The 224,302-nt window shown below is 37.6% G+C and overlaps 17 protein-coding genes and 3 long non-coding RNA genes across 31 annotated transcripts; 8 read left to right on the top strand and 12 right to left on the bottom strand.

The window, feature by feature from the left end:
• Positions 1-1,544: 1,544 nt before the first annotated feature.
• LOC113110263 (uncharacterized) lies at positions 1,545-5,784 on the bottom strand. Its single transcript, XM_026274354.1, has 11 exons — positions 5,643-5,784; positions 4,395-4,563; positions 4,119-4,299; positions 3,703-3,976; positions 3,449-3,626; positions 3,258-3,334; positions 2,971-3,151; positions 2,638-2,886; positions 2,314-2,485; positions 2,092-2,240; positions 1,545-2,010 (listed from the first exon to the last, which is right to left on the bottom strand). Exons 1-11 carry the CDS (start codon positions 5,691-5,693, stop codon positions 1,763-1,765), a joined length of 1,929 nt encoding a protein of 642 aa, XP_026130139.1. The 5' UTR covers positions 5,694-5,784; the 3' UTR covers positions 1,545-1,762.
• Positions 5,785-6,811: 1,027 nt separating this feature from the next.
• On the bottom strand, positions 6,812-38,108 carry LOC113110259 (lysine-specific demethylase 2B-like). 5 transcript variants are annotated; one of them, XM_026274348.1, is made up of 23 exons: positions 37,970-38,108; positions 37,704-37,829; positions 36,072-36,149; positions 30,419-30,563; positions 29,963-30,041; positions 29,828-29,874; positions 28,558-28,736; positions 28,279-28,385; positions 25,130-25,223; positions 22,405-22,558; positions 21,752-21,867; positions 20,087-20,204; positions 18,387-18,754; positions 17,156-17,242; positions 11,483-11,734; positions 11,247-11,390; positions 11,008-11,094; positions 10,604-10,894; positions 9,694-10,514; positions 9,130-9,293; positions 8,557-8,718; positions 8,152-8,370; positions 6,812-7,870 (listed from the first exon to the last, which is right to left on the bottom strand). In XM_026274348.1, exons 1-23 carry the CDS (start codon positions 37,979-37,981, stop codon positions 7,689-7,691), a joined length of 4,032 nt encoding a protein of 1,343 aa, XP_026130133.1. In that variant the 5' UTR covers positions 37,982-38,108; the 3' UTR covers positions 6,812-7,688. The 5 variants fall into 5 exon arrangements, with proteins under 5 accessions (XP_026130133.1, XP_026130134.1, XP_026130137.1 ...); XM_026274349.1 differs by lacking the exons at positions 37,704-37,829; positions 37,970-38,108 and adding an exon at positions 36,697-37,059; XM_026274352.1 differs by lacking the exons at positions 36,072-36,149; positions 37,704-37,829; positions 37,970-38,108 and adding an exon at positions 33,347-33,469.
• LOC113110262 (calcium release-activated calcium channel protein 1-like) lies at positions 32,295-35,675 on the top strand. Its single transcript, XM_026274353.1, has 2 exons — positions 32,295-32,550; positions 33,370-35,675. The coding sequence occupies exons 1-2, from the start codon at positions 32,431-32,433 to the stop codon at positions 33,916-33,918; spliced, it is 669 nt and encodes a 222-aa protein (XP_026130138.1). The 5' UTR covers positions 32,295-32,430; the 3' UTR covers positions 33,919-35,675.
• Positions 38,109-38,229: 121 nt separating the features above from the next.
• On the top strand, positions 38,230-44,158 carry LOC113110256 (transmembrane protein 120B). The gene is made up of 12 exons (XM_026274346.1): positions 38,230-38,326; positions 39,255-39,373; positions 39,465-39,581; positions 39,678-39,737; positions 39,819-39,914; positions 39,997-40,086; positions 40,745-40,810; positions 40,901-40,962; positions 41,032-41,124; positions 41,236-41,300; positions 41,746-41,814; positions 41,961-44,158. The coding sequence occupies exons 1-12, from the start codon at positions 38,264-38,266 to the stop codon at positions 42,072-42,074; spliced, it is 1,014 nt and encodes a 337-aa protein (XP_026130131.1). The 5' UTR covers positions 38,230-38,263; the 3' UTR covers positions 42,075-44,158.
• Positions 44,159-44,902: 744 nt separating this feature from the next.
• Positions 44,903-50,567, bottom strand: rhof (ras homolog family member F). The gene is made up of 5 exons (XM_026274347.1): positions 50,058-50,567; positions 49,598-49,685; positions 47,777-47,886; positions 47,299-47,433; positions 44,903-45,663 (listed from the first exon to the last, which is right to left on the bottom strand). The coding sequence occupies exons 1-5, from the start codon at positions 50,184-50,186 to the stop codon at positions 45,499-45,501; spliced, it is 627 nt and encodes a 208-aa protein (XP_026130132.1). The 5' UTR covers positions 50,187-50,567; the 3' UTR covers positions 44,903-45,498.
• Positions 50,568-53,862: 3,295 nt separating this feature from the next.
• On the top strand, positions 53,863-71,693 carry setd1ba (SET domain containing 1B, histone lysine methyltransferase a). 5 transcript variants are annotated; one of them, XM_026274343.1, is made up of 19 exons: positions 53,863-54,161; positions 54,604-54,721; positions 56,852-57,006; positions 57,280-57,378; positions 57,639-57,909; positions 59,042-59,163; positions 59,948-60,985; positions 63,041-63,781; positions 64,291-64,470; positions 64,558-64,651; positions 64,918-65,111; positions 65,202-65,277; positions 65,365-65,742; positions 65,838-67,220; positions 68,224-68,399; positions 68,509-68,634; positions 68,717-68,836; positions 68,917-69,054; positions 69,138-71,693. In XM_026274343.1, exons 3-19 carry the CDS (start codon positions 56,866-56,868, stop codon positions 69,309-69,311), a joined length of 5,451 nt encoding a protein of 1,816 aa, XP_026130128.1. In that variant the 5' UTR covers positions 53,863-54,161; positions 54,604-54,721; positions 56,852-56,865; the 3' UTR covers positions 69,312-71,693. The 5 variants fall into 5 exon arrangements, with proteins under 5 accessions (XP_026130128.1, XP_026130127.1, XP_026130130.1 ...); XM_026274345.1 differs by lacking the exons at positions 53,863-54,161; positions 54,604-54,721 and adding an exon at positions 56,550-56,691 and having other exon boundaries at positions 65,838-65,936; positions 66,705-67,220; XM_026274344.1 differs by lacking the exons at positions 53,863-54,161; positions 54,604-54,721 and adding an exon at positions 56,550-56,691 and having other exon boundaries at positions 65,838-66,290; positions 66,705-67,220.
• On the bottom strand, positions 54,990-55,527 carry LOC113110258 (uncharacterized). Its single transcript, XR_003293112.1, has 2 exons — positions 55,388-55,527; positions 54,990-55,164 (listed from the first exon to the last, which is right to left on the bottom strand). It is a non-coding gene; the product is annotated as an uncharacterized LOC113110258 (long non-coding RNA).
• Positions 71,694-75,632: 3,939 nt separating the features above from the next.
• car15 (carbonic anhydrase 15) lies at positions 75,633-79,508 on the bottom strand. The gene is made up of 8 exons (XM_026274340.1): positions 79,151-79,508; positions 78,993-79,019; positions 78,705-78,881; positions 78,451-78,596; positions 78,275-78,367; positions 78,140-78,206; positions 77,679-77,839; positions 75,633-77,259 (listed from the first exon to the last, which is right to left on the bottom strand). The coding sequence occupies exons 1-8, from the start codon at positions 79,203-79,205 to the stop codon at positions 77,050-77,052; spliced, it is 936 nt and encodes a 311-aa protein (XP_026130125.1). The 5' UTR covers positions 79,206-79,508; the 3' UTR covers positions 75,633-77,049.
• Positions 79,509-80,831: 1,323 nt separating this feature from the next.
• LOC113110252 (integral membrane protein DGCR2/IDD-like) lies at positions 80,832-100,201 on the bottom strand. Of its 2 annotated transcripts, none has more exons than XM_026274338.1 (11): positions 99,803-100,201; positions 96,971-97,006; positions 96,564-96,686; positions 94,403-94,489; positions 86,521-86,731; positions 86,366-86,442; positions 85,471-85,653; positions 85,161-85,364; positions 84,171-84,323; positions 83,863-84,099; positions 80,832-83,049 (listed from the first exon to the last, which is right to left on the bottom strand). In XM_026274338.1, exons 1-11 carry the CDS (start codon positions 99,876-99,878, stop codon positions 82,811-82,813), a joined length of 1,626 nt encoding a protein of 541 aa, XP_026130123.1. In that variant the 5' UTR covers positions 99,879-100,201; the 3' UTR covers positions 80,832-82,810. The 2 variants fall into 2 exon arrangements, with proteins under 2 accessions (XP_026130123.1, XP_026130124.1); XM_026274339.1 differs by having other exon boundaries at positions 96,971-97,003.
• Positions 100,202-100,889: 688 nt separating this feature from the next.
• On the bottom strand, positions 100,890-103,316 carry LOC113110503 (uncharacterized). Its single transcript, XR_003293166.1, has 4 exons — positions 103,197-103,316; positions 102,909-103,024; positions 102,634-102,707; positions 100,890-101,837 (listed from the first exon to the last, which is right to left on the bottom strand). It is a non-coding gene; the product is annotated as an uncharacterized LOC113110503 (long non-coding RNA).
• Positions 103,317-103,481: 165 nt separating this feature from the next.
• On the bottom strand, positions 103,482-105,190 carry LOC113110502 (splicing factor ESS-2 homolog). Its single transcript, XM_026274665.1, has 3 exons — positions 104,864-105,190; positions 104,385-104,512; positions 103,482-103,578 (listed from the first exon to the last, which is right to left on the bottom strand). The coding sequence occupies exons 1-3, from the start codon at positions 104,951-104,953 to the stop codon at positions 103,566-103,568; spliced, it is 231 nt and encodes a 76-aa protein (XP_026130450.1). The 5' UTR covers positions 104,954-105,190; the 3' UTR covers positions 103,482-103,565.
• A 1,369-nt stretch (positions 105,191-106,559) lies between these two features.
• Positions 106,560-112,861, bottom strand: stambpa (STAM binding protein a). The gene is made up of 10 exons (XM_026274337.1): positions 112,706-112,861; positions 112,037-112,251; positions 110,924-110,999; positions 110,726-110,821; positions 110,282-110,645; positions 110,062-110,186; positions 109,603-109,740; positions 109,367-109,479; positions 109,176-109,275; positions 106,560-107,089 (listed from the first exon to the last, which is right to left on the bottom strand). The coding sequence occupies exons 2-10, from the start codon at positions 112,237-112,239 to the stop codon at positions 107,033-107,035; spliced, it is 1,272 nt and encodes a 423-aa protein (XP_026130122.1). The 5' UTR covers positions 112,240-112,251; positions 112,706-112,861; the 3' UTR covers positions 106,560-107,032.
• An 806-nt stretch (positions 112,862-113,667) lies between these two features.
• On the bottom strand, positions 113,668-118,446 carry LOC113110250 (RNA/RNP complex-1-interacting phosphatase-like). 3 transcript variants are annotated; one of them, XM_026274336.1, is made up of 10 exons: positions 118,360-118,446; positions 117,999-118,065; positions 117,844-117,919; positions 117,631-117,762; positions 117,331-117,454; positions 116,567-116,627; positions 116,412-116,458; positions 116,255-116,330; positions 114,369-114,542; positions 113,668-114,267 (listed from the first exon to the last, which is right to left on the bottom strand). In XM_026274336.1, exons 2-10 carry the CDS (start codon positions 118,031-118,033, stop codon positions 113,979-113,981), a joined length of 1,014 nt encoding a protein of 337 aa, XP_026130121.1. In that variant the 5' UTR covers positions 118,034-118,065; positions 118,360-118,446; the 3' UTR covers positions 113,668-113,978. The 3 variants fall into 3 exon arrangements, with proteins under 3 accessions (XP_026130121.1, XP_026130120.1, XP_026130119.1); XM_026274335.1 differs by having other exon boundaries at positions 117,999-118,078; positions 118,360-118,420; XM_026274334.1 differs by having other exon boundaries at positions 117,999-118,084; positions 118,360-118,409.
• A 2,026-nt stretch (positions 118,447-120,472) lies between these two features.
• Positions 120,473-122,588, top strand: LOC113110500 (caspase-3-like). Its single transcript, XM_026274664.1, has 4 exons — positions 120,473-120,877; positions 121,246-121,409; positions 121,748-121,874; positions 121,964-122,588. Exons 1-4 carry the CDS (start codon positions 120,658-120,660, stop codon positions 122,275-122,277), a joined length of 825 nt encoding a protein of 274 aa, XP_026130449.1. The 5' UTR covers positions 120,473-120,657; the 3' UTR covers positions 122,278-122,588.
• A 1,911-nt stretch (positions 122,589-124,499) lies between these two features.
• Positions 124,500-126,960, top strand: LOC113110248 (caspase-3). Its single transcript, XM_026274333.1, has 4 exons — positions 124,500-125,063; positions 125,576-125,739; positions 126,017-126,143; positions 126,233-126,960. The coding sequence occupies exons 1-4, from the start codon at positions 124,712-124,714 to the stop codon at positions 126,544-126,546; spliced, it is 957 nt and encodes a 318-aa protein (XP_026130118.1). The 5' UTR covers positions 124,500-124,711; the 3' UTR covers positions 126,547-126,960.
• A 3,849-nt stretch (positions 126,961-130,809) lies between these two features.
• tcf7l1a (transcription factor 7 like 1a) lies at positions 130,810-160,196 on the bottom strand. Its single transcript, XM_026274332.1, has 12 exons — positions 159,520-160,196; positions 159,338-159,413; positions 159,109-159,236; positions 141,290-141,373; positions 135,865-136,000; positions 135,369-135,471; positions 135,113-135,196; positions 133,475-133,618; positions 133,225-133,384; positions 132,707-132,814; positions 132,524-132,575; positions 130,810-131,735 (listed from the first exon to the last, which is right to left on the bottom strand). Exons 1-12 carry the CDS (start codon positions 159,703-159,705, stop codon positions 131,284-131,286), a joined length of 1,713 nt encoding a protein of 570 aa, XP_026130117.1. The 5' UTR covers positions 159,706-160,196; the 3' UTR covers positions 130,810-131,283.
• Positions 160,197-182,902: 22,706 nt separating this feature from the next.
• LOC113110246 (drebrin-like protein B) lies at positions 182,903-188,244 on the top strand. Its single transcript, XM_026274331.1, has 15 exons — positions 182,903-183,119; positions 183,462-183,517; positions 183,679-183,791; positions 184,162-184,236; positions 184,334-184,480; positions 184,582-184,659; positions 184,746-184,897; positions 185,469-185,523; positions 185,620-185,694; positions 186,588-186,696; positions 186,815-186,991; positions 187,083-187,145; positions 187,225-187,337; positions 187,480-187,564; positions 187,720-188,244. Exons 1-15 carry the CDS (start codon positions 183,037-183,039, stop codon positions 187,854-187,856), a joined length of 1,518 nt encoding a protein of 505 aa, XP_026130116.1. The 5' UTR covers positions 182,903-183,036; the 3' UTR covers positions 187,857-188,244.
• Positions 188,245-188,470: 226 nt separating this feature from the next.
• Positions 188,471-190,579, top strand: LOC113110245 (cytochrome c oxidase subunit 5B, mitochondrial-like). The gene is made up of 4 exons (XM_026274330.1): positions 188,471-188,628; positions 188,986-189,056; positions 190,059-190,158; positions 190,250-190,579. The coding sequence occupies exons 1-4, from the start codon at positions 188,532-188,534 to the stop codon at positions 190,360-190,362; spliced, it is 381 nt and encodes a 126-aa protein (XP_026130115.1). The 5' UTR covers positions 188,471-188,531; the 3' UTR covers positions 190,363-190,579.
• A 7,339-nt stretch (positions 190,580-197,918) lies between these two features.
• Positions 197,919-203,110, bottom strand: LOC113110244 (uncharacterized). The gene is made up of 4 exons (XR_003293108.1): positions 202,844-203,110; positions 202,497-202,534; positions 200,740-200,861; positions 197,919-198,162 (listed from the first exon to the last, which is right to left on the bottom strand). It is a non-coding gene; the product is annotated as an uncharacterized LOC113110244 (long non-coding RNA).
• Positions 203,111-212,862: 9,752 nt separating this feature from the next.
• LOC113110243 (neuropeptide Y receptor type 6-like) lies at positions 212,863-221,441 on the top strand. Its single transcript, XM_026274329.1, has 2 exons — positions 212,863-213,159; positions 219,603-221,441. Exon 2 carries the CDS (start codon positions 219,719-219,721, stop codon positions 220,853-220,855), a length of 1,137 nt encoding a protein of 378 aa, XP_026130114.1. The 5' UTR covers positions 212,863-213,159; positions 219,603-219,718; the 3' UTR covers positions 220,856-221,441.
• The last annotated feature ends 2,861 nt before the right edge of the window (positions 221,442-224,302 follow it).

Genomic DNA, 224,302 nt, shown 5'->3' with positions numbered 1-224,302 from the left:
CTCAGTCAGACGCAAGCGGATGAAAATAATTATTCACAGCAGCACAATACACGGGTATGGTTGCTGGTTATTCTGGAGAACAGATTCACTAAGGTATGCCTGTCTGTATGTGATAATGTACTATATTTACTCAATTATAAGTCTTAACACGAGAGTGAGGAAAAGGTAGGCGGGAAATCATAATTGATTGAACAGGATCTTAAAGAGCCAGTAAGATGAAAATTCTAAGCTTCCTATCACTGTTTATGAGTCCTGTACAACAGGTTTAAATCCATGCAAGGTTAAAAAACATTGTCATTTTGTCAAAATATAATTTTAAAATTACCTCAATTCTCAGAGATCCCCAAACGGTTCGCGCGAAGCTGTTCAAAAGATTCAGTTTCCTTAAACCCCACCTTTCGGTATCATACTGTGTTCTGATTGGTCAACTGACATAGTCAGGTTTGATTGGTTGTTCCGCATATACGTAAAACGAAACGCCCATAGCTCACCTTTGGATGTTTTTAGATAACTGTCACAGAATGCTCACCGAGTCTGAAAACCTTTGATGTCAGGAAGTACAACAGGTAGTATAATTATATACTTTTATATTGTAATTACATTATTTCCTTTTGACACTTATTTTATGTATACTAGTTGTAATGTTGTGACATTGACACCCATATAGTATTATGTGTAGAGTTTGGTTCCAAAACTTGATTGCTCAGTTTTACAACGTTTATATTATTAAGTTTAATTGTACTGGCCGTATTTGTTATTAGTTATGAATGCTTAACTTAGAACAAAACAAACCAAATTCAGTTTTATTCATATCAAGGTTATGTATTTTTAAAACCAAACTCTTCATATGTGTCTATTTTTATTCAGACTTTTACCTACCTTTTCTCTGTGTAAATAGTTTCCATTTTCACCACTTTTAAATTACCTTTATGTATATGCTATATAAATAAACATGCCTTGCCAATTTTTTAATATTCTGTGTGTTACCTTAAATTAATATTTAGAAATGTTACCAGTTAATTTAAATTTCATTAATACTACTTTATAAAGTAAAATTGTCTCTATAGAAATTTATATTTTTCTTATTAGGTAATAAGAAGATTCTGCATGATTCTGCATCCAAGCTTTGAAGCAAACTGTCTCAATCCATATACCCTCCAGAACATTCATAATATATATAGAAGCGACTATGGTCCATTAAAACGCAGAACAAGAGAGGAGTAAGTTTGTAATGAGAATTAGCTGTACTAATGAAATATAGAAATTGAATAAAACAACAACTTTAATTGCCTCTAAAGGACAATCAATGACTTGAAAACTTGTAATGAAATAAACTTTATATAAAAAGTGAAAGTGACATTCAGCCAAGTATGGTGACCCATACTCAGAATTTGTGCTCTGCATTTAACCCATCCGAAATGCACACACACATAGCAGTGAACACACACACACACACACACACACACACACACACACTGTGAGCACACACCCGGAGCAGTGGGCAGCCATTTATGCTGCGGCGCCCGGGGAGCCGTTGGGGGTTCGATGCCATGATCAAGGGCACCTAAGTCGTGGTATTGACCCTTCGATTGGGAGTCCGACACTCTAACCATTAGGCCACGAAAAATATATTTTTATATGTAAAAAGATATATTTTTATTTACAAATAGAAATTTAGTAAGAATCTCTTCTCTTTGAAAACTAGGCAATTCCGACATTTGGCATATTTGCTGGGGCTTCTTAGGCCGACACGTCAGAGTGGTCATTCCTTCTTGTGTTGTATCCCAGATATGCCAGGAGTTTCCAGATCTGGCTGGTCGCTATGTCGGCTTTCGGCCACCTCTCGACTGAACCGGGATACATGGCGAGCAATTGCTTCTTCCTTCGAGGGTCTCTCGAACACGGCAGAAATGGCCATGGGAACAGGAATTGCCTGTAGCTCCTCAACAAAAGGTGCAGGGTCTACTATAACCTCCTCAAAGACGAGCCTCATAAGGTCATCAACGTAATCTTGAAAATATTTGCAAAAAAAAAAAAAAATATTTATTTGAAATAAAAATGTTTACAATAAAAAAAAGTTTAGAAACGTACTGTATGTAGGCTTTGTTTTCAGTGGCCTTGCAGTGGGTTCTCCCTTCTTAGACTTGGGAAACAACACTTTGTACAATGGTTTCCCTGTTGCAGTTGTTGCTTGTTCTCGACCAATGTTCTCGTTATGGTGTAGAACTGCAAGGAACAATCTGCAAAAAACAAATTAGCCCATAAATCACAGGTTCCCTACATAATGCAATAAAACAAAATAATGTTTATTACCTGCACAACATTCCCATGAAAGGAAACACTACATTTTTGGGTGTAAACTTCAGTATCAAGCTGTGGAAAGCCTCCAGCGATGATGTCTGAAAGTGGTGACTTAACTTTGCCACATCATTGAGAACCCTCTTGTTGCAGAGAACCTTCTCAACTTTGTGGAGTTCCAGCGATGCTTATATGAAATGACAATGTAGAAATGTAAATTCCATGCACGTGATGGTAGAGTAGCAAATGCATTCAATAATATATATTATCACGGGTATAGTATGGCATAACAATAAATGTCTTGAATTTGATCAAAAAAAACAAAACTTATTTAAATACCTGGTTGAAACCATTTCGCAGCATTCTTGGACACATGGTCTGGATGGGCACACTTTGGGAAGATGGGGCTGTCGTGTACATGCACATTCTGAATGTGATTCACAATGGATGTCCACTTAGCCACCTTCTCTGGTCCTGTTGTAGAAGTTGAAGCACTCCAGTAGACATGGTTCCTTATGCTACGAAGCCACTTCTTCAAAACTACACACTTCTTGTTTTTTGATTGTTGCTTAAGCTTCTTTGACAGACCTGATTCAATGAGGTAAATGAGTATTGAAAAAGTATGACTATTAACTAAACTATAATATGTAGTAAAAAAAACAAAACAATTACCTTTCTCAAAATGCCACACATCGTAAAACTGATTAATGCTGCGTTCTCTCAAATATTTCTGTATCTGAGTGTGACGGTCAGTCACAATGTAGCCGACTTTTAAGCCACTTGACTCTAGATGATCAAGACATCTCTTCAGGCCCTCTTTCTTCATATGGGAACTACCGCTGACTTCATTACTCTAGGTATACAACACCGTAACATCAGTCATTAAATGGAGAAATTATAAACTTGTGGAAAATAGAAAACAAGTTGTTCATGATTTCATTTTTAAAAAGCTGACCCACCTGAACAAGTTGTATGTCCAAAATAGTGCTGCTCTCTGTGTGCATCAACGTGTAACTCCCATATTTGGCTGAATGTCCTAAAATTAAACGCAAGAGTAGATTTCAAAATTACAATAGACAATCAATAATGTGTACATTATCAATCTTCAAACCTCGTTTTCATTGTCTTCTACAAAATAAAAAACTGTTACCAGGTGAGTCAGCACGCATATCTCCGGCAAGGCCAATGTTTCCACTCTGTCTAAACTTCTGGAAAAGTTTTTGTTGGTCACTTTTCCATTTGTGGATTATGGCAGGCTCTAGGAAGCTCCTGCAATGTCTCCGGAATGTTTCATGTGTGAAAATCTGTAATTGCATGCCCTTGCAAATCTATGAGAAAAGTTGAAGTATTATGTAAAGATCATAACTTAGAACTGTGTGGTACAACAAAACGTTTCATGCTTACCTTTTGCACTTGGATGAATGATCCTCCGGTAAAATACGTGGCTGCAGATAACTGAAGGTTTCCGACGGGCGTACTACCAACAGTGGGCTGGCTCTCCCATTGCTTGCGGTAACTGCACTTGGGGCAAAGCTGGAGGAATGCCACATATGTACCAATCCGGCGTAGACTTACATCACACTTGTGTTTACATATCGGGCATGTGGCAAACAGCTCACGCAGGCAGGTTTCAAACACAATGAATTTTTTATCACCATAGATTGTCCTCTGCACAAACCTAAAGTAAAAAATGTTTTAACTATATTTAATTTATACAACATGTTTTGGTACAGAATTAAACTTATGTGTACATTGCTAACGAAATTTCAGATTCCTCAGATACTGGATTAAAGGTTGAGTCATGAGGTTCTCTGACTGACCCTTCTTCTTCCACCTCCTCTTCTTCTTCCTCCACCTCTTCTTCCTCCTCCAAGTCCAGTCTAGGTCTTTTATGTGGTCGAAATCCAGTAGCCTTTACAGGGGTTGATGAAAATGGTACATCATAAACAGCTGCAGTGGTTTCGGTGCCAACACTTTTAAAAGAAACTGTTGCTTGTAATCCTGAAAAAAGAAAAACTTTTTTTATACATAGAGACACACACACAATTTATTTTTATTGAAGTCCAAAATCTATTACTAAAACCCATTTAACATACCTTTGCTCCCAGTGTGTGTTTCTCCCAGTGTACCAGTAGACAGATGTGTGCCAACAGACATCTTCGTCAGTTCTGTCTGTGTTCCCACTGACATTGTTTGTGGAGGATCAGTCTGACATTCCACCTCCACGAACAAGCTTTTGGGTGATTCAATCTGTTTTGATGTACTCTAAAAGAAAATTACAATATAAGTGCATTTACAACCAAAATAGAAGAACATAAATATCGCCCACCATATTATATGTACTTTGAAAAGATAGAAAGTATATATAAAAAATGAACATAGTAATAGTTATTTAACTGGGGCTACAACTACACACAAACAATTTGTAACTTGAAAATACTGATCAGACAACACATTTTAAAGACAAAATCACATTTACACGTTGGTTATATGTTGTAACCAAACAGGGCCCACAAACTACATGGTAAACATTGTGTAACCACAACATGCAAACGCGAAATACTGATAAGACATTACAGTTTAACCATTACTAAAATTAACCATGGTTTTACTTCAGTTACAAACAAAACAAAAACAGGGTTACTGCTCCAGTACCTCACACGATACATATGGAAAACATAGGAACAATGTAATACAGTTTTTAGGTTACACCAAGCGCAAAACAGCGGTTTTAAACCTCCCAGGCATCCAAAATATCGACCCATACGAGCTCAACAGAGACCTGGACCATTTATGTGAATTATCTTGTTTTTGGTGTAAGTTACTACACAATGCAGGAGATTAAAAGCGACAAGTCTTAAGAAAGTTACGAGGCTTTCGGTTGCATTTAGCAGACACTTCTTGACCAAAATGACAAAGCAACTTAAATAACTGCGACTGTTTCGTAAACACTAGATTGTAACGAGATGTTCAATGTACACAAACCTTTCCAACATTTTTTGATGTAGGCTAAAGCTGTGTGTGTTTAATTATTATTTGCTTCTAGCCTAATGACACATACTGTACCAGGTTTTTTTGTTGGGGGCTGCAAAGTGGACAAACCAGTTCTGGGTTAGCTAGGGTAGTTAAAGTGAATGCAGGGTGACTTACATCGTAAACAATACAATTCCCAATGTGTGCATGGAGGTAAATGGTCCAGGTCTCTGTGCCGCTGCAGGGAGCTCGTATGGGTCGATATTTTGGATGCCTGAGAGCTTCTCCAAAATACCACTGTTTTGCGCTTGGTGTGAGCTTGTTCTTGTAAGGTCCCCTTTCTTTCGCCTTATCTTTTTGCATTGCTTTACTTTCTTCATTTCTTTCTCGTATTGGTAGATCTGTTTCTGTTCCGCCGGCATAATAAATGCGCAAAAATTAAAGAGCTCTGGAATGTTTTAGTCGCGCCTCTGTGCTGTTCTTAAGGCTAGCCCCTGGCAACCGATAGCGCCCCTTCCTCAAATCTTGCCCTGGAGGTCCAATGCACTGCAGAGTTTAGCTCCAACCCTGATCAAAGTCACCTGTCTGCGACTTTCGAATGATCCCAAAGACAGGGATTGGCATTGATTAGCATGCTCGGGTGTGTTTGATTAGGGTTAGAGCTAAACTCTGCAGGAAAGTGGATCTCGAGGTCCAGATTTGAGGATCCCTGCGATACAAGTATAGCGTGTCCTACCATCATGGCCGACCGGCTCAGACCCTCCCAAATCGGCACGTGACTCATCACTCTCAATAGTGCTAGCGCGACATACTGATAAGACGCTCGGGAGAAAACAAACACAAAACTTCATAGTCATACTTACAGGTTGTGATTCGGGGAAGCTTGTTGGTCCATATAAAGTTGGTAATGAACCCTGTTTTATGGCCAGACGCTTTGAAAATCCCGCCTTGAACTCACCGAGATTAGAAAAGCAGTCATCAGTGAAATGTTGTGAACATAACAAAAGGAATTTGTTGTACTGCTCTGGTATTGTGGTAAAAATGAATTTTAGCCATTGGTTCTTCTGATCTTCATTCTTTGGCAGTGAAAATAAAACAAACTTGCCTTTACAATTAAAAACACACTGTCTCCTCGACATGATGCTATCACACCAACTGCTAACCAGAGCGTCTGTGTGGGGGGGTGGGGCAGGTCAGAGTTTTCTTTCCCCCAAGACGGTAGGCGGAGATAATTATGCAAAGTGTTCTAGTGACGTACATAGAGATGGGCAAAAGATTTGAAATCTATAACGACTCATTTCAGCAATTCAGAGTCGACTCCTTACTTTAGAAGCCAATAACTTTATAAATCGTGTGCTTTTTTGTTTAATTACTTTGCACATTGTTTACACAGATGGAAAGCTACATCATATACTGTAATACAGGTAATTTTTTATTTCCCATCTGTGTGGCTCTTTAATTTATGAAATAATCCAATACTGTGTATCGTTTTCCGTGCAAAATGTTCACACAGTCAAACTTCTGTTAAGCAAAACATCAATACTGGAAAAAATATCAGTATTTATTCAGGTCAAAGAGTGCAAATACGTTTTCCCCCAGATATATACATATTAAAGAAGCCCAGGTAAGTAATAGTCCTATGGAAAAAAGAATGTACCTGTAGAACATCTTATAACATTAGAAGCCATTACATCTTAAATTAACATTACAAAAACATCTGGACTGTTACTATAGCTAGTATAGATGGGATCTGCTTAACTTCCTACTGCGTAGAAAAAAAAATAAACTTTGTACTGACTGAATACTGTCAATAAAGTCTATATATATTTATATGAGTGCATTTAATACTGCACATAAAAGTGTGAAATCCCTTCTGATACAAAAATTAACACTGCATGACGCTTAACGTTTGCATGGTAACGAAAAAAAGCACATGCATTTTGAATTTTTCTTTTCCGAGAAAGAAAATAACCGTTGGTTTTGTCACTGCAACACAGCATTGTGTGACTATAAAACCTTTTTTTTTTTTATAACATTTCTGCAAAAGATATGAGTAAACATGCCATTCAACAGCATTTTAACATAGGCACGCTCTGCTAGCTGTGCCTTGTAAACATAAAAACCAATAAAAGTTTGCCTTAGAAGCACAAAATAAACAAACTGGAAACAATAAACAGGTTGAAAGGCTGAATTTGCCACCAGAGATACATTTCTTCTCTTGTGAGCTCTGGCGTTGATGAGTTCAGGCATTTGCCTGGAGAGTGTGTCATTTAGCATTATGCCATTTTTCTCTTAGCTGGTTTTCTGTTGAGTGTGTTGGGCTCCACACATCCTACGTTGAAAAAGTGTAGAAAATGGAGGGCAAAATTGTTAGTTCCCTGGGTTCTAGGTCAAGCTATTGTCAGTGTCTTTGTTGACTAGCTCAGTTTGCTCAGTAGTTTTTCTTCAATCAGTCTGAACTGCACACTGACGGACATCTCTGCGATGAACTGCTCACAACCCTCTTTGGTCACCTGTTTGCAGTACCGCAGGTCGATGTGACAAATGTTTCCGCAGCGCTTGAAGTAGGTCAACGACAGGTCTGTAACTTTGTTACAAGCTGTGGACGAAAGGGAAAGGGATTTAGAGCCAAAGCCACTCAGATTTACATTAATGCTTGACCTAAGCAGCAAGTAAAGAGAGTAGTGGCCTTGCTGTTTTATGCATTGCATCTTGGGAAAAGCATGATGCAAGATGGCAATCTTATCAGATTAAGAGGAGTTTGTGTATATATATACACACACACACACACAATGTATGCATGGTTGTTTTCCAGGCCACTCGACTGTCCGTTAGCATGTCTAACCTGTTATGTGAGGGTTTTAGTATTTCCTGCAATACCTGAAAGGTTGATATGTGTAAGAGAGTCTCTGGTCGTGGTGCCGGCTGCCGTGAGGATATTCACACTCTGGTCAGTGATGTGGTTACAGTAACTAAGGTCCAGTTGGGACAATGAAGGCATGTGTTTTATGATCAGCTTCAGGGACGTATCCGTGATGTCAAGACCAGCTAGACAGAGATTCTCCACGTTCCTTAGTTTACTTCTGCTGTCCAACTGACCTGAGAGACAGCAATACGCATCTTTTACCATGTCAGTTTTTAAGCAATCTAACAGAAATGTATCTGTACTATTCGCTGTGTACACATGGGGGCGCTATGAATTGGCAAAATAAGAGATAAAGAACTTCTAAATGAGTCAAGAGTACATATTGGACATGAACAGCAATTAATGTGATCATTCAGTACCTGGCCTGTTATCTGTTGGCGGAGAGAGCAAGTCTTTTATCTGGTTGTCGTTGAGTCCCTCTACCCACTGCACATCTAAAGTTCTTAGTAAAGGACAGCTGGATGTGCATAAAGCTGATACAGCTGCCCACGAACAGCCTGCCAGCAACAGAATCCTCAGACCTGCCAGAAAACCAACACAAAGGAGTCATGCAAGTATCAGACATGAGAGTGGAGTTTGCATGCATCAGGGATGCCCAATCCCATTGTAGGAGATCTACTTTTATCAGTTCAGTTTCAACCCCACTCCAAAAAAACAGTTTGTAATTATCAGAAGTTCCTGAAGATATTAACTGGTTTATGTGTATTTGATTAGGACTGTAACTAAACTTCACAATAAGGTAGATCTCTAGTAACAAGACTGGGGTGTAGAGTACATTTAAAAAAAAAAAAAAAAAACTACACCATTAGGAGATACACATAGGTCAGAACAGCTGCAAGGGAATCCGGCAGTACAGTGAACGAGAGAAACACTGAAATAAAGCGGTTTCCACCATTAATCAATTTAGGCAGCAAGTAAGTGTGTGATTGTACCAGGTAATCGGTTGATTAGCCAGCTGAGCTGCTTCTTGGAGATGTTGGTCCAACTCAGGTCCAGGGAGACCGGCTGTCTGCGGATAATGCCGCTCAGCATGAGTGGAGTGATTGACTTGCACCGGTTCAGATCGATCTTGGTCCAAAGTCTTTTATCACAACACCTAAGAATAGAGGACAGAATACTTAAATTTACTGTGCATCTGCAGAAGTTGAGTTTGCCACTTTCTTGGAATATACCTTACATGGAGGACCCATCCGTTAAGGATTAAACATACTTAAAAGTCTCAATTGAAACTGAAAAGGATCACGTCATTCCATTGACTCAAATACAACCCAGTGTTTTCATTGGTCAGGACAAAGGTTAAAGATGTGGTTAAGTCTGAGAGCAAGGTAGAAAACCAGTGAAAGTGCCAATGGAGGAAAAGGATGCTCATGTAGTACTGTGGGAAGAGCTAGACCTCTAAACATCTGCTGCAGTATAAAGTAAATTCTCTAGTGCAAATGCAGCTTAAAAGCACAACATATTATGATGCTTTCTTTCCTAATTTCTGGAAGACGTACCATCTGTTCCAGGTCTTGCAGACCCGCATGCAGACACAGAGGTCTTGGTGTGTGAGGTGGCTGAACACTGCCATCCACACCTCTCTCCGCATGACGTGATTCTTCCCATCATCTAGGGGCAGCCCATCCGGAGGGGGGCTGATCGGAGGGGGGCGAATAACATGACGCTCCATCTGTACACATTTGGGTGGAGAGCGGCAAGGTGTTGGCCGAATGACAGGGGTAGGTGTAGTCCTGATCCAGTTAACCGGGACCTGCTCTCGCAAGGATCCATTTAGTTCCCGCTTAGGTCCCAGCCAGTCTCTCAGATGGCTGCTGCCATTCCTCAGTGGTTTTCTGTCTTCTCCATCACTATCTGGTTCTGTCTTCACCGCCCTGCCATTTTGATGAGCCAGACAATCCTCTGTCTTCTGGATCTCCTGATTCAGTTGTTTGCTTAGTTCTTTGCTCAGTTCTTTGTTGGGCAGACGAGGTTTGCGTTTGGTTTTTCGCTGGCTCCTCAACTGTGTATCAACACCCGAGTCGCTGCTGGGCCCTGCCTGGGTCAAACTGCCCTGTGATTGGTCACCTTCCCATGCAGTGGAGGTCTTGTGCACAAGCTTCCCATTCTCCTCTCGGCTCCTCTTCTCCTTCATTGTCTCATCTTCTTCTTCCTCCTCTTTATCATCTCCATCCTCTTCTTCTGAGGGCACAAAACTGAAAGCTCTCCTCTCCAATTCTTGTCTGTTATCCTCCTCATACTCCTCATCATCCTCTCTTTCTAGCTTTATCTGTCCCAGGACATTAAAGGTTGAGAGATCTTCAGGCTTTGAGTGCTTCTTCTGTGGATTTAAAAGAGGGTCAAAATACATGCTTTGCAAAAATATTATTTCATCTCTTATTTGCTTTTACTTATTCATTGTCTTGCTACCTTTTTTTTGACATTGGAATCTGAGTCTGAGTCATTTTTAAAGAGTTTTCTCTTCTTGCGGAGTGGGTTGTCCTCCAGTTTGGAAGAACGTTTCTTAAAGGAGTCTTCTGACTTGCAGGTAGGATTGTCCTCTCGTTCTGTCTTCTTCATGGCAGGTGAAACAGTAGAGGTGTAGGACTCTGTAGACATGTTTGATTCAGGCTCTTCCTTTACATCCCGGTTCATCCGCTGGTCTTTGAGCAGAGAGCCAGGGAGATTAGAGGCGTACTTAAACCCTGGGCCTCTTTTTTGCTTTGGAACCAAAAGGTCGGAAAGAAGACAAGACCAGTTAATATCCATTACGTCGTATCATCACCATTTTCATCATTTTTAAGTATATTGCTAGGTAGGACAGTGATGCTTACTTTCCCTGTCTTTCCAGCATTATTGCATTTCGGACACTCCCAGCAATTTGGCAACTCGTCATTTACAACACCGCCAGAATCTTTCTCCTGGACAACAGAGCAGAATAAGTTTCTACTCAAAAGAACAATAGACAGACAACATTATATGTCTAAAATAAGACATTTGAAAGATTGTTGATGCCATTATGGCTCAGATATCACAGTTTCCAATAGTTTGGTGGCCTGATTAGGAAAACAACCTTCAAGCATCCTGGATGGATGATCTCGTTGCAGATAGAGCACTCCATTAGCATCATGTTGAACTTGTCCTCTTCATTCTCTACTGTGTCTTCTTTCCCAGCCTCTCCACACACCAGACATACAGCAGTGTGAGGTAGAACAGGCTGCAAAACACAAAAACAGCAGCTATTAGTTCTTCCAGATGTGCCATTCAGCAGACCAAGGGTCGAATCTAATGATGAGTACCCAGACTGACCGCTATGCACTGTCTCATGATACAGGACTGCTTCATGCGGCCTGGTCCACCAAACTTTTTCATGTCTTTGCAGAAGTGGCACTCGCCACACTCTTTGCGCGTACATGCCTCACACTTCCTGCAGCGTGTCCGTCTGCGCCGGGCACTAGATGAACCACGACTGGATGAGAGCTTCACTCCTCCTGCTGTCGAGCCTGGAGCAGCTGATGGAGATGAGCCCATCTTTGTTTTTGGCCGATTAAGTGTCCGCGGCTGAAACATATAAACCACAGAATTATTTATACAAGTTCCAAAGGAAAATGAGAAGCAAGATTAAGCTTTTCTCAACCCGATTAACATGTAGCATACCAAACATGTTTGCATACCCAGACATGATGAACATGACACTCACGGTTTATGAGCTGCTTGCTGACTTTAACAGTTATGAAATGCAATGCCACATAGTCAAGGGAATGCAAACATAATGAACACAAACCTATCAGACGCCACACTCTTGAGAGCGAGTTCATATGGTTCGGATTTAGTTGTATGTGCAGTTATTTAAATTGTTTATCTGTCCTTGAGGAACTTTCAAGAAAAAAAATTGGAGAACAGAACATGAGAATGCATTTTTACTACTCTGTGAATACTGATAAAATCTGCCCACTATGTCAAGTTGGAGGACATTCCCGGTTGTTATTAACTCTGGGTCAATTAAAGAACAATAAGTCAGGATACAGCTGCAGGAACATGCATTAAACCAGACAACAAATATTATTCCTAACAACATTTATTGATAAACGTAAACTGCGTTTCCTTAGAAACACATATTCCACCTCTAGAGGGGAAAACCGCAGCAGTAGCAGGAACGTCAGAATGAATGCATGTTTGTATTTGCCATTTGATCTCCTTAATGTGAAGCACTTTCCATTATTGATTCGGTTTCCTTTTTGATAGAGCTTTTATTCATCTTTTGTGTTATTCTTGGCCATTAGGCCAAAATGGCTACAGTGCATTCAGATTATTTATCACAAATAAGCTTAATATATACACACTTATAAACTCTCAAGCAAGTCAAAGGAAATTATTCTTCAAAGAGCTATATTCCACATCCTATGGGTTGCCATGTCCCCATTACATCAACCAGAAGTCATGCCTGTCCCAGCACCCACAGCACGAGTTTCCTACGGCACCATGGGACCATGGGATGATTGATGAGAATGAATCTGGCCTCCACCCTCTTTATGAACCTTCTTAATGGAGAGGAAAACATGAACAATCACATTAGCCAGAGGAGGAAAGTGCAACCCGACCTCCTCAATAGGTACATTTCTTTTAAACAGCGTAAGTAGATTTCTCTGCCCATGAGAGCTGAGATTATCTCTTCAATCAGAGTCAAAAGTCCTGTTTCCACAGAGCTTTGAATCTGATGCTTGTAATGGAATTGATTTTTGCTTTGCACAATCTTTCCTACAGTACATGGACAAAAATTAAAGAAAAAGCAACAACAACATGTTGAGTACTTGAAGTTGTCTACAAATATCAGAAAGCAGAAACTGCTGTTTCACAACATCTCAGATGTGATGTGTTATGAAACCCAGTTTGGAGGAAAACAGAAGCACAAATTCAAGCATGTGGTCTCCAGAGCCGGGGGATAGGGAGACTTTCAGTGGGAAAAACATTCCAGACCAAATCTAATATATCTTGTTAATGTGTTAAATGTCGTGAGTTTGTGATTGTAAGAGAGAGCTGCTTTCACCCAGATGAAAGACGGGACCTTGAAAATTAAAGATCTCACAAGAACACCACCCAAAATCAAAGGTTCCAAGCAGAGGTCAAACAACTTATCAGTTTTCTTAAAGATTTAGGGCAGAATAGAGGAGTCAGGAAGTGAAGTGGGAGTGAGAGAAAAGGGGACGGGATCGAAAAAGGTCCTTGAGTTAGGATTCAAACTTGGGACGCCCGTAATGCAACGCAGTTATATGTAGTGCTGTCAAAAAATTAATTGTGATTAATTGTATCCAAAATATAAGTTTTTGGTTACATAATATATAAGTGTGTACTGTGTATATTAATTACGCATATATAAATACAAACACATATGGTGTGTGTGTGCGTGTATAAATATATATAAAATATTGTTACATGTATTTATTATTATAATTTATTATATAATAAATATTTAATATGTAAACAAACATTTTCTTACATATATGCATGCATGTGATTTTTTTATATGCAGGCTACATAACAAATACACACAGAACACACTCATATATTATATGAAAACAAAACTTTTATTTTGGATGTGATTAATCATTTGACTGCACTAGTTGTCGACTATATGTCGGCACACTGCCCACAAACCTATCGGCACCAACTCTGTTATTAGTTTTTCTGATTACATTCCTCTTTTGGTTATATTGGATGTTGCCTAAAATAAATGCTAATTTGTTTTTATTTTTTTTATTTAGTTTTATTTTAGCTTGGTGACACTGACAACAAAAATAAAAACAAATCACTAACTCCTTGTGGGGTTGGCTGTGTATTAATGTGTCATCAATATTTTCATAGTTTTATTCTCACTTAAATGCAGAATAAAACTAATGAAAATGTTCTGAATGAATAGAAATGTTCAGAGTAGATTTTAGAAGCCAAACAGAGGAGACGTATCAAGTGTCACATGACTGATTTCATTGTTAAAATTAAATCTGGTCAAAATGAGAAAATGCTTCCCTTCTCATTGTGAAACCACTGAAATAAAACCTTTGCAAGCCAACCATCATCACAGCATCTGAGTGTGTGTATATGCTATGACACATTAATAGTGCAAGCAGATTTGCTTGACATTGTTAGAGAGCAGCTTGCTGACAAGGTCAGAAATTAAAGACTGCATTGATATAAAAACCACTGCAGAGATGGAAGATCTCTAAAACAGGATTATTGTAGATATTAAGGGCAGACATGGATTTTGATTCTTGCTGTCTGGTATAGGGGTGTGTGTGTGTGTGTGTGTGTTTGTAGAAAAAAAATACATATCCATGGTAAACATACACAAACAAGCTGACTCAAGCACTTAGTTTGTGATACCATCATTAAACCAGATGTAATTGTTCAACTTGTTAAGAAATATTGTCAAATTAAAAATAATAATTAAAGTGATTCTGCAAAACAACAGCAAAATTCACATATCACACCCAGCTGCAGGGACAATGGCAAATTTAATTGGTAGGGTGTGAAGAAGATACACTTGATATTTAACACTAAACTCACAAAACTGGCTGAGGCAGATATCAGAAAAATAAAGCCTTTTCACCGGGGCGAAGAATATCACAATACAAAAACAAAAATGAATGCAAATATTGCAGGTCCAGCAGCATATGACCAAAAAAAACCTGGAGATTAACTGATAAAACAAAAAAAACTAGCTTGCTCCCTACTGTGCCTATGAGAAAGTCCCTTAAGTTAGGAAATAGTAAAAGTGTCTAAATAGTGTTGTACTGCTATTTCTGTGACTGAAATCATACCAATACTGATAAGCAATAAACACTTATTTTATACACAATTCTCTAATAATTCACCAATAGTTTTTCAAAGATGACCTGTGTAAATATATCAGCCCTCAAATAGCATCCAAGTCCAGATATAGTAATGTAAGATCTGATTTCATAAAAATGACATCTGATCCAGGATCAGTATAAACCTACATTTTCATAACTACAGGTCCAAGACTAAATATGTTCACAACAGGAACATGTCTGAACTGTTTTTACTCACGTTGATTCTTTGTCCCGCCCCTCCCCCATGCGCTCATCTTGTAGGACCGGCTCAAAGAGGCCCTTGTTGGGCTGTGGCCAAAACAGTTAAAAATATCCTGGAAATTGAGGAAGTTGAAGAACACAATACTCTATACAAACATCTGAAACGAGTGGCGAGAGTAAAAATATACGCAATCGGACAAACATTCTTTTTACAAAAGCCACAAAGATGTATTTCACCCCTAATGGTGGATGATAAAATGATAATAATCTAGCAGCTGCATCCTTTCCTCAGTGGCGACAGCATTTGGGGTGAAATGCATTTGTATGTTTTCAATAGAAGAGGAATACAAAAGGATTCACTGGAAGAGAATCAAAGATTCGCCCAACCGCAAACATAAAACAAGCGATGGGAGAGTCTCACGTGGGCAGGCACACAAACAGACATACGCAAAGTATTCAAAGAACCTACACGCCTTCGAAACCCTGCAGTGTGCATTACATCAACTGGGACTGTTAGAAAGCATTTGTAGCTGCTAACATAGCATGACAGTAATATCGCAGGTACCACATATGAAGTGTCACTGATTTCACTTTCATCTGCAACTCCTGAAAGTACCTAACAAGACCTTACAGCATCAAGAAATGCTAGTTTAGGTTCATGTTTCAACAACTTGCTTTGATATTCAAGTTCAATGAGTGAAATGGAAGAAATGTGACATCTAAGAGGTTCAAAATGAGCACCAGGCTCAAAACTGAACTCATGTGCTAGGCATATGTAGTAATCAGCGGTCACCAAAAACATTTCTGACAGCTCTGACAGTTCCCTTATCATGTGTACTTCAGTTACACATGCAAATACACACAAATAACATCTGCATGCAACCTTTCACATCTCCCTTTCTTAAGTCTAATGACCTGTAGGACCAGCTCAACGTTACTACCTGCTCAGCATCTGAGTTCTCATAATCCTCCTCGTCAGCGATCAGCGACATGGCCATGGCTCTTACAGTCCTCTCAGCGTTTTGCTAACTGACATGGCTGCAGCCCCGGCTTGCTACTGGCTAAGAGACGCCACAGCCCTCCCTTCTGTTCCTTAGCCATCAGAGCACACAGGCTAGAGCAAGACATGCTCATGAATATGCAACAGTTCCAAGAAGTGGGAGGGGGAGGAGAGTGGCAGAGCCAATGGGTATGCAGTATGCAAAACAGGCTCTTTAATATGCACCAATACAGCTTGGACACATCCAATAGGAAGAGGGCGTGCAGAACAGGGTCATAGGGTAAAGAAGAGAGGCCAATTGGGGCAGTATAAGGACAGATGGTCTTTAATCACAAAAGACAGACACAATGGAGGCAAAAATTCAGCAGCTGGGCTTTTAGTCTTCAAGACCGTTTTAGTGTTGTGAAGTGAGGCGAGTACAAAAGCCAACATCCAATCACATGTGTCACTTTTTAATAGGGAAATAAACTAAAACAAGTCTATAAGTGCAGGTTTGCTTGAGAATGGTCAGGTCTAATTTTGGGGGACTGGCAACACTTCCCTTGTGTCTGAAGCGGATTCATCGTTCCAGTGAAATACTAATGCAAAGTTCCGCTTTGCCTATTTTAAATACAGACATCGCATCATATTTCCACAGAATCTACCTCACAACTATTTCAGTAGCGCCAAAAAAAAACAAAACAAATATATTCTACAAATATTCTTAATTTCAACATCAACCATAAATCTGAAGGGGGTAATTAGGAAGGACTGGAGACAGCAAAACCTCCATAACATATTTTGCTCCATATCTTTGTATCTGTCTTCCTGTTAAGTATAATTAACTGATGATATTGCAGTATGTAAATCAAATTAAGGACCTTAAAAATAGGTTAAAAGAATCTTGATGGCCACATCCTAATGTTTCTAATCGCTCCTCACATCCATTCATACCTTGCCGGTCTTCTTTGGCCAGCATACAATAGGAGAACCAGTGAGGGCCAACTTTGGATTGTCATCTGCATGTTCCTTTAACACAACCTGTTTAAGAAGCAGACAAAAAACTAAACTTAAAACAACAACAAAAAAAATGTAAAAGACAACTTTTTATTGTATTTTATTGAGTTTATTTATTGAGTTTATTTATTCCTTATTAATTTTTTTTTTCAGTAATGAACACCAAAAAACATGGCAAATAGTTTTGGTGTGAAAATATGAATTCAAATACTTAGTGTTTTAATATGTAATAAATATTACTTTATTGTTTATAGTAATTTTAAAAATATAGATATTTTACATTTTAAATCTTAAAACAAACAGATAGCAATATATTTCAAATTTGGTATAAAAGAGTTAAAAGTACAGCATTGTTTTGTTTTAAAATCTTGTGCATGTTTTTAATGCAATGCACAATGTCATGATAAGTTACTGTAACTAATTTACTTTAAAGGGATAGTTCACCAAGAAATGTAAAATCTATCATTAATTACTCACCTCATGTCGTTCTAAACCTGTAAGACCTTCGTTCATCTTTGGAACACAAATTAAGATATTTTTGATGAAATCTGAGAACTTTCTGACTATGCAACTACTGCCATGTTTAGCGACAGAATGGCCGTAGCTTGTCAGTGAACTACGGCTCTGTGTAGCAAATGCTGCTCCATCTGAAAGGATGTGATGGAGATCGCTTTATAACGTCAGTCTAATGTTTGAAATAATTCCTTCTGTCATGTGTTTATTAGTCACGTTGAATCAATGAAAGCAGTTAAATCTTCTGTTTATTCAGCTACCACTAGGGATTTCCTGGATTTCTTCTGCGGTATATTTGGAGTTTCCGCGCGGGAGATTTACTACTGATCACAGAACCGTGCTTCACTGACAGATGCGTATGACAATCGCAGCTTTTGCCTAATCATGATTGTGATTTAATTTCAATTTATCGTGCAGCCCTAGTCTGAGAGCTCTCAGATTTAATCAAAAATATCTAAACTTGTATTCTGAAGATCTTATGGGTTTGGAATGACATGAGGTTGAGTAGCTAATTAATAACAAGTTTCATTTTGGGTGAGCTATCCCTTTAACTATGTACCTCAGTGACACAAAATGTTGATAGATCATGCACTGTTACTTGTTGGGTCGAGAGAGACAAAAGGCGGCAAATGACAAGTGGAAAATGTTTACAGACCTTCACGTCATCTAGCAGTGCTTGTGGATCCTCGATGCCCTCTGGAACGCATTTCTTTGTCTCCGGAAGGGATTCCAGCTTCTCCACCAAGGCCTTGAGTCCATTTAGCTCGAACTCTGTCAAGTGGGTCCATTTGCTGGAATGTTCCATTCCAGGTGAGCCAGACGGAGTCTTGGGACACTCTGAAGGCAGGGACTTGAAGCTGTCTTCAGAATCATCGGCCGGGGATTTGAAGGTCTGACAGGGAGGGACAGTGGAGGAGGGCTGGGACGTCCCCTCTGTCCTCTCTAACCGCGTCTCGCACGAGTCCTCCTCCATGTCCACCCGAGGAGCAGAGACGAGACTCTCAGTAACAAGCTTGGGTTCAACTAAATAAAATCAGAAGACAAAACAAGCTACTCACCAAATCCATAATCACCTAAATCAAATTTACATGAAGACCAGAAGACAGAACAAGTCTAGGAATCATCTTGAGAAATGTTGGTATAGTGAAATAAGGAAACTATCATGTACTTTCTAAGATTGCAAATGCAAAGAAGGGTAGACTGGCTCACTACTTAAGGAGTTCAGTAAGAGTGATTAAAATGGATATTCATAAACTCGATCCAATACAAAATTGTGGATCATTTCTGCAGCTTACATCTAAGAAAGGCCACACTCAAAATTGAAAGTCTATCTCTGCAGACTGATTATTCAGTCCCGTTCTTGCTAAAATTAAGTTATATTTCTTCCCACTCCCACCCTCAACTTTTAAGTTTTGTCCTACTCCCATGCACAACATCTCACAGTCGTAAGAGATCTATATCGATTTTTAGTCCCATTTCAGTTTAATTCTTTTTCACTCCGGTGTCACATTCTATTTTTTTCCAATTTCCACACACCTGACCTCATACTGACCTTACCTTAAAAAAATAAAAAATAAAAAAATATGGCGGCAAAGTCGTGGCCTAATGGTTAGAGAGTCGGACTCCCAATCGAAAGGTTGTGAGTTCGAGTCCCGGGCCGGCAGGAATTGTGTGTGGGGTGAGTGCATGTACAGTTCCCTCTCCACCTTCAATACCACGACTTAGGTGCCCTTGAGCAAGGAACCAAACCCCCAACTGCTCCCCGGGCGCCACAGCATAAATGGCTGCCCACTGCTCCGGGTGTGTGTTCACAGTGTGTGTGTGTTCACTGCTCTGTGTGTGTGCACTTCGGATGGGTTAAATGCAGAAAACAAATTCTGAGTATGGGTCACCATACTTGGCTGAATGTCACGTCACTTTCACTTTCACTTTTACTTTCCTTACAGCTGTCACAGGAGTCAAGAGGAAGGTACTTTCTCTTGCTATCTAACCCTGTGCCTGTAAATTGTAAATGTTTTGCTGTGCAATAGACTAATAACATTCTATACCTTAAAATGTCAAATACATTTAAGTAAATTTTATTTTATTTTTAGAAATCCCACAAGTCATTTCTTTCTCCTGCTTCCCACAAATAAATCAGTATCTTCTCTCATACACAACCACTTGGCAATTCAAAACTTGTTGCAGGACTTGTCATGCCTGGCTAGGACAGAAACTGCTATTAGGTTGGATCTAATTAAAAGGCATTCACTCCGACAGTGACTCATTTGCTTAATCTTGTTGCATTGCCATTACTTGAAAATGACTTCTGGTGGTGTTTGTCATTGCAAATTGCTGTCAGTTTAGCCAACTCACCAGCGTGAGCGCCGAACTCCAGGCTGAGGTGCGAACGTCTGGTCAAGCAGTTCACGTACCTCTCCAACACATACCAGCACATCTCATAGAAGAAAGGGTAGCGGAATTTGGAGTGCACCTGAAACAGTTCATATTTATTTAACCTCTACTAGAGCTTCATGATTTTTTGAGGGGGTGAAAATCACTTTGTGAATTTTCTGATTAAATACAATTTATTTTTATTTTATTTAATCCAGATTTGGTTTGTAGGGCTTCACAATTTGGCCCAACATTTTATGATGATATATCAATATAGAAATAATAAAAATTATTATTATTATTTATATTAATTCGTTTTTTGTAGTAGTAGTAATAATAGATTGATTTTATAAATTTCTATTATAATAATTGTTACCATCATTATCATCATCATTAGTATAAAATTAAAGTAAAATATTACTACTCAAATTACTTACTCAAATTAATATATGATGAAAAAGCACATTATAAATTAGCATCAACCTAGATGTACAATTTTTCAAATTCATTGTTAGTTTGTGATACCCAATGCATTAACTAATGTTAAGAAATTTTAAATTATTATACAGTTTTACCCCAACCCTACATATAAAACTAATATTACTGGCTTCATAATAGATGGCTCTTGCAGTATATGAGAAAATGACAACATGACTAAAATGCTTCTCATGCACATAACTTTCCATTCCGGCTCCTCTCCAGGGAGGAAACTCACATTCTCAGAGTTGTGGAGGGCTTGTGCTCTCATTCCCTCATACCTCCTTCAGCCAGAGCTAAATTTAGAGCACTGCAATAATGCAGCCCCTGGAACAACACAGCCAGTGCCACGATCTGTCTTCTTCTCTGCCTGCTCTGTCTAGCAAATATAAAAATAGCCCGGCCCACTGGCTCTGAGCCCTGCAGAGACATTGAAGTCTCCAGGAGGTTCTGCTAGCAGAAAGCGAGTGACTGTAACTGGTTTATCACTTTGAAATGTCACACAACACATCAAAGCTGTCCAGTGCTGTCACTAAAACAGCCTTTTAACGGTCAGCAGCTGAGCCAGTCAGAATTATTCATATTCTGCTTTTCCTTTTATATTTTCAGCTTTTATTTAAGCTTTAAGTTTTAGGAATTTTGCTGTGTGCTTTTGTAATTTTGATTACATTAGGTTTAATATTTCTATATAGCTTTATTTATTTATTTTTTAAATTCTGTTTCACTCATTTTAGTAATTTTACATATTTCAGATAGTTGTCAGGCATTTTATAAGGTTTTTTAAGTTTAGTTTTTTATTTATTTTAATTACTTTTTTTTTTCAATTACCAAAAATATATATTTTTTATTTATATTTTTAATAGTTTGTTTTAGTTAACAATATCAACACTGATATTACAAACACATTGCAGCAAAATTAATTGAAAAAGTAGTCTGATTATATTTTTTAACATTTTTAATATACCATTTTTGAATACTATTATTGTCGTGTAATTTGGAATTAGTAACGGACTACAATTTGTGAGTAATCAACCCAAAATGGTTTACAATATACTCCAAAATATTATAAATGAAATTGATTAGAACTCCCTTCTAAAAAGACAAATCCTTTAACACTGACTGAATAATCGTCCAACAGTCGTTTTTTTACTTTTTTTATAAATGCTTTACCTTTGTTCTGTTCTCAATTTCGTAGACAGTGAGCTGCATGGGAATGTTGAAACTGTGTAAAATATTTCCGCCAAACACCAAGGTATCTTCTGGAGTGTAGACCGCATGGATCCAACCTACACATGGAAGAACAAAAATATGAATGCTCAATTTCAGGAACAAAAATGTTGTAGAAGGGCTTAAACATTTTCTACTCTCAAATGTCTTCTCTTCTCCGTTCTTCAACTTATGTACATCATTTTTGAATCCGAACGCAAATAAAAATGACATTACAGAGCTTTTTTAGAATAATTACTTAAATTTCAGTCTGTTCCTCACACAAAGCTATGGCTTGGAATACAATACAAATGACATAGGGATGGCTTTTATTGCTTTTTTGGACTTTTTCGAGCTTGACGAACCTGATCAATGACCAAAAACTGTTGTTGTATTGAAAAGAGCTTCACAAAGATTCTTCAGAATTTCAGAATCTTTCAGAAAACAGCATGAGGGTTTGGAACAACATGAAGACTAGTAAACAGTAACAGAAATTCAATTTACAGCCATTGGATTCAAGGGGCACATTTCATCAGTTCATGCATTCCCTGGGAATTGAACCTATGACCTTGGCATTGCCACTGCCATCCTCTTCAGTTTTTTCCCCCTGAATTCACCTGAAGGGATGAAGAATGTATAGCCCTGTTTCAGCTCTACTCGCTGGCAGCCGTCTGAACGGTCACCCAGGAAGATATCACTCTGTTTGCCTGACAGCACCCAGTCCTCATACAGAGACAGATTGTGTGGGCTTGGAGGAATCAGCCAGAAGACCTGGAGAACATATTAGAGAGAGAGAGCAGTGCAGGTGTGATTCTAAACTGGGATATGATTTTTCTTCTTTGAACTTAATAATTCACACACATGTCAGCATTAATCCTTAAAGTGCAAGTTATTTATCTAGAAGAACTGCACGCATCCCGTGTAAGAACATTCTAACCGGATCTACGTCTCCAAGTTTATGTCTATGGCAATTCATGCAGGTATGTGTTCCACCACAGCGGTGATGACACGAACAGACTACAATAGTCCAAAAATAAGCACTTATTATAAATGTACCGTAGTGATTTGGGATAAAACAAAAAAGGCGGTTTGGTAGATTAATTTATGATGTACATGCTCATTATATACATTTTGAAAAGTTTGAACACAGAAAAAGTGACAGTGTTGCTTTAACATGAAAACAAAGAAATAATGACAAACTTATGAAGATTTCCAGGTGACATTCTTGTAAATAAAAAATATATAATACAGAACTGTATTAAATAATAAAAAATACTACGAAAGACTATGTATAGAAATTGTAATATTTATAAATTAATTATATTTATATAAGCAGGCATTGTTTTTTTTTTTTTTTTTTTTTTTTTTTCATTTTTATATAAACTAGGAAATAATTTGAAAGTTTAAGATTTAAAAAAATAAAAATAAAGATAATGCTTTATTTCTACTCTGCAACTGAAATTTCTTAGGAAATTTTAAATTGTTACTAATAATATTTGCTTCGAAACAAATGAGGGTAAAACTTTATAATAACCATCCTTAGTTAACCTTAGTTAATGTGCATTACCTAAAAATAAGCAATACATTTGTAAAAGTATTTATGATTATTTGTTAATGTTAGTTAATAAAAATACACCCGTTCATTGTTAGTAATACAGTAAGACTAGTATTAATATCTGTGTCTCTTCAAATGGCAACTTATGCATCAACAACCTCACAAACAGACAATTTATAAAAGACATCATGACAAAAACTGAAAAAAATAAAACATTACAAAAACCACAACAAAACCCAGGTATTAACAGTACACCATTTCTAAATACATTAAAATTAAATATTTAAAATTAATGGTACACCTTTATCTCTAGGTTTCAAATAAGTGTTTTGAAGGAGTGGATGCCGAGTTGCCATATCCTTCATACTGATATTAATTATATTATTACATGATTTCTTGTTTGACTATTAATCAAGTTATAGCAAGAGTGAAATGTGTAACCTTATGTGTGCTGTATTTATTTTCCTCAAGAGTAATGTCCACATATTATGTGTGTGTATCCAACCGTAATGATAAGACACTCGCCAGTGCTAGAAAGCCTTGAATTTTAGATAAGTTCTCTATGTATTTGTGTTAGTATCTTTCTGTACAGGGAGAAGCTCAGACAGTCCCAGGACAAACGATCAACTGCCAGTGTCCAGCGTATCAGATATACGTCTTTGGAGACTTTTATCTAGGTTTTGGAACCAATCAGAATTTTGTTGACTTATGTATTGACGCAATTAGTATCCTCTGTCAGGGTATAACTGTGGTTGATTATGAGTTGTACGGGGGCGGCCTGCGAACTCCTTCGAGAGTGTTGAAGCTGACTTCTGCTGATGAAATTGCAAACTATTTTCTTCAAGTAAAATTATTATTATTAATTGAACTCATCTCTGACTCCTGGTCTTCATTGCGACATATCTGGTCCTTGGGTTTTAACTGTAAATTCCCCTACAGTTTACAATCAAAACTGAATTTAAAAAACAAAAGATCTAGAAGCTCAGTTGGGCACTGCGGGGAGAAGTTCAAATTCTGGATACAAAATGTGAGAAGTATCATATAAAATGGTCAAGGACTACCTAAGAACATTTCACACACACACACACACACACACACAGACAAACACACACACAGAGCAGACAACCCCAACTGCACAGACCCTGTAATCTTCAGGATTGTTCACGTTCATTAAATAATATTGATTTAAAAAAATGTATTGCTACATGTAGCAATTAACATGAACTATGATTAATTAATGCTTAAGAAGAATATGAGGACATTTATTATGTTACCAAAGTATGTTATATTAAATTGTAAAATCATTTCATTAATGGTCTCAGACATTTGGACCCCACTGTATGTCGTATGACTAAAAATCTGAGTTACTACGCTGATGAAACCGGTTCAGTTCTCTGGTGAGAGCAGGAGGATTACATCACAGGGATAAACTTCTACAACTCTTCCTTTGGTCACACGTGTCACTCTCGTCTTTCTTGCACTCGGCAGCACTCTTGTTTGACCTTTCAGAGCGGATATTATTTGATACCCTCCAGCAATCACACACACACACACACACATATACATGCAGCTTTTCTGCTGACGCGGCATCCCCAGCGGCGATGCAACAATACAAACAGAGAAGATATTCATTTACAGGGCCTCTAGACACCTGATCTTCACAGATCATTAGCAAAGCCAGTCCTGCAGAAAATCATTACTGCTTTCAAAGTAATAGCATAAACAAACCACTACCCCAAATATAGACAATAATAATAGTAAAAGCACTACTAACTATCAACACCTACCTTTCTTCCTTTGAAGACATGGTACCACACTGATGTGCCGCCGAAGTCGATGTGGAAGTCAGTGAAACAGCCTTTTACACTCATCAGACAGTATCTACAGAAAGAGAGGAACAGGGAAAGCACGAGGATGATTCTCAACATCTGCGTAAATAGAGAAGAACGATAAATCCCCAATGCGGTTTCTAAGTCCTGACAAAAAAAAGACTGTATTTGCAACCGGGAGGAACCACACCATAGGAATGTTCAACTCCCAACTCAAAATGAATATTTCCTTCAAAACCATATAGAGTGGAATTTCCCCTTCTCAATCAACAGCCTCATCAAAGCTCAGCACAATATTATGACTCCGAAAAAATAGTTTGGCTATTATTTTGGGAAATTAATCAAAGCTAATTTCTCTCTCGGAGCATAGAGAACGATAGTCAAGGATGTGGGTTTGTTTCAGATAAAGCCTTCTCAGCAGTAGAACAGGGATGGAAGCTATTTGCGGCTCATGGATTTGTCATCCGCAGCATTTAGCAAGGAGCGAAATTAATCTAACCCCAAACTGCCTCAGTGTCTGGTTAAAATCTGCCCCACTGAGCCGGGAGAAGAAGAAAGCGAAGAAATCGGTTAGCTCTAATGAGCAAAAGGCACCGCTCACCCCAGGGCATCGTGAACTAAAAAATGTCTAGGCATCAATTTAGGCTCGAACCCAGATGGTTGAGCGCCTGAGAAATGAGACTTCTAAATTTAGGGTCACCAAAGTATGGATTCCACGACGTTTAGACATGCAACTGACAGGTTAATTATTACCAGATGGTCAGCATGTGATATCTTTGCCCCTCAGACTGTGCCCGCTGACGTTCGGGCAGTGTAAATGTCAGATGATGTCACTGGAGATGACATCATATGTTACAGCATCAACAAACATTGAGCACTTTGGATCCAGATGTTTTCAATAATACAAACAAGGCAAGAGCACTCACCGACTGCAGGCTGCAGAAGGTAACACTAGGTTAATACTTTGCAACCTGAATCCTCAGAGGTTACAACCTATAACTGGAGCTCTTAGATGAAAGGTTATGAATAAATAATCACTGACTTCATAGTATCCCCATAAAGGACTAATAATGCAGTCTGAGCGTTGCTTAAAAGACTGTTTTCACTAAGATCATTTTCAATTATTCATAAAATTTTATAAAAACAAATTTAACATTGAAATATTTTTCTTGTGTTGTTTTTATATGAAAATAACCCCATGTGAAACAAATTAATAGAATTTTAATATTAATAAAAACTTTTTAAAATAATATCATTAAAATGTACTGAAACAAATTTAACACATTAAAAGATATTGTAATATTAATAAAAATGCTTTAATGTAATTAAAATGTATTAAAAACAAATTTAAGATTATGACATTTTATTTCAAAAGATAATTATAACTTTAATATAAAAATGACCCATTAATAGAACTTTAATATTAATTAAAAAATATATTTAAATATTAATAAAATAAAAACAAAATGACCATGAATAAGATTTTTAAGTTTTATTTGAAAATATTTTATAATATTAAAGTTGACAGTAAACAAATATAATATTATACATTACATTTAAATAATATTTAAAATCTGACTCTTTATTTATGGTTGTTCACATCTCCTCTTATTTTTGTTCAGAATTGCATTTTCATGCTGCTTGAACAGCAGTCTTTATTTTATAACCATATGTGCATAATCACACCAAAGCAGAAAGAAATGCCATCAATAATTCTGTTATATGAACACAGCGATCTCAAAACTAAACTAAAACGGTCACCGATGCAGACGTGTCATGCATCCCACAGAGCAGTCAGTAAGGGGAAGACAAAAACAAAACTAGAACCTTGATGTGCACAAATTAACATTTCTGACTACACATGCAACCCTCATTAACATTTATTAAACCAGACCTAACCATACGTGGAATGAGCACAAATTATTGGTCAACCTTTTAAAAAAGTAGCAAAGAAAGTTGAGCAAACTATACCAAACCTCAAAAGAATTATTTACATTATTGCAAATAGTTTGCAATGAAATAAAACACACATACCCAATAGATGTTCATCCCCATTTGAGGCACTTCACCATTCTGACATCTGCCCATGTGACTCAAACAAACAGAAGCGAACTGACTTTTACCGCTGAGTTCTTGCTTTATAAAAGAGCTCAATGAACACAGAGAGTCAGGAGGAGGGAGTCAAAAGGAAAGTGAGAGAAAGAGAGCGAGAGTGGGCTTTCCTGTGCAGGAAATACTCCTATGCGATCCTCTGATTGGCTGAGGAGGATTCATTGGGACACTGCAGCAGCCCGTGAAGATCCGCCTCTTCTCCGCATTAGAAGTGTGTGCTGCCTAGCAACCTGATGGAGTCACAGCCCGCTGCAGGCCAAAGAAATGCGCAGCATGCGCCGAGGAGCAAAGCAAGGGACTGTGAGAAATGAGCAGACCTCATCTTTGACTAATGCAGGATGTCAGAGAACAGTTTTCAGATTCCGAAAAGCGGATTCTGAAAGCCAAAATACTTCCTGAAGGGAAATCGGAGCAGACAGAAAAACAACAAAACCTTAAATGTGTAATACAACGTAGTGTGGGTAAAATTCCCCTCGCCAAATGCCATTGAAAGAGAGTCACATAAGTTTTCTTCTTCTCTCCAGCTCTTTATTGCTATGTACAGAGCCTAACTTGTCAGAGAATCTGCAGTTTCTCAGGCCACACTCTGGACAAAAAAACTGAAAAACCAATGACCCCTTTTCACATTTTTGGGATCCTCAGAAGCAGTAGTTGTTTTAGTTGGATAAACTTGTATAGTAGTGAACAGAAACTACAATAAAAATAATTTAAGCATTTCCTTTTGTTTTAATACTACAACCCCAATGGCCTCTCTATTACTTCACAAAAGAGGAAAACATTTTGAGAGATTATGTGGGTCAGAAGAGAGACAGAGGTCAAATTTGCCATCCCTCCCTCAGCCTCTAAATTAGAAACTGTAGGATAGTGATTTATATAAAAAATAATAATAATAATCTGCTAGATTTTTTTTTTAAATTGGTAATAACAGTGACAGTGTGTCATCACAGTCTTTAAAAAAGGTCCATTCCTAATTGTTTTCCTAAATGAAATGTTACCTCTGAACTTTGGGATACTTCATCTCAGACATGACGTTCGTGGCTTCGGTTTGTTTCTGTTTAAGATGCAGCGGCCACATATTGTCCACCCAATCCACCAGATCCACCTAAAGACAATCAGAAATATTGTAAATAAAATCAACCCTGCTCTCATCTAACCATTCACACTCACTGACATGCATAATACTCTGAAGTGGTAAGATTTGCCTTAATAGTGTCATTTTAAATCATGTTTAAATGGCAAATGTGCTTTTAGAGAAATCAACTAAACAATCTTACCACAGTGGGTCTCTTGATCAAATTCTCCAGTTTGGTGTGACTGAACTCCAGGCTGATGACGTTGAGCAGCTTGTCACGTTCATCCTCGGGCGTCTCATAGTAGCGGACAAACTGTGCCATGCTCATCTCTGAGCCCTTCTGTGTGCTAACATCCATCACGTCAACAGCCCTCCTGCTGCCTGCACATCCATGCAGAAACACACACTTAATAACTCCAATGTTCTTGCTTTTAAATCCGTTTCTAAAGTAGTGGCTAAAGTGGTAATGGATTGAGGAAGCTAGGAATCTTGTTTCTGCCAAACCAAAAAACTGCAACTTTGTTTCTTTCAACTCGAGGGAAAAAAAGTCAAAAGTTGTGAAATATAAAGTCAGAATATTTCATTTTGGAGTATTGTAAGTTTCCATCTCAAAATTATTTTTTTGTTTTGTTTTTTCTTCTTTCTTCCTTATGTTTTTATTCCATGGCACTCATATGTACCTGATTTTAAATCATTCTGAAAATAAAGTTGTTGTTTTGGTTTTTTTTTAAGGACTCCGATACACAAGCCTTGGCCTTAAGTTGCAGTTGCATGGTTTCATCACTAGAGGACGTAAAGGATGTTATCATACCATTTTTTTTTTTTTCTAAGCAGGTCTTGCTGTGAAGTTATACAACCAAGTTTATACGTTTAGGATCTAACTGGAAACTTTATTTTCAAGAGATTAAAGCCAATAAATATTCCTTAGCTTTTTTGACTAAAGATTAATCACCCTCTTAATACACAGATAATTACAAAGTTATTTACCAGCGACAAATCAATGTACAGGCCATAAATCTGTGAATAAATATGGGGCTCAGATGGTTTATGTTCTTCCTCAACCCTAAAAAGTAGTAAGATTGACTGTGGATATGTATATGACAACATAATTTCACTGCATGTTGCATGTCATTTAACTTGTACGTGACAAATAAAATCTTGAACCTTGAGATCTTGAATCAAATTGATCAGCTAGATAAACAAATGCATATGTACTCTTCAAAATCCCAGCATACAGAACAGACATGGTGCATGCGTTTAGTTTCATAATACGGCTGCAGAACATTGTCCTGTTTGTGCATTATGCAAGGCCTGATTAGATAAAACACAATAAAAGTCCCAGACAATGGAAATGAAAACTAAAGATTAACAAAGTATACAAAGTTATCAAAATATTTTACTGCTTTTGACTGAGTACATTCACCCTTCAATCAAAACAAGTTAGAAATAAATAAAAGTAATAGTGTACTTACCAACCAAACCCTTGATTTCACTTATAGTAAATTCTGGATCTGGCATCCTGTAGTACATTAAACAATTCAGATAAGCGATTCGCAATGTAAAATGTATAGAAATATGTGGAATAAAACCATTTTACTTGCTCTTACATGATTCCCAGTCCATCTTTGGCTTGAAATACGAGCGGAGTTCGCAGTGCCTCTCTTTGAACATATTCATAAGTAAAATCTAGGATGGTATAAAAGTTAAGACTGTTTTAAAAACCAAATCCCTGGATTTTAAAATGAAGAGCATATGAATAACACAAATATTAATTGTAAATAAAGGGGTGTTTCAGATACAGGCTAGCCAGCCTTATTATTCATTATCATGACAACTATGAATCCTTGAGAGCGAATAAATAGTGACAGAATCTTCATTTTTGGGCGAACTATGCTCTAAATATCAACCATTAAATATCAAATTATAAGCACAATTATGAGTACTTATATTTATAACTTATATTTGCAGGTGCAGGTGCCAACAGGAGAACAAAAAACCCCGATATTTAAGAATATAATAAATATTAGTTCCACGAATAAGCAATATACACACACAAAAAGTACCTTTTCCCTCCATAAACTGAACAAATTCACTGTTGTATGAATTGCTCTCAAGTTTGTCCTCCACGCTGAAGCCCCTGATGTTTGTGATTTCCTCCACATCTGACAAGTCCTCGTTCTCATCGTACATCCTTCTGCAGATCGAGCGCTGGACGAAAACAACACATGATGAAGATGAGGATGAAGAAAACCTGCCTCATTCTGTGCTCGGATGCGAGAAATAATGCTGGCCTGGGATGATATATCATTTGAACGAATGTCAGATTCCGTGATTAACATTCAGGCCTTAATCGTCGACCATCTTACAGCTGTTATATAATTAATACATGTCAAAAATCAGCGTGGGAGAGTCAAACTTCCCGATGAATATTAGACACGAGGGACGCGGGCAACAATGCGTGCGGTTTCGCACGAGCGTCTGTATTTGGAGCATCTTGCTCTCTTTGTAATATTATGAAACATGTGTCCTTTCCTGTTTACCATTACGAGCCTATTACATTTAACCTATTAATATGGCGTACGTCGCTCTAATTTTCGTATCGCAGTGATTCGCCCCGATTCAGGCCACTAAACACAATACATATCGATGTGAGACTGAAATGCCCGAATTAAAACGAGTCTTTGAGAGGACAGCTTCAACTACACACCAGTTTGCGTCCGGATTCCGCACACGCCTCCATGTCCGAGCCTCTCGACCTCGTTAATTCCCTCAGCGATTAATCTGGACCATATTTAACGCGTAAAGTTGTGCACACTTTGATTGCCTGTGTAGAAAACTAAGTAGGAACCATTTTTGTGTAGTGCACCGTGACGTCACGCTCAACAGAATCAAAACATTGCAGGAACGTCACGCGGATCGTGTTAATGATGGGTTAAAACAACATCCGATTTTTTTCCGGAGTAATTATCGGAATGGTTGGTGTGTGTTTTTAAACACAGATAAATTGTTTTTTGAGAAGACAGAATTGCTCTTTCTTTCTTCTGTTTGGCACGCGCGCTGCAGCGGCTATGCTCGTGCATATGTGCTTCATCAACAAGACACTCACTTTGCCAGTGCAACAGTAACTAAACATCTTTTAATATTACATCCACACGTTATAGCCTCAGTTACAATAGAAACACTTGCATAATTGGCTCGCTTTAAATCACAATTATTTGGGACATTCTATGAGGTTTATAAAAGATAATATCGTCGTATTTAATATAATTTAGTTATCATAAAGTTGTCCCCAAATTATGTTAACTCTGACTATTTAAAATAATAAATAATAATTCATAATTATTATGATTAGTAGTAGTACTATAATTATTATTATTTACTAATTACTTTAGAAATCTAATATAGAATCAAAAAGCAATATAAGACAAAAAAAATAATGAAAAATGACAACTAAAATAAAATCATATTTTTGTTGAAATAAAAAAGTTTTTATCAAAATTACAATATTTGCTAATATAGCAAGGAGAAACAAAAAATGCTTCCTGTATACAAATACAAATATAAAGGTTATTTTTAAATGAGTTAACTATTAATAATTAAATAATGTTTGTATGAGAAATTTTTAAATATATATTTTTTTATAAAAACTTGCATGTGCATACATATGAAATTACATAAAAAAGAGCCATTTATAAATAATTGTAAAATAATAATACATATTAAAATAAATATGATAATAAATATTATTATTATTGTTAAGAAGTATTCAATGCAAAATATTAATCTACCTCGATTCTGTTATGTTCACTCACCAATAAGATAAATAATTTTTCCAGAAAAGTGGCAAAATGGCTTTATTTGTTCTTAATTTTGAGGCAAATATATCCATCGTTCAGTTTCATGTGTTGTCGCGAAGGATTGTGGGTAATGCCTTCGCGATGCATCCAGTTTCACTTGAGCAAGCCGACCGTCTCTAAAGGCGCAGCGCTGGAGAGTCACCATTAACCCAGCGCAATGCTCCTGCTCCAGCTCCGCTGAATCTCTCGGATACTAGTTTCTCTCAACCTCCGCTCGGATGAACATGAGTCGGAACGAACATTCGCTGCAGGCTCTGTCCTGGAGAAAGCTTTATCTGAGCAGAGCCAAACTCAAAGCTTCCAGTCGCACGTCGGCTCTTTTATCCGGTTTCGCAATGGTGAGTTGTTTTTCGCGTCTGTTTATTTAGTGATGTCTGTGGAAGTTCAATTTAGTAACACTGGGTTGTTAAAGAGAAAGTGCGTTTAATAGTGTTGTGTAAGTTTAATATAAGAATATTTTGGCTTTAAAACGGGCGTGACTCGAGTCTTTGATGCATCTGCAATCACAAACTGACAGCCACAGTTGTTTAGCTCGTGCTAATGCTCAGCTAGATTTTTACTTGGTGATTATGTTTATAAAGAGCATCACGAGAATCTCAATAACTTCTTCAGTCTTCTGCTGCAGTGCACTTTAATTCAGTGCCAAACCTATTCTTACAATGTACAACTTTAAATACAGATTAGAACCTTCTTCAAACCTAAATCCAAGATTTGTTTAATGTTATTATCCTTTCTTTGTTTAAAAATATTTTTTTATGTGCATAAAAGCTTTAAAAAATATTGTAATAAATAAACAAATAATATATATATATATATATATATATATATATATATATATATATATATATATATATATATATATATATATATATATATATATAGCAATATTTAATATATTATATTTATATAATATTAAATATCTAACACAATTTGTTAGAAACACTTACTGTGTTGACAAAATAATACATAAAATGTATTATTTTGTCAACACAGTAAGGGGTTTCTAACAAATTGTTGAAAATTAACTTTATGGAGTAGAGAATCAAACTTAACTCAAAATGAATGCTAGTTTTTTTCATTATAATGACTGATATTACAGTAGAATATTTGCGGGTTTCAAGGACTGTATTTTACCTGTGTTTCCTTTCATTTTACAGGTGGCAATGGTGGAAGTACAGCTGGACACCAATCACGACTATCCCCCAGGACTGCTGATCGCTTTCAGCGCTTGCACCACTGTGTTGGTGGCTGTCCACCTGTTCGCCCTCATGGTGAGCACCTGCATCCTGCCCAACATCGAAGCGGTCAGCAACGTGCACAACCTCAACTCTGTGAAGGAGTCTCCTCACGAGAGAATGCATTGCCATATCGAGCTGGCCTGGGCTTTTTCCACAGTCATTGGAACGCTGCTGTTCCTGGCCGAGGTGGTCCTGCTGTGCTGGGTCAAGTTTTTACCCATTAAGCCGAAGGATCAGAAAAACGGTACTATATCCGCCGGGGTGGCCGCTGCGATCACGTCTACCTCCATCATGGTGCCTTTCGGCTTGGTTTTTATCGTCTTTGCTGTGCATTTTTACCGCTCGCTGGTCAGCCACAAAACCGACAGGCAGTTTCAAGAGTTAGAAGAGTTGGAGGACTTACAGAACGAACTGGACAATCGAGGGGAGGCGTCTAACTTACAGTCTCCCAGTTCCCTTTACCCCTAGTTTTGAGTTTGGGAAAGAGCTTCTGTCAATGTTTTAGATTTGTCAAGTGTTGCAACACATCATATTTTCAACCATAGTATTGATCTATCTGTTGCATGTGTTGCAGTTTTTTGTGTCAAGGATTTGTCCACTGTTTCAGCTAGATTTACTAATAACTGACTTTTATAACTGTGAAAGCATGCACACTGCATGTTTTATGTATTTTTTTTCTGTTCTTATAGGAATAGTTCACCCCAAAATGAACATTTTCTAAAAATGTACTCCTCAAAGGTGTGTTTGAGTTTGTTTGTTTTTCATCTGAACAGATTTGAAGAAATTCAACACTCCATCACTTGCTCATCAACGGATCCTCTGCAGTGAATGGGTACCGTCAGAACGAGAGTCCAAACATCTGATTAAAAACATCACAAACGATCCACAAATAATTCGTTGTTAAGATGTTTTAAACTAAAAATATTACTATAATATGTGTCCTTTCTTTATAATATTGCTTTCTCCAGTGGAAAGTCATCTTATCTGAATCAGGAGATAAATATGCACAGATAGAGGTTTCCACTGGAGGGAGCGTTAGTATGGATTATGGACTTGTATTTTGGCAAGAAGCGACAGTTTAAAGTAATAGGTTTCTTACAAACACAAAGCTTTTACTTCACAAGTTGTTAACTGATGGACTGGTGTGAATTAGCTGTTTAGACACTTATTCTGAAGGCACCCATTCATTGGTGAGCAAATGAAGTAATACTAAATTTCTCTGATCTAAATTTCTAAAACCTGCTCCAAACTCATCTACATCTTGGATGGCCTGAGGTTGAGTACATCTTCAGCAGTTTTTCATTTTTGGTGAACTATTCCTTTAATTCACCACAGGGAAAATCCTCTATTTCAGTCCTGTTACTTACAAAGTTTTAATTTTTACACAAGGCAACCTACGTTCTTACAGACATAAGTTTATATATTGCAAAAAAAAATCTTTTAAACACTGATCAGAGGCTTGTTTGAAGTTATTGCAGTGCAGGGGACACTTTTATGTCCGTTTGACCAAATAATTTTGATGAGTTCTGAATCATGGCTTTGCTATTGAACAGCTGAATCAACCAAAAATCAAAGTCTCATTCAAACTCAAATTTTTTCCCCAAATGAACCCCCTGAATGAGCACATCTTAGAAGAAACTAAGGCACTTTATCAACATGTTTGTCTGACCTTTTTTGGTAGTATTTGAAATGGCTTCCCATTAAAGGAACCTCTGTTCGCTCTGAAGTTGGACACAAGTGCTTTGCGCCGTCACGGCTAAAGAGCTGGCAGGATTGTGCGATTATGCTAGCGAACACATTTCAAACAAAGTGTTTATTAAGCAGAGGACCGTTTAAGCATGTAGTCACATCAGCAGCATTGACAAAAATGACTAAAACAACATGCCAATTTATTAACATGTTCAGTGTTGCCAAATTGAAATACAATTATTTATTTTTCCCCAAAGTATGTGAAACAATATCCAATGTTGTGTGTAAAGTTTGATTCAGAAGCTCTTTTTATTAGTGCACAGCATGTGCTGGAATTTAAAAACTCACAGTTTATACATTTTAATTAAAGTCTTAAATCAAACTTCAACCAAACACCCTTTTGTGCTCTTTTATATAATTCTTGCCAAAATGAGCATTTTGTTAAATACTAGTAGATGCATAATGTGCCACCAGCTTTTTTGTATTGTGTGCTAGTGTTTTTATTGTGAGTGAGGGGTTGATAAAACACATTTCACAACACTAGTCTGCCTTTTTTGTCTTCGGGATATTGTCAAGGTAGATATTCCCTAGCGATGGTATGACTTGGAATTGTGGTTTCTGTTGATTACAGCTCTGCTTTTACGTCCAAAGGTTTGCCTTTGGAGAAATCCACAATGTTTCTGAATCTGCATTAGGTAATAAACCATGCAAATCAACAAAACTCTTTGAGCTGTTACACTGGTCTGAACCTATGACTGAAAGCTTGCATTACTGTTAAAATGGAAATCATGCAAATGAGCAAACATCAGTGTTAATCATTTACCTTGGGAATTGGATAGACTGTTGGTCTAACTGCTGCTTCTCTCCCCAAAATCAGACATGGTTCCACACTTAGCAACGGCGTCAACCAAAAAGCCCTTCGTACAGCTTACCTCTGTCCAGGTAGAAGAACTTGCCATGTCCGTTTTTCTGTCCGTCGCTCCAGGTGCCCACAAAGCGGTTTCCATTAGCTTTACAAAAAAAAAGATAACAAAAAAAATGTCATTAATAATTTTAAAATATATATATTATTATTATTCTGCAAGAAGAAAATTAAGCCAATTTTTCGGACAATTAAGATTATTTCCATCACATCATTTAAAATAAATCATTATCATAATGCAAAAAAGATCATTCCTATCTTTTATATACAAGTTTATTATATAAAAATTGTAATGCTTAATAAAATCGTATTATTATTTATGATTATTAAATTTCATTTAAATATAAATGCATTATGTACTGTAATATGTGTTTACTGTGTTAATAAATATACACACATGTATATATTTAATAAATACACATAATTTATATTTATATACCATGAATAATATATAAATATGAATACATATATTTACAGATTTAGATATTTCTTAAATGTGTTTCTTAGTATATGTATGTGCATGTATTTATATTTAAATATACACAGTACACACACATACATTATACAAACAAACTTATTTGGATGAATCGATTTGACACTTTGTCATTTCGCCAAGAACCAACATAAACCCTCACATATTCTCCAGTCCCCATCATAGATCAGTCCTGTTTTCTTCCAAACCTGTGTCCCTTTTCTTCATCAGAGTTCGAGCTACCTTCAGGAACATTTTGTTAATGGAGGGAAAATCATTCTTCTAAATCAAGCTTTGATGAGCAGCGTTTCCTAGAAATAAATAGTGTAATGTAATCTGCAGCATCTAAAATAACAAGTAAATTAAATTAAGGTTTGTCTATTTAAACTGCCAGGCTTTGTACTGTGATCCTCAAGGCCTGTAATGTTTAAAACATGCCATTAAATATTCAATCCATTAAATATTACCACGTTTATTATTATTCATCCACTCGCCTGTGTAGGCCTACTTATCTTCATTGTATCTCCATCTCCAACCTGCCACAGGAGCTGCTGAAACAGTTCTACTCGACCATCATTGAATCCATCCTCTGCACTTCAGTAACTGTCTGGTTCAGCTCAGCTTCTAAATCTGACCTCAGAAGACTACAGAGAGTAGTCCGGACTGCTGAGCGAATCATCGGTTCAACTCTCCCATCTATTCAAGAACTGTACTTATCCAGAGTGAGAAAAAGGGCTGTCAAAATCACTCTGGACCCCTCACATCCAGCACACTCTCTCTTTGAACTGTTGCCATCTGGTCGACGCTACAGAGCACTGAGCACTAGAACGACCAGACACAGGACCAGTTTCTTCCCTCAGGCAATCCATCTTATGAACAGCTGACAATAATGGCGAACACACTACACTTTATATTTATATACACACACACTTTATTTATCTAACACACATACTTAGTATACACTTAAATTTTGCACACAATATATATGTACATACATAACTTCACTTTGTAATATACCTGCCTACAATTGTCATTTGTATATTGTCATTCACTGTCTACATATTTGTATTTTTTATTCTTTTATTATGTGTTTTATGTTCTGTCGCTGTCATTCTGTTGTACTGCGGAGCTTCTGTCACGAAAACAAATTCCTCGTATGTGTAAACATACCTGGCAATAAAGCTCATTCTGATTCTGATTCTTCTGATTCTGACAGAATACACAGTGTGATGCGGCTCGCATTTTTGGGCTTTTACAAGTGGTTCTGTAGTCTGGGGTCGCTTCAAGAAGGGCATACTGCACATAAAATATAATTATTATCATTAAAATATTATTATCTGTCACTATAGTACTTTTTGTACCACTTAAAAAATATATCTAAGTACATGCAATAACATGAATATGGTAATCATAAAGTAGACCTACTTAAATCTTACCTCATTCCCCATCCAAAACACTTAAACAAACTTCAATAAACCACAAATATTAAATGTAAACTTTAAACTGGTTGATCTCGACGGACCTGTCAAAATAATTAGTGAACTTAGCCACAAGCCTCGACTAATATTTATGTTCGCTGACGCTCCCGGTCGTTAGGTGGCGACGTCATCCTCTGAATCGTATGCTGGCCTGTGATTGGTGGACAGCTGAAGAAGCGGAGCTTATATAAATTGCTAGAGCGCCCACTAGCGGCAGTGTGCGGCAGAGCAGCGCCAGCGCAGACGAGTACAATGTCACTGGAGAGATGTCAAAGTGAATGGACAGAAATAGATCAAGAATATCAGCAATTACAGGTTTGAACTGAACGAATGTTTGTTATATTTGTACTCCGATAACCTAAAGTTGAATCCCGTGTTAGTTAGGAGGCAAATGCGTCTGTTTTAGATGTTTGTGACGCGGCTAACAGGCTTTAGCTCATCAAATAATACACTGATTTTCTTTTGTTATTGTATATGTGTATTTAACCAGCATCAGTTCTTTAAAAACATATTTAAATGATTAAATATATTCGTGTATATATTTTATTCTTTTAATAAATGTGGTGTGTTAGTTAAGTAGATCTGATAATGATTCACGGATTTAACTGGTTAAACCAGGTTAGATGTTAACCAAGAGTTGTTGCTCAACTGTAAATTTGATCCTATGATCGATTCGTGATAGACAGGGTTAGATTATTGGATGGTGAAGCTCTAAACGGTAAACTTCTGGAAGTTCACGAAGCTCCGAGTGTTTGAAAACTAAAAAAATACCTTTTAGGTCAAGGTATAAAGGTAATAAAATTAAGTTGTTGTTGTTGTTGTTTTTGGATATATAACGTTACCATGGTAGTACTCTGGTATTTATTTTAATTACCCTGGTGTACAATGTAAAAACCTTGAGGAAAAATATATTAGTACTACGGTACAAATCAAAGAACCATAGTATTTCAATCTGATATATATATATATATATATATATATATATATATATATATATATATATATATATATATATATATATATATATATATATATATATAAAATTTAATAATTAAATATCCATTAAAAATCAGCTGTCATGATGTAAATGATTGGCCGTGTTTAAAATGTCCTTCTCATGTTCAAAATACCTCATGCTTAAAATGGAGCATCCAGAGGATGCTATGTGCTTATTGAAAGGTCATGCATGTATTAGGAAACGATTCTGATTTTATTTTGACTTCCAGTGTATTTTGTATTTTAGGAAGCGCACAAAGTCTACAAACAGAAGCTGGAGGAGCTGACGAACCTGCAGGCGATATGCAGCAGTGCCATAAGCAAGCAAAGAAAAGGCCTCAAAGACCTCAAGAATAGTCTTCATAAGTAAGAGCCGAGTTTTAGATGTTACCAAAGAACTTGAGCAATACGTTCATGATGACATAAACAGATCCTTTATCTCTTTTGTTGTAAACAGATGTACGAAAACTTGCAATGAAAAAGAAACAGAGGTGATAAATGACCTGAAGGTTCAAATTAAAGAAAGGCAAAATGTCTTTTTTGACATGGAGTCCTACTTGCCAAAGAAAAACGGGTGAGTTAGTTCTTCATACCGATATGTATAGTACCACGGTTGTGTGATTTGGTTTTGAGGCTTTTCTACTTTCAAACTGTTGTCTTCTCTTTTCAGATTGTACTTAAATTTGGTCCTTGGAAATGTGAATGTCACACTCCTCAGCAACCAAGCCAAGTGAGTCAGATGTGAGCACGTCCGTTGAGCGGAGAGAGATTTCCCAATACAAAATTGTTGATTTTCTGTTTTCCAAAACAGGTTTGCATACAAAGATGAATACGAGAAGTTCAAACTTTATATGACTATAATACTAATGTTTGGTGCTGTCACCTGCCTCTTCCTTTTCAACTACCGGTAAGACGAGAGATCTCAATAATTAATGCCATTTTTTGGAGGAAAGTGTGCTGTCGGAGTCTAACAGATTTCACGTTTACAGGGTTACAGATGAAATCTTCAACTTTTTATTGGTGTGGTATTATTGCACGTTGACAATAAGAGAGAGTATCCTCATGAGCAATGGGTCACGGTGAGTTCACGTTCACTTTAAAACACATTTGGTCAATGCTGTGCCGAAATGTGGTTAACTGTGGTTCAGGATCAGATCTCTCTTCCCAGTATTTCCCTGTCCGTTTTCTATTCAGTCAGTAACTTTGGTTGTACTATTTCGTTTGGTTTGTTGTAGTGATTTATGTTATTTGTTTATTTATTTGGCCACCATTCTTTATTTATTTATGTATTTTTGTCTATTAATTTGTGTAGTTTGTATTTTGGTTATTTGTTCATTTTTTGGTTGTTCATGTTTGTTTATTTGGTTGTTGAATATTGTTTTTTTTTGGGGGGGGGTTGTGTTTGTTTATTTAGTTGTTGAATTATTTTTTGTATGTTTTGTTTTTGTTTATTTGGTTGTGAAATTTTGTGTATTTGTTTGTGTATTTATTTGGTTGTAACATTTTATTTTTATTTCTTTGACTGTTTATTTATTTGTATGTATTGTCATGTTTGTTTACACAATTTTATTTGTCTTGTGTATTTATTTGGTTGTAGCACTTTGATTGTCTGTTTATTTATTTGCTTGTATTTGTAGCTGTGAATTGTTGTTGTTATTATTTTTATTTTTTAATCTGTTAATTTATTTATTGCATTGATGAATGGTTATGATTGACCTTTTTTTTTTTTTTTACTAGAATTAAAGGCTGGTGGGTGTCACATCACTACGTGTCAACCTTTTTATCAGGTGTTATGTTGACATGGTAAATGTTTTAGGTCACAGATCATATAATTGAATAATTCTTCCCATCACCAGCTTGTTTCAACACCACTCTCTGTTTCTGTCTTTTAAGGCCAGAAGGTCCAATGTATCAGATGTTCAGAAGTCAGTTCCTGGCTTTCTCCATCTATCAGAGTGAGTATAATCTATTAGCTGCTCTTGTGTCTTTTGTTTGTTGTTATATTCTGTATGTTTCTCTGTCAGGTTGTGTGCAGTTTCTTCAGTATTATTATCAGAGCGGCTGCTTGTATCGGTTACGGGCTCTGGGGGAGAGAAACCAGCTGGACCTGACAGTGGGTAAGCGTTGGGACCGATTTGAATCCTGGGAGAAATGTTGACCTGGATGATGTCCTTTTGTGTTTGGCCTGAAGTCAGAGCCCAGACTGACCTCTCATGTCACTCTTACAGAGGGCTTTCAATCATGGATGTGGAGGGGGCTTACATTCCTTCTTCCGTTTCTATTCTTTGGCCACGTGAGTATCAGTGTTTAAGTGTTGCCTTTCATTTTTCATGCAATTGCAAAGTTGTCTGAAAGGTTTCATGCAATTTACAGTGGGACATCTGTGAAGATCATAACATGTTATTTTGTGGGTTTTAAACAGTTTGTTAACGTTTATAAGTCTGGGGTCAGTAAACTAAAATCAGGACTCTTAGCAAAGACCTCAGAAAGGTTTCTTGAACAGCAAATCAGCATATTACAATTGTTTTATTTCTGAAGGATCATGTGACACTGGAGTAAATTATGCTGAAAGTTCAGCTTTGCATCACAGGAAGAAATTACATTTTGAAAAAATATATTTTTAAATTGCATTAATATTTCAGATTATTACTGTATATTTGGTCAAATAAATGCAGCATATATTGATTCAGCTGTCAGGCATATAATATAAATGTGCTGGTTTTCTCTCCTCTGGTCAGTTTTGGCAGCTGTACAATGCTGTGACTCTTTTTAAGCTGTCCTCCCGTGATGACTGCAAGGAATGGCAGGTAAAGAGAGTGGCGGAAGTTGCCAAACATCATTATTATTGCTTAAATTCCCAAGTATTAATCTTCTGCGCATTGCTCATCTTGAACTGAGGTTAATTTTGCCAGTATTGCAGATCGAATTTGCACTTAAATATTACATTTTTCAGGTGTTCATGTTGGCCTTGACATTTCTCGTCCTGTTCTTGGGAAATTTCCTCACGACTTTAAAAGTGGTCCACCAGAAGCTCCAGAAAAACAAAGGAAAGGTCAAAAATAACTGATGAGACGCCAGCTGGAAGATTTCATACACCTCATGGCCAGTGAGGAACTCACAGAACTCAATTTCAAAGCGCACAAAACTGTTTCGTTTATAGGAGTCGCATCCCACAATCTGTTTGGAGAGGGTTGAAATAGATGTTGACGTCTCCTCAAACTTGTTTCAACAGCAGCTGTGAAAATCAAGATTTCGTGTCACGTTGCCCTATCATCTGCAAAGTTGTTTTTGCTCTTATTTATGCAATCACAGCAGATAGAGGGTAACATTTGGGTTAGAAACCACTGACAACCTTCAGACACTGTATACTCAATAAGCAAAGAGACTTCAATTCACTTGTTTTGTTCCTGTGCATGGATATGTTTACAATAAGCCACATTTAAATTTTATGCAACGCAGCAGGATGGCTGTAGAACTGCAGATGCTCAGTTCACTACTCAAAGGGATTTGTTATAATTTTTTAAGAAGCTGGATAGTGATTAAAGAACTTGTTCTCAAGGCATATTAGCTGAAGCATATGTTACATATGTGTGAGAAAGCATTGCAACAATGCAACTCTAAGGGAAAGGCGTGTTTTGCACGTCGTGGCTTGTCAGTACAGTGATTGAGCAAGGCCAAATTCTTGAATTAAAGGAGTAGTTCATCCAAAAATGAAATTTTATTTTAAATTTGCTCACCCACAGACCATCCCAAGATGTAGATGAGTGTTTCTTCAGAACAGATTTGGAGTAATTTCACTTTACATCACTTGCAAACCAATGGATCCTCTGCCGTCAATGGGTGCCGTCAGATTGAGAGTCCAAACTGCTGATTAAAACATTCACAATAATCCACAAGCACATTAATCCACAATGCTCCAGTCCATTAATTATCCATAATATTGCTTTCTGTAGAAAAAGTTGCTTCGTCGGAATCAGGACATAAATATGCACAGATCAAACAATGTTTACAAGTGAAAACAATCCGAATCCTGGATGGACTTTTTACTGCAGGAAGGAAGTTTTATTTTGGGCTTGTATTTTGACCGGAAGAGACCATTTAAAGTTAAAACATCTTAATGATGTTTCTTACAATCATGCAGCTTTTTGCTTTACAAGACTTTAAGTGGTGGACTGAAGTTATGGATTACTTGTGGGTTTTTGTGGTGTTTTTATCAACTGTTCGGACTCTCAATCTGACGGCACCCATTCAATGCAGAGGATCAAATGGTGTGTAATAAAGCTAAATTTCTCCAAATCCGTTTCGACGAAATGACAAACTCAAATACATCTTCATTTTTGGGGTCACGTGACATTCCCCGACACCTTGAAAACGTGGATTTGTATTTTTATTGATGGCAATAAAGCTCCGATAACAATTAAAATAGTACATTAAGAGCATACCTTTTCTCTTGCCTTGTTATTTTCACATGTTTGTAGTTGTATATATTTAAAGGCATAGATGTGTAACTGCAAGTCTGAATAACAAATGCTGAACTATATCTTGCATAATGTGAATGAATGCTGTTATAATACATCTACTGTAACAGGAGGAACCAGTGTGTGTTTCTGCATTGCTTTGAATGTCAAAGAAAAAAAACACGTTGTTTTGTTTGTTAAAGCAAAGTTTTTCTTGGTTTACCATCGGGGAGTTTGCACTCGAGACCTTTTTCCTATGTGATATTACAGAGGCAGGTCATTACAGAAGTTGCATTTGGTTACAGAACGATTTGTTTGCCTTAATGCTCTCCTTTGCCTGTTCACACCTGGTTAAGTTTAACATAGTACCCAAGTGTTACAAGTTTGGATTTTTTTAATGGGCTTCGTGAACTGTACTTGAAGCAAAAAGCTGTAATTCAAAGTATTTCTCATGTTGGGAAATGCTTTATTGTACAATTAACTACTGCGTAAATCCTGCGTCACAGTTTTCACAATTCACTATGTGATTTTGTCATCGTTTTGTGTTGAACAAAATAACTGCACTTTTTGCTTGAACGTAAAATAAGCCTTCGGACTTGAGAAAAGGGAGGTTTCCAAAGGGACGATTAGATATTAAGCTGGATTTCTATTCACCTTCTGTTGCTAGTATAGAGCAAATAAATTCAATCTGATGCAAACTGTGTGGCCTCGTGTGAAAATGTATTCCTTAGGCCTCCACCGCCAGAGGGCGCAAGAGTGAAGCATTTGCTTCGACATTAGGGGTGAAATAAACGTACAATTAGCAATATTTATTTAGAAAACCACAATCAAATTAAAAGTTCCACATTATTATTAGAAGATAGTATGTTTTGGCTTCCTGGTTGACATGTGTCTTGACGCACAAAACCAGTCATAAGTAGCACGGGTTTATTTGTAGCAATAGCAAACAATGCATTATCGATTTTTCTTTTATGGCAAAAATAATTAGGATGTTAAGTAAAGATTTTGTTCCATGAAGATATATTACAATTATATATTATTTATAATTATAAATTGTCAATAAAATAATTGACTAACAGCGCAGAGTAACTTCAATTAAATTATCAGTAAATAATGATACTATTTTCATGCTGAAGTAACATTTCATTCTTAGCTTCTTCTGTGACGGCAGTATTTGGAGGCTTCCGGTACCGCAGTCGCTTCCTGCAAAACAGGAGTTTTTGCGCTAACCACAATATAAGTCTTGTATTCTGACCAAGTTTGTTTTGCAAAGAAGCAGAGATTTTCACTCATATGTCTGCCTAATATTTGAAAACTGCGTCATGCAAATTTGATGTGTGCCGATGTATAACGAATAAGCATCTGTAAAAAGAGGTAGATAATTTTACTACTGACATAGCTTCACACGTGACTTACTTCATTAGGCAAAATGCATATATGCACAATATTTATTTTATTTGTGCAATGTTTTTTTTTCTTTAATTTACACAAATCTCCTGGATTTTTCTTTTCTTTTTTGTACACCACATGCTTATTTGTTGTTGTTGTTCTTTTTTCTTTCAGAAAGCTTTATAGACTCACAAAATACTATAACTCAAAGGTTAAAAACTGCTACTATTGTGCAAGTCAATAACATGCATTGCACAACAGAAACATGTTACACCCAGTGTAAGTGGCAGGTTCTTCTTCACATTTAAAATGTGACCATGTGACATATGTATAGTCATCCCTGAGAAATCAGCAGCAGTTTTCCCATCTCCTATTGCATCCACAATCATGGCAGACCAAATTCCATCAAGTCACATCAGTGACACCAGCAGAAGGATGTGGCGTGGACCATTACAGACCATCACACACACCCTGGTGACCTCTGTCAAACAGTTAAGCCTCGCTTGGTGGACAGATTGTGAGAAAAAGCATACCACATGTCCTGAAAAATATTCCTTTGCGAAAGCTTAAACAATTGTGAGAAGCTTTGCAGATGTTTACAGAATAACCTAGTTCATATATACAAGTGTGTTCTTCTGGCAGAGGTCACAGAATGGTACAGCGTTTCTTCTTCTTGCGATGTCTTGCTTTAGCCCTGGCCGCTAGCGCTCGCTTGGTTGCCTCTCTGAAAATGTCCTCTACGTTTTCTCTATATTTAGCCGAACACTCCAGATATATCTCAGCATTCAATTGCTTCTGGATCTGTTCACCCTGAGAAAGAAATATGAAGGTTATTCAGTTAACATATCAATAACTGTGTATATTTACATACGTGTGTGTATACAAACACAATAAATATAAACATACACACATTATATATATATATATATATATATATATATACGTATATGTATACACACACACACACATATATATATATATATATATATATATATATATATATATATATATATATATATACATATATACACATATACATATATATATATATATATATATATATATATATATATATATATATATATATATATATATATATATATATATACACACATATATATATATAGAAGTGAAAGTGAAGTGAAAGTGACATTCAGCCAAGTATGGTGACCCATACTCAGAATTTGTGCTCTGCATTTAACCCATCCGAAATGCACACACACTGTGAGCACACACCCGGAGCAGTGTGCAGCCATTTATGCTGTGGCGCCCAGGGAGCAGTTAGGGGTTCGATGCCTTGCTCAAGGGCACCTAAGTCGTGGTATTGAAGGTGGAGAGAGAACTGTACATGCACTCCCCCCACCCACAATTCCTGCCGGCCCGAGACTAGAACTCACAACCCTTCGATTGGGAGTCCAACCCTCTAACCATTAGGCCACGACTTCCCATCATATATATATATATATATATATATATATATATATATATATATATATATATATATATATATATATATATATATATATATATATACACATATATATATACACATATATATATATATATATATATATATATATATATATATATATATATATATATATATATATATATATATACACACATATACATATATATATATATATACACACATATACACACATATACATATATACATATATATATATATATATATATATATATATATATATATATATATATATATATATATATATATAATATAATTAATGAATATATTCATATATATTAATTAAATTAATGTTTATTCAGCAGTGATGCATTAAATTAATTAAAAGTGACAGTAAAGACAATGTTACAAAGAGCAAAGATTTCTATTTTATGTTCTTTTGAACTTTCTCAAAAAAATATAACATGGTTTCCACAAAATATTAAGCTGTCTTCAACACAGTGTATGCGTGTGTGTGTGTGTACTGTCAAATGATTAATCGTGATTAATCACATCCAAAATAAAAGTTTTTGTTTACATAATGTGTGTGTGCTGTGTATATTTATTATGTATATATAAACACACACGCATGTAAATATTTAAGAAAATATGTAACGTTTATATATTCAAAATATTTCTATATAATAAAACATTTATGAATATAAATATATACATGTAAATATTTTCAAAATATATGTTGTTATGTATATATATATATATATATATATATATATATATATATATATATATATATACACATACACACACACAAACATATACCCATATATATGCAGTTTCTGGGGAAAAGTATAATGATTTCCATAAAAATTTTAAGAAGCACAACTGTTTTCACATTATTTTAACTTAACTCAATATGACTTGTTTTTATGAGACCGAGTGCTTGTGATGTTCTTTATTTCTAAATCATTTTGGATAAAAATGTCTGTTAAATAAATAAATAGAGCTGTAACGTCAACCTGGAGGTAGGTGATGGGCGCCTGATCTAAAGCTTTGAGCTTCCTCGTCTTCTCTTTGTCCTTTCGCAGGTCTGTCTTGCACCCTATCAAGATAATGGGGATGTCACGGCAGAAATGACGGACCTCTGGGTACCACTGTAGGGGAAAAGGAAATAAACGTTTCAAACTGAACATCTTCTTTTATATAAATACATTTTCAGGTCTTCATTAAACCCGTAATGGTGTACTGTATCTATCTTTAGGCCAGGAATGAACAGTCCCTTTGCTGTGCCTTTATTTAAACAGGGCTCGGCACATTCCTCTGAACTGACATGACAGGAAACATCCAGAAATACTGTTTGCTTTCAGAGGTGGTCCATCGGTAATCATCTACTGTTCAGGTCAAAGTTTATCAGCTCACAGTTGCCAGCAAGCAAAGTTACAACAGACTTTCACCTGACGAACACTACAGTTTCATTCTCAACTGAAGGCAAATCACCTTTATCGTGACATTGTCAAACGACGTCGGATTAGTCACATCGTAGCAGATGACAACAAGGTTTACTTCTTGATACGACAAAGGCCTCAAGCGATCGTAGTCTTCCTGGCCTGTCGGTAAACAGATGAGAAGGAAATGACATCATTACATCACACTCATACCTAAAAAACAATGCTGTATTATGTGGAGCGTGGATGCTTCTAAACAAGTCAGAGGTGGAGACCTCTGATCATATTCAGCATCTTCCTGTATGTCGTATTCTATGAGCAAAGTATTTTGACGAAAAACTGAGATGTGGTAGAAAACCACATCCTGGCTTCAACATCCTGTTCCTGAGAGGCAGAGAAGGTCCAGGCAGCAGTGTGGCTCTGATAAGCAGCTCGATTACTGAAGATGCAGTTCAATTTAGACAAGAAAAAAAGCATTTTGAAGGATTTATCATGGAGAAATTCAGGTCACATAGACGTCAGGGGTTCACTGAGGTCAGTAAGTGAATAAATGAGGATTAGATCAATACAAGAATCTAAAACATTCCCAATAAAATCAGTGGGATTAATACAATTTAATTTGGCAATACATTCACTGTGAAAAATAGCCTAAAAATATAAAAATATATCCTGTACAGTTTTGAAATGTCTGAATATTGAGCCCATGTTCAACCAATTTGGTCCTTCAAAACATTTTTTTTTTCGTAATAATATCTTTAGATATGCACATTTTACAAAAATACACTACTGTTCAAAAGTTTGGAGTATTTTATGGTCACCAAGGCTGTATTTATTTAACAAAAATACACTACAAACAGTAATATTTTTTTAAATATTATTATGACAAATTTTAATATATTTTGAAATGTAACACATTCAGGTGATGCAAAGCTGAATTTTCAGCATCATTACTTCATATTCAGTGTCACATGATCAGATATCAAACCTTAAAAACATATTGTGTCACTTAATATTTTTGTGGTAACCAAAATACTGTTTTCAGGATTTTTTAGTGAATAGAAAGTTCAGAAGAACAACATTTATTTGAAATAGATTTTTTTTAATAACATAACAGGTGTCTTTACTGTCACTTTTGATCCATTTAATAAATCCTTAGTCAATAAATACTCAACTCAATCAAAAAAATTAAAAAAAAATTCAGTAAAAACACTTACCAACCCCAAATCTTTCAACAGTAGTGTACATGATAATTTAAGTACTGAATTTAAATAATTAATTATAAAAAATTTAAATACATGCAATATTCATCCAAAAATTGAACAACTGTTACAAATTCAGGAGTGACTTTTTAGCATGTTGCACCACATCCGCAGACAGATTCTGGCCCAAGAAGCCACAGATTAAAAACTGGAGGGTGATACTTAGAATAAGAGTATTTCACATTGGCTAACATGTCATTAATGTCAAGTAAATACTGTAATATACTGTAAAAAATGTATAGATGAAGGTCTCGGATGTCAATAATCAAAGGTAAAAATCTGGTAAAAAGAGAAAAAAATCTTGCAGAATTATTTAAAATGAATTTGAACACAATGCCAAAGAAAATGTCTTCATCTGTAAGTCGCTTTGGATAAAAGCGTCTGCTAAATTAATAAATGTAAATATAAAAAAAAAAATGTAATACAATTTAGATAATCATGCAATGAGTGTGCATGCGGCCTGACCTCAGGGATGACAGCTATGAAAACTATTACTGATGGCCTCACACCCATTAAACTCAACATTCCTTCCTTAATATTCAATCAATGAAGTGTGTCACTGAAGAGACTGGGGCGTCTGGAATCTGAGGTGTGTCTGGCATCTAGACACTTACCTGCCGTATCGTAAAGGTTCAGCTGAATATCCTTCCCTCCATAGGATACAGTGGTGACATATTTGTCAAACACAGATGGAGCATATTTCTGTTGAACACCAATATAAAAGGAGACAAATACAGGCTTATAATTGATGACAGTGCATAAAAAGTTCATGTTGCAACAAGACACATTTGAAGTACATTTAAGGCGTAGACAGAAACCAGAATTGCTGTCTGGAAGTGGAAAAACTTGCTGAGGATGTTGTGCAAATGACTGTTATACATTTTGCAATGTGTCCTTCTCTTGAAAACTGATATCTCTTTAACTATCTTCACAACTGATGTAAATCTGGTTTACTTACACACACACACACACACACACACACACACACACAAAACTGTCAAGCCAGGCACATGAATTTGTAGTTTGCCAACATGGAATTGTTATTTTGAGCTTAATCATCATCTAAAAGCTTACCTCTGGGAAATCTCCTTTGGCGTACACCATAAGCAGTGATGTTTTCCCACAACCACCGTCTCCGACGATCACAATTTTGAGAGAATCAGTTTGAGTGCCATTGCCGGCCACAGTGCCGTTCTGTGTCATGTCCTTTCAGTTCCGCCAACAGGTGCCCAAGTGCACAGAAGTGTCAGGTAAATTCATTGGGGAGTCTAACGTGAGACTAACAGTCTGCCAGGTAAGCATGCTGCTATCCGGTCTCAACCTCCTCCTCCTCTTGCCTTTTTTCTTTTCAAACCATGTGACTGTGTTTTCAAGAAGCCCAGCAGATCAGAGCGTGTTACTGTAATTGAGGCTGTTAAACATGTGTGACTCTTTCCTCTGCCTGTCACACATGGTCTGCACCATCACTAGGCGGGGGGACATGAAGGCACTCCCTCCAGCTGGTTTGGGAGAGTTACTTCCTATATATATGTTAATTGAAACTGCTTTCTCACATTTCTCACATTCTCACGTCTACACAAGGCAGGGTTGCCAACTCTCACGAATTGGCGTGACACTAAAAGTCCAAACGTGAGTGTCACGCCAGATGCGTGAGAGTTGGCAACCCTGACAAGAAGGTGGAGCAGGATGGGAATGTTGCTCTGAATGGTGTTTCCATTGCAGTGATTAAATGAGCAAATTCTTGATAATTAAGTGAATTATATAAGAACGTGACTTTGTTACTAATATACATATCTAATAGTGTTATTATTTGTATTACTAAGAGATTTACCTACCTTGATGATAGTATCATTCAGATTTATTTTATTCTTTTTTATTTTTGTATTTCCTGTTTTCATTACAATTTTGTTCTGAATGTTCCTTTGTGTTTTTTTTATTTTATTATTATTTTAATCCTCGTTTATACTTTTTATTACTATTCATTTCAGTTTTTGGTTATTTCAGGACATCAAGTTAAACCGAATGAAAAAATTTGAAATGCTGCTTCGCCAACTAGCTGTAATAAAATAAGCTTCATTTTTTACTTTATTTTATTTTTGTTAACATTCATTATATTTCAGGTAACAACGTTTTTTTATATATAGTTTTAGTTGTTTACGTGTAAATAAATCTGCCAATTACAACAACAAAATAAATAAATAAAATGGATGTAGACATTATTTCATTTACATATTTTACTTTTTAATTTCACTCTTTAAAAATTATTTTCTTGCATATTAGTAAGAATTATTAAAAACATTAAAATGAATAGAGTTACAATGTCAAATGCAAAAGGATTTAATTCAAATTCCCACTTGAAAAAGATTTGCATGTATTATTTTGAGAGGAACCCATATAAGAATTGTGAATCACGTCTCAGTGTGTGTGTGTGTATGTGTGTAAAATTCACCATATATCATTATATTGTTATCATCATTAAAATTTCATTTCATGTCTCTTTATTCTTTATTTCCTTAATGATTTTTGTGTTCCTAAATGATTTTAAATTGACTTTGTTTTCATGAATATCCAAAAAAAAAAAAAAAAAAAAACACTATTTAAATGAACATATCAATGACTGAATCTTTTAGGATGGTACATAATTAATCTGCTTAACAGTGACAATTATGAAAACGTATGGTCTTTAATACAAAGCAAAATAATAAATCTAAACCATGTAGTACCATCCAATATTTTTATTTTTATTTTTTTTCCAACATAATATAGAGGTACTGAACAAATATAAACTACAACAAAGAAATTGAAAATATACAGTATAATATAAATAATAATACAGGTAAAAGATATAAATAATAGTAAAATAATAAAATATAAAAAGGTATGAGATAATCATATAAACAACAAAAGCTTTGTAGTACCAGCTATAGGCCGTTGTTTAAAGCTCCTGTGAGTATAACCAACCTTTCTTAATGTATTTTACCAATGACTAATAGGTGTCAGTTAATGCATCACCCACACCATCACAGCCAATGAGAAGCTAGAAAAAGGTTGTTGTTTTTCCCTCTCATTTCTCACAGATAGGAGGCGTCGTGACTGTCTCGGTCACGTAACTGGTATCATTTACTGATTCCAAACAGGGCAAGGGAGAGAAATAGCAAAAAATAATAATTATAAAAGCCCGCTATGTTCTCATAAAACAATTTATATGAAGTTTTACGGTGCATAAAAAGGACATTAATATCCATTAATGAAGGACAAAAAGCGGCCTACACGGATGTGTTTTTCCGCCCTGGGCCCGTTTGGTTGGGTTGTAAATCAGTTCACACACAGCGAAATGTAATACAAATGTAAATGCATGTCAAAACAGAACGTCAGCTTCGTTTCGAGGAAACCGAAACAAACAAAACGAAACATCTGTCGAAACATTTATATTTAAGAAGAGTTATATTTATTGCAACATAAAAGCAGTTAATTGAGTGCAACATCTGTGTATATGTACTTACCATATGATTAAATGTTACAATCATTTGTATCTCAATTCTAAAAAAAAAGATTAAAAAAAAAAAAGTGTTAAAAGTTAAACGTTAGGCTACTAAAATAATGTACACGATGAGAAATGCATTTGCGAACCATCATCAGGATCTGTTAAGTATTTCCTCCGATTTCTTGTGGATAATTAGATTGACATTAAAAAGGCACATTAAAGGGAATTTACACATATTGCTGGCTTTAAACCCCCCTTAGATCCAGACATCTCCCAGTCTCCACAGAAAAATTACACTAAAAATATAAAATAATCAAAATAGTAGGCTATAAAACATATTAACTTTTCAAGATCTAAACAAAAGTTAACATTGCTCATATTATTAATGGCGAAGCTGAATGTCGAAATTTGTCGAGGATCCACTCCAGCTGTCCAGAGAACAAATGAAGCTTTACGCACACGTCTGCATATCGGATAACAAAAAAAAAAAAAAAAAAAAAAAAAAACTAAAGAGGATAAAACTGGTGACGACTGAGATCTCTGCATTTCTTTTGTACCCTTCTATCCTGTTGTTAGAAACAGCTTGCGTTCGCAGGTTACGAAGATTAAGAGGATTTTCCTAATTAAACATGAGTGGCATAAAATGGCCTCGTAACCCACTACAGCCTTGGGCGTCAGGAAACGATGTGGTCACCACGTCTTCAGTCCCTTTTTCAGGAATATTCGGACATCAGTCCTACTTTTGACTATGGCAGAGAGACAAAATCGTATTGGTGTGCATGCAATAACAAGCGTGAATCCTAAAAAAGCGAAAGACAGATGGTGCGTTCCCTTGCGCAACACCATTCTGCTTGATAAATTGGAACTGGCGTCGCCCCAAACGCACAGAAAAGAAAGGGGATAGAGAGAAAGAAAGAACAAAAGCCAATGACCAAATTCCAATGATGAGATGCATGGGTTATAAAGTCCGTTCTCTACACATTTATAGAGGTGTGGAATAAGGTAGATATACAAAATTACATAGCCATAAATTGTGCAAAATCTGCATACCACATACCGGTATGTGTTGCAACAGTGTGGTATATTCAGCAGAAGACCTGAGAAACAAGTAGTGCGCAATCCTGCATGCATCACGTCAAGTGTTCCTCTGAATGGCTGGCGAATGAACTGCACCGAATGTTCTTGAAAGGGGGACGAGAGAGAGCATAGAGGACTGGATATTCCCTTTATACTTGCTGATTGAAATGCCACACAGTGTTTGAGAGTCTTTCTCCGACCTTAAATGGTTAGGTGGGTGCAGTCATATCCCGGACCCGTGGCATGCATCCAAACATTCAGATTACTGCTGAGTTTTTGTGCCACAGGGTTTTCAGCGCTTTGCGCAGCAGCGTCGAGGGCGCGTTTTACGCACGAGAGATATTACTGCGAGTTTTGTGCAATATCCTCGCTTTTCATACGGCAAGCCCCTCTGAACACATCTTGTCAGTTTGTGTTTGCAATGATTGCCACGTACAAAGGCAGAATCGGTTGAAAGAGCGACCGACAGCCTCGCCCATCCATGGCGCGGGCGGCAGCCTTTCTTCTCCACAATGATGTCCTTGTGAAGACGCCATGTTGAACACGAGAGCAGCAGAGAAGCCATTAAACATCAGGCTATTTCTGAGGTCGCTTTGGACATGGTTCAGCAATGAGAGGTGTCTATAATAATGATTTTTACACCTTTATCTGCTTTTTTTTCCTCCTGACAATTATAATAAATCCCCACAGGAAAAACAATACTTGTATTATTAAAATAAACTTGAAAGATAAATATGATTTTAATGTTACATGTTAAAACAAACGGACAGAATAGTCCCAAATCATTTTTCTCAAATTAGGTCGTATAAACCATTACCTTCGGAAAGATTTTTTTCTCTCTGTCTTCTGAATGATGAAGAGCGAGTGGATTTCTCTTGTCATTCTGTCTTCAGGAAGAGAAAGAGAGGGATTGTTTGCATATTGCAATATCTAAAAGTGCCTCAAGATTTCCAGCAGCTCCACTCGTTGGAGACTGCGCAGATTGGGGTGTTTAATGATGAATTATGTCGAAAAACGACGGCTGAAACATGGTTATTGTCGTTTTTTTCTTCCTTTTAGGCGTTGCAACCCAACCCCCTCTTTAAAGCCAGTGTTAAAGGATCCGAAGATGGGAATGAAAACGTCCCTGTTTCTTCATCGTTTAGGCCTGATAGAATTATTTCAACAAAATGTTAAGGTAAATATTTGTGTTAGTGTTTTGATAATTCTGTTTGTTTAGAGTCATATTTATACATTACATCTAGCGTGTGCTGTACGTTGTTATGAGACTAATAGTGTTATGAAATTAAAGTGTGCCCTTGGCGCAAGGTCAGATATACAGTGAGTGTTCACTTACTTAAATACCAATCGAAAAAAAGGGATTTCCACTTCATTGTAAAATCAGGAATACACCATTCCCAATATAAAAGTCATAGAAGAAAAGTCAATTCCACACATTTCTTTTAAACATCATTTTACTTTTAAAAATATGTTTTGATGCCAGTACTACTGTGTTTTTTAAAAAAGTGAGGCGCAACCAGGATGAGCATTAAAACAACCACAAACCCTATCAATCATACCTGTGATTCAGCATTTTTGCAAAAGGCCAATCGTCCTTTTTCTCTATGGCCTGCCTGTTTGCTGAAATGTGAGAAGCAATCAATTTAAATGGACATTTAAAAAAAGAGAGAGAGAACAGCATGCAACTGAATGTTCTTAAGACAAAGCTTTACTCAAAACTAATGACACTTAGGGAGCACTAAAATTAAATAAAAACTCAGTTTACATAAAATGCCTCAGTTTAATTAGCAATAAAACATTTATTCTGCAGCTAAATAAGCAAAGACAATAAAGATAAACTTACTTATTGATTAATGCTTTGCCCTGAACAAGACAGGGCCTTAAAAGCAGTTGGTAATTTTCATGTGTTTTTTTCTTTCTCTCTTTTTTTCAGTCTAGTTAGTAATACTATAATCAAATTCAAGATGTTTATTCAGTAGCATTTTACTAAATAATAAAATGCTGTTTTATGGGTGTGCCATGACCTAGTTTGCTGGGACAAAGATGGTTTCCAGAAAGAGAAAAAAAAGTCTAAAAATGTCAAAGGGATATCATCCAACATTTCATCTTCCTTCTTCTCAGATCCTGTAAACAGAAACACTGTATGTATTAAATAGTCCATAAAAGGCTGATGAAATCAAGATTTAGATCCCTTTAGGAACAAAGGAAACCCATTTTGACCATTGAGTCCCAATGTTGGAGAAAATGGCTGCGCCTGCATTCAGCCTTCTCTCTGCTCTCTGTAGGAAGAACTGAAGGCTGTGCTTCTAATAGCTGAATCTACCTCGGTGCTTCAATCTGATTGGCTAGAGAGCGAGCTTCTGTTAACCAGCCAATTGCCCAAGCACCGCAGAATATCAAACAATGTTGGGAATGGTGGAATGGATTGAGACATGTATCACAACTAGTATCAGTACAAGACAAAAACTAACATTAGATGTTTAAACACTATTATTATTGTTATTATTTTCGTTTATATAGGGTGAACCCTCATGAAAGTTCATTTTACAGGCACATTCTGAATGCAAGGCTTAAGACATATTTATTAATGTTAAAATGAAAAACAAAAGCAAAAAACGCAGTTCGTTTCTAAACCAAATCATTTGGGCTTCCAGCGCGTGTCCCAATTCAGTTTTAACAACCTTCCCCAGCGTTGCTCCTCAATGTCCATCTTGTATTTAACGTCCATGTAAATCTAACGCGCAGATTCAACGCGTTCAAAACGTTCGCTTTCCTGCTAGCAATGCAATATATTTCCACTTCATATTCATTTATCGCACATAACTCCTACTTTATGTGTTTTTGACAGCCGCACAAAACTACAGCTTTACCCTAAGAATTTAAAACAATAAATCGAAAGCGCGTGTCGAATGTGCCGCGAGGTTGGGATAGTGCTGTATTGTGGGAGAGACAGAAACCCCAGACTAGAGGCACACAATATGTGTTGGCTCGCAAAAAGGAGGCAGTATCTTTAAAATCATGTAATGTGATCGGCGAAACGTTGAAGATCTAGCCGTTTTATATTAAACTACTCGATCGGGCACAACATGTCCAGACCCGGAGAAAGAAATAAGCTAAATGAAGATCACGGTAGAAGACAGAGTTCAAGTAAGCTTTCTGTTTTTTTTTCTTCCTCTGTAATGTCTGTTTCGGGTATCGCTTCAAACCCCCCCCATTTTCTACAACGTACTGTTTGTGTGCAAATATCAACCTTTGCCATGTCAGGATTATGATACATTTCTGTCTGTTTTTGTCATCTCGTCGTTAGGTTTGGCGAACGGAATGGAGAACAGCCATCCTATCTGCAGCTCGGGAGAGAAACGAAGTCATCACTGGAGAAGTTACAAGTTGATTATTGACCCAGCGTTGAAAAAGGGATCGCACAAACTGTATCGCTACGATGGACAGACCTTCAGTCTTCCGGTGAGCGAACCGAGCCGTTACAACGGATCCATCGAGCCGTGTATCGTGGCGCTGAATGGATATAACATCAGTTGCGTTGTTAACACCTGACACAGCACACCAAAGAGTTTCCCCGTTGCCAAACTTTCACGACTGTCCACTTGTTTTAAAACTAAACTAGCGAGAGACGAGCTCTGGTTATCCCGCATTCATTCTGTTGACAGTGACATGCCGGATTTGATGCGCTTCCTTACGTAAAGTGTTTATATGTGTTTGTTTTGGTTTTGTTTGCAGAACCCCGGGATGTCACCCGTGGATAGCGTTCGAGATCCGAGAATCGGTCGAATGTGGACTAAGTACAAGGAGACTGATCTCCCGGTTCCTAAATTTAAGGTAGTTCAGTCAGTCACACACCCCCCTGACACGACACATTGTGTGCATTTGTCTTGTGTTGTTGTTGTTGTTGTTTTTTAAGTGTCCAACTGCGGAATGTTTGTCGTGCACGGAACACTTTATAAATCTGATGTGTTGCTTGCGTTTGAGTTCAGAAACAAGAAACATTTAACGTTCTGTTTTCAGATAGAATACTAAAAGACACGTGCTTTCATTCAAACAAGTCTATGACGTAAGATAACGAACGTTCTTTTTCTCAGATCGATGAGTGTTACATCGGTCGCGTGCCGCCGAAGGAGGTCACGTTCGCCAGACTCAACGACAACGTCAGAGAGGGATTCCTCAGCGACATGTGCAAGAAGTTCGGCGACATTGAGCAGGTGGAGATTTTGTACAATCCGAAGAACAAAAAACATCTCGGAATTGCTAAAGTTGTATTCGGAACCGTCAAGGCGGCGAAGGATGCCGTGCAGAACTTGCACAACACGTCTGTCATGGGCAACATCATCCACGTAGAGCTGGACCCTAAAGGTAAGTGTTAAAACATTAAACTGGACATTTACGGCTTTGATATTATCGGAGGAATCTTATCTGTCTGAAGTAACTTACACCAAAAATACCGCTTGTGTTGTATATTTGAATAGATTGCTTGTGACATGAAGTCACGTGCGAAAATTTACGTTGGTTGCTTGGTAACCACTAAACTGCGAGTCAGCGGTTGAGGGATTAACCGATGTGTTTGCTTTGACGGTTTACGTAGCTGTAACTGTTAATTAGATATTAAGTTATAGTTTGAAGCAACATAACAACTGTTTAACCGTAGTAAAACATGTATATACGTGTTTTAAAGAAAACTGTGTGTTTTAGAAAATATAGGTTAACCAGACTAAAACATTATTGTTATGCAAATGAAAATGTTATTAATGTTAAACCTTTCGTTTGGACTGTTAACTGAAGGACATGCACACTGATCTTCTTTAACCTTGTAAAAGTGAGATCCTGAAAGCAGGATGACAGCTGTATTGGGTCTCCCCTCTCTTAAAGAGACAGTACCGTTTCATCTGTTATCGTCATTGACATGAATAGAAAGTGCATGCATTTCATGCATTATACTGTCATTTTCTTACTTGATGTGTATATATAGATGATGTCTATGTATATAAATGGTTGCGCATATATGTATACTGCATTTATGTATAACGTTACTGCATTTATGTTTTAATATTTTTAACATACAAATTATATAACATTTTACAGACTTGTTTTTAGTAATTTTCTTTTCAAGTTAGATTACTAGCCAATAGAATTTACACTGAAGTGATTTTTTTATGTCATGTTTTTGTGTCAACAACAAAAGCTTAATATGTACTGAAACTGAAAACGTAACAAAATGAAATAGTATTTGGCAAAAGCACATTTCTATGAAGATTGACAATGAAATTATTTTTTCTGTTATGTTTTTATGACAACAACAAAAACAGAAAATGCAACAATAAAATGTACAATTTATTGGATAATATAATGCATGCAAATTGCAATTGCATACTTTTTCTTTCTTTCTTAATTTTTTCTTAGATTTTAATGCAACTTATAGATCTAATGTGTGTGTCCTTTAGATGTAGCCCACATTGTATTTCATGTGCTTTCTTATCTGTCTGTTCAGGTGAAAATCGCCAAAGGTACTTCCAGCGTCTGATCAATGGAAGTTATACTCCGCTCACTCTTCCAGTTGGTGGTGAAGAGGCCTGTGAAGTTTCTCCACGCAGCTTGGCTGAAGCCCTGCTGGTAAAAACCAAAACCAAACCAATCTATGCTATTACTTGTGCCATTAATTATTGAAAGATTGTACTACAAAACAAAAAGTTATTTTTTTTATTTACAGCTGCATGAAGAACGCCAATATCAAAGTAGCTTTAGGCAGCTGGTTTGTTCAGACTGGTTCAAAAACAATTATTTGATTCAGAACAAAAACAAAAGTTTATTTATTTAATAGTTTCTTTTAACTTGAAATGCTCATTATGTATTTCTTAAAATCATAGCTTATTATTCTTATGTACATTTAATAATGTTGTAATGTGCAGTATTTAGATATTGAATAATAATAATTAAATGCATTTAAAATGTTTGAATCTTTTATTTAGCACTTCAAGTACAAAAAGTATTTTACCCCAGCACACTGTATAAAATGCTGGAGTTTTGAGCTTTTTATAATTTTTTCCATGACAAATAAATCCGTTTTAATTTTAACCTATTAGTTAACAAATAATTTTAATACAAAAGGTATTTTACACCAGAACACTGTATAAATGCTCTCCCTCTCTAGCAGAAACCTCTTCATTTCTAATTCAGTTTAACAGATCAACACTGACTGAAATGCACATAACTGCTACCAGCAGAGAGCTGCACACTACTACAACTTCAGTTATGAGCATTTCTGTTATTATCAGACAAAGGTGCCACATGAAAACAGAGAGTTCCATTTACTGATATTCTTTTTTTATTTTTATGAAAAAGTTGCTTTGAGAAATTCTGATATGTGTTTAACTTGGTCTTGCTTTTATGTCCACAGCCCTTGCGGAGACTGTCTGAAGGCAGTTCTTCTGCAGTCATAGGCACAGCCACGCCGGGGGGCACCAACACCCCCATGTCCCTGGATACGGCCTACTCCAGTCTAAAGCAGGATACGCCACAGTCCCAGGGTACCCCACACACCCCGCGTCCATCAGGCACCCCGTTCTCTCAGGACTCCAGCTATTCCAGCAGGCAGGGCACTCCGGCGTTCCAGTCGAACCGTGCTGAGTCCTCGGGAGGCTACAAGTCGAGACGGCATGAAACCAAATTCCAGGATGCCTACAACCGAAGACCAGAGAGGCACTACGTCCACGGTACAGGAGGAGGGGCACATCGTGGCAATGCAGAGCAACCACCCAGTTTTAAGCAACATCAGCCCCCCGAGCCACCGTCGCCTGCTTTTGCGCACACCCCGCCGCCACCAGCCAGTGGAAATTTCAAGAATGCTTTCTCTCCTTATCAGCCCCCAATGCCCCCAGTGTACACAGAACCCTCTTTCCACCAGCCTGTTCAGCGGGAAGTGGATTATAGGAAACCACCTCAAGCCCCGCCACCCCCCAGCACCGACTTCATGCCCGCCAGAGAAAGGCCAGCAACACCACCAACCCCTGAGCCGCCACCCCCTGCTCCAGAAGCCCGACCAGCCACACCTCCCCCCTCCACGCCGGAGCCCTGCCCGTCACTCGGCACCCCGACCCAGGACTCAGAGCGCAACAGCTTGGACTCGCGCATAGAAATGCTTCTGAAGCCCTTCCTGAACGAGCGCGGAGACTCAGACGCCGAGGTTCGCATGGATGGCAGTCCGATCTCCTCCTCGTCCTCTCAGCTCTCCCCTATTCCACCCCAGCGGCCCTCGCGGCCTGCAAGCACAGGCCTGGAGGACATCAGCCCAACGCCGCTTCCTGATTCAGACGATGATGAACCTATTCGTGGTACTGCTTCCCTGTTGACAAACTCTAGGTCCATGTCGCCCTCCAACATGCACAGTAAAAACGGTGCAGGAGAACCACGGACGCCTGTTGACAAAATGGACACGGTAAGACCTGCGATATGATCACTCTTTGCTGAACTTTAATGTCAAATCAAATGTATTTATATAGTGCTTTAAATAATACAGGTTGTTTGAAAGACACTTTAAAGTATTAAAAAAAAGAAAGTAATAGTATAAAGGTTGCAGAGTTATTTATATACCATTTTAGTTTGAAATCACCTCTAAATAACAGACAACAGTGTCATTATTCAGTTCGATTTAGTTCAGTGTTGATTCAGTTTAGTTCAGTTTGCAGCTGCACAAACAGTTCTTCTGAAATATTCCCTTTTTGGAGTATTGATTCAGTTTGTTGAAATGGAATGGACTTATTTGTAATTTTTTTTCAGTTTTTGAAACTGATTAAATCACATATTTTTGCCTTTTTTTGTAGCAAAATGTTATATGCTCTAAGTGTTTTAAGATATTGCCCTCTAAATCGGTTTAGTGGAGTTTGCTGCTATTTGCTATTACTGGTAGTTTGTAATGTATCTAAACTACTCAAAGGCTTCTGATGTGGTGTTAAAAAATGATATTAAGAGTTGCTGTATGGAGGGTTTGAGGACCCAGAAGAAACCACACTCATCTTCCTTTAAAGAGGCTCTTTACTTTCCCTTTTGTTTCACATTTTAGCAGTAGAAGAAATAGTGCAATCTGGCTGCAAAACATGCTTTTGAATTTTTTTCTTTAGAGTTTTAAACCAAGTTTTTTTTTTTATATATATATATTTAATTTAGATCTCAGTGTGCAGTGCTTATTTAAACCCATAGGTCTAGCCAGGAGACTTCTTGGCATTACTGCTTATTTCCTTGTTAACTTGAGATTTTGCAACTCAAACCTTTGGTGACATTTCAGCAGCATGAAAAATAGAGAGTTTAGCCTGGCACAGTTTAAGTCCTACATGTTAATCTGTACCAAATAGGCTTTCCATAGAAAAATGTGTGAATATTGGGCATCTGCAGTAAGGACATAAATGTTCAGTGCCTAATGAGGCTTCCTCTTGTAAATATACTTGTTTGCATTACAGCCCCTAGCTCTGTAAGGCAAACCCATGAAATATGATCCTACTGTGAATGCCGCCTAAGTGCAACACACTTTCATTTCCTCTTACACGCAGTTCAACTTGAGAAACAATGAACAGCCGTTAGCTCACTTTTGTGCTTCACTTCCTTCTTGAAAGCTGGACCATCAGGATAGTGCTGTTCTTACTGAATCTCTAAAACTATCGTTCAACAAGTGCGGTGTCATTTGGATTCCTACATTCAAGCCATTTACAATGATTGTTTCAAGACAATATCATTACTATTGCTTTGGGTTAGTGATTTAAATAGACTTTAACACTAAAAATATAATTCTGGTGCAAAATTAGTCTCGTATCATTTGTGCTGTAAACAAGTCATGCAGTTTGTTGAACAGAGGTATGATAATACTTTTCTAGATTAACTGATTTATGATCCCAATCCTATTGAAAAGGGGCCCCACATGCACTTGTGAGTTTTGCACACTAGTTTTAAGATCTTTAAAGGGGTGCTATTATGCTCTTTTACAAAGTCTTTATTTTGTTTTGGGGGTGTACCACAGCCTTGCATAAACAGCTCGATTAGTTCCAGGTTTGATGAAGGCCCGCCTTCCGAAAAATGAAATGTGTTGTGATTGGTTATCTGTCCCAGTGCGTTGTGATTGGCAAACAGCTTAGACTGTGTTTCAGTACTGCCCTGCCCCTTGCCAAAGCAGCAAGTTCCATCAGCTCCAGCATAGTTAAGGATGGCGTCAATATTGCCATATAATTTTCAGCCAGATTCATTAATTTATTTCTTAAGATGTTTGTGAATCTGGCCCATCATTATGCTCACTAAAGCAATAGAACTTCATTAAAATTCTATGTCTAGATCAAGTTAAAAAAGAGAAAAATAAATACAAAATTGATATTTTCGTAGTTGCACAGGAGTTGTTAAACCAAAGGCAATATAGGCCAATAGATAGTGTTCACCGGCTTAGCTTTGTAAATTATAAGTAGTGCTCTAATGCAGTAGATATTTTTATGTATATGTTTTATAACCGCAGGGCCATCAGTCGTCAGGTGAAGACATGGAGATTTCTGATGATGAGATGCCTGGCACACCGATCACTAGCGGGGACTGTGCCAAAAACATTGTGGTCAACTCTGCGATGTCTCCGATGCAGACCATTCCCATGCCCCCCCCAGGGTTCCCCCCACTGCCCCATCCACAGGCTGGCTTCCCACTACCGCCACATCATCTTACAACTGTTACGCACCTGGCTGGCCCCCATCCGATGCTACACCCATTGCACCCTTATCCCCATGGCATGATGCCCATTATGCAGATGGACCTGATGAGCTCCTTATCACAGTGGGGCAGTGTTCACATGTCCTTCCAGATGCAAACTCAGATGTTAAGCCGCATGGCACAGAGCCAGCGGTCGTACCCTTACCCTCACTTCATCAGCGGGGCTGCTGCAAGTGCTGGTGCCGCTGCCGCCGCAGCCATGCAGTATGGTGGCCCGTATCCGCCTCTGTCTATGGTTGGTGCACCTGCAGGCACTGTAGGTCATGGGCAACCCTGGCCCCTACCCAACATGCCCAAGTTCAACCCTGCTGTTCCCCCTCCAGGCTATGAGCTCCAAAAGGAAGACCCACACAAAGCCACTGTGGATGGAGTTCTTATGGTTATCGTCAAGGAGCTGAAGGCCATCATGAAAAGAGATCTCAACCGAAAGATGGTGGAGGTGGTGGCCTTCAGGGCATTTGATGAGTGGTGGGACAAACAGGAGCGTTCGGCTAAGGTAAACCCTGACCTGTTTTAAATGTCGCATGATCCCTGTTGCTCAGTATGTAAATACTTCTGGAAATGAATAATAACACCTGCAGCCAATTTGGTTTTCAAGCTATTTAGTTGTGCCAGATACAAAATCACCGTCAAGTTAAGTAACTTCCATAAATATTGTTCCCTTTAAATGACTTCTTGTTCAACACTCATACATTCATCCTAAAGGTTGCTGAACTGCACAGACATGCAAAATGAAATTGACAATTTTGGACATGTCAATATGTTTTATAATATAATAAGTTAATATAATAATGTTCATACATTTCCCAAAACCTTCCTGGGATGGATAAATAAATTGATATTTAATATGTTGGTGCTCTGGAGGGGATAGTATACAACAGTTAAAAATATCCTTAACTTCTGTACTCTTGCTCTAAATGAAATGTAAGTTTATTACATTTTCAAATTTGACGTCATGTAATTATACTAACAGAATTATCTGCTGTCATGTTTCTGCACCTGCAGGCTGCGCTCACACCTGTGAAGACAGGTGAGATCAAAGATGAGGAAAAAGAACGGGCCAAACCCAAAGAGACTATATCCTCTAGCTTACTGGAAAACTGGACCAAGGTTGAGGGTCTGGGCTTCGAGGGAATGGGACTCGGCATAGGCCTGCTCGGTGCCATCCGATTACCATCCTTCAAGGTACCAAACTACCATGCTGTGTTTTTGTTAGTTTGCTGTTGTACTGTTACAGTTGCTCATTATCAATTTCTACTCGTTTGTTTGCAGGTTAAGAGGAAACAGCCGCCTGAGCCAACATCTACCAATGACAATAAGAGGTTACGTCCATCCACACCTGTTGATGATGAGCTGGAAGATGAAGGTGTGTGATTGACATACTTGCCCAGTTAATCATATTTCTGATCTTTAAACTAAATCTTGAAAAACCTATTCCCACTGTTGGTTTTAAAGTGACAATGTTTTTTTTTACCACATACTAATTAAAAAAAAATGTGTAACTTGAATGCACTGTAAGTTGCTTTGGATAGATAAAAGCGTCTGCTAAATGCGTAAATGTAATGTAAATGCTTTACATGATTTTATGCCATTTTTGTAAACTAACTTGGTAAGGTTCTTTCTCTGAGTCAGAAAGAACAGATCTTCGCATGGACGGTTCCAGAGCAGATGTAAGTGGTTCTTCTGCCAAGCGAAGACCAGCCAGACCTCTAGAGCTGGACAGCGAAGGTGAGGAGGAGGAAACCTCTGGCAAAGAGGAGTCATCGCTTTCAGACCATGAAGAGGAGCCAGTGGAGGATGTCTCTGAGAGGTTGACCTCTGGCACGGTGAGAACCGATCCACAATACTTATCAAGTGTAGTTATCAGGCTCTATATAGAACACTTATTTGGGCCTAACAAAAACATGCCTTTTTAGGAAATGGAGGAAGATGAGGAAAAGAAGAGCAAATCAGACTCCAGTGAGAGTGAATCATCGGACTCATCAGATGACGGTAATGGCAAAAGTTTGATTAATATTGTGCCCTTGTGGTCACTGTATTTGACCTGAAGTAGTGATTTCAAAATTTTTTTTTTCTCAGAATCTTCTAGCTCATCTTCCTCTTCCAAATCTGATTCTGATTCTTCTGGGAGCGAGAGCTCATCTGACTACGAATCGAGTTCAGGGGAGGAAGAAGAAGAAGAAGAAGAGCAGGCAGTGGCAATTGAGGATGAAGATGAAGACGATGCACAAACCTCATCGACATCCTCATCTTCCTCATCCTCGTCTTCTGAAGAGGAGGATGTTGATGTAAAAGCTCCTAGTACCCCCACAGGACCACCACCAGAAGAGGAACCAAATGAGTTGGGCAGGCTGGAAGCATTAGATGAGGCAGAGATCGATCACAAACATACTGTGGTGAGCTCAATCAAGTCTGGAGTTGAAGATGTGTGGCTTCCATCTCCCAAAGGATTGCCAGGTCAGAGCCTTGATTCTTGTTTAACTTGATGTTCCTGTAGCAGATGAGTATTCTGTGTTAAAGACAGATCCTGATTGGTTGTCGTCTTTTTTCAGCTGATGAACCAGACGTTGATTTGGCTGTCAGTATTCCAGTGCCCACAGCTGAAGCCACCCTGGAGGATGTTGGTAGCTTGCGGCCACCCACCCCAACAGGTTCGTTTCCAGACAGTGATCAGGACACCCAACCAAAGAGACCTGCAGAGGACTTTCCCCGTACCCCTGGTCGTGAAGGCCCGGTTCCCCTAGAATCAGAGGCTGCAATCCCTTGTTCTCTCCCTACGCCCTCAATGCACCTTCCACTTCCCCCCAATCATGCTCTTGAAGCTCGATCCCTTCTGCCGCTTCCTGAAGCTTTGCCGGATATGCCTGTCCGTGGGCGGTTGCCTACGGAAGAAGACATCCCACGCACACCCGGGAGAGATCTTATGGACAGACCCCGGGGTTTGGGCAAGTCTCAGAGCACTGATACGGTTCCAGTCACACCAGGTAGCGACACGCCACTAACAGGTAACAGCTTGAGCTCGCCGCATATTCTCGGCAGCCCTTTCTCTTACCCCGCTCAATCCCCTGTCCTCAGCGCTGGTATCCCTCGGACTCCGGGTAGAGATTTTACTTTCACCCCAGCTTTCCCTGACTCTGCTGCTTTATCTGCAGGCCTTCCCATTCACAGGAAGGCCTCGTCTGAGAGCTTGGAGGAGAAGTCTCTCTTTAAAGAGCCTCTACTCAGCGCCTCTCCCCAGGCCATCCTACTGCCTAACAATGCCGTTTCTTCCCCACTCCCTGGTCCTCCCCTTCCTGCTGCTTCACTTCAGGAGCCACCTCTGCCTCCCCAAGGCTCCTCTCCTACTTCTGTTGAGAATTCCTTTCCTGCTGCTCCAAAAGACCTTCCTGTTCCAATGATAGATGTTCCTGTGCCCTTAGATACTACTTCAAGCAAGAGGAAACCAGGACGCCCCAAGTCTAAAACGATACCTGTGGCGACCCCTCCAGATTCTGAAGAGCCTCCAGATCCAATGGTGGCCTCTTGCCCTCCAGATCTACCAGTAAAAGATCTGTACCCAGACCACCCTTCAGAGACCTTCAAAAGAGAAGATGGTGACTCCACAGCATTGGAGGAAGATGAAAACCAAACCCAGACGGTCATACCTGAGGCGGAAGACAGGTTGTCTTACGTCGAGGAACCTGTTCAGAAGACGCGCAGACAGAGGCGGGGCTGGCAAGAGTTGTTGTTGTCCATGCATTCTCCTGTGACATCACCGCACCGCCCCAGCTTCCTACCCCGCTCAGATTTTGAGGAGATGACCATCTTGTATGACATCTGGAATGATGGCATTGATGAGGAGGACATCCGCTACCTGAAAATAACTTACGACAAGATGCTGCAGCAGGACAATGGCAACGACTGGCTCAACGACACCCTCTGGGTCCACCATCCTCATATCCTTTGCTGCTAAAATGTAAATGTGCGAATTAGCATTAATAAAAATCCATTGTCTTTTATTACCGTATTTTTCGGACTATAAGTCGCACCTAAGTATAAGTCGCATCAGTCCATAAATATGTCATGACGAGGACAAAAACATATATAAGTCACACTGGACTGTAAATCGAATTTATTTAGAAAAAGAGCCAAGAGAAACATTACCGTCTACAGCCGCGAGAGGGCGCTCTATGTCTTCAGTGTAGACTACAGGAGCACTGAGCAGCATAGAGCGCCCTGTCGCGGCTGGAGACGGTAATGTTTTCTCTTGGTTAATTTCTCTCAGTTCATGTCAAATTAATTTTGATAAATAAGTCGCACCTGACTATAAGTAGCAGGACCAGCCAAACTATGAAAAAAAGTGTGACTTATAGTCCGGAAAATACGGTAATGTGGACTTTAAGTGTAAAATCCTTTTAAAGTGGCTGTGGGTAGCATATGCTTCCCTAGTGGCAGGGGAAAAAAAAGATTTGGGGGAGTGCTGGGTGAAGTCATTTAGTTCCTTTTGCAATTTAGAAATTATACCCTCGTGCAATGATCTTCAAATCTGGACCTCGAGATCCACTTTCCTGCAGAGTTTAGCTCTAACCCTAATCAAACAAACCTGGACATGCTAATCAATGCCAATCAATGTCTTGTGATTATTAGAAAATCCCAGGCAGGTGACTTTGATTAGGGTTGGAGCTAAACTCTGCAGTGCACTGGACGTCCAGGGCATGATTTGAGGAAGTGGGCCCTAGTGGGTAAAAATGGAATAGTGCAATTGAATTGCTGTTCATTGGTTGATGTGAGATCTCAAATAGAACCCCAGTATTCACATTTTTGGAATTATCTTACTTGTTGACAGTATTGTTGTAACAAAATAATTACATCCAATAAAATCAATTGCTAGTATTTGCATACCTGTTATGTGGAGATATATCTGTTCATGTAAAGAAAGACTCCTTGACTCCTCTGAACCTACCAACATGGGCAGCACATCAGGACTGAAGAAGAAGCGGAAAGAGGACGGTATACGCGACCATGTCACCGGCTGTGCCCGCAGCGAGGGCTATTACAAAATCGACAAGATAGACAAAATGAAGTACCTGAATAGCTCACGCCTGCAGTCTGAGGAGCCTGATGTGGACACTCAGGTGGGCCGCAGTGCTGAAATATACTAGAGTTCACTAACAATCAACATCAGGGCCTTGAGCAATTCAGCTTAATGAAGTATCCACAATGTTTGTGTGTGATTTCTCACAGGGGAAGAGTATTCCAGCACAGCCCCAAGTGTCCACTAGGGCAGGTTCAGAGCGGCGTTCTGAACAGCGCCGGCTGCTGTCGTCCTTCAGCTGTGACAGTGACCTCCTCAAATTCAACCAGCTCAAGGTAGGACAAACGAAACCCAGCTATTTACATCTTGCTCAACATCACCAATCAAAATATCTAACAAGTCAAAAATTCTCCACAGTTCCGTAAAAAGAAGATCCGGTTCTGTAGAAGTCACATTCATGACTGGGGATTGTTCGCCATGGAACCTATTGCTGCCGATGAGATGGTTATCGAATATGTCGGCCAAAATATCCGACAGGTGAGCGTGATGCCAGCCAAGCTTTCAGCATCCTTGCTGGTTGGCCAGTCTGTTTCTAACTGTCTCGTCTCCATCTGCAGGTTATCGCAGACATGCGAGAGAAGCGCTACGAGGAAGAAGGCATCGGCAGTAGCTACATGTTCCGTGTGGATCATGATACCATTATAGACGCAACCAAATGTGGCAACTTCGCCCGCTTTATCAATCACAGTTGCAATGTTAGTTTGCTTATACGTTGTCTTTACAAAAGATCATTTTGAAGTTGAAAACCATACTGATGATGTCTGCTTGTGTTTTGCAGCCAAACTGTTATGCCAAGGTCATCACTGTGGAGTCGCAGAAAAAGATCGTCATCTACTCCCGGCAGCCAATAAATGTTAACGAGGAGATCACCTACGACTACAAGTTCCCCATCGAGGACGAAAAGATACCGTGCCTCTGTGGCGCAGAGAACTGCAGGGGAACCTTAAATTAACCCCAGTGGATAGGTGAAAACTTTCTTAAAAACATGCACTGCCCAACAACAAGCCCAGACACCCCGTCTTCTGGATCTACAGAGGAAATAGTGGGTGAAATACAACACATCCACTGGATATATCGTGCAGCTAAGTGTCTGGGACTTGATTATTGTACTTTTTCATGATTGTTTACGAATTACAGGTGCTCTTTCAAGCATAAAAAATGAGTTTTCTACCACTCTTCCATAGACCTCTATGGAACTGGACTTAGTTTGTCCCCTAAATGTTTGGGCACTCACTTTGCGGTCTGCCCATTTGGCACAGTTTGTCCTTGCCGTGGAGCTCCGGCTCCTCGTTAGTCCCCTTTTCCTCTGCGGTTTAGTTATGGAGAGACCTCCCCGTCCCTGAACTCGGACTCGAAACACTTTAAGCTGCTCACATCTGTCCCACACGCACAAAAGTAAAAAAAAAAAAAGCTTTGGTCAGGTTTTTTTGTCTTTGTCCTTCCAGCCCAACTTGTATGAAGTTCAGTTTTTTGTCGGACTTCACTGTAACAAGCCCACAAGGTTTAGCATTCATCGTGACACTAACCATTGTTGGGGGAATTGGGTCAGTTGTCTTCAATTTGCAGAACATTCAACAAAAGCACACCTGCGCCGGCCACAAAACAAATCAGTAGAAAAGATCCACAGCTCAGGCAAATTTACACAAAGCGAAACGCTCCTAGGATATTTCAGCCAGCGCTGCATCTGGCACCTACGGATTGGACCTTTTTTAAAGGATCAAAAGCAAAACTAACAATACACTACACTTTATTCTTTCATTTATTCAAGCCATTTTTACAACATCTCTGTGATCTTTGGATTTGAGTGTGTTTGCTGCCCTCTAGCTTTTAGAAGGTGTAAAGGCAGAGAGCTGCTTGTTTTCAGTCAGATTCCACTTTAAAGCTGTACAGCTTAGTATTAACTCTGTGTTTGGCATGTCAGCTCACTATTTCAGCAGATGAACATGCAGAGGTCCAATTGGCTTCGTGCATATTCAGTCACTAGTGCTGAATTTTCTATTACGGAGCAAATCTCACCAATATGTTGCTGCTATTCTGCAAACGTATGTCCCGGATTTTCTCCACCGGTTCACTTTAAGAATCGAAATCCACCTGCACTGGTTTCAGCATGGGTTTTCATAGTATTAGGAGTTCTCTGTGAGTGCGGTAACTGGTGCACAGCACTGAAGCTTATCAAAAAGGTTGGCTAGGCACCAATTCCACTAATAAATCTAATCTAAGTAGATGCACGAATGTTTAGGATATCAGACCCTGGAGTATTAGGTATGTCAACCTGAAAACGTCAGCAGTGGACCCAGAAAATCAAGTTCAAGTCGAATGCAGTGCCAAATTTGAACTTTAATGTGTCAAAACTCCAAAGGCGAACCCTCTTCCATTCGTCTCCTATGTGTGTGTTTTTGTACGAATGACCTACGTTCACTGGTACTTTGGGTGACCCTTTTGAGGTCCTTCTGCATTTTGCTCAGTATTTAATCATCAGAAAGTTTGAAAAGCTATTACAGCCTCATTCAGCCAAATTTCCCTTTGAGAGCAGAAGACTTTCTGATCTGCAAGGCAGCGTGGTCACTTGCTTTTCTTTTGTGATTTGGTTATGTTAATAAATGCACTAGAGGCTTCCAACCCCCATCAAGACAAATGGCACTCACAAGACCAAGCTATGAAACGTGTCCTTTACATTAGTTCACTCACAGGGTAAGGTCTCCCAGCTTTTTGTTGTTTTTATTTTTAAATATGTTTATATTGTACAGGATAATAATGGTTTGTATTGAGGAATGAGACTTTTTTAAAATCACAATGGGGAGCGATAATGCATCATTCTGCTTTTATGAGCGACAAATGGAGTATTTAAAATGAATATTTTTCAGGGATCATTATATGAAAAAGAGGGTTGAATGGCTAATTTAAAGAAAATGATGCATCTTGTACATAAAACAGATTTGTACTTCCTTTTGAAAGATTGTTTCTTGTAGAAACGTCTTTTTTTTTCCTGCCCATTTTCCTTTGGATTCTTATGTGTAAATACTTTAACTGTGAATATATAAATATAAATATATATATATTTTTGTTCCTGAGGATTTGCTACAGCGTCACAGCTCAGGAAGGTCTGTCTGACAGTGAGTACAGAGAGCTGCTGGCAGTATTTTCAGCTTGTGTCAAGCTTTATTTTTTATTTTCGGTTGTAAATTCTATGAAAATCTGTTTGCAGTGTGGGGGAAAAGCATTATCATTCAAAAATGGCAAGGGAGATTGGCGAAATTGACCTTTAGACCGTCTATTTATTATACCACAAATGTATGAAAAAAAGATCATGGAAAAATAAAGGATTTTTTTTCAACTGCCTTGTCTTGGAACTAATCTTTTAATCGTGTCTCACTTTTATGTAAAGTTTATTGATCTGAATGTTTTCTCCAGATGAGTTCCTGTGTACAGAGTCAGCATGAGCAGAATTCCAAATGTGAGTTTTAATTACGATTAATAACTTCACATATTTTTGTCAGTAGGAAGTCTAAACCACACTGGGGTCTCTCCATCTGCCCTACATACTGGCTTACATTACTCATAGTTCTATTTATATGTTTACTCTTTACTGTTAGTAAAGACTTTCAGATATAATTTGTAAGATTCAGCTATTAGTTGTAATTTATTTAGTTTCTATTTGCAAAAATTATAATAATTCTGTCATCAGTTCCACAAAAACAAATTGATTCCTTAATTTTTTTGTATATTTATTACTATTTCTTATATATATATATATATATATATATATATATATATTAAAGCTGCAGTCGGTAACTTTTGACACTCTAGAGCCCCCTTCCTCAAATCTTGCCCTGGAGGTCCAATGCACTGCAGAGTTCGGCTCCAACCCTGATCAAAGCCACCTGCCTGTGATTTTCTAATGATCCCAAAGACATTGATTAGCATGCTCAGGTGTGTTTGATTAAGGTTAGAGCCAAACTCGGCAGGAAGGTGGATCTCGAGGTCCAGATTTGAGGATCCCTGCTCTAGAGGTTAATAAACAGAACTGCTTGCGTCTTGCGGAAGGACATCGTAGCCGGAACTACTTCTCTCTGTTTATGTCTATGAAGAATCACAAATGCCGCGTTTCCACCGAAATTACCCGGAACATTTTTCCCAGGAACTTTTTTTCCCAGGAACTTTTTTCCCCCCAGACCTGTTGCTTTCTGCGTTTCCACCGCGGTGTAAAGTACCGGGTAGATTAGGCAAATAGACTGGTGACGTAGGTCTGCGCGCGTTTCTCAATACAAAGTACTGCTGATTTGTTTTTGTTTTTTTTAAAGTACGCTGATTTTGGACGTGCATCCTCGGTAGTTAGTTCAGACTTTGTGCATTCGACTTGGGAGTGTGATGTCCGCGACGACGCAAGTCCGGAAAATCTATAAACAACAGCGTACTTGATAACTTCAGTCAGCTCGTCTTGGCTACTGCAATTTTCCTATTTACAATAAAACGAAATGGGATATAAAATACCACTGCCTCCTTTGGTTTTCATTTAAGCATAATAACAGCTGCAGAAATGTACTTAGTTCAGGGATATGTGTATATGCAGCCATTACAATGAAACGAAATATTATATAAATTTGCCTTTTTTATTTCCATTTTAACATATAGATACATTGAATACAGACCAAAGAAAACCTGTTAGATTTACCCCGCAGCTGAATTATATGTTATGTTTAACCACTAAAGACACATCAGAGCCAGCGGCACATATCAGAAGGTCTAGCCGATTTGAGGCTGCATCTCGGCGGATACATGAGGACTGAGCTCTCGCTGATCGAGTGGAGCTCACCATCGCAGAGATCGGCGAAACACATTTTTTAAATAGGCACGGTCTTTATAAATAAACCATAGATTTGCGTTTTAAACAACTACATTCTCGCCTGAAATACTTTTAAAATTACATTTCATGACACAATAACAGTAATATTTGCAAATGATCCAAATAAATGGTGGTTGAACTCAACCAATGCTGCGTGAACTCAGATCGCTTTGGCTACTGCAATTTTCCCCTCAGTACATTTACAATAAAACGAAATAGGATATAAAATACCACTGCCTCCTTTCGTTTTCATTTAAACATAATAACAGCTGCAGAAATGTACTTAGTTCAGGGATATGTGTAACGTTATATACAGCCATTACAATGAAACGAAATATTATATAGACTTGCCTTTTTTATTTTCATTTTAACATATAGATAAATTGAATACAGACCAAAGAAAACCTGTTAGATTTACCCCGCAGCTGAATTATATGTTATGTTTAACCACTAAAGACACATCAGAGCCAGCGGCACATATCAGAAGGTCTAGCCGATTTGAGGCTGCATCTCGGCGGATACATGAGGACTGAGCTCTCGCTGATCGTGTGGAGCTCACCGTCTCAGAGATCGGCGAAACACATTTTTAAATAGGCGCTGTCTTTATAAATAAACAACAGATTTGAGTTTTAAACAACTACATTCTCGCCTGAAATACTTTTAAAATTACATTTCATGACACAATAACAGTAATATTTTGAAAATGTTGATCCGAATAAATGGTGGTTGAACTCAACCAATGCTGCGTCAACTCAACCAATCAGGATGTTTAGCGCCAAAGTCCCGCCCCCGAAAGTTCCTGAACTTTAAAAAAGTACCACCTCGCCAGCAGGGACTTTCTGGGGGGCATTTTTTTACCCGGAACTTTTATTTAGTTCCTGGTTCCTGCGGTGGAAACACACCAAGTACCGGACCAAGTCCCTAGTTCCTGGGTAAAGTTCCTGCGGTGGAAACGCGGCTAAAGGTACTGGGTTGCTCCACCGCGGTACCCCCGAAGCAATCTAAAATAGTCCGAATATAAACACTTATTATAGGTGCACCCTAGTGATTCAGGATAGGCTAAATACACGGTTTGGAAAATGGATTCATGGTGTACTCGCTTATTATATACATTTTGTAAATCTTGAACACAAAAAAAAGTTACGGACCTCAGCTCTGATTGGTTATTTCTTACCGGGAGCGGATGAATTTCTGCAAATGGCAATAGGACCACTGGGAGGAGCCAGAGGAGCTTGATTTTTTTCAAGGATTATCTGTCTCATATTCTACTGTCAGGACATAATGACAGGTTTCACAAATACATTTTTACAAAAGTTACCTACTTCAGCTTTAAATTATAAAACTAATTTCAAATATTAAATTACAATTTATATATATAAAAAACGTAAACTTAAATATCCGTTTTTTTCTGTGGATATTATTTTCTTATTACACTCAAACACCATTCTAATACATAATTGACACAGGACAGAAATTTCAAGTTCATTTTCTGTCATACTTGCAGGAATGTAATAGAAAACAACAATGCAGAAACAACCATATGTTTTCTCTGTGCAAAAACATTGTGTCAGTGTTGATAGAAAGGCCAAAATGTTGAGGAAAAAGACAAATTTTCAAATTTATCTTGATTAATATGGATGCAGCCTAATAATTATAATAAATCTGATGACACTACTCACTCCTGTTACTTTTACTCAGTAACTATATACAAGTAGCTATAGGTTTTATGATATGAGTAACAGGAGTGAAAGTAACAGGATTGAGATTTTAGGATAAAATGAGCAAATACATAAAATCAAGCCACATGGAGTAAATGCTGATATTATCAGAATATTCAGCGAATTATAGTGATCCACCAAAGATTTGTATTAAAATAAACAAATAGCATATATTACATATTTAGGTAACAGGATAGTTTATTTCCAGCCACCTTTACAATATCATCAAATATACAGAAAAGAAAATAAGACCACATGCTTTCAGTCATTGCATTGCCTTCAGAAGATCCAGATGTTGCAATATTATGTTGAAAATGTGTCTTTTGGAATTTTCCTGGATTTTTATTTTTATTTTTTAGAGGGGAAGTGTGTCAGGGTAACAGGACTGAGTGAAAACCTGGGGGCATGACTAAAATGTGTATTTTATCAAAAATATTATACATTTATTTAGAAATATATATATTTAAAGCACAAATGGGATATAGACTAACAAAAAAAATGCAAAAAAAAAAAGATTTCTAAAGGATTTTAAACATTATATTAAATGTTAAAATGTAGCGTTACAAAATTATCAATTATTATAATACAAATGGCCATACAAATTATGGGAGTTTTGCGAATGTAGCAAACATACATATATATTTTTTAAAAATAGAACGTTTAAAAATACAGTAGAAATATGAAAAAACATTTAAACAGGATGATAGCTGAATGAAATTGGATAAACACTGCACGGGAGAATCCCAGGGAACACAGGCATGCTAAGATGTCCTGGGGACAGAAGTGAGAAAAACGCAAGGTCTCAAGGTAAAAGCGTCTAATATTTCTTGTTATATTACATTATCTTAGTTGTTACCAGTAAAGATAAAGTACAATGATTTAAAGACAAGTAGTCGTTGATAAGGTCCCCTTCAGAACGTCAGGCTGAAATAGTGACTGTTCTGTCAGTGAGCGGCAGGGAATGACCTCACTGTCCAGATTAGCAAACCTAGTCCCCTAGAAAGAGACAGAAACAAGGGCTCTTTGTGTTGAGCGAGCAGTGCCCCCAGTGTCAGTAACAGGACGTGAAGGGTATGAGCACTAAAACAATACACTTGTGTGTGACTGAGCTAGTCAAAATAGACAAAACACACCGATAACAATGTCATTTTATTTCAACACTTTGTCATTTGTAAAAGAACACTTTGCATTTGAGTCAAACTATTGTTAGCTGAGCTATTGTATATAGCCTACATCAAATAGTTTGTCTCCTGAGGTAAGTTTGTGTTTTTCACAGAATAACTTTATTGGTCCGTCTAGGTGTACATTTGTAAGGTCATAAACTCCCCTTAAATTTATCTTTCTGCTGTAAGGTGTCATTCCCACAAAGTGGCTTTTGTGTATGACTGGGGAAAAGGCTTTGAGTGATCAAGTTCAGTGTGAAATACGTAAATGGGGATACCCACTAAGGAAAATCACTCATCAGATAGCAGTCATAATTTGTTTCTATATACATATAATTAACACAGTCGTCCTTGGTGAATTAAAATGGATTATAATTCCATTTAACTAGAGAAAAGATGATGACTAGAAAAAGTTAGTTTTTAATGTTAGGAGAATAGCGAAGTCTACCAAAACAAGAACGATAGTCACAGAGGTACGTTATCGTTGGAATAACCCCGAAACGATTGATTTATCGGCCGATGAACGATAGATAGACTGACATCCAATTAGAATCCACCTTGTGCATTTAAAGCGACAGGTGATATAACAGAACTTTAACGTGCATTGGTGTGAACGGGCCTTATATATAACTAATAATTATACGGTTATAATAGTCGTTCAAATTCGATGAGAATTGTCCACACACTAGCTATAAGGATAATGACACAGCAAGGATATGGTTGTTACACTTTCTGGGTTTTTTTTGCATTAAATTATTGGCAGCCAATCAGAATCTATCGTCTTTAAACAGCCACTGCATTTAAAGTGGCAGACACATTACTGTAGGCTGCTTGTAATAAAGAGAACGTTATAATTTTTGTTGTGAACGGGTCTTTAGACTGGCTACCAGTGATGCTTTCTGGGAAGTTTCTTATACAGTATTTTAAGTGGACGTTTAATACTGCCATTCTGCAATACGTTTAACACTAAATGTTTAAAAATCCAGTAAATAAAAGAACATAAAAAATATAAAAAATGGCAAGGGGGGGAACTCCATTGGTGAGCATCTTAGCATCTTTGGATGCGTACACAGGCCGACCGTAGGTTGGATGGATGTGTCTGTAGTTGTTCTGCAGTTGAACCTGTTTATCGGCTAATTCCTCCGTGGAATATATCCCTTTTACAAACAGCTCAAACTGTCAAAAGATAACAAATGTTACAAAAATCTTTAATACATTTGTACAACAGTGTAAGGTCTATAGACAACAACACAATCTACGCAACTAAGCAAATGCAAGTTGCAAGTGTGTGTCAATGCGTGCAGCGTTATTGTGTCTGTCACAAACCGCCATACCTTAAAGGTCTGCTATTAAATGTGTGTTACTCATTGCAATCATATTGAGTGTTTACATTTTAAATTGTAATTTGGCAAGATTCCCTTTAAACTGCTGCGTCGCCATAACCATAAAAGAAGAATGTTTATGTTAATATCACTATGGCGCCCCCTTGCAGCAACACTGAAATTGCATTGTATTATGAAATGCATAAAATTGTTTTACGGTTATCTAAAGCCTCGATTTCCCATAGTTGTGTAGAGTATATTTGGATGTCTTACCTGAGCCCATGAGATATAGGTGGGTACTTCGTACACGGTCCACAAAACCACCTGTGAACAGGGCGGCGTTGTGAGGCTGCCGTGATAACGGTAATACTGCGTTAGGTTTTTCTGAGGTAACAGATTCATCAAAGGAAATGGTCTGATCGATTTTGTTTGTCCTACAAGATACACACACATACATGTATATATTGTACATTTAATATGTATTTACATTTATGTAAAATATACATTTTATATAAACATGAAAATGTATACATGTACATATTTCTTAAATATATACATGTATTTGTGTGTACTTATATAAACGTATAAATATACCCAGTACACACATTATTAATCAAGATTAATCATAGTTAATCTATTTAACTAAGCCCTAAGACATTTAGATTAACATTAACATTAAATTTTTTTATTAAATGAATGGATTACATTAATCAAAGTTCACTTTCTCAACTAACCTTTGTAGGCGACAGAAGGAAGTGCATTTGAGATGGACTGGAAGTTTTCATTGTGCAAATATGTCACCTGTGGAAGAGTGATAACGATAAAATACAAACCTGTGGTGTACCACTTCAGATAAAACAATATCTTACATCGATGAAGACTCCAAGCACAGCAAGGCCAGTTGGGTCATCAAGCGCGGACGTCAAATTTGGATGTGTGGATTTGATGTTGACTATATGCATCTGCCCACAAACATGGACAAACATTACAAAAACTGTAAACATCATAAACAGCTTAAAGATATGGATAACGTGAAGCCCCAAACCTCCATAGGGAATCTCAGGTGGCCCAAGGTGTGTTCAGAACCATTTGAAGACACGCTTCCCCAATGGAAATGCAGCTGGATGGTGCGGTAGATTCCAGGAAGCCCTCCGCCACTCACCTGCATACCGTCACCCAACTCCAGCACAACTACACACAGAGACACGCTACCTTCAATAAAATACAGCTACACCTTCATGATGCTTGGAATAAAAGTGTCCAAAAACCTTTCCTATCTAAAGGTCAGTAGTCACTTACCAGAGTGACCCTGGTTTGTCAGCCACCATTGCCCTTTATGAGTCAAATTAAAACCCTCCAGGTGCAGAGAGTCTAAAGATTGGTTCTTCATCAGCTGATGGTCCAGGTTGATGGGAGAGTGATGGCTCTCCAGAAGAGGATGGCAAGAGGGGTAGTTTTCTCCCCATGCATATGGATCTACCAAGAACAGTTCATTATTGTTTTACGACATGACAATAGTAGCTTTGCAAAAATTTGTTTCTGAATGAATTAATTCCAACAAGAACAAGCTACAGAACCAGAACTCACCACAGTGCTCCTCATTATAACAGAAGTCTTGAGGGAAAACATAAAAAAAAAAAAAAAAGATTTATCAAAGTTCATCAAATCACTTATTTCAGTCAAAGCCACTGAACTCAATTCCTTCAAATGAAAGGTTTTGCATCAATGAATCATTCGTCACTCACCATCATCACTGTGTGCCAATGACACCACGGACAACATCAGCATCAGAAGCAACATCGTGCCCTGAAAATGAATGGAAATGTTCCCGCTGGTCCTACGCCACAAAAAACACTAAATGCCAAGCAAACGGGGGTTTAAGTAGTGATCTTCTTGAATGGAGGTAGGATGTCAGGTTTTTTCTCTGACTGTGCTGACTTGAACACGTCGCTGCCGCTGCGCTCGTTCACAGACTCACACAAATAACTTTTGTTGAACAAGGAGCCAGAGAACCAACACTGATTATATGCAATGAGCAAAACAGGGACATTTTGTGTTATATATATAAAATAATGGAATGGAATGTTTAACAAAGATAATCAATCAAATGTGGGGGATTAATCTAACAAATATTTGAACAATAATAACCACAACAATACTTACTAATATATATATAGTAACATTATTTTAATAATACTATTATGATTATTAACAATAATAAATTAGTTCACAGAGGCTCTAAAAAAGTATCCAAGTCAGATTTACACTAGAAATTGATACTGTAATCAGCAAGGATGCATTAAATTGATAAATGTGATAAGTGACAGTAAAAGGTTATTAAAAAATATATTTCAAATGCTGTTTTTTTTATACTTTCAAAGAATCCTGAAAAAAAAAAATCAGTTTGCAAAAAATATTATTAAACATCTGTTTCTAACATTGTTATTAAATTCCTGATTATCAAATCAGCATATTAGAATGATTTCTGAAAGATCATGTGATACTGAAGTAATGATGCTGTACATTCATCACAGGAATAAACTACATTTTATACAAATAGAAAACAGCTTTTTTAAAATTGTAATTTTTTTTTATTATTGTTTTTACGCTAAACTGCCTTGGTGTGCAGGACAGACATCTTTCAAAACATGTTAAAAAAATTGCACCCAAACTTTTGAATAACACACATGGATTACTTTTTTTGTAGGTTTCGATTGCTTCTGTTGTGCTCATTATAAGTCACTTTTGATAAAATGACTAAATCTAAATGCAATGACAATTTAAAATGTATAAATACATCTTGGGCCCACAGAATGTAGTTCTTGTGAGACAATTGTGAAACAGTAAATCTTTTATTCAGGAATCTCACAATCTCACCGATGTCTAATCTCTCAGGGAGCGAGAATTCCCAAGAGGCTTGAGGAACGGTTTTTACATCAGAGAACTGAGTGCTTCCTTACACTGGGGATCCCCTCTTTGGCTCACGTGACATTTAAGAGCGATTGATTTCCACAACGGTCCGGGAAATCTCCGAGAAGGCATTAAAACGTTCAAAGGAGTCATTCTGGATGATTCATCATGCTCAAAAGAATCAAATAACACACATTATGAGATCTCAACCCCACAAACGTCATCTGAAACGAGTGATCTGAAACACAAGGAACACAAACATGACTGTCCTTCACGGTGCAATTTATTTGGCATTTGATTAGATGTACATCTACTTCAGAGAAAAAAAAAAGCTAAACTAAAACCCTCTAAAAAAAAAAAAACAATACATGACAAAAAATAAAACTAACTTCAAGAATAACCCACAAATTCACCAACTGTTGCATTCTACAGAAAACATTTCATGATGCTTTTTTCCTTGTTGCACCACAAAGTCTATCTAGAAGAAATCATTTACATTTTTTATTTTTTTATAAAAAAAAAAAACGGTAGCAAATGGGAGGTGGGAAGAAAGGAGTCAGATGTGTTTCGAACCTCGGTTTGAAGCATAGCAGAAATGAAGAGTACAACAGCAGAAGAGATGTCCTCTCTGCATGCGCAAAAGAGTAAAACATGCTAAACATTCATGCCAACTTTTACATTACACACGTTTAACACACACACACACACACACAAGAAACAAAAGCTGATGTTCACAGAGTTGTCTGTGCTGATGAAACCCTGGAATTAAACAAAACCGACTATACAGTGAAAGAACATAGACCTGGATAACAAGAATGTCTTCGTCCTCAATTATTTTGCCGCTGGTGATGGATCTTTAGAAACAGGGATCTGCTGGCCGACTTGTGTGCTTTTCTTGTGCAAAAACATCTTTATCTTTGTACAAAATGCCTGATTGTCATTTAGTTTGGGCTTTTTGTTGCTTTTCCAGTCAGAAATAAATCATATTCCATTATACAAAAAGCAGTGTCTGATTCAGTGAGCAACAATGCATTGCAGACCAAATCTAAATCTTTCCCATAACTTTTGTATTTGAGTACATAATTCATTCAGTTGTCCAAATAGCAATTAAGTAGTCTGTAAATTGGTAAAAGAAAAAAAGCAGCATTTTGCTCTTACTTACATGTACATTTATGGGCTTGTGTGTGCAAATACACGCTCACATTTACTTCGTGTCAAGTACCGAATGGTTGTTATCAGAGATTTAAAATAATATTGGGAGCATGTGATTTACAGGTGCTGAAAATGAACAACAGTCTCACACACAGACAGACCGACCATGAACACAACCTCATCATTCATCGTAGGCAAGTCTGAACACATAAATCCTAACTCAGGATCGATTTCAAACACCAAGATCTGCTTCAGCACAAGGTTCGAGATCAGTTTGAGAGGCCAAAATGAGAGCGGATATTTATTACGCAGGTAAATGTTGAGCTTTTTTGTAAGAGTTACATTCTGAATTCAAAATGTATATTAGTGACAGACTTTCTGGATGAATCTATAAAGTGGGCAGATCATATATTTCACCACAAAAGTAAAATAAATAAAAAATTATATTTTGCATATATATTCCTCCCTGCAATTCTCATAACCATAACTTGTGCATATATATATATATATATATATGCACAAGTATATTAATAAAAATCAGCATTACAGTCATGAAATAAACCAGATGTGTTTGAAATATTGTGGACCACTGAATTTTTTTTTAAGTAATGATGCAAAATATAAATGGTTCAATAAGCTTTTATGCAAAATGTAATCTCTTATTTAGTTTCTTTTCAATAAAAACAGGTAATGTTTTCACAGCTTTCATGAGATTTGCTCTTTTAGATTTGTTCAAGTGTGACGTTGATCACACCAAAATCCGTTTTTTCGACAAAGTTCGCCTCCCAAAAGGATCTCAAACGCGTCTAGTATTCTTTTCCAAAAACGAGGCGCTGGATTTGCACCACCATGCCACAGCAGGACACTTAAAAATGTCTGAGACTCGTACCTCTATCTAAAAGAATCAAATGGCTTTTTTAAAATGAGTTTTTTGAGTTTGTGCTACTGATCTGACAGACAGAAAAAGTAAAAACCAGACATCACAGAACACTATATAGTAACATGGTACCGCTCCATGGACAGCAGTAATGAGTCAAGGAAAAATAGCTTCTTTGTGCCAGGAATCACCACAAGAGTCACCACTAAGGCCTAAAAAGCCTGTTGGTCGACCGGTACATTCGTTCATAGTGCAGTGATCAACACATGCCAGTGTAAACCTCAGAAAGAGGTGCTATGTTGGCCTTTCGCGACGTCAACCGGTGGCCGACGGAAGTATTTACATGTGACGCTCAAGCTGAAAAAACGTTTTTTCGTTTGTGTCTGAAGTTTTTGCTCTGAACAGGAAATCTCCTTTGAGTCCGACATCCTCTGACATGTAGTATAGTGCGGTCTGGACACGTACCCTACACCACGGTGCTGAGCGAGGGGCCGCTGCAGTCTGCCGTGGAGCTCTGTGTGATGCTGCTCTCTGATTCGCTGGGGGTGTCTGGAGACACCAGCAGGGTGCTGCTGTCGATGGAGTCCTCGCGCATCTCCAGGGGCGGCGGTGGCGGGGCGGGGAGCGAAGGCTCGGGGAAATCCCTCTGGAGAGAGTTAGCCGCGCCGCTCACGTGACCAGTCATGAGAGGAACCCCGGTCCGTCCTGAGGAGAGAATCATTTTAACTGAAAATAGAGATATTTGAAAAACAGAAAGCACACCAAAAACATTAAAAATTCAACTAAGATAAAAATGCTAAAATTAAAAGCTAATTCTAAATATTAATAAATATTATAATACCATGCAAATAATACTAATAATACTGAAATTGTATAACTGCAAAAACAAGAAAGAAATTGTAACTGCAAAAACGAAGAATTAAATGCAAGACAGATTAATTAATTTATTTGTTTATAAATATTAAAACACTTTATTTTAAATTTCAAATAAACATTTCATAAAATGACCATGATTTTTTATTTTTTAAGTTTCCAGGAACACACAAATTAGCAATATTCAACTGCTAAAGAGATTTATAATTAATTCCAGTAGTTTATGGCCTTGTTTTAAGCTAATGTTGTTTCATGTCTCCAATACATGCAAAACATTACAAAATGCTTATAATCAGTATTAAAATCCAATATAATATTTTCAATTGATATTCCTCTCAACAATATTTTTTCGGGGGATACATACACTGCAAAAATGCATTCTGGTTTTGCTTTATTTGCAGAAGAAACATATGATGCTTCCTTACAATTTGGCCATTATTAGGTATCTTAGAATACAGAATAATTATATTAAAGTTGTCTACTGTAGGTAAATGGCTCACTAGGCTTTGGATTAGAGCTCCATAATGTGATCCATGAAAAGTTTAAATATCATTCATTTGAAGATGATAAATCATTAGTTACGTGCACATGCATAGAAAAGACCTAAAAATACAGCGTCTGTTGTTAAACTTTGGAAAAACATACTGAGGTCCATGTAGAGGATGCTGTCTGGGTTGATGGAGGCCTCATATGAAGGAGGAGGGTCATCGGGGTGGTGGATATCTGGGTATTTGTATGCAGCATAAGGGGGCGGAGGCTCCTGGAAGTGAAACGCTCCACCTTCACCATCATCAGAGAGGTGCAGAGGCGTCAGGCCCGTCCCGAATGCATCCAGCCCATAGTCAAAGCCAGGAACCCGCCGACCCAGATTAAAATGATGCACTGTGAAAGACAGAGATGATTCAGAAAAACAGCACTTTAACATGCGCAGATATATTCAGACGAGGCCTTACAGTTTCCTCCAATGAGGGTTTCGATGCGCTCCCGCCGGCGCTGCCTCAGTCTGTGCACCATGAAGAGCAACAGCGAGAGGATGAGGAAGGACGAGATGCAGCTGACAATCAGCCTCATGCCGCTGGCCATCGAGTCAAACAGACTGCTGCCGTCTGAAACAAATAACAGCGATGAGACTGACCTCTGTCACACCACAAGATGAGGAGCTCCAACAATATGCAGACTTCACAGACACTCATAAGACACAACATTTTGTGAATTGTGCTTTTTTTTTTTTTTTACACATAGTGAGGAAGCATTTTTAAACCAATAAACAGTGAAACACAAAAACTTAAACTGAAATAACAAAAATGAAAAATTTTGAAAAAAATAAAATAAATTATATATAAGTAATATATATTATAATATATATAAAAGCTCATTAAAATAATTAATAAAAACTAGATTAGCATATAGATAATAAACAAAAAATCCAATAACTGTATTTTCTTAAATAAATGTACAACAAAACATAACTACAGAAACAATAAAATATATTACAGAAATTTTCTTTGGAAAATATTTTTTAAAAATAAAACGGGTTTTAATATTTGTAAATATTTTTATAGCATTTATAAACTAATTGATGCATAAAAAACATATTTGTCTAGAATGGCTATAATTGATTTGACTACTTTTCAGCACATTCTGCTGTCCAAATAATCAAATCAACAAATACATTCAGCGCTAAAAAACAAACTAAAAAGTCTTAATTTAGTCTATTAAAGTAATGATAGTTTGCCACTTCATATTATAAGACTCTAGTTTTATAGTAAGATAAGGCAGTGTAGCGCCATCTAGTGGTGAGACTTGGGCACAAAAATGGATGCAAAATCACATGCAGTGCATATTTAAAGATTTATCTTCAATTAAATACATATCTGTCCCCTAATCTTCAGATGTAATACAGGGATTTCATTCAAGAACAAATCTGAAGAGACTGTCCGTACCGGGATCCAAGCAGGTGAACTTGCAACACTCTTTAGGGTCCTTGCGGAAATGCTGGCATCCCTGCGGACGCTCACACAGGGCGGCCACACACATCTCCGGTTCGCCGTCGTGGCACGTGCAGCTCAGACACGGGTCGTCCCCTTTAGGAGTGAAGTAATAGCCCTCGTTCACCACATTGTCTCTGATGTCCAAACATGTTTGTCCTGGTGAAGAAACGGGTCAGACTGAGATCAGTACATTAGTACTAACGTGAAGAACTCCTGAATGCTATCAAACATGTTTCTTCTGTTCATACAGCGCTGGACGTACTTCTCTTGCAGAGGAAGGGGAATTTTTTATAGCAGTTTTCGGTGTGCCAGCTGTGCAAGCCCCGCTCGTTCATGCTCTTGATCTGAAAGCGCTGCAGCTGGGCACAGAACACGTTATCCTGGGATGGGTTCGCCTCACCCAAATTAGCCAGACCCTCCGGAGGCAAAAACACCTGCATGGACCCTGTGAGGAACAGACAGACAGTTTCAAACCCCACAGATGTACAAAATAAATATACAAATCTAAATGCACTTTCTTCATAAGTTAAGGAAACAGTTTATCCAAATATATATATATATATAATTTTGTTGAAAATAAGTTACATTTTCAGTATTACAAGTACTTAACTAAAAAATATATTTTTTCAAAGCACATAATTATAATGAAAATACATTTAAAAATGACAAAATCACTAAACCGTAAACTAAAATGAAAATGGAAAATACAAAACTAAAAGGCAACCTACCTGAACTAAAATAAAATATAAATACTACATGTTAATAAATTCTAAACTGTTAATAAACTATAAAATAAAAAGAAAAATATAATAGAGAATTAAGTTTACAATTAATTATTCACTGAAATCAATGAATCAATTTTACAAAGCCAGTCTGAATAAAGTTCAACTCACTGATTCAATGATCCAGTGATAGACCATTTACTGTGAGAACCAACTTCAGTTTCACTCTGTTCTTTACACTCGGTTATGGTAAGACTTCATAGGACTTCAAACATAGTAATCAAGTCATTAGGACTACTTTTATGGTATTTATTTTGGCAAAGGTGCTGTTTAACAGCTCGAGTGCTCATTCATTACAATAAAAACGTATTCTTCACTTTTTTTAAAAAAATTTTGTTCACTGTATTTCTTAAAATAATTTTGATTAATACCAACCTTTATATGCCACTTCCCAGCGGCCCTCGAGCGAATGATTCTGGTTGGTAATCACATACTGATATCCCACCCAGAACCTGAAATGACACAGCGGTGAGAACCCCAAACCGTAAAAGCAGCTCTTCCTCAGGAAACAGATCCACACACACACTCACTTGCACTGGTCCTTTCGCTCGCACACTTTCTCGTCGAAGTCCACCTCGATCTTGAGGATGAACTGCAGCTCTTCGTTGGTGCCGAACGTGGCGAGGGATCCATTGACCTTCTGACAGGTTTCCACCGCCTGCCAGTAGTTCTCGCTCCTCAGGTAGACTTTATAACAGCTGGCGGTCTTCTCATAGTGGTGCCAGCCGCTCGGACACTTCCCTGTGGTTAGAAATAGAAATCTCTTTATTTCAATTTAAAAATTATTCTAATTTTAAAATATCATCATTTAACCCCTTACTAGTCACCCCCCTTTTTTGGCATGGAGACATAAATAACATACCCAAAATAAAAAGGTTTCTGCTCATGATTCTTTCTGACTAGATACATAATCAAAACATTTTCACAAAGCTGACAATTCAAAGTTTACTGGTCAGGAATCAGAATCACTCAGACTGTTATGATAATAGAGATATATAAGCTCAAACATAAAAACAAAAATATTAAAAACATTTTTAAATGTATTAAAAAATTGTTGATGTAAGATATGAGTTTAGAAATACAGTGTAGCTAAAGCCACAAGTCTTTCAAAACTTCTTTAGAAATTTCATAATCTAATCTGTAAAACTGTGAATTTTATGAAATATTTTCTAAGGCCATGTCATGTGTGTTTTTAGAGAAGGCTAATAAGATTGATTTATGGCACTTGTCATCTCTATAAGATCTCACATGTAAACAGTCCTGTGTTTTCTATACGTGTGTTGGCTTTGAAAACGTCTCCGGTCACTGTCGTAACCTCGGTTCCCTGAGAGACGGGAACGAGACATGGCGTTAACGCATTGGGGACTCCCTTCCTTCGTAACCTACCTGAAATCGTATTGCACAATGCCAGTGAAGTTGCAACTCGGCAAATATGGGCAAGGCCTCGCCACTATATATTGTGCCGTGTTGGCGGCATAACCTCAGAATCTTTCGACTGAATTGACAGTACAGCAGATCCGAGCAGTGAACACGGCGGCCTACGCCATGTCTCGTTCCCGTCTCTAAGGGAACCGAGGTTACGACAGTAACCAGGGACGTTCCCTCTCGAGAATGGTCTCTCAACATGGCGTTAACGCCTTGGGGACTATATAGAGCAATGCCGTGGGAACAGCGAATAAAAAGGCTCAGCCTCGACGGAGCAATCATAAATAATTCTTGTATACATTAAAGTTAAAGTTAATCCCCAGCCAATCTGATACGATCCTGCGACATGCCTAGAAGGGATTGGATATAGATTCCCGTGAAGGGAATTGGATATAGATTCCACGAGGAGGAGACAGCCCTCGTCGAATGGGCTCGAACACCAATAGGACATTCCATACCACGGCTAGAATTTGCCAAAGCAATAGCGTCGACCACCCAATGTGACAGCAGTTGTTTAAGGACAGGCTGTCCTCTGGTGCTGCCTCTGAAGCATACAAACAGCTGCTCGGATTGCCGAAACGCAGCCGTGCGGTTGACAGAGTCGTAAAGCCCTCACCGGACACAACACCCGACTCGGGGTGCCGTCCAATGAAGTCTCCGATTCTGGAGAGAAGGCAGAAAGAGCCACCACTTGCGTTTTAAATGGTGTCGAGAGCGATTTAGGCACATAGCCAAATTTTGGCTTGAGCGTGACGTTACAATCACCTAGTCCAAACTGCATACAGTCCACATTCACAGAGAGCGCTTGCAAATCCCCCACGCGCTTGCACGAAGCAAGGGTGAGCAGCAGTGCGGTTTTAAGCGTGAGCTCCTTCAAGCCGACAGACTGAAGTGGCTTGAATGGTGGGAGGGCTAGCGCTCCCAGCACCAGAGCCGGATCCCAGGATGGCAGGAGGGTTTTAGTCTTCTCGCGCCTCTCAAAAATCTGATCACTAGATCGTGTTTCCCAACTGAGCGCCCGTCAATAGCAGCGTGAAAAGCTGAGATAGCTGCAACGTAAACCTTAAGCGTAGAGGGCATACTGCCGCGGTCCATTCGTTGTTGCAGAAAATCCAGAATGTCAGACATGGGGCAGCTTTCCGGGTCCCGACCATTTGATTTGCACCACCTCTCAAAGACTGCCCAATTACAAGCGTATAGGTGTCTCGAAGAAGGGGTTCGCGCCTCCGCAATCGTGTCCATCACGTGGTGAGACAACCAACCCGGGTTTACCGTTGCCCGCACACCATCCACACCTGAAGTTTCCACCATTCTGGGTTGGGGTGCCATATCGAGCCGTCTGCCTGAGACAGGAGATCTCGTCTCAGCGGGATCGGCCACGGGGGAGCCGTTAGTATTTCTAGAAGATCGGGAAACCAAGGCCTGTTCGGCCAGTACGGAGCGACTAATATCACTGACACTTTCTCCTCTCTGATTTTGTGCAGCACTTGTGACAAAATCTTTAGCGGGGGAAATGCATACAGACAGGCATTCGGCCACGGCATTGTGAGTGCATCCCCGCCCAGGGGAGAGCAGGTCCACCTCCGCTTTCCCAAACTGTTACCAGATCAGCCTCACTGTCCCAGGGTTCAGTCTCCATTCTCTGTGAGAAATCCCGTTCCTTGTAGAGATGTTCCGATACCCTTTTTCTCTTCCCGATACCGATTCCGATACCTGGGCTCAGGGTATCGGCCGATACCGAGTACTGATCCGATACCTGGGTGTATATCTGTATATACAGCTGTATATACTACTAGCCCTGTGTAAATTGCTAGAATTTTTTTATGGTGTGCTTCAGACAGATCCCTCAATAAAACATGAACAAATACATGGTGAACTACTGTATTTATTACAGTATTTTTATTATCTAACATGAGTTTGACAGTATTATTTATTTTCTTATGCAAAAAAGAACTTCAAATGCAGCCAAAAATCTAACACCGCAAACTAAAAAAGGTATTTAAGTTTTACAATATAACTGTATAAAAAAACTGCAACAAATAAGTCTAGGAATATAAAAAAAGATCTATTAATCAGATAATCTCTAACAAGTAAAAAACAAGTAAAAAACAAGCAACCATCTAGGCATAATTATTATTATTATAGAGATGTATTATTATTACTGTAGGCTACAACAGTAGCTTTATATATTGTCAATTTACTCATGTAAACCAAACATTTATTTTAATGGGCTGCCATGAAGATCTTTGAGTGTCTGTGTTTATGATATGACAGTATTCTCAAATGAAACGGTAAATTCTCATGAAGTGACGGTTTATGCGTTCGTGTCCTCATGACACACAGCAGAGACTACAAAACAGCGAGCTCTCGCGCATCTGTGCCAGTCACCCACAGAGATGTAGATTTTGCGGGAGTAATATTTAAATAGTATTTTGCAGTTTAATATTCACAGACACTAGTATATATTCGGCTACTGTCTGGAGCCCTGCGTTTTGACTTACACGGAAGCGACTGAACGCAGTTGCCGGTACTGAATATACTCGAGAGTCTGTAACTACCGGTACTACAGAGACATACTGCTAACCACTGATCTATAATATAGTAGCGGCTTCACTGTCTTTTGGCAGTTTAGAATGTGATGAGTGATCCAGTCATATATAGATAAGGGCTGCTAACGCGTTTTCATTTCTTCTTCGCTGCTCTAAACAGGGGTTGCTTGTGGCAACACAGCACAACTTCCTGTGTTTTCAATGCATTTTGAGCAGCGAAGAAGAACCGTGCAGCGGTTAGGCAAAGCTTGCGGTCATAACTAGGTCTTTTTTAAGAAAATGGTATCGGATCGGTATATGGGTTCATGTACTCGCCGATGCCGATGCCAGAATTTGTTGTGGTATCGGAGATATTTCCGATACTAGTATCGGAATCGGAACAACTCTAGTTCCTTGACAGCATATCCACCCCACTGTTCAGGCATACCAGAACGTGCGCTGCTCAAATGGAGAGCAGATTATAATCGGCCCACAGCAAAAGGCATGCTGCCTGACTGTACAGGGCTTTCGAGTGTACTCCACCCTGGCGGTTTATGTACGATACTAGAGCCCGACCGATATGGATTTTTGGGGGCCGATGCCGATATTAACTTGAAAAGAGCCGATTTATAAGCCGATATTTTGATTTTGAAAATAAACTGGATATTAGACCCATTTCCTATAAGCTGCACTTACATAACATTCAATGGCAAAATATCTGCCTGTTCTATGTATGTGGGCTGTATAAACCATTTTCCAGAAGGGATTTATGTAAAAAAAAGCCTTAGATTACGGTCTCAATCACTAAACAATTGCACATCAAAAGTATATATTTTTTAACGATCAAAAAACAGTCTGATTTTAAACATTTAACACTTTTACTTTCTTCCAGTTGAAGCTGATTTTAACAGTCTGTGTGTGTACTGTAAATAAATTATAATACTAAAGTTAAAGTATTTGCAGAAGTAGTCCCACACTTTTGCTGCTACATCATTCACCTTTTTCAGCCATCTGTAGGGCAGAAAGAGAGACATAGAAAGAATAAGCATGTGTATTAATAATATCACCATGTATCATTACTCATGTCATCATTAGAATTATAATAATAATAAACAGGGATCTCCTACATAGGAAAAAATGAGAAATATATATATATTTTTTTATTTGTCAAGCAATAGGTATTAACCTCCTTATATTTAACAATATTATTTCAACATTTTCCTGTTATGTCTGTAAAGCTGCTTTGAAACAATATGTAAGAAAAAAAAAGAAAAGAAAAAAGCGCTTGTTCAGCTCACATTTATTTACATGTCCCCTCTGATTTAATCATTTCTGACGCACCTACTGTAGTTACTGTAACTACACTATATTTGCTCTCACAGACACATTCACAACGGACCCGTATATCTTCTCCTTTTCTCTTTGTGCAGTCTGAATCAAAATGGTTAACGTTAGTGCCATGAACACACCGCTGTCAATTTTGAGAAGAACCACCTTCAAACAAGTTAATAGCAAGCATTTAAGGGGCCTGCTAAAAAGGAAGCTATATTAGCGTTAGAGTAACGTAACCAGCCTGAATTCACCAAATTGCTCCCTGGGCCTGAGGGTAGCCTCTTCTTCCTTGCTTCTCTCTTAATTCTCATCAGCAGGACTAGCGCTATCGCTCGCTTCTTACAACGGGACAGATACATGTTTGCTGCTGACCGAAAAGAGGAACAACAGACTATGAAAGAGCTCCCGCTAAAAGTTTTTAAAACTCCGCCTACGCCATAGCGCAGAGCAGGGCAAATCGCGTTGTATCTGAAGGGCAACGCTAAACCCAGCGGCCGAGCGCTGTGCATACCGCGTCCTGTGTGAAAGGCCCATTACGCGGTCATTATGTGGGAAACACACAGCAATAGAATAAGCACTAAACGCTAACTTTATAGTTCGACCTCTTATTAACGTTCGCGCTCTTCCACTGATAAACATGGTATTAGCTTTGTGGCTAATCTAATATAGCAATGCATTAGCTGCTGTAAGTGATGTTACAGAATATTTAGAAGTGATAATGATAGGACCGTTAACTAGAACTACCACACCGTTTTTATATACAGTGTATGAACTAAATATACAATCATTTCACATGACGAACGACAGACTCACCTGGGTGGCTTGGCTGATCGCTTTCTTCTTTGTGGATTTCTGGCGCTGTTGCAACTCTGGAGCTGCAGACCGCCCTCTGGTGGGCAAACTATGCAACACTCATAACATGAGTGAAGATTATGAGACTGTTTCTCATGTTTCATCGGCCGTTATAAACGCCGATGCCGATTTAAATGCAATTAGCTCATATCGGCCGATAATATCGGCCGGCCGATATATCGGTCGGGCTCTATACGATACCACCGTCATGTTGTCTGTGCGAATCAACACATGGTGCCCCCTGATTTGCGTCATAAAACACTGAAGAGCTAAAGAAACTGCTCTCAGCTTGAGGCGATTTATGTGCCACGTTCTCTCCGACTCTGTCCAGTGGCCCGAAGCCGGTAAGCCATTGCAGTGAGCTCCCCAGCCCGTCGTCGACGCGTCCGTCGTGACCACTTTCCACCGCGTGACCAGACCCATCTGGACGCCGCGCTGGTACAAGTCGGGGTTCTGCCATGGTTTCAGCGCGCTTAAGCACCTGAGAGTGACCACGCCCTTCTCGGTACTCGTGTTTTCAGCCATGACTGGAGTGGGCGCATATAGAGTAGACCGAGGTGACAGACCGTCCCGGCCACCGCCATCCGCCCCAAGAGCCTCTGATATTCCTTTAGTGCTACGGGACGTCCCAAACTCTCCAGGTGACATAACAGAGCGTGTCTGTGGCTGTTGAGTACATCCTCTGAATTTGCCAAGATCAGCCAATCGTCCAAATAGTTCAGTATGCGCATTCCGCTCGCTCTCAGAGGGGAAAGTGCTGCATCCACACATTTCGTAAACATACAAGGCGCAAGCCCTAGCCGAATTTCTTGCCTCAGAACCAGCTCGTTGTGAGCCGGAACCGTCGACATGACCACGCCATTGGTGGTCTGCGTCGAAACTGAAGCGTGTAGCCGTTCTCTATGACGTTCCACAACCAAACCGAAATGCCCGGAATGGATCGCCATGCGCTCGCAAAAAGACACAGAGGGCGAAGCGCCTCACCCTCTGCATTCTGAACGATGCTGCTGTGTACCGGGGTCGTTGTCAGAAAACTCACGGGATGAGTGGGAGCGATGTGTGTTAGGGAGGGTTGTGCTTCGCCTTTCAGCGGGGAGGGCGATTCTCCTGTTGAATGACTGAATGATACGCACGTGCGTGTGTGCGAGATGTCGAGAGCAAGCCGCGGCTGCAGAGGTCCGACACCTGACACCTGGGCATTAGCCTTGCCGTAAATCTTTAAACGCCTCTGGATCCGCCCCGCCCTCGTCCAGGGATTTCAGAAGCTGTGCCTGAAAAACTTGGAGCAGTGCCATCGTGTGCAGAGCAGAAATTGCTTCTCCCGAGGCCGCGTACGCTTTGTCCGCTACATGTGCGGTCAAACGACAGGGCCTAGACGGCAGCGTAGCACCTGTCTTCAGAGAAGCAGAAGAGGGGCTTAGGTGCACAGCGATGGATTCCTTGACGGGCGGAATGCGCTTATATCCACGGGCTTCCGCTCCATCGACTTTGGTGAAAATTTCCGACCCACCAGTGTGAGCGCAAGCCGATTGGGGCGCAGCCCATGCCTTAGCGACCTCGTCATGCAGGTCTGGGAGGAATGGGGCTCATTTCCTTGGAGCGCCTCGTTGAAATCATTGTCCCCCGGCTCGCGGCTCGCTGGCGGTGGTGGGACATTGCCGAGAGAAACTACCGGGGGCGATATTCTTCCGGGCCCAAAGCACCCGCACTGAGAATTCTTCGCAGTGTGGGCAGCCTGACCCGTTGAGTGCTGCCTCTGTATGGGCGAGACCCAGGCAACGGATGCAGAACTCGTGGGTGTCCTGGGCCTCGATAGGCCCCGAACACAGCGTGCAAACTTTCGACATGCTGGAACGCCAAGAGGAAAAACCGTCTTCTTGCGTCTTCTCAACAGCTGTCTCGTAGGATAATTGAAAGAGGAAGATTCTGAGGTTATGCCACCAACAAGGCACAATATATAGTGGCGAGGCCCCGCCCATATTTGCCATCTTGACTGGCATTGGCCAGTGAGAGTTGCAACTTCACTGGCGTTGTGCAATAGGATTTCAGGTAGGTTAGGAAGAAAGGGAGTCCCCAAGGCGTTAACGCCATGTCGAGAGACCGTTCTAGAGAGGGAACTCCCCGTTTTCATGTTTCTATTGTTCTCACCAAACGAGTCTTTCACACCTCTGCCAGGTATGACACATTATTCTTTTATCATTATTCTTTTATCATTATTCTTTTGTTTTTATTGCACCTAATCAGCCTTTTTTGTGGAATTTCAATGTTTACTTACTGTTGAAGCGCACTGGCTGAGCGACTCCCATGACGTCCTCCACCGGCTCAAAACCATTGCTGTAGCGATAGCGCTCCTCCTTTATTGCTGCAAGAGAGCCAAACAAGGAATATTAGAAAACAGAATGAATACAAAACACATGTCCTCTTTAATAAGGCCAAAATATACTAGGCTGAACCATTGATCATATGCCAAAATGATCCACATTTGTCTGGAAGGACATTGTTAATATGTCGGAACGGCAGCAGGTCTGCTAACATGAAACAGAGTTTCTAAGAATCTTATTAAACCTCTTCCTCATTTCCTGAGAGGAGGAGTACTAAATCCGACAACCAAACAAGAATTAAAGTAAGACTGCAGATCCTCCAAGAAATGTGCCAGAATCTCCTGAGAACACCGTCTCGATTACAGTGATGTCAGAAAAGAGCAGTTAGTAATGTAAACCCACAGTGTTCTCGGTCTAATAGTGATTACTGATTTGATTTTTTTTTAAGTATATGTATCTGGTATATGTATATATATATGTATATATTTTGTCCTGCTTGAGGTGCAACTGAGACAGCAGAGCTTCAAGGAGCTACCATACACAGATCACATGCTCAGCAAATCCGCTCTGTAATTCCTGTTTTCCCATCCAAGAATCAGACTCTGAGTAACGTCTCTAACTCCGGGGTTAAGACACAGAAACCACAGCACACGGGCAAAAAAAAAACAAAACCCATGATGCCCAGCACTGGCATCTGGAAGCATTCCACGTGCGGTCATAAGCATAAGTGTGTTTTTACTAGAGCCCGACCGATATGGATTTTTGGTGGCCGATGCCGATATTAACTCGAAAAGAGCCGATTTATAAGCCGATATTTTGATTTTGAAAATAAACTGGATATTAGACCCATTTCCTATAAACTGCACTTACACAACATTTAATAGCAAAATATCTGCCTGTTCTATGTATGTGGGCTGTATAAACCATTTTCCTGAAGGGATTTATGTTTAAAAAAAAGCCTTAGATTACGGTCTCAATGACTAAACAATTGCACATCAAAAGTATATATTTTTTAATGATCAAAAAACAGTCTGATTTTAAACATTTAACACTTTTACTTTCTTCCAGTTGAAGCTGGTTTTAACAGTCTGTGTGCGTACTGTAAATAAATTATAATACTAAAGTTAAAGTATTTGCAGAAGTAGTCCCACATTTTGCTGCTACAGCATTCACCTTTTTCAGCCATCTGTAGGGCAGTACATGTCCCCTCTGGTTTAATCATTTCTGACGCACCCACTGTAGTTACTGTAACTACACTATATTTGCTCTCACAGACACATTCACAATGGACCCGTATATCTTCTCTTCTATTTGTGCAGTCTGAATCAAAACATCATCAAGCGCTGGCGAACGTAAAGTTAGCCTACCGTTACCGGAAGATTACGGAATCAACTCAAAGTTGAATGGTTAACGTTAGTGTCATGAACACACCGCTGTCAATTTTGAGAAGAACCACCTTCAAACAAGTTAACGCACGCTGTACATAACTTCATAACTTCTAGTCATTGACTGATTACATGCTCCCCCCTGCCACAGTTACGTGGTCATTATGTGGGAAACATTGCAGATATATTTAGAATAAGATAAATGCTAACGTTATAGTTTGACCTCTTATTAACGTTCGCGCTCTTCCACTGATAAACATGGTATTAGCTTTGTGGCTAATCTAATATAGCAATGCATTAGCGGCTGTAAGTGATGTTACAGAATATTTAGAAGTGATAATGATAGGACCGTTAGCTAGAACTACCACACCATTTTTATATACAGTGTAGGAACTAAATCATTTCACATGACGTACGACAGACTCACCGTCAAAGCAGTACATCTCCGTGGCTTGGCTGATCACTTTCTTCTATAGTGGAGTTGCAGACTCTCTGCAACTGCGGAGTTGCAGAGCTCCCTCTGGTGGGCAAACTATGCAACACTCATAACATGAGTGAAGCATGAGACTCTGTTTCTCATGTTTCATCGGCCGTTATAAATGCCGATGCCGATTTAAATGCAATAAGCTCATATCGACTGATAATATCTGCCGGCCGATATATCGGTCTGGCTCTAGTTTTTACTGTGCATTGCACAAGAATGTGTGTATGTGAGCGTGTGTGAACCTACTAGGGCAATCCATCTCATCGCTTTTGTCATCACACGCCGTCCATCCATCGCACTGCCAGGACAGAGGGATGCACTGCATTTTTCCGCTCCAGCAAGCAAACTGGCCAGGACTGCAGCGCGGGTCTGAAACACGGACAATACACTGAGCCACACTAATCTGGAAAGAGAAAAGCTGCAGCATACACATAATATTATGTGTAATTACTAACAAACAATTACTAACAAAAGATTTAACATGCAACAGGTACAGTCTCCAAATTTAGATGAAGATCTGTTCCACGTCATCAGGGACATCAGTGTCAATGTCAGGCTTAGCCAAATAAGACTCAAACAGGGTCAACGTGTCAAACCGGACCAGCAGGAAACGCTAAAGATCATTTGTAGGAATTCCAAGGATCGCAGTTTACCTGACAACAGTCTGGCCAGAGCGAGCCGTGGACCTGCTGGAGAGACAGAGAGAGAGACTTAGTGATTCCAGCTGTATAACATGACCTAATCTCTGAAAGGCTCAAGAGACAGTCTGTCTCCTGATTAGCAGGGTATCAATAACAATAGATAGTACTGATACATCCGCATTTGCAAACAAAAGTCAATTCAAGTGACCGGAAAGCACTTTATTTGACATTTAGAAAGCATTTCATTCAAACGTGAGCTTGCAAAAGCCCTGCAAATTTAAAATTATATTTTACTTCAAGAAAGCAAAACCTATTTTAGGATAAATATGATGTAGAGAAAACTACTGTTGTTTTTTTTAAATGTTAAAACACACAATGTTATATTGACAGCCATCACAAAATCCAAGAAATGTGCATCATTTTATACATACTTAAATGCCATCTAATATTATAATTAAAATAATTTCTGATATCTGATGTTAGCAAAGACCCAATTAGCTTGATCCTCAATCCACCAAACAATCTCTTGAGAAAACAAAGCATTTAATTTTTAACAGATTAAAAAAAGAACACATTTTTAAAAAGAGCTTCCCTTCTTGGGAGGTCCAGACGTTCAATCAATCACCTGTCTAACCCTTGAGTCTAAAGTTATCCTAAAACAAACACAGCAACACTGAGAGGCCTTCAGAAGACCAGTGTGTTCTCTACCATGGATGCAATACTAGAACCAGATCGCACCACATTCACCGCTGCAGACAGTAAAACCATTGTGAACAGGTGAGCACCTGTCTGACTGGTAAAAACCTTCTTCATGTGCCCATAAGTTCCGGTGATCACCAAAATAGTACCAATAACCCATTTGGATAGTTGAAATCTAGATTTTTCAAACAAAAATCTAGATTTTTTTGTTAAAATCTAATAAACGAAATTAATAATTGACTGTCCCTCCTTTGAGTAGTTTGAACATGTTTTTGCACATGCACCACTTCAAGTTTGTTATGCATTGAGTCTTATGGGTCAGTAGCAAAAATATGCAAGAGTCTCCTTTAATGTTAACATCACAGTGATCATCATGTGTAATATTATGCACTTTTAACAAGAGCACACACTGAGATTTAACACCATCTGTGGGTTTATTTGATGCGATTGAACATGGAGACAGACCAACCCATCTTGCCCTCAAAACAAGTGCACATAACCTGGGCTTCGCTTCCCCATGGAAATTAAACTCAGAAAAGCACATCACAGGCCATTAACCTAAATACTGTCCTATTTATTTGATCCACTGGGTTTCCATGCATCACCTTATATCAATAGGATTATTAAACTTCCTGTTTAACAGAGGAATATCAGACAACAGCAGAACGCTGCTGCACTGATGTTTCCCTGTCCAGACCGTTCTGCTTGATCTGTCTGCTCCTGTATTGAACTGTGTGGCCTACCAGAAACATTAGATTAAATGCAAATGGTTGGAATGTATGGCAAGTTGTTTATACATTTATTCCTTACAACCTACAAGCATCTTTTTTAATGTAGTTGTATTCTTCATTACTAGAAATCCAGTGGTGACCAGTAACTTTAGATTTTCATCAGTTCCACTAGCAATCATTCATTAAATACTAGTATTTGTTTCTTTGCTACTAGCCATTATCCCAACAGTAACAAGTAGCATTTACAGTGCTTATTTAGGGGATGTTTGCACAATTCCATTTTCAGCTAAAACTTTTTTTATGTGTTTTGGCTGTTCACAACATCAGAAACTACAAAAATCCTAATTTGTGAAAAAGTGACATCATGGGCATACATTTTACATGTTTACATATCTGTGCAGGTGCAGAGTGTTTCTTTACGGAGCAACATCACCAACTAGTGGTCTGGCATGCATAATACATCATTTTCATTTGTATATCTGCATGTTTTGACTATTTTTCCTTAGGAATTAAAATAATAGTTTTTTAAAGAGTATGTAGTACATGTAGTTAAAGAGAGTAGGAAGACTGATCAATAAGCATTTATTTATGGGAGTAGGCAGTTATTTAGCACCATTTGTTTCTCTGATTGATGCTGAATTCTTTGCAGAATCATGGGTCATGTTGTTTTTCCACAAGGAATTCCTCTTTTAAACTCGATTCTTTTAAAAACAAGTTCAAATAGTTTGGGCTGATGGCTTCGGTAAAAGCATATTCCATCAGTAAACAACATCTTAGCTCACAGTATGTTTGCTAAGGTTTTTTATAAATTATATCTAAAAATCAGTTTCCCTACGGGATTTTTTTTTTTTACTTCTGTTACTCCACTGGACTCCTTCTGTTACTCCACTACCACTGGAATAGATATCCATAAAATTCTAGGACTAGTAAAACTGGAAAAGGTATCAGCAATAACTTCTAGTTAGAATTAAATAATTGGGTTCACCAGAAATGGCAAAATTAGCAATTTGATACAAGTAACAACGGAATAGATTGTATTGTGATTAGAAGTATGGGAATATGTTAATAAGTAACGAATAACGAACATATACCATGTAGTTTTAAGGAATAAATGTTAACACAGCTTGCCACATGGCATGTACTAAAAAAGGCTTAACGCTAGTAACATAAATAGACACTATGTAGCTTTCAGGATTACATATGAAAACAGCTTGCCATATGGAATGCAATAAAGCGTTATGCTTAAGAAATAAAAAGAGTTGATAATAATTTGATAACATAGCTGTAGTAAAAGGCCCAGATGGCCTGCGAAAGAGCCTCTGCAGCTCAGCCCTTAAGACCGAATACAAGCAGAGCCGCAAGCCTTCACCAGCCCAGACTGCAGCAAATGCATTGATTAAAACAACACCTTTACCTGTCCTCGACGGGTCTGTTATTGTCAGAATGAAGAGGAGAAGCACAAAACCACCGCTGTCAGCCGTCGGCAACATTTATCCTCCATGCATAGTATCTTACACCGGAGAAAATGTGCGAGAGAAAATGCAGTTAAAGCAGCAGCCAACGATGTGGAGAAATACACAACAACGAACAACCGATTCCGCGTGCTGTGTGTATTCCGTCGATCAGAAATAAGCTTCGGTTCTCGGATGTGTTGATTTGAGTTGGCTAGGGTCGGGATGTAGTGTCATATTCCATGGCTGTTTCCTCTGGCTCAGTAAACGAGCTTTAGGACGCATATAAAACAAGATGGCTCCGCCACCGTCCCATCAAAACAATCCCAACCATGTTCTCCTCAAGCCCACAGACGGGAGGAGGCGCTTCATCAAGCCCTCATAATAATAATACATGCATGACATATCCTTCATGACTCACTGTTCACACGGATGTTTCATGGAATATTATACTCTGACAAGTGAAAGTGTTTTAAGCGCATTTGTTTTATTGCAGTCAGTCACATTACCAGGATAGGAAATATAGTTAGAACTAACGGGCCTAAAAACCCTATGTATTCATTCATATAGGCTACTTTTTAAATGTTTGGGACCAATAACGTTACTTTTATTCAACATAAAATTTATCAAAAGTGACACTTAATACATTTACAATGTTCCATTTATTTATTTTTTACTTCAAAAATATACTTTTCCTTTTTAACTCTATTCATCATCCCAAAAAAAAAACTGAAAAAAATATTGCTGTTTATAAAAAATGTTTCTTGAGGAAAAAAAAGATACAAATGAAATGAACAATTTAGCCACTATATTTTTCAAAGTTGTAAATAAAAGGGATTACCTTTTATGAGAAAATACAAAAGTTTTTCAAGATATCTCATTTAATACAATGTGCTCCTTGCCATTTTTGTATTATTAGTTTCTGCCAATTTCAAAGTGAAAACTGTTTCAAATTAAACCCTACACCTTTTTTTACAGTGTAACATTTTGCAACAAAAAAGCTATTAAATAATTTAACACAAATTGAGCAAAGCTTGTTGTCACACTAAATGTGGTAAATTGTCAATTATTATTTTATTTTCTTAAAATTTAAACAGTAAAACAATTCTGAAACACTTATGTATTGTTTTGGCTAACATGGATTAATTACAATTGCATCATATAAAACGTGATGAAAAGCAGATATTACAAAAATAATCAAACACAGTTTCAAGAAACAAATTAAAGAGTCTTCTGTCAAACCCAGCAATCATAGACTGTGTTAGTGTAAGTTCACTGAAAGAGTCTGTTTGCATATTTTCATGCTAAAGATTGATTAAACAAGTGGGTCATGTAAAATATGGAGGGTGAAATAATACACACAAATCTGTAGAACACCCTTTTTTTGTGCCCCTGAGATATTTAAAGATGTCTTTAACGTCATAAAAGATCCTAAAACTTCAGGAGGACTGTATCAGTTTTTGTTCAAAACAAATCTAGGAAAGAACTGAATGAAACACATGATTCACCTGATTAAATCAGATGATGTCAATGATGCTGAAAAACTGAATATACACTAGCTATAAAATGTATTTAGGTGTAAGTTGCAGACTTTTTTCCTTACAGATTGAAGTCCAAGAAAAATATGATTAATCCGGTTTCACAGTTTAAAAAAAGTAAAAAACCATAATAAATATTTGACCCTGCCCATGTTAAAGTTTTTGTTCAGTCTTTAGATTCAGAAGTAATCCGCGGCTTTCCTTCTCTTGGGCAGCTGGAGGAGGTTGTCTGTGATGGAGGCCGGGTTCAGTGTGGCTGCATGGTGTTCTGGTTTTTCCGGGAGTTGGTGTGCTGGAGGAAGCGCCTCAGAGGGGAGTCTTAGAGCCCATGCTCCTGTGCACAGGTGACGGGGTGTAGCTCGCCCTCAGGGCTTTATCTGTGTATTTGCTGGATGATCTGTTTACTAGACGCTGAAGGGCAGGAGACAGTGCTGCGGGATTCATTCCCTTCGGAGTGAGGCTGCAATACATTCAAATAATAATTAAGTACACAACATAAATGCAGCTTTGGTTTAAAATGTTCATTAGTAAACCAAAGATTCTCTTTTTTTAAGTTATAGATATGATTCATGGCTGTGTTTTCTGTCCACCGCTGAAACTCTTTATATTCAAACACTTATTTATAGTAAAAATTTATGTAAATATTTAAAGTAGTGTTTACAACTGTGACAACGAGTGCTTATGAGGATCAGCTAAACACTGGAGTTTCAAAATTATGCAAAATATTTAAAGTTTGCGGCATAGAATCTTTAAAATATGTCAGAGAATTTTACACACCGGCGACATTTCCACGCCTCGAAACGTGACGATGAGCGAAGCTAACTGTGATTGGTTGGTTGACATGTCAGTCAAACAGCCTCATGGGCGGGCCTTGGCCAATGAAATCTGCCATGGATTCCAGACCTTCAGCCGTGGGTTAAGCTACGCGAGACTACTCCTGAGGGGACAGTCTCAACACTGACAAAACAAAAGTCCGATGCATTGTCAAAATAAAACACGAAAACATAATTGCCAATGCCGAAAATTAAAACCTGCCAAATGACAACCAAAATAATTGGTACAAAAATAATCTGGGATTCAAAATCTGGGATTTGATTTAAATGTTCTGAAAATAAATATAGAACATTAAGTTTTGAAATAATACAAAATATGTAAGACATTCAAATATTATATTTTGATGTTGATCGTTAAATTGTTATCCTGGTTGTTTAGCCTAGACAAAAAAGTGTGAAATACAAACATTTTTTTTTTTTTACCTTGCAAGGTTTTCAGTGACTTTTTGCAGTGACTTTGGCAATTTTCAGTCCCAAACGGTCTCTTCTACCAGGCTCTGGAATTTGGAAAACATCCATAAAAACAACCATTCATTATTTTTATTCAAATACTGGACAACAAATGTAATAGTGCACACTACCATCTAAAACACATAGATTTTTTTTCTGATTATCTAAAATTGGGTAAAAAAAACCTCTAATATTCAGTTTAGGGAATAAAACCGGTGACATTCTACGTAATCAGAAATGAACTGGACCTTTAACGATGGCCCGTGACTTCTCTCCACAAGTGGCGTATCCGAGCCATCCAGGCGAAACTGAGTGCTTTGAATCTTACCCCACGTCATCAGGCTTTAAAAAACTTTATGCTCTTCTGTTTCTTAAAAAAAACAAAAACATTATTATGTTAAAGTGTTTTGGGGAACAAAATGAACATGCAATTTACCAGATGGCTCCTTGGCCATAAACATATTAAAATGACACCAAAATGTTGCTTGCATGCTGTTCATTTTCTATTTGATGCAGATCCTCACTGGAATATTAACCTTCAGGGCAGTACATAAGTGCATTTTTGGCCTTGTACTGCCATGTTTCCAATCCTGCCTTGGTGCACTCAAGCGCCTGTTTCTCTGTGGACGGTAGAGCGAGGTTCTGCTCGTGACTCTTTAAATGACAGAACAATAAACTTTGTCAGAACTCAAAACATCACCCACAATACAAAAATCAATGATATGTATTAGCTATTGTTGTGTTGTACCTCTTTGTATTCATTCTCTGCCTCATAGAGCCACGCATGCCTCAGCTTGTCCTTGTCCTCCGCAAGCTTCATTATCTGCTCAAAGGATGCATTGTCTTCACTTGTGTTTTTAGCAAGAAAATGGTCCAGAGACAGAAGATCATTTTCCTCTCTTTTTTCAGCGGCTTTTCCTGAAACATAATACAGAACACGAGTAGCATATATCTTTAAAATTCCAAAAAGACCCAAAACCCCTCTGTAAAAACTGTGCAGATTTTGTGCATATGTAATTAGATAGTGCCTTGTTTGCATATTTAAATGTAAAAAATACAATAATACAAAAAACAGCTTTTAAAATGTACTTTAATCAAATGCTTAAGAGATGATATGTATTCATTTTAGCAGCATTTTACCATGCTCTTTCGCTGATCTGTGTTTGCTCTGCAAACATGAGGGAGATGCACTTCGACCATCTGGGGTCTCAGATTTTGAGGGAGTCGTGTTTAAATGGGAAGAAAATTATTAAAAAAACATTCAAGATGTGAATGAGTTTGTTGCTTCATCAGAACAGATAAGCATCACATCTTGCTCACCGATGGACCCTCTGCAGTGAATGGGTGCCATTGGAATCCAAACATCTAATAAAAACATCACAACAATCCAAAAACAATTAGCCAGCTCCATTCCATCAAAATGTGTTTGTAACAAATATATTATAAAGGCAGTGTAACTTTAAGGCTTTTTTTTTACAAACATTAAGTTTTTTGCTTCACAAGATGTTAACTGATTGGCTGGAATTCGTGTGGATCACTTGTGGATTATTGTGATGTTTTTATCAGCTGTTTGGACTCTCAATCTGATGGCACCCATTCACTGCAGAGGACACATTGTAAATGTTTTAGTGAATTTTAATTTTCAGGTGAGCTAATAGCAAAGCGTAAGAAACATCCCTCACAGGGCACATAGGTTCGAGGGGTGTTATTTAGCCATCACAGACCCATATTTGATGGCGACCTCCCTCATCCACTCCAGATCTCTGTTCTCCTCCGCCTCCAGATAATCCTTCTGCGCTTTAAGTTTGGAGACATCTGGGAAAAAGTCCCTCTGGATGATCTTCCCCAAACTCTTTGGAAGAAATTGTGGTGTGTGTTAGTAGCAAATCAAGGGAAACTAATTTAAGCAGATATAAGCATCTTGTTTACAGGTGACAGATGAAACTCAATCAGCTGTTCCTGTATAACACATTATATGCTGAAAAACGGCCTGGTATTTTTTGTAAACACTGTGTGGTGTTGATGGTTGTTATTTAATAATAATAAAAAACCAAAGCCAAAGTCATACCAAGTCTATTCAAGGAGCACATTTCAAAAATACATGAGGATTAAATCGGTTAAACAACACAAATTATTGAATGTATTAAGTATAATACAATACACGATGTCAGAAAATCCCGTTGTAAACAGCATAATGTCTTACCTCTATATATTGATCTGACTTCATCAAGAATCTTCCTCTTCGGTTTGTTAGTCCATACCACATCATTCCTGACAGCGACTGTAGTAACATCAGACTTCCGACTCAAATCTTTCTCTTTGTCATATTTTTTTTTATTTTAACAGGAGGAACTGTTTACAGTAACGTCACCTGAAAATCTAACTGCGTAAAACGTTGTTTACGTTAGCCTGTACGCCAAGTACTTTTCTCTCTCTCTCTAACGAAATGCAATTAATATATGTTTAAAATGTATTTGTTGCATATTTGAACGATAGCTCGCGATAAATGTTCATTTTCACCACCACTTGGTCAAAAAATTTAAATTTAAAATTTAAAATAAATAAATAAATAAAACCGAAACTTCTTTGCATAATTTCCGGCGCAGAACACTGAAACGTAGCCATTTAATAGCATTTTAATGACTGAAGCAGCTTAACATCTCTAGCACACGTAAACACTTAAATAGCGCATTACCTCAGTGAACATGGTAAGCGATAAACATATTATTTCAGTCCATAATGTTCAATAAAAGGAATTCTAGGTGTCAAAGCCTTTAATAAACAAATCTAACAAAACACCACAGGTGAGTAAGGTACATATTAAACTAATAATTATCACCATACTTCCCTAGTTAATTAATTACAGTAGTTTAAGACAATTTGTGAAGTGTCATACTGGTCTAAATATGCAAATCAAACATCTAATTAAATATGCATATTTTTGCATTAATGTACATAACCGAAAACAATAAACCCTTAAAAGTGTATTTTGGATATTTTATTTGCACTACTCTAAAAAGAAAACACGTTATGGAAACAAAATATGCCAAAATTGAGCTTTCCCTCTAGTGTCTTGCCTTAGCAGATAATATGCAAGTGAAGATATGCTTGCATTTAATTGTGTTAATAAAAAATGCAAAGCTTCAGAGTCCCACAAAATGAACCACATGACTACAGAACAGAATATTATATACCACATATGCATTAAGACTAACAACACTTAAAATGTTATGGAAAGCAACAGAGAATAGTTTAACTGAAAGAACATGAAAATGAATGTCTTTGCTTTCTATAATCATCTGCCTTCATGATCACAGTCTGATACATACTGAAGTAGCTATTTTATAAGAGATGAACAAAATCATAGTCAGACGTAAAGAATCAGCTTTTTCACGGTCAAGTGTTAGGTTAAATACAGAATCCAGTCTGTCTTGAAACTGGTTACAATGGCGTATGAGGATCTTTTAATCAACATAAAGATCTGAACATTTCCTGTATGACCAGAGGCAGAGCTAAAAACAACTGCATACTAAAAGAAAATGTAACTGCAGTATGCTATTAAATGGATGGCTTATGTGATCCTGTACATGAACCACATGTTTAAGCCTTCAGTCTTTTTAAAAAGGCCAAAATATGGATTGGCTAAGACAACACTGCAAAAAAAGTTCTTACTTGGCATTTTTGACTTGCTTTCCCATCACAAATATCTAAATGTGCTTGCAGGATATATGTGCTTGAGAAAGTTGAAAAGGTATTTCTGAAAAATGTATCACAATCAAGTGAATTTATGCTTAAAGCAAGAAAAAATATGTCAATTGGGTATGAAAAATAATCGTTTTTCTTTTGATTTGCACATATCTTTTTAGGTTTTAAGTATATAAACTCACTTAATTTTGTTCTTTTTTTTTCTTTTTTCAGAAAACGATACTTGGTTTATTTTGTCATACTTGTATTGGATTTTTTTTTTTGCAGTGAACACTTAAATATGTACAGGTATTTATAGGTGAAGTGTGTAATTTCTGCAACATCGAACAGAAAGAACTAGTTTTAAACAAAAGGAAGCTCACAGAAGCCATGCATTTCTATTTTTTCCGTCACGTATTCTTGAGGTCACAACTTGTCTTTATTTTTGCAAATCCACTTGATGCTGCTAATGCTAGAAACTACACAGCTCAACTTCAAGCTCGTATTAGTCACATTTGGATATTACAGAATTAAACTAATAAATATAGACTGCTAAGATGTGATGATAGAGGCCCAGTGTCTTTGTAGCAATGTTCAGCAGGGACCTTCTTTGCCCTTTGGGAGCTTCTTGGCAAGTTGCTGTGTGGTCAAGAGCAAAGGCACATATTTCGAAGCAGAAGCGATGAAATCACCGTAAATCCATCACGTTCACACTTCCGTCTGTTATGGTGACGTGTTGACTAGCCTGAGCACAAAACACAGATGAAGATCATTCATTATAGTGCACATAAGGTTAAAGGACAAAGCAGATCAATAAAATGCAGTTTAATGAGTAGTTAAATTAAAATTAGCTGAAAACGTATTTTCCCTCAGGCCATCCAAGATGTAGAGGAGTTTGTTTGTTCATCAAAACAGATTTGGACATGGCCGCGGGAAGTGGGGGTGCTGGGGGTGCTGCAGCACCCCCTAGTGACGAGAGGGAGATAAAAAAAATGTAGGCCTATTAAAATATTTTGCACAATTTATAAATTCCTTATGAATATTTTAGAAAATGATTTTGAAACACGTAGGCTATTACGTATATTTTGGATTTTAATTTAATATTTTGAGGCCTAATCGACAGGTTCGGAAGTTACGTTGTCAACGTCAGGCAGGCAGGTTTGGTCGCCGAGTAACGAGGTTTTCCGCTCGTTCCATGTAGAATACATCCATCTTTATATAATACAGCGCACCTCGACATTTGTACACCTGTAACCAGGGCACCCCGCCTGCATGTAACTCAGGTAAGAGTATGGTGCTGCCGAGCTTGTAACATTTATTTTTTTGGCAACAAGTGTGGGATCAGCTTTGACTAGCCAAGCAATTGTAAGTAGTACACTATAGTATTTTTGTAATGTGGTGGGGATGGAGATGGAGAGTATTATTTCGTTCGTGTGTTATTTGCGTAATGGTTGAGGAGAACTGTTAAATAACGTTTAAATAGTCAGAGATTATTTCATTGTGGTTTGTGTAAAAAGGTTGGAGATGGAGACAGAAAGCTTTATACTGTGCGTGTGTTCTTTGCGTAATGGATGTGGAGAACTGTTCAATAAACAAATTGCTTAAATAGTCAGTGACTATTTCCTTGTGGTGTGCATAAAAAAGATTTTGGAGTTAATAGAGTTGCGTGTGACAAACGTGACATAAACGTGCAGTGACTCAAGCCAGCTGACCAAATCGATTGCATTGTTTTAGCGTTATTGTGAAGTTTGATTGATATTATATTTTGTTGTAATATTATTTGTTGTATCTAAATATGTTGCATGTATGTATATGCTATCTGAAATTGTAATGAAAGTAATTATTTCGTTTTCTTTCGATTATTAAACTATTATTTCTGAGAACTGATGTCTGTACGTTTCAGACCCTGGCTGGCTGTGCACTGAAGTGTATATGACAATAAAGTAGTAAATCTCAATGTATTTATTTTTAAAATGTATTTTAAATAGGCCTATAGGCTCATAGGTTTTTTGTAAAAAAAAATAAAAAAAATTCACAGCACCCCCTGTTCAAAATTACTTCCCGCGGCCCTGGATTTGGAGAAATTTAGCTTTACATCACTTGCTCACCAATGGATCCTCTGCAGTGAATGGGTGCCATCAGAATGAGAGTGCAAACAGGTGATAAAAACATCACAATAATCCACACCACTCCAGTCCAACAATTATCATCATGTGCATGAAAAACTGCATGTTTGTAATAAACAAATCCATCATTATGATCTTTTTAGCTTTTAATTAAAACCAGTAGCTTCTGGCTAAAATACGAGTCCCCTATAACATTGCTTTCTCCAGTGAAGTAATTTCATCTGAATCAGGAGAGAAATACGCACAGATCATGCATCAAAAATCAGTCCATTACAGCTTTAAACAATTACAGTGGTGGATTTTGATGTGGACAGGAGATGGACTTTTTCACTAGAGGAAGAGCTGTTATGAATTATAGACTGGATATTTTGGACAGAAACTACGTTTTTAAAGTTAAAACACTCTAATAATGGATTTGTTTACAAAAGAAACGTTTTGCTTCACGCATGTTAATTAACGGACTGGAGTGATGTGGATTATTGTGATGTCTTTATCAGCGGTTTGGACTCATTGGACTCACTGTGACGGCACCCATTCACTCCATAGGATCCATTCGTGAGCAAGTGATGTACTACTAAATATCTCCAAAGCTGTTCCACTAAAGAAACAAAACTCATATCTCGGATGACCAATTTGAATGTTTTGAGTAAGCTATTCTTTTAAGTTCTTAAAGGGTTCACTGATCTCTAATCAGGCGTCACTCACAGAGAAGAGGGGCGGCTCTCTTGGATGCGGGTGGAATCCTCTTTGTTTGCAGGAACAGATCTCGTCCATCCCGTGGTCTGTCAGCCGAAAGTAGCCAGTCCTGGAGCACAAGTGATCAGACTGTTATTTTTCCATTAATCATGCTAACTATCACTCAAACTAATTAACATGGCGTTTAGCCAAAAACTTACTCATTAAATTTAGGTGAGCACACAATGGCTATAGACTCTGGAAGCATGATTTGATAAGAGCAATGTGTGTGCAGGTCCACACTGGATAAAAAGGCCGTCTGGGTCGGGTGAGTCTAATATATATATATATATATATATATAAAAAAGAGAGAATGATTATTCTCAAGACACATAATTACAGTGATACTATAAAAATAAAACATAAAAAGTCTAGGACTATCCAGAAAACATCCTACATGAATCCAGCCCAGTGTGATGAGATCATTCTGATCCTGGATTAGGAAAAGTTCCTCCTCGTTCTCGGTGTCACAGTAATCTGGTCCTCCACACTGCTTGGGCACGATCACGTGTGTCACTGTGAAGGCGTTCTTCATCTGTGGAAGAAGACATCAAACCGTTTTGTGATTTGCTCATCATAAGACAGATTTCCTCAGATATGTTATTAAAGGTTTAAGGTTGCAGATTTAAGAGATAGTAAGATTTATATACACTTCTGTAGGGTTGTTTTATTTTTATTAATTTTTTTTTTAAAGACATTAATACTTTTTTCCAGCAGGGCTGCATTAAATCAACCAAAAACTATAATTATAATGTTTACACCAATTTCAGTTCAAATAAATGCTTTTCTTTTGAACTTCCCAAAAAAACATATTCTTGTGTCAGTCTGCTTGTGTCCGAGCATGTTTTGGACGTACCAGCTTGCCACACAGAATCCCACAGGTCTCCACGGTTCGTGCTGTGTTGGCATCTGCTAGCTTTAAAAATCTTTGGCAGAGCTCGGCGGGCACAAAGAGCTGCCGCAAGCCGTTTACCAGCGCACCTGAGAAAACGCATATAATCTCAACTTAATTACTGAACAGTTGTAACATATGCATGTCAGCAGTGAATAAGGAAGTGTAAACTGAGAAGCCTCACTGTGTCCTGCACTGACTGGAACACTAGGCTTCAGTGAACGGTCAAACGCTGGGAGGGGTGTCGTTTGAGAGACATGGTTTGAGGTTCCTTCGGGGCTCGTCGGCGGTGAAAACGAGGCCTGTGGAGGTCCTTGAGCGTCAGGCACCAGGAGATCTCTGGGAGAGATGGGTGATACCGGGACGCTGAACTCCTGCATGATGCGCTGGCGCTCCTTCTCCAGCTGCTGCCTGCGGATCATCTCCTCAAAGGCACTGAACTGCTCCTGCTCGCGCTGACGCTGCTGCTGCTCGGCCTGTCTCTGCTTCTCTGCCTCCTGCTCGCGCTGCTTGGCCACTTCTCGAGCCCGGGCCTCATCCTCCCCTCGCTGCCAGGAGTCACACACCCGTCAATAAACACTATTACTTTAATTCATTTGAAGGTATCATTTAAGAAATATCTCTCCACCTTTCGGATGAGATATTCGGCGTGTTCTTTTTCGTAGTGCTTGAGAAGCAGCTTTTTCAGTTCCTCAGCTTTCGGAAAAGCAACTTCCTTTAATTTCTAGCATGGGAAATAAGGGATATTCATTAGCTTGAGATATTCTCTCACATTTGGCATGCTTTATGAACCATTTAACTTTCTCCAGGAAGAAGAAAATCATACCTTCATCGTATCTTTCTTCTCAGGAATGTTGGCGGTTTTATATTCACGATGTTTAGGAAGTTTTTCAATAAACAACCTAAAAGGAAGTAAAACGCAGGAACATTATTGATTATTTTCAAAATATTATAATTCATTAACATTTATACATATTTATTATCTGTATAATATGTTCTAAAAATGTAATGTTATTATATTAACTTATTTAAATTTTTATTCATACACACACAATATATATACTTTTTATATATATATTAGTTTTGATGTTTATTAAATGTTTCTTTATTTCCTAGTATATTAAGAAACATATTTCTAGTAAATAACAAGATCACACAAATGGTTTTATGACTTTTAATGCTTTACGTTTATATGAAATGTAATGGAAATTTTTAAATAAAAGGAAGCAAAATAAGAAAACATTCAAATAGAAAAATATTTTAGCCATGCATATTACTAATCAAAAATTCATTTTGTTTCATTTATTTACAGTAGGAAATTAAAAAAATTTTATGTAAAATGATCATGTTTAATATCCTAATGATTTTTTGGCATAAATAAATAAAAAAAAGGATAATTTTGACCCATACTCTGTATTTGCTATTGCTACAAATATACTCATGCTATTTATGTCTGTTTATTTTTTATTTTTTTGCTCTAGGGTCACATATTATATATACAGAATATAATAGTTATTATTTTGTTTATTTATATATGCTTATTGAATGTTTAATTCTAACTATTTATAATAAACAGCAAAATCACTCAAATCAGAGTTTCAAACCATCTACACATCTTAAATTTTGTTTTTGAAACAGGATTGCAAAAATGGCAAGTCTCATAAAATAAATAGAACATAAAACAGATCAGCCTACATAACGTTTAGTTTGACCTCCTAACAATAACGATCAATATTTATGGAGGTTAAGCACCTCTTTTCACTTATCAGTAGCTGAAAAAGTGGGAAAAAATTTAATTTAAGAGTATAGGCCATATTTTGTACGCTACTAATGGCAATTTTCCATCAGGAGAGTGAACAGTGTAATGAATCTGATATGTGGAATCAATAACCAACCTGCCAGGCATTTGGCACTTCCAGGCTGCTCTTGCTGTACTTACGTGATGTACTTATTGTAAAGGATGAATGCATGCTCGACATTCCCCTCATCTGCATAGATGTTGGCCATTCGGATGATTTCCATCCCGGAGCGGAAGTACCGGCGGGGGGGCACGTCCTCGCTGACGTCCACAGAGCTGCCCAGCTTGATGAGAGCGCGGAGCCTCTCCTCAGACGGCAGACTGGAGTCACCCTGCTCAGACATGATGGCTCCTGCCTGCAGATCAATAACACACTTTAACATGCTGTCACAACAAGGTTATGATGTAGATACTCTAAAAAGAGGTTTCAAAACGCATTTGGACACTTTAAAATGTCTGAAAGTCACTGCATCAGACATCAAAATATGAAATCAAGTATTACTGTAACATGCTTATAAATGGTCTTTACTCAGAACTCGAACAGGTGTCGTTGTTTTATAATATAACGAATGTCATTTGGTTTGATCATTTGTTTTCGAATTCATTTACTTTTCTACATTGCTAATATGTCAAAATACTTTTTATGTAATGTATACATTATAAATAATGTATTTTTTTTTTAAATAAGCTGACGATACTCGACTTTAACTTTAAATGAGTCTGGTGGCACCCGTTATTGACAGGCCAACCACCAGGAACAAACAATGATAGCAAGAGAAGTCTCGCATGAAGGTAAAATCACTCTCCTACCTGATAACACCGCACTTCTTTAAGCTTTTAAAGATGCTTTGATCTCATATATCTTCGTTTTATTTAGACATTGTGAAAACAAAGCGTGTAGTGTTCAGATTAGCTGTGATATCACAAGACTGACTTCCTGCATCGGAAATACCCCGCCCACCGCAGTCAGCTGACGGTGAAGTCATGCCTCACGTTGACCAATCACGAAGAACTTCGAAGCATATTTTTAGAACTTTTTGATTCTATCACTATGACGCTTGTATGTTCCTTCAGGATGATGGAACTCGAATTTATGTACCGCTACAAAAATACAATAATGCTGTTGCTTTTACACAGAAAGACACTTATTTATATCTAACAAAATATTGAAATCTGAAATTTGTTGCTTACTTCTATTCGAGGTAAAATTGTATTTAAAAACAACTAAATTCTTACATTTTTAAATAATTATGAAAATCTAAGATTTAAATTGACCAATGTTAAAAAGGTTAGTCATATTCTCTCTCTCTCTCTTCATACATGTCATTGTACTTGAGTATTATATTGTACATTTTTAATCTCAAATAATTATTAAAATAACTAAACTAAACTAAATTAAAGAACTTTTTGTAATATTCCATAAAAACAGCAATTATTGTTTCGTATATTTAAATAACAATTTTCGTACATTAACAGTTGTGATGCCCAGATATCTGCTACTTATTATCAAGTTTTCTAAAACCACAAGAAAAGGTTTTGCATAATTACAAGTGATTGTGCAGTTAAATCTTTTATTAGGTTGATTAAGCACTTCGAGTGCCTAGAAAAGCACTATATAAATATAAGGAATTATTATTATCTCGACCTGGGTTCTCTCGGATCACAGAGAACATAGCCTAAATAATAGATCACAACAGCCAGAATATTTTAACTGATAAAAAAAAAAATACAAAATGTGTAAAATATAATAAAAGATAATAAAACAACTGTAATTGCTCTTGCAATGCTGTTTAATATTTCACTTCATTTAAAACAAAAGGAAAGATAGATCAGCAGCAGTTATAGATTATGTGTGTGAATTATATTTGCTGGATAAAATGACCTTCTAACAGATAACCATGACAAAACTTAGTAGTAAAATAATTAGAGTCTAATAAAATAGTCGACCTCTTTAGGAGACCAAATTCATCGAAGAAAAAGTATGGTTCCTCCACAGAGAGAAACATTTAACCATCGGACTGGCGGTTTGTGTTCAGGAAAAGCAGTCCAGCAGTTCAGGTTGAAAATGTGAAGTCTCTTTGTTTCATTGAGGAGTCCTATCTTTCGGACCTTTCCTGTGTCTATATCGAGGTTTTCGGTGATGCCCTGGAGGTCTCGTGGATCCCCCTGGAGGCGCGCCTGGATTCTGGAATGGTTGGTCAAACCTGTCGAAGGGAATTGGAGGTGGATAATGTCCCAAGTGGAATCCTGTGACGCTCTGGTTGGGAAAACAGGGTCTCACGCCCTGCGGTGGATGAGGAATCAAGGGCGGACGGAAGAACTGCTGCTCAGGTGGTCTGAACCAAGTCATGTTGTTCTTCTGGTTAAACGGTCTGAGAAGAAATTGTGAGATTGAGTAAAGAAACAGCATTCATCTAGGAAGATAGACCATTTTTATATCATATTGTCTAAAGATTTGATGATTTGAGCTTACAAAAACGGATTATGGGGTTCCCCGTGCCATGGGTGATGCCCTTGTCCATTAAAAGAAGGATCATGGTTATGCTGTTCCCTTCGATGATGATGATGAGGAGGAGGAGGAGCATCTTGTGGCTCCGTTGCAAGTCCCTGTGCGGGTTCTTGGACTGGTTCCTCCATTCCCTCATTGCTGCACAAAAAAAATTGCAACGTTAATTTCAATAAGTCATCTTTTTTTTTAAATGGAACAGTAGATTGAACATTTCGACAAATTATAAAGTAAAATCTAAAAAAGTCTGCATGTGTGTTATGTTTTGTATAATATTCAATACATTAGTGGTTTTTACTCAATTGAGAAGGAAAAAACTGAGCCCAAACTGAGCAAATTTATGCATTTATATTTATGCAATTAGCAGATGCTTTTATCCAAAGCGACTTACAGTGCATTCAGGTTATACATTTTTTTCTGTGTTTGTTCCCTGGGAATTGAACCCACAACCTTTTGCGCTTCTAACGCAATGCCCTAAAACAGCAACAGGAACATATACAAATATATACAATTTGGTGAAGTTGCTGGGCATGAAGTGCCAAACGATATCACGATTCTCAGCTTCAAGAAGGTCGTCAGGAATTTTCTGCGTGATAATGAAATCAATGGTAAGTTATAGTTAAGTAAATTAAGGTGAAAACCAAAATTACTTTAATTCACAACCATCCAAAGGTTTGGGGCTGGTAAGATCTTTTAAAATGTCATTGAAAAAATGGTTCCTGTGATGGTAAATCTGAATTTTTCAGCAGCCATTACTTCAGTATGACATGATCCTTCAGAAGTCGTTCTTCTTATGCTGGGTACACACCAAAAGATTTTTTACATAAGATTTTCAAAATGTGTCGGACCACAAACATGAGGATAAAATATCCTAGATTTAAACGTTTTGCTCCTATAGTGTATGGTGTGCCATGATGTGACAAAGACAGCACACCACACATAAACAGATTTTCTACCAGAGTCTTGACTGTGAACAACAGGAAATCTTGCAAAACCTCGCGAGACTTCAGAATAAGCATTGCGGACGATATGCAGGAAGAAATTGCAATGATAGTGTTAGGAATGATTTTTTACATGACACATTATATAAACATTAGTGCTGTTGGCACAACTCAACAAGCTGATTCTCCATCTCCGCTTCAGACCAAGGGAAAATCTGATAAAATAATCTGTAGAACCATCAAGATAACCGGGACATAGCTAGGATTGTCTGAAGAGACGAAATCTGCCCAAAATCAGCCCAATTATCTTTTGGTGTGAAAATCTGTTTGTGTGTGGTGTGCTGTCTTTGTCACATCTGATATGGTCAAAAGCATGAAATTCTGATAACCTGTAATGTAAATAATATAACAGCATAACTGACTACTTGCATAAAATGCATATAAAATATCACTTGTCATCTTAGTAAAATGATAATAAATGCTTAGTTTTTATTGTGGGAGGCAAAACATATAATGCAATCCAATACAATGATTAAGAGATGAACAAACAAACATTTCTTAAAAGACTGATGATCATAATTGATAGTGACATGACTTTTCTGAGAAACGAAAATGGTGTATGAATAATCAAGTAACCTAAGTTGTTTCAGTCCAGCAAATGTTTATCTTGGATATTACAAACAAAATAAAAGTTCTTACGTTTACTTTTTAAAAAGTGGTAAAGATTACAAAGAAAACAAAATGTGTGTATCATGACCTGAACATTTCTATATTGCTAAGCTATAACTAAGCACCAAGGCATGTAGTAGATTAGTTTTAATCATGCTGACAATTTAGAGGCCTTAAAAAGTCATGCATTAAATATAATACAGTGTACTTTACATGGCTCTAATGACATGCAGAAGAGCTCACCTTCTCTTGTGCCCCATCCTCAGGTCTTCAAGATAATTCTGCCTCTCAATTGAGTGTCCCCTTGATTCATTGAATACTTGGAAGAAATCAGAGCATTCAAATAAAAATACCTAAAAGCATGCAAATACATATAGTAAGTTTAAGTGAGCTTACTTACAATCAATCGCTTTTTGGGGGTTCATCCCATCAACATCGATTAGGTATCTATGACACAATATTTAACAGTGACAACTGCTGGATGTACTCGTCTGAAGACAAAGTTAAGAGATCTTGAACATGGAAAAAGAGCAAAAAGAATGTCATTTTACTCACCGACATATTAAATAGCCGGTGCGGTTCAAACCATGCGTGCAATGAACACCAATCAGCTTATCTGTTCAAAAAAGTAAAGAAAAAAAGTTAAATAAACATATAAAATGACATTTTTCTCAATGAAACGAGATATTAAAAATTAGGATGGGTCATTAAAATAAAATAAGGACAGCATTCAAAAAGTTTGCATTTTGATTAGCATTATTATTACTTGATGTTTGATTTTATTGTTCACTATACAACCAGGAACATTATTATATTTTTATTCAGCAAGGATGCATTCAATTAATCAAGTGACATTTATAATGTTACAAAAGATATCAATTTCTAATAAATGTTTATTTTTTTTACTTTCTATTAATCAAGAAACCCTGAAATCCATACAAATATTAAGCAGCACAACTGTTTTCAACATTAATAATAATAATAATACATTTTTGGAGTATCAAATCAGCATGCTAGAAGAACGACTTCTGAAGGATCATGTGATACTGAAGTAATGGCTGCTGAAAATATTCATATTTACCATCACAGGAATAAATTCTATTTTAAAATACATTCAAATGGAAAGTAGTTATTTTAAATTGTAATAATATTTCAGAATTTGTACTGTATTTCTGATTACATAAATGCAGTCTTGGTGAGCATACTAGTTTTTTTTTCAATAACATTTTAAAAGATCTTACCGACTCCAAACCTTTGGATGGTTGTGAATTAAAGTAATTTTGGTTTTCACCTTATTAATTTACTTAATTATAACTTACCATTGTTTTCATTATCACGCAGAAAATGCCTGACGGCCTTCTTGAAGCTGAGAATCGTGGCATCGTTTGGCACTTCATGCCCTGCTGTGAAGATCTTCAGGTGGTACAATGTGTTTGGCAAATCCTGAAACAAACACAATCACACATTTCAAGACAATAAATACAACAATGTCCCTCCACCCTGACACAAAACACATCAACTCCAATCTCGTTAAGCTGGATTCTTCAGCAGGGAGGAGCAGTTTACACCTTCATGAGGAGAAAATATTATTAGCTATTTATTAAGTCTTCAATCCCTACCTCTACTCTGTAATAGCGAGTTGTGAAGGTCAGATCGATGATGAGACCCAGTTCTTGTCCTTCCTTCTCCAACATATGCACAAGATCAAACGGTCCAAAGACTTCTGACTGCTTTAAATGATATCTGAAAGACTACAACAAAAAGCACTGGAATTAAATCTAAGCTCTCACACACACTTCAAACAGGTGGAGGATTTGTCAATGTCTTCAGACCTGTTTTAAGGGGACTTTAAAGGCGATGAAGCGGGTTCCAGGGATCCGTTTACCCACTGCTGTATAGTCTGTCCATCTAAAGGAGGCACACAACTTTAGCAAACGATCCTAGAAGCTTAACTTCAGTTAATGAACGAAGTTATAAAAAAACTAGCCTGTCAGGAACGGCATTTTTCTTTTTTGCAGGCATGTCTTCACAGCAGCTGCTTGGCCCATACACTTCTGCAAAACACAGCTGTGTCTGATTACATACACATCGTAAGCAGAACTCGTACAAACTCTAAAACATGAACTATTTAAGAATGAGTTTGTTTACGTGTCAGATATGAGAGATAAGTATCAGACACCGGTTAGGTTTCACTTTTCGCTATGACCAAAACAAACTTCATTTAACAGATTCTGGCTTAATCAGTCTCTTTAAGCGTGTCCACGCCTCGTATTCCATCACAACATATATTATAATTAAATACAATAAAGAATAATTAAATTTACTGAAAAGTAAACCACTATCGTTACCTCTGTAAGATTCTCCCACTTCCACGTTACCGACACTGAGTCGCGTGCCCTGCTCCAGCTGACGTCATTCATCTGCTGGGAACTGCGCGCTCTGCTGCCGCGCTCAGGCCGGGAGGGGAACCTGCAGCCCGACCACAACTGAAGCGCTTGGATGGTCATTCGAGGCTGGCTTTCTGCTTGTGGTATATTTTTATGTAACAGCCGTTAACTGTATAAAATGACTGTTGTTTTACGATTATAATATTGTCAAGCACTGTTCACACCAAGGACGATAAATATTAAAAAGCCAGCGAAAGCGCAAAATCAGATAAGATCATTTCATGTTCTTATCAGGCTGGTGTGATTGTATCAAATGTAATATATATATGATGAAGGTTAAAGGGGTGTAAATGAGATCCCAGTCAGTTTGGGGTTGCTCCATCCCCTCTCTTTTTGTCCCTTCAACACTTTTTAATTGAGTAATAAATGAATCATTAATATATATTAATATAACTAAATTTACTTTTACACTTTTTAGAGTGCAAGAATGAATATGGCTCTGAATATTATTTTGAGTAACTTGATAACACAATGAGTAAACATTATAAACTTAAACTATTTGAATGCATGGTAGAAGAAAGAACTGAACTCTCACACACCAGGAAACACTTGACAGACTGGGGAAGTCAGACACACATACAGGAAAAGCTGCAATGTAAGAAATCTAAAGCAATGTTTCTCTGGAACCACTTGTTATATAATCATTGGCTGGTTGGATTTGGTTTCAAATATAATTTGTTTATTAGAATAGCTGTTGGCCAGTGCTTATTTTTGTATGTTAACTTCTTGATAATTGTTTAGATCAGAGGAGGTAAGTTGTTCTGAACATTATGTAGAACAACTTTAACACTAACTGAAACCCGCAGACAGTGGGAGTTTGATTCTTTACCAAGAAAGAAGGCAGACTAGGGGAATGCAGTGTGAAATTATCATATAAATTAGATACATGCTACCAAACCACGTGTCCGGTTTAGTCTATAGCTGTGAACTCCAGATTATGTCTTTCAATTTTATACTGAATATATATATATATATATATATATATATATATATATATATATATATATATATATATATATATATATATATATATATATATATATATATATATATATACAGTACAGACCAAAAGTTTGGACACACCTTCTCATTCAAAGAGTTTTCTTTATTTTCATGACTATGAAAATTGTAGAGTCACACTGAAGGCATCTAGGGCTATTTGACCAAGAAGGAGAGTGATGGGGTGCTGCACCAGATGACCTGGCCTCCACAGTCACCGGACCTGAACCCAATCGAGATGGTTTAGGGGTGAGCTGGACCGCAGACAGAAGGCAAAAGGGCCAACAAGTGCTAAGCATCTCTCAGGGAACTCCTTCAAGACTGTTGGAAGACCATTTCAGGTGACTACTTCTTGAAGCTCATCAAGAGAAAGCCAAGAGTGTGCAAAGCAGTAATCAAAGCAAAAGATGGCTACTTTGAAGAACCTACAATATGACAGATATTCAGTTGTTTCACACTTTTTTGTTCTGTATATAATTCCATATATAATTCCACATGTGTTAATTAATAGTCTTGATGCCTTCAGTGTGAATCTACAATTTTCATAGTCATGACAATAAAGAAAACTCTTTGAATGAGAAGGTGTGTCCAAACTTATGGTCTGTACTGTATATATATATATATATACATTTAAACAAAAACCACGTAATTGGCTATTTAATGCAAGTTTCCATTATGACAATTTACCACATATAGTGTTACAACATGATAAAGGAACTCAATATCTTATTTGCTACTAAGACATTACACTGAAAAAAAAACTGAGTGGATAGAATCTGAAAGAATGTTAACTTAGAAACTGCGAGTCGTTTACACAAATAATAACAAAAAAGGCATGTAGCTCATTGAATTAAACATCATATTTTTAAGTAGAAAGACTGAAATGTATTTCCTTGTAAAATGTACTTCAATAATCTTTGTTTTTACAGTGTGCCTATAAACACAGAATTATTTCCAAAGATAATAATAATAGTAATTAATACCCTGAAAGGTTTATTCCCTTTTATGTTGGCAGACATTATATAACACAGAGGCAATGACAAAAAGGTGTTGCCTAGAAGCGGCATTCTCCATAATGAGGAAATGATCTCATGCAAATAAGGGCTGGACTAGAGTGTAGTATGCAGACGGACTCCTAAGAGAACTCATCCATCACAATTTGATTGCACTGAAGTTCAGAGTTTGACAGAAGAGAAGACCATGCCTTTTTGCAATTTTCCTTTCACTGCTGATAAGACTGTGAAGAACAGGGCATTGATAGTGTCTGTGGAGAGCTTCTATCCAGGTGAAGATTTGATCAAGAGAAACGGCGTGAAGAAAGACACTCGGAGACTTCACAAAACCCTCAGCAAGCTCGGCTTCTCTGTGGACATCAGAATGGACATCGAAGCAGATGAGATCTATGAAGCCTTCAAAGCAGGTAATGTGAGCCCATCATGATGTACTGATGTTTTCCCTAATAAATAAAATGTGCTCTTTCATATCTGCAGTGATATTTCATGTTATGTGTAAAGACCTCCTCTTTATGATTAACAGTAATTTAATAGCAAACTAACTTATCTCTAACATGAGCGCTTTTTAACCCAGTATTTTTGTTGTTAAGTCTAGTTGATAAACAATTAGATAATTGTATTTATTCAAAGAAAAGTATATTGTATGGTAAGATTTTGCCATCATGAATCAGTCCTAACATTATAATGACAGTTAAGACCGCAGATTTTTAGGGTAACAACAGAAATGTAACTTGCACTGTCCAGAATACTCGCTAATTCTGCCCTCCATCCTCAGCGAGCAAGAAGACGGTCAAAGACTGTTTTGTGGGCGTCATATCCAGTCACGGTGAGGAGGGTGTTGTGTTCGGAGCTGACGGACGTGCTGTGAAACTGGCTGAGATCTACAGCTACTTTGGAGGTCCGTCAATGGCAGACAAGAGCAAGCTTTTCTTGATTCAGGTACATTTTGTGAAACCTTTCTCACAGACAAACCATTTTTAAGATCCTACTGCAGCAAATATCGATGGCTGTGTTGATATTACATTAGAAGTCCTTTGACTCTCTGGTACTGTTTGTTCATTTAAAGCCTAAAAATGTTGTCTTGAATTTGAACTTTTGAATATTTTTGATTTTTTTCCTCTGTTTATTGCATGGCTACTCATCAAATAAATCCATGCATGAATTTTAAATGTTAATTTGTTTAATGTAAGTAGATATAATTTCATAATTTTACTAGTCGATGTTTCTTAAAGCTAGTAACTGAATGTTTCTGATGATCATATCTTTCTGCTCCTCAGGCTTGTCGAGGGCATGGGTTGGATGAAGGTGTGGAGGTCGACTCTTCATTCTCCGAGGAAGAGGACGGGGTGTCTGAGCTGTTTTCCATCCCTATTGACACAGCAGTCATGTACGCCACATCTCCAGGTCTGATTTATGAACTGCATCACATTGTTTGCATAGTTTGTAAAGTCCCAAACTCTTCAGTTCTTCACTCACGTTCATTTGTTTTCTAGGTTACGGTGCATTCATGCATCCTCTGGGCTCAGAGTTGATTCAAACCTTTTGTAAGCTGCTAGAAGAGGAAGGAGGTCCAGATCTGGAGATCACAAGACTCCTGACTCGGATAAACTTCCAGGTGGCCTACAACTTTGAATCAAGAGGGAAAGTGTTGGGTGGCAAGAAACAGATGCCCTGCTTTGTGACCCGCTTTACCAGAGAGGTTTTCCCGTTCAGAAAGATGGCAGCGGCAGAAGATTTGAGCTTGAGCTTTGCAGCCACGCAGCTCATCGATGAACCCAGTCGATCACGGAAGAGCTCCATCAGCTGAACAGAGACTGACTGGAAGAACACATGGAGAAACTGATTCATCACGTTATCTCATTTGATCAGATAACAGAATCATGTAAAGTCTCACAGGAATAGGAAGTGAGGTGTTTGGAAACATGCAGGATGTGATTGGTTTTATAGTGCTGTGTTTGCTACTTCCTTTTATATGTTTCCCTAAAGTAAAACAATCATTTTCTGTTTCATTTCAAAGAGTATTGAGGAAAAAAAGAAAGACATTTATTTATATATAAATCTTGAAAGTGTTTATTTAAGTGTCTGTATTATATGTGTCATTCAAATAAAACCTTAACCGGATGATTCTTGAAGCTCATTGTCTTACTAAATTCTAAATCATGAACACTATTGCAACTGCATATTAATGAAGCACCATTTCTGGGAAACACTTGTGTAACATTAAACCTGATCCTGATCGAATTCGAAACTAAAGTCATGCCCAGGTTTCTTTGTCTCAGGTTACAACATATTCATACCTTGCCCTTGGTATATTTACTGTACTTCAAGGTGTGAGTGTTTAATACACGCTCTGTCCTTCTGCAAGTGGTCATGATGTGAGTTGACAGCCAATCCAGACATGTAGGATTTCAACATGGCCTGTTGGTCACAAACACTAATGCCAGGTTTAATTTAACTGTGTGTAGAGTGATGACTGTTACGTGCACTTATGTGCTTATTAAATGAATGTCTGGTATGTGAATCAGACAGACTGTGATATGCAGTTAAGTATCTGGTGATTCTCTACCTACTGGAACTACCAGAATGATGCTGCAATACTTATCTATGAGCATCTTAACCTGAGAGACGTGTATAATTTTACTGAACTGAAGAAATTGTTCTTGACGTGAAGAATCAGAACACAATGTACCAAGAATAACAGACGTCGATGCTAAAAAGCAATCTGCATGTAGTCTGCTTATGGTTGTACGTTCATAAAGGATAAGGAGGTACTGATAAACATCAAAGGCCCACAGAGTTCATCAGATATTAAACTCAATATTTTGTGACAGAAAATTATCACTTTTTGTAGATAGTTCAAATAGAGTTGTAAACAAATTGCTTTTAATTAGAAATTAAATGTTCTATATTTATATTCATATTTATAATATGACTAAAATAATGCCCAACCTGGAAAATAATAATAATAAATTGACATAGACAGTATTATTTAAATTCAGATTTTTATTTGTCCAGGGTCTTATGAGACCATAAACGTATCTTCCACCAAGAGGCGCGTGTGAGAACACAAAACTTTGATATTTAATTTATTTATTTTTTCACCTTTTTTAAATTTATTTATTCATATTAACTATAAAGATTTAAATCTGTTGATGACAAGAAGTAGTTATTGACAAACAACTGGAAAGTCCGAGCTCGGACGGGGTCCAGTGTTGCCAAGTCAGGGGTTTTCACACGATATTAGACTACTTTACACAACGTTGCCGCGTTTTTTTTTTTTCGTGTCCGCGGCTTGATATTTAATCTATCCTCTGGAATGCGTATTGTAGAAGGGGAACCCTCAATATTTTTTTGTAGAAGGGGAACCCTTCTACAACAACAACAACAAAAAAAACTTGTATTTTAAACTCCTGAATGTGATTTTTAACTGGAGACCGCCTCAAAACGCCACGTAGCGATTCTGCGAGTTTTCTTGTGAAAACCTGGCAACCCTGTTTTGGTCTAAACAACAGTTTACATATTGAATATGAAAACTGTCACTAAGAAACTTGAAAAACTATTGACACTAAGTAAACACACAATAAGAAAAGCACATCGTGCTGTTTTATGCTAATAATCCCTGTGCTCTTTAGCCTTCCCATAGCCTACAGCTGAAGCTGAACTTCTGTGGAAAGAACACGATTGCAGAACTATTGTTGCTGACACAACGCTGAGTTGTAAATCATGCCGTCTGTCTACTGTGTACACGCATATCCGCCCTTTCTAGGTACAAATAAAGGTGTGCGATCTCACCCTAAAAGGTTTTGTGATTTCTCTTAAAACGGTAAAGCAAGCAGAAACTAATATATTAAGACTCTATGATGTGGCACAATGAACAGAGAACAGCAAATCTGATACTATATATATATATATAATCTCCCTCTCTCTCACCATATATACATAAATAAGAAGTAGGCTATTATTTTAATGTAAAAAATCAAAACAGTAATCATATACAATTTTAATTGATGTCTGGATGTCTAATAAATACATCTGAATTATATTATTTACTGAAAGAAAATCTATTTTCCTTTTTTTATTTTTGTTGCGATGCACTTTCCTTACATTCTCAGTTACTGACAAACCATTGCAGGTTAGTTGGAAGATAAATACACCTACAAATGAAGTAAATTGCCTTTTTATAAGCTAAAGATGAAGCTTCTGATAGTCAAGGAATTGCCAGTGTTGCGTAGATCAGACTGATGACAGAAAATGGGAGGAAACTCCATATAGGGCATGAGAGACAGATGATCAGTCAGACTCATAAAGTAGGCTCTCCTTATTCTCACACAGTTTGTGACCACATTACACCTCAGTGTTTGACTGAAGAGAAAACGATGTCTTGTAAAATTCCTTTGTCAGCAAACAAGAGAATGAAGAACAGGGCGTTGATAGTGTCTGTGGAGAGCTTCTATCCAGGTGCAGGTCTGAACAACAGGAACGGTGCGAAGAAAGACACTCAAAGACTTCACAAAACCCTCAGCAAGCTTGGCTTCTCTGTGGAAATCAGAATAGACATCGAAGCAGATGAAATCTATGAAGCATTTAAAGAAGGTAAGATATGTAGTCTAATAATTAAAAAAAATAATTATTATTATTTCCAAGCAGAATTCATGTTTCACATCTGCAATGCTTTTCTCTCTCTCTCTCTCTCTCTCTCTTGAGTTTCTTAAAAACATGTTACATAAGCTCATTTATTGGTGCCAAAGTCCCACGCTTGTTAATAACACCATCCTCATTTATCAGCAGGCAAAGATTAAACAATTTATCTCTGGCGCAAACTCTTTAAACATTATGAAAAATAACCTTTTAATATGCAAAGAAAAGAAGATTCGTGTTGGGTTTTGAGGATGTTGCTATAATCAGAAATGAATGAGTGAATGATTAATAAAACTACTAGTTGATGACTTAAAGTCATGCATACTCAAATCTGAACACAATATGCAGCATGAATAAATCAGATTGTGACCACAAACAATGACAGCTTGTTAGACACATGTACAATTGGTCCATTATATTAAATTACACATCACTAACTTTAACAAATTATCTGCCTCCATCCTCAGCGAGCAAGAAGACGGTCAAAGACTGTTTTGTGGGCGTCATATCCAGTCACGGTGAGGAGGGTGTTGTGTTCGGAGCTGACGGACGTGCTGTGAAACTGGCTGAGATCTACAGCTACTTTGGAGGTCCGTCAATGGCAGACAAGAGCAAGCTTTTCTTGATTCAGGTACATTTTGTGAAACCTTTCTCACAGACAAACCATTTTTAAGATCCTACTTCAGCAAATATTGATGGCTGTGTTGATATTACATTAGAAGTCCTTTGACTCTCTGGTACTGTTTGTTCATTTAAAGCCTAAAAATGTTGTTTTGAATTTGAATGTTTGAATATTTTTGAGTTTTTTCCTCTGTTTATTGCATGGCTACTCATCAAATAAATCCATGCGATGTTTCTTAAAGCTAGTAACTAAATGTTTCTGATGATCATATCTTTCTGCTCCTCAGGCTTGTCGAGGGCATGGGTTGGATGAAGGTGTGGAGGTCGACTCTTCATTCTCAGAGGAAGAGGACGGGGTGTCTGAGCTGTTTTCCATCCCTATTGACACAGCAGTCATGTACGCCACATCTCCAGGTCTGATTTATGAACTCCATCACATTGTTTGCATAGTTTGTAAAGTCCCAAACTCTTCAGTTCTTCACTCACGTTCATTTGTTTTCTAGGTTACGGTGCATTCATGCATCCTCTGGGCTCAGAGTTGATTCAAACCTTTTGTAAGCTGCTAGAAGAGGAAGGAGGTCCAGATCTGGAGATCACGAGACTCCTGACTCGGATAAACTTCCAGGTGGCCTACAACTTTGAATCCAGGGGGAAAGAGTTGGGTGGCAAGAAACAGATGCCCTGCTTTGTGACCCGCTTTACCAGAGAGGTTTTCCCGTTCAGAAAGATGGCAGCGGCAGAAGATTTGAGCTTGAGCTTTGCAGCCACGCAGCTCATCGATGAACCCAGTCGATCACGGAAGAGCTCCATCAGCTGAACAGAGACTGACTGGAATAACGGATTAATGTAACTCTTCTATAGCATCTCTCAAAGTATCTCACAGGAGACTAATGAATAAAGTGACGTCATGACACGTAAAGTTTCATGTCCAGCAGGAAGTGAGTGGTTGGGAAAGTTGCAGGTCACATTTTTAGTTCTCCATTTATGTGTCATGTGTTTTTGCCATTGCTACCTCATTATGCATATAACCTATTTATTCTCAAGATACACTACTGTTCAAAGGTTTGAGGTCATAAAAAAATGCTTTTGAATGAAGTATCTAATGCTGACCCAGGCTACATTTATTTGATCAAAAATAGCTGCTTTCTATCATATGATCTTATTTTTTATTTCCACAAAATATTATAATCATTCAAATACTCTTTTGGTGTTCAAGAAACATTTCTTCTTATTATCAATGCATAAAACAGCTGCTTAATAAAATAATAATTTTCAGGATTTTTGTATGAATAGAAAACCCATATATATATATATATATATATATATATATATATATATATTTTTTTTTTTTTTTGGAAAAGAAACTGTCACATTTGATCAACTCAATGTGTCCTTGCTTAAAAGTATACATTTCTTTCTAAAGATATGAATGAAAAACGACAACGACCACTTCCGTCAAGTATATGATGATTATAATTGCATACAGTTAGTGTTGGCGGTATGGTTATGTTCTGGACAACACGCCTGTCCATGCAGCCATGCTTGGACAGAGAGGGGAGAGCAGCAAGACAAACCCCCTGGCCCTGTGGTACACAACAGAACCATTATAAGCATACATAATTACAATTTACAATTGCATGAGTTGTAAACAAAATGTCATAGAGACTGCTTCCGATGAAGACACTGTAAAGAAAGAACAAGTAAGATCGGATTACTGGTTCAGTTGGGGTTGGAGGAAGGAGTTAATTGCAAGCAGCAATGCGATGGAAGAGACGCTGGAGAATGGGAATTTAAATAGACCGCAGGTGATAGGTGTCAAGACTGGACTGGTACATGTCAGGAACAGCTGACTGTCAGCTGATGCAAGGGTGACTAATGTGACCTGACTGAACTAACGCAATGCTCGATTTTATTGTATTCCTGATGATTTCAGAGAAAACGAATGTGCTAAAATTGTTGAGCATATGTTTTTTGAGTTTAAAATAAAACTGGAAGAAAGGTTCATCTGTCTGTGACTCAGATTAAGTTATGGTAGTCACACTTTGCACCTGACATATTTACTGTAACTGAAGGTGTGTACAGGATTACACATGAATAAATGAAATCACGTGAATGAATGAAATCACATGAATGAATGAAATCACATGAATGCATGTGGAGTTACAGCAGATCCAGACGTGCAGGATTTCATCAGTGCACACGGTCTGCTGAGCACAAATGCTGATGCCAGAATCCATATGAACATATTTCTCTCGAGCACTGGAGGGTTTTTGCCCCTATAAATATACACAGATGAACAGTTTCTATGCTCGAAGAGTTTATTGTTTTTAGTTATGATAATTAAAAAAAAAAAAAAAAAAAAAAAAGGGAGGATGTATTCTGGCTTAATTTTCTCACGATAAATCTACACATACAATATAAACCTGAACTGACTGACTGCTGTAGGTGCCAACTGTGACAATTAACCCGTGACATCATGCCACGAGACACAAGACGTGTGCTTAAGTGTATATTTCATTTTGGGCAACAAAGGTGAACGTGTTTTTCTGTAGCCAAGATTTCAAGGTTTGTGTCTCAATACGGAAATATAAATGAGCAAAACAAAACAATCCTACCGTGAGATACCTTCCCGGGACTGTGTGACAACTAGCCCCGGTTTCGTTTCAAAGGGACTGAAGACAACAGCGCCATCTGCTGGCAGAACGCATTTAGCTCGACTGACACGACAATAATATATTAATATCTGTCACTAGGGGGCGGTGTCCGTAATATTAATTTCTAATGTACAACATCTATCTATCTATCTATCTATCTATCTATCTATCTATCTATCTATCTATCTATCTATCTATCTATCTATCTATCTATCTATCTATCTATCTATCTATCCACTGTATGGCTGTAGCATAATTTCTTAGTACCACACTGCCCAAATTGTATTGGTTTCAATTTCTTGTTGGATCCAGACATTTATGTATGTATGTATAGCCTTTGTAAGTGTGTTATTAATTCATTCAAAGCTTGTGTTCAAAACCTAATCACTTCTAGATTTTTAAAACGTAGTATTTAGTTTTCATTCATATCTGAGACATTCAAATCTGATATTATAGTTGTTGCAGATTCTGAGCATATATTCATATATGAAATACATTCAAAGACATACTTTGTTGTTGTTTATCTTGTGATGTAGTGGGTTACTGCCATGGGGAAGTAAACACAAACATTATGAGACATGGTAGGCTATTTGTGACCCTGGACTTCAAAAGCAGTCATAAGTAGCATGGTATATTGTAGCAATAACCAATAATACATTGTATGGGTCAAAATTATCATATTATCTTTTATGCCAAAAACCATCAGGATATTAAGTAAATATCATGTTGAATGAAGATCTTTTTTAAATTTCCTACCATAAACTTAATTTTGATTAGTAATATGCATTGCTAAGAACTTAATTTGCACAATTTATTTATTCAGCTTTCATAAGATGTATAATTTTCAAATTTCAAAAACATTGACCCGTATGACTGGTTTTGTGGTGTAGGGTCACATAAATCAAACATATTAATCATAAACTCTGGTTTTACTATCAGATACAATCACTAAATCTGTAAATCACATAATCATAGCTACTCACAAAACTAAATCAAGGAGCCAATTTCATAACATAAAACATAGCGTGCGAAACAGTGACTGAATGCTACTTCAGCCGTTCTTAGCACCTCGAGTGTGTCTTGGTGAACTGTCCCTTCGTCTGGAATGTGATTTTAACTCACCACAACAACCACAATTGAACTGTCCTGGTCATCTCGAAATTATGGGCTTCAGCAGTTTCCTTGAGAGCGGACCGTGAGCAATGCTGTTTGTCATCCGTCAGGGCTTATCTGTACCTATGTGTGTTTTAGTTGGTCACTCCGTCTCCTCCGTGAGGCCTAATTGCTCCTTCCTGGCAGCCGTCGGCATCCCAGGGGCCACCGAAACCCATAACCTACCCTTCCATGCCGTTTGCTAATTGAAATAGCTAATGAGATCTCAGAGGACTGGCTTTCCATGCCTCTTCGTTAAAAAACAGTGGCAGTGTGTCAAACCATGGATAATTGTGCTGTAAACACGTAGAATATTTGATTCTGGACACGGTTTTTACAATTGTGACCGAGTTTGCAAACTTGCTTATTTACAGCCTTCTGAAAACAGTATGTTCCCGTGTCCTCATCATCACTGAAAGCTCACTTTAAATCACTAGAACATTTGGTTACATTTCTATCTTACAAGCCTGTCAATAAAGTAAACCAGTGTAGTCAAAATAATGTCTGTCCCAAACACCATTTGCCAGATCAACACCGTATATATATATTAAAAAGAAATATATGGATATCTGTTTTTTTCTTTGCAATAACCACCTGAACTGAGCACATTAAAACCAAAAACATATTTTTTTAAAAAGTAAATAAGGTAAATTTTGATTTCACCTTTACCTTAAATGTCTATTTTTGAGCCTGGACCATAAAACCAGTCATAAGTAGTAGGGGTATATTTGTAGCAATAGCCAACAATACATTGTATGGGTCAAAATTATCTATTGAACTTTTATGCCAAAAATCATTAGGATATTAAATAAAGATAGATAGTAATATGGATTGCTAAGAACTTAATTTGGACAACTTTGAAGGCGATCTTCTCAATATTTAGATTTTTTTTGCATCCTCAGATTCTATATTTTTCAAATAGTGGCATTTCAGAATAATAATAAAAGAAAAGACCCTTAAGACTGGTTTTGTGGTCCAGGGTCACATTTTTCATTATTTTGCTCTCCCAGACTACTTTTACCAGGATAACATCATAGTGTGCATTTTTTTTCTTTGAGAAGCTGTGTTTTACGCCAACAATGAATAATATAATTTAGTTTGTGCACATTATGAGTGCCAGCATTTCACACACACCACTTCACGAGCTCTAATTAGATAAATGAACACTGCCAGTGTGTGTGATACTGCCTCTATTCAGAAGATCTATGTTGCATTATCACATTGTGTAGTCATCACATGCAGCTTCTTCACCCCCCAAAAAACACAATGCAGCCTTTAGACATAACTTGAGGTTTATTAGCTATGGAGTCTCAGGAGAGTCACACACACAGGGTTAGGAACAGGGTGAGGTGGTACCAAAAGAAAGAAGAAAAATAAAAAGTAAAAAAAAGGGAGAGAATGCAGTAATGAAAAATCAAACTCCTAACTACCATTAGATTGAAATGAACTAAAACTACAAATTGTATTTTGTCAAGTACGGCTTAAAAAAAAACAATAAAAAGAAGAGTAACCTTTATACATTTGTCTTTTATACAAGTAGCAACATTGGAGAATCACGTTGGAAAAAGGCCATTTAAAAAAAAAAAAAAAAAAACTGTTTCAAAGAGAAAAGAAAAGTAGAGAGGTGGTCAAATATTGACCAATAATTATTCCTTTTCATTCTACCTTAAAAACTTGGTCTAATATCTATAAAAATGTAAAAAACAAAGCAATATACAAGTGTAAAAAGTTTGTCGTTTTTTTTTCATTCACTCCACTGATTTGGTGACCAGAGAGAGAGGTTGTGTCTGCAGCAAGGCATGATGGGAATGTAGGGCTGCCTGGTGGAAAGGTGAGGACGGGGAGAGGAGGGAGGGAGGCAGGGTGGTGAACGGGATGGGGCGGGTCAGGAGGGAGATGCTCGGATGGGAGGCGCTGGAGGTGGACGAGGAAGAGGAAGTCGAGCTGGAGCTGGAGCCCGGGGCTTTCCCTTGCAGGGGGAAGTGGGGGTGGTGGGCTCTGCCCTCCGGTTTGGTGGTGAGGGACAGGGGTTGAGCTTGCTCTGAGTGAGTGGCCGCAGGGGCCGCCGGTGATGCCAGGGCGGCTGACGGTGTGGCGGGCGAATCCAGCATGCTGCCGTGAGAGGAGGTAGGGCTGTCACACATTTTCTCCGATGGCAGGTACGGGACGCACTGCTTCTTGAGCTGGGGTGAGAAGTTACCTGCAGACGAGAGAGGAGCAGGGTTAAATATACTACATGACTGGGATTTAAGATCAGAAAACATTTATGCAAATTAAAAATATTACCTTGACAAATAACTAAAAAATAATAAAAATAATTTATGGCGAAGTGCTAAAATTAAAATAAAAAATAAATATATAGTTACAGCTTGATGTAAATTTTTAAAATACAAATACTAAAACTAATAATACTAAAGTAAAATCTGACAAAAATAAATGAATAAAAATCTGATTCAAAATATCAGTGCTATAAGAGTATATAAATAATAATTAATTAACAGTGGTAAATATTTAATTGAATAATTATCCTTGCAGTTTTTCAACAGAAAACATAATTTTCTTAAAAAAAAATCAACTAAATTTAGACATATCAGTCAAGAAATTGACCAACATTGATGATTATGATATGAAAAATAGTGACTAAATTAAATGATTTTCATAAAAATACAAAATCTACGATTAAATATCTGCTAAAAATTACTCTCATTTGCTCACAAATTATTTAAAAAACACATACATGCACAAAAAAAGAAAGTCAGATTTGGAAAAACATGAGGTTGAGTAAATTAACTGTTTCTTGAAAAAAGGTTCCAGTTAAAAGCTAAAATGTCCATCATCTGACTTCTAATGTCAAAATTGAACTGAACATGATCTATGAGCTGAATGATCGGACCAACAGGGATGCTGGAAGAAAAAAAGCTCAAGTTGAGCAAAAGATCATGCGTACAGAGAATTGAGAAAGAAATCCAGATGTCCAGTGACACTTACTCTCTTGTGGGGAATCAGGTTTATTCTCTCTCTTCCGTTTCTTCCTCTTTCCCTGCGGACAGACATGATTTGGAGCAAATTAGATGTGTTTGATTAAGCAAAACTCCCCTGGCTGCCAAAAACAATGGAGGACTCCGAATCCCACATGATTTGCGTTAAACTCTGCATTCTGGGCTCACTTACGTAGTTGTCTCGCGCAGACCAGCCCGGATAAAGCTGAGAGTGCAGCTGCCGTTCTTTCCTGGCGAGTTCGTAGTATTTGGCCTGTTCCTCACGTGACAGAGAGTGCCACTGCGGAAAAAAAGAACATATGGTCAAATCTCCCTCCTTTTTCGTTCCTTAAAGGGATCGTTCACCCCCAAAAATGTACTATTTGATCATTTACTCACCCTTATCAATTTCCAAACCCAAATGAGTTTATTTCTCATGCACAAAAGGAAAGATTTCAAAAGTGTGCAAGTCATATGGACCACTCCTATTGTGCTTTTTGATAGCTCCGGCACTTATTTGTTGTAATTGCATGGAATGGAGCGACCAGCACTATCTTCAGAATATCTCCTTTTGTGCAGGTTTGGAATGACATGAGGGTGAGTAAATGATGGTAATTTCCATTATTAGGCGAACTGTTCCTTTAAGACAAGATGAAGAGAGACACACTAATGCATCTCAGCTCCTCTCGTAATGGAGTTGTAAGCGCTCACCCTCCTGCCCAGGATCTGGTTGATGGCTGCGCTCTCTTTCAGGGTGCATTCGGCCACTACTTTGGCCCTCATTTCCTTCATGTAGAGCATAAAGGCATTTAGGGGCTTCTTGACGTGAGGCTTCTTCTCTTCCTCTTTTTTCACAGGCACCGAGGGCTTTCTGTACGTACACAGATGGAGGCAAAGACGACGTCAGTTGGAGAAGAGCAGAGAAATGACGGCGAGAGAGTAATGGAGGACAGAGACTCACCCGTGTGTCGAGTTGCTGCCGTTGTTGGCACTGGGCTCCTGTTTGATGGCAGGTGACACAATGGCGGGGTGAGGGATGCCCGTCTGGTGCAGGCCATGAGGAGGATGAGGCACCATGTGAGGAGAGAAGCGACTGGATACCAGACTGGGGAGAAAGACAGATTCACAGTCAATAAGAGACAGTAACAAATAAACAGATAGATCAGATATTGAAGGTATAGATATGGATAGAATCGTAGATAATTAGATCGGCAAAAAGATAAAATGATAGGAAATGACAGATAGAAAGAGATGGAGAATGACAGAATGATTTATAGAATGATAGAGAGAACAATAGTTTGGTAAAATAATAGGAAGAATGATAAAGAGAATGATCAAATAAAAGGAAGATATATAGATAGATAGACACACAGACAGACAGATAGATAGATAGATAGATAGATAGATAGATAGATAGATAGATAGATAGACAGACAATAAATATATGCAAACGACAGACAGATACATACACAGATAGACAGATAGATAAATAGTTAGATACATAGATAGATAAAAATATATGCAAATGACAGCAAGAGAAAGAGAGAGAGAGAGAGAGAGAGAGAGAGAGAGAAAAAGAGAGAGAGAGAGAGAGAGAGAGAAAAAGAGAGAGAGAGAGAGAGAGAGAGAGAGAGAGAGAGAGAGAGAGAGAGAGAGAGAGAGAGATATCATCACACTAGAGAGACTATCCTAGGTAGCTGCATCTGGAAAAATCTTCTACTCTAGACTTTCAGATTCATAACAACTAATACAATAGCAGCATTGTCATTTTCACAGAAGAGGGGGGAAAACTGTGCTGCGATCTGTGATTTGCACACTGGTAAAAACACATTTCTACTGGAATATAGCACTTCACTGTACCACAAAATGAATGCAGAGAAGAAAGAGATCTCTCTTCTGCTACAGACCAACAAAAGGTGCACAGTCATAAGAGAAGCGTGAATGCAATAGTGGAAGATTAAAAGACAGCGAGATTTCACACTGACGTATGAAAACTGAACTCATCTAGCAACCTAAGGAACTTTTAAGCATTAACTGAAAGGAAAGAATATGATGAAATCATGCATTAGAGAAGTTTCTATTCATGGAGAGCTTCAAGAAGTGCTACTTCCATATAATAGCTAGCATATCTACAGTGATATGGTAGAGAGTGAAAAAATAAATATCTTACACCCTTCTGCAACACTAACACTAACTAAAATAAGTTTGGTTGGATTTGCATGCATATGACCATTATTTAACACCATTTTGTAAACCAAATGGCACGCTAAACAAACTTTTCCGAGTTATCTAATAATTTTGTTATTAGTGTTGAACATTGACGATTAAGTTTTACTTTTATCTGAGCCAGATAAAACAAACTCTGTTGCATTTCAAAAGATTTCCTTTCTGGAACATGGCACGGAGTTGAAAGAGAAAGAGAGGTATCAAGGCACCATTTTTGAGCAAGAAATACATCAGCAGTTTCCTGTACTAACTCTTCTCGGAGCCTTTGGGGAGGAATTACGCTGTCTGCATCTCATGTCTATTAATAGATACGAGTTTAACTATAAATCAGAATGTTGGTGCAGAAAAGAAGGTCTTGCCCTCTGTTACATACCTAGACATGGAGGCGTTCATGGCGAGTGCAGGGTAGGGGTGTCTGAAGCCCCCAGGAGGGATGGAGTACATATGTTGGCCTTGCCTGAAGATAGAAAAACAGCACTCAAACAACTGGCTAAAGCAAAATCAGGGACGAACAGATGCTCTTTTTGCTAGAAGAAGTTTTAAAAGTAGCAACAAACTTCATAATGCCATCTGCATGGGTGAAATAAGGTTGAAGTTATGCATTTAAAGGCCACAGGGTTCAGACTTACTGAGGAACCAACCATCCTAGAGGGTGAGGGATCTGTCCAACTGCCCCAGGAGAGAGAGGGTAATATGGAGACAGCTCTGAAGGGTGAGGGGTCCTTGGTATGCCTGAGGAAACAAAAGATGATTATGAAAACTGAATACAAATATTAAGAAAAGTCAATGTAAGGGTGGACTTCTGTGCTGCAACTGGCACCAAATCAAAGTGCAAAATAGTCTTCAAACACTACCCCTTTGTCTACCACTGCACTGCAAATAGATAGTTCTGCCCCAAAAATCTCAACACTGGTTTAGTCAGGCAGATAAAAAAAAATATGACTGCAATTGCATTTAGCGCCACTAGTGGCTTAAATAGTGACAAACTTAACCTGTAACTACTTCTCTCCCCATATTATTGCAATAAACCCCATCAAAACAAATCATGACTCAGCATCTCCGGATCATACTACTTTCTCTAAGCTTTAGCAAATGCATCTGAAGATTGCTGTTGGTGGCACTTACCTGTCTTTGGGTCAAGAATTTCCGGCGAGAGGTGAGAGGGAGGTGTTCCAGGGGAGAAGTGTTCATTGCTGTAGGTGATCAGCGGCGTAAGGGGATGAACATGATGGGGGTGTTGTACCACTGGAACCTTATTGGACTGAAAAACCAAATGAGAACAAGAAAGAGGTGAGGGAGGGGGAATGAAATAAGTGCATGTTTAAACAACCAAAAAGTCAACCGAAAAGAAGAAAATAGCCATTAGGGCTCATTACTCGTGAACGGTGCCAGAGAGTTTTAAAGAACAATGGGTTTCGGCAGCAGAGTTTACTTTTCCCTACTTCTCCCAAAGGAAAATAAACACCAGTTGGGCATTTGACCGGTAGCATAGGGGGTGGGAGAAATCACATCTAGCACCCTTAGCAGGCATTTCTCTCATGTAGCATATTAGCAACAAGAGAAAGATGTTTCCAGATGCCACTTGCCATAATCAACGCTAACACAGGCCTGGAATGTGAAGGGAAGTGGCAGTGATCTTGTTTACTACATCTGCCACAAGAGGCGGCCAACGGTGGCACCTGTTGTAACAAACCCTTCAGTGCTTCTCAAGGAAGGTTGGAAATATTTTAACAGATCAGGATGACTTTTGAGATTGTTAAGGCAGCACAATTTTGGAAACTGACAGGCAAGCCCACTCCTGAAAAAGCTATGATTCTGCAGAGTTCAACACCAACTCCAAATAAACACACCTTAAGCAGCTAATCTGGGTCTTCAGGTTTACTTAAAATCTTGTTGGAGCAAAATTGGAACTGAAGTCTGCAGGAAGGCAACTCCCTAGGAGCAGGGCTGGCTACCCCTGGAGCTAGGCTAATGTGATTTTTAAAAGGAAATATTACCTTTGAGTGCTGCAAGTACATGAATGAAAATTCTAAGCAAAGCAAGCTCCATTCCACATTTCAGTTTCATATTCTAAGATTTCCAGAAAGGGGTACATTATAGTGAGCATTAGCAAACCTCTACACAGTTTTCTCTTTCAGGACAACTAACATATTGACATACCAGCTGTTTGAAGAGAATCTTGCTATTAAATTGAGGTAAACTTTCGATAGGTTTACCACAATAATAACTCATCATTTTAGCACATAGTCAATAGAAGTTGCAGGAATACTGGAGGAACCTATATTAGCATATAATTTACTAGCATGCGTCCAGAACCCTGACCACATAAATATACCAGCAGGACTATAATAATATCAGAAGCAGCACTGCTGTGATGTGTACACAAGCCAATGCAAGGTGGCGAGCCGTAGATTGAATGGGGTACTTGTTGGCTCAGGATGTCACAAGGGAGCTAAAGTGGAGAATGCCGTCTTGTTTCCTCCCTGCTAACCTTCCCCCACCTCTATGTAGGCAGTGGGTTTGACCTCTGCTCCAACCAGCACTCTGAACATGAACAAGGCTCGCATTGAGACAAGACTGCCTCTCGTCTCCCACAATCCAAACACATCCAGATCTTTGGGTTGCCTCTCTATTCCTTGCCTTTCTCATTACATCTATCTGTCTGACAGTCTGTCTCTGTGTTTGTACATAATTTAGCATTGCACTAGCCAAGACAAGCTGAGCTTGGCTTCAGGAAACCCTGCAAGGTGCTTCAAAAGATTGTTTTAAAGATATGTCAGTACGAGGATTGAGAAAGAAAGGTAGAGGACAACTTGCACTATTCCTCTAAGTTCGTGTTTGTCCACTGCACTATGTTATTAGCTGTTGAGGCTAATGGTCTCTCTCTCTCTCGCGATCCAACTGCCAAGAATCTCTGCTGTGTCAACACGCCAGCCGTTTTGCCTTCGACACCAACATCCCAAGCGTATACTGCCGCCAGACTGGGCCCCTCGCCCCCTTTACAAATGGACTGGATTGGACCAGCTGACTCCAAACATCCCAAGGATCCATATCAACACTTGGTCGAGTCCTCCTGTTTGTTGTTTGAGTGGGCTCTTTACAACTAGAAGAAAGGAAGTGTCCACCAGATTAACACAATTTAAGTCCTAAATGAATGACTGGGGGAAAAAACTCAATGGTAAGGGTTGAAGACATAAGCAAGCTGAGTCACTGGGATCGGTAACGTAAGGACAATGGCATAACAACAACACTTTCTCAAATCACCCCTTCAGGTTGCAATATGCAGGAATCCACCTTTAGATGGCAGAACTGGGTTTTTCTTCAATTGTGGTCTGTCAACAAGTACCTGGATCTTTTTGCCTTTTGTTCAAACAAGTCCTGTAGTTCATCAAGGGCAGAGCATGATAAATCTCCCTAAATCCACTTTTGTAAATTGGTCTGTAGGAGGAGAAGACGCCTGACCAGCACAGCAGTGAAAAACAGCTGACAAAACACCTCACCAAACAGAAAAAGTGAGTCATTGTGTAAACATTGTTCCACCTATTGTATCACATAGTTAAATTACATGGAGTCCAGAGTTCTCAAGCACATATTTACCAAATGTGCCAGATCAGTCTTTCATTCAACGGCCATTATTTTATGAGACACTCAGAACTAAAGTTAGCCAAGCATTGTAGCTTTTTGAACAGTTTTCTTTGAGTTCTTTAGAGTGACTCTACACAAGGAGGTGTCGTAGCCATTTGAAACGACAAAAGTCACAACTGTACAAAAAATGCAGAGGCAGCGCTCTACACCTGCTGATTAATCGGTTGCTTTTCTCCGCCCACTAGCAAAGGAACCCACCCAAAGATGGTGCCACCACATGGAGCTGTTAAAACTGGAGCTCTCCTAAAACAAGCACATTGTAGAGTAAGAAGCAAATGTGGCCTAATGTTTTTCTTCTTCTTCTTTTGGCTTCACCTCCTCCATCTCTTACTTGAGTTACTGAGCAAATAGGCGTTTGAGCAAGAGGGATCAAGACACAATGAACTGCTTAAGCAGTGGAAGAATGAGAGGCTAAATACAGATTCAAATGAAGGATGAGGAAAGGACATGCCAAAACTAGCAGTATGAGCCAAATCATATGATCCCTAAAAAATGGGGCGCAATTTACAATTATCACCATTTTTTACAGATAAATGTCTTTGAATTTCATTTTAGCATCTCCATTAGGAACTATGTTCTGGGTTTTTATCAGTCGGCATCTGGTTTCATTTAGATTTACATCCTCATACTCTACCAGACAATGTAAATGAAGGCCACAACAGCATTAAATGGAAGAACTCAAATCACATGATTTGGTTTTTGCATTAACACGCAACACTTTTCCCATCAGCACAAACATCATGCTTTCACTATGACACATCAATTGTCAATGCCATTAGCATGCAATTTAAATTGAATTTCCATTTGTAATCTGATTTTTGAATCAAGATAAAGACTTTATTAGTTTATAATAAATTATTTAAACCATCCATTTCTTGACTAGACCTAATGTGCAAGTGTGCTTTCGAGACAGACAATAGCTTAGGTACTGGTTAGCCAAAGTGTGATTCCTGCATCGGCTGTTGCTAATATAAGTGTTTGCTAAACATGGCGACTAACTGTGAGTTTTAAGAACCAGGTTTTGCACTTGTGATATCACTGTGATATCATTTCATATCAGATACAAACTCTGAGTGCCTATAACTTGATCTGTTGTGTATTTTTTTCTGTGAAAGATTAGCATCAACTTTAGCACTAATGCACTGAAAAGCTGAAGGACATTCAGTTAGAGTACCTAGAAATCCAACTTATTTTCTATCTATGAAGAGTATGGGTAGTACCATGTGAAAACATCATGATAATACAGTTTTTTGGACATTAATATGTTATTCTTTGCAGTTCCTTACAGAACCATGATATATAAAAATATGGAATCAAACTGTACCATGGTATATTTCAAAGTACCATAGTATTGCTATTTGATACGTGAACCACGGCACTGTTACAGGACTTTTTTGTATGATTCTGACTGAATAAATAAATCTCACAAACAGCTTACAAAGGGGTTGACAAGTCTGAAGTTCCCACAATGCTGCACACATCACCTGCCCCTCCTCTGTTCTGGTTTGATGTATTATTCATGCGGCCTGGATCCTGATGTATGGAAGGCGATGTGAAGAGGTGGGCTTGGTGATGCAATATCACCCCTTGCACACATTCAGAGGGATGCCAATGGAATGCTAAACAAACCTGGTTCCTGAATAATTGAGCCTTTTGGACCGCTCTGGCTCACCCTATTAGCATGTGTGCCTTCTGGACCCAATCTGTGCAGCCACAGAAATGGTTTCCACAGGTCATTCACACCCTCTCGGCAGCCTGGTGTTATTTCAACAGCCCCTGCCATTCATTAGAAACACAATAAACCCTCTAGCATGTCACCTAAATTATTTACTGACTCTAATTAATCCTCCGATCACAAGAGATTCCCCCAGATCTGCATGCCAGAAATTAATCCCCAATGCTAACATCTAATGAGGACGCAAAGTCAGTTTTTCTGACGGGTAAACAGTAGCATTCACTGTTTCTACGTTCTGTTAAGGACAACATAATATTGATTGTTAAAGCAAAGTCAGCATCAACAGGCTTCAATGGTCAACTCATCTCCGTATAATTGGATAGAAATCCCCCCGCTGCATATTTGCAGTCAGTCTGGAGTCCCCAAGCATGATAATAGGCGCTTTATGAAACACATGCTAAGTAAATAAAGAGAAAACAACAGAGACAACAGGCTTAGTGTCCCGGTATTACTATCAGGTCATCGTAATCTTTGGCCTGAGAACTTTCAATTGGATTCTCGTTTAGACCGAACTGACCCAAAGGTCTGTTTGGGAATCTCTTGGGCAAACGCTCTAATCTTTCCGCTCGGCCCACAGTCAGCGATCACTTTGTCACTGTGGCAAAACCTCAATCATTCTTTGCTGACAATCTCCATGTTTGGAGGGTGAAAAAAAAAAACGTGTCTCCGGAATGGATTAGCTGCCATTTGGAGCGAGCATTCCTGAGGTTCTCCGCTGTGGTGTCTGGAAAGGGTGTAGCAGGTCAAAAGTTGGGTCACATGAGTAGTCGGAGGGGGTGGAATGGCATGAAAATAAGTCTGTTGCTTGTTGACACTTATAATGACAAGCTTAAGCCCTCGGCCTAAACCAGGTTTCGGCTAAAAGTTAGTCATGTTTTTGTGGGAAAAACGGTTTCCGGATGCTCATTGCGAAACGAAGTTACGCAGGCCACCAATGTACCTATGCTCCTAAGGAAAGTTAAACAAGCCTATTCAGTTAAATACCAATATATTGCAATATTTTATTTTAGGTTTAACAGTTTCAGATCAAAATGTTACCTTTTAAAGAATTTGTTTTCTAAAGATGCATATAATGCAAAATCACAACACAAGGTCTACACTCAACTTATCAAAATAATTTTTTGTTTGCATTGTAAACTATACAGAATATGAAGTTGCTGATGTACTTACTAAGTGCCCTGGCGTTGATGATCTGGAGTCTTTAAGGGCTGCCGTCCCGGGAACATCAAGAAGTGGCCATTTCATTTGTAGATACTGCAGGGGACAAAAGAGAACGTCACAAAAAATCATCAACACATGCACCAGGTTTTCTACATGTCACTGTATAACCAAAAATACTTCTATTATACTTAAAAAGTGCTTAATAAACATATAGCGATGAAGAAGAATTTGTTTCACCAAAACCAGATTTTTCCAACTTTAGACAGACAGGTCGAAAGTCAAGTTTTTGAATTAAAGGAATACTCAGTGTTAAATAAATGTTTGCCACAGGAAATAATTCAGACTCATGTTAAGCACCTGGATGAACATTTTATGAAGCTACAGTTGTTTGCCCAAGTATTTCTGTAGACCTGTAACCTGGTATATTCATTTTAAATGGAATGGAATGGAAGAAATCCATTAAATGAACCTCTGAGTCATCCACAGATTCCAGCAATCCAGCTGTTCTTAGTCTTAATTCATTTGAAAGCTGTGGAGATGAACTCTGAGTGCTGTTTAGCACCTGGGAGCATTAGCTGGAACAGTTTGGGGAACCGGGACAGGAGCAGTCTAGCCCAAGGGAGGGAGCGAAACGTGAAAGTTAAATACGATTTGGACTGCAAGTCCCAGCATAGTAAATGCCCAGCTGGATGGATAATATGTGTGTATGTTAGTATGAGGAACAGCTGGGAGGAAGTCCCATAACGCACTAATAGAATAGGCAGGGGCTTCCCAGAATGCATGGAGCAGAAACAAAGATCTGATTTCTCTATTTTTGCCTCTTTATAAAACAGTAAAAAAGCAGAAATGACGCTGTTAGGGTGAGCGTGGTATGCAATGAGAGAAGGAGCATGGAGGAGGCATGCAGTGATGAACGACTGGACTTCCTATACAGGGGGAGACGTTTATTGTGGAAGCCCTCGTAGCTCAGTGTATGTGTGTCAAAGTTTGATGCCTTTCGGCTTTTCTGGGGCCCCTCGCATCCAGCGCTTATGATTTTCAGGAGCAATTCATAAAATCTAGTTTTTTTATCCCTTCACGGAGCTTCCCCACTTGGCTCGGTCATCTGGTTTGTGTAGAAGTCAAAGCGTATCAGACGTTCCTGTGGAGTCATCATTCCTGTATCTAAGCTCTTGAGTCTAGGGGCTGAAAGCATCCGCGGTCAGAGTGAACATATATACCTCAAAAACTCTTTTCACAAACCAAATTTATAGTTCCACTTAGGGGACAACATAAATATAGACAAATCCTTATATATCAATGTCCAAGCATATATACTACGGGTGGGCTATATGATCAAAATCTTATAAATATGGTAACAGATTATCAAAATAAGGGTATTTTTGCCTAAATTGCGATAAATAAAATATTTTATATATTAAATAACCATTCCTGAATATTAATAATCCAGTAAATTAAATACTTACATAATTTTTTTTTTTAAATATATATTTAAATGTAATGGATGCAAACAAAAGCTGATTATTCATTAAAACAAATACATTTGGCAACAACTGCTTCACAGTCAATGATATGCACACATAGTCAACACTAACTAATAATACCAAAATGGTGTAAACCCTTGTATAGGCACATGTTTTAAATTGTCCAACCCTGCAATACTTAAACAACAAAATCTCATCTTGCGTAACCCAAACATGTCCTAAAATCAAACTTCGTGGCACGTTCGGGGTTAATAAGGCTTTGTTTCTCACTTTAAACTTCATTCATCACAAGCGGAATTGTTGTGAGGAAGTTTGGATAAGACTGTGGGCTAAAAATGGAAAAGACATTATGGTCCGGTGGACGGGGTTGCTGGGTTTGGTGGTGCGGAAAACAAAAGCAGTTTATGAACAGGGACTGGTACGGTTTCCTTACAGCTGGCAGGATGAGCCGAGACCTTGTGACCTGTTTATTAAAGATGTTGGGTTCACTTTCACCTTCCGTTGTCTGTAGTAGAGTTGATAAATGGTAGTCGCAAGTTAAACATCTAATTTGGCCCGACAATCAAGATTAATGTTCTTAAAGGGACAGTACACCTAAACATGAACTCAGTTCACTCCAAACCTGTTTTCTGTGTTATTCTGACGAATGTTAAACAGCTCAAAATATCTTTTTTGTGCTCCACTGAAGAAAGCCAGTCATGCAGGTTTGATATAAGGGTGAGTAAATGATGACAATTGACATTTTCAGGTGAACCATCTTAAAGGGACATCTGTGGTCGGCTTTCAGAGGGCATCTGTGAATGGTTTTTGATAGGAACCACTCTGAGGAACGTCTAGTTCTTGTTGGGAGCCTTACCCTGTTTCTGGTATTTGCAGATGCAGTTAAAGTGGACGGATGACTGAAATAATACAATCTACCTTCCTCATCATAACCGCCATCACCTGACTGAAAACTTAACATACTATCATGAAATACAATCTCCGTTTCGCCTTGCCACACAAACTCTCAGACTACCCGGGCTGCAGGGACCTGCGCACTGCTTTTCTGGAGACACAAAGGGAGACCGGCCAAAGTAAACAGTCTTGTGGTCTGGGGATTTGTATTTGAAAGCCATAACTCTAGGAGCAGATGCTTATCAATATGCAACACTGACTTCATGTTGACAAGAAAAATGAAATGGTGCACAGACACGAAATCCTCAAAATACATGTCAAATTTCAGCGACGACCTGCTTAGCAACATAATATAATCAAAGCTTTGCCAAGAAAATCAACAACAACAAAAAAACATATATATTATGTAAGAGCACCTAATCATAACCACCAAAAGCCAATGTTTTTCTTTTTTTTCTGCAAACTCAAAAGATGTGGTCCACCAACCAGGGTTTTATACAGACCGACAGCAACATTTAGAGAACAAGGTGGCCAACATAATACAATTAAATTATTATTTTTTAAATTGTGTTGTATTTTTAAATTGTATGTATATATAAATGTACTAAATACTGACATTCACAAAAAACAACATTAAAGTAAAAAACATTTATTCTTGCTATTCACAGAAGTCTTAAAATGGCCAAATATCAAAAAAATAAAAATAAATATAAAATAAAAAATTTTTCTCGATACCAATAATCTTAAGAAAATGGCTAAATATCATCATAATAATCTGGCTTATAACTAATAAAATTATAAAATAAAATAATAAAATTGGTGTCACATCACTTCGTGCAGGCTGAGACAGAAGACAGTTCTAACCAGGTTCGTGCGGTTTAATTTCATAAATCCACCTGGAGTGAGTTTGTAGCTGTCTGCCTGATGTCAAGAGCTCACAGAGAAAGATTGAAATGCTGCTTAAATGCTTTCTGCACAGCTGAGCCAAGATGTTGGGGATCTTTAACAGGATTATGACAACTTAAAGCTTCACAAATATCAATCCTGACAGTCACATGCTAGACGAAATGAAGCGCTCTGTCAAAACAAACAGAAGACGACACCTCTTTAAGGAGATATCTGGAAGCCTCGGCATGTGCTGCTGCAACCAGAGATTTTAAACGCTGTACCTCAAACCTCAAGACTTCCACAAAATAACACCATGTTCTTGGAAAAAGGGAAAGAAAAAAACTAATCCGGAATGGGGCGGAGCCAAGTAGGTCATGTCAATCATTCAAAGCATGGCCTACATTTCTCCATGATGTTTCCACCCATTCCACACACACACACACACACACACACACACTCTCACACACTCCACTAGAATGTAGCAGAAAGCTGGTGGCACACAAAGGAATCTATTAAATCTCAGCTTCAGAACAGTTAAACCAGACAAAAGGCTCTGGATTACGTGCATGTATGCCTATGGGCAGTGCCCTTATGCGGCCAGAGGGGTCTGACATCACCTGACGCATTTATTTATGCAAGCGACACCTCTCGCTGCTCTTTTCACTGCCGCCAGAGGGAAAGACAATAGAGGCGGTGGTTTCCAGCCCTCCTTCACCACAGGTCGGCATTCAAGCCTATTGTTTGTGTAAGAGCTGGGAGAGTTTCCAATAATGAAGTAAACAATTCATAGGCAAACGACACCCCTATCTGTGCTAATTAGAAATTAATTTGTGGGCAAAGGACAGGAATTCTCGACCGCCTCCAAATATAAACGAAAGATCTAGATGGGACAACAACAGATTTGAATAACGAAAACAAACAACATTAACAAGCAAAAAATGTTGTAATTATGAAGTCTGATTTAAGAGATTAAACTCGGAAGAGGAGGAGAAGCTCATTAAAGCAGATTTATCTTATTATAGGAACAATAAGTGGTTGGATTGCAGAAATTTAACCAACAAATCACCTATTCATCCACCGAACAAATTAGGAAGTAATTCAGAAAGTTTCTGGGAACTTTTAGGTACAAAGGATCAGCAGACACTAATTTAGTTAAAAGGAATTGGATCCAAAGCCACAGCATTACAGAAATTACCCGAAACTAAATATTATTCATTTTAGGTCAAAAAAAGGTCATGTTATTAAAGTTTAATAATAATAATCATCAATATTAAGGATGCACAATATAATAAGGCAATATTAGGGTTTGTCGTATTGTTAAATAAGAGATGCATCTCTGATTTAAATTGGAAAAAATATAAATACATATATATACATATATAGTTAGTTTTTGCTAACTTTTTAGTTTAATACTAATTTTGTAACCTATTTTATTTAAAGAATGTCAATTGTAGATTTGAAAAATAATTAATAATCATTTATAAGATTAGTTACTGTAATTATCATATAGTTCACCTTTTTTTTTTATTAAGTATCAACTGTTAAATGAAATAATCAACTCTAAAATAGTGTATAATTTAAACATCCTATTTTTCTATACCATTTATGATCTGTTAAATTATCGGCTATTATTGTTGAAAAATTAGGTTGAAATTCAGTGCATTCTCCAAAACTTTTGCTTATAAAGCCAAACCAAGCGCAAATCATCCTGATGCATTGAAGCACTTTTTTGTGGTTTGTTCCTGTAGTTCAGTGGCACTGGCTGACCTGCCTACATTAGCTGCGTTAAAGTGCCTCTTTTCATCAAGCCAGTGCCTTCCACACAGAACCGGGCTTCAGCCTCAACAGGAAAGACTCATGACTGACAGTTGCTCTCCGAGTTCCCATGGATACTATTGTGACCTCACTGATAACACTACTCCCTCCATTCACTGCCTACTTAAAGAACTGGTTCAGAGGTCAGCCATCCGGAGACCAGGGGTTTCCATGGCAATGTGGCTCATTTAGGGACAGCAACAGAGACCAAGTTTGCATTCACCAACCGTCTGGTTGCAGAAGAAAAAAAAGGAACTACCTTTGGGAGACACCGTCAGTCTTTTTTCTTCTTCACAAAAACACTTTGGATGCACAAGCTAAAATAACATTGTTCCATGAAATATACTTCAAATCCACATAATGCATTCATTTCTTTGTAATAATTTCAAGAGAAAGGCACAAGCAAACCTTGACAACGTGAGGAATAAGAGTGTTATTGTGGCGCAGGACAAAACAGTAGGTCAAATAAAACCCAACACATAATTACGACCACGAGAAAGTAATAAGCTGTCTGTTGGGAGCTCTGTTTTTCTGCAAAAGAGAAAAGCAGCCACCCTCCTTAAAGTCAATTACAAGTCAGTTATGTGGTTTCCAGTATTTCGGTATCTGCTTACAACACTGCAGTCCAAACTATACCCAGGTTTACGATGAACAGCCTGGGCTTGTTAACCCACAAGCAGCCAAGAGGGATAACAAAACCACTTTATGACCGAGAAGTGCTTGCTATATGGTAATCTACAACTTATCCATCCAACTTATGGTAATAACTATATTTTGCAATAATAATAATAATTATTATTATTATAACATAACTTAGAAATAAAATGACCAACAACAATGCAGGCTCTACTTGAATAAGACTAAGTGATGCATAGGATATGCATCTGAAATCAGAGATCCAAATGTGGTGCATTGGTCCTAACGACAGTTCAAGATAAAGTAAAATAAAGAAACCTTCATCCTTTTCTCAAATGCTAAGTGCATAATGAAGACAAAGAGCTTATTGTGTTCTCTTGGTAGACTACCTCCCCCCAGCGCACACACACACCAACTCAAACTTCACCCCTTCCCCAATACACCCCTCCTGCTAAAACAAGTCTCACCAGCGACAAAAGCGCAAAAAAAAAAATCATGTCACCCGATTGGATCTTAAACAGCAGTCACTGCAGTTTTCTTTGTTTAAAGCAGATTAGTTGACAGACAAGCTTTTCTCCATACAGAGAAGGCACAGTAAATAAACAGGATTATTTTTTGCAACCTGTTGGCTGGCAAAGTATAAAACTTGAATCTACCACCGAGAGGCCTGGGGGAACGAAATTCGCATTCAGAAAATAAAATAAATAAATAAAATCACTGCAATTAAATGCAGGAGAGGAAATAATTCAAATATTTGCAAAACTGCACTAAATGACTTTTATCTTTAACAACTGGTATTGTGCAATAACAGTCCAGGGGGGCGATATGGAGGCATGACACACCATACCTGCAACGTACAGCCCTGAGTCACAACTGTGACCGCCCTGCCTAATTTCAAAAACTTTCTGCCTTGTCAAACCAGTTCCCTCCTGCAAACAATTAGTGCCGGACCATGTACCGCTGGAGCGTGTGTGCGTCTGGAAGCACAGGAGGTGAAGGAGTGAAAGACGGAGAGGGAAAGAAGGGGGGAGAGAAAGAGTGAGGAGAGTGGAAGGGGGCTTGGAGCGCAATTATAGTGGGAATTTATGGTCTGAGAAACAATTTATAAATCACAGTGCATGGGCTAACACAATCCAGATTTCACTGCTTGCAGCTGTAACCTTTTTTAAAGTACACACAGCGTGTTTGTGTGGTTTTTCACAAGGTTGGGTCTAGGAGCCGGGCGGCTAGGGGAACGCACCATCGACATTGGCTGTGTCAAACTGTGGGTGTGTTTCAAAGAGAGCGAGATGCGATGCTAGGAATTGTTTACAATCGCAAGAGAACAGTAGAAAACCTAAACAACTCTACCAGACTAACCGGCGCCTGGGTTGCAAACTAAAAACATGAAAATTACATTAAGAACATTAGCATCATATTGTAATGTCACCAAAGGCAAGAAGAGTTGTGGCTGACGACAATGTCTACAGTTACGTCCCGAAACTTTGACATTTTAAAAATCAAACAAAACTCATTTTCTATACTGCGTTTCTTATAAATTTGATCTTGGTAACTACTGCAAATGCCACGCCACTAATTTTCACTAACTGAGGAGTGCAACATTAACAAAGGTAAAGGACATAATTATTGGAAATTTAACACTTTCAACAAGTCTATAAGAAACCATTCACATTTGTGAATAATAAAATGTGAGTTTCTGTTTGATGTTGGCAGAACACATTTTTGGAGCTAAACTCCACACACGTGGAAGAGATGGGGTCTCGGTCTGCTCCAGAGGCCTACACAATCACCGACACCCACTACCCTCCTCTCTACTCTGCCGTCACACGACTTGCACACCATGACACAACTCCAACCTCTTCTTTAGGTTTGCTGATGACACAACTGTAGTGGTAGCAATGTGAGCCGCCTTGCTGGGTGGTGCAGTGACAACAATCTCTCTCTCTGAATGTGGAGAAGATGAAGGAGATTGTTGTTGACTTCAGAAGAGTGCACACTCAACATGTTCCTCTGACTATCAATGGTGCGACTGTGGAGAGAGTGAACAGCACCAAGTTCCTGGGTGTGCACATCACAGAGGACCTCTCCTGGACTGACAACACTGCAGCACTGGCCAAGAAAGCACAGCAGATTCTCTACTTCATCTGCAAACTGTGAAGTGCCAGAGCCCCGGCCCCCATCATGTGCACCTTCTACAGAGGCACCATCGAGAGCATCCTAACTAGCTGCATCAGTGTGTGGTATGGCGCCTGCAACGCATCCTGCCACAAGTCACATCAACGCATGGTGAGAGCAGCTGAGAAGGTTAAGTTGGTGTCTCTCTTCCCTCCCTCCAGGACACTTATGGAACCTGTCTCACCCGTAAAGCCCTCTGCATCGCAGGTGAGCCCACACACCCGTCACACAGCTTCTTCTGTCTGCTGCCATCAGGGAGGAGACTACGGAGTCTCCAGGCCAGGACCAGCAGACTGAAGGACAGCTTCATTCATCAGGCTGTCAGGAAGCTGAACTCCCTCCCGACCTTGCCTCCCCTCCCCTCTTTTGCCCCAGGCACCACTGAACTCTGAACCCCCTTCCCTCTTTTTTTTTTTTTTTTTTTGTAAACATTCCCTTATTTGTATAGTTGTATTTTATATTTAACCTGTATCTATCTGTATTTTTATATTCTACTGTTAGTGTTACCTGTATGCACCAAGAGTCTGAGAGTAACACAATTTCAATTCTCTGTATGTATGTGCTGTTACATGTGGAAGAACTGAAAATAAAGCAGACTTGACTTGTCTTGATGTAATGGTTGGAAAAAGTTACCAAAGTTTGGACCGTTATAGGACATAACCTTTGGAAAAGATGCCAAATTCTTACAGTTAGAGGATGCCACTGTTGGAAAAGTTATCAACGACCTAACATACAACTTTACCAACATTATTCCCAACACCTGGTAAACCATTACAACTGCTGAATCATCAATTTCAACAAGGTTATAAGAAACCCAAAGCGGAGTACGAGCTTTGTTTGTCTACAACTCCAACAAAGATAAAGGATGTAACTGTCAAAAAGGTAACCACTTTTGACAAGTCTTTAAGAAATTATGAATTTGAAATGGTAATCACTTTTGAAGAGTTGATAAAAAAAATAAAACTAAAACAGAGAATGAGTTTTGGTCGACTTAAAGAATGTAAATGTTAGACAAGTTTATTAATAACACACAAGTACAGGGAAGAAATAAGTGCACTCCTGTTCAGTCGATTACAATGAGGTACTCATCTGGAGAAATGAGGAAGGCTCAGGGGTTTTTCACAAGCCCTCAACTGCACCACTAGGTCAAAACTGCAGCTGTGCGCAGGGAGGGGCGGCCCATGCCCTGACCCACAAGGCCCAGCTGGATAAGACATACACTCTCATGTACAAACAAAAAAGCATGCACACACACAAAAGCTTGTGGTCCAGTATGAACATGTCGTGTGACAATGGAGCCGCTCTCAACCTTGTGGTCAGGGTGAGAGCTGTAGAAGCACCGTGTCTGTGACAGACACACAATACGCATTCTCCTCCAATCACACGGCTGCTCTTTTGTGCCAGCGGTTATGTCACTTCCACTCCACCAATCTGAATGAGCCAGACTGCAGTGGACCAATGAATGTGTGGATCCAAAAGAACTGGAGCAAGGTTTTGTTTTGTTCTTTTTTTTCTAATTAATCATCACGCCACGGACCATCATTTTTGAAAGGAAGTGAGCGGCAGGGAGTGCGCAAGTTGTTCGCTACATGTTGTCTGACAGCTCTGATCAAATCCTAATGGAGAGTTTAGAAGGAAAGGGGGGTGGGCTGCCAGGCCCGGAACGCAATGAAGACCCCCCTACTGGAATCTGGGAACTTTGGTGCCCACTCAACTGTGAGTCACGTCAACAGGCTGTGAACCTTAACCTCTCACCTCTAACTGAAACAATGTGAAGATGTATCTCACTGTCAAACACATGGAAAACCAACCCATCTCCATTTAGGAACCAAGGAAACAAATTCCCACTAAATTTCAGCAGCCAGAGTGTTTGAATAAGACTCCCAGGCCGACAACAAATTCAGCATTTTGACAACCATAAGCCTGGCCAATTGAACACCAATTATGGCGTTAAACTTCTCGAAGATTTGTCAGCCGTCTACTTTGTTTATGTGACATTTCTTGAATGCGAACGTTTGGAATGGCTGATGTTTTAGGGATTACGAGTACGCCGCTGCAAAATGAAGTGTTTTGTGGATCTACCGTGTAGCTCTCAGTCGCCACCCTCTAGGCTTTTGTTCAGCCTTTTAGAGCCATACTGAACGACTGAAAGGCCTCTATTCATAAAAGCTCCCATACACTCCCTACCGCCTCGGCCAAGAGTCACTATAGAACATCCCTCATTTCACACGAGAATCGGGGCCGCCTGACCACCCCCAAGCCCCTGCCCACAAAGAGCTTCTCCACCGATGATTCTTTAAGATGGGGAAAGGTGCTCAATATGGGCGAAGCTTACAGCTGACACCATCACAATAATACATAAACTCACGGCTAATGCCAGCAATGCCTTTCATTGTTCGGACAATTATTTGTGGGCTTGACTGACGTTTTGAAGATACTGAACTTAAATCTTTTTTGAAGCAAGTCAATACTAGTAAATCTCTAAAATTGTAATATATTATGGATGCACAATATTATCGGACTGATATTGGAATTGGCCGATAATGGCTTTAAATGTAAATATCGACAAATAATGCTGATATGTCTTCCCGATAAGAGGAAAACCTTAACTCACGTGTGCTCAGGGTGTGCTAACGATTAGATAAGCACGTTTTTTCTGAATGATGATTAGATTGTTTTGACTTAGACCAGTGGTTCCCAACCTTTTTCAACTCGTGCCCCACACAACCAAACAAATATGCTTGCGTGGCCCACTGCAAAAAAACTGACCCCGCTATTGTTGGGTTAATAACTTAGTACTCAGAAGCTAGATTTTTAGTCTTTATTGAATGAACTTGCAATGAACAGAAAATAACTCAGGCTGGAAGCACCGATTGGTACAACTGCTGTTGTTCTGTAGCATATGCAGCAAAAATATCTAAGATAAATTGGCAGTTTATTCTTAAACCAATCAGCGAGCTTGAATAGTGGAAGCATAGTTACAGTTTAATTCAAAAATGTTGTTATTTAACATTATATATATGAAATGATGTTATTATGTTATGACACTTTTACATATATTAACTATATTATGTTTTATTTTAATAGTAATTGCACTTGCAATACCATCGCGGCCCACAGGTTGAAAACCACTGACTTAGACTGTTTTGGATCGATTTTAATCTGTCAAAGCACGCACAGAATGATGTGTTCAGTGTGTGATAGAGTAAACAGTAGTAGCAGTGCAGTGGCAGAAGTGGCAGCATCCCCCAGGTCCCAATGCCCATTACCTAAGGAGTTTTAATATGCAGGAGGCACTGTTGGCCTACTTCTAATTAAATTAAAAGAAAAATAGCCTACCCAAATAAAATTTGGACTGTGTTTCTGATTAAATAAATCAGTAATTGATATCATAATCATATATATACACTGATTTTTTTCATTAATGTGTAATATGTTTTATTTTTTAAACAAATCATAAGCTTTAAAAGATTTTCTACATTTTTACAACTCTTTTGCTTCAGTCCATCTACAAATGTTTAATCTTAAAATAAAATATTAAGATTAACACTGCATCTTTCTGGTAAAAAATGCAGCAATTGATATGTAGTTTACCTAGGCTATAGATATTTTCACAGCTTCAATGTACTGTCAAAAAAAAAACACCTTCATTGTTGTTTATTTAATTCTAACAAATAAGTTCTTGTTAAAAACAAACCAAAATGTAAAATATTTTGCTTATAATTTCTGCACAAAAGAGAAGAGACTTGGTGTTTCCAAACAAAATGAAATATATCGGAATCAGTATCGGATATCTGCAAAAATCTAATTTCGTGCATCCCTAACACACACTAACTAAAATACACACACACATATGCATATATATTATATTATATTATATTATATTATATTATATTATATTATATTATATTATATTATATATACAAACATACACAAACACAACTTTAAAAAAAAGTTTAAAAACTCCATATCTGCTACCCTCTTTTTATCAGGTTTGGTAAGTCAGAAAACATGCATTCTTTGTGCTAAAGGTAACATTTAGAGACAGCCATAACTAAGAGCATGCTATGATAACCATATCACAAGCAACTGATCACATAAGGAATTAGCTGAAAGTACACCTCACCCTACGAGAAAATCTTGATGCTGCAGATATCAGATCTCCTGTGGCCTTTTCAGCCTGGCATGAAGCAGCGGGCATAACAAGGCCATGTGAGACCATTGAGGGCTGCGATGAGATAACATGTTATCGCAGTGTTCACGTGCTCCAACTAAGCCAACAGGACGCGCACACACACACTTCTTGGCCGCATGCCCACTTTCTCACCCACCTGGCACCCTCATCCCCACAGCTTGCTTCGTTTCTTTCCCATAATGCTTTACCCCTAACTACCCCCCTGTACCCCACCCGCCCGCTCCCTCCCTCCCCGTCCCGAGGCCCCAGGAAGCTCTGACTGCGAGGTAATAACTGAAAACAGCTGTTAAAAATACCAGACTGATGAAGCCTGAAGCCCCCCCCCCCAACCCCTTAAACTTTATCCCCAGCACAATCAAGTTTTATTAGCATGGAGTGATGCATGAAGTCAGTACGCAGCTCGGAACGAGAGCTCGCTGCTTTTTGTGACCAAAACAGGGAGGTGGGGGTGAATTTCACTGCAGGACATGCAAGTGAACATGAAGTGGGTTTTGATGAGCACTGACCACTGCCAGCACAATCTTATCAATGGAGAATGACGTCAGCGGCTCACACACACTCACGAAAACCAACACAGAATCTCAGAAGAGGCTTCAGTATGTTTTGCCTTGGAAAAAAAAGTTATACTGCTCCCAACGGAGCACGGGCCTAAAAGATCGGGCTAACTGCATCCATTTTAGATTCCCAATTTGTCTTCAGACACTTGAAATAATTTTTATTCACAGCCCAGAGTTTTCCCACAAAGACAAATGAATGTAAGTATAGACAAATGAAAAGATACTTTATAATGACAAAAAGATAAACGCACACCTGAATACTGAGGTGAAACAAGCTGCATATAAAAAAGAAAGTATAAGGACGAGACTCAGAATAGTAGGCTTAATTATTTATCAAACCAATACTTCTGCCATGAGTTTTTTTTATGCATGAACAAATCAATAAAGCTTATTATTTTGAGTTGTGCAAAAGAAAAAAATGAAAAGAAATATCAGCTTCTTAAAGGTAAAATTTCTGTGCAAAAATTACTCAAATACTGCCTCTGTCTGCAGTTGGTCATTCAAACGAGCAGCCCTGCCCCAAAACTCATGCCATTGGCTGAAACAATATTGCTATGCCAGGCTGATTGAGATGTTTAACAAACAGTCAATGTTTTTGATAGTGCCACAGTGTTTAAACTTTTCAGTAACTTACAAACGGCTACAGAAAAAGCTATAATATGTGTTAGCTTTTTCTAGGACTGTATAAGCATAAGTAACTGAAATTAATACATTTTTAAGTATTGCAAATTAGTTTTCAAAAAAAATTATAATGAGTAAATATACACGATAAATCCCACGAGCAATATGCATCTTTTCAGTAAAGTTGGTTCTGTGATTAGTAGTAAATCTCCATGTGCGTTCAGATGGATTTGCATTTAATACACAGAGCCGTAGTTAGCTGACTACCTACGCAATATCGCGCTCATAATCTAATGCGATTCATCTGCGATTATGAACGAGATATTGCATAGCTTATCAGCAGACTATGGCTCAGTGTATTAAATGCTGCTACATCTGAACACACGTGATGGATATTTACTACTAATCAATGAACCAGCTTTACTGACGAGATGCGCATGACAATCACATGCGATTTATCGTGCAGCCCTAATAATAATAAAATAAAAAGCAGATGCATTAAGATACGGAGCAGTTCTACTTCATTACATTAAAAACACAAACTAATTAAAACCACTGTGTAATGATGGCACGCTTGCTATCTACACCATACTGTAAACACAATGCCATTCGAAGATAATTGGCCAAAAAGATAAAATCCATTGCAAAAACACAGCAAATTCAAAATGATTTCATGCAGCTAGCTCAGGACATGATATGATCAACAGGAAAGAGATCTGCGTTACGGCCTTGGGAACAGCTCCCTGCATTCCTTTATCTACTTCCTGTAGCGTTTCTTCAGCCCCTGTGGTTTGCCCTCACGTACAGATTCATAAACCACTCTCCTTTCAGGAGGAACTTCTGTAAATTAGGGCTTTATTTTGCCCTGTTCAAAAAAAATTCTGACATCTAGAACAACGCCAAGCTTTTGTGGAAAACCAGAGGAGGAAAATTATGTTTGGCTTGAGATTTTTTTCTTCTGGTTTCAATCTGTCAATAATCAGGTTACCAGAAAGGGTCTTCGGTGAAATGCGTCCAACGACGGGAAGGTATTTAAATGGTCGCCACTTGATGAAGAAGTAACATTAAAAGGGGAAAAAGGAGAATTGGTTTATGTCTCAAGCAATTCCTGGCCTCCTAACAAGACACAGCATTCATAGCACACACTTCTTCTACACAGCAAAAGGGAGACCGAAATATTTCTAAATTAATTTGGATATGTTTATTTTATCCTTTCAGAAGAAGAAAAAACATAACACATTAAGTTGGGATAAAATTGTAAAGCTGTGTTTATTTGGTCAATTGTGCAAACATTCGTACACCAGTTTTCAGGTTTCCTGAACTGTCTTGCAATACAGGAATGCTGTCTTAACTTAAAGGCCTGGACAATGTCCCCTCTGTAGCTGAAGACGGGGAGGTGGGACAGGCCAGAGGGGGGTGCCTGGTTTCTCTCTCGCCATCTACCCCCACCCCGTCGCTGAGTGTGTGGAAAAGGTTTGGGCTGTTGACAGGGCCGCTCTCCTGAGCACTGTTTGTTTATGTAAAACGAGGCCCTCTCGTAAGCAGGACAATTCCTCTGTTTACTTTATATTGTCTCGTAGGTCTTAAAATACCATCGTAGAGGAGAGAGTTTAAAGAGTGGAAGAAAGATGGAGGGGAAGAGAATGCCAGTCATAAAGGGCCGACATGCTCCGACTGCGCAGTTATGTGATCAAGAGCTTGCCACTTACTTGCTAGTACGACTTTGTGCAATAAGTGCACTTATTTCATTAAAATTGTGGGTTAGCTTGGCTCAACCCCAACGGAAGTGAATACACAAGTGCGAAGTGCTTTGATAACAATGCATTTTTTTCCTCATTTGAAGAATGAGAATAACACTGGCAGCCAATCAGAAGTCACCTATTAGCCAATCCGCTAACATGGCTATCATTAAAATTATCATTCTCGTTGTGAACCGACCTTGACAAAATTTGCTAGTTTTTGCAACAGGTGTTTTGTCCAGAACTAGCCAATCCAGTACTACAGTTATTAAAAGTTATTATTCTTGGTGTGAATGGAACTTAAATTAGTTTTTGCAAAGTCAGCTTCACTTGCTACAGTGATGTGCCTAGGGTTGTCAACCGTATTTTGGGCCTGATTGATTTGTCCCTAACGTGACTTCCCTTGTCTCGTTTTTTACACTGCTACAGTGATCTAACCACTTACTGATACAACAGCAGCAGTGCTGATCACTGGAGAATGATCACCGAAACCTGTCCAATCACAGCCCCCCTCACGCAGTATACATTAAATAAATCAGAAATGGCTAATTTTGTCCACGTTTTGACTTCAGTAAATCAGTGTTGGTGAATACAAACAATGTGATTGAGTCCAACATCCCACCGCACATTACACGTGATCAGGGAAGTCAAATTTCACTATTGTTATGTTGTTAAATAGAGAAAACATTTTATATTAAAGTAACTTATAGCCTAATTCTTAACCTTGGATCAAAATGACCAATAAAAAGGTGTCAAGCACCAAAAGCAGCCCAAATTAAATCTATAAGTTGTTTTTAATTGTGCTAGACTAGGATTAAGTAAGCATGCTTAGCAATGGCATCTAACAAACCTTAGCAGATCAAATTAATAAACAAAACATTAGGCCACACCAACAAAACCAAGTAAAAAAATCAAACAAGATTAGCCTCAAAGCGCTATCAATTAAAAATATATTGACTAATCAGTGGACTTTTACCCTGCTGTTTACACCCACCAGAATATAATTAAATCAGTTAGAAACATTATTAAATAAGGATGTGATAATTAGCAAACAAAAAGCAATGCTGTTAAACTGATGGGGATATTCAAATCTACAAAAGTGCTGCATTAGCATTTGCGAAAAGAGGACATTGTGGAAGATAAATCCTCAAGCAACTTCAACCTGGGGTCAAAGCAAACCTTGTTAAAGCAGACTAACTCAGTTAAGAAAAAGTATCTAAACCTCCATTATAACTGGAAAAGGGAAGCTAAACCCTCTACAAGAAGAGTTTTAGTGGGGGTTTTTTCCCATCGTACAAACTAAAACAAAAAGACCTGGGAGAAAATAAAGCTCCCTCAAAACATCTTAGCATAGCAGGTTGTGTTTACATTGAAAATCCAGTGCCAACAGTTACTGTAAACAATTTTCAGCTTCGGTTCAGTAACATTACATGTTTTTTTCCCCCTCATAGACTGAGTGGCGCTTCACAAACTTTTGTACTCCAAAACTATACACAACCTTTCTATTGTACAATGGGAAAGACACGGTTGAATCAATTGCCTTCAGGCTCACACACACACAAATAAACACCAACAAGCCAGAAGTCAGATGTTATTATCCATCTTATCGACTAGAATCACAGTCGCTCTTTGTTACAGCTTCTAGAGGTAACCTGTTTTCCTTAGTCAAACCACTCATGCGACAGCAACCATTCTCTGGCTAATGTTATTTGACAAGTTGAAAAAACCCATTGTGCTGCAAACAAGCAAACCTAATGCCACATCTAATATCCAAATGTATGACCAACAGATTCATGCATTCTCACGAGTTAGCAGCACAATGAACGAATGTTTATCTCCACAGTCTTGCTGAAATTTTCCCACAATGACATGTTACCCTTCATTCGCATGCCTCATCACTTATACATTGACACAGCAGCTTTAGAAAGTAACAGGCAAACACTGTGCAAAAAAAAAAACTCTAATGGAGCTAAATGGAGGAAAGCAAACATATGCAGCAATTTGCCTGCGATTCAGACACCTCGGTGGGGGCTTGCTGCTCAGGTAGCCAAACCACCCCCCCAGGTGAAGATGTCATTAAGATAATGGGCATCCAGTAGAGACCTCCGATAGGGCCGTCAAGCGGTAACTAATGATAACAATAGTCGCCTAACAGCCGTTTAATTGAGTTTCACTGATGGGGAAGAACTTATCTAGAAAATCTCTATGTGGCTCAAATGAACTCAAAGGTCTTCATAACATAAGCCATAAAACACGCAATCAGAACCAACATTCCTGCTTTCGATATCTATGCGCCCAGTCGTAAAATCGACTCTCCAACCGGGCAACATCCTATCATACAACAACAAAAGGAGTAAAGGCACATTCCTGACACCAAAAGCTGGATGAATCCTATCTGCCTGGGCTTGCCTCCAGTTTGTCGCCTGTTATGATAATACAAAATTAATTGTGCAGATGTCTCACTGCGAAAAAGTCCATTTTCATGCCACTGGAGGCGGTGAATAAAGGCTTCTTTTGTGCTCTGGTGAGCCCAAGTAAATGACTTATTGTGCAATGCATCAGAATGGCCTCCTAATACATGCATGCTCAAGACTCAACAAGTGGTAACCAACAACGGTAAACTCTTGGAAGACAAAGCTTGCTTGGGTATTAACTAGTTTTTTAGGATTTAAAGAGATCCTAAACGGAAAAAGTCAAACAAAGAGGAGAATGTGGCGCATTTAAAGGCGACTTTTAAGGCGCGTATTGCAACAGAAAAAATTTACGGAGTGCGGCGTGACGTCATGAAGGTGATAAGTTGCGTTTAAAGTGAAGTGTCACGTACCGTTCTTGTGCTGGGAGATAGCGATCCGTTGGAGAGGTATGGATTCGTAATATCTGGGATCATAAGAAACGGATAACCAGCATAAGGGGGTCCCTTGAAAAATCCTCCATCTTGTTGTCGTCGCAAAGCTTTAGGGGCGACAGCAAACCAATAATTTTAAATACTATGCAGAAATCCCTCACACAAAACACAAGAAAAACATCTCGAACTGTTTTTTTTTTTTTTTTACCTTCCGCAAAGTATTCTCTCTGTTTCTCGTAACTTTCTAGTTCTTGTCTGGTGAGTCGGGGACGTCTGTCTGTTTGCTTGCATTTGGGAAATAAAGCATCGGTTTAGTTTTAGCGCTACTACTTAACACTTGTATGCATGCATTAGTGCACTAAAATGATAGTACACAACTGTTTTGCTTACTTCTGAGTCTGACGAGCTGCTGTTGTTCTCGGACTCGTTCACTAGGGAAGATTTCACTTCGTCCAGATCTCTCTCCGACGACACATTCTCTGATATTTTCTCCTCTTGCTCACCTTCATCTTTAAAGGAAATAAGTTCATCATTTGCTCCCAGGTCATCGCCTCCTCCTCCGTTTAACTGAGGCATGTTGGCCCTTTAAACCGCCAAAAGTCTGATTAAAACGAAACTTTCTTCTCTCCGCGAGAGCTGTAATCCGAACTAACCCCAAATCTTACAAGCGCGACTGTGCCGAGGCTAGAAAAAACAAGACGTTCCCAGTTTTCCCATGATCAGATCAGAAGCCTGTGGGTTGTGGATCGGGGTTTTCTTCCTACAAAACCACACTGAAATAAACCCCACAAACAGTCCACGGGCATCATTTGATATCCATTCGTGAGCCTGGAATCTTCCGATAGTCCTGCAGAGAGCGGAAAGTCATGCACGAAAAAAGTTTCGCGAAACAAAGGTGAGGAGACAAAGTTTCAGTCAGTGCAGTTCCTTCAGAGTTTCTCTTCCAAACGCTCGAGCCTCTCCGTGTCAGCGTGTCAGTCCCATGGTTTGATTGAAGACGCACGGACGTCCCGACTGTAGGTTTAATAGCCTAGTTATAATTCGGCCCCGGTGACAGATTCGAATATGGATAAAGACACATTTGTATCCCTGGGTGATGGAAGTGGACTGGGGCAGAAGGAAGGAACACCCTCATCAGAATGAAGGAGGAGGAGTCTGAGATGTAAACCGACACTCTATTCACAAGACGCACCCCCTTAAAGAGACAGTCAACACTTTAGTAGAGACCTCCTCGATTCAAACAAACGTGACCCTGGAGTCCTGGAACACAAAACCAGCCATAAGGGTCAATTTTGTGAAATTTTATATTTATTCATTATATGAAAGCTGAATAAATAAAATGATATGGTTTGTTATGATAGGACAATATTTGGCTGTTATACAACAATTTGAAACAAAAACAAATTGCACAAAATATTGAGAAAATTGTCTTTAAAGTTTTCCAAATAAAGTTCTTAGCAATGCATTTTACTACTACTACTACTACTACTAATAAAAAGTTTTGATACATTTACTATAGGAAATTTACAAAATATCTTCATGGAACATGATTACCCGGATTGGTTTTGTGGTCCTGGGTTACAAATCAGCTCCATTACAACAACAACAACAACAGCAACAACACTATTACTACTACTAATAATTTACCATCATTTTATCTACCTACCTACTACGTTGTAGTATGCATGTCACTATCTATCTATCTATCTATTTAAATTGACATTATTTTATAATATTTGTAATCAGCTGATGATCTCAGATGAAGTGTGATTATAAAAATCGACTGTTCATATGTTGCAGGAACTCAAAGGCCACCTCAGCCCACATCTTGTTTTGTGCGGGCAGACAACAATACGGGACATTTTCCATGTTGGAGGCTAAATAGGGGAGGAGGTGGTTGTTGGAAATACACAACAAAGCTTCTTATAGAAACATACAGTTTCACAATGCTTGATCTGTTTTACTTGTTGGTTGAGATACACCTGCATATACTTCAGTGGCTTTCAAACTTAAACTTTTACTTTAAACCAAGAGGGTCTCGGTCCAGATCCACCTGTGGATTCTGTCTCCCACAGGTGGCTTAAGACTATATTGTGAGGCAAACAGCTCCTTTTCTGAACATGCAATCTACAATCTTTGCAGGTTTGTCTCCTGTTGAACTCTATTAAGCCTCCAGTTTTCACTCTTGTGGTTTTCTGTATCCCCCTGCATTCACTGGCTCCAGGGCTTCTCTCCAGGGGCTTCCGGTGAGAGCAGTTCAAATACTCCAGACTGTGTCCATGTTTGTTTTTTCCATCAGCACGGAAGGCCTTTTACATGTAGTGCATGGCCAAGTCAGCCGTTCATAAATCATTCAGTGGCAGTCCGATTGAAATGAATATGAAAGTACTGGGAGAGTCAGATTCAGATTGTCAGGGAGAGAGAGAGAAAAACCAAGAGAATAAATAATTCAAACGCTGATATATTAAATCATATGAGCAATGAATTATTGACATGTTGACTTTGTGGTTATCAGCGACATGGGAATTTCACTCTCAGATTTCCTCTCCATTGGCCAAGGATAAATAACACATCTTCTGCACCATCTCTGCATCCAACCCCCCCCCCCCCCCCCCCCCCCAAAAAAAAATGAATAGATTTGAAACCAAATAAATAAAACGAAAGGGGTTAATCAAATCAAACATGTGGAACAGGTGCGTGTTAAACAGTTTTTTGATTCTTGAAGGACTGGCACAAATCCAGAATATAATATACTGGCTCCCAAATATTCACACTGGAAAAAAAATTTGGTGAAGGGTTTACATGCTGGTGATATATAGTAGCAAAATGATGTAAAGAAAAGTATTAATCTACATATGATAAATACATTTACTTAAAATGTAATTTAAGATTTAATATGAATGTCTTGCCCCAATATAATTTAAAACATACATTAAAGTGACCCCAAAATACATATAAATACAATATATTTATATTGTCCAAAACGTATTTGAAACTACATTTTACATTTACTCAAAACATATTTTAAGATTTGAAATGTATCTTCCCCGTATATATATATATATATATATATATATATATATATATATATATATATATATATATATATATATACACACACACACATACACACACACATATATACACACAATAATAATAAAGAAAACATTTATATAAATTTATAAACAAAAGATGACCCAAAATATTTTTTTATGTTCAAACCTTTACTTATATTTCCTTATTTAAATATATATAAATGTATACACATTTATTTTCCATTTTCTATCAAATTTTTCTTTTTAAATATATTTGGTTTAGAAATATTGTTATATTTCTGTATATCAATATATTTACAGTAGATATGAAAATAAACAAAAAAATTAAAAGGAAACGTTTTATACACCAATTGATGGATTTATTTTCAAATGTTCAAATGCATATACTGTATAATGCCGATCTCATCTGGAAATATCCTAAACAGTAAACCTCCTTCCACCAGTGACTCCAATATTCCCTGGACAATATGCTGGAGTGTCGTTCAGTAAGCTTTAAAGGCAATGTAGTAATATCAATTACGTTTGATCATCAAAGATGAGTGCATTAGTGCAAAGCAAGGAAGCACTTCATTTTAAGATCAAATATGTTCCTCATTTCAATCAGGGTCACATCTCTTTTCCGAGAGAAGCTGTACTCCCCCCAACACAGCGCTACCACGGCACCATCACTTTCATCATCTCAGGCTTGAAAGAGAAATACTCAGCCGCTGCACACGCAGGGTTAACCGTGGACGTCGTTTCACTACATCAAAGAGCAGGGGAAGGAGAAGTGCATCTCCTTGATGAAGCCACATCTTCTCTCTTCTCTGAAAGTACCAAAAAAATAACATCTTGCCATTAATGCATCCATCCTCTGAGAAGATGGGCCGGGTGAAGATTTCTCTCCTCTAATCATGAGAACTAAAGGGAAATCTGCCTTGTGCACATGAATATTGCATTACCTGCCATTTCTTCTCTCTCTCATCCTACCCTACTTTTTTGCGCCACAAAATTTGGGTGCTTTCATGTTTTAACACCTTATTTCTGTCCTTTGTTGTGAAATCAAAGCAAAATGTGAAGTGATGAGCCGAATCAATGCTTTATTAAATCAACCAAAACGTGAGACGATTCTCAGTTTCGTAGAGCCGGCAAAATTTGTTTCCCACCAGAAACTGTTGACTGTTATATTCTGAATACGCCAAGAGAAAAATGAGGAACTAGTTCCTATTTTAAGACAATCTGAAACAAAGCTTTCCCTCATTCTGCGCATGTGAGAGGTCAATCCTGGGTTCACCGCTGGCTTCTTCTGCTTTCATCTTCTGTGACCCGTCCTGAGAACGACATTTCACAGACAATTCATAATCAACGTTTGCAGTTTCATCTGAACTGTCACATGATGTACAGTTTGAACATTATTAGTGGTCTTTGGTAAGAGAAGTATAACTATAACAATATAACTAAAACTAAACAAACCTCTAAACCTAAGTTTCCCATGAAAAATATATATCTCGATTTATGTGTGTGTTTGTGTGTATATATATATATATATATATATATATATATACTGCTGTTTATGGCATTGAAAGTACAGATTCAATAGATAACACAGAGACATTGTGTACTTGTTAACCAGCCATCATTACCACCAATGAGAGCTGTTTGTCACTCAGGACATGTCCCGTCATGCAAAATCCATGCAAGTAACCGTGAGACAGCGGAAAAAAAGATGCAAATACTCTGGGCGTGAGCTAAAGCTTTCGCACAGACGCACACGTGTTGAACCTCCCTTTTGACACAATTACCTCCACTTTCTAAGCAGACCTCCAGACTCTGGGCCATTGCCAATATATAATTAACACAATAAAACTTTCAACAGCACGTGGGAACAGGCACATTTTTATATGAGCCATAAATAATAGAGTGCAGTTTCACCTGAACAGGACGTAAAATCCAAAGCTGTAAAACACACAAAAACAGCTAGGATGCAAAAGGGAATTATATTCATACCAGCTGTGGATATGCCACAGTAAAATATTTAATGGTTATGACACTTTCGTTCTTTTTAAGGAAGATGTGGGTGTTTGTGTAATCATAGAGTATTTAGGTAACACTATTTTGAGATGTTTAGAGGCTGTGAAGCGCACGCCAGGCCTGACAACATTACTTGCAAAAGAATGGACGTGGCATTTCTAAGAAACTTCTGCCAGCCAATAAATTGTAGGTTTGTTAAAATCATTATGAGTCCCGTACACAACCTATCCATTTTACTTTCATAACAGGACATATTTCCAAATAAATAAGCAGATTTAATAAGAAAAAAATATAGGGCGGTACTTTACTTCTTTTTTTGTAAGTAATTTATATTTAAAAATATTTTATATTTTTTATAATATACTTATTACAGTCATTAAAAACTCAGTAACAAGTTTTTATATGTATACTTTATGTGTTTGTGTAGTATAAAAAGTTTGTAAAAATAACGTTTTAATTATTTGAAATATTTTTGAATTAGATGTAAAATGTGTATATATAATTATTATAAAAAGTAGCATTTTAAGTTATATTTAACATATATATATATATATATATGATTATGTATATTTAAATGTATATGTTTAATTTATGTACTTAATGACCCTTTATTGTGATTTTAAATACTTGCCAAGTTTTTAATGTTTCGTATTGTGCTTCTGTAATAAATATCTAGGTTTGATGGTTGATATCCCTCTCACTTCTTCTATAGGAAACACTTTACAGAAAATCATACTCAAAAAGAAACACCTCGGAATGAACTGAGATTTTCTGAATCTGTGGATTAAAGTTCAAAGGCGCAGCTGAATTTTACAATGGTCCAGTTCTCATGTGGTCTACTTTGAATTAGATTAAAATGTTTTAGGAATGCTAAGCCTTATTAAAACAATTAGTCAAGATTTCAGATTGATTTACACTTCAGTGCTCTTTACTAAATCCTTGTACCATGTGGTGCTTTTATAACTTCACCGTGCCCAATATCATAGATATCCATTAAAATCTACAAAATTTACAATTCAACCAGTATGATTTTTATGAAGAAGCTGGTTGGCCAAATGCTGATTAAACTTAAGTATAATGGTGTAAAGAGTATTTATCAGCAGTTGAAGTGCACTGCAATGGCTTCATTTTAATCTACTTGGACAAAGGCGGGTAAAGTCCAAATTGGTTGTTAAAAGTAGATTAAAACCTTTTTAGAGGAACTAGATTAGCCTAAATCCTCGTAAACTCCTGTTCCGGCAGAACAATTCACAATACAAGGACAATGTGCAAATATATATTATATTTTAATTACATATTTAAATAAATTAATCTGATAAATATAAATTATCTTCATAAGTATATTATATAATATTCATTTGTAAATATTACTTTGGTAAAAGAACACAAACTGATAAAGTAGAATTAAAATAGAATAGAGAGTGCTAGAGTTACAGGGTCAAACTAAGATGGAACAGATGTGTTTTTAGCTATTTCTTTAAAATGGCTAAGGACTCAGCTGCTCTTACTGAGTTGGGCAGGTCATTCCACAAGGAGGTGATGAGCCTAACTTGTGATGAAGTGATGGGTTAATTGAAAACACAAGCAGTTCTGTTTTAGCCAGATTGAGTTGAAGGTGATGGTCCATCATCCAACAAGAAATGCTGAGACGCGAGCAGCTGTTGTCGGATCATCAGGATGGAATGAGAGGTAGAGTTGAGTGTCATCAGCATAGCAGTGATATGAAAAGCCATGTTTCTGAATGAAAGAACCTAGTGATGCCATGTAAATGGAGAAGAGCAGTGGTCCAAGAACTGATCCCTGAGGCACCCCAGTAGTTTGATGCTGCGACTTACTCTCCAAAATACCATGAAGGACATGAGAGGTAAGAGTCAAACCAATGGAGTGCAGTTCCTGAGATGCCATTTTCTAATAGGGTTGACAGGAAGATCTGGTGGTTCACCAAATCAAAAACAGTAGACAGATCCAGCAAGATAAGTATTGAGGATTTGGAAGCTGCTCTTGCAAGTCTTAGGGCTTCAACAACTGAGAACAAGGCAGTCTTGGTCGAATGTCCATTTCTGAAGCCAGACTGGTTGCTGTCCAGGAGGTTGTTCTGTGTGAGAAATGCAGAAACTTGGTTGAACACAACAAACAAGTGTTTCTGCAATAAATGAAGGGGAAAGCAGTCTGTAGTTCTCTAAAAGAGTTGGGTTAAGAGTTTAAATGAGTTTAAATAGAGTTAAAACATTTATTTCTTTAATTATTTTAATGATATTATTTTAATACTGTAATTTATATTTATAACTATATTTTATTTATAAAATATTTATTTTTGTATAAAATGTATATGTACATTATAAAAATTGTATGAAACAAACTTGAGTTATATTAAAAATGTATTAAAATGTATACATTTGTACATATGTATACATACATATGTGTGTATGAAGAGAATATAGAAAGAGAATTGTAAATACACAAAAAAATTCTAACTTTAAACACTATCAAGTCTCCTTCCTTTTCTCATAATAATGCTTAATTCCTTAATTTTTACTCTCCCTATTAACATCACTGCAGCCATAAAAAAAATATTTGCATAATAAGTTTTGGTTCACACACTCCACCCTCAATTACACAAAGTTCTGTGCACAGCAGAATTATGTGTCACCAGCTGGTGGAAACTCGAGCCCACACTCAGTTATCTCCACAGGCATCTGCACTACTTCCTCTAGCCGTACTCGGCTGGGGAAGAATTCACCCTTTGTCCTCACCAATGTGGGCCTCACATGAATCCAGTGTCTCCAGTGGTAGACATCCTCATTAAAGATCCTGATGGATGTCATGTTGTGGCTTGGAGACTTTACTCACCTGGGCCATAGACAGTAACATTCTCCAGCGAAGAGAGAAGTCCTGTAGGTGCCCGGATTTAACAGATGTGTTTGCCTTAAACATCCTGTTACAACTTTTGTTTGTGGATCTAAAGACATAAGAGGTAACATTTAGATTTGTGCAATCGTAGAATAATTGCGTTGGTGTTTATTAAACTTATTAGAAAAATAACTAATAGGGTGATCAATACCATGTCCAACCTCTTGAAGGAGTACGGCAGCAGTACCAAAGGCACTTGCATCAGTATCAAGTTTAAAATGCGATGTACAGTCCGGAGCTGCAGGACAGGGGTGTTAAACAAAAGTGACATTCTGACACGCATCAGACCACACATACGGTGTAGAAGGCAATGTTGTAAGAGGGTTAACGACAGTAGAAAAGTTTTTACAAAAACTGTGGTAGTAACCAGCCATACCCAGGAATCTCTGCAACTCTCTGTGGGTATAGGAACTATGAACTCTAAAATAGCTCTAACTTTCGCCTCTACAGGAAGGACCTCTTTTCCAAGATATGTGACAGTCGCTTGACCAAATTTGCATTTTGCCAAGTTGTGGGAAACATTAGAAAGACATTCAAACACCACTTTTAAGGAAATTACATGCTCATGCCAGATCATGGAATAAATTACTAAATTATCAAGATATGCACTGCAATATTGTATGTCAGCCAACACTATATTTACAAGACCCTGAAATGTTGCAGGTTTTTATAACATAGGGACCGAAGAATCGGGCGGAGAGAGATGAACCTGACACAGGTAAAAGTACATGCACTTTATCATCAGGCATAAAAGAGCATGACCATAACCAGATGATATTGCTGCTTTCAACTGATGGTGGTCTGTTTAGCATAACTGAGATTAAAATATGATTAAATCTGTTTTACCTAATTGTTAGGACAAAAATAGACAAGATTGAATAAAAAACCCTGATTATTTTGGCTATTCCTGTATTATTTTCATGTGCTAGCTCATAAAAAGCTCAAAAATAAAAATGCAATACATTCTACATTAAACATCCATGAAAAGCCCCCTCCTGTTCACACCGCAGCACATTTCTGGGCACGGAGGGAACATGAACATTATTTCAGCTTTTCTGTACAGGCAATAGTAAAAACTCTAATAAGACGGAGACAGTCAACACAGTATGACATCCATCTTTCTATTTTATTTCTAGCTGTTAAAATGTTAGGGTGTTGCACACATAAAAACGTGGAATAAATTTGAAATACTCTTCTGTGGTTGAAACAAAACAACAGTTGTTGTCATGAAAGGAACATTATGCATTTCACAAATGAGATCTTGAAATCTCAACTGTTTCTTCACAGCATATATTTTCATATTTATTATTATTTGTATTTTTTTTAATGAATAAACTGCCAGTTAATACACTGTTTGCATGTGTTTGATTCACTAAAAGATTCTGGCTCATTTTTTTGGGAATCAGACTACACTGGTTGCGCTGTATGTTTTTGATTCAGTAAAAAATACGGATTCGTTAGAATCATTAAATTTGGGAATCGCCTGCTTTTACTGTGTCTTTTGATTCACTAAAAAATAACCGGCTAGTAAGAGTCATTCATTCAGAAATCAGACAGCTCTGGTTTTACTTTATGTTCTCATGTACTGTAAAGGACCGGCTCATGAAAGCCATTAATTTAGGAATCAGACATTGATTTTTGATTCAGTAAAAAGAACAGATTCGGTAGAGTCATTCATTTGGTGAGTCATTCGTTCAGAGAATCACACTATACTGGTAGAGCTGTATTTTTTCATTCAACAAAAATAACCATATAATAAGGGTCATTCATTCAGGAATCAGATTACATTGGTTGTGCTGTATGTTTCTGATTCAGTATAAATAAACCATTCATTAGTCATTTCTACCCGAATCAGATTACATGTAGTCTACTATGTACTATCTACCATGCTGCTGATTCTGTTGCAGAGTTGCAGAAAAAGTATTGCAGGAATCAGTGTCAAGGTGTTTTATCATCTTACAATGCACATTTGAGAATAATTATCTGAAAAAAAAAAAAAAAAAAAATGGAACCAATTCTGAAAAAGACTTATTTTAGAGCAACCTCTGAGCATACAGCTATGCGTAATGCATGAAGACAACCATGCTTAATTTATTACGTTAAGCACTTGATAATTTGTAACATATTTCTTGATATAAATTGTCCTAAAACTCTCAAATGCTTGTCAGATTAGAACAGATCTAGAGCAGATCTGATTGGTTATCATAGCATGTGTTTCCCCACTGGTAAAATTATGTTCTCTAGCATGAGATACATTTCTAGACAGATTGGCACCATGCAACCGACACTTGACATTCAAATAATGCTCTTCAGGCAGATTCATGTTGCCACAACATTACACAAATATTGCAAAAGCACCACTTGTAGAGTCCTCCTGCCTGACAAACTCAGAGCATTGATCTTAATAATAGCTGCTAACAGATCGCCCTGCTCAGGCCTGGGCCGAGAATCATTAACTACCCCTGATCAAGTGTGTTTGTAGACGCAGACACGCTTTTCCTGTTCAAGAGACAACAGTGCTGATAATATGACATATCTGATTGCTTATCACACACGTAGTTGAGTAACATCTAATCAAAGGTATGGATCTGTGTTTTTAGGAACCATTAAAGTATGCAAGTCATGCAAACAGTCTGTTTCATATTATTGTGGATACTTCTGTACTGTTATGAACACAGTGCACAGCTAACACAGCTGCAGTTGAGCGCTTTAACACAAACCCACAGCTGCCAAGAAACACTGTGAGAAGAGAATGTTAATCCTTCAGGGTATTTTTTTTTCCTCACAATCTTTCTGCAGCCTATGAGAAGATGGAATAACATGCTGTGATTAATTTGTACAGCGTCATAATGTCCATTTTCCTGGTTTGGCCAGGAGATTTTCATATGATGGGTTGTTTTTCAGTATCTGAGAGACAGGAATAGCATGCATGATACACTCTGTGACATTGTTCTGCAGACTTTTCCCCACACATTTTAGTGGAAAATCTGCAAAATACTGAGCACTGAAATTATTCACCTACATAACTGAGCAAGACTTGCCCTCAAAAGCATAAAAATAATTCTTTATTTAAAGATTTTTACTCTATTCATGCAAAGCATGCTGGGAATTGCAGTTTCAGTTATGTCAACATCATTAATCATTTTCAAATAGGCTACTTGACTGGTTCACATTCGCCCAACATAGTATAGCAGATTTTAAAGAATCACGTTAATTGAAAGCCAAGAAATCAAGTAGATCACAAACAGTTTTGGGGAGTAACTAGATACATGTAACAGAATTACATAATTTTATTACAAAATAAATGTAACTGTGATCTGTTACTGAAAAAAAAGTGTAATTAAATGACAGTTATTTATGAAAATATTAATGTTTACAAAGTGGGTTGCATATGAATATTTTCACACACAAACAGATATGATTGATTTATATCCCAAATTGCATTGAGACACCAATTTTTTCAGGCCTGACCCTAACCCTAAGCCTGTCTACTTTAAACAGTTTAGGAAAATTTAGAACAAATCAAAAAAGTAATCAAATGTAATCAGTTACACTACTTCAAAAAAGTAATTGATATAGTTACACTACTTATTACATTATACTGTAAATAGGGTAACTTGTAATCAGTAACCTATTACATTTCCAAGTAACGTTCTCAACACTAATCACAAATAATTTGATTGAGAAAATCGGACAATCTGTATTTTTAAATTTTTTCAGTGTGGAATGAAATTAAAGCACCTGGCTTGAGACAAGTGCCATATTTCATAATCCTTACTTATGTGTAAGCCACAGAAGTCTAATTAAAACATGTAGAATTGTTTAAATAGAGCTTAGAGTATAGTTACGTCACTGTCTAATAACATTAGCACATTTGATTAATTAGTTAAAGTGAGCATAAAATAAAAACTCTATATACTCTATTTTATATATAAATTTTTGCAGACCTTATTAAGAACAATTAATCCATGCATTTGCTTGTTTTTAATATTGTTTTTTTTTTTTTACGTTTGAAAAAAACTTTCTTAAAGGGATTTCTGCTAAAAACTCCCCCCTGTAAGCTTATGTTCACCTGTCTCCACTGTTGTGGACCACGCCCACATCTCAACATCCAATCACTGATCATTACATAGAACCTAAGCCCCGCCCAACGTTCTTCTTTTTCCATGATCATTTACACTCAGATGTACGTCGTAATATGGACAAAAATATGTCGCCACAATTTTTTTATCACAACTTTAATAAACAAACACGCAAGGGGGCCGAAAATACGTAGAATTTTATGAATTACGACCATTTGAATACTGTTGAAATATTTCTACTGACTTTCTTATATTTTTTTGTCCATGAGGTCCACGAGCTTCAGGAGCCCCCAGTGAGCATTTACAGATTAGATAAAGCTGCAACACCAGACATCCCCCTTCACAATGCAGAATCCCAGAATCAACCCTAAATCTTTGCATTTTTGCAGCTACAGGCATCATGCAGTTTGGCAGCAATGATTAATTATTTTCTAGCGTCTGTTGTGCTAATTTCTCGACGGTCGTATATCTTGAGAAGCCAAAGTGTCAGATCCATGTGAGTTTTAGGCACTGGAAGCGTACAGGCATATGGAAATTTTGACAAAACTCACATCTGGAATGTTACATTGAGTAATATGCTAGCTGTCACAAAAAGTGCATCCAAATAGGGAGGATAACCACATACCAAAACAGGCAGTGACATTAACCTAGACTCAAAGCCAACTGCTAAAGACAAAGATTGATGGAACATTTTGAAGCTATTAAAATCTTTGTGGTTTCACTCGTTGATGACTAAAAACAGAAGTAGGAGCACACTTGGGCAAAAAAAAAAAGAGGTTCCTTAAAACAAATATAAGACAAAGCCTTCATAAAGTCATTCATGATCCACGAAAAGGAAGGTGCTAATTACAGCAGGCACCGGTAGCGATACCAAGGAAGGGTGTATTGCAAAAAGCGACTTATTCGTTGACATGGCATGGCTGCAATTAGATTGAATAATTAGCTCGGCACAGCCCAGTTTTCAATAGCTTTAATATATGTGACCATTAAACTAAAATTAGCCATTTTATGCAGTTGACCTTGACTAATAAATGATTTTAAGATCAGCCTACGCAGTGGCGCCATTACAATTTCTTTCGCAGTTTTTATACTGCATACATTTTTATAGTTGATTTCAGGAAATGAAAACCTAACTGAGCTATAGGAGATATGAGTGTACAACCATAACATCTTGCTTTAGGCGCACAAGTAATCATAGACTTACACACAGTCACAGTATGTCAGTTTAGCATAACTGTGATCATATTGCATCTGTAAAGATCTTTAAAGTCAGCACAACTAAATTGCGTCATAAGAAGTAACTGATTACATGCAATCTGGAATTCATAAAGACTTCGATTAAATTACATTTGAAAACACTTATAATCAGATTACAGCTACTTTTTATGGATTGCTAAATACCATTTTAATCTTGTGATCTGGTTGTAAGATAATAAAAACCTTAGTGTACACACCTAAAATGCATTTTAAAGCACCGGTTATTCCTTTCTAACGTGAACGACCTGAAGTTAGTGAAACTTTGGACCTGTTTGTCTTCATCTCCCTGTTGTGACCTCTCACCCGTGCTCTATGCATGTAACTCCAAGAGGCTATTAACCTTTAACCCCACGCGGTGGTGAAAGCTCTCAGTCCCAGCGTGCAGCGGCTGCTGAGTGCCCATTGTATATAAATACAAACCCTCCATTTCCCCGTTTATCCCAGCGGAGGTCATAGTCATATCCCTTCCTCTCCATTTGCTGACCTTACGTTCCAGTGGGCTTAACTTGTGGCACTAGCAGAACGACGACTCAAACAAACTGCACTGTTGTGTTTGGTTTATAATGATGTTTGTGCATTTTGAGAGTAAAATGGATCAGTAAAACAGAATATATATGTTATCAATCTGCCACAAATGCAAATATAGGCTATTAATTACTGCAATCAATTTGAAACATAGTAACAACCTTTTTTTTTTTAAGTGATTGGACGGGACGGTTCTTGCTGGTCATTCCTGTAGCTCTGTAAACATGTAATCAAATCTATTCTAAATTCATCTGAAACTATTAACTAACTTTCTCCAAGACAGACTCCAACAGACATATTTTATTCTATCAGCATCCCTGCAGTTGATATGTAAGCCTTAGTAACTGATGGTGGGCAAATATTAATAATAATAAGTGGCATCTATGTAGCAAAGTATTTACAGGCATCCGTTATAGTGTAAAAGCCAGTGTCTGTTTGATGACCACCCACCCCTCGCAAACAGGAAGTGAAAACCGGATTGGAATTATGTGGACTGTAGCAGTTGGTCGGGACGCCTGAGTTTGGGGGAGGATGGGGCCGAGGGGCCGAGGGGCCCCACAAGCTCCGTGGGCTCTTTGTGTGTGTATTCAGCTCTTCCATTGGGCCTTCAGACTGGCAATGAACAAGGAAAACCTAAGCTTTTCATTCGTCCAGGACTTTTGGGATATGAGACTGAATCACACAATTAGATTATGAATCGAATGATCTCATCCAATCAGTGCCGGATAGTAACTGATTACATATAATCTGGATTATTAGCATTTAGATTAAATTACATTGCTCATAATCAGAGTACAGTTGCTTTTTATGGATTGCATGATTACATATTATTCACACAATGGTAAAAATGATTGTCACAATCTTCTTTTTCAAATATTCATTTCTATAAATACTAGTGCATGCCGTTTCATTTAGTTTTGAAAACACTGGACGTGTATTGTGTAATGTCATTGCTGCTTTCATGTTAATTCATGTCTGTTCGTGTAAATATTTAATATTTAGTTGACATGCAGGCAAAAAAAATATTCCTGTCATCAGTTTTTTATTTTCTTTATTCTTTTAGCTTTTTATCAACTCACTGCAGTTTTTTTTTAAAAACCTGGTGTAATGTAATGTCTATTGCATTTCATGGTGTTGATATCAAAGAATGAAATCTATTTTCTTTCTGCTTTTTTTATGTGGTACATGTAATGGTACGGTTAAAACCAGTTAGATAACAAGTAATCTAAAAAGATGTCAGAATACATGACCTAAAATTAGTAACCTAGATGACTTCATGAACTATAATTTTCATCATGTAATCTGTAATCAGCAACAGACCACAATTTGTAAGTAATCCACCCTGACAGATTGAAGGGGTAAATCCCCATCGTTGTGTCTCGTTTTGTCTGTCATCGGTCAGCGGGCTAATGTGATGAGACAAGCATATAGCGCAAAGACATTCTATCTCCCTTTCTAACTCTCGCCGTTTTACTCCAGCCACGCCATATATCAGTCCAAAAGGAAATCCCTCTTTTGTTCCTCAAGGAAACCGAGAGAAGGGGTGAGGCGGAAGGATGTGTCACAGTATTTTTTAAACAGCTGGAGAGCGCCTGCCGAAGCTGCTGTGTGATAAACCTGTTTGGATAGCACTAGCCACTTGTTGCGTCAGATCTCCTGAAGAAAAACACAGATCAAGTGGGTTCTTCAAGATGTCGTAAAGGAACAAATGCTCTCCAGAAACACTGTAGATTGGATTTAAGCCACTAAACAAGCTTGTCTAATGGAAGTGTATGATCTGACTTGGATTTCTGTTTGAACCAGAGGATAATGATTAAGAGGACGGAGGAGCCCTGGTGGGCTGGATGCTGTTTGGACTGACTAATGGATGGGAGGGGAAGGGTTCAGACTAATTGCCAGCATGTTGAGCTCCCTGGGGAATCACTGGGTCAGTCCAACAATGGACAAGAGGTCTGACCACCAGCACACTTCAGACTTGATTTGATTTATCCCCACATTAGATTATGCCCTCTGAGACCAGGAAAAAATGTCCCTCTGGACAATAATCACTAACTAGAACCACATTACACCACAATTATGAGTCTGACCTTTTCTTTTTTTTCGAAGTCTGAAATATGACTGCATCATTACATTTTACCACGTACAAATCTGATTTGTTGAATATAATTGAATTTTATATTTGACGTACTCTCAAGTATCATAAAATTCATTCAAACGTTATTAATCATTATAGTATATAATAAGGTAAATATTATTATTGTAAAAACTTATAGTGAATATTAAGAGGAAGATGTCTGATCACTGTAAAAAAAAATATTTTTATATATATATATATATTCTGCAGTAAATAAAACAAGCTTGGAGCACATTTTCCAAGAAAATATCTATCTTATCTTAAAATGTAATATGTACCTTGTATGAAATACCTTAAAAAAAATTAAATGTCTGCTGTGGTTGCCAGACATTCTCTGTAAAGAATGTAATAAGAATAAATAAAAATAAATAAATCCTGTACTTTAAAATATACTGATAACCACCATAATAAACACATAATATAACAGGGCATGGGCTTTTATTCATAAAATGTAATGAAAATAATTTAGTATTATTAAATGGTGTTATAATATTAATAAAATATTACAGATTTTTGTAAATACATTTCTAAAATGTAAAAATATTTAATAATAATCATAATAAACATTTACTGTATACATGATAAGCTAACCAACTTACATTAGTACTTTGACATTATTTTCCATGACAATTTTCACATTTATCAGAGCCATTTTTGCAGACATGTGGACAGCAGAGGTGTAATCTGAGGTGTTTGGCTTTACCGTGCCATCAGTTTGCTTCTGTTTTGGCCAGCCTAGTGTGGAGAGGAAATGAGGTACTATTAGGACAGAAACTCTCACCGTAAAAAGCAGTCACTCTGTCACCTCTGTCAAGCTTCGTCTCAGCACACCAAATAAACCATTAAACGCTGCGCCAACCACAGTCAAAGCAAACAATGTCGTTTAGACCACTGCAACCCACAGGTTGTAAAAGTCCCCTGTGAAATGTGTCAAAGTGAATCGAGATGAAGTTTACACCTCAGGAGTGCACATCAAAACTGTGATACAGTCCCAGCTAATGGCCATCTGACTGACCTCTGAGTCTGATTACAGACAAAGCAGAAGGAGCTCAACAATAAATCTGCTAGTGGAACCAAACCTACTAAGTGTTATATTCACATTGCATTTTCTGAAAATAAATCTCAATATTCAGTTTTGCCTTGTAGGTAATATGAGAATGATTAAGATCAGACACAATATATTTTTAAAATGAAAATCAATGCAAATTAAAGTACAACAAATTCTATCATAATGTATACAAACCTTAACAATTTAAATCATTTGATGTCTGTTCACAATTAATAATGAGAATGAATTTTTAATTTTTTTTATTTTGGATTGGAAAAATGATAAACTGGCTTAATTGTTATGAAAATAATGTCAAAATCATTCACTGAAAAGAAAATGGTTAACTGAATTTACATTAAAAATGTTAAGGTAAGTGGTTGCAATCGATTTATTTTAGCTACATTTAATTAAAACAAATTTAGTTAACTAACTTTCAAACTTTTTTTTATTAAAATGTAGCTAAAATAAAATATTGGCAATGCTTACCTTAAATATTTAGTATCTTTTTTCCCATCTTTCTGCAATATATATATATATATATATATATATATATATATATATATTAGTGTTATCAAACGATTAATCATGATTAATCACATCCAAAATAAAATATTTTTTTACTCATACACAGTATATATTTGTGTAATGTATTTACATGTATATATTTATATATATATATATATATATATATTTATATTATTTTACAGTACATTGCTGTCTTGTTAATAATAATTAACCAACTCACTAGAACTAAAATAATATAACTTAAAGGCAACAGATAATATCATAATATATAAAACATTACATTTTAAATAATGTGACATTTGTTCAACATTTTTAATAATGACAAATGATTCAAAATGTAGTCAAATTCTTAATAGTCTTATGCTAAATATAATAATTTGCTGTCTTGTTAAAGACCATATATACAAATATATATGTATAAGTATACAAATGACTGTATATAGTGAATTAACCAACCCACTAACGCATTTTTACATTCATTTCCATTAAAATGACAAACAATTATATTGTTTGCCAATTAGAAATGGCCACGTGTGCACAATCAATTACATGCCCCATGCAAACGCACGCTATGCACTTGAGTCCAAATGAATGAATGTGCAGGAAGCAGCGTGAACTCCAGATGAAGTGCTACACGCCACATTATCAATAACTCACTCTGAAGCTGTCTCACTGTTTCCTTCTGAATGGTTTACATTTTTCTCAGATGACCAGCTCACGGCCGAGGTAATTAGAGCAGACCAGCTGTATTGTGCTGTGAAGCGCTAGCAGCTGTCCCGGAGCAATGGACACTCATTCCCGCCGGTCTTCTGTCAAAATACAATATTGCTAGAGGCTTTACTGGCATGATAAACAAAGGTTTACATGGCTGAAGCATTAATAAACATTACATGCCCACAATGTACACAATAAAGCGCCTCTCTCGCTGTGTTTGGGCTGCACGTGCAAGCAGGACGGGGGTCTGGCACCATCCGGCTAAGGGCCAGCATGCTGCACTCCGGCCTGTGAATAAATGCATTGCTCATTCAAGCCTGACAGCAAGGGGTCTTGAACCCCCCGGGCCGCTCGGCTGAAAGGAAGGTGTGAGAAAGAATGTTAATGGCTCTTAATTAAGGATGGCTCTGATAAGAAGGCTTGCTGAGGTTGGGGGTTTGATTAGAGGCCCTGAAGAGATGTTTGCACCTGAGGAGCATTTCATCGATTGGCCTGGCAGGGGGGACTCACCAGCTTGCCATTCATTTACTAACATGATGTGAATCAAATCAGATGCTAATGGGACTGTGTGTTCCAGTCTGTGGGAGAAGTAAGCAGTGAGAGGGGGTGGCCGATTATTTATTCTTACACCTGAGTGGGAAACAGGCACAAACAATCACCCGTTAAACAAAAAAAGCCCCCAGGACATGAGGCTGCTGGTGAAAATTCAAACTAAGAGTCCCAAAAGAGCCAGTCTGACGTTATGCAAGGCTAGAAGTGGGAATAATGTGACAAAGTAATTGAAAAAACTTTTAAAGGTTTCAATTAAGCTTCTTTCTCGGTTGTGTGTTATACGATCCACCAGTTGACTGCTAATGTTGACTCAGTCTTAAACCAGTCTGGAGGAAATGGACCGCAAAGCTGTGTTTGCACAGCAGATAATGCAAGACCTAATTTAGAAAATCCCGAGAAATAAAAGAAGAAGAAAAAAAAAGGGTTATAAGGGCAAAACACGTCTGGACAGGAGGAGCAATGTTTAAGAAAATCTAATCAAAACAGGAGACTTTATTTACCATTTTTCTTTTTATTCTGTAGCATTGTTCAATAGCATAATTATCTAATTTTACACTAGTTTCCTATATTGAGTTTTCTTTTCATTTTGAGGTGAAAATGTGTTTATACAGGTCTCTAAATATAGTATGTTTAGGGGCGCCAATATAATTATATAATAGATGAATTTATGAAAACAAAAAAAGTTAGATTGATATAATTTGCAAAAGTATTTTGTAAGAAATTGTAAAAAAAAAAATAGAAAGGAAAATAAATATTCTTAAAATATTATATATAAAATTGATTTGTTTATATATATATATATATATATATAAAAGTAGAAACAGTTGTCACTTGACTATTAATTATAAAGAAACAGCAAGTAACACATTCAATTCAACTAATGTTTTTATTTGCTACTTTAAAAAGAAATCCACAGTATTGGTGTATAAATAAAATAAAATAAAATAAAATAATTTTTGTATTGTGCCACTTAACATTAAACAGCAATTTTTTTTTTCTAGGGAGAAATATGACCTAGATAGTTTTTCTCAAGATTTTTTTGTAAAGATAGGCAGTAAAGCTATTTTATCATGTTATCAAATATCACCATGCTACCAAATAATGTTCTCTAAGATTTGTAAGATTCGCTCATCCAAAGCATTTGCATTAATGCAAGCATCCAGTATCTGTGATAAACTAAAATAATCACAATGAACATGAAATATTTGCGCCTGTTGAGCCCAAAAGTGAAAAAGCAAGAAAGTGAAACCCGATTACAGTTTCAAGGACAGGCAATTCATTTTGATTACGAGGAATTGGCCTCATGGGAGAAATCTCAGAGATCTGTGAGGCACATGGCTTAGTAATGCTGAGTGTGTGTGTGTGTGTGTGTCTGTGTGTGGAGAGAGAGAGAAAGAGAAAAGACTGGGGGTTGATCGTAAACTCAAACCTTGACACCAGCCTAACCATGACACAGGAGCTTCGGCCCTCCCAGCCCCACGGCCTGGGCCCTCAGGGCCCCTCTCCCATTACGATCTCACACTCAATTGTCTGCTGTGTGAGAGAGGGCTCAGGGGGCAGATGCACTCTATATCATACCTGTCAGCAGGCGCGCTTAGCACAGCCCTGCGTGCAGGAACACACACACACACGCTCACACGGCCGGGGCTGCAACATGACACTGAGCGCGAAACTGGGTCATCTTAGCCAGAGACAAAGACTCTGGAGCTAACAGCAGGAGTTGAAATCTGGCCAAAAATCATTGGCAGTGCCATATCACGAACTGTCGAGTGCAGCGAGGGGTCATAACAATACCCGTGACCGCTATGTGAAAAAAAAAGTGTGTTACTCAAACAACATAAATAGGAATCTGCTATCGAAACTCTCACTTTACTCTGAGATGCACAGGTTCCTCTTTCACATCGAAGTCAGAACTGCCTGCCAATCATCTGTTTTGTGCCTTCGTGTGAGAAAATCTGTGAATAATTCATTCACGGTCTTGGCTCAAACTGCACATGCGGTCACAGAAATAGTGGGATTTAATTGCATGCATATGATTCTCTCTGGCAGATTAATTAATGCGGTTGGAATTGTGAGGTAGGCCTATACTCTGATTCGAATCCTTTGAGAAGACTGAAGTTCATTTGTTTCAAATGTAGTGTAAAATAATAACGATTTGGAGACCACATTGGCAAAAAATTTGCTTCCCTCAAATGTATTTTTATAATATGGGCTCTTAAGATTTTTCCCTTTACAAACTATTCCTTTTTTTTTTCTTTCTTATAAAAAGGTTACCATTGCATAATAAATTCTACAACATGAGCAGAATGAGGGGTAAAAATCATGAGAAGAGCGACATCGTGCGGTCAATCTAAAAACTGCAGATATTGTTTTACTCCCGAGTGAATAGAATACAGGTGCTGGTCATATAATTAGAATATCATCGAAAGGTTGATTTATTTCACTAATTTCATTCAAAAAGTTAAACTTGTATGTTGTATTCATTCATTACACACAGACTAATACAAATATTTTAAATGTTTATTTCTTTTCATTTTGATGATTATAACTGACAACTAAGAAAAATCCCAAATTCAGTATCTAAGAAAATTAGAATATTGTGAAAAGGTTCAATATTGAAGACACCTGGCGTCACATTCTAATCAGCTAATTAACTCAAAACATCTGCAAAGGCCTTAAAATGGTCACTTTTTGAATGGAATTAGTGAAATAAATAAACTTTTTGATGATATTCTAATTATATGACCAGCACCTGTAGAATAGAATAGAATGGAGTAGAATAGAATTGAATAGAATAGAATAGATGCAGGTTGTTAAAACAAACAAAGGTACAATAATAATGTAATTTATAAAAGCATTTGTAGCTTTAGTCTGGGAACTGCTAGCAAAAACTTTTGAATTGATTTTGATTTATGGAATATTTGAAATATGTACAACATGGAGCTGCCGTTATCTATAACTGCATTCAGGGGCAGTTCTTGGGTGATACCCAGGCCTTAGCTCAGAGACATCCAAGTATATGTCAGAATACATGGGATACACTTATTTTAAAATAATAAATATAAATCATATAATATAAATTGATATGTATGATCACCAAAACCATAAAAAGAACCATATATTGTCGCAGTCATGTGTTTGCAGTGTTCTTGTTTGATCAGTTAAAGCATTTTTATCTTTTTTTTTTTTTAATTCAGTTACAGCATAGCTGGATGCCTTTGTCTTCATAGATGTTTATAGGTAGTTGCCACATTTAACTGCTCCAGACACGTTGATATTTCCGCAATCTTGGATCTTGGACGCATTGATATGATCAAGGTCAACGTGACATCACTCACAATATCCACAAGATGCCACAAAATGCAGCATCTGGTTGTAAAAACCACCATATTTTAAATAACTGAAGAAACTGAATGAACTTTCACAGGTAAGAATGTGTTGGTTTGAGTTTTAATGTTTTTTAAGTGAAAGTGAAGTGACATGAGGCCAAGTATGGTAACCCATACAACTGGCACGCCGACTTTGACCCAGTGAGAACACACACACACACACACACACACACACACTGTGAACACACACCTGGAGCAGTAAGCAGCCATTTAACGGCAGACAAAAATCATGGACTGGAGCCAGGAGCCAGGAGCAAGGAGCCAGGAGCCAGAATCACTCAATCACATGTGACCGTCTGCCGTTAGCAGGATGTTGTCAGGATTAATGTTTCTACAGGAAGAGAGATAAACGTTCAGTCATCCTTAAATGATTCAAATTAACAAATAACACAAGTCTAAATTGAAGATATATACACACAAGTATTTAAAATATAACATGTCTAACAAATGAAGAAATCAGTTACACTGACTTTACAACAATTTCTCAAATATTTATAACTAATTAATTTAATAATCACAAAAATAGTATCGACTTTTATTGGTAAACATGACTTTTTTTTCCACTGATTTCTGTTAATATCATAAAACCAGCGAGCAAAGCCAGTAGCAGTGCTGACAGTGTTCTGAAACTTGGCACCTTTGGAAGGACTAAATGCCAACAAGAACCATTCAAAAATAAATTTTCATTGTAATCTTTTTGATCTCTTATAAAAAATTAAATAAAAATCTAAAAAAATCTAACCGTTCGTTGAAATAAAACAAATGAAATGAGGGGAAATCTCATTATGAAATAAATACTTTTATTTAATACACACTTGCCACAGTAAGACACTCTTTTATGCACAATTTTTGTCTTTTTAAAATTTGCCAAGAGTCTTTCTTACAATGCCTGATGAGTTTAGAGATCACCTGACAAGATCAGAGACAATTTTTCTCCAGAATGCAGCACAGTATAACTTGCTAAATATGTTGCATTTGGGTCCTAGATTCACTTTTGTAGGAAGGAAGATTGAAAGAATGTTTCACTTGTAGTTGAAGCATTGCATTATTAAAGTGATTGCGAAAAAATGCGATTTTACTAGTTCTACTAGTTCCCTTGTGGCGTACGGCCCGCCCTTAAACTGATCAATAACTTGTGAATCGCGAATTACGGTTCTATTGAACAGTGATTTAGTCCAAGCAATTGTTTGCAGAATCACTTTTGGTTAAAAGCTGTGAAGTCTAAACAGCTCTGATGCTCATACTGTTAAGAACAGACGAATGGGCGAACAATATCACATCTTGACACACACACAAACACACACACAAAAATGAAACAATGGTGCGCGTGCAATACTAAAACGTATCGGTTCATTTGAACTGATTCAATGAAAACTGTCCGAACAAAACGATTCGTAAAAATGATTCCCAATGCTAATATATTGGCCTGTAGAATAACAGAAACATTTTCTCCGTAATATATTTCGTCTAACAACATATACTGTTTTCAATATTTGTTTCCTTAATAAATAGTTAAGGGATATTTGACTGCGTAGAAAATACACGTTCTCTCTCTTCCTTGTTTCAATGCCCCCAAAACTCACCGAACCTGATTTCACGGGACAGGTGCTTTTTTAAAGACGGTCCGCTGAAAGAGGAAGACAGGGTTATGATTATATCTCCATTAAAAGTTCTCCACGAGTTTGTGCAAGTTTCATGACCCACTATGGCAGTAAACTTGAGCAAAAACGGACCCGCGCTTACAGACGCTTATAATGAAGTGGTGAACGGGAGAACGAGCACAGACTGGTAAGATAGCTATAGCCTACATAAATCATCATAATACAACATAGTCTGCTATGGAAAATGGATGAATGGAATATATTTTCTAATACTAATGAGACATTTTAACGTACTAAATTCATATAATGTAGCTTCAAAGGAGGTATTTCTCTTTAACATAACATGCAAATTGCTTCTCAATAAATCTAGGTAGTCTATTGCATAACTCGTGGTCAAAAAGGAGTTATTTGTTACTAAATGTGTAATGTGTATACGTTATAGATGTTTGTTGTCATTTGTAGTGGTTATCTAAAGTCATTTTGTAACAGAAGGATCCTGCATACAATAAACTGTATTTGTTGATTATAGGGTGTTGTTCACCTATGAAGGAAACAGTAACGACATTCGAGTTGCAGGAAAGGGAGGTGAGTGAATTTGTTTCAAATAAGAGCTTAAAGAATGCAGGTAAGAGTGCCAAAAGAGTGATGTCATTCTTTCTTTCTTTGTTTCTATTTTTTTCTATTCGATTAGTCAGCAGTAGTTCGCAGTTACAAATGCTTGTGTGTTTTCTCTGAATGTGCCATAGATGGTGGGCTTGAAGAAATGGTGGAGGAACTGAACAGCGGCAAAGTCATGTATGCCTTCTGTAAAGTGTTGGACCCCAGCTCTGGAGTTCCCAAGTTTGTGCTCATCAACTGGGTACGAACTGACAAAAATGTCCAAAACCAAATGTACTGATGGGAACTGGCGTACTTTAATATGCAAAGTGAAAAAAAAAGTTCTCTCAACCTCATGTCTACTCAACCTCACGTTCTAAACTTTGGGTAATCTTCAAAACACCAATTAAGATTTACAATAAACCTGAATAGTTTATGCCCTTCGACTGAAATTCCAGGAAACTAAAACAAAGATCAAAAAATCCATAAAGGCGCCATGAAAATATAGATTTTGATCATATAAATCCTATAAAGCGACAGTATCTCTGAATAACGTGGATTAAACTACTTGATTCATATGGAACAATCCCTCAACTTATATAATCATCTTTATACTATTATTTGGTTTTCAGACTGGCGAGGGAGTCAAGGACGTTAGAAAGGGTGTTTGCGCCAATCACGTTCATTCAATGGCCAATTTTCTGAGGGTGAGTGTATGATGCAGCTTTCATTTTGTAGTTACATTAGGGTCATGTAATTTCATTCACAGCCAATTCCTCATTTTAAATGTGTATTTTATGAAAGGGTGCCCATGTGACCATCAACGCCCGATCAGATGATGATGTTGAACCTGCAGCCATAATGGAAAAGGTAGCCAAAGGCTCTGGCGTCAACTACAACATCCAGAAAGAATCAAAGCAGAAAAATAATTGTGAACCTCCTGGACGTGTGGTGAGTGAAGCGATTAATTATGTCCGTACCTCATATATATAGAGACTTTGAATGTCTGCTTGTTTGCTTTCTGAATTACTCCAGTGTCTTTGTTCCCACAGGGCTCTGTTTATAAAAAGGTCAGTGCTTTAGATGAAATAAAGAGTACAGACAGAGACAACTTCTGGGCTAAGGCTGAGGTAAGGAAAACGGGAAAACACAAAGATTTTATCTCCTCATCTGGTCTTTGTTTTCTTGACACGTTCTTTTCCATCTCCTTTATCAGCAAGATGAAAAGACTCGCCGGCAGGAGGAGCGCAGGAAGGCAAATGAGGAGAGGCAGCGTCTGGAGAAAGAACAGAGGGAGCGGGATGCTCGAGAGGCAGACGAACGAGAACAAAGTCGGAAGGAGAAAGGGAAAGAGATCGACCAACAGAGGCGAGTGATTTCATGTCTGACCAATTCATATCATCAAAACAGTTAATACACTAGGATTCAAAAGTTTGGGACCAGAAATACATTTATACTCTTTCACTTGGGACACATTGATATAATCAAAAGTGACAGCAAAGACCTTTTTACTGTTACAAAAGGTTTGTTTTTCAGATAATGCTCTTCGTTTGAACTTTCAGTGAATCACCAAAAAATGATTTTCCACAAAAATATCAAGCATCACAACTGTTTTCAACATTGATGATATTAATAGCAAATGTATGATTTCTTAAAGATCATGTGACACTGAAGACTAGAATAAGGATGCTGAAAATTCAGCTCTGCGTCACAGGAAATAGAAAACAGTTATTATAAAGCGCAATAATATTTCACAATAATATATATTTTTTATCAAATAAATGCAGCTTTACTGAGCATAAGAGAGCTATAACAAAAAACATTAAAATATATATATTTTTTTGTCCAGTCCTCAAACTTATGAATGGTAGTGTATATAGTTGTAAAGTTGCTTTGGCCATATGTGTCTGTTTAATAACTTCCTACTTGGTGTCTACAGGCATTTTGAAAAGAAACAAGAGGCAGAGAATAAAGAACAGGAGCAGAGAAAATTGGTAAAATGATGACTTTCCTTCAATACATGTGAACATTCTAAAATCATATTTAATATATCATGTTAGTCACCCTTGATTGGCTCATTTGATGTTAAGGAGAAAGAGCAGAAGGAACACCAGTCTCCTGTCAAAGCAGGAATACTGCGATCGGAGTCTGTGCAGAAGGCCAATGTGAGTTCACCTTTGATGAGTCAAAATAGATACAGCACAACAGTGAGCACCCACACTGACAGTGTCCTTGAATCTTAAACTATATTTCCCATTGCTTTTCTCTATAGAGATTTAAAAAAAAATCTTTAGGAAAGATTTCTAAGACATGTACAAAACCTCAGAGATGAATCACTGGGTTAAAGTAAAAAGTGTCTGAAAATCAGACCATTTTTTTATATAATAAAACGAAATACACTTTCCAGAAAGAATTGTGAATTATGTAATACAATTTGGAACAATTATATAATCAAAAAATATTGACTTATTTTGACAGGTTGTAAGTTTAAAAACAATATACATGAGGTTTTTATGTAAAATGGTTAAGCTTGTCAGGTATTTACTTGATAATATATAATGAAAGTACAGTAGAGACAGTAATATTCTGAATTACTATTACAATTTAAAATAATGGTTTTCCATTTTAATATTCAGTCTTCAATGTCATTTAAACAGTTGTGCTGCTAAATATTATTGTATTACATTCAAATTATGTTTTTTTTTTTTTGCAGTACTGTACATTCAAACCATGAATAGAAAATTAAAAAGAATTAAAATAGAAATAAATGTCTTAACTGTCACTTTTGATGAAATTTTCACATCCTTGCTGAATTAAAGTATTCATTTCTTTCACCAAAAAAAATCGAAAACTTTGACCAGTAGTGTATATAATCACTTGGTGCTCAAGGCTGGCATTTCTTGGAGGATTTACACATTATCATTAAAAAACTAGTTCTTTAAGGAGAAAATAAATGGGAATTTACTTCTGGAATCCTAGTGTATTCCTCTTTCTGTTGAAGAGCAAGGAAGAGATGCCATAAAAGAAATGAAAGACTTAAAAAATAGCTTTTTTTCAGGAGGCAGCATCAATTATCTCTCAGCGTTCCATCAATCCCAGAGAGCTGTTCATGAAGAAGGAGAGAAGTTTGGCCAACAGTGCAACGACTTCTTCAACCACCCGACCAAGTAAAGGAAAACTCCTGTCCAACAATTCATCAACTTCCAACAAACCTCATATATAAAACATGCGCTCAGTCCCAAGCCTTTTATCCCAAAACTCAGAAATTCATGTCTTTTCCCTCAGGTCAGTTGAAAAGCCCATTTTTATCCCAGCAAGCAGTCAGTGCAGAAAACCCTCCCAATGAAAGCAGGTCTCAGCCCTTATCTCCAGTTCGCCCTGCGGCAGCCGTCTCGGTTTCACATGCACCAGCTCCAGTCTCTCCTGTGAACGAAACTACTGCTTTCCCAGTAGAAAAGGAAGGTGAATAAAATCAGCAATCCCTTTTGTTTCTGTGGTTTGATGTTATATATCAGTTAAGTAATAATTTTTTTGCTTTATTTCTGTCTTTCAGACCCCTTCTCTGATGATCCATTTGTAACTGAACAAGCCGAGGGTTCTGAAGACGAATGGGATGGTATGTTCTCCTCTCTATAATGCTTATTAACGTCAGTCAGTGTTATAATTATGCTTGAAATCTTATTTACTGTGTGCAGATTCAGGCGGGGAGGGATTGAGTCCTGATGCTGGGAAGCAGCAAAGTTATGATCTAGACGACATCTACACAGACGTCCCCTCACAAGAAAGTCTCTATGAGAACGTTAACCAGGTTGGTACCTTGTCGTGTCATCCAAACCTTATTCGGACAGATTTTTCTGTAGCAGTAATAATATGTCAGCAGGGTATAGAATTATTATGTACTGCAGATTTGGGTGTCACATAAATACCATTATTTATTGTATTATTTGTAGGATTTCCAAACCCATGCTGGTGAAGCAGAGGAGACAGGCGAAAACCAGAACATCTGCGCAAGAGCACTATATGACTACCAAGCTTGTGAGATGTTTTATTCTAATGTATTATCTACTATATTTGATTTGTTAGCATAAATATGTCATATATAAATATGTAAAAGTTTAATGAATCTAAATAGTAAATATATATAATTATGTTATTGATGCATTGTGTTTTCTTCTTTGTTTCCCATTTAGTGGATGACACAGAGATCACCTTTGACCCGGATGATATTATCACAGGAATCGAGATGATAGATGAGGGCTGGTGGAGAGGTTATGGTCCTGACGGTCACTACGGACTTTTTCCTTCGAATTATGTTGAGCTTGTTTAAGTCTTCAGTAAGCAGTCAGATGCAATATCATTTGACAAAATGATTGTGGTTTGTTAATGTGCTTTGATGATGTTACCGGGTGTTTGCAAAATCTGCTTTCTTTATACACAGGGAGTTCCTCAGGGGCAGGGGCTCAAATGTTAAATGGGGCAATGTAAAAAAAAAATAATAATAAAATTGTATAGGTCAAAAGTTTGGACACATTACTATTTCAGGTCATCAAGCCTGCATTTATTTGATCAAAATTTTAATGTACATGAAAATGTTATGCAATGCTGATTTATTATGCAAATAATGTTCAATAAAGGTTTATGTTCTTTTCATGTTGATTCAAATATGCTATTCAAACAAAGCACAGAAAATAAACTCAGGCGTTGACTTTTGTGGATATATTTGTCATTTGTTATAAGTTACTTCCTGTTTTTACAACTGATGAAGGTGTTTAAATAGACACCCAAACGTCGTGTTAAACTTTTTATTATCCAGTGATTTTAACAAAAAATTTACATTTTGGTATCCATCGTCATTCACCATAGATATCTATGGTCATTCACCTCACAGCAAGAGGGTATGGAATACATATGTTGCTGACGTCTAACTCACGCGACGTGACGCTTACGTAAACGCCTCTTCGACGTCATCAACCCGATTCTGGTAGTTTTTGGGGAAGAAAACATGGCTGCAAGGTTACTGCTAAGAAGCGCCGTCCGGGCCGCTGTGACCCGCAGGTCCTCTCCGGTGCTCGCGCTGAGCAGAGGGATGGCGGCGGGAGGTCAGTCTTTTATCACGGGGTGTTTTTAATAATCGAAACGCGCCGCAGCATCTTCTGAGGCAGTTTGAACGCGTGCCAAGGACGCGATGCCTTCCCTCGGAGGTCTATGCGCTTATCGCATAGGAAGTCTAAAATAGGAAAGCATGTTTAAATGTAATTTCTTCCTCGATATTTTATGAGATTGTGTTGTTTTAGAGTTTGAATGTGGATTGTTGAGATATATTGGTTTGGTTTTAAAAAGAAAATACAAATGCTTTCTGTTGACTGTTAGCATTATAGGCTAGTGTACAAATACAGAAGTTGACTTTGAATTGATAAAGCCTTTTATTTTTATTTTTTTTATTTTTTTTCACGCAGGTATTCCCACTGATGAGGAGCAGGCAACTGGACTCGAGAAGAAGATTATGAATGCTATGAAAACAGGCACAGTATGTATTATGATCTGTCAGAAAGCTGTCAAACTAAATGTTTATGCTCCCGTCAAATAAGGACAAGTTCACTCAAAAATTTAATTGCCATTTATTTATTTACCCTCATGTTTATCCAAACTTACATGTTGTTAAATGTCCTCCCTCTCAAAAAAAAAAAAAAAACTTAAATGGTCATGTTTCTAGGACTCCTTAGAAGACACAAGTTTTCAGTTAGACTTTTAAATATGATGCAATTTGATGGCCTCATTTTAAGTTTAATTAAATTCTGAAATTACATGGTGGTTCCCACTTGCAGAAAGCAATTTCGGCCAAATGTCATTAATGTCAAACTTAATGGGTGCCATATTTGATATTAACATGCATACGTGAATCTTGAACATAAAAATGTAGAAATAAAATTAATATATTTTCCTTTTATGGAAATAAGATGCATAAAGGTTCATTTTTGTGTGGGTTCCACAAAAAAAAAGTTTGGAATGATTCAATGACATACTATACATTTTTTGGTGAACTACTTTAGTAAATGTACTTCAGGGTAGATGTTTTATTAGGTGATGCTTTCCTGGGAATCGAACCCATGACATTGCTGTTGCAGTGACATGGTCTACAGGAATTTTAGTCCTGTAAAGGACAATTCAAATAAATTTCAGGGTATAATTTTAAATTAAGTCATGATCCCTCTGGGAATTAAACCCATGACCTTGTTGTTGCCAACAACCTGCTCTACATTGGTTCTTTAATAGACATTACAAACAAATTCCAGTGCATACATTTTATTTGGTCATTCTTTCTATCCCTGGCAATCAAACCAATTACCTTTGCATTGCCGAAAACATGCGATACAAGGTTTCTAATGCTTTCAAGATCATTTCAAATGAATTCCAGGATATGAGTTGTATTAAATCATAATTTGCCTGGGAGTCGAACCCATGACCTTGGTGTTACAGGGATTCTGGTCCTTTTTTAAAAATACTAAATTGACTGACTTCCATCTCCCAGGATCCTTACAACATACTGAAGCCCAAGGAGTATGCAGGGTCAAAGACGGACCCCCATCTTGTACCGTCCATCACCAACAAAAGAATCGTTGGCTGTGTCTGTAAGTTAAAACCATTGATTCTAGAAACTTGATGTCATAGTTAATTTTGTTAGAGGTTATATTAAGTGTGTATGTATGTGTGTCTGTCCAGGTGAGGAGGACAACACCGCTGTGGTTTGGTTCTGGCTCCATGAGGGTGAAGCCCAGCGCTGTCCCTCATGCGGCTCTCATTACAAACTAGTTCCTCATGAGCTTCCTCACTGATCCTGCTGCCTCCATCGCAGCATCACATCCCAGAATTCCAGAGACCTCATGACCTCATTCATGTTTGTCATTTTGCAAAGAAGTACAGGAGATGTAACCTGTTCTCCTGGTGTGGGACACAACATTTTAACAATTCCTAAAATACAGTTTATTTAAATTATTGGAGTGTACTTTTTCCATTTGGTCTGGTTACACATAATAAACATGCTTACTCTGACTTTGACTCTTGTGCTTTAATTCAGGTTCATTTCATTCTGGTTAAAATTCTGGACACGATTGACTGAATTTTGTCTTGCATGACCTTAAAATATTTTCATTTGATGCATGAAATTAGTTTTGAAGACAAATTAAATTATGCAATGTATATACATTTCTTTGCAAACCTAATATTTTAATTTGAATAATAGTTATTTAATAGTTTCAATGTGGAAAATAGCAAGAAAGTTTGTCCAAGCCAGTGTTAGTTTAGTATTGTTTGTCTACTATTATAGTATAAGTATAAGATTATATATATATATATATATATATATATATATATATATATATATAGGTATAATATTATATTATTAGTATAAGATAATTTTGAATTGACTTTTATTTAATGTTGTCACTTTTCATTATAAATTTAGTTAGGTCATTTTGTAGTAGTGTAGTAATTTCTTTCTGTGCTTTTGATGTCTTTATTATTTTTTTATATTTTTATAATTTAGGTTTCATTTTTAAATTTTAGTAATTCTAACACTTAACTTTTTAATTCCATTATTTCTAATTTAGGTATTTAAAAAAAATTGTTTTAATAAATGAAAAGTTGGACTGCCATTTTAGATCAATTTTGTATAAAATATATTTTTGACCTTGATGTCCCCTTGATGAAATTATTCTTTTCTATTTGTATTGCAGTCTATAATTTGGAAAGATTGTTGCTAATGTATGATTTATAGGTTTAATTTATTTTTATTTTTTTATTAAAGTCCTTTCACACATGGTTTGCCATAAAGATGTGGAACTCCCAATAGGAAGTTCTGTTTGTTTTCGCGCTTTCCTTCTGTGTCCACAAGGGGTCATTTGTTTTTAAGAATAACAAATTAAGAGCCTTTGGGAAGAATGCAAACATAGGTGCCCTAAAGCAAGATGATGCTCTCACTTTGTTATTTCTATGCTGCCTTAAATGTCAGATATCCAACATACAACTACAGTATTTTATTAAATAATCTGGTTTATGTGTGTGGTAATATTGTGAAAAGTCTTTATATAATTTACTCTCTCCATATTAGTTCATACAGTGTCTTATAGTCCCCAGTTTTTAAATATTCTACTGCAAGGGACAATGCAACAGTATATTTTCAGTATATTGTGTTTCACGTGTTAAATAAATTGTAACATTTTATTTTCAATATTATTCTTATATAAGTGTGAATTATTCAGGTAATTCAAATACAGGTGGCATATTATTGATTGGTGATACATCTGTCAAGTCAAGGCTAATATTATCTCTTGTAAGATGTCTGAGCAAATTGGCTTTAATGTCTGTTCTTCATATGACAAAAAAAAATAATAAAAAAATATTCTTGATTGCCTAATGGTTATTAGCATAATGGAATTCATCAACATGAATTTCCAAGCTGCCGTTTCAGCCTCTCTACTGTTTACTGCACCTACCTACATTATGTTAATCACTTCATAATCATTGCAGACACACATCACTTTGTGTATCGCTTTGAAAGTCATTATAATCAATGCATCACAATTTTTTTCACAAATGTGAAAACTGCCCTTAGCGGGTCATTTATGCCTCCTGTCTTTTTTCATTTTACTGACAAGAAAAACTGAAAGTGAGATGTTATGTGCAATTTGCACATAATTTCCGACATTTGCTGAGGCAGACTGTGAAAGTGAGGAAATGCAACAAGCGAGGGAGATCTTATTTCCTGTGCATTGCTCAGTTAAGCTGTTGGACATTGTGGCATTGTAAAGAAATAATTCACTGCATTTTTTTTTCTTTCCCCCAAGAGTATCTTCCAGAACAGGCAGTCATTTATATTTGCAGTAGTTTAGTTTTTTTTTTTCTTCATCAGACTTTAGCACTGCATTACTTGCTCACCAATGGATTGGTCAGAACGAGAGTCCAAACAGCTGATAAAAACATCACAATATTCCACAAGTAACCCACATGACTAACATCGTCTGAAGTGAAAAGCTGTGTGTTTGTAAGAAAAGCAATCTATCATTATGGTATTTTAACTTTAAATAACATCCAGGTGGATGCTGCACACTGGAGTGCTTTGAAAAGCAGAAAAGTGCTATATAAATGTAATAAAATAATAATAATAAAAACACCTCCTCCAGTGAAAATGTAAGAAACAAATGTTGAGGGTGAGTACATTTTCAGCAAATTATCATTTTTGGGTGAACTGTTCATTTCAGAGGGTTTAAAAACTTGCTTACTTTTGCATATAACAGAATTCCTTCTTATTTTAGGGTGAAATATAGCATAATGTGACTGAACTGTGCAAAAAGGGGTTGTTGAGAAAATGTAAAAATCAAGGCAATATGATGCACTGAGATTTTTCAGTTCACTCAACAACTGTCTTAATAAATTATTTACGCTGCAATGCATGCTGGGTGCTCACGAACCCTTAGCAAACCAGCAACTGTTTTGTTTGTTCAGACCTCGCAGACAACCAGATTTGTTAGAACTATATTTGGGACAACACTGTTTGTCATGCGTTTTTATGTAGATTATATGCAAAGTAATTATTCGGCTGTGTTGGAATGACAATGGAGCTATAGCTTGCTACATACTGCACGGTCTATTTACTGTAAGCTGACAGATGTTTTAAAATAATAAGCAAAACAGTATGTATTATTCCACCATAAACATTTTTAATAGTAGCATTCTACATGATCACATGACCACACTACATTTGTTACATGACCTCATCATATGTGATTAATCCAGCAATTAGCTTGTTATTTTCATTATTTTGGGGTATTTATTGTGTAAATTTCATAAAATTTGTGGCCCAATAAAATGGTGATTCAGAAAGGTCAGTAGAATTGGAAAGGTCAAGTCGAATGCACTGCACTGTGGGATATAATATACCATACCACACACTAATGCTGCGCTTGAAATTGTTTGTTCAATTATTAACAAGTATGTTCAATTTACTTCCCTGTGAAAAACAGTAATGCAAGTACTATTTCCAAATTAAAAGTATTCATAAAACATTATCCAAAATAATCCCAGCAGGCACACAATGTCATAAAACGTTGATATTTGGTTAAATTTTGGTTGCAACATCAGGTGGGCGAAATTCAATGTCAAGTCAACATCTACTGTCAATGTTAATTTGATTTCTAATACCAATATCAGCAGATTTTGATATTTGTTGTATTTAGGCGATTTAACCAAAATCCAACATTAAGTCAATGTCAAATTGACGTCAAATACTGACCTCAAATTGATTTTCATTCTCAACCAAAATCCAGCTTATGTCCAATGTCCTGTCTAACGTCACCCTGACGTCATACTGACACCCTGTGCCTGCTGGGAGTGGAGTTACTGTTTCCAAGATACTGAAGTGCACATCTGATTGACACTTTCCCATGAGACCACAGAAGAGGAATTTCATTGAATCGATGCAACTGCCACTGGTCACGACAATGACTACATGTTGGATAGATGTACATCACTCATTCATTTTATATAGAACATACACTGCATCCAAAACCAAAAATTTCCCCACTACATAGTATGCAAAAAACAGTAAGCCAAAAGCATAGCATGTCAGGATGCATAGTTTTTGAAAAAGGGTAGACGAAAAGTAACTGGATGACAGGCACGTGCACAGGTAGGGCTCAACCTGTGCAGAGCACATGCCCTTTTTGCCCTTACACTCCGAAGTGCCCTTTTTTTGGTGGAGTTTTTTAAAAAAAATTTATCAATGCTATTGGTCACCCTTTACATCTGTCTGTCTGTTTTAAAAATATTTACCAAATGAAAGTTCTTAAAACGAACCTGTGTAAATCTTATTCGATCCTCAAGCTGTCAGTAAGCTGATAACTCCGCCCCCTCTATATTCATTGAATCAACTGAAGTTCCACATCAGCCGCACTGTAGACAACAGCTGAGCTGAACAAAGTTTTGCGAAGGGTAAATAAATATCTTGTTGTTTGAATAAGTACTACTAAACACTATGTCTATAAAGGCTCATATTTTATTTATTTGATGTCTGTCTGACTGACTGAGACACGTGGGACATCGCCTGAGAGAGAGAGAGGGCTAGCATTTGCCATCTAGTCATAGCCAATACATAGCCAACACTTAAATAGCCTGTGCATACAGTAGCATTTCATCTTTTATAAAATGCGATTTTGGCCAAATGCATTTTACCACAGGAAAAACCGAGCGCTCCGTAAATATAGCTACAAAAACTATTTTGTAACCTGTAGATTAAAGTGTAATGTGATGCCGGCAGCGGCAGGCACCGTCGCCGTTTCAATGACGGACAAAAAAAAATTCACATTTGCACACATTCGCTGGTCAAAAACTATATATTGATAAGTAATACAACAACATATAATTTGTTTTTACCATCGGAAAATCATAACATGTGCGCCCTCGCGCTGTTTCGTACTGGAACTTACACAAAGCGACGAGTGATCCTCGTCACCTAGATAACATTTATAAAATATATTTCTAAGAAATTTCTTCTTTGATTTATGATTGCTGATACACTTAATTTATTAACATTTAGGCTAATCATGTTTTGGTATACTCTCCGTTTGTCCTCACATGTAGGCTATAAAATGTAGTAAAACATGGTAGGCGGATACATGTTGGATATGTTATAGTTACGGTATGGCTATAGTTTCTTATAATCTGGAATTGAGTTGGAAATAATTAAATTATATTTCAAAAAAGTTTGTTAAAAATACTTGACTCATTGCTCACCTTCCCCTCTTCTCAATGTCATTCATAATCATGTAAACCAAATAATACAAATTAGCTTATAAAACCAAACAGAATAGCTAAAAAAGAGAATATATATATATTTTTTTTTTTCTTTGCAAAGTTCATAAAAAAGTGCATAAAGTTCAATAAAAAAAGATTTTGGTTTCTGTTTGGTGTTATAAGCTAATTTGTATTATTTGTTTAACATGTTTATGTATGAGTCAAGTATTTTTTTCCGCTATAAATGCAATTTAAAAAAAGAGGGAGTACACAAGAGCTGTTGTAATTAGGTTTAAAGAAGCCCTTAAAACCCTGTTTATCTATATTATCTAATTATCTAATATTTTTATTATGGTTGTTATTAATCGTGAATAAATCTAAAGCTTTTGAGACTATTATTTTGTGTTAATGAATTTGTCATGAAGATGTGACCATTTCTTCCTGTTATGCAGGCTTATTAAATAATCTTGATATAAAAAAAGGGAGGGGGGTGCCCTTTTTCAGTTTCAGCACATGCCCCTCAAAAGGTCTGTGCACGGCCCTGCTGGATGATGACCTATTACTTCCACTAAGATTCTGAAGTGCGCATTCGATGGACACACTGGATACTATCCCATGAGGCCATGGGAAAGGATTTAAGAATGGAAGTGAAGCGATGCAATTTATGCTGTGACAGTAGGTTCATTCATACCATCCATATTAATACTATATAGAGCATATTTTAAGCAGTCACAAAATAAGTTAAAATTCAAATGTACCTACTCAAACAGTATGTGATTTTTGGACACACTATTTTATATAGTTGTTTAGAAATTATATATTCAACAAAAGCCCCTCAAACAGTATGAGGCCTAATTTTATTTCACAACACATTTCACATTTAAGTAATTATAGTATGTTACTTCATTTGAATAGACCTACTTGAGTACAATATCCCACAATTTGCTTACTACGCACAGAAGCCATACGCTATTGACATAAACACATACAGTGGAGTCATTAAACGTAATTTCAGAAGGAGTACTCCCATTTAATCTTCCAGTTAATACCGAGGTAAAAAAACAAGCATCTTAACCCCTTCCTGTTTTAGTTATTTCGGCATCCCTCCACCTCCCCTTCTCCTCCTTTTGTACAATTTTGCCTGTTATAGGGGGCAGTCAGAGCTCGAGTAGAATAGAGCCCCTCTATAGCAGACAGCAATTCAAATCTGTTTATCACTTACAAAGAGCTTACATGAGTACACAAACTCGTGAACTATGGGTTAAATGATGCCTAAATAATTTTTACAGTGTAGTAGAATTTTTACCATATTTTCAATTTCCCATGTAACTTATCTTAAAGGCATAGTTCATTTTGGAAAGTATCACATACTTAAACAACACGCTGCTGACACTTTGAGCTGCACGTAAACAACGTGTCCACGTACATGTTGCATATGTTGTTTATGTATGTGATAATCTCCAAAATGGCACTACTGGGTGACACGGAAGAGACGAATTGTTAAATAAAGTCATTATTTTTGTTTTCTTTGCGCGCAAAAAGTACTCTCATAGCTTCGTAAAATTACGGTTGAAGCACAGATGTCACATGGATTATTTTAACAATGTTCTTGTTATGTATCTGAGCCTCGATTGTGTTAGAATCCTAGCTGTCTATGGGAGGAACAGAGAGCTTTCGGAATGCATCAAAAATATCTTAATTTGTGTTACAAAGATGAATGAAGGCCTTACAGGTTTGGAATGACATTAGTGCGAGTAATTACTAATTAAAGACAAAATTTTCATTTCTGGGGAAACTAACCCTTTAAAGTTACATTTATGTTTTTGAGTGTATGAAAGGATCTTGAGATTAGAAGTGAACTATCTTCTGTTTATCCTTTTAGCAGCGTAATCTACATAATGTGACCGTCCTTGCAGTGAATTTTGTTCCAATGACGGCGACCCCTGACACGTAATGAAAGTGACGGGAGCTGTAATGAGATAGATGAGGACGTTTTGCCTGCCCATCACATCTGACTAAAGATGATTGAATAATACCGCTCAGTACTCCAGAGCGCTGCATGTTCGCAGAACCTAATTTTAGCAAGTGCGACATGTTCCTGGACCAACATCTTTGTGGACCCTTGTGATAAACCAATCAGATTTGAAGAACCAGTTTATAGTTTAGGCTTACAATCTCTGATTTTAGGGATGACTCATGGTTAAGGTTATGTTTAGGTCTACACTGTTAATTATTTGACTGTAAATTTACAATAAATTGCAGGTTAATAATTGCATGACTTTCACAGTAAGTTACTGTAACATTTTTACAGTAAATTATTGTGAAATGACAGCTGTATGCTGTGACTTCACAGTAATTCTGACATCGCATTACTGTGATTTAGCGGTAAGCTGCTGTAGAATTCATGTATTTAACTGTGAAATTAGTGTCTATTATTGTAATTTAGCAGCAAGCAGATGTAGAATTAATGTATTTAACTGTGAAATTAGTCTATCTATTACTGTAATTTAGCAGTAAGCAGCTGTAGAATTACTGTACATAACTGTGAATGTCTATCTATTACTGTGATTTAGCATAAATGATGGACCAAACAAAACTGATAAAAACAGTGACATAACTTTTATTTTTTAGAAGTAAAATACAATTTAATTACATGAATAAAACACTGGGCAACAGGGATTGACACTGGGTAACAGGAATGTGTGTCAAAAGAGAAAGAAGGAGACAGAGAAGAGAGAGTGAGGGAGAGAGATGTAAGAAAAGACAAAAAGGTGGGAATAGAGAGGGTCGCAGGTATCTCGCTCCTTCCCTCGCAGCTGGCACCTGCATAGTGTGGGTTCTATCCACTATATACAAAAGATAAGAAAGACAAAAAGTTTAAGTTACTCTGTGGTGGACTGACTCCCTGTAAGTATGGTGCTCGCATTGTAACACTAATCCTAAAATGTCTACAATTTAAGTAATTTCAACTATTAAAAAAAATGTGAATAGTACTCTCAATTAATATTAAATCAACAAACCTGGACTCTAATCACTCCTGTTACTTTTACCCAGTCCTATTATTTTTCACGTGAGTAACAGGACTCAAAGTAACATGATTGAGGTTAAAAGGTTAGTTCACCCAAAAATGAAAATTCTGTCAGTAATTACAGAGCACAAATTAAGATATTTTTGATGAAATCTGAGAGCTGGATCACTCCTCCATCGGCTTCTAAGGGTTTGAAACTTGCTGGCCCAGAAAAATGTATTAAAGACATCTTTAATATAGTCCAAGTGACTCCAGTAGCTCAATCTTAAGTTTATAAAGCGACGAGAATACTTTGTGCGTAAAAAAAAAAAAAAAAAAAAACTTTATTCCACAATTCATTTCCTTCTCTGTGGGCCTTGAGTTTTTTCATGTAGTAAAACAGCGTAGCGCTTCTGTGTTATACGTCACACGTAGGCTCACTATTGGCCTACGCTGGTCATGTGTGTGATGCATGTGACGTATAACACAGAAGCGCTACGCTGTTTTACTACATGAATTCACCCGAGGCCCAGAGAGAAGGAAATGAATAGTGGAATAAAGTCATTATTTTTGGGGGGGTTTTGCGCACAAAAAGTATTCTCGTTGCTTGGTAAACGTAAGATTGAGCCACTGTAGTCACTTGGACTATATTAATGATGTTTTTAATACATTTTCTGGGCCAGCAAGTTTCAATCCCTTAGAAGCCTATGGAGGAGTGAGACAGCTCTCAGATTTAATCAAAAATATTTTAATTTGTGTTCCGAAGATGAGAGAAGGTCTTACGGGGTTGGAACAACATGAGGGTGAGTAATTACTGACAGAATTTTCATTTTTGGGTGAACTAACCCTTTAAGCAAAAATTGCATGCTAAATTGCATAGTAATTCAACACAGTAGCAAGTAATGTAAATTTACACTTAAAACTATTGTAAAGTACTGTAAATTTGACGTTTTTTAGACGTCAAGGCATGTTAAAATCAAATAAACGTAAAAACAATTAATTTTACACATTTATTTTGCAGTCTGTCTAAACTCTACATTGAATCAGGAGACACTATAGAACACATTAAAGGGATAGTTCACCCCAAAAATCTTTGGAACACAAATTAAGATATTTTAAGAAATCCGAGAGCTTTCTGTATCCTCCATGGACAGCAAGTATTTTACTTTCAAGGCCCGGAAAGATTGTTAAAATAGACAATATGTATACAGTGGTTAAACCTTAATGTTATGAAGCGACAAGAATACTTTTACTGCGCAGAAACAAAACAAAACAAAATAGAATACCGACTTTATTCAACATTTTTCCTTTCTGTGCCAGTATCCGATGCTGTTCACGTGATGTGTTCTCGATCATGCATGTGATTGCATTGGGCACAAAAAGTATTCTCGTCGCATCATAACATTGAGGTTGAACCACTGTAGTCACATGGACTATTTTAACGATGGTTTTACTACCTTTCTCGGACTTGAAAATGGTTATAACATAGTAGTCTATAGGTGGGATCAGAAAGCTCTCATATTGCTTAAAATTTTCTTAATTTGTGTAGAACAAAATTCTTGTGTTTGGAACATCGTGAGGGGATGTAATTAATGACAGATTTTTCAATTTTGGGTGAACTAACCCTTTAATAGCTTCAGTAAACTTCTTACTGCATAACTACATCTAGCTTAAAGGAACACGCCGACTTTTTGGGACTTTAGCTTATTCACCGTATCCCCCAGAGTTAGATAAGTCCATACATACCCTTCTCATCTCCTTGAGTGCCTCTGTTTGACGCACCCACCGCTAGCCTAGCTTAGCACAAAGACTGGAGGTAAACAGCTCCAGCTAGCATACTGCTCTCAATAAGTGACAAAATAACGGCAACATTTTCCTATTTACATGTTGTGATTTGTATAGTCACAGTGTGTACAAATAACAAGGTCATATGAGACACAACCATCTTCTAACTGTATACATACTGGGAACTATATTCTCAGAAGGCGAAGCACTGCTACTTCTTTGGAGTGATTTACTCCAATTCTGAGCAAACTCTCTGCTCCTCACCACAGGGCTTCTCAGGTGCTGTGAGAAAATCACTCCCCAAGTAGCAGTGCTTTGCCTTCTGAGAATATAGTTCCCAGTATGTATACGGTTAGAAGATGGTTAGAGTCACTGTGACTATACAAATCACAACATGTAAATAGGAAAATGTTGGCGTTATTTTGTCACTTATTGGGAGCAGTATGCTAGCTGGAGCTGTTTACCTCCAGTCTTTGTGCTAAGCTAGGCTAGCGGTGGGTGCCTCAGACAGACTTACGGCAAGCACGGAGATGAGAAGGGTATGTATAGACTTGTCACAAAAAGTCAGCATGTTCCTTTAACACAGATACTGTGTTTCATTAGTCCGTTCTTAAATTGGAACACAGCTTACATTAGATTGACATCCATTCGAAGTCAATGAGCTTCCTGATAAGAGTGCAGACTTGCTGGTTCATGTGACCTCTCTGCCTCTTAGATTTTGTGCCTCGCTCTGGGTTGATGCCCAAGAAGCACCTACAAACAAAAAGACAGAAGAAACCTGTTAGTTTAATTCGTGTGATGAAAAAGGAGTCAGTTCCCAGTCACCACCTTCAGTGGGTCACTGCTTTTGCAGTACAGAGTCAAATTAAAGTTAGCTCAGTTTAAACAAAGGTGTAATTCAGGTGTAAGTACTGCAATTCAGAAAAAAAATGCATGGAACTGAACTGAAAAACATTTCCATCACAAACACAGTCAAGAATAGACCTTCACCAAAGTAGAGGTGTGTGATTTACCTAGGCAAAGCATTGGCACACAACAATTTACATAATTTACATGTTCCGTTTGCAGAGGATGGAGTAAGAGCCTGTTGCCTGTCCATCTCCCTATGGCTGTTTCTACTTGTACTCTTCCTCCTAGAATTATTACCCGTTCACAGATGATGTGATAAACATTTCATTTCTTATATCTTTTTCACAATAAAGCACCCAGTTTTCTAGTTGTTTCTGACTTTTTTAAGCTTTGTCTCTGGTCTAATCTGGTCTGGTCTCCAGCACAGACACACAAATTAAGGCCCCGTCCACACTACTGCGTTTTCGTTTAGAAACGGAGAATTAAAACGAATATCTCCGTCCACACCAGCGTTTTAGCTGCGTATAATGCTGTGTTCACACCAAACGCGAATAGAGCGTCTGGCGCGAATGATTTCAATGTTAAGTCAATGCAAAGGCGCGTTTACGCGCGTCTGGAGGTCTCGCGGCGCGAATGGGGCGTTAAGCGCGGCGCGGAAGACGCGAATTGACGCGCGAATAGAGCGCTTCGCGCGAAACGCGCGTTAAGCGCGAATGGTGCTTTTTGTGCATTTAGCGTTTGACGCGAATTCGCGTCTGCCGCCCGAGTTGAAAAATTTGAACTCAACAGTATGTTCCTGCAGCCTCCGGTTGTGCAGGAATACCCTTCTCCACTCATTCAACAAGGAGGAACGACAGATGTTGTCAGTGAGCAGTCAACCGGAGCTATATGAAAAAAGTTCATATTTCTATAGAGACAGGAATAAAAATGACCTATATATATATATATATATATATATAAAACATATTAATAGATAAATTGAATATAGGCCAAAGATAAGAAACGTTTCATTTTACCCCAAACGAATTATATTTTATCTTGAACCACTAAAGACACATCAGAGCCAGCGGCAAATGTCAGAAGATCTAGCCGAGGTAAGGCTACTCTCGGCGGATACATGATGACGGAGCTCCCGCTGATCGCATGAAGCTCATCTCCGAGATCGGCGAAACACATTTTTTAAATAGACGCTGTCATTATAAATAAACCGCATATTTGAGTTTAAAACAACTACATTCTCGCCTGAAATACTTTTAAAACTACATTTCATGACACAATAACAGTAATATTTTGAAAATTATCCGAATAAAAATGGCGGTTGAAAATGCTGCGTGAACTCAGCTGGATGAAGCCCCCCATTCATTTTTCTGTTGACGAGAAAGACAACGGTTGCTCCGTTTCACACACACAGCAGGGAAGAAAATTATAAAGTTACTAATTTGAGATGAATTTAATCCACCTTTGCCCAAATCCACAAACACCATAATTTATCTAGTTGATAATAACTGTCATAATACCCACATTAAGGCCACATCTTACCTTATAACTTTATTTATCGTCGGTCAATGTAGAAAATGCTGTGGTAAAAGAGAGAACGCTGTTAGAGTAACTAAGATAAGCTTTAAGTAAAGCTAAAGTTAAATGTTCGACGGTGTATCTAATCAGACATCTCACAGTTAACTTAATACGGTATAATTAACACTACAACCAACGTCTTTTCATTCAAATTTGCGCGCTTAAACGTCGATGCGAATCTGCTCCAGCTAAGTTACAAAAACATGACAACAGAACCTACAACTAACGCTAATTTGGTTCATACTTTTAAATTACATGCACTATCATATAAAAAACATCAAATTGATAAAGTTTGACATTTAAACACTTACCGCTGTCTGAATCCACCGAATGAGACCACGTAGATCAGAGAGCTCTGATGACGCTCTGATGACGCTGCCGCAGTTGCCACTCAAAAAAGACGGCATTCACAGTAGTTTCTTGTAAAAGCCCCGCGCCTGCATTATTTTCACAGTAAAAGTCTAAATACGGTATTATATTGTGAATTATCACAGTTAAAGCCTGTGAAGTGGTAATAATGTAATTAACTGTGAAATATTACAGTTATATCTTGTGAAATCCTGGAAAAATTTTACAGTGTAGGGATATGGCGAAGATAACATTTTTGGATTAAAATGTTGTTCCAGGGTAAACAAAATATGTGGACCTAGGAATACATCTAACTATAGTTCTAATTATAGTTCCCGTGCAGAATGATTGAAAAAAGCAGAAGCTCTGGGCACTTCAATTAGCCTATGTTGTAAGATTACAGAAAGGTTAAGATAAAATGATGTGAATTTCAAGCGGACATACATTTAATGTCCTTCCCTGCTCTTTGAAATCTTTTTTTAACGTCCCCCTTGACTTGTTAACGTATGAGAGCTTGCTTTTGATTAGTCTCTAGATAACAGAGAGAAAGTGTTGAGCGATATATCGGCATTCTAATAGTGAAAAACATCTATGTCACCGACGAGGAAGCATTACTCATGTCTAGTCTTTCATAACTGCGTAAACGAGGTTGTTCTTTGTGATTCGAGCAACTGCGTTCAATATGATGACGCTAATGTTATATAATAGTGCTTCCAGAGCCATCCTAACAACAGGTGCATGGTCTCACAGAGAATACATGTGTTTCCTGAGGTTACACGTCATGGATGTTTCAAGTCCTCAGATATACACCGTTTTTGATAGGCTAGACCTCTTTGGGCTATTAATATTTTAATGGCTGTATTGTTTTCAAGCCAAAAAAGAGCTCACAGTGTGCTACGCACAAGTCATCTCTGCTTTTCAGTTCTCCACTCCTGTTCTGCTTTTCTCAGCGGGCCGAAAAACAACTGTGGAAGGGGAGAATTTGAAAGAGGGATGGATTTAAATGTACTCGAGGAGACCAGCCAAGGACATTTGGCAGGCGGGGTCCATCACACAGGGGCACGAGAGACACACAATGCATCTCTGGACAATAGTCTGTGATTAGCACTGTGCTTATCTGCGCAACGCCGTCTGCCATTAGTGTGCTGCAGGGGCGCTGTCTCCATAGCAACCAATCTGCCTGAAGTCCAGACCCCAGTTGTTCTTGTCAAAGATCCACTCAGAAACCTCTATTCACCGTTTTCTGCCATAAAAGCCCATTTAAGTTTATTATGACTGTTGTAAGGGTGTGGGGGTGATTGCATGGATCTCAACTTAGCTGTAAAACCTCACACCGACTTGAGCCGTTTGCAGAAGATTAATTAACCTGCGTGACCCGCGCACAAATGCTTGGACGTGAACCTCACTTGTAGTCTGACACCTGCCACTTGAAATTTTCAGACACGGAGATGAACGGAGGGTGGAATTATGAGCGTATTTCTCCACGGACACATGTTTTCGACGAAGTCAAAAAGGCAAGAGGTTGATCTAGCCTATAAGTGGCGCTAATTCAATCGCCGTGTTTGCTATTGCTAATATGTAGTCTTGAGCAAACCCTTATGCCCAAGTATTAAACTTCGGCATGTACTAGCTCAACCCACAACATTTATGGTATACGCAGTAGGGCTGTAACGATATGCATTATGAAATCGCCATACGCAGGTCCACGAACCTGTATCGCGATGTGAGAAGGCAGAATCGCGACACACCCCTCCTAGAGCTATCCTTCCTGTCCAGATCCAATGCTGCCACATTTTTTAATTACTATAAGTATTATTTGAAGTTAACATTATAAAATACGTTTGAAGAAGCAGATTATCGTGGATACGCGATTACAGTAAGATTAGACTTTACCCATTTAGATATTTATAAGAAACTGAAAAAATCACAAATGTCAGGGCATGACAAAACTTCTCCAGGCCCCAAAAATACCCTTAGACTCCAGAGGGTTAATAAAAATATATTTTATTCTCAAAATATCTTTTGAATTTTTTTTTTTTTTTAAAACCCACGATTCGTTTCGTATCACGATTTTTGACCAACAGTACGATACAAACCTCGATATGGCATATCGAGGTTTGTATCGTACTGTGGGTCAAAAATCGTGATACGAACCGAATCGTGGGTTTGGTGTATCGTTACAGCCCTAATACACAGACATGAATGATTCCTCAAATCATGCCTCTTCTTAAGAAGAACGATGTGCTATTGGTTTTTAAACCAATCCAATGTATGATTTTAACCTGGCAGATGATACGAGTGAAAAAAAAAAACCCCATAGCCTTAGGGGCCTGAGGGATAGGCCTATCTAGAGACAATAATATCATAGAGACTTTATAGTCAGTGAGCAAGTGCTCAGAACACCATAGCAACTGCATAGCAAAATGTTAGAATCACACAGAACATGTGAGTAACCATGTAGCAGCAGTGCTGGTATACTTGCAAATTGTAGTCCATTACTGATTCCAAATAACATGACAAAAATAGAAAAGTAATTAAATTGCACCAGTTATTTACATAGTATTGCAATACATCCAGCACTGTTTTAGCTAATGCCGTTTAGAAAGCATACATTCATGTCTATTTTTGTTTCTATCACTGTTTCGTCTCTTTGTATTCCTGCCCAGGTCTCGACAGCATGGCTGTGGTGCTGGCTGGTGCTTGACTTGCACCCTGGTTGAATCCTCTCAATTTTAAGCGCATTCTACTCGGATGCTCCAAAAATGAGGATTATCAAATGCAGACTCACAGGCTGTCTCCTGCTCTGAGGGCACCTGGGTCTTTGTTGCAAACAACTTTGCTCTGGGAGAGCCTATTCAGACTCATCTGGTCTGCTGAGGAGTTCTGATAAAGACTAGTGTGATTTCAAAGGGAGATAAAGAGAATTGCAGCGCGCTGAAAGACTCGGCAGCCCTCTTTACCCCCGGGGCATCAGCCCAGGCACCCGCTGTCACGCTATTATGACAGGAGATTCTTTATAATTGCCCATTCCACAAATGGCAAATAAGGTGTGTGATATAAATTGATCAGACAACTTGAAAAACGTGGTAGAGAAAGAATTTCTTCATGTTTACATTTGATGAGGCCATTCACTTCTCTCTAACTTCTTTGATTTTACACTTCTTTAATTGTCCATTTAAATCCTAAATATAATGATAATATTCTATATTGAAACTTGTTAAATTGTTACCTAAATGTTATTTTTATATAGAGAATATAAATAGAGTTTTTAAAGGACTGCTCAAATAAATCTAGCTTATACAGAATTTTTTTAAATCTGTAACTGATGGATTTATGTTGAAGCATTTTACTTTAAATTTAAAAAGAAAAACATACAAAATGCATTTATTATAAGTCTATCATATCATTTTCCCAAAAATTGCTTTAATAAAACATCAACTTGTGGTAAAATAAAATGTAATATATAATAATATTGTATGCAAATTATAATTTAATAAAAAAGACTAAAAGTTAATCCTGTTGCTATCACATTTCCCCCCGTATATCCATACATAAAATACAATGACATAATCCTCTCTAGTTTAACCATTTAAAATATCTTATTTTATAAATACATAGACAAATACACAGATACACTGTAGATATATAGATTGTTTTATATTACATTGTTATTATATATTATATAAATATATTATATTTATATTGTTTTTGAAAGAAGAGTATTATGCTTACCAAGGCTGCATTTATTTGAGCAAAAATACAGTCTAATAAAATATACTATAAACTATAAACAGTAGTATTCATCATATTTCAAAATTTCAATTATTATTATTAAATTATGATTTAAATGCTTCCATTTTAAATGCAATATAAAACATATTACCTTATGTTAGGATATTAACTTACTGGTCTTGTTGACTGAGCATTAGATTGAAGAAAGGATGATGTCATTGTGATTTTATGATATGATTTCATTTATGGAATATTAAATTACTTTTAAAGGGTGGTTGACTTTTAGTCTATTTAATAATACATTATTCTAACTAAAATCTAAATATATACAGATAGAATAAAGACAGAATACATGCCGGTGCATTAAAAATGTTAACTGACTGATTCATGGTAAAATATTTACTTTAAATGTAAAAACAAAAAGTATTTACTAAGAGTTCATTGATTAATTAGTTAAAATATTAATATTAACTCTATTACTATTAGATATGCAATTTTTAACCCCTCAAAATTAGTCTTTTTATTTTTCAAATTACCCTTTATTAGAGGTTGGCTTCATCATCATATCCAATAAGTAAAATACATGTGCTCACTGAGCTGAGAAAAATATCAGCTTTATAATTTCAGCTTTGCTGTCAGATGGGTCAACAGAAAGACCATTTCTTTGTGGCTAATTTGAATGCAACATTTTTATTGAGAGCATACTTGAGCATTTGCTGACCTTTTCTTTGAAGAGGTTAAATGGATTCTACATGAATGATCACATTAAGAGGGAAATGAAGTGAATTAACTTTTAAAGCGATAGTTCAGACATAAATGAAAATTCTGTTATCACTTGCTCACCCTTATGTTATTCCAAAATTGTAAAACATTCTTTAGTCAGTGGAATGTTAAGAGAAGAATCTCACTAATGTTTTTCATCCATACAATGGAAGTCAATGGGCACCAACACTGTTGCTTACCAGCATCTTGAACATATGACAAACATATTGTTTGATAGGATGGGATATTGATTTTTGGGTACTTAAAGACAATGCTTCTGGTCGATATATGAGTCTATATTACATAATGATGCTGCCTCCAGTGAAAAAAGTCTATCCCCTGTTATCCTCTCACAACAAAACTCAACTAATAGTTTTGGACTGTTTTAGCTTTTAATCAGTGCTTGATTTGTGCATATCTCTATTCTAATTCGGACTAGATTACTTTTCCACTGAAGAAAGCGATATTATGCATAGAGGAAACTCAAATGTCTTAACAATGGGATTACTTGTGAATTATTGTGATGTTTTTATCAGCTGTTTGGACTCTCATTATGACGGCACCCATTCACTGCAGAGGATCCATTGGTGAGCAAGTGATGTAATGCTAAATTTCTCCAAATCTGTTGTGATGATAAAAAACAAAGTCATCTACACGTTGGATGGGCTGAGTAAATTTTCTGCAGATTTTCATTTTTAGCTGAACTATTCTCTTAAAGTTATAGTACATGTACAAAGTGTGGTGGGTTGAATCATGTACAGTTGTGACCTCATCATCTGGCACCGAGGGGCAGCGTTGGTTGCTAATGTCGTATTTGTGTCGGTGTGACACCACGGGACAAGTGTGCCAGGGCTGGATCCCCTCCCACTCCACTGGCAAGCAATCCTCCATCATCTTCTGCCATCTGGCCTTTGATTAGATCACCACAGTTATTCTTTTTTATTACAGTCTTTCCATTCCTACTGAGACTGAATGCAACTACCATCTTTTTTATACCCCCTTTGAGATGATTTTGTTCAGCACCACAGGACTGTTAATCTACTGGCTGGGCTTGTGTATAAAACCCGTGAAATAAATCATGGCTTAGTGTGACATCTGACAGGATGCATTTGGTTTTCTGCAGCGCCAAAGACTTTTGAAAAGTTGAAATTTACACAGCCTGCCCAGTATGTGAATCAAACGAACAGCATTCATACAAATGTTCAGGGGTAAACACACATAAACTGCACATCTGAAGTGACATGGCAGGGGCAAAAGCGATCTCTGATTAATTATGCACTTTGTATTGAGCTTGTAGCAGAGATGACAATGCATGAGAGGACTGCACACAGTCTGTCAGTCTCAATACATCTCATGTACATGGAAAACATGCTCTAGTGCTTGTTACATTTATTCACAGTGGAAGGACATAAGGGTCATTAGGGTGACATCCTGTCCTTACTTCTCTTCACTGTATCAACACATTTTGATACATTTTATACTAGTACTGTCAAACGATTAATCGTGATTAATCGCATCCAAAATAAAAGTTTCTTGTTAACATAATATATGTGTGTATACTGTATATATTTATTGTATATATAAATACAAACACATGCATGTATATATTTAAGAAAAATGTTATGTTTATATATTAAATATATTTAGATAAAATCTAAATATATATAAATGTATAAACATGTAAATATTGTCAATGTACTTACTGTTTATATAAATATAATAAATATAAACAGTACACATATATTATGTAAACAAAATATTTTTTGTGGATGCGATTAATCACGATTAATCGTTTGACAGCACTATTTTAAACTAAATTTATGGAAACTTTGTTTTTACCTGTTTATCTATTTTTTGATTTAAAGGGTTGGTTCGCCCAAAAATGAAAATTAGTTTCTTCTTTCAGACAAATCCAATCAAAGCTATATAAACAATAGCATTGGATGCAATAGCAAAAGCATGTGCATCCATAATGAGACTAGCATATCTCAGAAGAATGCATTTTTTTTGACTGTTTGAATGTGTTTAAGACTGTTAAAGAGAAACACCAACCCACTGCAATGATAATGCTTGGAATAGACAATTTTTAATATAACTCTGATTGGAAGAAGAAAGTCACATAGGATGCCTTCTAAGGGTGAGTAAAACGCAGGCTAACTTTCATTTTTGGGTGAACTGACCCTTTAACACTGAAAGTCAACCATGTTACCATCATAAATCATACAAATCTTCATATTTTATATATTATGTTTACCAAGGTTGCATTCATTTTATTAATAATACAGTATGATAAAATGATGTAAACTAATATAATGAAATACAATTTAAAATTACTTTTTTAATAATATATTTAAAATTTAAGTTAACCTTGTAAATGACATTTTAAATAATTAGTAATTTATTGTAATGGCAAAGCTGAGTTTTCAATTGCATTACATGATGAAGCTTGAGAAATCATTTCAATATGCTGATTTGCTGCTCTGGAAACATTTCTTATTGCTATTAGTGTTGACAAGAGTTGTGCTGCTTAATTTCTTTCTGTAGTCTTTGATGATTTATTTTTATTTTTAATTTCCCACATTATGGCTCCAAATACCTAACTACTGACCATTTAAAATAATTGAATGGGGTGTTTCTCCCAGAGCTTATGCAAAAAGAAGGATTGTGTTATTTTGTTTTATTGTTTGGCCGAGCAATTTGTTTGACCATGCACTCAAGAAAAGCAAGCTTACAGATCGGTTCTCTGACCAAAACGTGTTTTCAGTGGAAGACCCTTGAGACAGCCGCAAATGTCACATTTATGCATTTTTTAAAAGGCTTTTCTAACATGTTATGTATTCTCCTGTGTTTTATTTTTACATGTATAACAATAAACTGTTCCAAAGATCTTTTTGGCTGGGGTTGTGAATACAGATGCTCTGGATTTTTCTTTCAGGGATGATTGCTAAAATGACAAAACGAGCGCTGGATGACATCAGGAGCTTAGTGAGCTCATTTCAGTAGTGCCATGGAGATTTTCCTGGGATTTCCCCAAGAACTGTTTAGACTTTTAAGCTTTTCACCACTTAAGACTCAGAATTAGGATGCTTTCACTTTCTCAAGTGCGAAATGAAGCCACTGAGCTTGAAGTGGCATCCTTTCACTTGATAACTTTCTGATTTGAGTTGACCAACATATTTTGTCTTCATTATTCTTCCTGTTTATTGTAAAAAAAACAACAACAAAAAAACATATAACAAAACAAACAAAAACGGGGCTACTTGTCAGACAGAGTCCCAGAAAACAAGATATACAGTATTTTCAGAGCATTCTTGCAAGGTTCAATTAAAATTATGATCAAACATGCCTTTAAACACCTAAACTTACGTCCTCCAAACTAATACAGCACAATAATTGCGAGTTTTGGAACCCCATACAGCTGAGTGAATTAAATTATCTACCGTAAATATATCACTGTCATAATTACAGTAAATAGCTGTACACCTGCATTGGTTGCTGCCGTGAAGCAAATCACCCTTTTCACACAGTTTTGTAATTTCTTAACGGCTCCCAGAATCAACGCTTACCATCAGAATGATTTTAAAACTGATATTCCGAGGTAAAAGAAAAAAGTTTATAAAGCTGGTAAAAGCCAACTATAATATGTACATTTTAATGAAATAAAAAAGGTTTAAAATGTTGTAATACGATTTATTCTGTTGACCAAAAGATTGACTTTTTATGTTACATTTACATTTTTGCTCTTTTTATCAGTTATTTTTTGCTCTGTAACATTTTACCGTTTGACAGTCCAGCTAACTGTGACAACATGCCCCATAAAGACATTTTTCCATGGAAATTATGGATAAAATTTGCCTTTTAGTCAAGACACTTGACTATAAAGAAAATAAACCTACTCAGATATATTCACTAGATTAAATCTCTCCTTTCAAAGAAGAAAAGAAAATAACACCTTGAACATCCTTTGCTCCAAACAGTGGCGTGCTTTTCTTGTGCAGACTGCTCAAGTTCTACTCTTCAAAGTGTCTTTTGCACCTGAAGTACCTCTGAGAGTGGTAGCGAGAAGCTCATTTGCATTTTAACAGCATGGGTTTAGTTAAAGACCAAAAACAAAGTAAAACATTCCACCCCCCTGCAAGGTTTCTTGTATAAGACACTCTTTACATCACGAATATGCCAAAAATAGACCTGTGCAGTAAATAATAGGCAAGAATCAGTGAAGGGAGTTTAAAATTTTCCATGCTCAGTTCACACGTCAAGGTCTAGCCATCATCACCGACTGCATCGCACCTGCCACCGAAGTGACTCAAACTCCCACCGCACATCTAATCAAACATTCGGTTAGGCAGCAGACAGCATGCTCGCTCGGATTTCTTTTCCTATTTTTCCTGAGTTGAAAGAGCGTTATTCGTAATGACAGTTTCTTCTCCGGCCTGCCTTCGTTGTCTTGCATGCTCTGCTCCTTTTATTATCTTCTGTCTGCAATCCTTTTCCCAGGGCCGAAAACTCATTTATTCACCCAAATTGATGTGATTACCAGTTCTCAACAATAGACCAGTGTTGAGATGTCTTAGATTTCATTTGTTTTTAAATCATACTGTCATGTTCAAATGGAGTCTGTGGAATTAATTTTGACCCTTAATTGCATCAAGGAGCAATACGTCAGAAAAAGCAACAATCTAGTCTGCATAGCACATGTGTTTGACTATCTAATTTTTGGCAAATGTCTACTTTGGTAAAGTTCAGCTGCTGGAGACACAGTGAGTGAAGGTTATAGCTTGTGTGGAAGGTTATGGCATTCTCGCTGAACATTCAGTGAACCAAAAATACATCATCTCCTTAACCTCCTTTCTCGAAAATGTCTTCACTATGAAAAACCCAGGCCTCATGGTTGAATAAATGGGATTTGAGTTTAATTACCATTGCCTTAAAGGATAATTTCTGATAAACTTCTGGAAACTCATGCAATTGTCCTGTAAACATGTCTGTCAAATCAATGCCAATTGGGCAAAAACAAACATGCAGGACGCCATTTTGTCCAAAAACTAAGGACACATGTAGGCTAGACCGTTTGGCGCGCTAATATTGAGAAAACTCTTGAAGGGATGTTCTAAACTTTTTCATAATGTCGTGCATAGCCTATTCGTGACAAATGTTTGTAGAGATTAATTAATAGTTTTTCAGGATCACTGAAATAAATTATTTGTAGAAAATTATAGGTTGTAATGTTTTTCAAACATGTTAAACATGTTTCTAAGCGTTTTTTCGTTTTAAATGAATCCTTTTTATAATTCCATATTACATTATTTATTATCACAACCGTGTCAATTTCAACCCTAAAGATCACTTTTGATAAATTTATCATCTAAATGAGAGGCACTTATTTTTTATCAATAATTGATACGAACGCAGTGACATTACAGCAGTGACTTGTCAATTAGCCTTAATTAAAATCTTATTAATTAACCTTTCTCAGCGCTATCAAGCCCCTTTGCTTTGCTCAGAGCTCCAAACAACAACCAATCGAATGATGAGCCAAAAGAGCCCGTGAAATCTGCGCGCGCAGGGTTGGATGACACCAATATTCACATCCACGCAAAGTTTCCCAGCGTTTCATCCGGACACTTTCTGCCCATCTGCACGCCTGAAGTCCCGTCCAGAGAATCAGACAGCTGCTGCTGCTGGAGCAGGGAGTTTCTGCATCCCCCTCCTCCGTCATCAGTCGAGTTCAGACCCTCACCGCACTGTCGGCATCATCAGCGCTGGAGAAAACACAGCTTTACTGGTAAGATCGCGTTATAAATACGGTGAAAATGTCGCGTTGTACTGTAGAGATTTAAAAACTGAACATCTGAGCAGATGTATGACGTGAACCGTTTAAACGCGTCTAAAGGAATTTCTAGCGTTCCTCGCATTTCAGCTTTGAGTAGTTATGCAACTGATTTTCATAATTTGAATTTTGGCATGTGATATGATTTTGAACTTTTAGATAAAAAGAAGCTTTTCTGATATATCCGTGGTTTAATTATCCTTTACTTACTATAAAAGAACTTCTACTTATTTGAAAAGTAATTTAGAATGTGTGTGTAACAATCTAGTGAGCAGTTTGCTCAAGTCTCTGAGCATGAAGTCAGTTGGTGCTTATGTGAAATGTTGATGGAAATGATAACTGAAAGGAGGTCAGAGTGTTTTCACCTTTTCCACCAAGTTATAATTTGAGACTTGATAGAAGGATCTATCTGACAGCTGAACGTGACGGGGAAATAGTAATTCTGGGAAAGAATAATCATTTCCTCAAGTGGGATTTAAGATGTCTGGCATGTATTTGTCAGTATGCATTGAAATTCTGTAATCTCGGAAGATAATGCGTGCTTCTTGTCAAGGCTAGACACAAGGATTGTTCAGTTACGCAGCTCGAGAGACACAAGATTAAAGAGACACGTTTATATATAGACTAAGAATGATTTCTTCCCTTGTGGAGTGTTTATTATGGTGTCTCCCTCCCGGCAGTTTGATCGACAGGTGTGAAAGATCTCAAGGTAATAGTGATTACAGTTTCCTTTTCTCTTAAAATAGACCTCGATTTAGTGATTTTAGGTTGGGTTCATACTTGATGTTCAATGTAAAATCTGCATCTAGCAGTGAAACCTTGAGAACCATTGCAAAATACATTATAAGGCGTATTTATTTTTTATAGACCTTTCTGTAGCTCATTGATTGGCTTTAATATTTTCCAGCTGAGGATGAGGAGGTTCAAGGTGAAAAGAAAAATCTTTACGTGTGCTGTTTTGAGGGAGTTCTCAATGGGCAGAGATCATACATATGTCTGTCTGATGTGAAGCAGCTTTAGGTTGTGAGGGGAGGCTTCCCGACCTAAAAAGGCTGATGAAAACATCAAAGGTCAATGGATGGATGTAATACATTTCGATGAATTGTGAAACTTAATCAGTTGGATGAAGATGACGTGTCTAGAAAGCACTATTTTTTATGACACTTATGTTATGCTTAAGCCTTCCCCCCCCCAGTGCATTTTGAACACCTGACTCCTACGGAGCGAGTAGACACCGCGGGACTCTTAAAGGACGCCCTGCGGCAGTTAGACAGAGGACGGGCTAAAGTTTGAGATTTTAAATACAGCCCTGTGGCCCAAAATCTGACATTTTAACTATGCTCCGAAAGGTTTGTCACAGATTTTTAGTCTTTACGCTTCCCTTTAGTGAAAGATTCAGCTAAAATACATCTTAAAATTAAAAGATTCAGTCAAAAATGTATATCCAGTAATCATTTACTCACTCTAAATGATGTTATTTAAAACCTGTACACATATGCCATTAAAAAGTGTCGGATGTTTTTGAAAGTCTCCTATGCTCACTAAGGTTGCATTTATTTAAGCAAAATACAGTAAAAACAGCAATGTTGTGAAGTATTATTATTACAATTGAATACAACTCTTTTCTTTATTAATGTATTTAAAAATGCAATGTATTCCTGTGATGCAAAGCAGAATTTTCACTATCAAGACTCCAGTCTTCAGTGAAACATGATTCAAATCATTTTAATGTGCTGACTGAGCAGTTTTCATCTTTGATGAGAAATGTTAGTGAATCAATATGTTTGTGAAAACAGTGATAGAAATATTAGATGAATATTCAATTTCAAATTAGCATTTGATTGTTACCTTCTAAATGCAGCAATTTAATGCATCCTTTCTGAATAAAAGTATTAATTTCTTTTAAAAAATTACAAACTACCATTTGTGTGTATATGTACACATGTTATAAGGATATATTATGAAAATGAATAGTGACTAGGTTTGAGGGTACGTAAATGACAGAATTTTCATTTGGGTGAACTGGAACTGATCCTTTCAGGAATTCTTATGTGAATATTTTAGCATAGCTTTATACTTTCCTGCTATTTTTATGTCCTCCATCATAATAGACTACGCTGAAGCCGTAGAGAAGCTGTTCTACAACCCTGATTTTACAATAAATTGGCTTGTCCCTGTGTAGTTGGCCTGCCCAGATGGATTTGAACCACATCGCCTCGAGCCACTTTGAGGTATTTCGGCAGGGCTATTACCTTCAGTGTGCATCCTATGTAGTGAATTGCCCTTCCACCATCCTATAGGGATCCTCATATTTATGGAAACCCAGCAGTGTTCCTCAGAACTGATGTAAATCCACTACAGCAGAGAGCCAGGCTTTTCTTCTTCAATCAGAGATGCTGAAGGCTTCTCTGGCCATGAACCCACATCCACAACACTGTCTTTCACCTGCCATATGCAGCATGTCATTGTCCTTTTGAAGAAGGTTGAGAGAGCGCTCACTCAAAAGAAAAGGAGAGATAATTTACAGCTTTCCAAGGTTGTTGAAATGTGTAATTGTCATCTGTGTAAAGCACATTATCAGCCGGAAATGTGTTTGTATGGTTATCAGAATATCTCAGGGATACACTTCTTAATCAAAATGTGATTCAGTCCCTGACAGCTACAGTAGATCTATTTTTATGTGGATTACAGTGGAAAACATTAGATTGTTTTTATGTCTCTAGATAGTAAATGAGTTCTCCTTGAATGCAAATCTATGGGATTTCTTTATTCGCATTTCCATCCATCAGACGAAAATTGAGCAAATTTCTGATAATTTAGGAAAACATAGCATAGCATTTTGTGTGTGTGTGTGTGTTTGGCATGTTCAGATAAAAAGATCAATGTTACATATGCTGTTTTGAACCTTAAAATGGCTACTCATACACTGGAAAAAAAAATGTTGAAAGAATTTTCACAAAAAAAATAGTTTGTAAATTTCACAAATAATTATAAAGAATCAGCAAGTATTACATTGAATGAAAAAAAAATTGAGGACTGAAACATCATTTTCTTGTAAAATATACTTTTGTAATCTTTTTTTATTTATTTATAACTTCATAAAAAATAATTTTTTTCAGTGTAGTCATCACTCATGTCATTTCAACATGTTTTTCTTCTGTGACGCACAAAAGAAGATATTTTCAAATTCAATGGACACCCCTGACATTAAATGACAAAACACTCTTCAAAAAAATCATTTTCATTCATTTTTGTTGCACTGTTCTTTTAAGATTAGACTGGAGAAGGTATTTTAAAAGACAGATTAAATAAAATGAAACCCTTCAATAACACAATCTTCTTAGGACTGAATGGTTTGATTAGGTTTGATCGCTCCCATTATGATTTGTTGACTCAACAGTACCCTCAAGAGTCTGTTTAATCAGAGGTTGTGATAAGCCTGGCATATCTCAAGGTCATTATAAAGCTGTCGATAAGTGACTCACAGCTGCTAATGTGAGTCAAATAGCAGTCTAAGGTTTGCAAGCATAATAAAATACCAACAAAAAGGTTGCCGAAAAACATTAATATTCTCCTGGAGAAGCAAGAATCTTCTCTCAGTAATACTAGATGCCTGACCAAAGTGTTTGAGAGCGGTAGTTGTTGTCAGCTTACTAGCTGCCTGACAAGAAACTGGCAGCTACAGTGAAAATGACAGGATCCAAATCACGAGGAACAAGCTAATGAACTGCTACAGCTTCTGTCAAATCAGTCGAACTCTTCAAGGTTAACTGAGGAAGAAAGCACTTTGGCACAATTCACTCTTTGTTTTCTGACCTAATCTATTGGATCTGACCTTGTACACTTAATCAGGAGCTCACAAATAATGATAAATATCCCGCTGTGTATTTCAGCTTCCTGTGTAAAGATTTTTACATAAGCTTTTCTTGTTAAAGGGACATTTCACACAAAAATAAACAATTTGCATCATAAATGCTTGTTATTCATGGAAAACGAAAGCTATATTATATTAATATGTCTTCTTGTTTAGCAAAGATGGTCACCATTCACTTTCATTGTATGGAGAAGACTAGCGTGAACATTCTGCTACAAATTTCTTCCTTTGTGTTTGACAAGAGAAAGAAATTCAAGGGGGTTGGAAATAACTTCAAAGTGAATAAAATGTCAGAATCTTCATTTCTGGATCAACTGCTCCCTTAAAATATTCCTTTTGACCCTCTGAGCTTGATTTAAGTGTCTGCTGGAAACGCTGGAACTCATTTGCCATCGGTTTTGTCTTTTTGGTTTATTCATTTCCTCAATTTCTTTTTATCTCAAATGACAATGAGCATTTGATTTGCACAAGTAGAGAATCTCTGTGAGCGGTTATGAAAGCATGTCGCTCAGACTTGTCTGTGTGATATGAAAATTAGATGATTAATTTAGTTCTGCCTTATATAATTTCACACACTCCCTTAAATTCTTGAGTCACTCTCTCCACACACACAAACCTCCGATGCTGCCGCCTCTGATATATGCCATTATATCTCAGCATGTCAGAGCTGTGGTAATACGATACTTTGTATCCTCTGAAGGACACATCTATCAAAGGTATCATATATCAGGTGTATCATATTCTTGAATCTGACCTCTATCTAAGAATGCTTTTGTGCATTAGTGATGACTTATGCATATTTTATTTTGGCATTTTAATGAAATAGAAAAAATTGAATAATAAAAATAGAAAAAAAACCATTAAAAGTTATAATGTCACATTTGCATACATTTTATTTCAATATATATGCATATTCAGTGTCCCATAGGGTTATGGTTTACTGATGTGAAACATTATTGGGGAGTGCTAATTCAGTAGACTTGAATTAAAGAAGAGATCCAAGCCATATTTAGGGGCCAAAATAGATGTGTGTGTTGGGTTGTGTGTGTGTGTGTGGGGGGGGGGGTTACCCAAAATAGGATTGATTGGCCAATATTGATCAATATAAACATATGTAATGTCTTTTTCATTCATACTGGCAGCCAGAGGGCACCCTCGCGCAGAAACTCTACATATGCATCACAGAAGTAATAGAACTCATGACACTCCAGGAAATCCCTAATATGGACAAAGGTATCACTATCTGCAGCTCAACAAAAAGAAGATAGAAACATTTTGAATGTTGAAACATAAAGACACTCTACTGCGTCAATCTATATTTATCAGTGTTCTTTAAGCCTTCTTGAGTATTTTCTGAATTAAATATATTTATGAACCATTGCTGGAGGTGATGATGCTTATGTCAGGTTTTGTTACCTAACCCTACAGTTAACCACCCAAAACATCTAGCAGTCTACTTTAGCTACTGCATAGCAATGCCCTGGCAACCAGAAAACCCTAGTCTTGTACTCGTATGTTTTTCCAAAGCCTTTAAAAGCACTGGGATTTCATCTGTAAAAATGCCAATTGAAGAGGTCCTCTTTAAAAGATTATGTGTGATAAATGATGCTCTTTAGAGCTGTGAAGGATTGAAACTGTGGAGTACATAATCTCAGTAAGGCATTCCCTGAATCAGCTTCCCCCTCCATGTGAGATGAATGACGTAATAATCTGGTGTGAAACTCCTGACAGTTGGTTCGGAGGAGAGAGAAGATATTAGCAGTGGCTTAATTACAACACATACTCTATCCAGAAACTCAGAATGGTCCAACCAAGGAATAAATTAGCCTAAGTGACTTTAGCGGGAGTAAAATATTTGATGCTTTTATCTGTATGCAATACAGGAGTCAAGTAAAGTCAAGTTAGATGCTGTGCTAGTTGAAATACTGTAGTTAGTAGTTCCATTATTTAATTTAATAAGATTTTTAATTCCCAAACCGTCAGGTAAACCTGCCAAGATAAATTCTGTATAAAAATGTGCTAATGTTTAGACAGCTTTTAAATCTGTAGTGCGTGATATTTTTTTTTTTGATTGCTTTTATCAACATAAAAGCCATATTAGGGTAAAGAAAAGAGAACTCTGAGATAAAAAGGATAAAGAGAGAATTCTATTGAGAGAGACCTCCATCTGTCAGCTTAACGGACAGGATGACCTGTCAACATCCCGAGGGAGTTTTTGCAAAGAGTATTAGTTGAGTCCACGCCGTTAGTAGAGCAGAATGTATCGTGTGTTTTGGTAAACATACACGAGAGCTAATTCAAGAAACGATGAGGTGAAACTACTTAAGAGAGATTTGCAATGTTTTCTCCTTAAACAAGATGTTTGTGGTCAGATTTCAAGTCCACAAACATCCTTTGGATTAAGGGGGTTTAACTTTTCCCAGAGACCCATTTGCAGAGTTAAATCCTTCCCCATTAAACCCCTCCCAAAATATTGTCCATATTAATGCCTGCTAACAGTCTTTACGTGCTCCTTTTCCTCTAGGTCAACCAACTGGCCGTCTGCAAATAAATGGAAGGACCTAAACAATGAGTCAACTTTCATCTGCTGTTTAACGGTTTTGTGAACGCTTAGCTTCTCCTCAAACAACTCTGGGACTTATGGAGGCCTCTGTGAACTCGGACAACATCAGCAACACCTCAGCTGGGTTGGGCCAGGGAACATGGGTTGAGTCCAGCGTGTGCCCTCCCTCTGTGAGTGGCACGACCCTTCTGATCGTGGCCTACAGCACCGTTATTGCGGTGGGATTGGTGGGCAACACTTGTCTGGTCTTCATCATATCCAGACAGAAGGAGATGAGGAACGTCACCAACATCCTCATCGCCAACCTCTCCTGCTCCGACATCCTCATGTGCGTGGTGTGCCTTCCCGTGACGGTCATCTACACACTCATGGACCGCTGGATCCTGGGCGAGACTCTGTGCAAGGTCACGCCGTTCGTGCAGTGCATGTCCGTTACGGTGTCCATCTTCTCGCTGGTCCTCATCGCGTTGGAGCGCCATCAACTCATCATCCACCCCACTGGCTGGACACCCGCCGCAGGCCATTCGTACCTAGCCGTGGCGGTCACCTGGATGGTGGCCTGCTTCATTTCCTTACCCTTCCTGTCCTTTAACATCCTCACTAACGCTCCGTTCCAAAACCTCAGCCTTCCATTCAACCCGTTTAGCGACCACGTGATTTGCATGGAGCTCTGGCCGTCCGAACGCAACCGTTTGGCATACACCACCTCGCTTCTGCTATTCCAATACTGTCTCCCCCTGCTTCTCATTCTACTCTGCTACTTGCGCATATTCCTGCGTTTGCGCAGACGGAAGGACATGGTGGAGCAAGCCACCGAGGCCCGGCAGAGGAAGGCGCGGGGCGCTCAGCGCATCAACGCCATGTTAGTTTTAATCGTAGTTGCTTTTGCTCTCTGCTGGCTCCCGCTCAACGTCTTCAACACCATCTTTGACTGGTACCACCAGGTGCTTCCTTCTTGCCAGCACGACGTCATCTTCTCGGCCTGCCACCTCACGGCAATGGCGTCTACCTGCGTCAACCCAGTGGTCTATGGCTTCCTCAACACCAACTTCCAGAAGGAGCTGAAGGCGACACTCCAGCGCTGCCATTGTGGCTGGGGTGTACCGGAGACCTACGAGAGCTTCCCGCTTTCGACGGTGGCCACTGACGTCACCAAGGTGTCATCCATGCAGCAGGGCTCTCTACTGAGATCGGAACAGTGCGCTCACTGCTAAAGAGACGGCAGGAACGGAGGGAAGAAGGAGGGGAGGGGTTGAGGACGAGCAAGCATTGTTTCCATGGAGACGTTGAATTGCTATGTGGGTTTCTGCATCAGTTCATACCCAGGAGATCTAAAAACAACCTCAACCCACTGTTGCCATGTTTTCTGGGGTCCAGGTGTGGAACGCAGTGTGATGTTTTGTTCTCAACAGCTAGGGTAGACAGGGCGTCATTACTGTCTCTGTGTATGACTTGTACAGGATAAATATTCCATCAAGAATGTGATTATTCCTCTGATGACACTTTCAAGCGTTCGTGTTAAGGAGGACTGATTTATGAGGCTGGATTGTTTTAGAAAGTTGCAAATAGTATAATGAAAGTACTTTTCATGTACAGTTCTTTGAGTTATTTCTTCACTGTAGCAGGGAGTCGGTGCCCTCACTAAAGTATTTCTTCTGTCTGGTTTTGTTGTTGCTGGTGGTGGTGTTTAATGAATTGTAACTATTATTATTTATTGTGCTGCTTTAGTGAGACCGCCTGTGCTGCATTTTAACTTTGAAATCGTGCCTCTGTAATATTGGGAAGCATATTAAACATTTGAGCATTGGTGTTAGCTTAACAACACATCCATCTTCTGTTACAGTAGACACATGACTGTGCCAATGCCAGTTTGGTATTACATATTCTCTTGATGATTGAAGTCAAAGCAAAGGTCAGTTTCTAACAAAAGTGTTTGGTGTTGACTTTCTTGTTGCCTTATAAATGGTAGTTCTGAAAGTGCAAATAAATTTGGAAACATGACATCCATGTAAAGTCTCTTATTGTTTCTCTTCACTCTCGGTGTCCGTTGGTGGCGTTAGTAATTATGTTGCATGGTTTTGCACGCTCATTATTGAAGATGGAATAATTTGCATATACAGCAGGTGTGTTTGTGTTACTTACCGATGCACAAGCCACTAAATGCATGTTAACAGAAAGAGAGAAAATTGTGATGTTCATTTTACATTGACTTTTGCATTCAAGGTATTTATTTTATCAGCTCATGCATTCCTTAAGAACCCATGACTTCAGTATTGCTTGCGCCAAAGCTCTGTTTAATCTACAAGCATGTTTGTCTATAAAGGTCACAGCAATATCAAAAGTCAAGGGAAGATGATTAAAATGAAATAAAAATGTTGATACATTGGGTGTTATATATTTACTGTCTAATAACTGTAGTGTATAAGAGAGTCTCATAAAATTGAGAAAAAATCATTTTATTTTTGGGTGAAATGTGACCTCTTGAAAGGTTTTCAAGATCAAAAAAACACAAATGAAGGTCATGGAAGTTCATTGGTCAAAAGGACATCTTGCATTTTGTCACAGAGAGCGGTTTCATTATGCCAGAACATGCCGGTCTTCAGCGTGCTGTCTGTGACATGACATCCCAGGTGCTAAAATCACATCTATTCCAGGTCAAGGAGTTCTGTTCGGAGGTGTTACAAAACTCAGGTCGCTTGATTTATTGTCTCACATGTCCCATTTCTTTTCACTGCTGCCGTGGTTTTCTTATTAGAGGAGATCAAACGTGTGACACACAGATAAAAGGTTTTCACCTAACCTTGTTTTCTCATTCTGGTTAAGATGCACTTATTTTAAATTGCCATTGATTTCCAGCACGTCACCAACAATATCTGAAAGTGAAGTGTTTGAAGACAATCCTCCATCGATTCGGTACATTTATGTGTAGGCCCAAGCCTCAGGGGACGCTCCAGCAAGAGAGCTCTGAGATTATAGGAACAGATAATTGTCGTTTGTCCAGAGGGATTTCCATCTCCTAACTGTTTTATAATTCTTACCGCAGTTTATTAGCACGCCGTGGGTTATCTGTGCTGCTCTAATCGAAAATGAGTCCCTTTTGCATTATATTTATTCAAACGTCATTTAAAGAGGCCTGGCGGCTTTGATGTGTACAGCTTGATATGACAGAATCTCCCCTATAGTCTTTCTGCAATCAGATTTACTTGCAAATGCAGCACATTTGAGTCTTTGATGTTTAAGGGCATTACTTTAGTTAATCAGCACATTTTCATCTGGTTTACTGATGAAATATTTAATATACAGTTTTTAATCATGATTTCACAGGTTAAGTAAACAGAGGTTAAATTATCCATTTAGACTCTTAGCAGAGAATGATGTTATTTTGGAGGGAAAAGTAGTGGTTGAGAATCGGTAAGTATTAGAAATGAATTGGATTTTCTGTTTGATATTACAAAAATCAATGTGATATCAATTTTTAAAAGATAATACAATCCCTTTGCAAGCTAGCTATCAATCCTTGAACAATTGTTAACTTGCTAATGCTAGCTTTGTTTTTCCATACTGTTATTCTTGTTCTTTTATAAATTACCAAGTCATAATTCATAAAGTTTATGTGTCTTAATTTTGACCAGAAACATGTTCTGAAACATTGATTTGCTTTTTTATGGAAATACAGTTACAGATTACAAAAGGTAACGCAGAACAATAATGACCCAGTTATAATAAGCCATTGGTTAGATAACCAATTTTTTTTCTCTGGTTCTGCTGTGTTTATCTATTTCCATATAGACATTCTGTAGGCCTACTACAATGTTGAAAGTGAATGTAAAGTAACATACAGGCTATGTCTATCATTCTAGGTGTTTTTCTTTTTTTCTTTTTACTTAAGATGTAAATCTGAAGTTGCAGTCTCATTTCATATTTCACAGAAATTGGCTTTTCTCTCTCTCTCTCTCTCTCTCTCTCTCTCTGTTTTACAAAGCAGCTGTATATTGCAACACTATTTTATGCCATTCTCTCTTATTGCTCATTACTTCACAATATGACTCAAAGTAAAGGTCGTAACATGAATCTCAGATGTCATTTATAGGCTATGTAAATGCATCTATGATTCAGCCATCAGTGTGCTTTTAAATTCAAATTTTTGAATTTACTTTATGTATTGGAATGCTAAGTGAAAACTTCTGTAATATGATGTCATATGTTTATATCCTGTAAGTGACAGATGAATTGTGGGATTTTCTGCGTCACAAACATGGTTACGTTCCACTGAACGTTTGGCAGCTTCAACAAAGCCCGTCTGCCGTAGTTATATTTCTCAGAGATGTTTAAAAGTGGGTGACAACAACCCCAGAGGACTGTTTTAGATGCTGCGTGAGTTGAGTGCTGCTCCAGTTGTACGGCTGGGAGCAGGGGTGTATTTTTAAACCCAAATGAAGTCGTCTTGGGTGAGGTGATTGCACTCCCTCTTCTGTCTTTTCTCCCAGACAGCCGTTTACCATCTGCAAACTTTTGCATTATTCATAGCCCCCACCTCGTTCTCGAAATAAAGAAATAAGAGATCAGAAGCGGGCCAGATTATTCCTCAGCCTTGTCTTTGCTATTCCTTCCAAGGGCCTGCCGCAGAGCACAGAGGATGTGGCTTGCTGACAGCAATGAAG

This window comes from Carassius auratus, chromosome 10 (assembly GCF_003368295.1).
Source record: "Carassius auratus strain Wakin chromosome 10, ASM336829v1, whole genome shotgun sequence".
Classification (NCBI taxonomy): domain Eukaryota; kingdom Metazoa; phylum Chordata; class Actinopteri; order Cypriniformes; family Cyprinidae; genus Carassius; species Carassius auratus.
This window is presented reverse-complemented; position numbering and strand designations above follow the sequence as displayed.

What these genes read in the sequence shown, in the direction of transcription:
- LOC113110263 (XM_026274354.1), bottom strand. Translation starts at nt 5,693, where the DNA reads ATGCCGGCGGAACAGAAACAGATCTACCAATACGAGAAAGAAATGAAG. An exon ending in AACACACACTGGGAGCAAAG is followed by an intron (nt 4,300 to 4,394) that starts GTATGTTAAATG and finishes TTCTTTTTTCAG; the next exon opens with GATTACAAGCAACAGTTTCT. An exon ending in TGCGAAATGGTTTCAACCAG is followed by an intron (nt 2,486 to 2,637) that starts GTATTTAAATAA and finishes ATTTCATATAAG; the next exon opens with CATCGCTGGAACTCCACAAA.
- LOC113110262 (XM_026274353.1), top strand. Translation starts at nt 32,431, where the DNA reads ATGAACATGAGTCGGAACGAACATTCGCTGCAGGCTCTGTCCTGGAGA. An exon ending in TTTTATCCGGTTTCGCAATG is followed by an intron (nt 32,551 to 33,369) that starts GTGAGTTGTTTT and finishes TTCATTTTACAG; the next exon opens with GTGGCAATGGTGGAAGTACA.
- LOC113110259 (XM_026274348.1), bottom strand. An exon ending in TCATGAGACAGTGCATAGCG is followed by an intron (nt 11,391 to 11,482) that starts GTCAGTCTGGGT and finishes TGTGTTTTGCAG; the next exon opens with CCTGTTCTACCTCACACTGC. An exon ending in GCCAACAGATAACAGGCCAG is followed by an intron (nt 8,371 to 8,556) that starts GTACTGAATGAT and finishes GCTGTCTCTCAG; the next exon opens with GTCAGTTGGACAGCAGAAGT.
- LOC113110256 (XM_026274346.1), top strand. Translation starts at nt 38,264, where the DNA reads ATGTCACTGGAGAGATGTCAAAGTGAATGGACAGAAATAGATCAAGAA. An exon ending in CCAGCTGGACCTGACAGTGG is followed by an intron (nt 41,125 to 41,235) that starts GTAAGCGTTGGG and finishes TCACTCTTACAG; the next exon opens with AGGGCTTTCAATCATGGATG. An exon ending in ATGACTGCAAGGAATGGCAG is followed by an intron (nt 41,815 to 41,960) that starts GTAAAGAGAGTG and finishes TACATTTTTCAG; the next exon opens with GTGTTCATGTTGGCCTTGAC.
- rhof (XM_026274347.1), bottom strand. Translation starts at nt 50,186, where the DNA reads ATGACACAGAACGGCACTGTGGCCGGCAATGGCACTCAAACTGATTCT. An exon ending in GAACCTTTACGATACGGCAG is followed by an intron (nt 47,887 to 49,597) that starts GTAAGTGTCTAG and finishes GTTTACCGACAG; the next exon opens with GCCAGGAAGACTACGATCGC. An exon ending in CGCCCATCACCTACCTCCAG is followed by an intron (nt 45,664 to 47,298) that starts GTTGACGTTACA and finishes TTTCTTTCTCAG; the next exon opens with GGTGAACAGATCCAGAAGCA.
- setd1ba (XM_026274341.1), top strand. Translation starts at nt 56,631, where the DNA reads ATGTCCAGACCCGGAGAAAGAAATAAGCTAAATGAAGATCACGGTAGA. An exon ending in CTGTTGACAAAATGGACACG is followed by an intron (nt 60,986 to 63,040) that starts GTAAGACCTGCG and finishes TTATAACCGCAG; the next exon opens with GGCCATCAGTCGTCAGGTGA. An exon ending in AACAGGAGCGTTCGGCTAAG is followed by an intron (nt 63,782 to 64,290) that starts GTAAACCCTGAC and finishes CTGCACCTGCAG; the next exon opens with GCTGCGCTCACACCTGTGAA.
- car15 (XM_026274340.1), bottom strand. Translation starts at nt 79,205, where the DNA reads ATGTTGCTTCTGATGCTGATGTTGTCCGTGGTGTCATTGGCACACAGT. An exon ending in GACAAACCAGGGTCACTCTG is followed by an intron (nt 78,597 to 78,704) that starts GTAAGTGACTAC and finishes CTCTGTGTGTAG; the next exon opens with TTGTGCTGGAGTTGGGTGAC. An exon ending in CCTATATCTCATGGGCTCAG is followed by an intron (nt 77,260 to 77,678) that starts GTAAGACATCCA and finishes ATCTTTTGACAG; the next exon opens with TTTGAGCTGTTTGTAAAAGG.
- LOC113110252 (XM_026274338.1), bottom strand. Translation starts at nt 99,878, where the DNA reads ATGTTGCCGACGGCTGACAGCGGTGGTTTTGTGCTTCTCCTCTTCATT. An exon ending in TCTGGCCAGACTGTTGTCAG is followed by an intron (nt 96,687 to 96,970) that starts GTAAACTGCGAT and finishes TCCGTGTTTCAG; the next exon opens with ACCCGCGCTGCAGTCCTGGC. An exon ending in AACCCTCATTGGAGGAAACT is followed by an intron (nt 84,100 to 84,170) that starts GTAAGGCCTCGT and finishes TGTCTTTCACAG; the next exon opens with TGCATCATTTTAATCTGGGT.
- LOC113110502 (XM_026274665.1), bottom strand. Translation starts at nt 104,953, where the DNA reads ATGTTACTACAGTCGCTGTCAGGAATGATGTGGTATGGACTAACAAAC. An exon ending in AGTCAGATCAATATATAGAG is followed by an intron (nt 104,513 to 104,863) that starts GTAAGACATTAT and finishes TTTCTTCCAAAG; the next exon opens with AGTTTGGGGAAGATCATCCA.
- stambpa (XM_026274337.1), bottom strand. Translation starts at nt 112,239, where the DNA reads ATGTCTGAGCAGGGTGACTCCAGTCTGCCGTCTGAGGAGAGGCTCCGC. An exon ending in TCCAGTCAGTGCAGGACACA is followed by an intron (nt 110,187 to 110,281) that starts GTGAGGCTTCTC and finishes GCGTTTTCTCAG; the next exon opens with GTGCGCTGGTAAACGGCTTG. An exon ending in TGCTCACCTAAATTTAATGA is followed by an intron (nt 109,276 to 109,366) that starts GTAAGTTTTTGG and finishes CTTGTGCTCCAG; the next exon opens with GACTGGCTACTTTCGGCTGA.
- LOC113110250 (XM_026274336.1), bottom strand. Translation starts at nt 118,033, where the DNA reads ATGCCTGCAAAAAAGAAAAATGCCGTTCCTGACAG. An exon ending in ACCGGCTATTTAATATGTCG is followed by an intron (nt 116,459 to 116,566) that starts GTGAGTAAAATG and finishes ATTGTGTCATAG; the next exon opens with ATACCTAATCGATGTTGATG. An exon ending in AGGATGGGGCACAAGAGAAG is followed by an intron (nt 114,543 to 116,254) that starts GTGAGCTCTTCT and finishes TTTTTTGTGCAG; the next exon opens with CAATGAGGGAATGGAGGAAC.
- LOC113110500 (XM_026274664.1), top strand. Translation starts at nt 120,658, where the DNA reads ATGCCTTTTTGCAATTTTCCTTTCACTGCTGATAAGACTGTGAAGAAC. An exon ending in GCAAGCTTTTCTTGATTCAG is followed by an intron (nt 121,410 to 121,747) that starts GTACATTTTGTG and finishes TCTGCTCCTCAG; the next exon opens with GCTTGTCGAGGGCATGGGTT. An exon ending in CATGTACGCCACATCTCCAG is followed by an intron (nt 121,875 to 121,963) that starts GTCTGATTTATG and finishes TTTGTTTTCTAG; the next exon opens with GTTACGGTGCATTCATGCAT.
- LOC113110248 (XM_026274333.1), top strand. Translation starts at nt 124,712, where the DNA reads ATGACAGAAAATGGGAGGAAACTCCATATAGGGCATGAGAGACAGATG. An exon ending in GCAAGCTTTTCTTGATTCAG is followed by an intron (nt 125,740 to 126,016) that starts GTACATTTTGTG and finishes TCTGCTCCTCAG; the next exon opens with GCTTGTCGAGGGCATGGGTT. An exon ending in CATGTACGCCACATCTCCAG is followed by an intron (nt 126,144 to 126,232) that starts GTCTGATTTATG and finishes TTTGTTTTCTAG; the next exon opens with GTTACGGTGCATTCATGCAT.
- tcf7l1a (XM_026274332.1), bottom strand. Translation starts at nt 159,705, where the DNA reads ATGCCTCAGTTAAACGGAGGAGGAGGCGATGACCTGGGAGCAAATGAT. An exon ending in TATCTCCCAGCACAAGAACG is followed by an intron (nt 141,374 to 159,108) that starts GTACGTGACACT and finishes TGTCCCCTGCAG; the next exon opens with TATCTACAAATGAAATGGCC. An exon ending in CATCAACGCCAGGGCACTTA is followed by an intron (nt 136,001 to 141,289) that starts GTAAGTACATCA and finishes TTGGTTTTTCAG; the next exon opens with TCCAATAAGGTTCCAGTGGT.
- LOC113110246 (XM_026274331.1), top strand. Translation starts at nt 183,037, where the DNA reads ATGGCAGTAAACTTGAGCAAAAACGGACCCGCGCTTACAGACGCTTAT. An exon ending in AGTTTGTGCTCATCAACTGG is followed by an intron (nt 183,792 to 184,161) that starts GTACGAACTGAC and finishes TTTGGTTTTCAG; the next exon opens with ACTGGCGAGGGAGTCAAGGA. An exon ending in AAAGAGATCGACCAACAGAG is followed by an intron (nt 184,898 to 185,468) that starts GCGAGTGATTTC and finishes TGGTGTCTACAG; the next exon opens with GCATTTTGAAAAGAAACAAG.
- LOC113110245 (XM_026274330.1), top strand. Translation starts at nt 188,532, where the DNA reads ATGGCTGCAAGGTTACTGCTAAGAAGCGCCGTCCGGGCCGCTGTGACC. An exon ending in ATGCTATGAAAACAGGCACA is followed by an intron (nt 189,057 to 190,058) that starts GTATGTATTATG and finishes TCCATCTCCCAG; the next exon opens with GATCCTTACAACATACTGAA. An exon ending in AAGAATCGTTGGCTGTGTCT is followed by an intron (nt 190,159 to 190,249) that starts GTAAGTTAAAAC and finishes GTGTCTGTCCAG; the next exon opens with GTGAGGAGGACAACACCGCT.
- LOC113110243 (XM_026274329.1), top strand. Translation starts at nt 219,719, where the DNA reads ATGGAGGCCTCTGTGAACTCGGACAACATCAGCAACACCTCAGCTGGG.